At 35.8% G+C, this 288,358-nt stretch overlaps 1 protein-coding gene and 1 long non-coding RNA gene across 5 annotated transcripts in view; one reads left to right on the top strand and one right to left on the bottom strand.

Annotated features, from left to right (window-relative positions):
• Window positions 1-1,158, top strand: part of LOC141559582 (uncharacterized) — a 4,957-nt gene extending 3,799 nt beyond the window's left edge. The window contains exon 3 of the long non-coding RNA XR_012487500.1: window positions 850-1,158. This is a non-coding gene — a long non-coding RNA (uncharacterized LOC141559582). The remainder of the gene's footprint in view (window positions 1-849) is intronic.
• A 133,034-nt stretch (window positions 1,159-134,192) lies between these two features.
• Window positions 134,193-288,148, bottom strand: LYPD6 (LY6/PLAUR domain containing 6). Of its 4 annotated transcripts, none has more exons than XM_074302197.1 (5): window positions 287,914-288,148; window positions 160,602-160,790; window positions 151,690-151,788; window positions 138,586-138,716; window positions 134,193-137,713 (listed from the first exon to the last, which is right to left on the bottom strand). In XM_074302197.1, exons 2-5 carry the CDS (start codon window positions 160,717-160,719, stop codon window positions 137,546-137,548), a joined length of 516 nt encoding a protein of 171 aa, XP_074158298.1. In that variant the 5' UTR covers window positions 160,720-160,790; window positions 287,914-288,148; the 3' UTR covers window positions 134,193-137,545. The 4 variants fall into 4 exon arrangements, with proteins under 4 accessions (XP_074158298.1, XP_074158299.1, XP_074158300.1 ...); XM_074302198.1 differs by lacking the exon at window positions 287,914-288,148 and adding an exon at window positions 213,133-213,251; XM_074302199.1 differs by lacking the exon at window positions 287,914-288,148 and adding an exon at window positions 171,989-172,203.
• Between the last annotated feature and the right edge of the window lie 210 nt (window positions 288,149-288,358).

Here is a 288,358-nt window from a genome sequence, read left to right as displayed (position 1 = left end):
TTAATGGTGACATGTCCTTTAGCTGAGGAATCCCACCTGCTTACACTCACTAAGTCCAGAAACCGGTCAGTAGAGTGCTCTTCACTCCTTATTGAGCTTCAATAGGCTGTCCCTGAGGAATGGGCTGAGACCAATTCTTTTGCTTTTGTGTCTCATCAGCCCCAGTAGTCATGCAGCTCCTGGCTACTGTGCCTGCAGTTTGAGTTAATCAGTACCCCCTAGGGCAACCCACCTTGCTGGGCCTCAAGCTTCACATTGATGGACTCCTTGAGGCTGGGGTCCTCCGGCCGTGCTGGAGTCCCTGGAACTCCCCCTTGATGCCTGTGTGCAAGCCTGGGTCCGGGGATCTACAACCAGTGCAAGACCTTTGGGAGGTCAATTCTCAGGTGGAGACAGTGCTCCCTATGGTTCCGAATCCTTACAAGTTTCTTTCTTTCCTTGACCCTGGCCATGGGTGGTATACTGTTTTGGATCTGAAAGATGCTTGCTTCTCTATGGCCCTGGCGCCCGTAAGTCAGCCCCTCTTTGCCTTTACCTGGACCGACCCCCATACAGGGATCGTGTCACCACTTACATGGGCCTGAAGGGACATAAACCCCACAGCCGGTATATCAAGAAAATATGCGGACGGAATGAAGGACCAGATGGCTCGAGAACTCCTCAAGGCCAAGTAATACTCCCAAGAATGGCAATTTTGCCCTTCATAACAAGTATGCATAGCCTCACACACCTGGGCGGCGCCTGACTCTCTGAACTCCCTTTGAAGTCCCTTTTGGTGCATCCCTGGCCATTGTGCCCAGAATAGTACAGCAAATTCCCCTTGACTTCAGTAATAAATCTTGGCTTAAGTCTTTACAGGACCTGTTAGAAGTCCAGAGTGCTGTAAAGAATTTGTATGGAGCAGCACCCAACCTGAGCCCCCTGATCCTCTGGCAGACTGCACCCTTGGACCAGGAGACTGGGTCCTCACCATGAAACTTCCTTGAGGAGCTTCCCTGGAGCCTACACGGACCAGGCCTTATCCAGAGGCTGTTTGAATGACCCCAATGATGGGGAACTCAGAAAAATAATATATCAACTATCTAGAAAAAAAAGAAAAGAATGTTGCTGCTGAGCAGTATACTGGCAACTAAAAGTTGAAAAGGATGCCAAGACAAATAAGAGGGAAACATTTTAATTCACAAAGGATATTCCCAATAAATTGTAAGCTTCCAGAGGAAAGGGGTTTCTTTAGCTTCTTTTTGTAGCTCCAACACTCCAATCAATATCTGGCACACAATCTGAGCTTTGTAGCATGCACTCCTGGCAGTTACAATTACTAGTCTGTCCTAGGCCCAACAGAGTACCTTTGACCACTGACCTTTGCAGTGTGAACTCTACCCGGCTCGCCTCCTCTGAGGCCTTCTAAGGTCTCTGGCCACAATCTCTTGAATCTATAGTTTAATAACCTGTAGCGCACTCAAGAATAGCCATGTGTAATTTCAAAAGCCTTTATTATACCTACTCACATAATGCCCCGTCTTGATGCCCTGACATGTTGCTTACCTAGTGAACACCTGGTCAGAAGAACCATGTGTTCACTTCCAAAATCCTTACCTCTTTTGGCTATCCATCTCAGCTTAGCCACCCAGGCTAGGGAGCCAGGTTAAAGAGAGCGACTGCTGTCTGCAGTGGGCTTATAAAGGGCCTGTGAGGTCACACACACAACCAGCCAGCTTGAGAGCCGTCACCCATTACGAAGCTATCTCAATGTGGCCACGATCCCACCCACTGGGCAGTCCTAATATCCACAGAGATTACTTCCTGGGGCACTCAATCTCCCATCACGCTGTGTCCGCCCATTTAAAGGGCCCTTACAATTCCCTTCTCTTGTTTTGCGGGAACCACACATCTCATCAAGCTAAACTTTTAGCACCAGCTATAGTTCACTTGATCCATGAGATGACAGTGTTATGCCCAAGGAGGTACAAAGCAGCAGATCAGTAAACAGAAGTATGACAATGAGAACCAGGCTCAACAGTGGCCCAAGTGTTCAACCCATTCATCAAAGTCATACTCAAGATAATAAGCCAAAGAGGTTGGATGCCAATGAGGTAGGATGTCAACACTGAGGTGGGAAGTCAACAAGGTAAAACATCACAATTCTAGTTAACAAATATCAGTGAGGTAGGTTGTCACAATTCTAGTTACATTTATCACAATTCTAGACCAATTCTAGTTTCTCACAATTCTCTATTGCACTTTGCACAATCCTAGAGCAATTCAAGCTTATCACAATTCTCTATTGCACTTTTCACAATTCTAGAGCAATTCTAGTTTATCACAATTCTCTATTGCACTTTTCACAATCCCAGAGCAATTCTAGTTTCACAGGTGTACATAAGCAAAGTCATGTCCAGTAACATTGTCTCAATAACAATGGCAGGTGGGTGTGTTGGTTTTTTACCCACTAATTTAAAAGCATAGTCCTTCAATAGAAAGCACAGGGCAAAGCCTCTCCCCAGGCCACCATATGGCAAGTAGCCACGGGAGGAGCAAGCAGGCCCACTGTCCATCCACAGTCTTTATATTGCATATCACCCAAGACAGTCCATTTCAGCTGCAACACTGGAACCGTGTCTGATGTCTCTGGTGTCACGGTCAGGAGGAACATTGCTGCCATCAGCGTCTGGAGGGTTGCTGACATCTGGCTGGTCCCTCTGGGCTGTTGTCTGGTTCTTTTCTTGGATCCCCAGGTTACCAATATCTCTGGTGTGGATCAACTCTGCTGCTGGATCTGCACCTAGGAAGGAATGTACCCGGGGCCCAACTTGTGCCTTTCCAAATGCCATCCAGGCCTTTCCACATCACAGTGGAAACAAAGTTGTTGTCAAAAAGATTAACAAAAGTCAGACAAAAGTTAGTCAGTCTGTCACTTAGCTGCACTTTCTGTGTATGCCCGAAGTGCATTGCTAAGGTAAAATGCAAAGAATTTTAAAATGTAAAACCAAAATAATTTAAAAGTGTAAAACAGAAATTAAATAAGTAAAACCAAAACAACTTAAAAATATAAAATCAAAATAACTTAGTAATGTAAAATCAAAATACTTTAAAGATGTAAAATGTAAAATCAAAAGTGTTTAAAAATGTAAAATCAAAATTTTAAAATTTCAAGCAATCACATATATGTATTGCCACATCTTGTGCATATCCCAAAATTCCCTTCTCTTTTTTAGAAGAGAAGATCTTGGGGATATAGTCTGTGCAATAATGATTTTACTAATAGGATTATAAGAAATGCCAATGGAATGGGCAAAGTCAAATTCAATGCAAAAACACCTAAAGGCAAAATATTTGTAAGCCAATCCATAAATTGTCTTAAATGCATGTGAAATTTCTACAATGGAAAAATGGCTGATCACATGTCTAGCTGCTTCTCCAGATTGGAATGAAGCCATAATGTCCATTGGACTTAAAATATTAAATGTCAAACCATAAGGGTTTTGTCCTATAGGGAGTATAGGAGAATGAAAGAAAGATAAGCTGTGTAGCCTTCTGCCATGCTCTTAGATTCCTCTTTAGTTATCACAGTTTGCAAATATAAGACTCTAACAGCCTGATTGTAAGTGATTTGAAGGTCCACTCTGAAAATGAATATGTAGGGTATATTTTGGGGCCAAGCGTGGGGCCAGCACCCTACTTCCACTGAAGTCCTCAGGTGACCAGGAGATTAGGTGAGTATTCTAATAGAAATAAGGAACTTACCTTGTTAAGGACTAAACCAGCAATCCCTAGTAGCTGAGATGGGGCAGATGTTAGCTAAAAACATTCCATGGGCCTCAGCTGACCCAGATACAGACCCTGGTCCTGCTCCAGCCTGCCCTAGTAGTAATCCTATAGAGGATATAATTAAGATAATTGATGAGAAAAGTTTACTTGTAACCAGCCCACAAATGGATACTCTATTAGACTCATTGAATCCCATGTCCCCTTGCTTCTTAAAGGAAGAAAAACTAAGCATAGATAACTGGAAGCTAGTGGGACTTGAAATGAAAGAATTTTACACAAAAGGTGGGCCTTATTCAATTACAGCAGAGGTATTTTATCTATCCAATGTGATTCAATTACACTTAAGCTATCGGGCAAGTTATAGGAGAAGGTAAAGTGAACAGAGGAGAAAGCATGAGGAGCAAAAAATAGAAAATAAGCAAACTCACGGCCTTGTCAGAGGTCAAGGGGATTTGAATGAGGAAGTAGGGTGTGTTGACTCTGATTATCCTGAAGAAATTTCAACCCCTCCTACAGAGCAGATTATTGATCAGCCCACATCAACTCCACCTTCAGGGACAGAGGGAGGAGGAGTAGTGGGAGGGGGGGTGATATCATCAGTACCTCCCCCACAGCAATCGCCAACCCCCATAACTAGATTACAGAAAGGGCTTATTGAAGCTATCCAAAATGGAAAAGAAATAGATAATGATTTCAAACTTCCAATTTTTACTGTGATTCAACAGCATAATTCTGCAGGTCAAGAAAGTAGAAAATATGCTCCTTTTAATATGGATGTCCTTAAAGACCTGAAAAAAGCTTGCACTCTCTTTGGGGCTACATCAAATTATGTTAAGATGTTAATACACAATTTAGTTTATGAAACTTTAATCCCTGACTGGAAAACCATCGCAAAGTTGTGCTTACAACCTGGACAAAACTTGTTGTGGTTTTCTGAATATAGTGAGCTCTGTAAGATTCAAGCCCAATAAAATAGTCAAAGTGGAGTTAATACTTTAATCACGTGTGACCTACTAACAGGTGTAGGTTCTTATGCAGATGCTTCAGTACAGATTAATTACTCCACAATAGCATTTGAGCAAATTGCTGCTGCTGCTATAAAAGCATGGGCTTCTCTCCCCAGTAAAAACTACAAGGGCGAGAACTACACAAAAATTGTACAAGGACCAAATGAACCCTTTGCTGATTTTGTGGCATGTTTGCAGACAGCTGTCATACAGGCAAATGGTGAAAATGAAGTAACAGACACTTTGGTAAAGCAACTTGCTAGAGACAATGCCAATGAGGTTTGTAGAAGGATTATACTAGGACTAAATAGGGATGCTCCTTTAGAGGAGATAAGACGCTGTGCCACAGTGGGCACAAATACCTTTTATAGCCAGGCTATGGTGCAGACTTCCCAAGATCCCAACATAGGAAGACAGGGTCCCTTTTGGCAAGGGACTTCCAGAGAGATTCGTCAATGCTTAAAATGCAGTAAAGTAGGCCATCTGAAAGCTCAATGTTGGCATACAGACAGAGGGAGAAAACAGGCTGGGAGAACAAGACCCAAAACCCCATGTCCAAAATGCAACAGAGGACTCCATTACATATCAGAGTGTAGACTGATTCAGGGAAACGGGATGAGGGGCCCAGCTCCAGGGCCCCAGGCAAAAAACACTTGGGACATGATGGCAGCCGATGCCACACCCAGAGAGTGCCTCCAAGTCCAATACCCAGACATGACCAGTGAGCCAGGAAGCCATCTGAGGGGAGAAAGGGATTACACAATCAGTCAGCCAGGAAGCAACATGATGGGAGAAAAGGAATACAATTAGGGAGGATAGAGTTGTATGCAGCTGGGACAACTGAGATACCCCCTGGAGAGGTGAAATCTGTTCCTCTCCAGCCTATGGATCCCTTGCCTCCAGGGACAGTAGACATGACCATTTCACCTCCTGAGAGTACTTACAAGACAGTGTTCATTCATACACTGATGAGGGAAACTGGGGAATGTGTGGATCATATCCCAGTCACTAACACAGGTAGACAATGTGTGACTTATCAACCAGGGGAAGTAGTAGCATTGGGTTTATTGATACAGACCCCTAATAAGCAACTTGGTGACAGTCACCCACGTTCTGACTCCAAGCAGAAAAACCCAGGAATATACTGGACAGCAGCTGTGACAGCTGACCGACCTATGCTCACCATCTATATAAATGGCATACCATTAGAAGGACTGGTGGACACAGGTGCAGATTGAACAGTCATTAGAGGTGCCAACTGGCCCAGTCACTAGCCAAAGACTAAGGCAGACACCTACATGTCTGGGGTAGGAGGATCAATAGCAGCTGAAGTTAGTGCTACCCCTTTAAGATGGATATTTGAAGGTGAAACAGGAGTTTTTCCTCCTTTTTAAGTTGAAAAAAATCCCCATCATTCTATGAGGAAGAGACATTTTACAACAATTAGGCAGGGCTGCTGTTGAAGGCCTGTCAACACTTTCCCCTGTTCGTATCCAATGGAAAACTGATACACCAGTGTGGATAGAACAGTGGCCCTTAGGTAGCGATAAAATTTATGCCTTACTAGACATAGTACAGGAACAACTTGACCAAGGACACTTACAACCTTCTCTAAGTCCTTGGAATTCCCCAGTATTTGTTGTAAAAAAGAAATGGGGAAAATGGAGGATGTTGACTGATTTAAGAAAGGTAAATGAACAGCTGGAAACTATGGGAACTCTTGTACCTGGACTTCCATCTCCTACTCAGTTGCCTAGAGAATGACCTCTGTGGGTTATAGACATTAAAGATTGTTTCTATTCTATCCCTCTAGATTAGGAGGATATGAAAAGATTTGCCTTCTCAGTGCCCAGCGTTGACTTAGCTGAGCCTTATAAAAGATATGAATGGACAGATTTGCCACAGGGAATAAAAAACAGCCCTACTATGTGTCAAATGTAGTTGCTGCTGCTCTTACTCCAGTAAGAAAAGCATTTCCAAAAGTAATGTTATTACATTACATGGATGATATATTGGGATGTGCACCTGAGGAACAAATGTTAGAAGCATGTCTACAAAAAACCATAGAAACACTAAGGAATTATAAATTGCACATGGCTAAAGAAAAGATTCAAAGACATGCTCCTTTTCAATATTTAGGATATGAAGTATATCCTAAGGTGCTTACAGTACAAAAACTCTCAAGAACAGAGAAGCTAAACACCTTAAATGACTTCCAGAAATTGATAGGAGATATCCAATGGACGTGTCCCGTGTTAGGCTTGACTACCTGTCAATTGCAACCATTATATGACATTTTAAGAGGAGATAGTGCTTTAAATTCACCACGCAAGCTTACAAAAGAAGCTCAAGAGGCTTTGAGACAAGTTGAACTGGCTTTATCCAATGTGGTTGAAAGAGTCACTCAAAAACCCTTGGAGATATCAGTTTTTGCTACACAAGAGGCAACCACAGCAGTTCTTCATCAAGGAGACAGTATGACAAAGTGGGTGCACCTCCCAGCACAACCAGAACAAAGCTTTACTCCTTACCAATGCTTGTGGCTAGAATTATATTAAAGGCCATTAAAAGAGCAGTACAATTATCTGGGATAAGACCTGACAAGATATACACCTGTTATACTAATGGACAAGTTAATGTGTGCTGTGAAACCATCCCAGAGTGGCAAATTTTATTAGCCATGGCTCCAAATTTTACACACGGGTCTCCATTAAAGATATCCAGACTGTTACATAATTGGCGATGGATTCTTGAAGAAAAGGTTTCTAAAGTTCCTCTTAAAGGACCAACTATCTTTACAGATGCATCCAAATATAATATTTGCACTGTACATTCTCGTGACTTAACTATAAAGAGAGTAATCAGAACTCCTTTTCAGTCCACTCAGCAGAATGAATTGTATGCAATCATTCCAGCTCTTACCTACTATCCGGTAGACATTAATATAATATCTGATTTGGCCTATTCAGTAGGTGTCTTACAAAGAATTGCCACAGCCCAAATAAAATTTGTAGCCTCCTATATATATGCTCTTTAAGGAACTTCAAGAGCGAGTGAGAAAGCATCCAGGTAAGATTGATATTTTGCATGTCCACTCTTATAGTGGCTGTCCAGGTCCTATTTTTGATGGTAATTCAAAGGCAGATAGCCTTCTAACCATGTTGGCCAGTACTCCTTTATTTCAAGAAGCACAAGAATCTCATTCTAAATATCATCTGGCTGGCTGAGCTTTACATTTGCAATTTGGAATAACAAGAGAAGAAGCTAGGAGCATAGTAAAAGCCTGTACAGCTTGCCTTCCTTTCCGTGCTCCTACACTCCCTCCAGGGAAGAACCCTCGTGGTTTGAGACCTAATGAAATTTGGCAAATGGATGTGACCCATTATAAATCTTTTGGTCATCTATATTTTATCCATGTCATGGTAGACACCTTTTCAGGATTCACATTTGCAATGCCAGCAGCAAAAGAGACAGCCCAAGTGGTCACTGAATTCCTTATATAAGCATTTGCAATTATGGGTGTGCCACAAGCAATACAAACAAACAATGGACCTGCATATACGTCTCAACATTTTACACACTTTTGTGCACAGTATGAGATTTTACATACCACAGGCATACCCTTTAATCCTCAAGGGCAGGCAATAGTAGAGAGAAGAAAAAGAGATATTAAGACACTCCTCCAAAAACAAAAGAAAGGGGGAGCCACGGTTAACCCTAGAGAACTTCTAAATTTATTTCTCTATACCATTAATTTTTTAATTTTTGACAAAGATGCACTGACTCCGGCAAACAGGTTTTATAACCCACCAGAAGGGCAGTGTCCAGTGTGAGCAGCTCTACCGTCTTTAGATAATCGCCAGGTGATGTGAAGAGACCCAGAAAGTGGTGAGTGGAAGGAACCAGATAGGTTAACTGCTTAGGGGAGAGGGTTTGCTTGTATCTCCACAGATGGAGAAGGAATCAGATGGGTGCCAACGAGCTGTATTTGCCTTGTCCATTGGAGAGAAATGGAGCAGACCCTTGAAACAAAGGAGAAGACTCAAGAAACAACAGGTGGTTCCGTTGCTGACTGTGCCCACACTGAAAGAACCTGGCAGTTATGGCGTTTCACCCATGGACATCAAAAACTGTTTGACTTGAAAATCCTCAGGAACCATTGGATTCTCTGAGATGTGATAAGACCATTATAGGACTTGAAAGTCCTCAGGAATCATTGGATTCTCTGAGGCATCATAGGGCTGTTTAGGACTGAAAGTTCTCAGGAATCATTGGATTCTCTGAGGCATCATAAGACTATTGTAGGACTCAAAGTGCTCAGGAATCATTGGATTCTCTGAGGCATCATAAGACTGTTGTGGGACTTCAAAAGTTGTAGGGATCATTGGATTCCCTAACATAAAAAGACTGGAGTGGGACTTCAAAACCTTGCGATGATCATTAGATTCCCTGACACATGAAGCAATAGACAATAGATTGGTTTTGGACTATCTCTTGGTTATTGAAGAAGGCATATGTGTAACTGTTGTTTTTATGCCCTCCTCATTTTACCTGTTAGTGTGCATTCTCTCACTCTACCCTTTAGGGTACAGTCTCTCATTCCACCTATTAGGGTGTACACTCTCATTACACCTATTATGGTACACTCCCCCATTCTTCCTATTAGGATGGACTCTCTCATTCCACCTATTAGTGTACACGGCCTCATTCCTCCTATTAGGGTACACAATCTCATTTTACTTAAAATGGTACACTCTTTCATTCTACCTATTAGGGTGCACTCTCTCATTCTAACAATTAGGGAGAACTCTCTCATTCTAGGTATTAGGATGCACTCTCTCATTCCACTTATTAATGTGAACTTTCTCATTCTACTTCTTAGGGTGCACCCTCTCATTCCACTTATTAGGGTGAACTCACTCATACTACCTATTAGGATGTACTCTATCATTCCTCTTATAAGCGTGCACTCGATCATTCTTCCTATGAGGATGCACTCTCTCATTCTACATATTAGGGTGTACCCTCTCATTCCACCTATTAGTGTACACTCTCTCATTCTACCTATTAGGGTGTACTCTCTCATTCTATGTATTATGGGACCCTCTCTCATTCTACATATTACAGTACCCTCTCTCACTCTACCTGTTACAGTGAACTCTCTCAATCTTCCTATTAGGGTATACTCTCTTTCCATGTAATAGTGTGCACTCTCTCATTCTACCAATTAGGGTGCACTCTCTCATTCCACTTATTATGGTGCATTCTCTTGTAATACCTTTTAGCTTACAATCTCCCATTCTACCTATTAGGGTGGACATTCTTATTCCACCTATTAGTGTACACTGTCTCATTCCTCTTATTAGGGAACACAATCTCATTCTACTTATTATGGTAACCCCTTTCATTGTACCTATTAGAGTGCACTCTCTCACTCTATTTATTAGGGGACCATCTCTCATTCGCCCTGTTAGTGTCCTCTCTCTCATTCTATCTATTAGTGTTCATTCTCTCATTCTATCTATTAGGGTGCACTCTCTCATTCCACCTATTATGGTGCACTCTCTCATTCTACCTATTAGGGTGCACTCTCTCATTCTACTTATTATGGGACCCTTTCTCATTCTACCTGTTAGGATACACTCTCTCATTCTAGCTATTAGGGTGCACACTCATTCCACGTATTAGTGTGCACTCTCTCATTCTACTTATTAGGGTGCACTCTCTGATTTCACCTATTAGAGTGCACTCTCTCATTATACCTATTAGGGTGCACTCTATCGTTCTACTTATTATGGGACCCTCTCTCATTCTACCTGTTTTTGTGCCCTCTCTCATTCTACCTTTTAGGGTGCACTCTCTCATTCCACATATTGGGTGCCCTCTCTCATTCCACCTATTATGGTGCACACTCACATTCTACCTATTACAGTGAACTCTCTCATTCTACTTATTGCAGACCCCACTCTTATTCTACCTATTAGTGTGCACTCTCTCATTCTATTTATTACGGTGCACTCTCTCATTCCACCTATTATGGTGCACTCTCTCATTCTACCTATTAGGGTGCACTCTCTCATTCTACTTATTACGGGACCTTTTCTCATTCTACCTGTTAGGGTACACTCTCTCATTCTATCTATTAGGGTACACACTCATTCCACGTATTAGTGTGCACTCTCTCATTCTACCTATTAGGGTGCACTCTCTGATTTCACCTATTAGAGTGCACTCTCTCATTATACCTATTAGGGTGCACTCTATCATTCTACTAATTATGGGACCCTCTCTCATTCTACCTGTTATTGTGCACTCTCTCATTCTACCTTTTAGGGTGCACTCTCTCATTCCACATATTGGGTGCTCTCTCTCATTCCACCTATTATGGTGCACACTCACATTCTACCTATTACAGTGAACTCTCTCATTCTACTTGTTGCAGGCCCCACTCTCATTCTACCTATTAGGAGCCACTCTCTCATTCCACCTATTAGTCTACACTATCTCATTTGTCCTATTAAGGTACACAATTTCATTCTACTTATTATGGTATACTCTTTCATTCTACCTGTTAGTGTGCACTCTCTCATTCTACCTATTAGGGTGCACTCTCATTCCATTTATTAGGGTGCACTCTCTCATTCCACATATTAGTGTGCACTCTATCATTCCTCCTATTAGTCTGCACTCTCTCATTCTACTTATTAAGGGACCCTTTCTTATTTACCTATTACTGAGCACTCTGTCATTCTACCGATAAGGGTGCACTCTCTAATTCTACTTATTATGGGACACTCTCTCATTCTGCCTGTTAATGTGCACTCTCACAATCTACCTATTAGTGTGCAATCTATCATTCCTCTTATTAGTGTGCACTCTCTCATTCTACCTTTTACTATACATAATCTCATTCTACTTATTATGGTACACTCTTCCATTCTACCTATTAGGATGCACTCTCTCATTCCACAGATTATGGGGCACTCTCTCACTCCACCTATTAGAGTGCACGTTCTCATTCTCCATTTTAGGGTGCACTCTCTAATTTAACCTATTAGTGTACACTGTCTCATTCCTCTTTTTACAGTACACAATCTCATTCTATTTATTATGTTACACACTTTCATTCTACCTATTAGGGTACACTCTCACATTTTATTTGTTCAGGTGCACTCTCTCATTCTACCTATTAATTAACACTCTCTCATTCTACTTATTACGGGACCCTCTCTAATTCTACGTGTTAGTGTGCATTCTGTCATTCTTCTTATTAAGGTGCATTCTCTCATTCTACCTATCAGGATGCACTCTCTAATTACACGTATTATGGTGCACTCTCTGATTCTACCTAATACGTTTCAGACTCTCATTCCACCTATTACGTTGCACAATCTCTACTTATTAGGGTGCACACTCTCATTCTACTTATTACGGGACCCTCTCTCATTCTGCCTGTTAGTGTGCACTCTCTCATTCTACCTCTTAAGGTGCACTCTCTCATTCCACCTATTAGTGTACACTCTTTCATTCCTCCTATTAGTCTGCACTCTCTCATTCTACCTTTTAGGGTGCACTCTCTCACTCCATGGATTATGGGGCACTTTCTCATTCCACCTATTAGAGTACACTGTCTCATTCCTCCTATAAGGTTTCACTTTCTCATTCTACTTGTTACGGGACCCTATTTCATTCAGCCTATTAGGAGGCACTCTCTCATTCCACCTATTACTCTGCACTCTCTCATTCAACTTATTAGGGCTTACTCTCTCATTCTACTTCTTTCTGGACCCTCTCTCATTCTACCTGTTAGAGGGCACTCTCTCAATCTACCTATTACACTGCACACTCTCTTTCCACATATTAGGGTGCACTCTCACATTCTACCTATTAGGGTGCACTCTCTCTTTCTACTTATTACGGGACCCTCTCTCATCCTACCTATTAGGAGGCACTCTATCATTCCACCTATTAGTTTGCACTCTCTCATTCGACCTATTATTGTGCCCTCTCTCATTTTAAGTAGTATGGGACTTTCTCTCATTCTACCTCTTAGTGTGCAATCTCTCATTCCACCTATTAGGGTGGACACTCTCATTCCACCGATTATGGGACATTCTCTCTTTCCACCTATTAGTGTTCATGCTCTTATTCTACATATTCGTGTGCACACTTTCATTCCACCGTTTATTGTACACTGTTTCATTCCACATTTTATGGTACACAATCTCATTCTACTTATTATGGAACACTCTTTCAGTCTACCTATTAGGGTGCACTCTCTCATCCTACTTATTAGGGTGTGCTCTCTCATTCTACCTATTAGGATTCACTCTTGAATTCATCTTTATTATGGGACCCTTTCTCATTCTATTTGTTACTGTACACTCACTCATTCTACCTATTAGGGTGTACTCTCTCAATCCACCGATTATGGGGCATTCTCTCATTCCACCTATTAGTGTACACGGTCTCATTATACATTTTAGGGTGCACACTCTCATTCCACTGATTAGAGACACTGTCTCATTCCTCCTTTTATGGTACACAATCTCATTCTACTTATTATGGAACACTCTTTCAATCAATTAGTGTCCACTCTCTCATTCTACCTTTTAGGCTGCATTCTCACATTCTACTTATTACGGGACCCTCTCTCCTTCTATTTGGTAGTGTGCACTCTCTCATTCCACCTCTTAGGGTGCACTCTCTCATTCCACCTCTGAGTGTGCACTCTCTCATTCCACCTATTAGAGTGCACTCTCACATTCCACGTATTGTGGTTCACTCTCTCATTCTTTCTAATAAGGTGCACACTCTCATTCCACTTATTAGGTTGCATTCTCTATACTTATTAGGGTGCACTCTTTCATTATACTTTTTATGCAACCCTCTCTCATTCTACCTGTTAGTATGCACTCTCTCTTTGTACCTATTAGGGTGCACTCTCTAATTCTAATTATTGCGCCACCCTCCCTCATTTGACGAGTAGGTGTGCACTCTCTCAATATAAATACTAGTGTGCAATCTATCATTCCTTCTATTAGTGTGCACTCTCTCATTCTACCTTTTATGGTACGCAATCTCATCCTACTTATTATGGTACACTTTCATTCTATCTACTAGGGAGCACTCTCTCATATTACCTATTAGGGTGCACTCTCTCATTCTACCTATTAGGGCTCACTCTCTAAATCTATTTATTATGGGACCCTCTCTCATTCTACATGTTAGTGTGCGCTCTGTCATTGTACCTATTAGGGTGCAAGCTTTCTTTCTACCAATAAGGGTGCACTCTCTCCTTCTACGTATTATGGTGCAGTCTCTCATTCCACCTATTAGAGTGCACTCTCTCATTCCACCTATTAGTGTGCAATTTCTCATTCCTCCTTTTACAGTACACAATCTCATTCTACTTATTATGGTACAGTCTTTCAATCTACCTATTAGGGTGCACTCTCTCATTCTAATTATTAGGGTGTGCTCTCGTTTCACCTATTAGTGTGCACTCTCTAAATCGACCTATTTGGGCACCCTCTCGCATTCTACTTATTACGGGACCCTCTCTCATTCTACTTCTTAGTGTGAATTCTCTCATTCTACCTATTAGGCTGCAGTCTTTCATTTTACTTATTACAGGACTTTCTCTCATTCTACCTGTTAGTGTGCAAGCTCTCATTCCACCTATTAGGGTGCACTCTCTCATTCCACCAAATATACTTATTAGGTTGCACTCTCTCATTCTACTATTAGGGCACACTCTCGCAATCTAATTATTATGAGACCCTCTTTCATTCTACGTGTTAGTGTGCATTCTTTCATTCTACCTATTAGGGTGCATGCTCTCATTCCACAGTATTAGGGTGCACTCTCTCCCTCCACGGATTATGGTTCACTCTCTCATTCTACCTAATAAGGTGCACACTCTCATTCCACTTATTAGGTTGCACTCTCTATACTTATTAGGGTGCACTCTCTCATTATATTTTTATGGGACCTTCTCTCATTCTACCTGTTAGTATGTACTCTCTCATTCTACCTATTAGGGTGCACACTCTAATTCTACTTATTGCACAACCCCCCCTCATTCTACCAGTAGTTGTGTACTCTCTCAATATACCTATTAGTGTGCAATCTATCATTCCTTCTATTAGTGTGCACTCTCTCAATATACCTATTAGTGTGCAATCTATCATTCCTTCTATTAGTGTGCACTCTCTCATTCTACCTTTTACGGTACACAATCTCATTCTACTTATTATGGTACACTCCTTCATTCTACCTATTAGGGAGCATTCTCTCATTTTACCTATTAGGATGCACTCTCTCATTGTACCTATTAGGGCGCAATCTCTCATTCTAGTTATTATGGGACCCTCTCTCATTCTATGTGTTAGTGTGAACTCTCTCACTCTACCTATTAGGGTGCATGCTCTCATTCTACTTAATAGGGTGCACACTCTCATTACCCCTATTAGGTTGCACTCTCTCATTATACTTATTAGGGTGCACTCAATCATTATACTTTTTATGTGACTCTCTCTCATTCTATCTTTTAGTGTGCACTCTTTCAGTCTACATTTTATGGTGCACTCTCTCATTCCACCTATTAGTGTGCACTCTCTCATTCTACCTGTTATAGGGCACTCTCTCTATCTACCTATTACGGTGCCCTCTCTCATTCTTCTTATTACGGGACCGTCTCTCATTTTACCTCTTAGTGTTCATTTTCTCATTCTACCTTTTAGGCTGCACTCTCTCATTCTACCTGTTAGTTTGCAATCTCTCACTCTACCTATTATGGTGCACTCTCTGATTCCACCGATTATGGGGCATTCTCTCATTTGACCTATTAGTGTGCATGCTCTCATTCGACATTTTAGGATGCACACTCTCATTCCACAGATTAATGTACACTGTTGCATTCCTCCTTTTATGGTACAAAATCTCATTCTACTTATTATGGAACACTCTTTCAATCTACCTATTAGGGTGCACTCTCTCATTCTACCTATTAGGGTGCACTCTCTCCTTCCACGTATTATGGTGCAGTCTCTCATTCTACTTAATAGGGTGAGTACTCTCATTACCCCTATTAGATTGCACTCTCTCATTATACTTATTAGGGTGCACTCTATCATTATACTTTTTATGGGACCCTCTCTGATTCTACCTGTTAGTATGCACTCTCTCCTTCTACCTATTAGGTTGCACTCTCTAATTCTACTTATTACACAACCCTCCCTCATTCTACCAGTAGGTATGCACTCTCTCAATATACCTACTAGTGTGCAATCTATCATTCCTTCTATTAGTGTGAACTCTCTCATTCTACCTTTTATGGTGCACAATCTCATCCTACTTATTATGGTACACTCCTTCATTCTACCTATTAGGGAGCACTCTCTCATTTTACTTATTAGGCACACTCTCTCATTCCACCTATTAGGGTGCACTCTCTCATTCCTCCTATTAGTGTGCACTCTCTCATTCTACCTGTTAAAGGGCACTCTCTCTCTATCTACCTATTACAGTGCACAATCTCTTTCCATGTATTAGGGTGCACTCGCACATTCCACCTATTAGTGTGCACTCTTTCATTCGACCTATTATGTCGCCCTCTCCCATTTTTCTTATTATGGGACCGTCTCTCATTCTACCTCTAATGTGTGCATTCTCTCATTCTACCTATTAGGCTGCACTCTCTCATTCTACCTGTTAGTTTGCAATCTCTCTTTCCACCTATTAGGGTGCACTCTCTCATTCCTCCTATTAGTTTGCACTCTCTCGTTCTACCTATTAGAGGGCACTCTCTCAATCTATCTATTACAATGCACACTCTCTTTCCACGTATTAGGGTGCAACTGACATTCTACCTATTAGGGTACTCTTTCAGATTCTATATATTAGGGTGCACTCTCTCATTCTATGTATTACGGGACCCTCTCTCATTCTATGTGTTATTGTACACTCTCTCATTCTACCTATTAGGGTGCATGCTCTCATTCTACCAAATAGAGTGCACTTTCTAATTCCAACTATTAGGTGGCACTCTCCCATTCTTTCTCTTAGGGTAGACTGTCTCATTCCATATATTAGTGTATACTGTCTCATTTCTCCTATTAGGTTGCATTCTCTCATTCTACTTGTTACAGGACTCTGTCTCTCTCCTTCCACATATTATGGTTCACTCACTCATTCTACCTAATAGGATGCACACTCTCATTCCACCTATTAGGTTGCCCTCTCTATACTTATTAGGGTGCACTCTCTCATTCTACTTTTTATGGGATCCTCTCTCATTCTACCTGTTAGTATGCACTCTCTCCTTCTACCAATTAGGGTGCATTCTCTAATTCTACTTATTGCACAACCCTCCCTCATTCTACCAGTTGGTGTGCACTCTCTCAATATACCTACTCGTGGACAATCTATCATTCCTTCTATTAGTGTGAACTTTCTCATTCTACATTTTATGGTACACAATATCATCCTACTTATTATGGTACACTCTTTCATTCTACCTATTAGGAGCACTCTCTCATTTTACCTATTAGGGTGCATGCTCTCATTCTACCAAATAGAGTGCACTTTCTAATTCCAACTATTAGGTGGCACTCTCCCATTCTTTCTCTTAGGGTAGACTGTCTCATTCCATATATTAGTGTATACTGTCTCATTTCTCCTATTAGGTTGCATTCTCTCATTCTACTTGTTACAGGACTCTGTCTTATTCAACCTATTAGGAGACACTCATTCTATTTGTTAGTGTGCACTCTCTCATTCTACCTATTAGGGTGCACTCTCTCATTCCATGTATTAGTGTGAACTCTCTCATTCTACCTCTTAGAGTTCAGTCTCTCTTTGCAACTATTAGGGCACCCTCTCTCATTCTTCTTATTATGGGACCCTCTCTCATTCCACCTATTAGGGTGCACTCTCTCCTTCCACGAATTAATGTGCACTCTATCATTCTACCTATTAGGGTGCACTCTCTCATTCCACCGATTATGGGGCACTCTCTCATTCTACATATTAGAGTGCATGCTCTCATTCTACATTTTAGGGTGCACTCTCTCACTCCACTTATTAGTGTACACTGTCTCATTCCTCCTTTTACAATGCACAATCTCATTCTACTTTTTATGTTACACTCTTTCAATCTACCTATTAGTGTGCAATCTTTCATTCTACCTATTAGGGTGCACTTTCTCATACTAACTATTAGGCTGCACTCTGTTATTCTACTTATTACGGGACCCTATCTCATTCTACCTCTTAGGAGGCACTCTCTCATTCCGCCCATTAGTGTCCACTGTCTCATTCCACTTATTAAGGCGCACTCCCTCATTCTACATATTATGGGACCCTCTCTCATTCTAAGTGTTAGTGTGCACTCTCTCATTCTACCTATTAAGGTGCACTCTCTCATTCCACTTTAGGGTGCAATCTCTCATTTTACCTATTAGGGTGCACTCAGTCTTTCTAATTATTATGCGACCCTCTCTCATTCTACCTGTTAGTTTGCACTATCTCATTTGAACTTTTAGGGTTCACTCTCATTATACTTCTTAGGGTATACTCTCTCATTCTACCTATTAGGGTGCACTCAGTCTTTCTAATTATTATGCGACCCTTTCTCATTCTACCTGTTATTATGCACTATCTCAATCTACCTATTAGTGTGCAATCTATCATTCCTCCTATTAGTGTGCACTCTCTCATTTTACCTTTTATGGTACACAATCTCACTCTGCTTATTATGGTATACTCTTACATTCTATCTATTACAGTGCACTCTCTCATTTTACCTATTAGGGTGCACTCTCTCATTCTACATATTAGGGCTCACTCTCTCACCATACTTATTACAGGACCGTCTCTCATTCTACGTGTTAGTGTGCACTGTCTCATTCTACCTATTAGGGCATACTCTCTCATTCTACTTTTTACGGGACACTCTCTCATTCTACCTGTTAGAGGGCACTCTCTCCATCTAACTATTACGGTGCACATTCTCTTTCCACATATTAGGGTGCACTCTCACATTCTACCTATTACAGTGCACTCTCTCATTCTACTTAATTGTGGGACCCTCTCTCATTCTACCTCTTAGTGTGCACTCTCTCATTCTTCCTATTATGCTGCACTCTCTCATTCTACTTATTACAGGACCCTCTCTCATTCTACCTGTTAGTGTGCACTATCTCATTGTACTTATTAGTGTGCACTCTCTCATTCCACGTATTAGTGTGCACTCTCTCATTCTACCTCTTAGAGTTCACTCTCTTATTCCACCTATTAAAGTCCACTCTCTCATTCTACTTATTATGGGACCCTCTCTCATTCTACCTATTAGGAGGCACTCTGTCATTCCACCTATTAGTGTGCACTCTCTCATTCGACCTATTAGGGCGCCCTCTCTCATTCTACTTATTACGGGACTCTCTCTCTCTCTTCTACTTCTTAGTGTGCATTCTCTAATTCTACCTATTAGGCTGCACTCTCTCATTCTACTTATTATGGGACCCTCTCTCATTCTACCTGTTAGTGTGCACTCTCTCATTCCATCCCTCAGTGTCCACTCTCTCATTCCACTTATTAGGCACTCTCTCATTCTACTTATTATTGGACCCTCTCTCATTCTACCTGTTAGTGTGCACTCTCTCATTCTACCTTTTAGGCTGCACTCTCTCATTCCACCTATTAGATTACACTCTCCCATTCTTCCTATTGGGGTCAACTCTCTCGTTCCATCTATTAGTGTACACTGTCTCAGTCCTCCTATTAGGTTGCACTCTCTCATTCTACTTGTTACTGGACCCTCTCTCATTCTACCTATTAGGGCATACTCTCTCATTCTACTTTTTACAGGACCCTCTCTCATTCTACCTGTTAGAGGGCACTCTCTCAATCTACCTATTACGGTGCACTCTCTCATTCTGCTTATTGCGGGACCTTCTCTCATTCTACCTATTAGGAGGCTCTCTGTCATTCCACCTATTAGTGTGCACTCTTTCATTCAACCTATTAGGGCACCGTCTCTCATTCTACTTATTATGTTACCCTCTCCCATTCTACTTCTTAATATGCATTCTCTCATTCTATCTATAATGCTGCACTTTCTCATTTTCCTTATTACAAGACCCTCTCTCATTCTATTTGTTAGTTTGCACTCTCTCATTCTACCTATTAGGGTGCACTATCTCATTCCATGTATTAGTGTGCACTCTCTCATTCCACCTCTTAGAGTTCACTCTCTCATTCTACTTATTACGTTACCCTCTCCCATTCTATCTCTTAGTGTGCATTCTCTAATTCTACCAATTAGCCTGCACTCTCTCATTCTTCTTATTACGGGACCCTCTCTCATTCCACCTATTAGGGTGCACACTCTCCTTCCAAGAATTAATGTGCACTCTCTCATTCTACCTGTTAGTGTGCACTCTCTCATTCTACCTTTTAGGCTGCACTCTCTCATTCCACCTATTAGAGTGCACGCTCTCATTCTACATTTTAGGGTGCACTCTGTCATTCCACTTATTAGTGTACACTGTCTCAATCCTCCTTTTACGGTACACAATCTCATTCTACTTATTATGTTACACTCTTTCAGTCTACCTATTATTGTGCAATCTTTCATTTTACTTATTAGGGTGTACTCTCTCATTCTACCTATTTGGGTGCACTCTCTCATTCTACTTATTACGGGACCCTTTCTCATTTTACCTATGAGGGTGCACTCTCTGACTCTACCTATTAGTGAGCACTCCCTCATTCTACCTATTAAGTTGCACTCTTTCATACCACCTATTAGGGTGCACTCTTTCTTTCCACCTATTAGTATGCACTCTCAAATTCCTCCTATTAGTGTGCACTCTCTCATTCTACCTTTTAGGGTGCACTTTCTCATTCCACCTATTAGGTTACACTCTCCCATTCTTCCTATTAGGGTGGACTCTCTCATTCCAGCTATTATTGTACACTGTCTCATTCCTCCAATTAGGTTGCACTCTCTCATTCTACCTTTTATGGGACCCTCTCTCATTCTACCTATTAGGAGGCAATCTCTCTTTCCACCTATTAGGGTGCACTCTCTCATTCTATCTATTAAGGTGCACTCTCTCATTCTACTTATTTTGGGTCCCTTTCTCATTTGACCTTTTAGGGTGTACTCTTTCACTCTACCTATTAGGGTGCACTCTCTCATTCTACTTATTATGGGACCCTCTCTCATTCTACCTGTTAGTGTGCACTCTCTCATTCTACCTTTTAGGCTGCACTCTCTCATTCCACCTATTAGGTTACATTCTCCCATTCTTCCTATTGGGGTGGACTCTCTCATTCCACCTATTAGTGTACACTGTCTCATTCCTCCTATTAGGTTGCACTCTCTCATTCTACTTGTTATTGGACCCTCTCTCATTCTACCTATTAGGAGGCACTCGCTCATTCCACCTATTACTGTGCACTCTCTCATTCTACCTATTAGGGCGAACTCTCTCATTCTACTTTTTACGGGACCCTCTCTCAATCTACCTGTTAGAGGACACTCTCTCATTCCACTTATTACGAGATCCTCTCTCATTCTACCTATTAGAGAACTCTCTAATTTAACCTATTTGCACTCTCTCATTCGACCTATTAGGGTGCTCTCGAGTTTTAGGGGGTATAGGAAGGGCCTAAAGGAAATCAGTGGCCCTGAGACCTCATGCAAGCTATCAAGTCTTGCTTTCACGCAAATGTAGGCTTTCTCAGAAGGTCAGGAATATAAGAATGAAAATTGTTAGCACTAATATCTGTCTGCCCAGGTTGCATGTACCTTCGGATTCTAATGTTTATTGTGCAACAAGAAAATGATATTCACACACATGTATTGTACCTAGACTATATTGTAACACATGTAAAATGTATGGGATTGCCTGTCATCGGGGGGAGGGAATAGAGGGAGGGGGGGATAATTTGGAAAAATGAATACAAGGGATAATATTATAAAAATATATATATAATAAAAAATTAAAAAAAAAAAAGAAGATAGGATAGAAAAAAGAGAAGCAATTTTGATAATCCAGTTATTTTATGACTGTTGCTGTTCTTTCTCTTTATACCCAGGTTAACATATTTTAGTGACAAGCCAGACTCCATTGTCAAGAAAGCAGGTTGTTTTGGAACATTTCCAAACGTTCTTTTCTGACCATCTTTCCTAATCCCAATATTCTCATCCTGTTTTTTAATATCCTAGGGGACCAAACCATATCTCTCTACAGGAAACAATTTACTTTGATGTTAGGATTACTAAGTGAGAACTCGGGTTGTCTGGATGGTGACAAGGTGAGAATTCAGGTTTTCTGGACAATTACAAGGTGAGAACTCAGGTTGACTTGATAGAGGGGGCAAGCTCATTGGCTGGGGTGGTTCTTCCCAGAAGCCCTTGCATTATCCCACGCCCATTCTCTGGGAGGATAAAAAGAGACAGCACTGGGCGCAGAGAGCAGATTGGCCTGAAGAAGGATAAGAGCTGGAGGAGATTCAGAGCCAGGATTCAAGAGAAAGACTCTCTGCACTACATCAGGCTTGATGCAGCTCTCTGCAGGAAGGGAAGTCACTTCTAAGGACAAGAGTTAACAGCAACTGCCTGGAGACAACGGTTCACTACAGGAAGAAGAATCTGTCTTAAAGATTTGAGTAGACACAGCAGATCTCTTCCCAGAGAGCGATCCGGCAGCTTCTAGAGACGACAGCTCACTACACCTTTTATTTTTGAGTGATCTGAAGAAAAAGATCCTTGCTGTTGATATTGGCCACTGAGAAGCTTACCCTTGAATGCAAGCAAGGCATTGCCTGACAACCTAGAGAGGAACGTAGACATTCAGGGTCCGAAAGGAATGTGCCAGGGCCTCTTCACAGGGCTTTTGGCTGCCTAGGGATTGGAAAAAGGAAAAATAGATAGAATAGTCCACTGTGAGGGGAGGGTTTTTTCAAGAATTGGAGAAGCAAGAGCAGAAAGAGGAGAGTGTGAGTTCATGGCATTAATAAATATTTGTCTCCTGGCCACTAAGCAGGATTGAGAAACCTGGGCCAATAATGTCCCCTGGAGATCTGCATCTATTCTGCTCACAGGTAGGGAAGAGATTCATGAAGCAGTCAGTCAGAAGGGACTGAGGTCACCAAACTCAAGGATTGCCTGATGCTTTTTTTCCTTTCTAGAGCGGCAGAGGGAGGAGGGCTAAACATCAAACACTGCAACTGTGTTCTCAAAATTGCAGAGTCAGGGCATGCATGTTCCCTGGGTTTCATCATACTCAGGTCTGGGAGGTGGCGTAGACACTTCCCCATGCAGTGGTTTTAATTTGTTAGGTCTTCTTTTGCTTCTATGGTTTTGAGTAAAGAAGTGTACATAGTAAAGCTATACTCATGTGATCTACCGTGCTTCTACCATGCTGATATGATTGGAATGAAACACCAGCAAGGGAAAGAAAAAATCTTCCCACTAGGTGGGGGCTAAGCCAAGACCAGAACTGAATAAATATGCACAGACAGCCCACCTAGACTAATGAGGCAAAGACTGTCTGGAACTCACAAGATGGTCAGAGGTAGGGACAGAGGCAGCTGGAAATATAGACACCTTGGCATTTTCCTAGAGTTCCCTCTGATGTTAGAAGGAGTACAAATCTTTGTGGGGAGAGGGAGCATGGGATGGCTTGTGCCTGGTCGTTAATATTGAATAGGGTCTGTCCAAAGACCAGCAGTGTCTCCTGTGTTTCAATGCACTTTTGTGGTAGAAACTTTTGAGGAAGGGGAGAGAAAGAGAAGCAGGTGGAAAAGACAGTACCCGCCCTGTGCTATCATATCCCACATTTCTCTCTGTTTCAGGCAAAGAGAAATAGAGTCCTGCAGATCATCTGAGATGTATGTTACACCACACTTGTAGACTTTGTGGAAGACTACAAATAATAAATGGAAAGTTAGTGTGTCACAGGATCACGGATTTAGTACTGTAAAAGTACTTTGGAGATCATAAGGTCCAGTGACTACTTTTTACAGATTAGAAAAGTAATAAGCATAGAGATAACCCAAGGAGAAGGGAGAATTTCCATTCAAATCCCAACTCTGCCATTTATTAGCTATTGGATCTTAGCTAAATAATTTTATTTCTCCTAGTTTCAGTTTCCTCATCTATACATGAGGAGACTAATACAGCCTTATCCACCATGCAGAATAGCTCAGAGAAGCAAATTAGACAAAACACAGATATTAGAGCAGTTTTGTTATTCAGACACCATGCTCTCTCTTGTTACTTTCCCATTGTCTATACATACCATTTTCATCCCCACCTCTCATCCCTCTCCTCGAAACACCATTCTATTATCCTTCAAAGCCTAGCTTAGTTCCTTAGTTGTAGGACTTAATCAACTCATGTTGATTTCTGCCTTCTATGAACTCTTATTCTCATCATCTATATCACCCAATGTAAAAAGAAATAAAGGCAGGAAGGAAGGAAAGAGGGAAGGAAGAAAAGAGAGAAGGAAGGAAAGAGGGAAGGAAGGAAGGAAGGAAGGAAGGAAGGAAGGAAGGAAGGAAGGAAGGAAGGAAGGAAGGAAGGAAGGAAGGAAGGAAGGAAGGAAGGAAGGAAGAAGAAGGAAAGAGGGAAGGAAGGAAGGAAGGAAGGAAGGAAGGAAGGAAGGAAGGAAGGAAGGAAGGAAGGAAGGAAGGAAGGAAGGAAGGAAGGAAGGAAGGAAGGAAGGAAGGAAGAAGGAAGGAAGGAAGGAAGGAAGGAAGGAAGGAAGGAAGGAGGAAGGAAGGAGGAAGGAAGGAGGAAGGAAGGAAGGAAGGAAGGAAGGAAGGTACACAATCTCATTCTATTTATTATGTTACACCCTTTCAATCTACCTATTAGTGTGCAATCTTTCATTCTAATTATTTGGGTGTGCTCTCTCATACTACCTATTAGGGTGCACTCTCTTGTCCTACTTATTACGGGACCCTCACTCATTCCACATATTAGTGTGCATTATCTCATTCTACCTATTAGGGTGCACTCTCTCATTCTATTTATTACGGGACCTCCTCTCATTCTACCTATTAGTGTGATATCTCCTCCCACCTATGAGGGTGCTCTCTCACATTCCACGTATTAATGTGCACTCTTTCATTCTACCTTTTAGTGTGCACTCTCTCATTCCAACGATTATGGGGCATTTTCTCATTCTGCCTATTAGTTTGCAAAGAAGAAAAAGAAGAAGAAGAAGAAGAGGAAGAAGAAGAAGAAGAAGAGGAAGAAGAAGAGGAAGAAGAAGAAGAGGAAGAAGAAGAAGAAGAGGAAGAGGAAGAAGAAGAGGAAGAAGAAGAGGAAGAGGAAGAAGAAGAGGAAGAAAAAGAAGAAGAAGAGGAAGAAGAAGAAGAGGAAGAAGAAGAAGAGGAAGAAGAAGAAGAGGAAGAGGAAGAAGAAGAGGAAGAGGAAGAAGAAGAGGAAGAGGAAGAAGAAGAGGAAGAGGAAGAAGAAGAGGAAGAAGAAGAGGAAGAGGAAGAGGAAGAAGAAGAGGAAGAAGAAGAGGAAGAAGAAGAGGAAGAAGAAGAGGAAGAAGAAGAGGAAGAAGAGGAAGAAGAAGAAGAAGAAGAAGAAGAAGAAGAAGAAGAAGAAGAAGAAGAAGAAGAAGAGGAAGAAGAAGAGGAAGAAGAAGAGGAAGAAGAAGAAGAAGAAGAAGAAGAAGAAGAAGAAGAAGAAGAAGAAGAAGAAGAAGAAGAAGAAGAAGAAGAAGAAGAAGAAGAAGAAGAAGAAGAAGAACTACTAAGAGATGACCCTATAGATAAATGAAACCATTAGGATGAAGCCCAGTTGGGTCGGTTCAAATTCCATGGAAATGGAGTTTATTACACTGCCTAGTAGAACCAGTTAAGATCATAGGATCATACATATCAGAGTTGCAAGGCATGTAAGAAACAATATAATAAAAAAGTACTTATAATTATAGAGGTAGAGGAGAAAGAAATCTCTAAGTCATTTGTGCCAGCCCTTTCATTTTGCATACAAGAATAGTAAGACCCTCCCTCAAAAGTAAATGATGTATTCATAGATAGTAAGGAGCAGAACTGGGACTTTACCCATTTTTTTCTATCCATTTTAACCACAAGTCCAATTTTCGTCCTAGTCTATTTCTTTGTAACCTAGTCCCTTCCTTCTTTTTATGCCTTACTTCCCTCCACCCCCTCTGCAATCCAGTAACAATGGCTGAAGTGCTGTTCCTAGAGGACTTCCACCTCATGCCTCCAGGATTGACTGTGCTGCTTGTTTTTCCCTCCTAGTCTACACCCCTAACTTAGATGGCTTCCCTTAAGTCTCAGTTAATGTCTTACCTGCTAGGAAAGTCTTTCCCAGGCTTCCTCAATCTTAGTGCCTTGTCTCTGAGGACTAGTCTACAACCTAATTTATTACAAATCTATCTGGTTTGTATGTAATTGTTTTCATATTTCAACCTCATTAGACTGTGAACTTATTGGAACAGGGAATATTTCTTGTTTTATTAATTTATAATTATAAGTTTCTTTTGACAGTACATATGCATGGGTAATTTTTTTACAACATTATGCCTTGTACTCATTTCTGTTATGAATTTTCCCCTCTTTCCCTCCACACTCTTCCCTAGATGACAAGAAGTCCCACACATATTAAATGTGTTATAGTATATCCTAGATACAATATATGTGTGCAGAACCGAATTTCTTATTGCACAGGAAGAATTGAATTCAGAAGGTAAAAATAACCTGGGAAGAAAGACAAAAATGCAAACAGATTACACTCATTTCCCAGTGTTCCTTCTCTGGGTGTAGCTGATTCTGTCCATCATTGATCAATTGGAATTGAATTAGATCTTTTTGTTGAAGATATCCACTTCCATCAGAATACGTCCTTAGTATTGTTGTTGAAGTGTTTAATTATCTCCGGGTTCTGCTCATTTCACTCAGCATCAGTTCATGTAAGTCTCTCCAAGCCTCTCTGTATTCATCCTGCTGGTCATTTCTTACAGAACAGTAACATGTAACATTCATATACCATAATTTACTCAACCATTCTCCACTTGATGGGCATCCATTCATTTTCCAGTTTCTAGCCACTACAAAAAGGGCTGCCACAAGCATTTTGGCACATACAGGTCCCTTTCCCTTCTTTAGTATTTCTTTGGGATATAAATTGGATATAAATCTTTTGGGTATAAATCCTGCTTTTTTTACTATACTTGAAGCATAATAGATTCTGCTCCAGCCTTTTACCTTTACTCTGTATGTATCTCCCTGCATTAAATGTATTTCCTGTAAACAACATATTATAGGGTTCTGAATTTTGATCCAGTCTGCTATCCATCTCTGCTTAATGGGATAGTTCATCCCATTCACATTTACAGTTAAAATTACTAATTTTGTATTTTGTGCCATCATATTATCCCCAAATTGTGCTTTTTTTTCCCTTGCCCCCCTGAACCTTTTTCTCAGTATTAAACTTATGGACCCCAGTTATGTCACGCAGCCTTCCCTTTTTTAGTATTCAGGGAATATTTCTTAAAATTTATTTTACTTTAAACTTATGGAACAAAACAAGTATTAATATAACACTGTACAATAAAAAAAGATGATTGCACATGAAACTGCAAATTTACTATGTACAACTTGTTATTCCCTCCAAATATACAACAAAGTAGTTATCATGTAAATTTCTTTTTTTTCCTTCCTTCCCTCAAATGCCCAAATTTTGTATATTTATGTCCAAATTTTATATATTATATGTATATATGCATATATAAATATACAATTGTGGGGTATATACTATATGCTGTATAGAATATATTATACATATATACATATGTAAACACATATATACACACAAATATATGTGCATACACATATATGTAAAATTATTCTATATATATTTCTTTTTGCAATTCTTCGTATCCCCAGTGTTTTACAGAGTCTAACACAAAGTGTGTGCTTAATAAATGTATTGGCTGAGGAACCACACCATTACCCATACTCTGGGGAAAGGAGAGCATTATGGAAATGTTCTTATCACTGCATTTTTTAAAAATGAGTCTGATCCCCTTGATTGGCCATTCCATTCAAAAATCCAACTCCAAGATCATGATAGAGTAGCTCAGAAAATCCTAAATTCACCAGATTTCCACCACAAACAAGAAAAAATAATGTCTCAGAGTGAACATAGTGTGGTAAAGAAAATCATACAAGATCCAAGAGAAATGCAAGGTAAACATCAAACACTGATTACAAGGAACTCAATAAAGACAAACTGTTTATTTTTTATATATGGAAATATAAACTATATTCCAAGATTGGCATTAGTAATTGAGTAGTTTGAAAGAAAGATTGGGTAGAGCTGAGTATGATATGATTCTAAAAAGCAAAGCCATATAGGAAAAGGTAAAAGGCATAATTGTCTTATACAAATGAGGTTCAAGAGGAAAAAACTGACACAGAACAATTAGATGGGGGAGGATAGCTAGTAGTTCTGGAATCCTCCTCTCATTGGGAATATATTACAGAGAGAATAATACATATACATTTAAAAGTCTTAAATTCAAAAAGAAATAAAAAGATAAGGGGATGGGGGAGAAGATAAGGGAGGGATTGTTAGAGGGAACCCTATTCACATCAGTTCTGGGTTAAAGAGAGAACAACATATACACTTAGAAGGTTAATAAAAGTCTTCTAAATTTATAAAGAAATAAGGTGAGAAATAGGATGAGGGGATAGAAGAGTGTGTAAATTAATGGGAATGGGATAAAGAAGAAACAACATATATATTTGGAAGCCTATAAGTCTTCTAAATTCAGACAGAGGGCAAGGGAAAAGGGTTGTGGGGAGAGGATAAGGAAAAAATCATTAGTGAGGATAGGTTAAATAATAGGAAGGCAAAATAGTGGGTAGGCATAAAGCAAAGGAGTTAGTAGGAATAGGAAATAAGAGATAATTATAGGAAATAAACATAAAATGAAGATCAGAAGTAGAATTTATCACATTAAAAAAAGTTGGGGGGGGCATCTATGTGGCACAGTAGATAGAGCACCTGCCCTGAAGTCAGGAGGACCTGAATTCAAATCTGGCCTCAAACACTTAACATTTTCCTAGATATGTGACCCTGGATAAGTCAGTTAATCTCAATTGCCTTTGCCAAAAAAAAATGGAGTAGTAATCATGCTCTCAGGTAAAGTTAAAGCTAAAATAAATTTAATCAAAATAGAAAAATAGAGAAATCATAATATATTTGTGTGTAAATATGTATGTCTGTGTGTATACATGTGTATTTGAGCTTAAGTGTAACTTTCTTGGAAGTGATGGGGAAAGAAGGGGAAAAAATACAGTAAAAACTGCACAGCAGAGAACAAAAGAAAGCCTACAAGTAAGCAAAGAAAAGCTGTAAGTTCTGAACATAATGTATATTAAAAAAAATACAGGGTTTCTTTTTCTCCCCCATGTTACCCTCCCACCAGTCAGAAAAGAATTCTTTAGAAATGGTCATTCAGAGAAAGTAGCCAATTTGTTGCCCAATTTTATCCACAAACCCATTATAATCCAGAGACATATTTAGCTTTGATGATTATTAGTGAGATGGGTTTTTTTCTGTTATTTAAGATAATTCAAGTCATGCAGAATATAAACATCATAAGAATTTCTAATTTCAGCTAAATCCATTACCTGTACATTTTGAAAGCTAATCATACTTTATAGCATAAACTAATGATATGGATAATGTTGATTGTTTATTCTTGTCTTAATAGATAGTTTTAGAACTAAACTTTCCAGGTATCTTCCTGTAGTACTGCCCTGGGATATGATCAGTCATAATAAGTTAGTGAACCATTTAGTTGGAACACAATCCTATATTATGCAGGAAACATAAGGAAATTGAAAAGGTATAAAGACTGTCTTGAGGTTACTAAAGAAAAGTTACAAACGTCATTATTCCTTATTGTAATCATTCTAAAAATCTGGACAAAAAGTTAGGCTACTAAATCTTCTCACACTAAACCATTTATAGTCAAAGTTTAACAGATGTGCTAGATGGCACAGTGAATAGAGCTTGGAATCAGGAAGATTCATATTCATGAGTTTAAATGTAGACTCAGAAATGAACTGTTTGCCTTGATTTCCTCATCTGAAACATCTGAAGAAGGCAAATCACACACCAGTATGTCCACAAAAATGCACCTCAAATAGGGTCACAAAGAGTGAGATCCAATGACAACATCATTAACATCATCTAACATCACAGGATTACATAAATTGCACTTAGCATACTGTTTGGCACATAGCAGGTGTTTAATAAATGTTTATTTATTGATTGACTGATTGAGATTTAGAGCCAGAAAGAATCTTAAAAGTTCTCTGGTCTAATGCCTTCACTTCACAGATGAGGAGCTGAATAGCTTGTTCAAGACCATACAGGTAATAAGGTGAAAAGTCACACCTATGACCTCTAATTTCATATCAACCAGTCTTTTAATTCACCATATTCTCCAATTTGGAACTATGTCCCAAGGACTATAAAACTTCATATTCTCTGATTTGGAAGTGTCTCTACAGGATCTGTATTCCAAAGAGGTCATAAAAAAGAGAAAAGGACCCATATGTAAAAATATATTTAAAGCAATTCTTTTTATAGTGGCAAAGAATTAGAAATTGAGGGGATATCTATCAATTGGGGAATGGCTGAACAAATTGTGGTATTATGCTATAAAAAATGATGAGAAAACATTGCAGAAAAACCTGGAAAAATGATGCTGAGTGAAGTGAGAAGAATCAGGAGAACATTGTACATAGCAACATTTTGTGGTGATCAACATTGATAGATTTAATTCTCAGCAATACAAAGATCCAAGACAATTCTAAAAGACTCCTGATTGAAAATGCTATCCATACTATGCTCAAAAAGTTATCAAACTGTGCATATGTGTGCTTTGACCCAGCAGTGTTACTACTGGGCTTATATCCCAAAGAGATTTTAAAGAAGGGTAAAGGACCTGTATGTGCAAGAATGTTTGTAATGGCCAGAAACTGGAAACTGAATGGATGCCCATCAATTGGAGAATGGCTGAATAAATTGTGGTATATGAATGTTATGTAATATTATTGTTCTGTAAGAAATGACCAACAGGATGATTTCAGAAAGGCCTGGAGAGACTGAATGAACTGATGCTGAGTGAAATGAGCAGGACCAGGAGATCATTATATACTTCAACAACAATACTATATTTTGATCAATTCTGAAGAACGTGGCCCTCTTCAACAATGAGATGACCCAAATCAGTTCCAATAGAGCAATAATGAACTGAACCAGTTACATACACCCAGGGAAAGAACTCTGGAACATGACCATGAACTATTACATAGAATTCCCAATCCCTCTATTTTTGTCCACCTGGATTTTTTATTTCCTTCACAGCCTAATTGTACACTATTTCAAAGTCTGATTCTTTTTGCACAGCAAAATAACTGTTTGGACATGTATACATATGTTGAATTTAACTTATACTTTAACATATTTAACATGTATTGGTCAACCTGCCATCTGGGAGAAGGGGTAGGGGGAAAGAGGGGAAAAGTTGGAACAAAAGGTTTTCAATTGTCAATGCTGAAAAATTATCTATGCACATATCTTGTAAATAAAAAGCTATAAAAAAAGAAAAAGAAAAAGAAAACACTATCCATTTCCAGAGAAAGAACTATGATCTGAATATAGATTGTTTTTTTTTTCTTTCTCATGTTTTTTCCTTTTTGCTCTGAATATTCTCTTACAACATAATAAATGTGTAAATTCATTTAATAAGATTGCATATGTATAATCTGTATCATATTGCCTGCTGTCTTGGGGAGGAGGGAGAGGAAAATGTAACTCAAAATTTTATAAAAGTAAATGTTGAGGGGGCAGCTAGGTGGGTTAGTGGATAAAGCATTAGCCTTGAAGTCAGGAGGACCTGAGTTCAAATCTGGCCTCAATCACTTAACACTTCCTACCTGTGTGACCCTAGGCAAGTCAATTAAGCCCTACTGTCTCAGAAAAAAAAAAAAGGTAAATGTTGAAGATAATTTTTACATGTAATTGGAAAAAATAAAAAAGTGTTAATTGGAGAAAAAATTCACCATGATCTCTTCTCCTTTTCTCATGTCACTTTGTACTTTCAAATGTCTGATAAGGTATGATATTGTGTTTTGTTTGTTTGTTTGTTTGTTTTTAAGTGACAAAGAGTTAACATTCACTTTTTTTTTTTAAAGATAAATCATTTGTATTGAATTATCCAGTTCAACTTGGGCTCCTCCATTATCAGTTTAGAGCTGTATGAAACCCTAAAGGTCTTTAAATTTTACTTCTTCATTTTACAAATGAATAAACCATAGTGACTTGGTGAAGGTTACACAAGTAACAAGTGTTAGAAGAAGGATATGAGTAAGGGATGGCACACAATACCTGTAATCTCTACCACTGAGGGAGGTTGAGCCTTCTATATGATTTGGATCAGAAGTTCTGAGCTAGGGGGCAGAACCAAGATGGTGGAGAAGATACACTTGAATTTCTAAGCTCTCTCTTACCCTCAATATCAACTATTTAATTTAGCCTCAAAAATAGCGCTGGACTGGTAAAAATCACGAAGATTAGAAACACAACAACTTACCAGCTGAAGAGAATCTGGGACTTCATCAGAAAAGGTCTGTAATGAAGGGGGGGGGGGGGGGAGAAAGACCGGCACAGACAGTGATAGACTAAAGGCTAGCTTACTGTGCTGATCCAGCTGGAGAGGCCTCTGGGGTTAGAAAAGCTACAGAGACAGAGGACTCTGGCATAGGCTGATAGCTCCACTCTGCTTACAAAAGAGCAAACCAGCAGAGAAATCAAAACACTTTTAAAAAAAAAATGCCAGAAACTGCCTATAGCTACCCCAAACTGGAAGTGACTCAGCACAGATCACAGCACGCCTTCTGCTGTCCAGGGCCTTTCCTTGGGGCAATTAAGAACTAGCAAGGCATTGGGACACAGCCCAGGGCAGCCTCTAATCCCACAGTGGGGGGCAAGGCCTGAGGCAGTGGAACTCTCCTCAGCAGTGACTGTGCTTCTGGGGCAGAGATACTTCAGGTCTGTGTGCAGGGGCTATTTACCAGTCAGCTGCTAATATCCAAGGCCCCGAGGGGGTGGCGGGGGGGGGGGGGTGTGCGGCTTTGGCGGGGGGGGGGGGGGGGGGGCGGCTTTGGCCGGGGGTTGTGAGGCTTTCACTGTTCAGCCTCTAGCCTTAGGGCAGTCACTCTACACAGCGGGGGTTCTTCACTGGGCATACCCACAGCCAGGCTCTGAATCACTTTTTTTTTTGGGGGGGGAATACTCTCCCAGAGCACCCTCATATCTTTGCAGCCCATTCACAAGACAGCTGCCTTCCATAATATCTCTGTTCTGTAGAGGAAACTGGAACCCCTTACTCAGAAAGCAGACCCCACAGGTTTTTAAAAATGAGTAAGAAATTGAAGAGAACGTTTGACAGCTTCTATATAGAAAAAGAGCAGATCTCTAACCCTGAGGAGGCTAACAGCAGACAGTTTCCAGATAATACCCTGAAGGGGAATATTACCTGAACCCCATCACATAATTCTCTCCTACAAGAGACTATTAAAGACCTGAAAAGAGAGTTAGAAGATAAATGGGCAAAGAAAAGAGAAGCTATGCTAGAGAGTAACAACGTCCTGAAATTTGAATTAGAAAAGATAAAGAATTCACAGGAAATGCAGGGAAACAAAATTTGTGAATTGGAAAAGGTTAAAAAAAATCACAGGAAAGTAGGATTTCTGAATTGGAAAAGATAAAGAATTCCCAAGAAGTAGGATTTGTGAATTGGAAAAAGAAAATAACTCACTTAAAAAAAAAAATTAGTGAAATGGAAAAAAATTCCACAGAGCAAAATAATTCATTTAAAATTCAATTGGACATATACAAAAAGAACAAAAAAAAATGTGAATGAAGAAAATAATTCATTAAAAATCAGGACTGAACAAATAGAAATGAATGATTCATTAACACCCCAAGAATCAGTCAAGCAAAATCAAAAAAATGAAAAGCTGGAGAATAATGTCAAATATTTACTGGGAAAATCTATAGACTTGGAAAATAGATCTAGGAGAGATAATTTGAGGATCATTGGACTTCCCAAAAATTATGATGAAAAATAGAGCCTAGATTCTATTTTACAGGAAATCATCAAAGAGAACTGTCCAGAGAAAATAGAAACAGAAGGGAAAATAAGCATTGAAAGAATTCATCGAACACCTTCTGGAAATGACCCAAAAAAAAAAAAAAAAAAAAAAAAAAACTCCACGGAATATTGTGGCTAAGCTGCAGAACTATCAGACTAAGGAAAAAATATTACAAGCAGCCAGGAAAAAACAATTCAGATATCGAGGTGCCACAATACGGGTCACTCAAGATCTGGCTGCATCCACATTAAAGGATCGAAGGCCCTGGAATCTGATATTCTGAAGAGCAAAAGAACTTGGAATGCAGCCAGGAATAAATTACCCAGCTAAGTTTAGCATTTTCTTCCATGGAAGAAAATGGACATTTAATGAAGCAGAGGAATTCCATTTGTTTCTAAGAAGAAAAAAAAAAAAAAACAGATGTAAATTTAAAAATTTATCTCTATCCACAAGACTCAAGAGAAGCAGAAAAAGGTAAAAGGAACTTTTGAGAACTGTATTTCTGTTATGGATATACAGAAAGTCCACATGTATAATTTGATTTTACTAATATAATATAAAAAAGGGGAAGTAGAAAGGGAAAGGGGATAGTATCAGAAAAGGGGAAAAGGGGAGATAAAAAGAGGGAAACTACATCCCAGAAAGAGGCAAAGAAAATTTACCATATCTGAGGGAATTTAGAGAGGGGGAGGAACAATGTGTGAATCTTACTCTCATCAGAGTAGGCTCAAAGAGTTAATAATTGACATATTTGTTTTTCAGAGAATTCTCTCTTGTGAAGGTCTGGTCTAGCTCCTCTTGTCAGGATAAGCAAAAGTCCTTGCCCCACATTGGGCGCCAATTGTAGCGAGCTGTAGTCTCCAGAAGCTGCCGGATCACTCTCTGGGAAGAGATCTGCTGTGTCTACTCAAATCTCTCAGACAGATTCTTCTTCCTGTAGAGAACCGTTGTCTCCAGGCAGTTGCTGTTAACTCTTGTCCAGAGAAGTGACTTCCCTTCCTGCAGAGAGCCCCGTCAGGGCTGATGTAATGCAGAGACTTCTCTTCTCTCTGGAGTGCTGTCCTCTTTTATCCTCCCAGAGAATGGGCGTGGGATAATGCAAGGGCTTCTGGGAAGAACCACTTCAACCAATGAGCTTGCTCCTTCTAGGATTCCTAAGGTGTAAACTCCCTTTACAGGTCTGAGCCAGAGAACTGTCAAGTCAACCTGAGTTCTCACCTTGTAATTGTCCAGATAACCTGAGTTCTCACCTAGTAATCCTAACACTCTCTCACCTCATTAAAAGAGGGGAGAGAAAAAGGGAAAAGGAAAAGAGTAATAAGGGAAGGGTACAAGAAAGGGGAAAGAACTTAAAAGGAGTGGGGAGGGATACTAAAAAGGGAGAGCTGCATGACACAAGTGGGGCCCATAAGTTTAACACTGGGGAACGGGTTCAGAAGGCACAAGGGGAAAAAAAGCATAATCTGAGCATAATATGATGGCAGGAAATACAGAATTAGTAATTTTAACTGTAAATGTGAATGGGATGAACTCTCCCATTAAATGGAGGCAGATAGCAGACTGGAGCAAAAGTCAGAACCCTACAATATGTTGCTTACAGAAAACACATTTAAAGCAGGGAGATACTTACAGAGTAATGGTAAAAGGCTGGAGCAGAATCTATTATGCTTCAAGTGAAGTCAAAAAAGCAGGAGTGGCCATCTTTATCTCAGATCAAGCAAAAACAGAAATTGATCTAATTAAAAGAGATAAAGGAAACTATATCCTGCTAAAAAGTAGCATAGACAATGAAGCCATATCAATACTAAACATATGCACCAAGTGGTATAGCATCTAACTTCCTAAAGGAGAAGTTAAGAGAGTTGCAAGAAGAAATAGACAGCAAAACTATAATAGTGGGAGATCTCAACCTTGTACTCTCAGAACTAGATAAATCAAACCCCAAAACAAATAAGAAAGAAATTAAGGAGGTAAATAGAACATTAGAAAAATTAGGTATGACGGATCTTTGGAAAAACTGAATGGTGATAGAAAGGTGTATACTTTCTTCTCATCAGTTCATGGAACCTATACAAAAATTGACCATATATTAGGACATAAAGATCTCAAAATTAAATGCAGGAAGGCAGAAATAGTAAATGTTTTCTTCTCAAATCACAATGCAATAAAAACTACATTCAACAAAAAGTTAGGGGTAAATAGTCCAGAAAGTACTTGGAAACTAAATAATCTCATCTTAAAGAATGACTGGGTGAAACAGCAAATTATAGAAACAATAATTTCACTCAAGATAATGACAATGATGAGACATCATACCAAAATTTGTGGGATGCATCTAAAGAGGTAATAAGGGGAAATTTTATATCTTTAAAGGATTACTTGAATAAAATAGAGAAAGAGAAAATCAATGAATTGGGCCTGCAATTTAAAAAACTAGAAAAAGACCAAATTAAAAAACCCCAAGCAAATACTAAATTTGAAATTCTAAAATTAAAAGGAGAAATCAATAATATTGAAAGTAAATATATATATATATATATATATATATATATATATATATATATATATATATATATATATATATATATATATATATATTGAATTAATAAATAAAATGAAGAGTTGGCTTTATGAAAAAGCCAATAAAATAGATAAAGCTTTGGTAAATCTGATCAGAAAAAGGAAAGAGGAAAATCACATTGTTAGTCTTAAAAATGAAAACGGGGATCTTTCCACCAATGAAGAGGAAATTAGAGCAATATTACTTTGCCCAACTTTATGCCAATAAATTTGATAACTTAAGTGAAATGGATGACTACCTCCAAAAATATAGGCTTCCCAGATTAAGAGAGGAGGAAGTAAATTGCTTAAATAGTCCTATTTCAGAAAAAGAAATAGAACAAGCTATTAATCAACTCCCCAAGAAAAAATCCCCAGGACCAGATGGATTTACATGTGAATTCTACCAAACATTTAAAGGACAATTAGCCCCAATGTTATATAAACTATTTGAAAAAATAGGGGATGAAGGAGTCCTACCAAACTCCTTTTATGACACAGATTTGGTACTGATATCTAAACCAGGTAGGTTGAAAACTGAGAAAGAAAACTATAGACCAATCTCCTTAATGAATATTGATGCTAAAATCTTAAATAAGATATTAGCAAAAGGAATTCAGAAAATCATCCTCAGGGTAATACACTATGATCAAGTAAGATTTACACCAGGAATGCAGGGCTGATTTAATATTAGGAAAACTATTAGTATAATTGACCATATTAATAATCAAATTAACAAAAACCATATGATCATCTCAATAGATGCAGAAAAAGCATTTGATAAAATATAACATCCATTCCTACTAAAAACACTTGAGAGTATAGAAATAAATGGACCATTCCTTAAAAGAGTCAGGAACATATATTTAAAACCATCAGTAAGCATCATATGTAATGGGGATAAACTGGAATCTTTCCCAATAAGATCAGGAATGAAACCAGGTTGCCCACTATCACCATTACTATTCAATGTTGTATTAGAAATGCTAGCCTTGGCATTAAGAGTCGAGAAAGAGATTAAAGGGATAAGGGTAGGTAATGAAGAAATCAAACTATCATTCTTTGCAGATGATATGATAGTACACTTAGAGAACCCCAAAGATTCTAATAAAAAGTTATTAGAAATAATTCACAACTTTAGCAAAGTTGCTGGATACAAAATAAATCCACATAAATCCTCAGTATTTTTATATATCATCAACGAAATGCAACAGCAAGAGATACAAAAATAAATTCCATTTAAAACAACTGTTGAGAGTATAAAATATTTGGGAATCCATCTACCAAAGAAAAGTCAGGAATTATATGAGCAAAATTACAAAACACTTGCCACAAAAATAAAGTCAGATTCAAATAATTGGAAAGATATTAAGTGCTCTTGCATAGTCCGAGCGAATACAATAAAGAGGATAATAGTCCCTAAATTAATCTATTTATTTAGTGCTACACCAATCAGACTCCCAAGAAACTATTTTAATGACCTAGAAAAAATAACAACAAAATTCATATGGAAGAACAAAAGATCAAGAATTTCAAGGGAATTTATGAAAAAAAAAAAAAATCAGATAAAGATGGCCTAGCTGTATCTGATCTAAAACTATATTATAAAGCAGCAGTCACTAAAACCATTTGGTATTGGCTAAGAAATAGACTAGTTGATTAGTGGAACAGGTTAGCTTCACAGGACAAAATAATGTACAACTATAGCAATCTAGTGTTTGACAAACCCAAAGATACCAACTTTTGGGATAAGAAATCATTATTTGAAAAAAACTGTTGGGAAAACTGGAAATTAGTGTAGCAGAAATTTGATATGGACTCACACTTAACACCATATCCCAAGATAAGATCAAGATGGGCCCATGATTTAGGCATAAAGAATGAGATCATAATTAGATTAGAGGAACAAAGGATAGTTTACCTCTCAGACTTGTGGAGGAGGAAGGAATTTATGACCAAAGGAGAACTAGAGATTATTATTGATCACAAAATAGAAGATTTTGATTACATCAAATTAAAAAGCTTTTGTACAAACAAAACTAATGCAAACAAAATTAGAAGGGAAGTAACAAATTGGGGAAACATTTTTACAATTAAAGGTTCTGATAAAGGCCTCATTTTGAAAATATATAGAGAACTGACTCTAATTTATAAGAGATCAAATCATTCTCCAATTGATAAATGGTCAAAGGATTTGAACAGACAATTTTCAGATTATGAAATTGAAACTATTTCCACTCATATGAAAGAATTCCAAATCACTACTGATCAGAGAAATGCAACTCTGAGATACCACTACACACCTGTCAGATTGGCTAAGATGACAGGAACAAATAATGATGAATGTTGGAGGGGATCTGGGAAAACTGGGACACTGATTCATTGTTGGTGGAGTTGTGAAAGAATCCAACCATTCTGGAGAGTGATTTGGAACTATGCCCAAAAAGTTACCAGACTATGCATAGCCTTTGATCCAGCAGTGCTACTACTGGGCTTATATCCCAAAGAAATACTAAAGAAGGTAAAGGAACCTGTATGTGCCAACAAGAAATTTGGTTTGTAACACATTTAACATGTATGGTATTGCCTGTCATCTAGGGGAGGGAGGGAGGTTGGGGAAAATTTGGAAAAGTGAATATAAGGGATAATGTTGTAAAAAAAAAAAAAAATTAGCCATGCATATGTACTGTCAAAAAAATTATAATTATAAAATTAATTTAAAAAAAACAATCAATATAATCCTTCCCAGCTCTCTGGCCAACATACACACACACACACACACACACACACACACACACACACACACACACACATTTCTGAGCTACATACAGCAGGGTTAAAGCTGGTTAGATGTCCTTACCAAAAAAAAAAAATAGTCTGAAAGGAGCCCAGTTGAGATTATGTAACATAAATTTATAATGGACCTAGTCAGAACTTATACATGATTTTCTTTATCCAAATTTCAGTAACACATGTGTTAGAGGAGCGAATGCAGCAAATAGTGGGAGTGATAAAAGGCTTAACTTGAAGGTGGTACATTTGTAGGTAATGGCAAGATCAAGAGTATGAACACTTTTGTCTATGACTGAGATAGAGTGGAAGAGTAGGACATGGAAAGCAAATAGATTGGGGAATGGTTAGGAATTTTGAAAAAAAATTTAATATTTATGTTGACATCTAGATTGAGGGCAAGAGATGTGGAAAAGTATTGTGAGTCACGTATTGAGGAGAGAAAGGAAATGACCTTGAGGTTTGTAGATAACAACTACCAGGATTTTTATTGGGTGGTAGATATGAATAGTATGAACCTCAAATTTAAAGAAGTTATGAGTGATGGAAATAGGGGGAGATTCTGGAAATGACAATAAGGAAGTATTTTAACTCCCCAACTTTAACCAGTAAACCAGGGAGAATGAATGGAAGTCCAGCTAATATTGGAAAGGGTAGTGAGAGAGATTGTTCTACCTGGGAGAAGCCAGGTTTCACTAATAGCTTTAAATAGGGTTGATTGTGAGAAAAATAAAAAAAAGCTAACAATGTGCAGTATACTTTGTCATCTTCACAGTTCCTGAGAATTTTAGGATTTAGCTATCACATGCTGTTGGTCAAAAGCAGCCAGGGAAGCTGTGCCTGTTCCATGGGAAGACCTTTGTTATAAAGAGATGAAAAATAACACTATTCATTCTTGCCTTTAAAATGTTTACAATCTAATGGAGCGTGTAACATTCGCTCCTTCAACAACAACAACAACAATAACAAATTAAATTAGATGAGGACAAAGGAGGGAAGCAAAGTAATATAATATACATACAAGAAGCCAGTAAATCCAGCTGGAGTGGATTAGAATTGTGTATGGTACAACATGAGGAAGAGGAAGCACATACCTGAATATCTGGGTCATGACTCAAGTAATAGAGGCTAAGGAAATCTGCTCCTGGCAGAGCAGAGGGAGTAAGTCTGAAAAAGTGCAATCTGGGTCTGACTCAGATATTGATCTGAGCTCCCAGTTGGAAGATTTCAGCGATCCCATTAAATAATATAAAAAGAAGAAAATAGGCTTTAATGAAATTGGCCTCCTTGAGAGCCCAATGATCATGCTGGCATATATCTATTCATCCTATGTGACCCATGATGAAATGGGAATTTATGAAATGGTCCTGATTCAACATGATGTGATTGGGGGAAAGTTTCATCCAGATTTAGTGACTGAAGGTAGTAGCTAAGACAGGCCAGAAATCAATGTAAAAACTCAAGTCTATGTCAATATTCACCTACTGGAAGTATTTGGCATCAAGAGATATTCAAACTTAGCTCAAAAATTCTGTTGACTTCAAAATGACAAAATGTGCAATATACCAAGTAAATAAAGAAACACTTATCACTTGGTAGAGCAACTTGGCTCACTGTTTGAAAAAACACAACAAAACAAAACTTTGAACAACTTCAAGGTTGGGAATACTGTGGTCTCAGTAAGTCTAGAATACTGTCTACCCCAGCTGAAAAATCTTTTAAAATGAATATTCAAAGTTTTATGATTAAGCTTAAGTAGAGACCATTGCACCCCAAAATATTCATAGTACCTTCCACTGCATACAAACCAAGACAGACTACTGCCAGTGATAGTTATGGCCATAACACATACCTAGGTGCATGGACTGATCATTTTCATCAATAAGCAAAGAATGAAAGCTCAAGTCCAATGATAATATTGTTGCTTACCATCTCCAAATTGCTGAGTACAATGTCAATATTGAAAAAGACTTTCTTTCCTGGGATCCTAGTGAGCCTATTCATAAGTTTGATTATTTTTAGTCTCATAGACTCTCAGTCTCTGTCTCTCTCTCTGTCTCTCTCTCTCTCTTATCTCTCTTTGTCTCTCTGTCTCTCTATCTCTGTCTCTCTCTGTCTCTGTCTCTGTCTCTGTCTCTGTCTCTCTCTCTCTGTCTCTGTCTCTCTCTCTCTGTCTCTGTCTCTCTCTTTCTCTTTGTGTGTCTCTGTCTCTCTATCTCTGTCTCTCTCTCTCTGTCTCTGTCTCTCTCTTTCTCTTTGTGTGTCTCTGTCTCTCTATCTCTGTCTCTCTCTCTCTATCTCTGTCTCTCTCTCTGTCTCTGTCTCTGTCTCTGTCTCTCTCTGTCTCTCTCTCTGTCTCTTTCTCTCTGTCTCTGTCTCTCTCTTTCTCTTTGTGTGTCTCTGTCTCTCTCTCTCTGTCTCTCTCTCTGTCTCTCTCTGACTCTCTCTGTCTCTCTGTCTCTCTCTCTGTGTGTCTCTGTCTCTTTCTCTCTCTCTCTCTCTCTCTCTCTCTCTCTGTATGTGTGTGTGTGTGTGTCTCTGTCTCTCTCTCTCTGTCTGTCTCTCTCTCTCTCTGTCTCTCTCTCTGTGTCTCTCTCTGACTCTCTCTGTCTCTCTGTCTCTCTCTCTCTGTCTCTCTGTATCTTTCTCTTTCTCTCTGTGTGTGTCTCTCTCTGTCTCTCTCTCTGTCTCTCTGTCTCTGTCTCTGTCTCTGTCTCTCTCTCTGTCTCTCTCTCTCTCTCTCTCTCTCTCTCTCTCTCTCTCTCTCTCTCTCTCTCTCTCTCTCTCTCTCTCTCTCTCTCTCTCCTCTCTCTCTCTCTCTCTCTCTCTCTCTCTCTCTCTCTCTCTCTCTCTCTCTCTCTCTCTCTCTCTCTCTCTCTCTCTCTCTCTCTCTTCTCTCTCTCTTATCTCTCCCTGTCTCTCTGTCTCTCTGTCTCTCTCTCTCTCTCTCTCTATCTCTCTCTCTCTCTTTCAAATAAATGCTGCTCATTCAAGTGGGCAGCCTAAAAGTCATTAGGAAAGACATCTTATAAAAGACACTGAAATGGAAGGAGGGATCTTATCTTCAGAGACATCTGGAGGAGCAGAATAAACCCAATCCCAGAGGAATTTTAGTACCTTGGAATTAGACTTGATTCAAGAGAGCAATTCCAGGGGAGAAGGGATGACAAAGAAGAATCCTTACACTAACATAGCCACAAATCAAAATATGCTATGCAGGGGCCATTACAAATCTTTCAAAGTCAGTATAATTCACAAAATCAGATTCATGATATCTCTGGAAACAAGGCAGAGACAGAGAGTCCATCCCAAGCTGAAAGGCAGGCACTTAAGTGTGAAATAAGCAGAAAGCCAGTTCCATTGAATCTGGCTTGTTGTTTGCCTGCCAAAGTCACACAGTGTTTAAACTTACCTCTCCCAAGCCATCATGATTTCAAGTCAGATGCTAATACTATCAATAAGACTGCAAGGTTTGGCTGTGTTCTGAAGCCCTGAGCAAGGACTGCCTAAGCTGAAACAAAGGAAACTGAGGAAGAGCTTTCAAAAGGACAAGACTCATAATGCCGGGAACCAAAAATACTGATGGGCAGCCCATTTAGTCAAGCAGCTGCAGTTTCTAACTAGAATCACTAGATGTCAGCAAAAGATTGCCATATGCTCCCCGCTGGTGGGTAGTTTTCAGTTGTGCCGGATTTTTCATGACTCCACATGGGTTTTTCTTGGCAAAGAGCAGGAGTGGTTTGCCATTTCCATGTCACTAAACTTACCTGATCCTCCGACTTTTATTTGTAAAATATTCACATGGACAACACAATAGTCTGTATTATACATAGTATAATAGTATATGTTTGTATGAATACATACACATGCACACATAGATTGTGTAACTGAGTATATGTAAACATAGGTGTATATATGTATAGATACACAACATAAGTGCACACATTCAGGCACATGTGTATATTCATGCACACATATATTGCTATTCAGTCTTTCAATCATGTCCAACTCTTTGTGAGCCCATAGAAGGTTTTCTTGACAAAGATTTTTTTAAAAAGTGATTTGCCATTTCTTTCTCCAGTGGGTTACTACAAACAGAGATTTGCTGGTTAAATGATTTGCCTAGGATAATGTAGCTAGCAAATATCTAAGGATACATTTGAACTCAGATTTTCCTGACTTCTATCCACTGAGTCATCTAGCTACCTACTCCTTATATACAAATATATATATATCAATATACATACCCATACATTAGGCATATATAATCTTTCTCTTAGGAGAGGATGAAAATTACATACTTTAGATAATATGCTTCACAAATCTTAAAATGCTATATAAATGATAGCTACCATTATTATTATTATTGTCATAAGTGCTGTTGGGGGAAACATTGGCATTCTGGTACTGATGCCAGCCAGATTTCCTTCTTTTCAGGGTTACTAGAGTAAATAATTGTCTTCCACTAAAATACAGGCTTTAATGGATATTCAGTTTTTTCCTTAGGTTTTTTATTATTGCTAATTGAAGTAAATTGTTACCTTCAGAGACATGCAAATTCTACATTAGCAAAATGTCTTCCTTTGTGAACAGAGTCATTTATTTTGTTACACTTTTGCAGAGTAAGGCACTTCATTTTGCTTGAATATGTTCTCTTGATTGTGAAATTACCCAAGGGTCATAAATATGTTGCCAAATTTTTGTAGGCTGTAAATGTCCTTAGAGATATACACATATACACAGACAGAGACAGAAACAGAGAAAAACAGTGACTAAAAACTAAAGCATGATGATATAGACATAAATAGATATGATTTGTGGTAAAGTAGATAACTAAGGGGAAAAAATGATCCTTATCTGCTTTTTTGAGTTTTTCTGTTACAGTTGCCTTTGGAGGAAGAGCCCCATAGAAGGGCCTAGCTAGCTAATGGAGGTGTTCTCTCAGTGCTTGGCACTTTTCATTTGGACATTAATCTGAAATGTCAGAATAAAAAATTATATATTTCAAAGTGTGTCATCCAAGCTTTCCAGAAGTGGAAGAGAAGACTTCCTTATTTACACCACACAAGCACCTTTCTGGGAATTTAGACTTACTTGTCTGCCCTATTCTATCATGCAGACTTCCTCTGGATGGAGCTCTTTGAAACCATTTACAAAATTCATTCTTCCTCAATAATACCTAAGTGAGCAATTCAGAAGTAAATAATTTCAAGAGGGCAGCTCTGGCTCTAGAAACTAACAAAAGTTTGCTCTGTAAAACAATCAAGCTCTTCAACATAAAGATATCTAGGTAATGATTCCCAGAAAACCAAAAAATAATTTTGTAACCAAGGGTATTATTTCCATAGATTATAGTCCAGTCTCCCCCTCTCCCAGCTGTTTCTTTTACCCCAGACAGACACAACCATTATAAAGTTTTGGAATACCCATCCATAATCACACTGAACATTTAATTTATTATATCCCCAGGCCAGAGAAACTCCCAATCATAATCATTCCTAGGAGTCTGTCCAGTGAAACAGATGAGCTCCAGAACTCATACTTCAATAACCCCCCAATGTCATAAATATGTCTTTGTATATCCCTGATGTCTAATATTATCAATCTCGGAGCATTCTTCAAACAGAAATAAATAGGCACGTTTAAAACAGAACACCTGAAGAGAGAAAAGATACCCAATTTTTCCTTCCAGCTTTCACTGAAGCAGTCAGTTGTTTTTTTTTTTTTTTTTACATAAACACTGATCTCTTCAACCATTTGGCCCAATATACCTTTCTTCCTTTCCTCTTCCCTCTCTTCCTTCTTTCTTCCTTCCTTCCCATTTCTCCTTCCTTCCTACCTCCCTTCCTTCCTTCTTGTACCTTCCTCCCTTCCAGACCTAACCCAGACTAAAAGTGGCAGTAGTCATTCACAATTGATTGCACGATAGTTATGACCTGTTCTGCTACCTAGTGGCCCCTCAGTCTAAGGGGTTCATCATATTGGTACCAGACTGAATTTGGGCACCTAATTGTCTTAAACCCCTGAATTTAAGGGATCCACTACCTTCAGCATTAATAGAGATTTATTGGTATATTTTGCTCTGCCTAGCCCAGCATTCTATTTTTAACTATGATGACACCACAGTATGGTTTATTGGCAGGCTTGATTATTCTTCATTCCATCAATTTAAAAGAGATTATTTCAAATATTCTTTACTCCCATTAAAAAAAAAGTCTAAAAAGCCATCATCAACCATAAATTTACTTAAACACTTCTTGAATTAAATTATATTTTGAGTCTTTATTAGCCCTTGGAATAAACTACTTCCAGAAGTTTACTATTCACAATATAAAGTAATTCTTTATTTAGTGAGCAATCTCTGACTTCACTATATTCTAGTGCCAGACAGGCTCTGTCTCCCCTTTTCAGTCTCTTTTTAGTTGCTATCAGCCTGAGCCCCCATTCCAAGACGAACTTCTCACTATTACCACAATTATCCTCCACATATCAGTGGCAAATAGGTGGCAGACTGAAGAGAGGGCTGCATTTGGGATAACAAGATAAGTTTGAATCTTGCCCCAAACTCTACTCACCCTCATTTAACAACTCAGCATCATTTTCCATATCTGTAAAAATAGAGATAATAGTCCCTATTTCCCAAGGTTGTTATGAGGATGAAAGGAGATAATATTTGTAAAATGCATTGCAAAACTTGAAATGAAAGAGAAATGTTAGCTATTACTAGTTATTACTAATGTCTCAGGCTATTTAACCACTTAATATCAATTAATGTTATAAAAATATATTTACTCAAAATATATAGCAAGAATAGAAATACAAACACTCCCCCCCAAGTACTTTAGGGGTATTACTCTCCTCTTTTCTAATCTCAATTTGGGGACAGATTGGTTTGGTGTAATTTCTCCATGGTGATAATCCTAAATTCATCCCAAAAAATAGCATGATTTTGTTGTTAAATGAGTCCTTATTTCAGCTACTACTTCTGGGCTAGGTCTCAAGCTAGGCATTGATGATGATCTGGCAAAACAAAACTTGGCATGATTCCAGGTCTTCCTGAAGTTTCTATACTGGAAGTTTCCCCATATTAATGAAATCAAAGATGCCCGATCTTTGGGTAACTGGCTCCTTACAAAGTTCACAAAGTTATGGTCATCTCAAATCTCCTTCACTTAAAATGACAGAATAATCACCAAGGCAAAGAGCTAAAGTGCTCTTTGGAGCTAAGTCACTCTAGAAGGAAAAGATTCAAAACCTTTCTCCTATAGATTTGTCTCTCACTGGAAGAAGTCACAGGAAGAGAGCAGTTAAGCAACTAAGCAGTTATAGGCAGGCTTGATTATCCTTCATTCCATCAATTTAAAAGAGATTACTTCAAATATTCTTGACTCCCCTTTAAAAAAAACTCTAAAATGCCATCATCATCTATTGATTCTCTCACTCTCCCCCACACAAGTCCAGTTATGCAGCCAATTAGAAAGGTCCTTCTCCTTCACACAGTGAATCACAGCCAGATACAAAACATCTACACATGCTTCAGATCTCTTCAAAGTCTTCCCCATTGCATGTCACCATCACTTTTCTGCCTCCTCTAAATGAGGAATTTCACTCACTCTTAAGAATTAGGTTATAGATAATTTCCCATTAAATTTATTTGATTTTACCTTACAATTAAAAAAAAAATGTTATTACCTTGACATCTACTGAGCTCTTAATAGTCAAACAAAATCAACTGACAAATGTTCATCCAGTCTTCAAAGAAGGAAAGCCCATCATTTCCTATGGTATACCATTTCACGTTTGGACAGTTCCAAAAGTTTTCCTGATATCCAACCTAAATTAGCTGACTCAGCTTCTATTAAATATTTCTCCATTTCTATTTTTAAATGTCAAAGAGAACAAGTCTACTCCATCTTCCACATAACAGTCCTTCAGATTATACTTTGTACTTCAGCTTATTATTCTTCATATAGTGATGTGTACAATATTTGACATACAGTAGAAATCAAAAATTAATAGTTGGATTACTAAAGATAAATCTATAGATAAGTTCAAGTAGAAGCAATACTGTTAAATGGATCTTTTTAGTCAGTTGGGTGTTTTTTGGTTTCTACTGTTTGGCAAATATTGTACACATTATTGTATATATACATATATATATATATATATATATATATGTATATATATATATATATATATATATATGTAATATGAATCCTTGAGTCAATGCCAGCTGAGGACCAGCTGAAGGAAATGAGAATGCTTATCCTAGAGAAGAGACTCAGAGAACATGGTATCATCTTCAAGTATTTGAAGCATTATTATACCTCCTCCCCCTTCAAAATTTTCTTGCTTTCTTTTTTTTTTACAATAGCTTTTTCTTTTTTTCCAAATACATTCAAAAATAGTTTTGAACAGTTTCCTTTGCAAAGCTTTGTGTTCCAATTTTTTCTCCCTTTCTTCTCCTCTCTCTGTTCCCCTAGATAACAAGCAATCTATAATAGACTAAACAAGAGCAATTTTTCTAAACATATTTCCATATTCATCATATTGCACAAGAAAAATCAGATCAAAAAAAAACACAAAAAAGCAAACAAACAAATTTCAAAAAAAAAAATGTGAAAATACTATGCTTTGATCCACATTTAGTCTCCAAAGTTCTCTTTTCTGAATGCAAATAGTTCTTTTCATCTCAAGTTTATTAGAATTGCCTTGAATTGCTTCATTGTTGAAACAAGCCAAGTCCATCACCTTTGATCATCACTTAATATTGCTGGTGCTATGTTTAATGTTCTCTTGGTTCTATTCACTTCACTTAAAATAGGTTCCTGTAAGTCTTTCCAGTCTGTTTGTTGAATCTTATAGAATAATAATAATATTCCATTACATTCATATGCCATAGCCAAAACCATTCCCCAAATGATGGTCATCCACTCAATTTTTGCATCCTTTCCTTTTTTTTTAATCCTGTCTCCCTTTTTTTTTTTTTAAATCTCTTTGGGATATAGACTCAATAGAAATAGTGCTGGATCACAAAGTATGCACAGTTTGATAGTTCTTTAACATAATTCCAAATTGCTCTCCAGAATGGTTGGATCAGTTCACAAGTACACCAACAATGTATTAGTCTCCCAGTTTTCTCACATCCCCTCCAATATTCATCATTTTTTTTCAGTCATCTTGGCTAATCTGAGAGTGTGAAGTGGTACCTCAAAGTTGCCCTTAATTTGAATTTCTCTGATGAATGGTGATTTAAAACATTTTTTTTTCATATGATTAGAAATGTCTTTCATTTCTTCATCTGAAAATTGCTTATTCATATCCTTTGACCATTTATCAATTAGAGAATGGCTTGTATTCTTATAAATTTGAGTCAAATCTCTATATATTTTAGAAATGAGGTCTTTATCAGAAACACTGGATATAAAAATTTTCCCCAGTTTATTGTTTCCCTTCTAATTTTGTCTGCATTGGTTTTGGTTATACAAAACCCTTTTTAATTTAATGTAATCAAAATTATCCATTTTGCATTACATAATGTACTCTAGTTCTCATTTTGGCCACAAATTCCATCCTTTTCTGAGAGGTAGACTATCCTTTGTTTTTCTAATTTGCTAATAGTATCACTCTTTATGTCTCAATCATGAACCCATATGGACCTTATCTTTCTATAGGGCATTAGGTGTTGGTCAGTGCCTAGTTTCTGCCATACTGTTTTCAAGTTTTCTTAGCAACTTTTGTCAAAAAGTGAGTTCTTATCCTGGAAAGTGGAGTCTTTGGGTTTATCAAACAGTCGATTACAATAGTCATTGACTATTGTGTCTTGTGAACCTAACTTATTTCATTGAGCCACTACATCATTTCTTAGCTAGTATCAAATGGTTTTGATGACCACTACTTTATAATATAGTTTTAGGTCTCATACAGCTAGGCCATCTGAATTGCACTTGTTTTTTATTCCCTTGAAATTCTTGACCTTTTCTTCTTCCAGGTGAATTTTGTTATTATTTTTCTAACTCTATAAAGTAATTTTTTGGCATTTTGATTAGTATGATACTGAATAAGTAAATTAATTTAGGTAGAATTGCCATTTTATTATTAATATCAGCACTTGATATTCTGCAATTGATTAGATCTAACTTTATTTGTAGGAAAAGTGCTTTGTAATTGTGTTCATAAAGGTCTTGGCAGGAAGAATTCATATTATCTACACTTGTTTTAAATAAAAGTTCTTTTTTTTTTTTTTCTCTTGCCACTGGACTTTGAGTGATAAGATATAGAAATACTGATGATTTTTTGTGGATTTATTTTTGAATCTTGCAACTTTGCTAAATTTGTTAATTGTTTTTTTTTTTTTTTTTTATTGATTCTCTAGGATTCTCTAAGTACATCATGTCATCTGCAAAGAATGATTAATTTTGTTTCCTCATAACTTACTACAATTCCTTTAATTTCTTTTTCTTCTTTTATTGCTAAAACTAATATTTTAAATACAATATTGAATACTAATGGTGAGAGTGGGCAATCTAGTTTAATCCTTGATTTTATTGGGAATGTTTCTGGTTTATCTCTATTACATATGATGCTTGCTAATTATTTTAAATAGATGCTACTGAGAATTTTAAGGAAAACTGCATTTAATCCTATGCTCTCGAATGTTTTTAATAGGAATGGGTGTTGGATTTCATCATTATTTTTTTTCTGAATCTATTGAGATAATCATATAATGTTTGGTTAGTTTGGTTACTGATTTAGTAAATTATGCTAATAGTTTTCCTAGTATTGAACCAGCCCTGCATTCCTGGCATAAATCCTATTTGATCATGGTGTATTATCCTGGAGATAACTTGCTGTAATCTCTTTGCTAATGTTTTCTTTAAGATTTTTGCTTCAATATTCCTTAGAGAAATTAGTCTACATTTTTCTTTCTCTATTTTGACCCTACTTGATTTAGGTATCAGCACCATATCCATATCATAAAAGGAATTTGGTAGAACTCCTTCTTTTCCTAATTTTTCCAAATAGTTTGCATAGTCTTAGAATTAACTGTTCTTTAAATGTTTGGCAAAATTTACTTGTAAATCAATTTGGTCCTGAAAATTTTTTCTTAGGAAGTTGAGAAACAGTTTGTTTGATTTGTTTTTCTAAGTTGGGACTATTTAAGTAATTTATTTCCTTCTCTGTTAATCTGGGCAATCTATATTTTTTAAGTATTCATTCATTTCACTTAGATTATCAAATCTATTGGCATACAGTTAAACAAAATACCTCCTAATTATTGCTTTAATCTCATCTTTATTGGTGGAAAATTCACCCTTTACATTTTTGATACTAGCAAATTGATTTTCTTCTTTCCTCTTTCTACTCAAATTAACTAAAGGTTTCTCCATTTTGTTGTTTTTTCATAAAACCAACTATTAGTTTTGTTTTTTTAATCCAATGGTTTTCTTACTTCCAATTTTATTAATCTCTCTTTTTATTTTCAGAATTTCAAATCTGATATTTAATTGGGAGGTTTTAATTTGTTCTTTTTCTAGCTTTTTTAGTTGCATGCCCAATTCATTGACCTTCTCTTTTTCCATTTCTATTTAAGTAAGCATCTGGAGATATAAAAATTCCCTTAAAAACTTCTAGTTTTTAATCCCGTATGCTATCAGCTTCCATTTCATGGGAGAGTTCCTCCCATTCACATTCATATTTAAAATTACTAATTCTTTATTTTCCACCATGTTATTTTCCCTAAATTATACTTTTCTCTTTCCTTTCCCCCTTTTGCTCCTACCTAGTGTTTTGCTTCTGACTACTACCTCCCTCAATCTTCCCTTCCCTTTTACAGCCCTTCTCCCTTTGTTATCCATGTTCCCTTCTACTTCTGTTCTCCTTTCTATTAGCTTCCCTCTTTCCTTTCCCTTTTCTCCTCCTATTTCCCCATAATGTGAAACAAATTTCTATACCAAACTAAGTATGCGTGATGTTCCCTCTCTGAGCTAAATCTGATTAAGGTTCAAATAGTGTACATCTTCTTCTCTTCTTTCCCTCAACTGTAATAAATCTTTTGTGCCTCTTTATGTGATATAATTACCTTATTTTATTTCTCCTTTCCTCTTTTTCTCAATATAATCCTTTTTCTACCCTTAATTTCTTTTTATATCATCACATTAAAGTAAACTTATATCTACACCTATACCCTTATAACTACACCCCTTATAATTACCCTGACAAAAGTACAGTTCTCAAGAATTACACTTATTATCTTCCCATATAAAGAAGATGTTTCTCTTGAGTCTTGCATTTGAAGAACAAATTTTCTGTTCATCTTTAGTCTTTTAGTCAAATATGATTGAAAATCCCCTAATTCATTGAATGTCTATTTTTTCCCCTGAAAAATATAGCTTAGTTTTATTGGGTAGTTGATTCTTAGTTGTAGTCCAAGCTCCTTTCCTTTCCAAAATATTATATTCCAGGTCTCTCAGTCCTTTAAAGTGGAAGCTGCTAGGTCTTGGTTAAACCTGTTTGTGGCTCCTCAATATTTGAGTTGCTACTCAACTTTTGGCTTTCTGGCTACCTGCAGTATTTTCTCCTTGATTGAACAATTCTGGAATTTAGCTACAATAGTCCTTCAAGTTTTCATTTTTTAGAAAGTGATTGGTGGATTCTTGGATTCTTTCAATAGCTGTTTTACCCTCTAGTCCTATAATATCAAAGCAGTTTTCCTTGATGATTTTTTGAAAGATGTTATCCAGGTTCTTTTTTCATAATGCCTTTGCAGCAATTCAAAGATTTTTAGATTGTGTCTTCTGGATTTATTTTCCAAATCAAATATTTTTCCAATGAGATATTTTACATTTTCTTCTATTTTTTTTTCATTCCTTTGGTTTTGTTTAACTAATGTTTTATGTCTTTTTTGAGTCATTCATTTCCATTTGTCCGATTCTAATTTTTACTGAATTATTTTCTTCAGTTGGCTTTTTTTTTTAAATCTCCTTTTTCATTTGGTCAGTTTTTATTTTTAAAATGATTATTTTGTTCATTGGACTTTTTCCATTTCACCAATTCTGTTTCTTAAGGAGTTGTTCTCTTTTTCTATTTCTCCAATTCTATTTTTCAAAAAAATTGCTTTCTTTTTCCATTTCATCAAATCTATTTTTAAGAAGTTTTTTTTAGTCAACTTCCTTTCCTTTTCCAAACTTTCCAGCAAAGTTTTTTATTTCCTTTCCCCATTATTCTTCTCTCTTTTAAGCTTCCCTTTGAACTCTTTGAAGAGAGTCTTTTGAGTTTGAGACCAGTTCATATCCCTCTTTGAGGCTTCATTTCCAGTCATTTTGTCCTTGGTGCTCCTTTTGCATTTTTGCTCATTTTTAAAGGTTGAGATCTGTTCCTAGGGCACAGGGGAGATTGTCCTGAGCTTCCTCTACATGACAACAGGGGCTTCCCACTGCCTGTGATGGGGTTTGTGGTGGTACAAATTTCCCTACTGCACTGGATGGACCTGGCAAAGTCCTGCCTATTATGTAGGGTTTATAGTTTCACTATTTGCCTTCAATAGTTGCATTGGAAGTCTCACAGCTTGTCTGTTAATGCACTGTCCTTCTAAACAAGGAAGAGTAGCCAGCACTGCTGTATTTTGGCTAATAGCGTCCCACTAGATTCTCCACAGTGAACCTCTCCACGCTGGACCTCCCCATAAGGCACTGGGGTCTTGAGACAGACCTTTCCTGAAGTCCTCCCAAGATATCTTATGTTGGAAAATTATTACAGTCCAAATATTTGTGGGTTCTGTCATTCCAACGTCCATTCAGAAACTTGATCTAGTGTTGATTCTAAGAGAAACCAGGAAGAGCCCAGGTAAAGTCCTGTCTACTCTCTGCCAGCTTGGCTCCAACCCTCAACTTTCTTGTTTTCATGGTAACTGGGAAAATTACTTTTCATTTTTGTCCAGGTTACCATACTTGTCCACTATACCTCAGAAAACCTCTTCATCCTGGAAGATCACCTCAGCACTGGAATTCACATCTTGAAAGTACCCTCTGCCTCTGGGGCCATTCTCACAGATTGAATGGTTCTTCCCACAACCTTCATTTAATCTCAGACCATAGAGCCTTAAAATAATCCCTGCCTTCAAGGAGTTTACATTTGAATGGGAAAGACAATACATAATAGGAAGTTAAAAGGAGAAAAGGGAGGAAAAGAGAAAGCTACTCAGTAAGGGGCAAAAGATGGATGGCTTCCAAATCTTCAGAATTATCCAAAAGTATTTAAAAAAAAAAAAAACTTCTTTGGGAAGAGATTGATCCTGCCCTCTGCAAATTTTTGAGCACATGTAGCAAATACTGTATAAAGCACAGGAATTATAAATGCAAAAATATAGTCTCTGTCCTCAAGGAGTTTATAGTCTAGTACTGGGCAGCATTTCATAGAGGGAAGTGGTAGTAGTTCTAAGGGAATTTGGGTTAGAAAAGTAACAGGGATATTGAGTAGGTAAAGGAAGGACTGTCATTCATACATCTCTTCTTATTGTCCTTTGCCTTGAAACTGTAATTATTTTAGAAAAATCCTAAGATTGCTCAGAAAGGGACACCTCCCATCTCTAATTGCTGCTATCCCTGAGATTAACCTGCAACTATGATTTCCCATATGTCTACAAATAAGCTTCATGGAAGCTAGAAATTACTTTGATTTTTCTCCATCTTCCTGGGCTATTTGAACCAAAGTTTTGGTCAGAGATGGCTGAAGAGAATTGTATATTTAAATATATGTATATTAAGGAGCTATAAAATAGGTTGTTACTGAGAACCTCTTCCCCACAAAAAGAATACTTAGTTGTAACTCACCAAAAGACAAAATCTCTTATTCACCTGGAAAGCCAATTAAATGTATTAGTTGGCAATATCTAGGGAGGAGTTGAAGGTTGAGAGTGGGAACTAGGGTTTAATCCTCCTAAACCCATCTGACCACTATTCTTTCGTTAATCTTGTAAAAGGACGAAGGCCTCTAGTAGAATGAGATTATAATTGAAACTTACTCTTAAAGATGACTTTTTCACCCTGCCTAATAATTTAGGATTGCATCTTTAGCTTATAGCAAAACAACAGTGATCAAAAGGTGAGAGTCTATCAGAAACTCAAAACTCACACAAGGATTTGTAAGGGTGAATGCTGAAAACTGTCTATGCATATGTATTGAAAGTAAATTTTAAAAAGAAAGAAAGAAAGAGAGAGAGAAAGAGAGAAGGAAAGAAGGAAAGAAAAAGAAAAGAAAAGAAAAGAAAAGAAAAGAAAAGAAAAGAAAAGAAAAGAAAAGAAAAGAAAAGAAAAGAAAAGAAAAGAAAAGAAAAGAAAAGAAAAAAAAAGAAAAGAAAAGAAAAGAAAAAAACCTCAAAACTCAGAATTGTTGGTTTTTATTTTATAAGTAGATGAAGATTGAATAAAAAAAGCTCAGGTAGAAGGGCTGCCAGAAAAAAAATATTAGCTCCAGCCAAGTCTATGTTTGGCCTCTGTAAATTGCTTTCTGATTAGACTAGATTGTCTAATCAGATTTTTTGCCTTCTTTTTATCCCTCTTACTAAGTCCTTTCTATACTGTATGTTCATTTTATGGTTCACTGGCAGACAAAATAATTCAAAGGAACTATCAACAAAGCTGCTTGCTGTAGGATAGGGCTTATTGGGTCTATTTCCTCCTTAAAATCAGTTTTCTTATTCCAAATAAGTCTCAGAAGAGACTTTACACTTCACAAATAATCTTCTGAGGTTTTTCAAATAAATTAAATTAAAGTTGCGCAGTAGATAAAGAATATAACTTAAGAGAAGTAAAATCTGTGAGAGCAAATTAGAGGATATGGAATCTTCACTAACTGAATATGTACTTTTTTTTGCACTGATAAGTTGGATCTCTTAAGGGGCACTTTAAGAGACAATATTAAAATTAGAATAGTACATTGTTATATACAATAGATTGTTATTTCAGATTCTGGGACAATCGAAAATTCATTTCCCAGGCTCAAAAGGTACCCTGTTCCCTTTGGCACAATTGAAGTTCCTCTCAATCAGGAAAAAAAAAAAAATTCCTTCACAAATTGTTTCTATCATCCGTTCAATATCAGTTAATACAGAAAAATCAAAGGTTATGTGATTCTAAAAGGTAGTGAAGTTACTCCTTCTCCCCTTCTACATCTTTGCAGTTAGAAGTGGATTGCCTTCTCCATTTGTGGAGATACAAGCAAACCCTCTCCCCCAAGCAGTTAACCTATCTAGTCCCTTCCATTTACCACATAAAATTTTTTGATCTTCCCTTCATACTAGTGAAGGTCTGATTTTTTTTTTTCTTTTTTCTTTTATGGAGTGTTTACAGTACCTTATGTAAAAACTGGGTTGATTATTTGATTATAAGCTCTATGTAGGTCAATCTGCTAGCTTTCATGTCCTTTTTACAAACTTTAATTTTTTACTTATTTTAATTTTTAAAAAGAAAGTATCTATATTTGTGGTGTTAAAAAATAAAATATGTTGATATTTTACAACACTATGCATATAGTTGATGCATTTCTGAGTTTCCAAACATTTTCTATATTATTTTATTTGCCTTTCTGTGTCACCTGTAGCTTCCACAAAATTCCTCACAAATTCCCTTTTAATGTTTTTATTCCAATCCATTATATATTGAAACCATCATGGGGAAATTTGCAAAGTGGAAGGGATAAATGAATAGCGAACTCTTCCAGTATAGATTGTGATTCTGCACTGTGACTTAGCAGAAGCATAGATACAGATCTAGAAGGAACCATCACAGACATCTAAATTTGTCTCATTTTACAAAACAATAATCTGAGGCGCAATCACAGATACCCAAAGGTACACAGGTAGAATCTGAACCAACCTCCAGGAGTCCAGAGCTTTTTCTATTATCTCAGAAGAATTCTTCTAGACTTATAAAGGAAAACTGACTTGACCACAGTCACACAGCTACTAGGACATGGAGGAGGGATGATTTGAATTTATTTATTCTTGACTCCAGAAGCAGCACTTTAATTATTGCAACACACCATCATGGCCTTTATTATTAAAATGTAAAAAAGTAAAAGGTCCTAAAATGTCATGAAGATATTAAGTATTTCAAGAGTCTTGAAGTCTACAGAACAAGAAGCTCCAAGAACTTCATTTCCAATAACGTGAAAGAAAATTCTATTTCCTTGTAAATTTTTCTTTTTCAAAGGTATTTTTAAAGAATGGAAACATGTCATCATTTTCTTTTTAAAGTCAAGCTATATTCAAAATAAATTGAGGAAAATCATTTTCTGCCTTACAATACAGATATATACCTCAAGAAGGTAGTTTTACTGGCTCCCAAATCAGAGCAGTTGGCTTTCCTATCTTTCCTACCATCTATGTAAACATTTCCCTAACCTCTTTACCTTGTGCCCCGAAATGCCTGAAAGGTTTTATAAGCTTCTGCCAAATGCCAAACATGATTTGAGTTGGCATTAAACTAAATTAACCAAACAAATGATTAAAAAAACAATTATAAGTATAGGTATTGGGGGTGGGGAATGGAGAGGGTGAGAACTATTTGTAAGCATTCTGGTATAATTACACTTTCCACTCCAATTACAGAGCCCAAAAGTACTCCTAACACAGGAACCCTCAATTGTGAGCATATTTTGACATAGCCAAAGCTGATATTCTCCTTAAACTAATTCCTGCACACATCAAAAAAATCTTTTCAATTAATTAACGAATTTTAATTTATATACTATCTCAGTATTACAGTTTTTTACAAAAAACAAAAACTTATTATGTAATATCTATGCTATAAAACATACTTATACCTAGGACATTCACATATAATCTAGATATTATTTTCCCATTGCACAAATGAAGAAACAGAAACTAGATAGATTTATGTCACCATATTTTTCAATCCTTTTTTTTCACCTAACCATCTAATTTGAAGTTTTCACAGGAAGCTCATTATTGGAAAAAAAAAAATCTTATCCTCCTGCAAATCCTATCAGCTAGTACTCCTATGTCATCACTGCTCTCACCCCTTCTGATTGGAATGTGGAGGCACAAGCTCCAAATCTTCCATTTAAGAAGAAATTTCAGCTCAGAATATCTTCTAACTTCTCACTATGTTGCACTACTGTGGGACATCTCTGATGTCTCCACCATAATCCTTACTCCAGTACCTCTCCCCACACCATACACATTCTTTTTTTTTTTTTTTTTTTTTTTTTTTTTTAATTCCCAGTGCCTTAACAAAGTGTGTGTTATCCAATAGGAGTTTAATACGTATTTATTGACTATGGACTATTTGTACACAGTTGAATCATTATACAATTGAAATGATTTAGGAATTAAGATCATTGAAAAAGTCCTATTAATTTTCTAGATCTATTTATTTTTATCATTGGTATACAAAGCATGAGAAAGTGTTCATGTTTATATAATGCTTTAAAATTTAGGGAGAATTTCCCTCACAAGAGTTTGAACTTACAAGATAATCAAAGAATCATGAAGCCCACTTTAGACATAAAGATAAGAAGGGTGAAGTTACTTAACATAACTATTATATGGTGTAGCCAGGATTTGAAGCCTTTTTACTGTTCTTGAATTAACAAGCAAAAGAGACTCTCCATAGTGACTGGAATTTGTGCAAAATAGGAAAATATTTTCCTTTTAACAAGATGATTTCTGTAATGTAGGAAGAATGAGTTTAGTAGCTACCTAACTTATGAGCATTTGCCTAGAATTATAAGGCATATAGGTGGCTCAATCATGTCTGATTTTTCATGACCCCATTTGGGATTTTCTTGGCAAAGACAGTGGAGAGATATGCCATCTCCTTCTCCAGCACATTTTATAGATGATGAAACTGAGGTAAGCAGGGTTCCATTTGGAGTTTTCTTAGCAAAGATAATAAAGTGGTTTGTCATTTTCTTCATCTTATTTTACAGACGAGGAAACTGAGGCAAACAGGATTAAGTAATTTGGCCAGATCACCTAGCTAGTAAGTGTCTGAGGCCAAATTTAAGTTCAGGAAGATGAGTCTTTCTGACTCCAAGCATCTATCCACTATCCACTATCCATCTATCCACTGCACCATCTAATCATCCCCTTTCATTTATGTGTTGGACTAACTGAATGCTGAGATCTCTCCTAACTTTCATATTCTGTGATCTTGTGGAATTCTGATTAATTAAATTCAACAAGAATTTATTAAATTTCTGCTTCACTTATGGCTCTCTGCTAGGCAGCAGGGAAAACAGACAAAAATGTAAATCTTTCTCCTCAAAGTGACTACATTTTACTAGAAGATATAGTCCGTACATAGATTAGTAAAAAATCAAGGAAAGAAAGGATATTAGCCAGTAGGAAGAATCAAGAAACGCTTCTTAGAGGAAGTATTTGTTGAATGCAGCACTAAGTCACAATCTTCCCAAATCTGAACCCAATATTCAATCACTCTAAGATTTCAGGATTTCATAAATGATCCAATATTCATCAGGACATAAAAAGCGAGAGTCATGATTTTCAACTCCTCAACTCTGTAAATCATCAGCCTGCCACTTCAAATTTGTCACATGAACAATATATTCTTTTTTAGAAAATTGACTACAATCCTCATTTCCATTAATCATGCTAAATTGGGAGTTTGAGGGCCTTGGTTAAATATTAGTTTGAATACTTTATTTTTTTGTACTTTAGTATTGGAATGGCACTTATTTTTTCTTGTCTAATGAAAATAGGAAAAAACCAAAATTCCCCTCCAAGGGAACCTATTTTTAACATTAATAAATGATCTATTGATCATATATTAAATAGAGGCAACTTGACCAATGGAACTTCAAGAATGTTGCTGTTGTTTGCTGTTGTTTAAGTGTTTCCAATTTTTGGAAACGATTTGGAGATTTCTTGGCAAGGATACTGGAGTGGTTTGCCATTTCTTCCTCCAGATCATTTTACAGATGAGAAAACTGAGGCAAACAGGTTTAAGTGATTTTCCAGGGTTATACCGCTAGTTAGTGTGAGACTGAATTTAACGCAGGTCTTCCTGATTCCAGGCCTGGTGCTTTACACTGTGTCACCTAGCTGTCCAAAAGTGTACTGATTCTTAATATAGCATTGTGTACCAGAGAAGAATGGATTTGGAGTCAGAGGACGCAAATTCAAATCCCAGTTTTGCTACTTCCTATTTAATGTGACCTTAGCAAGTCATTTTATTTTCCTGGATGCCAGTTTTCTCAATCCTCATATGAGGAGTTGGATTAGTTGATGTCAGAGGCCTATTCCAGTTCTGAAATTTCAATAACCTATTATCTCATCACTATATCTCACCTTATCAGCTTTTGGGGTATTGAATATAGCCTGTATTTTGGTAGAATAGTTAATAATAACCTGAGAAAAGCCCAGGAAAAAAATTGGAAATCTTTACTGGAAAAGATAATCTTAACAAATGGTTCTTGCTCTTGAGCCCTTATATCAGTCAGCAATTAGTGATACGATGGTTGGCCAATCTGAATAATTCAAGCAACTAAACCAGGATCCAGAAGAGATATTTTGGTTTGAAAGATCAGGTTTGACTCTCAAGAGTTGTCAAATTAATCATATCATTGACTCTCCTTTCTCCTAGTTTGTGTTGTATATATATGATCTTCGTGTATGATTGGAATAGAAGTGCCTTCTTTATTTTTTCTCCTAACTTTGACAGTATGTATATCCACTGTTTTAAATGGGATGATGGGGTATTACAAATTTATTTTATTTTTAATTTTTAAATACTATTTTATTTACCACACAATTACATGTCATGACAATATTTTGGCATTCTTTTTTTTTTTTTTAATAAGATTTTGAGTTTCAAAATTTTCTCCTTTCTTTACCTTCCCTCATCTGAAAATGGTAGGCAATTTGACATAGGTTATCCATGTACTATCAGGCAAAACATTCTTTCATATTAATCCCAGAAGTGAAAGAAGAAACCAAAAAAACATGAAAAAAAAAAAAAGTAAGTGGAAAAAATGTGCTTTGATTTGCATTCAGAGTCCATCAGTTTTTTATTTAGATATGGATAGCATTTTCCTTCATGAGTCCTTTGTACTTGTCTTGGATCATTGTATTGCTGAGAAGAGCTTAGTTAATCATAGTTATCACACACTCTTGCTTATATTATGTACAGTGCTTTCATTTCACTTTGCATTGGTTCATGCAAGTCTTTCCAGATTTTTTCTGAAATCTGCCTATACATTATTTCTTATTGCACAATAGTATTCCATTGAATTCATACACCATTCCCCAATTGATGGGGATCCACTCAACTTTTTATATTTTGAAAAGAGTTGCTATAAATATTTTTGAATTTTTATGATCTTTTGAGGATATCGACCTAGCAGTGGTATTGCTGGACCAAAGGAATGTACAATTTGATTGCCCTTTGGGCATAGTTTCAAGTATCTCTCCGGAATGGTTGGGTCAGTGCAAAACTTCACCAACAGTGCATTAATGTCCCAGTTTTCCCACATCTTCTCAAATATTTATTATTTTCCCTTTTTGTCATATTGCTCAATTTGATAGATTGAGGTGATATCTCAGAATTGTTTTGATTGCATTTCTCTGATCAAAAGTAATTTAGAGCACTTCTTCATATGCCTATAAATAGCTTTGATTTCTTCATCACATCCTTTGATGACTTGCCAATTGGGGAATGGCATGCATTCTTATAAGTTTTAATCAGTTCTCTATATATCTGAGAAATGAAGGGTATATCCAAAATACTCGCTATAAAAATCATTTCCCATTTTTTGCTTTCCTTCTGGTATATCTAAATCATGCATACATTTTGATCTTATTTTGCTATACAGTATAAGATGTTGGTCTATACAGAGTTTGTGTCCTATTGCTTTTCAGTTTTCCCAGCAGTTTTTGTGAAATAGTTCTTACCCAACTGATGTAATCTTTGGATTTATCAAATATTAGGTATGGTCATTGTCTACTATATCTTATATATACCAATCTATTTTGCTGATCCACCACTCTATTTCTTAGCCAGTACCAGATACTTTTGGTGATTAATATTTCATAATATAGTTTGAGGTTTGGTATTTCTGGGCCACCTTGCTTTGTGATTTTTTTTTCATTAATTCCCTTGATATTCTTGACCTTTTGTTCTTCTAAATGAATTTTGTTGTTGTTTCTTCTAGCTTCAATTTTTTTTTTAGTTTGATTGGCATGGTACTAAATAAATAAATCAGTTTATGCAGAAGTATCTTTTTATTATTACAAATTTATTTGTAGGTTGGCCTACCCATGAGCACTTGATAGTCTTCTAATGGATTAGATCTGACTTTATTTGTATGAAAACTATTTTGTAATTGTGTTCCAATAGTTCTGGGATAGACTCTCAAATATTTTATGTTGTTTATGGTTATTTTAAATAGAATTTATTTTTCTGTCCCTTGCTTCTAGTTTTTACTGATCACAGAAATGAATGCTAATGATTTATTTGGGTTTATCTTATATCCCAAAATTTTACTATTACAGGTAATTTGTTAGTTAATTTTCTAGGGCTCTCTAAGTATACCATCATACCACTTGCAAAGAGCGACAGTTTTGTTTTCTCTTAGCCTATTCTGATTCCCTTAATTTCCTTTTCTCTCACTGCATTAGCTAACATATACTGAATAATATACTAACATATACTGAATAATAGTGGTGATAATGTGCATCTTTGCTTCAGCCCTGATCATACTGGAAGAACTTCTAGCTTATCCTCATTTAGATGCTGATGGCTTTAGATAGATACCACTTATCATTTTAAGAAAAACTCCATTTATTCCTATGCTCTTTATTGTTTTTAAAATGAGTGGCTGCTCTATTTTGTCAAAAGTTTTTCCAATATTTATTGAGTTAATTATGTGATTTTTGTTGGTTTTATTATTGATATGGTCAATTATGCTGTTAGTTCTCTTAATATTGAACCCATACTGTATTCCTGATATAAATCCCACCTGTTCATAATGTATAGTGTTTATGATATATTGCTATAATTGCTTCCATGGTATTCTGTTCCAAATTTTTGCACTGATATCCATATCTAACTTTTAAGAAAATATTTTCTTGAGTAAGTTTTGTGCTTCTTTTCCCAGTTTATCTTCCCAATTCTTCTTTTTTAAGCTGTTATTTTCCTATAACACCTTATATTATATTGGAATAAATAATTATATCCCAAGTTGTTAATTGTTGTGTCATATTTTTCCCCTTGGCTTTTTTTTTTTTTTTTGCCTCTTTTTCCTCTACTATTATTTGATTTTGAAAAGAAATTTGTAGATCTTTCACAAATTGTTGTTGGGTTTGCATCCAATTCACATTTTTCTTTGAGACTTTGTGGCTGTTCTGATTTCCTTCTAAGTTTGTATCTTGATCTTCCCCATCACCAAAATAGATTATTTTTGGTTAGGGCTTTTTTTATTGTTCTTAATTGCTCATTTTTCAACCTGTTTGTGGTTTTGAACTTTATGTTAATGTTGGGCTCTGTTCCCAGATTGGAGACTGGGAAAGAAGAAAAAGTGAATAAGGTTCTGTCTCAAGTTTCAGGCTTTTTAAAAAATTTCTTTCTTTTTCTTTTTTCTTTTGAAAACATGCATTGATAATTTTATTTTTAAATTGTATTTTATTTTATTTTTATTGAAGCTTTTTATTTTCAAAACATATTGCAAGGATAATTTTTCAACACTGATCCTTGCAAAACCTTGTGTTTCAATCCCCGCCCCCCCATTTCTCCCACCCTCATCCTTAGATGGCAAGCAATTGAATTTATATTAAACATGGTTTAAAAAATGTAAATCTAATATACCATATATATTTATACAATTATCTTGCTGCACAAGAAAAATCAGATCAAAAAAGAAAAAATGAGAAAGAAAATAAAATTGAAGCAAACAACAAAAGAAGTGAAAATGCTATGTTGTAATCCAAAGAAAATAAAATTGAAGCAAATAACAAAAGAAGTGAAAATGCAATGTTTTGATTCACACTCAATTCCCACAATCTTCTCTTTGAGAGTAGATGACTCTCATCATCACAAGATCATTGAAACTGTCTTGAATCATCTCATTGTTGAGAAGAACCACATCCATCAGAATTAATTATCATATACTCTTGCTGTTGCTGTGTACAATGATCTCCTGATTCTGCTCATTTCAATTAGCATTAGTTCACATAAGTTTCTCCAGGCTTCTTTGAAATCATCCTGCTGATCATTTCTCATGGAACAATAATATTCCATAACATTCATATACCATAATTTAATCGGCCATTCTCCAACTGATAGACATCTACTCAGTTTCCAGTTTTTTGCCACTACAAAAAAGGGCTGCCACAAACATTTTTTTATATGTGCATCCCTTGCCCTCCTTTAAGATCTCTTTGGGATATAAGCCCAGTAGAAACACTGCTGGTTCAAAGGGTATGTGCACAGTTTGATAACCCTTTGCTCATAGTTCCAAATTGCTCTCCAGAATGGATGGATCAGTTCACAATTCCACCAAAAATGTGTTAGTGTCCCAGTTTTCCCACATCCCCTCCAACATTTATCATTATCTTTTCTTGTCATTTTAGCCAATCTGAGAGGTGTGTAGTGTTACCTCAGAGTTATCTTAATTTGCATTTTTTTTTAATTTTTATATATGCATATATATGCATGAGTAATTTTTTTTATAATATTATCCCTTGTATTCATTTTTCCAAATTATCCCCTCCCTCCCTCTACTCCCTCCTCCTGATGACAGGCAATCCCATACATTTTACATATGTTACAATATAACCTAGATACAATATATGTGTGTAAATACCATTTTCTTGTTGCACTTAATTTGCATTCTTTAGGATTAGATTATTTAGTTTCCAATTTATTTTTGATCTATTTTTCTGGCCTTTTATTGTATGTAATTTTTATCGCCTCATGATCTAAAAGCAATGTATTTACTATTTTTGCCTTTCTGTATTTGATTTTGAGGTCTTTATACCCTAATACTTCATGAACTGACAATAAAAAAGTGAATTTCTTTCTATCTCCATTCAATTTTCTCCAAAGATCTATCATACTTAATTTTTCTAGTATTTTATTTACCTTAACTTCTTTCTTATTTGTTTTGTGATTCATTTTATCTAGTTCTGAGAAAACAAGATTGAAATCCCCCAATAGTTTTGCTGTCTATTTCTTCTTAAAGCTCTCCTAACTTCTCCTTTAGATTCTATGTCTAAGCTAGATGCTTAGATTCTTTGGATGCTATACCACTTGGTGCATATATACTTAGTACTTGTTAGGATTCTCACAAGGTGCTAAATCACTAGAATGAATAGAGACAATTTATTTGATCCTACAAGGAGATGTTATGGGCCAGAACTTGAAACAAAGTACTAAGTGGAATGGAGGAGACAGTGGTTAAATCTAATTTAGCATTGATTTAATCCTACAACAAATAATGGTTTCCTAGTGATTGGTGTATGCTCAGTGTACAGCATATAAGCAAGGAGCTCCCACAAGTACACAGAAGCCCACAATCCCACATTCTTGGATGCAGAATCTAATTCATTCCCACATCTACCTTCGTGCTGGCTGGAGACTTTGGTTTCAAAGGGAGCTAGAGACTGAAGCTGGCTGGAGACATTCTGACAAGAGCTATTAAAGCTAGCTGGACTCCAGGAAAAGATTAAAGACCTTGAAGGACACAATACAGAACTGAAAGGAAGGCTGTCTCCAGAAGCTCCCCAAGAAACCTGCTCCCAGAAAAAAAGGATTTACAAAAAAGAAACCTGCTCCCAGAAAAAAAAGGATTTACACAAAAGAAACCTGCTCCAAGAGAAAGATTATGATTTTAGAAACAACAGAACACAAGTACTGATATTACCTCATTATCTCTGATACCATTTATCAAGGTATAGTTTCCTTCCTTATCTCTTTTAATTAGATCTATTTCTGCTTTTGCTTGATCTGAGATCAGAATCACTACCCCTGCTTTTTTTACTTCAGCTGAAGAATAATAGATTCTGCTTCAGCCTTTTACTTTTACTCTGTATTAATCACTCTGCTTTAAATATCTTGAAACAACATATTGTAGGATTCTAGCTTTTAATCCAGTCTGCTATCCAGTTTGTTTTATGGGAGACTTCATCTCACTTATATTCACAGTTAAAATGACTAATTCTGTATTTTTTGCCATCTTATTTACCCCAAGTTATGCTTTTCTCTTTCCTTTCCCCCTTTCCCTCCTCCCCAGCATTTTGCTTCTGACAAATTTTGCTTACCTCCCTCAAACAGCCCTCCTCCTTTATAGCCCCTCCCCCTTTCTTATGCCTTTCTCCTTCTGTTTTTGTTTTCCTTTCTATTAGCCTCCCCCTTTCATTTCTCCTTTCCTCTCCACTTTCCTATAAGATGAGACAATGTTCTCTGTGAAACCAAATATGTCTAATATTCTCTCTTTGAGTAAAATCTGATGAGAGTAAGATTCACACAATGTTCATCCCTCTCTCTTCTTTCCCTCAATTATTATAGTTCTTTGACTTTTTATGAGATGTAATTTCCTTCATTTCTCCTCCATTTTCTTCTTTTTTACAATACAATCTCCTTTCTACTTCTAGTTTCTTTTTATATTATCACAGTAAAATCAAATTGTACCTGCATTCTCTAAGTATACCCATAACAAAGATCTAGATCTCAAGAGTTCTTTCCTTTTTACCTTTTTATGCTTCTCTTGAATTCTGTATTTGGAGATCTTTTTTTGTTGTTGTTGTTCAGGTCTAGTCTTTTCATCAGAAATAATTGAAATTCATCTGTATCATTGAATACCCATCTCCTTCCCTGAAAGATCATGCTCAATTTAGCTGGATAGTTGATTCTTGGCTGTAATCCAAGTTCTTTTGCTTTTCAGAATATCAGATTCCAGGCCCTTGGATCCTTTAAGGTGGAAGTTGTTATGTCCTGGACAATCCTGACTGTGACTCCTCTATATCTGAATTGTTTCTTTCTGGCTGTTTGTAATATTTCTCCCTTGGTCTGATAATTCTGAAATTTAGCTATGATATTCCTTGGAGTTTTTATTTTGGGATCTCTTTCAGGAGGTGATTGGTGAATTCTTTCAATGGCTATTTAACCTTCTGTTTCTAGGACATCAGGACAGTTTGTTTGGGGTTTTTTTGTTTGTTTGTTTGTTTTTGATGATTTCCTAAAAGATAATGTCTAGGTTCTCTTTTTCATCATGGTTTTCAGGAAGTCCAATAATCCTTAGATTGTCTCTCCTAGATCTATTTTACAAATCAGTTGTTTTTTCAATGAGATATTTTACATTTTCTTCTACTTTTTTTTTTCTTTTTTTTGGTTTTGTTTGACTGATTCTTGATGTCTCATTGAATCATTCATTTCCATTTGTTCAGTTCTAATTTTTAGTGAATTATTTTCTTCAGTTACCTTTTTAAATTCCTTTCATATTTGGCCAATTGACCTTTTAAATGTTGTTTTGTTCTATGGATTTTTTTCCCAGTTCACAAATTCTGGTTTTTAAGGAGTTGTTTTCTTTTTCCATTTTGTCGTATCTATTTTGTAAGGAGTTATATATTTTTTCCATTTCCCTAAATCTATTTTGCAATGAGTTTTCTTCAGATAATTTCTGTGTTTCCTCTTCCAAATCCTCTTGCAAAGTTCTCATTTCCTTTCCCCATTTTTTTTTTCTAAATTTTTCTTCAGAAAGCCTGTATGTGGCCTACTTCCCTCCATGCTCAGTTGAAACAGAACTTTTTAAAAGATCTTCCAAATTATCTTCTGTTGAAAATTTGTTACATTCCAAATATTTGAGGGTTCTGTTACTCCAAAACAGGTTGAATTTGCTGTTACTTTGAGGTACATGGGAAGAGCTCAGAAAAAAAAAAAAAAATGTGTCTCCTCTCTGCCATCTTGGCTCTGTCCCCTGCATAGATAATTTTCAACATTCACTCTTCCAAAATCTTGTGTTTTAAATTTTTTTCTTTCCCTTCTCCCCACTCTCCCTCCTAGATGACAAGGAATCCTATATATGTTAAATATGTTCAATTCTTCTTTACATATTTCCACAATTATCATGCTACACAAGAAAAAAAAATCAGATTAAAAAGGAAAAAAGAGAAAGAAAACAACAACAAAAGTGAAAACACTATGCTGTGATTCACACTCAGTTCCCATAGTCCTCTCTCTGAAGGCTGATGCCTCTCTTCCTTACAAGGCCATTGGAACTTACTTAAATCATCAGGCTTTATAATTTTGTTCTCAGAGCTATTTTGGGGGGTGTTTGGAAGTTTGGGGTGTTGCAAATAGGGAAAGGAATGGTCACTGCTCTCTAGGTCTATATTCTGGTCCTCATAGAAGTCCTTTAGGTTCTGATCCCTTAGGCTTGATATCATATTGCTCCTCAGGGTACTTTGAGACTGGAAATGATACTGTTCCTCAGTGCTCCCACTCCTTTTTGATGGAAAGTTTGTCTTTCTGAAATTGAACTATAATCCAGAAGTCTGTATGAACAATAGAGTTGGCAAATAGAATCTGGTCCCATACCTAGTGCTAGCACAGGAGTATCCCATAATCTGTTCTGGACAGTTGCTGAGTTCCTTTACTATGTCTGGTTTGAGAACTCCCAAAACTGCTGCTGCTTTAGTCCCACCAATGGTATTTCATCCTTTTCTTACATGTCATAAGTCTCTTTTTCTGACTTCTTATATTATCTTAGGAAAGACTATCTTCCTCTGATCTTTGTTAGTACTGCCACTCCAAAATAGGATTTGAATTGTTATTTTAAAGTTGTTTGGAGAAGAATGTTGGGAGACCTCATCTCTCTCTACTCTGCCATCTTGGCTCCACCCTTAAAAGTTCCCAGTGTTTTTTAGTGGCATTCTGAGTTACTCAGGCATGTAATCTTAAAGTCATCTGTGCTGTCTTCCTTTCTTTCATGCCGCTTCTAATAATAAACTAAGTCTTATCATTGCTATCTGTAATATGCTTCTCCATTCCGTTTCATTCATATTAACTCTCATTAATCTGTCAAATCCCATACTAATGCAGGCATCAGCACTTTAAGAGCCTAAATACAATATAGAAATCAAAGGGAGTTAGCTCCTATAGATTGTGATGCCATCAGCAGAAAATTCCCAATACTTGTTGAAATGTTTCCCAATTCTGATTAGTTTTTTGTTTCAGACACTTTGGCCTTAGCCTTGTCTTAGAATATTCATCTTAGCTTTGTTGATCTTGATTCCCGTTGCCTTTTTTACCTCATGACAATTAGGCAAAACAAGATGGTTTGATTTGACTTTCAGATTTGGCATATCTTGCCTACATTCCCTAAAAATGGTTTATATTGGGATATAATGCTGTTTGTTTCTCCCCAGAATTGGCTATGCTATAGCTACCCTTTGCTGACAGCAAGGATCTCAACCATTTGCAAGACATCGATGATCCAAGTTTGGGCTGAACAGTAACAACACTGTCTTGCCCCCATTGAGTCTTGCAGGCTCACCATGGACAATCAAGTCCATTTCAACCTAAAATATGAACCTTATTATTTGTTGCCTAAATTATTTAGAATAGCTTCCTGATCTCCCTGCCTCTAATCACCTTCTCCCCTTTCCAATCTATCTTACATACACTGATAGCCTAGGCTTTGTAATAAACAGTAATTGCATCAGCTACTTTCAAACAAAGAAACTCTAATGGCTGCTTATTACCTACCAAATAAAGTTCAGACTCATTAGGCTGACATTAAAGCACTCCAAAATCTCCAAAATCTGGATCCACATTAAACTCAATTAAACATTAAATCAATTAAAACAATTAAAATCAATTAAACTAAACTGGACCAAAGACACTTCTGCAGTTATACACCATGTTTTTCCTTCCCCTCTCCAAATTTTTAAAAATTTCCCATTCTTCTGTCTCACCTCTGGCTTTGAAATTTTCCACAAAACTTTCTCTGATTATTTGTATTTGAGAACAACTTCTGTCTTTTCTGAAATACCTCAGCTTTTTGCCTTATTTACTGTCTCTGTTGCATCATTTTCAATTGCATCTGACTCTTCATGACCCCATGGTCATAAGTCTTCCTTGGCAATGATGCTGAAGTGTTTGCCATTGCCTTCTCTATCCCATTTTACAGATGAGGAAACTGAGGCATGAAGAATTAAGTGGCTCTTCCAAGATCTCATAGGTAATAGGTGTCTGAGTCTGGATTTGGACTGAAACTGACTCCAGATCTGATCCTCTACCCATTACATCATCTGACTGTTGTATTTTCCTATATTATAGTTATTTTATAAAATCATGAAATTTTAGGAGTTAGGATGAGAAGGAGACTTAGATATTATTTGGTCCACCTTATCACCACCACCTCCATTTTATAAACAAGGAAGCTGAGACTGAAACAGAGAAAGGGAATTGTTTATGATCACACAGAGAATTAATGGCAGAATCAGAATTAGAAACTAGATTTTATTCATGGTGCCATTTCTAATTCACACTCCACATTGCCTGCATTGTATAACTCTTACCTCCAAATTAGATTGTATGTTTCCTAAAGAAAAAACAAAACAAAACACTGCCTCATTATTCTCATTATCCTCTATAATACTAGCATGGTGTCTTGTACACATCTGATATATACTTGTTGAATGTAAAGCATCTTCAAAAGTCACAGATGTGGATTTATGCTCTGCAAAGAAATCCAGGGGAACAACACAGTCCTCAGAAATGACTTGTGATCATGATGGACATGGCTCAATTTTCTCTCACCTAAAACTCATCTTACTGCTGCACTGGTCAGTTTGATCACAGAAGTGAGGAAAAGACAGAGAGGGAGGAAGCCTGAAAATATTTCCAGCTGCTGCTACCATAAGAAATCCATTCCACTTCTTCTTTTCATTGCATATGTGTCATGAGCAGAGCAAGAGATGTCAATCCAGAAAACAGAGGAACTCAGAAGAGAACTCCTTGCCACATTCCATGTGCATCACACAAGAGAACACACATTTCTTCTCTAATGAGCTGCCCCCACTGACAGGTCACTTGGGTACAGAAAGCCCTTTGCCCAAATATGTACTGCACATGTCATCAAAAGAATCCCTGGGGTTTAAATGTGAAAGCACTCATATTCTTATTTATGGATTGTTTGACAGGTCTAGGTCCACCATGTCCACAGACTGACTGACAAGCAGAAAAAGTAATGATTCCTCAGTAAAGAGGTGCCTGTAATTATATATTTTTCACACTCAGATGTTGTCATTTTAACATGGTAAACAACAATATCTACAATTCATCAGATACCCAATGGGAGAATTTTTGAAAGACACATCCTAATATTTGTCTTTAGGGAAAAGCTTCATTCTAATGGGACTAGTTTCTAAGAATTTAAATAAATAAGGATGAGTCTGAGTTGTCACCTGACTGTGAGTTCAATTTGAAAACATTTATTAAGCACCTACTATGTGCAAGGCATGAGCTGCAAAAAGAGAAATCTTATCTCAGGAAGATCTTGGGTTAAGCCCTATCTCTCACATATACTGTAGAATTTTGCTCAGTCTGTACTAATTGAGGGATTTACTTCACCTGAAGCTCCATATACCAATTAAATAATATATCCAAGTCAAAAAATTTTTTTAAATGGGTATATATATATGTATATATATATATATGTATATATATATATACATATATATGAAACATAGGCATAATATACCAAGTTGCCTTCAAGGATGGCTGAGAGAGACAGCTAATAACCTGGAATAGACATCCTATGACAGCACAAATTGTCATCTGAGGAATCCTTCTGCTACCTTGGGAAACAAAGAATCGGTATGTAACAGATGCAAAGCTTGACAGTGAATCCCCTGGGATTGGGATCCTAAAATCAATTTTATCTAATGTCTGGAAACAACAGGAGTGTTTCTGGAAGAAATGAACTTATTACTAAAGAGGCCTTAATATGTATATGTCTGTGAGGGAGCAGGTTCCAAGTAAGATACTGGCTCCATACAAGGCTTGAATCACATCAGCCTCCCTGACTAATGTCAAGGAGGACATTTCAAATGGAGCTACAGGGGAAAACAAATATTACCAATTGATTCTGATGTTTCACTTCTTTGTATTTTCCCATAAAGCAAAAAAAAAAAAAAAAAAAAAAAAAAAAAGCAGTAGTTACTATCCTAATATAGAAAATTGGTGCAAATCTGGAAACACTAATCTCCCGAACCCTCAGACTGTCCCACTTTTCCTTCTTTCTTTCTCCACTCTTGAAGTAGCATAAAATTTCAGTCACATAATCCTCTTAGTATTACCCTCTGTGATTTGAAAATGAATAATTATGCCTCCTCTAAGACAATGTAATCATTGTACTGGAGAAATGACCAGTATACTAGATAACTCAGATTCCAATCACTGTCCTACCAGGTGTTGATGTGTGTATATGGCAGAGGGAAGGAGCAGGGGGAGGATCTTAGGTCTAGGAAGATAAATTGTATTATTGGTAAGTACTCACAGCTACTAGGCTTGAGGTTGTTTCACTTTATTAAACTGCTAACAAACTTTGTCAATATGGTGCTAAATATGTTTCTGAAATATATATATATATATTTAAATTTTTTATGCTTCAATTTTTATTCAGACACCAATTCTTTCTCTGAGGATAGATAACATGTTTTTTCACCATGTGTCTGTCAGAGTTGTCTTGAATCACTATATTGTTGAGAATAGTTTAGTTCACAGATGATCATCTTACAATATTGCAGTTACCATGAATACTATGTATACATTGATACATTTCACTTTGTGTCAGGAGCTGACACATCTTTTCAGGTCTTTCTGAGGGCATCCTGTTCATTTCCTAAAGCACAATAGTATTTCATAATAATCACATACTACAATTTGTTCAACTAGTCCCCAATTGCTGGACATCCCCTCAGTTTCCAATTTTTTGCTTCCAGAAAAGAGCTGGTATAAATACTTTTGTACATATAGGTCCTTGAGAAGACATTTTTAACCATATTCTGATAGACCTTCTTAAAAGAAGCATATTAAGAGTATTTAATAATTGCATACAATAACAAAACTTGGCACAAAATAAGCATTTTAAAAACACTAGCTTACTGACTAAACCCAAGTAGAGACTTTCTAGATACGATTATTGCACCCAGGTGTTACAGGGAAAATTCTCCACCTAAGGTCAATAAGATCTGAGGTCAAATCCAGCCTCAGACACTAGTTGTGAGATCCAGTCTGATTATTTAACTTCTAAATTTATCAGTTTTCTTATCTATAAAACTGGATAAAAGTATTTTTAAAAATCAATAATAGCATTTGCCTCACATAGTATTTATGAGGATAAATTGAGGTAATATTTATAAAGGGTTTTGCACACCATAAAACATTACATAAAGGCTAGTTATTTTAACTCCCGTGAGCACTACCACTGTCTTCCCCTCCTGCTTCTCTTTCTCTCCCCTTCCTCAAATGTTTCTACCACAAAAGTGCATTGAAACACAGGAGACACTTGCTGGTCTTTTAACAAATATTTTTCAATACTAAGGAGTAGGCACAAGCTGCCCCATGCTCCCTCTCCCCACAAAGTTTTATGCCAAAGTGTCTATATTTCCGGCTGCCTCTGTCCCCTACTTCTGGCCATCTTGTGGGTTCTAGATAGTGTTTGCTTCATTAGTCTAGAGGTGCTGTCTGTGTATATTTATACAGTTATATTCTTGGCTTAGCCCTCACCTACTGGGGCGAATACTTTCTTTCCCTTGCTATTGTGTTTTAATTAAATTATACTACCATGGTAGAATAATACTGATCACATGAGTATGGCTAACTATGTACAATTCTTTACACACAATCATAGAAGTAAAATCAATAAGATCAAATAAATTATGACAGCCTCTGCATGGGTTTCTTTATCTACAAGACCAGAGTAGCATGAAACTAGCAAACATGCATGCCCTACACTCTGCAATTTTGAGAACACAGTTGAACTGTTTATACTTGGGTTTTTAGACCTCCTCCCTCTGCTGCTTTAGAAGGGAAAAAGCATTAAGTGACTTCAGTCCCTTCAGACTCTCAGTGCTTCATGGTTCTCCTCCCTACCTGTGAGCAGAGTAGATGCAGGTCTCCTGGGGACATTAATCCTCCTCAGTGACCAGTAGAAAAACATTCATTCATGCCATGAACTCACCTCTCTTTCTGCCCTTGCTTCTCCAGTTCTTTTTTTTTTCTTTTAGATTAATTAATTTATTTAATATTATCTCAATTACATTCAAAACAATTTTTTTACATTTGTTCTTAAGATTTTTGAGTTTTAACTTTTCTCCCTTTTCCCCATCCACAATTAAGAAACCACATATGAAATTATACAAAATATTTTCATAAAAGTGAAAGAAAACATAGATCTCCTGCCCTAATGAAAATAAAAACTCTCAAGAAAAGTTAAATTAAGTTAAAGAGTAATAGAGAATACTTCTATTTATAGTCAGACTTGATCAGTATCTTCTCTGGGTATGGATAGGATTTTTCATTTTAAGTCTTTCAGAGTAGTTGTGGATGATTGTACTACTGAGAATAACAAAGTAATTTACATGAGTCCTATCAAATTCCTTTTATGACACAGATATGGTGCTGATAGCTAAAACAGGTAAGGTGAAAACAGAAAAAGAAAATTATAGACCAATTTCCCTAATGAATATTGATGCCAAAATCTTAAATAAAATATTAGCAACAAGATTACAGCAAGTCATCCCCAGGATAATACACTATGACCAAGTAGGATTTATATCAGGAATGCAGGGATGGTTCAATATAAGGAAAACTATCAGCATAATCAATGATATCAATAACCAAACTAACAAAAATCATATGATTAACAGATGCAGAAAAAAGCATTTGATAAAATTTGATCCATTCCTATTAAAATAGAGTACAGGAATAAATGGACTTTTCCTTCAAATGATCAGTAGCCTCTATTTAAAACCATCAGCAAGCATCATATGTAATGGAGACAAACTAGAACTATTCCCAATAAGATCAGGAGTGAAACAAGGCTGCCCACTATCACCATTACTATTCAATATTGTATTAGAAATGTTAGCTTTGGCAATAAGGGAAGAAAAAAAGACTAAAGGAATTAGTAAGTCATGAGGAAACCAAATTATCATTCTTTGCAGATGATATGATGCTATACTTAGAGAAACCTAGAGAATCAACTAAAAAACTACTAGAGACAATTCACAACTTTAGCAAAGTTTCAGGATACAAAATACATCCACATAAATTGTCAGCATTTTTATATATTACCAAAGTTCAGCAGCAAGAGATACAAAAAGAAATTTCATTAAAATAACTGTCAAAAGCATAAAATATATGGGAATCTATCTGCCAAGGAAAGGTAAGAAATTATATGAACACAACTACAAAACACATTTCACACAGATAAAGTCAGACCTAATCAGTTGGAAAAATATCAAATTCTCATGGGTAGGCCAAGTGCATATTATAAAAATGTTAATACTACCTAAATTAATCTTATTTGGCACCATACCAAATTCCCAATAAATTATTTTACATATCTAGAAAAAATAGTAACAAAATTCATCTGGAAGAACAAGAATTTCAAAGGAATTAATGAAAAAAAATGCTAATGAAGGTGGCCTAGCTGTGCTAGACCTAAAACTATATTATAAAGCAGCAGTTACCAAAACCATTTGGTACTGGTTAAGAAACAGAGTAGTTGATCAATGGACTAGGTTGGAATCACAGGGCAAAATAAGCAATAACTATAGCAATCTAATGTTTGATTGTAAAGTGCTATCATCTCCAGAAACTGCCGATCGCTCTCTGGTCTAGAAGAGAGACTTCTTCCTCCAGAGAGCCGCCTCAACTCTGGCCTAGAGCAGAGACTCTTCTTTCCTCCAGAGAGCCGCCTCAAGTCTGGTCCAGATAAGACTCTATCTCTCAAGTGCTGCCCTCTTTTATCCTCCCAGAGAATGAGCGTGGGATAATGCAAGGGCTTCTGGGAAAAATTACTTCAACCAATGAACTTGCTCCTCCTAAGCATGCAAGCTCCTCCCCAGGAATTCAAAGGGGTTAAACTACTAGTAAAGACCAGAACTAGAGAATTGTTAAGTACCGACTTAGCACTTAGTAAGAACCTAACATTTGACAAACCCAAAGGCCCCAGCTTTTGGGATAAAAACTCATTATTTGACAAAAACTTCTGGGAAAATTGGAAAGTAGTATAATGTTCTAGTTAATTTAATGGAGGTCTTGGGACCAGCCTTCTTTTAAGTAGAGTCATCACCATGAGAATAGCCAGGTGTTAAAATCTAAATTCTTTATTTTCTCCTTCACAGTTTAGTTTCCTTGTGTGGGGCCCAGCTAGCTTCCTTGTGGCCTTCAGATGGCCTTGGTCTCAGTGGAGAAATACTGGAGGCCAGCCACCACGGTGGTGTGACATAGAATGAAATTAATCTAGCTGAGTTTCTCCCAGCTTATAAGGTCTATTATAATTACATTGTCATAGTTGTCAATCTTGTAGTACTATATTAAGTACTAGGTACATGTACTAAACTAGAGAACTATTAATCACCATGCTAAACTAGATAATCATTGTCTTATCAATTCCACTGACATAATACCTTGTTTCAAATACAAAGTTCTGGCCCATAAGAAAGTAATATGGAAGAAATTCAGGCTCGACCCACGCCTAACACCACATACCAAGATAAGATCTAAATGGGTTCATGATTTAGACATAAAGAGTGATATTATAAGCAAAATAGAGCAACATAGGATAATTTACCTTTCAGATCTGTGAAGATAGGAATTTTTGTCCAAAAAATTGAAACTCATAATTGAACATCAGATAGATAATTTTGATTTTTTAAGTTAGGGGTAGCTAGATGGCACAGTGGATAGAGCACCAGCCCTGGAGTCAATGACCTGAGTTCAAATCTAGTCTCAAATACTTACAACGTCTTAGTTGTGTGACCCTGGGCAAGTCACTTAACCCCAATTGCCTCAGGGAAAAAAAAAGATTATATTAAGTTAAAAAGGTTTTGTACAAACAAAACTAATGTAAACAAGATCAGAAGGGAAGCAATAAATTGGGAAATCATAATAAAGATCTCATTTCTAAAATACATAGAAGATTGATTCAAATTTATAAGAATCCAAGCCATTCTCTAATTGATAAGTGGTCAAAGGATATGAACAGACAATTTTCAGATGAAGAAATTAAAACTATGTCTAATCATATGAGAAGGTGCTCTATATCACTACTGATCAGAGAAATGCAAATTAAAACAACTCTGAGATACCACTACATACCTCTCAGATTGGCTAAGATGACAGGAACAAATAATGATGAATGTTAGAGGGGATGTGGGAAAACTGGGACATTAATACATTATTGGTGGTGTTGTGAACAGATCCAGCCATTCTGGAGAATAATTTGGAACTATGTTCAAAAAGTTATCAAACTGTGCATACCTTTTTATCCAGCAGGGTTTCTACAGGGCTTATATCCCAAAGAGATCTTAAAGAAGGGAAAGGGACTCACATGTGCAAAAATGTCTGTGGCAGCCCTTTTCGTAGTGGCTAGGAACTGGAAACTGAGTAGTTCCCCTAAGTTAGAGAATGGCTGAATACGTTATGGTTTACGAATGTTATATAATATTACTGTTCTATAAGAAATTATCAGGAGGATGATTTTAGAAAGGCCTGGAAAGACTTACATGAACTTATGCTGAGTGAAGTGAGCAGAGATTATTGTACACAACATCAATATTATACAATGATCAATTCTGCTGAGCTTGACTCTTTCCAATAATTAGATGATTGGTGACAGTTCCAATGATCTTGTGATGAAGAGACCAGCTACACCCAGAGAGAGGATTGTGGGAACCGAATGTGGATCACAACATAACATTCTCACTCTTTTTGTTGTTGTTTTTTTGTATTTTATTTTCTTACTCATTTACTTTCTTTTTTTTTATCTGATTTGTCTTGTGCAGCAAGAAAATTGTATAAATATATTTATATATATTAGATTTAACATATATTTTAATATATTTAATATATATATATTGAATTGCTTGCCATCTACAGGAGGGGATGAGGGAAAGGAGGAGAAAATGTGAATCACAAGGCTGTGAAAGGGTCAATGTTGTCAAATTATCTATGTGTGCATGTTTTGAAAATAAAAAAGCTTTAGGTAAATTAAAAAAAAAAAAAAGTCATTAACAGCTGATCATACCAGAACATTGCTATTATTTTGTGGATTTTCCAAATTGTTTTTTTGGGTTTTTTTGGTTTTTTTCTGAGAGTATCCTGCTCATCATTTCCCAGAAAATAACACTATTGAATTATTAATCAGAGAAACTTTATTCAAAAATGGTTTTACAGTTATTAATACTAATTTTATTTCTCCCCATTTATTCTTTCTCTACTTTCAGCCTGTCCCTCCTCAAAAGTGTTTTGCCACTGACCGCTCCCTCCCTTTCTTTCTTGCTTTCTTTCTTTCTTTCTTTCTTTATTTATTTATTTATTTATTTATTATCACCCTTCTCGTCCTTCCCATATCCCATTTCCCTCCTATTTTCCTGCAGATTAAGATAGATTTCTATTCCCCTATCGAGTATGTATGTTATTTCCTATTTGAGTCAATTATGGTAAAAATAAAGTTCACTCACTCACTCACCTTCTCCTTCTTCCCCTCCACCATAAAAGCTTTTACTTGCCTCTTTTTTTATGGCAGATAATTTGCACTATTCTATTTCTCCTTTTCCCTTTCTCCCAATACAGTCCTCTCTCTCCTCTTAATTTCATCATATAGATATAGATATAGATAAAGCTCATTAAGTCCTTTATAATATCACTTTCCTGATTACTTCTTTATGCTTCTCCAGAGTCCTCTATTTGAAATCAAATTTTCCATCCAGCTCTGGTATTTTCACCATGTATGCTTGAAAAGCCTTTGTTTCATTGAATAGCTACCTTTTCCTCTGAAGGATTATACTCAGTTTTGCTGGCTAGGTGATACTTGGTTGCCATCCTAGCTCCATTGCTCTCCAGAATATCATATTACAAGCCCTCCAGTTCTTTAAAAGTTGCTAAATCTTATGTTATCCTGACTGTGGTTCCACTATACTTGAATTATTTCTTTCTGGATGCTTTCAATATTTCCTCCTGGACCTGGAAATTTGAAATTTGGCTATAATATTCCTGGGAGTTTTTACTTTGGGATCTCTTTCAGGAGTGATTGGTGGATCCTTTCAATTTCTATTTTGCCCTCTGGTTCTAGAATATTAAGACAATCTTGCTTGATAATTTCTTGAAAGATGATGTCCAGGCTCTTTTTTTGATCATTACTTTCAGGTAAACCAATAATTTTTAAATGTATCTCTCCTGGATCTATTTTCCAAGTTAGTTTTGTTTTTTGTTTTTTCCAATGAGATATTTCACATTTTTATTTTTGGGTTTTGCTTTGTTCTATCTTGATTTTTCATAAAGTCATTAGCTCCCATTTGCTCAAATATATATTTTTAAGGAATTATTTTTCTCAGCGACATTTTTACTTATTTTCCAATTTACCAATTTTGCTTTTTAAGGTATTCTTCTCCTCAGTAGGTTTTTTGTGTGTGTGTGTTTCCTTTTGCACCTCTCTCAGTTCTTTCCCTAATTTTCTCTCTATTTCTCTTACTTAATTTTCAAAGAACCTTTTGAACCCTTAATAGACTGAGTATACTTCTTTGACTTTGTTATCTTCTGTGTATGTGTTTTGATTTTCTTTGTCACCATAATAACTTTCAATGGTCAGAAACAGTTTTTGTTTTCTGCTCATTTTCCTAACCTATTACTCAGATTTTTTTTTTTCTTTTTTTAGAGACTGGGGTTAAGTGACTTGCGGAGGGTCACACAGCTAAGAAGTGTTAAGTGTCTGAGACCAGATTTGAACTCTGGTCCTCCTGAATTCAGGGCTGGTGCTCTATCCACTGCACCACCTAGCTGTCCCATTACTCAGCTTTTAACTGTTTGTTAAAGTAGGACTCTATTTCTAGGCTGTCCCAAGCTTCAAGAATTTTGTGCAGCTGTTTTCAGGAATCCTTCTAGGAATTCATAAGCATTCTTTTCTGCCCTGCAGTTGTTAGGTGTGTCCCTGCCTCACTGTAGCTGTAAACTCTATTGTGCTGGCAGGAGCTGGGGCTGCACTGTGATTGCACACCAGAATCTCTCTTCTCTATTCACCCCTCCCCCCCTACAGAGTTTGCAACAGACCCTCTCCGATGACCTTTCTCGTCATCCCTGGTGAATGAAATGAGGTGAGATCTTTCAAAACAGTTGTAAAAATTAAGTAAGGCTTCATCTACTTCAGAGTTTGAATAGGCCTGAAGGACTGTGAACATCGAGTCAACGGCATAATTGTGTTCCCCTCTCATGATACCTCCTCCCTATTTCAGCTAAATATGAGCAACTATGTACTTATTGGTCAAGTTCAATTTCATGGGTAGATCTCGCGTTTAGAATGTAAGACTCTCAGCCAATGAGGATGAAGGTCAGTGGTGGGAGGGGGCATTTTGCGTTAGGGATAAAAGGGCTGTCCTGCCCACAGGAGGCGCTTCCTCTCTTCCTTTGTCTACTTGAAGGGTGGGACGCCCTTCTCGCGAGAATGTACAATAAACTTTGCTTTTCTCTAGAGCTCTCTCCAGCTTTTTTATTAAATGGTGATCCCTCACCATTTCCGTACCACACAGTTTGGGGGCTCGTCTGGGATCCTTTACATGGTGAGTAAGTGAACTCCTGGGTGCTAGTGTGGTGGCGCCCTGCCTTGATTTAGGCAGCCCGCCAGCATCCAGGGGCTTCTTCTTGCTCCCTGATGTAGAGTGGACCCGAAGTGTAGAAACTCAGAGAAAAGCAACGGAAACTCCGCAGTGAAAATCCCAACCGGTTGGTGGAGGACAGATCAGTCAAGAAATTTGCTGCACAGCAACCCAGTGGAGGTAAGCCCCTGTGAAGCCCCTTGAGTCTAGTTATAGGTTCTGGAGGGGGCTGTAGACTGTAGACAGGAAGAGAGCTAGGCCTTCCTGGGTGACTGAGTTAACCGGCGACGATTAGCGTGTTTGGGCGTTTTTGGAGTGTAACTCCATTCAAATTCAATGGGTGCGGCCCAGTCCCAGCCAGCCCTAGCGGAGAGAAATGAGAAAAATATCAGAAAATGCTGGTAGATAGTCCCTTGGGAGATAAATTAAGTAATTGGAATAAACTGCCAAAATATGAGGAAAAATAAAAAGCAAGAAAAAGATGATAAGATATTGTTGTTTTGTTGCAGACTGGTGGTGCCAAAAGGATTAAATGGTACCTGAAGGGAAGGACCTGAGAGGATTTAATTCCATTAGCCCTTCTAGGGACCTTCGGGCGGGGAGGAGAAATATGTCTTTTGAAGCAGGGGCCGTTTCAGCTGGCCAGAAATACCTGTTAGTAAATCCCATTTAGGATCAATAACCCTGTACACGGGGAAGTATGTGGGATTGAGCCAGTGAAGATGGTGGCTTCCTTCCTTTTCCTCCCACGTGTCCTGACTGCAGCAGGGCCACGTGGGCCAGGGGAAAGAAATCACTATTTAGTGAAGTTCATTGTTTTCAATGTGATAGCAAAGTAGTTTTATATTATTGGGAATTTAAAGCTGTGTTTGGGATTTTAAGTTAAAATATAGGTTATTAAAACAAAATGCTGGTAGCTTAACTTAGGGGAGGTTGTGGTTGTATCTCCCTACTTAGATGTTATGTTTGCTAGAGATATTGGGTAATTTGTAACTGAGCTATGCCTTAAGTGTTTGTCAGCTCTGTTGAGCATGTATTAAGTTTTATGAAATTTGGGATAGTTACTTGCGACCATTGAACTGTAAAGTTTAAAAATATATACATATATATTTACTTAAAGACGGGACAGGAAAGATTGATTTGTAAAGGTAATTAATAGTTTAAATGGAGCTATGATATATTGAGTCGGGAAGCATGGTGGTGTGGGGGAAGGGTGACCACGTGGAGAGGTCCCTCCCATTAAGTATAGTGGGGTTTTTTGTTTGTTTGTTTGTTTTTAATAACTGCACCTCCTTGCTGATTCAGATGTTAATTATTTCTACTGTTTAAAGGAACAGCCTACATTTATATGGTGTTAATAACTGAACGTTTTATTTATTTTTCAAGTCTATAACTGTTCTAAGGAGTTGGAACTGAAGTTTTCTGAAAGCATTTCATTTCTACTAAGATCTCATCTGACTAAAGCAAATTATTTAATGTTTATTTACATGCGTGATAGTCTCCTTGTTTAAAGATTATTTTAATCTGATCTGATAATTTGATAGGGATATTTGCAAAAAGTTTAATCCTTTTCAGAATGAAGAGAGTATTAATATTAACTCTGAAAGACCTGAAAGTTTCTTTTCTGAGGAAACAGGATGGACAACATGAGATTTAGAATTTTTCTTGTATTGAGTATTTTGAAGGCAAAATAATCTGTAATGTTAAACCTAGAACCATCTATTTTATGAAAGAAACTGTATAATCTGTGAACTTTCTAGGATGAATCTTTACTGTGATTCTTGAGAACTAGATTCACCTGAAGCCTTGATTAATGATAATTGCTGTAGGAGATAAAATCTTTTGGGACTGAAGCTAATATTTACTTGGAGTTTTGAATTCAGGTATAACTGTTTGCATAGGTCGTTAAACTCCACCATCTGGAGATGGGATGGTTAAAAATTGGAACAGCTACCTGAAGTAAAACTGCCTTAAATCATGCCCCTGGTTTTTCCTCTTATGTTTGTAATCAGAGCCAAGTGGTCAGTGAGATATACAGTGCTAGGACCGCTCCCACTTTGCCTTTCTTTTTGAGACGAAGCTGGCAATCTCTGGAACCCCAATCCTAGACTCCTGACTATAGATCTATATTCAGATGCGTTTTTCATGTTTTGCATGATCATGGTGGGGAAAGAACTTATATGGAAAGAACTTTTGACACTCAATCCCCTATTAAATATGCACAGAAAATGAAAGGAAGGGTCAAGTTAGAACAATATTAAATCTAGAGGGCTGGGAGATGGCTCACAGATTCCAGAATGTTGAAACATGAGGCAATAATATTAGAAAAGAATGCTCCATAATCCAAGATCATAATTTTAATCCTGCTTCCTTTTTGTCCCCTGGAGAACAGAACTATTGCTATTTTGGGAAATTTACTTGTCTGTTATGTATAATCTGATAATTTCTGTAAACAGGGGGGGAAGGAAACTGAGATTTCAACTGGTCAGAAAATTGGGAAAAACTGATGTCTTATTTCAGTTCAGGCCGAATTGGAAACTATTTACTCTTTGCTTACCTCATCATTTTGGTTCCCTGATGAAGGACCTTGAAAACTAGACATAATTTGGGTACTGAATGGAACTCTGGAAAAGGTAAAAGATTTTTTTTCTTTTTGCAGTGGACATCCAGGCTGCTTCAGGCCTGGATCGTTGTTAGAGCTCTATGCTCGGGCACAATTCTTTAAGAATTGCTGCGATTGACGAAAGGTCTCCTTTTGTCTCGCTCTCTTGTCTCTACAGATAAGGGAGAGGCTGCAAAAAGTTGAAAAAGCTCTTTGCCTGTCCACTAGCTAGACACACCTGATTTTAGCAGATGCTGGGTTTGGAGAAGGCTTGCAGAGACAAAAGGCCTTTTGCATCTCAAGGCTTTCTAATCAGACCTCAACCTTGCTTTCAAACCTTGCAATAAACATCTTTTTACTCATCTAGGTTTTCGGCCTGTAAATTCATTTACAGGGGACTCTAGCTGAAAATTTGCTAGACTATGATTGGCTGGCTTATGTTTTAACTTTGAATTATTGTCCTGACTCAGTCCTGCCTCAGTTTCCCTGCCTCTTAGTTCTGCAAACCTCCCCCCCCCCCCGCCTCTTTATCAGAATACTTGATAAGACCTTATGTTTCAGAATAGCAGAATGTCTCTCCCATTACAAGTTAATGGGAATCTCTTATCAAAACTTTTTGAATTCTCTTGTGTGGAATTAGACATTCTGTATATGATTGTATTTGCATTGGGTGTTTTTAAAAACAAACTGATTTGTATGAATAATGTTCACTTATGAAAGATCTACTTGGATATGAACTCATTGGGACAAATTCCTTATTGTTATCAACACAAGGTTATGATAAATATTTGTTTAGAATTTATGTATGGTTCTTCTAGGATGATAAATGGGAAAAGAAATGGGTTTGTTAGAACTTTCACTGTTACCAAGGGCAGTCTACCTGCCCATTGGTCTGCTCAAACTTGTGAATTGTATACTTTAAATCAAGGGTTGAAATTATTGTGGGACCAGGATGGGACTATATATATACACACTGATTTGAGATATGCCTGGGGTGTGATGCATGGATTTGGAGGGATTTGGGAGAAAAGAGAGACTGGAAAACATTCTGGAATGTAGCAATAATACATGTAAAGGGACATGAGATGGGAAGTTGTTTTGAGGTAAGGGGAAATAGATTAGCAGATGAGGAGGCCAAGGGAGCTGGAGACCAGGATATTTCTCATATAATGGCCTTGATACCTGTACTTCCCCCTAGTCTACCCTCTCCCAGTTTTACTCAGAAGGAAAAGAGAAGGCCTCAACTCTCGGAGCAGTTGAGAACTCGGAAGGATGATGGCTCTTACCTGACGGCAGAGAGGTACTGACTAAAGCAAGTATGAGGCAAGTCCTTCAGCAACTGCACCAGGGCAGTCATTGGGATGTCCAAAACCTGTGTGATGCTATACTGACAAGGTATGTTTCCCCCGGCCTATATACTATGGCTCGACAACTGGTGGATGGTTGTCTTGTTTGTCGAAGGACTAACAGGGCTGCTCAACGCCAGTTTCCAAAAGGGGGACGACCTCCTGGAATCAGACCATTCCAAAGCATCCAGGTGGACTTTACTGAGCTGCCACCAGTGGGTCGCCTTAACTTCTTGCTGGTCATAGTGGACCATCTGACCTCATGGGTGGAGGCATTCCCGTCAGGCCGAGCAACTGCCTCGACAGTAAGTAAGGTCTTATTAGAACAAATTATTCCTAGAGATGGAATGGTGGAGAGGATAGACTCGGATCAGGGAACACATTTTTCTGCCCAGGTATTGCAGAATCTGATTAGGGCCTTAGAAATCACTTGGGATCTCCATACCTCTTGGCATCCTCCCTCTTCTGGGAAAGTAGAAAGGATGAACCAAGAAATAAAACGGCAGCTGACTAAGTTATCTTTAGAGACCCAACTACCTTGGACGAAATGCCTTCCTCTCGCTCTGGTTAGAATCAGGACCAAGCCACGTAGAGATATTGGGCTTTCACCTTATGAATTATTGTATGGTCATCCTTTCCAGGCTTATCCTAAGGGAGACTGGGACCCTATTTTAGAAACTAAGGATTTGTTTGTTAAGAGATATGTTAAATCATTGCTGGAACATTTGCAAGGACTTCAACAAAAAGGGCTAATAGCTCAGACTCCTCTAGGTTTCCCTGTTCATAGAATTCAGGTTGGTGATTGGGTGCTGATCCGTTCCTGGAAGGACGAAGCTGACTCCGTGCTGGGACGGACCCTACCAAGTGATACTGACTTCAGATACTGCGATTCGCACCCAGGAACGAGGCTGGACACACCACACCAGGACAAAAGGACCTGTGGAGCCACCTTTATCAGAGTGGACAGTTGAAGACAGGGGAGACTTCCAATTACATAAGAGGAGGGGACCTCCACTGAAAGAACACTGATTCTGAATCTAGTGCATTGTAACTGTATGACTTTTCTTACTTTGGGTCTCGTTGCCTGTTTGTGATTTGGGAATTTCACCTTAACTTCACGGTGTTATAATACTTGAACATTATGAGGCTCTCCCTAAGTTTTGGGTGTATCTATTTCCTTATGATAGCCATAGAAACTAGACCTTTACCTTCTAGAGATGAGAACCAATTTCTCCTGCTCATGCAGAATATAGGGAGAACATTTAACTTATCGAATTGTTGGATCTGTGGTGGATCCCAACAGTTGAACCAATGGCCATGGGTACCTGTCCCCCTAAGCCCAGCCTGGATCCTTAGCAACAGATCCCAAATTCATAATGGGACCAGTTTCCAGAATTGAGAAGAGAAACATAAGTGGTCATTGACAGAAGATAGGAAAGGGAAATACTGCTTAAATCAGACAGGACAAGGTTTGAAGCTGGGAATTAGTGTATGTGAGTGGACCTATTCGAGAACAGACCTGAGGCCAAAGACAATTGACTGTACAAAAATGTCTAAATATTGGCGGGATACGGGGAGGAATCCTCAATTGAAGTGTGGGAAGGACTGGAAAGACTGTACCTTGGATGTTCTCCCAGAAATAGGAGAGCAGGCATATTGCTATCAACAAGTCACTACTGCTGAGTGTAATGAAGTAGAATGGGATGTATTGGGATGTATAAAAGAGAATAAGAGGAAAGGGAACATATACATTAGGTACAGTTACCAATGGGGTTGGTATAATGTCACCCCAGGGACACCCGGGCAACATGGGACTCTGTTTTCCACATTTTGGAGCACCTCTAATCTAACAGGCCAGTGGCCAGTTGCCAATTGTAGTTGGAGAAAAGAGCAAGGTTTATGGAAATGCCAGTATGACCCCTTTGTGGGGGGAAGCCCCTTAGGGACGAGAGACCAACAATATTACCCTTTTACAAGGAATAGCTCAGACATTTCCAAGGGAACAACCTGCTCTAAAGGGTCATAATTGGATCTGTGGTTTAACTGCCTATACTCACCTGCCTCTCAATTGGACAGGGAATTGTTATATTGGACTAATAAGGCCAAAATTTTTCTTTCTTCGCGAACAGGCAAACCAATATTTAGGGATTCAGTTGTATGATGATTTGGGAAGGGGGAAACGGAGTTTAGATAACTCCATCACTTGGACTGGAAATGCAAATGGGCCTGGCCTCCAGAAAGAATAGTCAAAGAGTATGGGCCAGCGACCTGGGCTCAAGATGGAAGTTGGGGATATAGAACTCCAATATACATGTTGAACAGGATAATTAGGCTTCAGGCAGTTGTAGAGATTATCACCAATCAGACAGCTGAGGCACTACATCTTTTGGCTGATGAAGCTACTCAAACCAAAGAGGCTGTTTTACAACATAGACTTGTGCTGGATTATTTGTTGGCTGAGGAAGGGGGAGTTTGTGCTAAACTAAATTTATCCACATGTTGTATAAAGATTGATAACAATGGTAATCTAGTGAAAGAAATCACTAAGAACATTAGGAAACTTGCTCATGTTCCTGTACAGACTTGGACCTCACTGTTCAATACTTCTTGATGGTCCTGGTTTGGGAAGCTGGTGGAAGCAGTCCTTTGGTTTGGCCTTATAGCCCTTAAAGGTGTTATATTATTCCCTATCTACATCCCTTGTTTGATCAGATTAATAACCAGAATTGTCCAAAACTCATCATCTGGAATGATCAGGTTGGAAGAGAAAGCTGAAGGGTCTGTTAGATGGATGCTGTTAAAAGGGCAAGGGTGGAGCCGGTGGCCCAAGGCCAACAGGAACCAGAAGAAGTGAGGAATTCATAGGGAATGTGAAATTATGTTACAAAAATTTGAAGAGATCTCAGTGTACAAAATAAGAGGAGGGACTGAATGAGATGAGGTGAGATCTTTCAAGACAGTTGTGAAAATTAAGTAAGGCTTCATCTACTTCAGAGTTTGAGTAGGCCTGAAGGACTGTGAACATCGAGTCAAGGGCATAATTGTGTTCCCCTCTCATGATACCTCCTCCCTATTTCAGCTAAATATGGGCAACTATGTACTTATTGGTCAAGTTCAATTTCATGGGCAGATCTCGAGTTTAGAATGTAAGACTCTCAGCCAATGAGGATGAAGGTCAGTGGTGGGAGGGGTATTTTGCGTTAGGGATTAAAGGGGCTGTCCTGCCCACAGGAGGCGTTTCCTCTCTTCCTTTGTCTACTTGAAGGGTGGGACGCCCTTCTCACGAGAATGTACAATAAACTTTGCTTTTCTCTAGAGCTCTCTCCAGCTTTTTTATTAAATGGTGACCCCTCACCATTTCCGTACCACACACTGGGGTCCCTGGGCTGAGAAGTCCAGAACCATCCAGCATTGCTGCTGTTTCAAAGGTTTTACTGATACCTAGAGTAAGGGCCAAAACTGGGACCAAGCCTGGGCCTGCACTGGGATTGTATAGTGGGGTCCCACTCTGGTTCCACAGATTTTTCTGCTGACCTTCCAAGCCCTCCTTGGTTTCTCTGGGCTGAGAGGTCTGGAAGCCACCAATACTGCCCCTGAGTCAGGGTGATGGGAATCTGACAAGGGAAACTGAGTCTGGAGACCCCCCCAAAAAATAACTTCCTGTTATCGTGACCTAGAAGCCAGCCCAACCCCACCTCTGTTAAGTACCACTAATTTACCTTTCTATAGAGTTCAGCTGACACCACCCAAGTTTTCTATAGAGCTGAACTAATGCTAAGAAACCCTACTTAACTAGAACTGAATTCACATTAAGTACCTCCACTTAAGTTCCATACAATTTGAACTATCACAAATCAAACTTTCTGTAGCCTTACTGAAGCCTATTCAAACCCAATAGCTCTGTATTGTCTCAAATCATATATATGAGAGTGGGAAGAATGGGTGGATGTGCAGAATGGACAGAACTCTAATTCCATCAGAGAGTTCTGCTCCATTTGAGATCTCTTGATGATTTATAATAAACTCAAACTTCTAATTTTACTTATAATTTAGTAAATTATTTTACTTCACCTGCGCCTTGTCTCATCAAAAGTCTGCACATCCCCAACAAGGGGTCCGTCCTGGTCTGGGACTGCACCAGCACTAGACATAGATCTTTTTTGCTGAGCTTCTAAATTGCTTTTGGATGGAAAATGTTCTAATGCATCTTTTTGGATGTTCTGATGCTCTAAAATTTGTTTAGAATATTATTTAAAGGAATTTAGAGCACTTTGAAGGTTGGGCAAGCTCCTGCCTTTACTCTGCCATTTTGCTTCTTCATCTCTTAAAAAAAATCCTCCCCTTTTTGTGGTAGCCCCCTTTAATATTCCTTGTTTAATCTCCAACTTCCATTGGGCTACGGTTTTCAGCCCCCATTCTAATGATCTGAAATTCCTTTCTGGGGAGAGACTGAATAAACTTTCTGACCATTGAAAGTTATTATGGTGACAAAGAAAATCCTGTCTTATTTACAACAACAGAGAATTCTTGTATTATTGACAAATATCTCCGGAACCTCTTGATAGCATCTCTGTGCAAACATTGTTTTGATGACTCTAGTTATGTATATAAAGAAGGCTGAAAAATGAAATCTTGGCATTTGGTGTATAACAGCCAAATGCCCGTCAACTGACGTCCCCCTTTCAGGCAGTTTGGGTCTTCCTGAAGGCCAGATGCCTGTCTATCCCTTTACTATCAATAAAGACTTTGTTTCCATACAGCATTAAGTAGCAAATTCCTTTGCTGCCGACCCCGCCCTTGGTTACTTGGGGGAAGGAAGGAGAGTAAAGGAACTGACCCATCTTGGTTTATACCTCAGTTTACTCCTCATCACCCTCACAGTATAATATCCTATCTTTTTTTTTTTTTTTTCCTTTTTCCAAGTTCTGTGAAGGATGCCCCTACCACATGCTTTTCAAACTCAGAATGTATAGGTTCCTCTCTAGGCTGGTAGGCAAAGCCTTGCTTATCCTTGTCAGTGTTCAACATTATCAACAAGGATCATTTTCTTTAGATCACTCAAAAGTAAAAAGTAAATTGGTTCCTATTGAGAGATAATGATTAGGCTACCAAACTAAGGGATGAACGTATTAGGATTAGAAAAGATAGTCCGAGAACAATGTTTGATAGTGTTCCAAAACAAACTGCCTTCTTGACAATGGAGCCTGGTTTGTTGCCCCAAATATGCTAACTTGAGTATTAAGAGAAAAATCAGAAACATTAATAAAATAACTGGATTATCAATGTTGCCTCTGCTTTTTCTAACCTATTTTTTAATCAGACAATAAAAATTGTATTCCTTATCTTTTCCCCAATGTGGAAAGTTTTTCTTTTATACCCCAATGTTTAGAATCCATAAATGCTATTTCCTTGTGCATCATTTCTTTCCATATTTTTTCTAAGCTTCTACTCTATGGAGAGCATCATAAAGATATTTTCCTCTGCTTTTACCCTTTTGTTTCACTTTGGAAATTGCCAAGATCAGATATGACCTGCTAGCAAGTAATGGGGGATAGGTACCAAAGAGGAGTGGGAGATGATTCATTTTTTAAAAAATAAGGCACCATTCATAGAGCCTAGACCTTAGTCTATTTCTTGGCTTTAAAATAATCTAAAACTAAATTATTCTACCCTAGAATATTAATTTTTCATTGGATACTAATCCAAACAAATCAAAGGACACGGTCTCTCCAGATAGTGTGTGAAGATTCACCATGTACAGATCAATGACTTGCCCATCAGGAATCCTAGTTATGGGTTGATGAAGGAAAGAACCCGAAAAACAATGGAATACAGAATTCTATGCAAAGTCTTAATTTGAATCAAGTTTAAAAACTCTCTGACATTATAGAGGCATGAAACTTGAATGGGGGTCTCCATATGTAGGTCTTCTCAGTCTACTTTGACCCATTTCATCTGCAACTTTAATCCAGAAATCAACAGAAATTTCTTTGAGGTTGTTAATATCTAAAAATCCTCAAATTTCTCATAAGACTTGCATGAGTTCTGGAACACTCATTTATCTCTGCTTAATTCCAACTAATTCCTCCCAAGCAGGTAGCAAATGACATTTGCTAGTAAAACAGACTGTTCTCTATTTATTTTCTGTCCCTATTTTGAATAGAATTTCTCCCACTTAGAAGTTTTTATGTGTTACTTTGAAAAATATACATAATTTAATTAGACTTTAATTCCTTTGCCACTGAATATGAGATTAAATAGGTATCTGCCTATTATAACTCCATGAAGGAAGGGAACAGAGAAAGGAGCTATATAATAATAAAAGAAAAAACAGCATAATTTCTGGGAAACTCATGCCAGAATTATTACTGGAAATGGGAATTGACCAGGAAATGTGATAAAACAATCCGGATAAACACTAGGAGGCTAGGAACTGGGTGTGACAATGGGACTCCCTGGGAGGCTCCCTCCCTTTTTTCATTAGTATTGTGAGGATCATCATTTATACACTCAAACAGGACATTATCACTGTTCAATGATTCTTCTTGTATATCACATGCACAACTATATGAGAACCACCAGAGGTCACACCTCCCTAAGTATTTTTTAGGTTTGCAAATATAGTAAAGGAAGAATAAGCTGGGGTTGGGCAAACCACTTTGCCTTTCTTGACCTCATTTTCCTTAGGAGGTAAAGGAGAGGGTTGGACCCCATGACCTCTGATCACCCTTCCAGCTCTGTTTATGATCCCATGCCCATCACTACCAACAAATCTTATTTCCTTGGTATTATTGGATTTTATAGATGGTATAATAAATGGAGTTCTGGAATCAGGAGAACCTGAGTTTAAATCCATCTTCAGTTACTTCCCAGCTGTGTGACTCTGGGCAAATCATTCCACCCAATTGCCTCACAAATTAAAAAAAAAAAAAAAATAGATGATCCAGGGCATAAATCTCTGAAAGGGATCCTGCTCTCCTTGAATTTGGTAGGTTAAAGATGTTTCAAGTGCACTGATTTCCTTTAGATTCTTCCTACCTCCACTAGCACTTCTGAGTTTCTTGTCTTGCCATCTTCCCTTTGCCCTTAGCAGAGCTAGAACTATCATGGGGTGAATGAGCCTTAGCCCTAAGGTGTCAACTTGTGAAGGAACAAAGACCTCATCTCATGTTCCTCTCTCTGTCTTCCTCATCAGGACTAAGGACAATCCTGTTTTTCCTCCACATGAAAAAACTTCTAGTTACAACTCTGGTTCCATTTTCTGCTCTTTTAGCCTATTGTTTGTCTTCTAACTTTGCCCCCTTTCCTGTACTTCTCTGCAATGAACCTTCCACTTTCACAAATTTCTAAATTGCCTTTATTCCTTACTCTGCACACACCCAAATAGATCTTTATTACACTATTTATTCATTAGATTCTATTAGAATATTTGACATTTTTGGGGGGGAAGGGAGGAATAGGAGGAAGGTTTGGTCTTTGAGGTCTCTTATTTGAATACATTTAAAGGTGCTATTTATGTCTTTTGCAGCAAAATCCCCTAAAAAATGAAGAACCAAATCATAGAATTAGAGCTTGAACACTTAGAAACCTCAAGACTTTAGGAAGCATGGAAATAATAGATATATTCAATATGATGACATTTAGATTTGGGGAACCCAAATGAAATTAGGGTTTCTGGTGGTTTGGTAGTTAAATGAGGTCTAGTGGCAGGTTTGGGGTTCAGGGTAGGTTTGGCTCCCCTATACCCCCTTGAGATTCGGCGCAAGGATAGGGAGTTTGTGCTCCCTTCTGGAAGCACAAGAAGTTTTCTGAAAAGGAATTTATAGACCTAAAAACCTAGATTGATAAAAGAGGTTTATTATGGGGATTGGAAGTAAGGTTAAAGTCTAGTTAGGGAAATAGATGAGGATAAAGAGAGGATAGCACTGGAAACAGGATTTCAGTGGGCAGAAGCCCTTGGTGTGCCAAGCGTAGCATAGTATAGCATGTTTGGAACCTCTACAAAGAGAGGATTTTAGTTTGGCTCTTTTTATAATGAGAGATTTAGCTAAAGGGGGCTAGTGGGTGGAGTCCCAAATTGGATCCTTGGTGGGTTTCAGGGAGGGATAGAATTTGCTTGGTGGGGGTTGGGAAACCTGAGCAGATCATCAGAATGGGGGCTGGGAGAGCTCAAGTTGGCTCAGATCCAATGGGGGCTGAGACAAGCCCGGATCTTTTATTGGAATTCAAAGGGATGCTTTTGACCAGGATTTGTGAATCAAAGGTCTTGGCATCCTGGGCTGATAATGTGCAGGTCAGGAGGGAATCTGAAAGGAATCACAAATACAGTTTCTTAAAGGGACCACAATCTGCTTCATTCCCCCCAGCAGAGGTTGATAGAAAAGTGGGCATGTTGAGGGAGGGAGGGTTAGTTGCAACATATTTTGAGGAGGAACAGGGTGAAAAAATAGAATAGAATAAATGGGTTAGCATTAGTAATTGTAAAAAGAATTTTGAAGCAAATGTCTCAGAGAAAGCCTCTTTTCGGAAACAGAAGAAATTGAGTCAAATTTATAAAAAATAAGAGCCATGTCCCAATTGATAAATGATCAACAGATATGAAGTATGTTCAAAGGACTATAAAATCATGCACATATTTTGACCTAACAAAGAAGTTTCAGGTGCACTGATTTCCTTTAGGTTCTTCCTATCTTGGTGTAAATCCCAAAAAGATTTTTTTTTTTTTTTAAAGGAAAAGGACCTATATATACAAAAATATTTGTAGCAGCTTTCTTCTCAGAATGAAACCTGGAAATTGAAGGAATGACCATCAATTAGGGAATGGCTGAAAAAATGATATATGATTATGATGGAATATTATTGTTCTATGGGAAATGTTGAACAAAATGCTCTCAGAAAAACCTGGAAATTCCTCCATGAACTCAAGCAAAGTAAAATGTACCATGTACAAAGTAATGATGGGGGTGAACCCTGAAACTGTGTCCCTTTTAATCTGTAAAAGAAGGGAGATTGGGGTCTCAGGCTATGCCCTGGGAAAAGCATACAATGTCCAGTTATCTGGCCAGAGATGTGATCACACCCTTACTGAATGGAAGATTAGCCTGGGACCACTCCCAGTAACTCAAACTTCTAAGATAAGTGAGTTTATTCAATTGGAGACCTAGGCCTGAGTGACTGGAAACTTGAAGACAATTAATCTCTTTTCAACTGGAATCTAGGCCTAAGGATAGTGATTACATTGAAAGAATCTCATTCAATTCAACCTCAATTCAAAGCCCAAACCTCAGACTATTATAAAAGACAACTCTGAACCCCAAATCTCTGCAGAAGTCTGAAACAGTAATTTGCTTTGCCAATGAAGCTCTCTTGGCAAGATTACCTACTAGGACTCATTCTCTTCTCAGTGTTAACCTTTGCTATTTTCCTTGACAGAACTTTACCCACTGAGAAGTCTATCTTCCTAGCAAAGCTGGCTTCTCAGTGCCAATAAACTTCCCTTTTTTGCCACTCAGACTTTTCAGGTTTGCGAATTCTTTCCAACTAGAGGGGATTCTCCATCCCAATTATTTACCACTAACACCGTATTAGTAATAGCAATGTTCTGGAATGATCAACTGTGAAAGACTTTTCTATTCTCAGCAAGGCAATGAATACTCTGAAGGACTTAATGATGAAAAATGCTATCCATACCCAAAGAACTGATTGTGTCTGAATACAGATTAAAGCATATTTACTCATATTCTCTCTCTCTCTGTCTCTCTCTCTGTCTCTCTCTCTGTCTCTCTCTCTGTCTCTGTCTCTCTCTCTGTCTCTCTCTCTCTCTCTGTCTCTCTCTCTCTCTGTCTCTCTGTCTCTCTCTCTGTCTCTCTCTCTCTCTCTCTCTCTCTCTCTCTCTCTCACTCTTTCTCTCTTTCTCTTCCTCTCTTTCTCCTTCTCTCTCTCTCTCTCTCTCTCTCTCTCTCTCTCTCTCTCTCTCTCTCTCTCTCTCACTCTTTCTCTCTTTCTCTCTCTCACTCTTTCTCTCTTTCTCTCTCCCCCTCTCTCTTTCTCCTTCTCTCTTTCTCCTCTCTCTCTCTCTCTCTCTCTCTCTCTCTCTCTCTCTCTCTCTCTCTCTCTCTCTCTCTCTCTCTCTCCCCCTCTCTCTTTCTCCTTCTCTCTCTCTCTCTCTCTCTCTCTCTCTCTCTCTCTCTCTCTCTCTCTCTCTCTCTCTCTCTCTCTCACTCTTTCTCTCTCTCTCTTTCTCTCTCTCTCTCTGTTTCTCTCTCTTTTGACTTTATTTTTATTTTCTTTCACAACATGGAAATGTTTTGCAGAACTTCACATATGCTTTCTTAATGGGGGCTGGGAGTATGGTAAGGGAAAGTTTCTAGTATTTCAAAAAGTTTCAAAAACAAATGTAAAAAATTGTTTTAAATGTAACTGGGAGAAAATAAAAATATTGAATTTTAAAAATAGCCAAAAGAAAAAGCAACAAAAAAGATTTTAATGAGACTTTAGACTTTAATGTCTTAGAGGACATTAAAAGCCAATCCCTCCATTTACAGATGGAAAAACTGAGGCTTGGAGGAGTTCAGTGATTTGCCTTAGTCACACAACTAATAAATGTCAGAGATAGTACTTGAACTCAGGTTTTCCTAACTCCAAGTTTTTCTATCTCCTATACCTCTCTTGAAGCAGATAGCTTCCACATTGTTCCCTAGTGTTTCATTCAGAAGAACTTGTTATTAGACCTGAATGCACCAGTTCTGGGGAAAAAAAAAAAAAAAAAACTACTGAGTAGGATCATTTTCCATCTGAGCCAGCACTCCATTTCTTCAAAATCTAAATCTCAGGTCCTCATGGCTAGGAAGGAAGAGGAGGAAATCAAGGTGGTCCTGCCAGATTCACTGAATCTGATGTTGTGCAAAGCTGCGAAGCATTTGTTGGCTCATTATGGAGAGATCTTGATGTCTGTGATCTGAGACAAGATGGAATGGTGATTCCAGGCTTGCTGGGAGATTGTGCTGCCACGTCCTGCATTGGGAGCTTAATTAACTCTTGCAAGGGCTCATGAGAAGGCTCTTACTAAAGATGTACACTTACACATGAACAAAGAGTCCTTTGTTTGGGCTCACCCCTCTAGTATTTTCCTCATACTTGCTTATTTAAACATTTTTGCAATTTACTCTAAATAAAATTAAATAGAGAGGACTGTTTTTTTACTCCTCGAAACAATGGTTAACTGTATTTGGTAAAAACCAGAGGCACTTTAAAATGCCACTCTACTTGATGAATTTTATATAACATTCACTTCCATGAAAATTGACTTTAAAAAAAAAAAATCTTTTTTTACAGGTGAATTAGAAAATAATATGTAATTATCTCTGTGGCCACTAGATGGTAGACCTGAAGTTTAAGTGCTCTTGGCATACACTTTTTAGAGAAAATTGGGAAATTTTCTTTTTTTTTTTTTTTTTTTTTTGTTAGTTTTGATTTGGGGGGTTTTGCTTGTTTATTTGTTGTTTGGGGAAGGGGTTTGTAGAGGATGTCTATATATTTAGAATTATTTAGCTTCTCTCTGCAGTTTTCATTTTTAGTCCTTAAAAGATTACTTTAGATTTTTTTTTTTGTTACATTTTTCAATTGAGCCAGAAATCTCCCAAGTACACAACAGTGTCAACGGCAGTTTCCTTTTATTTAAAAACCTTAGTCTTTCCTCATTTTGGACCACATATATATTTTATATGATCCAGACTGTGATTTCATGGATGCAGAGAAGTTCCTATAAGGAATCTTCCCCTGTCAAAGCAAATCAACAACCAGAGTGGTCAAGGGACCGAGTATGTCAGAGGGAGGACTTGAATCCAAGTGCTTCTGACTCCAAGGCCAGGTCTCCATCCAAGAAGCCATACTTCAAATCTTTAGCTTCTTTCAAGACTCAGCTCAAACAATGTTTTCTGGAAAAATCCTTTTTTCCCTCTCCCCCCCCCCCAAGGGATACTGTCTTTTCTAATGTTACTTTCAATCTATTCTGTATATGCCTAACTGTATGCATATATTGTCTCCATCATTAAGAGACACTTCTGAAAGATAGGGCCTTGTTTTTGCCTTTCTTTGCATCTCCAGCAATTAACAGTGTCTGACATATAATAAACACTTAATAAATGCTTGAGATAAATTGACTCACATATATACCCAGACTCTAAATATTAAACAGACTTTCCATACTTTTGGCTAAGATAAACCCCATTATCTCTACGTTTATATCTACTTTCCTAGATATTCACCATAACAATTAATGTTTAAAAATTGTTTTCATCAATATGTGGGACAGTAGCGACCACAAAAACAATCAAGAGACCCTCAGAGTAAGAAAAAGCAAAAAGGGGTTTATTACAATCTCACATAAAGGTCATCTCCCATCTGACAAGACATTGGTCAGCAAAAGGAGTGCAAAAGCATAAAGTGGAAAATACCATATTAAATAGAACAGAAGCTTTTCCCCTTGACCTTTTCTCCTACTATTTGTAGGGGTACAGGTTTATACCCTACACCTGGAACTTTATCCCAGAAACAAAAGAATATAAGTCAATAATAATAAACTCAATTTAAATTTCCCTAGAGAATGGCTATACAAGCCTTGGATAAGAGAATTTGAAGCCATCATCACTTTTAAAAGAAGTACTTAAATGCTAATTAAGAGATGGTGAGAAATAGGAAGGAACAAACCCCTGCAACATTTTACCTATATACCTATTTGTTATTATAAAGTCTCAAGTCACAATTAAGGTATAGTTTAAGATTATATTTCCATGAGAGTGTCTTCATTCAGTTAATTCCACATAATCCCTCCTCATTTATTTATTAACCTTTGAAAATTTCTCCCATTACTATTTTTTATTTTTTTTTATTATAGCTTTTTATTTACAAAACATATGCATGGGTAATTCTTCTTTTTCTTTTTTTATATAATTTATTAATTTTATAATTATAATTTTTTTGACAGTACATATGCATGGGTAATTTTTTTACAACATTATCCCATGTATTCACTTTTCCAAATTTTCCCCTCCCTCCCTCTACTCCCTCCCCTAGATGACAGGCAATCCCATACATTTTACATGTGTTACAATATATCCTAGATACAATATATGTGTGTAAAACCAAATTTCTTGTTGCACGGTAAGAATTGGATTCCGAAGTTTTAAGTAATCTGGGTAGAAAGACAATAGTGCAAACATTTTACAGTCCTTTCCCAGTGTTCCTTCTCTGGGTGTAGTTGTTTCTGTCCATCATTGAGCAACTGGAACTGAATTGGATCTTCTCTATGTTGAAGATATCCACTTCAATTAGAATATCTTCATACAATATCATTGAAGTGCATAGTGATCTCCTGGTTCTGCTCTTTTCACTCAGCATCAGATCATCCAAGCCTCTCTGTATTCATCCTGCTGGTCATTTCTTACAGAGCAATAATATTCCATAACATTTATATACCATAAATTACCCAACCACTCTCCAATTGATGGACATCCATTCATTTTCCAGTTTCTAGCCACTACAAAAAGAGCTTCCACAAACATTTTGGCACATACAGGTCCCTTGCCCTTCTTTAGTATTTCTTTGGGATATAATATAAGCCCAGTAGTAGCATTGCTGGATCAAAGGGTATACACAATTTGATAACTTTTTGGGCATAGTTCCAAATTGTTCTCCAGAATGGCTGGATTCTTTCACAACTCCACATCCCCTCCAACATTCATCATTACCTTTTCCTGTCATCTTAGCCAATCTGACAGGTGTGTAGTGGTATCTCAGAGTTTGCATTTCTCTGATCAGTAGTGATTTGGAACACCCTTTCATATAAGTGGATATAGTTTCAATTTCATAATCTGAAAATTATCTGTTCATATCCTTTGACCATTTATCAATTGAAGAATGGTTTGATTTTTTATAAATTAGAGTCAGTTCTCTATATATTTTGGAAATGAGGCCTTTATCAGAACCTTTAACTGTAAAAATATTTTCCCAATTTATTACTTCCCTTCTAATCTTATTTGCATTAGTTTTGCTTGTACAAAAGCTTTTTAATTTGATGTAATCAAAATTTTCTATTTTGTGATCAATAATGATCTCTAGTTCTCCTTTGGTCATAAATTCCTTCCTCCTGAGAAGTAGACTATCCTCTGTTCCTCTAATCTATTTATGATCTCATTTTTTATGCCTAAACCATGGACCCATTTTGATATTATCTTGGTATATGGTGTTAAGTGTGTGTCCATATCTAATTTCTGCCATACTAGTTTTCAGTTTTCGCATGGGTAATTTTTCAACATTGACCCTTGCAAAACCTTCTGTTCCAAATTTTCCCCTCTTTCCCTCCATCCCCTCCTCTAGCTAGAAGGTAGTCCAATACATGTTAAATATGTTAAAATATATGTTAAATCCAATTTATGTATACAAGATTATACAGTTATCTTGCTGCACAAGAAAAATCAGATTTAGAAAGGAAAAAAAAAAAACCTGAGAAGGAAAACAAAAATGCAAGCAAACAATAACAAAGAGTGGACATGCTATGTTGTGGTCCATACTCAGTTCCCACAGTCCTCTCTCTAAGAGTAGATGGCTCTCTTCATTACTGAACAATTGGAACTGTTTTGAATCATCTGATTGTGGAAGAGAGTCACATCCATCAGAATTGATCATTGTATAGTCTTGTTGTTGCTGTGTATAATGATCTCCTGGTTCTGCTTGTTTCACTTAGCATCAGTTCATGTAAGTCTCTCCAAGCCTCTCTGAAATCATTCTGCTGGTCATTTCTTACATAACAATAATATTCCATAACATTCATATGCCACAATTTATTCAGCCATTCTCCAATTGATGGGCATCTATTCAGTTTCCAGTTCCTTGCCACTACAAAGAGGGCTGCCACAAACATTTTTTGCACCCCTGGGTCCCTTTTCCTCCTTTAAGATCTTTTTGGGATAGAAGCCCAGTAGTAACACTGCTGGGTCAAAGGGTATGCACAGTTTGATAATCTTTTGAGCATAGTTACAAACTGTTCTCCAGAATGGTTGAATTCATTCACAATTCCACCAACAATGTATCAGTGTCCCAGTTTTCCTACATCCCCTCCAACATTCATCATTATCTTTTCCTGTCATTTTAGCCAATCTGACAGGTATATAGTGGTATCTCAGAGTTGTCTTAATTTGCATTTCTCTGATCCATAGTGACTTGGAACACCTTTTCATATGACTAGAAATAGTTCCAATTTCTTGATTTGAAAATTGTCTGTTCATATCCTTTGACCATTTATCAATTGGAGAATGGTTTAATTTCTTATAAATTTGAGTCAGTTCTGTATATATATTTGGAAATGAGGCCTTTATCAGAACCTTTGAATATAAAAATGTTTTCCTAGTTTATTGCTTCCCTTCTAATCTTGTCTTCATTAGTTTTGTTTGTACAAAAACTTTTTAACCTAATATAATCAAAATTATCTATTTTATGATCAATAATGACCTCTAGTTCTTCTTTGGTCACAAATTCCTTCCTCCTTCACAGGCCTGAGAGGTAAACTATCCTTTGTTCTTCTAATTTATTTATAATATAATTCTTTATGTCTAGATCATGAATCCATTTTGACTTTATCTTGGTATACTGTGTTAAGTGTAAGTCAATGCCTAGTTTCTGACATATTAGTTTCCAATTTTCCCAGCAGTTTTTGTCAAATAGTGAATTCTTATCCCAAAGTCTGGGATTTGAGGGTTATCAAACACTAAATTGTTATAGTTATTGACTGTTTTGTCCTGTGAGCCTAACCTATTCCACTGATCAACTAGCCTATTTCTTAGCCAGTACCAAATGGTTTTGATGACTGCTACTTTATAATATAGTTTTGGAACTGGTACAGCTAGGCTACCTTTATTTGCATCTTTTTTTTTATTAGTTCCCTTGAAATTCTTGACCTTTTTTTCTTCCAGATGAATTTTGTTATTATTTTTTTTTAAGTCAGTAAAATAGTTTCTTGGGAGTTTGATTGGTATAGCACTTATAGATTAATTTAGATAGGATTGTCATCTTTATTATATTTGCTCAACCTATCCAAAAGCACTTGATATTTTTCCAATTGTTTAGATCTGTGTGGAAAGTGTTTTGTTGTTTTGCTGACTTTTCCTTGGCAGATAGATTCCCGAATATTTTATACTATTGACAGTTATTTTAAATGGAATTTCTCTTTGTATATCTTGCTGTTGGATTTTGTTAGTGATGTATAAAAATGCTGAGGATTTATGGATTTATTTTGTATCCTGAAACTTTGCTAAAGTTGTGGATTATTTCTAATAGCTTTTTAGTTGATTCTCTGGGGTTCTTTCAATATACCATCATATCATCTTCAAAGAGTGATAATTTGGTTTCCTCATTACTTACTTTGATTCCTTTAATCTCTTTTTCATCTCTTATTATGAAAGCTAGCATTTCTAATATAATATTGAATAGTAATTGTGATAGTGGGCAACCTTGTTTCACCCTTGATCTTATTGAGAATGGTTCCAGTTTATCCCCATTATATATGATACTTGTTGATGGTTTTAAATAGATGCTACTGACTATTTTAAGGAAAAATACATTTATTCCTATACTCTCTAGTGTTTTTCATAAGGAATGGTTGTTGGATTTTGCTTTTTCTGCATCTATTGAAATAATCATATGGTTTTTCCTAATTTGGTTATTGATATAGTCAATTATGCTAATAGTTTTACTAATATTGAACCAGCCTTGCATTCCTGTATAAATCCTACTTGGTCATGGTATATTATCCGGAGGATGATTTCCTATAATGTCTTTGCCACTATATTATTTAAGATTTTTGCATAAATATTCATTAGAGAGATTGGTCTATAGTTTTCTTTCTTTGTTTTGGTTCTACCTGCTTTAGATATCAGTACCATGTCTGTATCATAAAAGGAATTTGGTAGGAGTTCTTCATTCCCTATTTTTTTCAAATAGTTTATATAGTTTTGGAGTTAATTGTTCTTTAAATATTTGGTAGAATTTGCATATAATTCCATCTGATCCTGAGGATTTTTTTTTTTTTTTTTTTTTTTTTTTTTTAGGGAGCTGATTAGGGAGCTTGTTTTATTTCTTTTTCTAAAATGGGATGATTTAAGCAATTTACTTCATACTCTGTTAATCTGTGCAATCTATATATTTTTTTAGATATTTCTCCATTTCACTTAGGTTATCAAATTTATTGGCATAAAGTTGGGCAAAGTAACTCCTAATTATTATTCTAATTTCCTCTTCATTAGTGGAAAGTTCTCTCTTTTCATTTTTAAGACTAAGAATTTGATTTTTCTCTTTCCTTTTTCTAATCAAATGTATTAAAGTTTTATCTATTTTGTTGGTTTTTTCATAAAACCAACTCATAGTTTTATTTATTAATTCAATAGTTTTTTTGTTTTGTTTTGTTTTTTACTTTCAATTTTATTAATCTCTCCTTTTATTTTTAGAATTTCAAGTTTGGTATTTGATTGGGGGATATCATTTGCCATTTTTCTAGCTTTTTTAGTTGCATGCCCAATTCTTTGATCTTCTCTTTCTCTATTTTATGCAAGTAAGTCTCTAGAGATATAAATTTTTCCCTTATTACCACTTTGGCTGCCTCCCACAAATTTTGGTATGTTTCTTACATAATTCTTGATACATTTCTCCAGCTATTTTGTTCTCAGTCTCCAATCCCTCTGGACTTAACTTGTTTTTTGGTTTGTTTTTTTTTCTCTACCATGGTCCATCCTTTTCTAACTAGATTTCCATCTGCAGATTGCTCAATCTTTCTTCTGTGAAAATCCTAGCCATGTTTCTGAGATTAAGTGTTCCCTATAAAACCTACTTGTAGGCCATTCCATGTCTGCCATTCTCCTCTGGGTCAGCCCACCACAGCATCCTGCCTTGTGATATTTTCCTTCCTCCATACAGCATGGTATCTCTCCTAATTCCACTATGCTTTTTGACTCCATTCCCCTTCCCTATAGCTAATTCATTCTTTTTGGGTGCTAAATTCCTTTCAGGATTTAGCTTTCTAGCTAAGGGCCCCAACCATATTCTCTTTCTACTGAGAAATTGTGAATTTCACCAAGGTACTGATAAAACTCCTTCCTTGCTAACTATATGTTCTTTCAAATCCATAACAAATCCAGTGCCTTTGTTGTCTGGTTAATAATTATTTCAACCAGAGCCTAGATCTAATGAGGGTATTCAGCATACAAATTGAGGTTTTGTAACCCCTAATTCTGATCTGGGGCCATCTATCACCCCAATCATTTGTATTCCCAATAATTAGAATAGGTAACCTTTCACAAATAAAAATGCCTATCAGCAACAACAAAAATGCTAAAAGAAATAGATAGATATATGCATCTAGCAACAGATAGATGACTGGGCCAAATACTCATTTACCTGCTTATATGACCACATATTTGCAGATTGAAAAGTGCAAGATCTTACATACGTGAGTTGTACTTATGAGTTCTATTGATCACTTATAGAAACTTGCTATAAGAGGAAAACTAGGAACAGGATTATAATCAAAACCTAATCCTTCAGGCCTCAGCCTGAGAACATATACATGTCAGGATAAAGCATTCTTAGCTCAGTTTAATAATTCCACTTTATAACTAGACTCAGGAGCAATCAAGCAGGTTCTCACACTACTGGGAAACCAAGTAAGAAGGATCCCACCTTAAATGAAGGCTTAGGTTGTCCTCCCAACTCTTGCCTAGATACTAATCTCTATCTTTAACAATTCCTTTGAATAGCTTATAGCATATTTCTTTTAGATGGTGGATTATTGGCTTGATGTCATCAGACACTCATATCTGAATTCAAAACTCTAAATAATATCAGCTATAGTTCCCAAGAGATTTTATCTCAAATAATAAGTATCATTAATCAAAGCTTCAGGTGAATTTAGCTATCAAGAATTACATAACCTAAATAAGTATTGACTAAACTTACTTATATTGATAACAGTAAGAGATTCATCCTAGAAAATTCATGGCTTATCTTCATATCTAAGTTAAATGGGTTTTAAATTCAACCTTACACAAATCATTTTCCTTTAAGATGCTCAATAATCAATCTATATCAAAACATATTGTTAACCATATTCAAAGGGACAAAGACATAAACCACTGTTCTCACAATCCCCCTAAACAATGGGAACAGTTTTAAAATGACTCAATACAATCAATTAAAATTTACATAATATACTTTCCTAATTTCATGTTAAAGAATCCTATCAGAATTAATAATTTCTTCATCCAAAAACAAATGTTAATTTAACTTCTTCCAATTGAGGAATCCCTTTAAAATATAAATAGCAAATACAACATCAATATTGTTAAAATTCTTCTAAGCAAAAACATTCCCACCTCCCCCCAAAATGTCCTTAATTACAAAGTCAATTTAGTAGTTATAAATTGTCCTTAACAGTCCATTCTTGAGGTTTCTCCAAAGGTTCTTTAAGCCTGGTGTTCTCAGCTTCCAGACTGCAGTCTCATTCATCTGTAACATGTGGTAAAGTATTTCCCACTCTGCTTCTTCCAGGACTCCTGGAATTGCAAACTCCAAAGGTATTGTCTAACCCAGCAATCTTGTTTTCTAAGGGCTGAAAGGGATGTGGCCACTGCCAATATATAATTTCTTTAAAACTTATCCTTTGTCTGAAAGAATCCCCTCCTGGATAAGATATTTCAAAGAGTAATAATCCTATATACCACCTAGGGGCTGTTCTGACTTTGAGAAGTGCTAGTGGCAAACATTTGTTTCACTAACTTTTCTTAAAGCAGTAGAGCTCAGGGAAAAGCTTCCATTCATCCCTACCTCTCGGTTTCTGCACAGGTGTAATTTCACCAAAATCTAACCTAAATATTCTGGAGCCGGCTCTCTCCCTCTGAAGGGACACCTTTTTAATACCTTCCCATCTATTTCTAGATGCATTATATACCCTTCAGATACAATTTGCTCTGCAATTACATCCTTACATGTCAATTTCTTTTTGCTTTTACTTCTTTGTTAAAGGGTGAAATCAAAACAAACCTTAAGATTAACATTCTAAATAGCTTTGGACTAAGTTTCACAAAATGTATACCATATATCCAGCTGGCCTGACAAAATGTAAAAGCACAACTCATACAATTTTTACAAATTGCCCAATATACAATTTAGCAAGCAACATATTACCTTAAATATATTTCATCTAATTAGGAGATACAAACATATTGACCTCTTCAAACACAGATTTAAAGTTCTAGTAACAACACTTCAATATCAATGCACACACATTCCTTATACCAGAAAAAAAAACAAGTTCACAATTTTAACATGCACTAGTGAATAGTAATTATCTCATACAATTTCAAAATCAGAATTCTAATTAAGCACACACAACCCCAAAATTTAAGGTGGCAGAAAACTGCCTTTCCAAGTCTATCCCCAAGGCTTTAAGCAATTGGCAGAGGTAAGGACCCTGGGGAAAGAGGGCTGAAGAAATTTGGATCCAGATGTCTGGCTGCAGGTGTGTGGCCCAGTAACTACCCCACTCTCTATATCAGAAATTCCAGGTGCCATGTTAAAGATGTTGGGGCACCAGGGCAAACCTCAGAAGGATTTATCCAGGGACACCACTCTAGCCAAGATAGATTCCACAAACCTGAGAAGCTTGGAAAATCCCAGAGAGGGTGAGGTTTTGTTTTGTTTTTTTCCCTCTGAATTTTTTTTTTTTTTAATAAGCCTAAGTTCTGGCCCTCGGAAGGCTTTTAATCATGTAAATTAGGCCTACTTAAAAATACAATAGACCAACTCAACTTAACTGATAGTGCCAAGCAACTTAAAATTTAGTCTCAAAAATCCTAGTATCTGCTAAAATGTTTTAACAATTCTGTAATTTTTAACTATTTCTGCATACCCAAATTGGCCAGTTATAGATACATGGAAATGACATTTTCTTTTTCTTTTTGGTGTGGCAGTTAAAATTTTTCCCTATTGCAGAACTAGTCCTTCCTATCTCTAGATAAAAGCTATTTGCATAAGTCCAATTATGCACAAAACAAGTACTTTTTAAATCCAAAATGGATTTTTTTCTTTGTAATTCAGGTGACTCAAACACAGACTCACACTCACACACAAACACAAATGGCTTTTCTAAATCAATGAAGCTCTCATTCCCAGGAGTGGAAGGGAGAAGGGGAGTTCTGGACCTAAAGCCTTAGGAGCCTGCTGGCTGGCTCCTTTGAATTTATACCCAACCCTCAGGGGATGGATTGTTTAATTCCTTGGTACATCTTGGTACTTCATCCCAATTCTTCCTAAAGAGCTATCTTCCCATGATACCAGAAAGGTTTAGAGACAGCTACTTTCAAAAGATTCATAGTACTTTATCCTCTTTTGATGGAGGATTCACCCCATTTTGCCAAAGGAAAATAGGAGAATCCTTATAGATTCGAACCACCTAGGATTTTCCTGTTGTCCAGATAGTTCACTAATTGCTTAGCAGACCTTTCTCTGGTCCTCTGGTCCTCTTATGGATAGTTTCTCTCCCTCCCCACCAGCTCTTGCCATTAAAAGGGAAATGGGAGCCTTTTACAGACTCTAACTGCCTAAATCCTCCCAATACCAATTCCAGTGACCCAGATAGTTCACCAGTTACTTGGCACAGTCTCTCCTCCCCTCACCAGTTCTTGCCTTTTGGACTGGGCTGCACAATTTACCTACTGATTTCAAATTTTTCTCAGCTGACATCTCCTGGGTCAAATTAATCTTCTACCTTTGCTACCCTACTAGCTCTCTGGAGGATCTTGGTACCAGCTCTAGTCTTTGGTCTTAGAAGAGGAGTAATGAGACAAGACTCACGTGGATGGTCAAACATGGAGTCCATTTATTCCAAATTCTCTCAGCTTTAAATAGTACAATTGTACCTTACTATCACCACAGAACACTGAGCATGTGCTAACTATAGTACAATTACATCACTATAGCACACTAGGCATGTTATTAAGCACCTTGCTATTATTATGTAAATGCATCTTTACTGCAAGTATCCCTGCTACAAGTAGAACATACCCCCTGACTTCTCAGGAAGGCTGAGACACCCCCAGGGGGAGACGAGCTGAACCAGACATTGTCAGCAGGTTCCCTCTGGGCTGAAGGATCTTATACCTCACCTGGAGTTCCCCCACTGTTTGTGATCCTCGACACTGAGCCAAATCTAAGAAACACCAGAAAAGTTTCTAGAGGGCACTTCTCTAAGGATTTGTTACAGCAGAGACCTTTCGTGAACAGGAAATATCCTGGAATGAGCCCCTGCCCTGTGTGGGATAGTATCAATCACAAAAACAATCAAAGACTCTCAGAGTAAGAAAAAGCAAGAAAGGGTTTATTACAATCTCCGGAAACAAGGGACATATCACATCAGACAAGGTATTTGTCAGCAAAGAAGATTTTGTAAAACACCAGATAAAAAGAACCCTCCCCCCATTTCTCCCATTACTTGAAGGAGATTGGGAAAATCTATCCCAAAAACAAAAGAATACAAGCCAATAATAATGAACTTTTCATTTAAATTTCCCTAGAGAACTACTATACAAGCAATATCCTTGCATAAGAGAATTCAAAGCCATTATCACCTTTAAAAGAAGTATTTAAATGCTAATTAAGAGATGGTAGGAAATAAGAGAGGACAAACCCTGCAACATTTTAGCTAAAGCTCTATTTGTTATTATAAAGTCTCAAGTCACAATTAAGGTATAGTTTAAGACTACCTTGAGAGTATCTTCACTCAATTAATTCCACACAGCTGTAACTAGGAGAAAAATAATATATTATTTAAAAAAAAATTAAAGAAAGAAGTAATCACCATGTTTGTTTAGAGTTCTGGTTTAATGGCTCAAGAAGGCAACCTTCAGTTCTTGTTTCATGAAAGGTGCCAGAGAATAGAAATACTAGGCAAAGATAGCTATGGGATGGATAGCAGAAGTGTAAGATTAGTAACATCCCATAGAGCAAGTCAATACACTTCAAGAAAAACAGATAGTTTTTTTTTTGTTTTTTTTTTTGTTTGTTTTTTATGTAAAATATGGGGAAGGGAAACAGCAACAATCACTGTCTTCCAATGGCCAGCTGGGTACCATGCTTGTCCCACCCCACAGGGACCTTACAAAAGACATTGTACAACAGGGGTTTCTGAAAACCCTACTGATATTCTAGAGTCACTCCCATGTTAGGTAGAACCTGCCAAAAAAGCCTGGAACAAAGGAGACAGAAAGGCTGAAGAAGTTTAATTTCTATCCTTATAGATTTTGAACTAAAAGAGATTTTTAAAATCAACTATTCCAACCTTATAATTTTATTTTATTTTATTAAAACTTTTTATTTACAAAACATATGCATGGGTAATTTTTCAAGGATTGACCCTTGCAAAATCTTCTGTGACAAATTTTCCCCTCCTCCCCAACCCCTCCCTAAATGGTAGGTAGTTCAATACATGTTAAATATGTTAAAATACATGTTAAATACAATATATTTATACATAGTTATACAGTTATCTTGCTGCACAAGAAAAATCGGATCAAAAAGGAAAAAAAATTGAAAAAACAAAATACAAGCAAACAACAGAAAGAATGAAAATGCTATGTTGTGATCCACACTCTGTTCCTGTCATTCTTTTTCTGGGTAGAGAAGGCTCTCTTCATCACTGAACAAGAGGAACTGATTTGAATCATCTCATTGTTGCAGACAACCATATCCATCAGAAAGGATCATCATATAATCTTGTTGTTGTGTAAATGATCTGGTTCTGCTCATTTCACTCAGCATCAGTTCTTGTAAGTCTCTCCAGATCTTTCTGAAATCATCCTGCTGGTCGTTTGTTACAGAACAATAGTAGTCCATAATATTCATATACCAAAATTTATTCAGCCAATCTCCAACTGATAGGCATCCACTCAGTTTCCAGTTTCTTGCCACTACAAAGAGGGCTGCCACAAACATTCTTGCACATACAGGTCCCTTTCTCTCCTTTAAGATCTCTGTGGTATATGAGCCCAGTAGAAACACTGCTGGGTCAAAGGGTATGCAAATGTTGATAACTTTTTGAGCATAATTCCAAATCGCTTTCCAGAATAGTTGGATCTGTTCACAATTCCACCAACAATGCATCAGTGTCCCAGTTTTCCCACATCCCCTCCAACATTCGCCATTAACTTTTCCTGTCATCTTAGCCAATTTGAGACAACCTTATAATTTTAAATACAAGAAAATTAAATCCCATTTAATCAATACAAAGTTTTTATTAAGTATCTAGTATATTTCAGGCACTGTGCTAAGTTCCAGAGGTACAAAAATAAAGGCAAAAGAGAGTCTGTCCTGAAGGAGTTTATAATGTAATGGAGGAGATAAAGTGCCCTGCCAGTTCTTAGCATAATTCCTGCCTTATAACAGTCACTAATAAATGCTTATTGACTTGATTTGACTTGCTCAAGGTCACAAAAGTAATAAGTTATAGAGCTCAAACTTTAACTCAGGTTCTCTGATGAATAATTTAGCAGTTTTGTTATTCTAGATTTTTAAGAAGCAAGTGCAGAAAATGTTGTATTTTCAAAACTTTTTGCATAAATAGCCATCAGGAATGAGGTAGAATATAGGATCACTTACAAGGAAGGTCCAAGGAAAACATCTGGAAATCTGAAGAGAGTATATGGGATAAGATACCCAGTACAGAAGTAAAGCCATGCCCATGTTGGGAAAGTCACTTAATCCCAATTACCCCCAGAAAACAAACAAACAAAAAAATTAAGTCCCAACTTTACGGAAGTCACACAGCCAGGAATTGACATAACTTGAATCTTTCCATTGCATTCTATAATGCCTTCATTTAAGTGTCTCCCCTTTCCCTGTCAGTTGTAAATACTTTGTGTCTCAGGTTACATATTTTTCCTGTCTCATAAGTTGATGTGAAGATGAAAGGAAAAAATCACTGACATTCATACAATGCTTCAGGCTGATGTACATTTATGATATTTGTAATAGACATGAAGGTGCTCCAAAAGGAATAGAATACTAAACAAGTGTGAACATCATCATCATAATTACTGTTACATAGGTGAGGAAAATAAGGGCCACCTGTTTCCTTCACAGCCAGACTTGGGAGGGGAAACTGCTGAGCAGATGGTCAAAAGGGGAAGAAAATATTTTTAAGGAGCTGGAAACACCAATGAGGTCTCTGTTGGTCCCAGGAAATCCCGTCCCAGGAAAGCCTATCTTGGAATCTTCCCCCTCATAAATCACCCTCTGCAGGCAAAGACAATGGTCTGGCATCTGGTTTAGTCAGAGGCTCAGCTCCTGGAGCTTCCTGAGAGAAGGTGTGCAATGTCCTTCCCCAGGTGCCTTTCCAAGTTTGGCTGTAATGAGTTGGAGGGCCCTGCCCCTGAGAGGTCAGGAAATGGATGCAGCAAGTCTATAACAATCTCTTCTATGTCCTTCCAGGCCCCTCCCCTTAGCCTCCTGCTTGTGTTGCTAATGGCAACATCAATACCTGTGATTCTTCCTTCCTCCCACATCTAATCAGTGGGCAAGCTCAGTCTCTCTATTCCCTCACCCTCATTCCCCTAAGTCCTATCTCCTCTCTGGTTCTGCCATAGCTGCTCCCTGCCCTTCCCACCCAGACTCCTTGTTCTTCCAATATTCATCTGCCCAAACAATCTGCCCTTTCTTCTGACTACTCATCTTCCTTATGTACCATTTTGTTCATGTGGCACCTCTCTTTAAAGATCCCCAATCATTCCCATTGCTTATGGAATGAAGGAAAAAAAATGCTTATTTTCACAAAGACCTTTACTTTGGAGGGCTAAACTTTGAATTGTAGTATTTAAATTCAAAAGCTAATTCTGATTCCCACAAGTTGTGCCTGAGAAGATGCTTTCCTTACCTGTATGCAATGTACTAGATTCAAGTTCTGTGTCTCTTTGAGAAAGTCTTTTAAACCTTCTAGGCCTCCATTTCCATATCTATATAATGAGAGGTTTGGATTATATGAATGTATATTTAGACTGATAATTCCAATGTTCTCCCTTTTCTCTCCAGGAAGTTTTAACCCTTATCTGAAATGGATTCCCCCATAATCTCTCCCTTTCTGTAAGCTCCAATGTGAGTGCTACCTCTTAGATGGAGCTTCCCTTGGCTCTTCAGCTATAAAGTAATTTCTTTCTACTCTAATTTCTCACATATATATGTATATATGTATGGGTATACATATTATATATAAATACATAAATATGACTCACACTTACTCCAGAGAACTGACTGTTAAATTTCCAGTGGGAGGATTGTGCCATTCTCTGGACAAGTTAGATTTCTGAGTGTCACCATGTTGGTTTTTTGTTTGTTTGTTTGTATTATATTATTATAAAAGGACATAGTAAGAAGCTAGTTGTCCCAATGGATAGAATTCTGGGCCTAAAGTTAGGAAGACTCTATTTCCCCGAATTCAGATCGGCAATTTATCAATTGTGTGGTCATGGCCATTTAACCCCTGTTTGCCTCAGATCTTCATCTATAAAATAAGACGGATAAGGAAATGTCAAGCCACACCAGTATTGTTGCTAAGAAAATCCCTAATAGACTCACCAAGAATTAGACATGATTGAAACAACTGACATGTGGGTGTAGTGTGTGAGATTTTTTTTTGTATTGTTGCTCATGTAGATTATATATTCCAATTGGTTCTATACAGTTGTGGTTCAAAAGAAGGCAAGAATAGGTGTTTCTAGCAAGATCAGATGTTTCTAGCATCTCTTCCTCCCATCCTTCTCCAGGGTCTAAGACTTTGATTTTAGCCCAAAGAAAAAGTAGAAGGCCAGTGATAAGAGGTTGACCACTCTGCTCTCATTAGAAAGAGGGAACATTTGGTTAGAATTATAACTGGTTTCTTAACTATTGTTAATATAAAGGAAGCAAGGTACATATTTCCAAGCTACATTTCTGATCACTTTTCCTCAAAGGGAAAGGAAGACCCCAAACTGTATATTGAAAACTTAATTCTCTTCCCACTAAATACCAGTTTCACAACAAACATATATTGCAAATAAACCCATTTATTCAAGTTAACAGTGAAGCAGACATCAGAGAAAGTGTGTAGATGAAAAAAAAAAAAAAAAAATATATATATATATATATATATATATATATATATATATATATATATATATATATATATGTCAATACAAAGTGAATTAATCCTTCCATTGGGAGAAAGAAAACATGGCTCAATCAAGGAAAAGATAGAGAGAAAGAGAGACAGAGACAGACAGAGACAAAGAGTCACAGATCTTATCCAAGGACAAATACCCTGGGATCTCTAGTATAGCAAGCTGCAGATAGGGACATGATAGAGATTACCAGCTTCTCCACATATCAGTGGTTCCCATAGTATTTCTCTCCACTCAACAACCTGAAGAGAAGTTAGAAGTTAGAAGCTAGAAGAACCCAATATCACTCTTCTCTCCAACTCTTCATGGCCTATTCTAAATAAGGCATCAAGTAATCAATCTCCACCATAAAGAGAAAGTTCCATACAAATGGCCCTCTGATCTTAAAGGAGGGAAAGGGACCTGTATATGCAAAAATGTTTGTGGCAGCCTTCTTTGTAGTGGCCAGAAACTGGAAAATGAATGGATGCCCATCAATTGGAGAATAGCTGAATAAATTGTGGTATATGAATGTTATGGAATATTCTTGTTCTATAAGAAACAACAGAAAGGCCTGGAGAGACTTACATGAACTGATGCTGAGTGAAATGAGCAGAACCAGGAGATCATTGTACACAGCAACAGGAAGACTATATGACGATCTGATGGACGAGGCTCTCTTCAACAATGAGTTGATTCAAACCAGTTCCAATTGTTCAGTGATGAAGAGAGCCATCTACACCCAGAGAGAGCATTATGGGAACAGAGTGTGGAGCACAACATAGCATTCTCACTCTTTTCTGTTGTTACTTGCTTGCATTTTCTTTTTCTTTTCCTTCCTTCTTAATCTGATTTTTTTGGGCAGCAAGATAACTGTGTAAATATGTAAACATATATTGGATTTGAATGAGATGAGGTGAGATCTCTCAAGACAGTTGCGAAAATTGAGTAAGGCTTCATCTACTTCAGAGTTCGAGTAGGCCTGAAGGACTCTGAAGTTTGAGCAAAGGGCATAATTGCCTTCCCCTCCTATGATATCATCTCCCCTATTTCATCCAAATATGGGCAACTATGTACTTATTGGTCAAGTTCAATTTCATGGGTAGATCTCGCGTTTAGAATGTAAGACTCTCAGCCAATGAGGATGAGAGTCAGTGGTGGGAGGGGGCGTTTTGCGTTAGGGATTAAAGATGCTGTCCTGCCCACAGGAGGTGCTTCCTCTCTTCGATAGTCTGCTCGAAGAGTGGGACGCCCAATTCTCGAGAGGACGTACAATAAACTTTGCTTTTCTTTAGAGCTCTCTCCAGCTTTTTTTATTATATGGTGATCCCTCACCATTTCTGTACCACACAGATTTAACATGTATTTCAATATATGTAACATGTATTGGACTACCTGCCATTGGGAGGGGGTGGAGGGAAGGTGGAGAAAATTTGGAACAGAGGGTTTTGCAAGGGTCAGTGTTGGAAAAATTACCCATGCATATGTTTTTTAAATAAATACATAAATGATTTTAAAAAACAAAAACAAAAAAACAAATGACCCTCTGAACCAAGAACTATCTTGAATGAACTTTATCTTTGGGCACCAGTTAACTCAGCTAGACCAAGACCCAAAGTGAACTTTCCCAAAGTCTTTGGGGTAAAAATCTGGGGATAGGGACATAATATAGATTATCAGCTCCTCTATATGGTAGTTTCTTCCCAGAGTCTTTATCTTCCTTTAGTGAGCTGAAAAGAGATGGAATGATGCATCTTCTCTTTTGAAGGTGGAAACCAGATCTTTCTTGTCTCTAGTTCTTACCAAATTTATCTGCCCCAGGGCATTAAGTAATGAATCTTTATCAATGAAGATAAATACCATGCAAATGGGCCTTTGAGCCAAGGGTTATTTGGATATTTTCTATCAACTTGAATATTTGATTAACTAAAGTAACTCCCTATTCTCAACCAGGATCTATTACAGAGAAATCACAAGTACTCTCCTGCTTATTTATATTTAATTTCTGCTCCATTATGAACCTATCAAAAGCAAAGTATAAACTTCCTTAGAAGGAAGGATTGAGCATACCTGTTTCAAGCTAGTCTTTTCTCCTCAATGAGGGAATACTGCTCCCATAGTATATAACTTGTAGGAAGGAAGGAAACCTTATTAAGTACCTACTATGTTCCAGGCACTGTGTTGCATGCCTTTTACAAACATTATCTCATTGATTCCCTTAACTACTCTGGGATTTAAGGTACACAATTTTATTTTTGAGAAAACTAAGGCAAACAGATGCTGAATGACTTGCCCAGGCTCACACAAGTAATGTCAGAGACCAGATTTCAACTCAGGTCGTCCTAACCAAGCCCAGTGTCCAGTGTCCAGCTACTGCACCACCCAGCTGCCTCTAAATACCTACTAAGCAATAGAATGACTCCACTGAGTTCAGCCCTCCAAGTTCAGTGTTCTTTCCCAGGCAGGAGGATTATAAGTAATCTAGTTTGACTGGAATGTGGAATATGTGAAGAGGAGCCATATTGCCAAGGGCCTTCAATATCTGGATAGAGTATTTTTACTTTGTTTCACAGAGACTTCAGGAAGTAGATATCTTTTTTTTTTTCTATTCCTCAGAAACCTGGATGGCACAGAGAATAGAGTGCTGGGTCTGGAGACAGGAAGATTTGCCTCAGTTTCCTCAAATGCAAAATAAAGATTTTATATATATAATTATAATATATATGTATTCTATACATATATAAATAAAATATAAATATATATAAAATAATAAATAAAAATAGATAATAATAATGATGATAATCAAATAAATAATAATTGAAAAATGTTTAGCACAGTAAATGGCACATAAAGACATTATATAAATATTAGCAATTATTACTGTAATGGAAAAAAATTGTTGAATGATAGCATCATGAATTTAGAGTCAAGAGGAGCTTTGGAAGTTTTCAACTCTTTCATTTTTTAGATGTGATTAAGTGATTGTCCAAGGTCAAAAGGGTAGGAAATATAACAGTCTTTAGACCCGAATCTAGTTCCCAGGATTTAAATTCCACTATTCTTTGTATTATAACAAGGTATCTCTGTATAAGATGGAATGTCAGAAGGTCTGAACTCAGCCTTTAACTGTATGATTCTTGTCTTCCCCCAAATACATTATAATGCAGCCAGACTAGCTAATTCCTCACTCAAGACTCTTATTTCCCTACTTTATTATGACTTTTTCAGCAATTGTACCTACTGGCTTTCCTTCAAAATTCAGCTCATATTCCATCTTGAGCATGAGTTGGTTCCATGTCCTATTGCCTAAGGTTTTTTTCTCTCAGCTCACCCCCCATTGAAATTGTATATATCTTGTCTGTACATAGTTATTTGTATATTATCTCTTCCATTAGAATGTAATTCCTTGAAGGCAGGTTACATGTATGTGACTTAGCACAGTGCCCAGAATGTAGTAAATGCTTAATTCTTGCTGATTATATTGATTAATATTCTGAGGTCTAAAGAAGCAGTTTACAGACCTTTTGCACCCAGCTCTGATGTTAGTTGGGAACTGAATGGGCCTCTGAGGGCAGTGAGCAAAATTTGACTTTGAGAAAACATATTGACAGGATTAAGCCAGTTCTCTGTGATATATTAAAAAAAAGTGACTGATGTTTGCCTTCTTCATTTTTGCCTGGGGAATCAACACCTGGGAAATTCCCTCAATTATGAGAACTTTAAATTTAAATGAAGGAAGATCGTCAATACTGTTCAAAATGCCATTGCAGAACTTGTTAGTTGGGAGCTGAAGTTTCCTTGTCAAGTTGAGCTTTTTGGCACATGGGGCTCCTGCCAGTCAGTGAAGCTGCCTGGGGTCCTGCTGTGTAGGAGGAAGCCATTTTGAGGGCTCCCCAGACACACACCCCTTCCATGAGAAGCCCCCACAGGGCAGAATGTTGGGGAGCCAGCACGTTCCTATTTGATGATTACAGCTAAATGGGCAAGAGTTCTCTACTGCAGAGCGATAAGGGAACACAACATCCAGAAGCTTTTGTCTCAGCATGTCTGTCTGCTGCTCTGAAATGTCTGGTAGATATTTTCCAGGACATGAGACCTTGGGGAAGGATTTCCTTTTCTTCTCCTTTTTTTCTCCCCACCATCTACTTCTAGTGAGCTAAATTTGTGGGAATGATGCTCCCAGACCAGGTTGGAGATAGGCAGCGGGGGAGAGGGAAGGGGAAAGGATTAGTAGGGAGACATTGTGGAATCACTGATCCTGAATAATGTTTCCTGGTAGACAATGAATAGCTAGAGATTCTGGGAGAGTAGATAATGTTTACTCTGGGAAAATGTTCTTTCTGTTCTTTTGGAATCTATAGCACTATTGGAACTTACTTAAATGGGTCTGAAGCAAAAGCAAGTATTAATGTGGATATTGCCAATGAAAAACAGAATGGATTAAGACAACAGCTGGGTTCTCAAATTCATTAATGCTTTAAAGGCTTCTGTGGGCTTGCCTACAAACTGCTGGCTGATTCCCAGCTAGCCAGGGATCTCTCTGTCAAGTTCTCACATCCAGAATTGAGGAAAAAGCTTTCTGTTCCCATAAATCAGAACAGAGCAATCCATAAATTTAGCCACTCATTAAATTCAACTCCATTCAATTCAATGCAGTTCAGTTTCACTCAATTAAATTCAATAAGCATTTATGAAGCTTCTACTATATACTATCCTAAATTCTAAGAAAGTAAAAACAAAATAAAAAATAATTTCTGCCCCAAAGAACTTATATTTTATTGGACATTTATTAACATACTGAAGTGCAAAATAATTTGTGGATGGAGAGAGCACTAACAATTAGAATGATCATGAAAAGTACCTGTGGCACCACTTATATTGAGCCTTTAAAGGAGATTTAGAATTGTGAAGGAAAATTGATTGCCTTCCAAGCATACAAGAGGTGGGATATAGAAGGATTTAAGAATAGCCATGTTCCAAATAACTGGAATATTGAATGTGTCTAAGGGGAATCATAAAAACTAAACCAAAGAAGATAGGCTGATACTAGACTGTGAAGAGCTTAAAGGATCAGGCTTAATACTTTGGAACTATCATTAAAGGGCTATAAAAATGTAAATACCCTCTGATCCAGCAATACCATAGCTAGTCCTAGATTCCAAAGATGGAGGGAGGGAGGAAAGGAGAGAGGGAGGAAGGGAGGGAGAAGGAAGGAAGGAAGGAAAGGAGAGAGGAAGGAAGAAAGGAAGGAAGGGAGAGAGGGAGGGAAGGAGGAAGGGAGCAAGGAAGGAAGAGAGGGAGAGAGGGAGGGAAGGAGGAAGGGAGGAAGGAAGGGAGGGAGAGAGGGAGGGAAGGAGGAAGGGAGGAAGGAAGGAAGGAGGAAAAGGGAAGGGAAGGGGAAGATGAATGGCTGAACAAGTTGTGGTATATGTTTGTAATGGGAATATTATTATGCCATAAGAAATGATAATTAGAATGATTTCATAAAAATCTGGAAAGATTTACATGAACTGAAGGAAGTGAAGGAAGCAGAACCAGGAAAACCTTGTACACAGTAACAGCAACATTGTACAATGAACAACTGTGAATGATTTAACTATTCTCAAGAATACAGTGATCCAAGACAATCCCAAGGGCACATGAAGAAAAAAAAAGAGCTAATGTTGTCTTAATGTAAACTGAAGTTGTCTTAATTTTCTTGACTTCTTATACAAAAATTAGTACCATAAGAATATTTTACATGATTACAAATGAATACTCTATATCACAATGCTTAGCATCTCACAGAGGGAGGAATTGAGAGAGGAATAGAATTTGGAAATCAAACCAAAAAAAAGAGTGTCAAAAATTGTTTTTATGTGTAATTAGGGAAATATTATTTAATTAAAAAGGTCAGGCTCATAAATCTATTTTATCTAAAGGCAATCAGAGAGCAATTTAAATTATTTTCTTCTCTTTTAGCTGCCTGTAGAAATGGCATTAAGAACTCTCTAATGTCAAGATCCTTAGTTTAGTTATTTTAACTCTCTTAAGCAAGCTAATAAATAGTACAGCAATTCAATTTGTGTAAGGCATAGAACTTTACATGTTGTAGATTCTTTTCTGTATATGATATAAAATGGCCAATTATTCTAATGGCCACAAACCCTAAACTTATTGTCTTGAAATCCCTCTTCTATAATATACACTGTGTAGAGTTGAAAAGAGAGTGTGATAGCATGGAAAAAGTAGTGGTCTTGGACTCATAAAATATGAGTTTGAGTCATAACTGATGCTTCTGTGGCCTCAGAAAGGTCACAATCTCTCCATTCTCAATTTTCTCATCTTTAAAATGGGAATAATTATATTACATCACTTATAGTAAATGGCTGATATGAGGAAAGCACTTTATGTGCCATAATAGAGTAAGTTGCTATGGTCATTGTTATAAAGTTAGCCTTCTAATCCTCCTAACTTTTCCCTGACAGCTTTATGCCTGTTCTGCCTTTGAAGAAGGACTTCTAGAGAACTAGGAACTGTTCCCCAAAGGCTACTATTGACTGAGGGGATAGAGGGAGGACTTCAGAATCAAGAAGATCTTGGTTCTGTAGTAACTTGCTTGAAGTACTTCACCTTTTTGTTTCAAACAACTTTCAAAGATTATACTTTTTACTGATTTGTATTGGTCTAAGTCTTTATATAAAGAAACTCCCAGGCCCCATCTAAGTAAAATGGACTTCAAAATCATCATGAATTTAGAAGGCCCTGCAAGTTCATCTGGCCATTTCCTAGCCACTTTGGACATTAACTCCACTTACCTTCTGTCCCTTCCACCACCAGAACTGTGGACTTTGCAATTGGGATGCTGGGCTCTGATAATTTAATTTCATTTAGCCCCTTCAACTTACTGAACATCCCCACACTATGATACTTATGGAAATACATGGATAAAGCTGGTACAAGATGAGGAGAGATTGTACCACTAACAGGAGTTCCCTTCACCAATAAAGGGAGTACTTAGGATAATAAGAACACTCCATCAAACTGAAAATCAGCAGCAGCAATACCTTAACTTGTATAGAATTACTTGATTTTCAACAACTGCATATACATGCACACACATATGTTATAATATAGAATATGTATAAATATATTTATCACATATAATACATACACAATTTATATAACATATTTATGCTAAAATATAAAAATTAAATATAAATATAAGGAGCATATGGACAGCTAGATGATATAGTAGATAGAGCTATCTGGGCTTGAAATCAAGGAAACTCACCTCCCTGAGTTCAAATATGGCTTCAGACACTAGCTGTGTGAGTGATTGAGACAAGTCACTTCACGCTGTTTTCTTTTTTCCTTGTATGTAAAAGCAACAGGAGAAGCAAATGGCAAACCACGCCATATCTTTTTTTAATATTTAAAAAAGAAAAACAATTAGTTAATTATTTAGTTTAACGTGTATTGTTTTATGAATCATGTTGGGAGAGAAAAATTAGAACAAAAAGGAAAAACCATGGGAGAGAAAAAAAAGAGAAAGAAAAAATAAGTAAACATAGCATGTGTTTGTGGCTTTACATTCAGTCTCCATAGTTCTTAATGTGGATGGCATTTTCTGTTCAAAATCTATTGGGATTATCTTGGATCACTGAACCACTGAAAAGAACTCTTTCATAATTGATCACCACATTTTTGTTGTTATTGCATACAATATGTTCTTGGTTGTGTTTGTTTTTCTCAGAATCAGTTCATGTCAGTCTTTCCAGGCCTTTATAAAATAATATTGTTCATTAGTTTTTAAAGAAAAATAACACTCCATTACCTTCATATACCACAGCTTGTTCAGCCATTCCCCAATTGATGGGCATCTATTCATTTTCCAATTCTTTGTTACCACAAACATTTTTGCACATGTAGACCCTTTTCCCTCCATTAGGATTTCCTTGGGATACAGTCCAGTAATAGTACTGCTGGGTCAAGGGTATGCACAGTGTGAATGCCCTTTGGGCATAACTCCAGATTGCTCTCTAGAATGGTTTTTTACAATGGCTTCATTTCACGACTCCATCAATAATGATTAGTGTCCCAATTTCCCCACATCCTCTCCAACATTTATCATTATCTTTTCCTATCAACTTAGCTAGTCTGAGAGATGTGAGACTACTTCAGTATCTTAGCCAAGAAAATCCCAAAATTGAGTCACAAAGAGCCCGCACAATTGAAACAGCCCAACAACAATAATTAGTATCTGCGGTGAAATTTATATGTATTTTATATCAAATATATTTTGTATATTATACATACATATATGTGTGTGTATATGTATAAACATACATATAATATGCAAATTTTACATTCCATTCAAGAGACAAATATATGTGAAGTGCTGAATTTGAGATCAGAGACTGAGTTAAAATTATTCTCTTTGCTTTCTATTTATATGAACTTGCATCCCCTAATCTTTCTGGGACTCAATTCCTTCATTTCTATGGATAGTTTGTAGACAAAAATGATATATTGGATGCATGGAGTAGTTAGTATTCTAGTCTGAAATAAGATGAGCAGTATGAAATAGGATTAGGAAGATAGGGAGGGATCCAGTATCAACCAATCACCTCCTGAAAGAGATCCCAAAATGAAAACTCCCAGGAATATTATGGCCAAATTCCAGAACTCCCAGATTGGGGAGAACATATTGCAAGGATCCAGAAAGAAACTACTTTAATATAGTGGAACCACAGTCAGGGTAACACAAAATTTAGCAGGTTCTATATTAAAGGGCCAGAGGGCATGGAATCTGATATCCTAGAGAGAAACAGAGCTGGGATTACAACCAAGAATCATCTAGCTCGAATAACTATAATCCTTCAGAGGAAATGGTGAATATTTAATGAAATAGAGGATGATTTTTCAAGCATTCATGATGAAAAGACCAGAACTGAATGGAAAATTTGATTTTCAAATATAGGATTCTAAAGAAGCATAAGGAGGTAATCTCAGGAAATCATAAGAGACTTAATTAAGTTTATCTGTTATTTACATTTCTTTTTTGTTGTTGTGTTGTTGTTTTGTGGGGGGTTTTTGACTGAGGCAATGGGGATGAAGTGACTTGCCCAGAGTTACACAGGTGGGAAATGTTAAATATCTGAGACCAGTTTCAAACTCAAGTCTTCCTGACTTCAGGGCTGCACCACACCCCTCTGTTTACAGATGATATGGGAGGATGATACTAGTAACTTATTAGAACTTTCTCATTATTTTGGCAGTTTGAAGGAATGTATATATAAACAGAGTTGAAAATGAAGGGATAACAGGAGAGAGGAGTGTACTGTGAGAAAAGGAAAGGGAGAAGTGGAATGGTTTTAATTATCTGCCATAAAAAGGAAGGTCAAGGGGTTATCTCTTAGATGTTTTCTACCAAAAGAGCAAGAGCCTTAAGGATTAACAGAGCCTTGGTTCTTAGTCTTGAATTACCCAAGGTTATTATTCTGAGAAGTCCTCAGTCTCCCATTTTGCCCATATGGGAAGTGATAAGTAGAATGTTTTTGGGGAAAAAAAAAAAAAAAAAACCTTTGTAAAGCCCTCCATGAACTCAAGCAAAGTGAAATGTACTATATACAAAGTAGTAGCAATGTTCTGGGATGACCAGCTGTAAATGACTTTGCTTTTCTCAATAGTACAATAATCCATGACTGCTCTGAAGTACTTGTGATGAAAAATCCTATCCATATTCAGAAAAAAAAAAAAAGATTTTCTGAATATAGATCGAATCATATTCTTTCTTTTTTTTAACTTTATTTTTCTTGGGTTTGTTTTTTTTTTTTTTTAATTGGGATATATTTTTCCTTCCTAACATGATTTTTATAGAAATGTTTTTGCATACCTTCATATGTGGCTTCTTAATGAGGGTTGGGGATGGTGATAAGGGAGAGAATCTAAAACTCAAAACTAAAAAAAAAAAAAAGTAAAATTATTGGTTTAAATGTAACTGGGGAAAATATTAAATAAATTATTTTAAAAAGAGAAATATGGAATTCTGAAGTGAAGAGGAGAAGAAGGTCTAGAGAGAAAGAATAATGAGTTCCATGTGTTTAATTTGAAATAGCTATATCACACTCAGAAAGAAATATGCAACTCCTAATTATTGATGCATGCCAGTTGTTTAGCAGTCAAGAACCCAATCAAGTGGACTACCTTCACCTAATACTTCAATTCAATACATGTGCATGAACGTCTAATTTAAAATAAAGATTTTAATGGATAGATCAATGTCCCACTCACAAGACTGCCTACATTTATATCTTTTTTTTTTTTTTTTTTTTTTTTTTTTTTTTTCTTTTAAGTTTTATTGATTTTTGATTTTACATCAGCCATTTTGAGATGTCTTCTCCCCATCCTCCAGTGAGTTTCCCCATGTAACAAAGAAAAGCAGTTAAGTAAAACCAACACATGTTCCAACATTTTATGCAACATTTATAGTCACAGAACCCTCATCCAAGGAAAAGTCGAGAAAGGCATTTATGGCTTACTCAATTTCACTTTATAAGACCAAGTAATTTAAGTTGCTTATTTCTTATTTGATATATTTTTGTAGGGTAATCACATTTTGGTATTGTAACATCTCAATTTGAATGAAACCCTACATATTCTTATCTGCAATCATTTAGCCACTGCTCTGCTTAGCTGCCAATAAAACTTTAATTTTTTTTTTTGTTTTTGAGACTGACTTGCCCAGGGTCACACAGCTAGGAAGTGTTAAGTGTCTGAGACCAGATTTGAACTCCTGTCCTCCTGAATTTAAGGCTGGTGCTCTATCCACTGCGCCACCTAGCTGCCCCTACACTTATATCTTATTCTGATAGAATGTAATTTACGCTCCTTGAGGGGAAGAGCTTTTTTTTTCACTTTTGCCCATATATTCTCAGCAAGTAGCTCAGTGTCAGCCATAGTAGGTACTTAATAAAACCTTTCTGATTGAAAAATTTATTTACAAAGATGTCATATTGTTTGCAGATTTAAGTAGTTTTCCCATATACACAGATTCATACAATACTTACAATCTCCAGAAGCCTGTATCAAACAATATTAACAAATACTTCCATCTGTATATGGAAGAATGGGATGATTATTCAAGACTACTTTCCCATCAGACTGGTGTAAAAGAACCAAAATGAGGACAAGGTTGGGGTGTTTGGTCCATTAGGTCCCAGCATAGGTGAATATTAGAGGGAAGAAAAATTGGGCAGCTTATTCTGATGCTGAGTCTAAAGCATAAGCAGGCTACTTTGAAGAGGATCAATGTACATAGTGCACAATTAACTTATGGCTTTGAGCCATTCTTTAGCCCACAGAAAAATTTCTTAGACAAGTCTAAATGGACAAAAATTGTTATCACTCGATTACTTTGTAATGACATCTTAGCATAGACTGTACAAAGACACATTGGTCTTTCTCCCATGATAGAACTTTAGGCCCACAGGAGTGGGGAAAAGTCTGCCCTGCAATACACACCACAAACCCTACCAAAATTATTGCAATATTTCAATGAGTAAAAGGAGCAGGAGAAAAAGGAAGGAAAGAATTTTTAAAATGTATGTTCTGCCTTTTAAATCTAAGTTTCTGAAAACTGCCATTTGCATGGGAGATTTCCAACCACAAGAATATGTAGGAAGCAGTCTCCCAAAATTATCTTCCTGCAGCTGTTAAAAAACAAAAAAACAAAAACAAAAACAAAAACAAAAAAACAAAACGCTTAATAGACATCAAATCTAGATCTCTCTCCAATGTTCTGTTCTCAAGTGTTATTGACAAACACTTCATGTGTTTTCATCTTTATGGTGTATGGATCAATCCTATCAAAAAAAAAAAATATATATATATATATATATAAGGTCTACAATAGTCAAAGAGAAGTTTTCATGTCTTAATTACTTTCAACTTGGGAGTGGTAGGGGTGAGGATAAGAATTTTACTCTTTAAAATATAAGACAATTAAATAGGAGATTCTGTTTTCCCTTGAGTGATATAGTGGATAAAGTGTTGGACTTGTAATAAAGAAATGGGTTTAAATCTTAATTCAGACACATACTTTCTATGTGATCCTGAGCAACTCATGTGATTTCTCTGAGGTTCAATGTTTATGTAAAATAAAGATAATAATAGCAATCATTTCACAGAATTGTGAGAATCATATGAAATAATATGTAAAATGCTTTGTAAACCTTTAAGCATAATATAAATATTTATTAATTATTATTGTTTCTCTGAGTAAGAAAATACTAAACAATACTATTTGGATTCTTGTCCTGACTCTGTTATTAATTAGCTTCATGACAAGTCTCATTCATCTCTTAGAAATTCACTAGAAAACAAGTAGGAATCGAGGTAGTGCAGTAATTAGAACACCCAGCCTGGAATTAGGAAGATCTGATATAAATCCAAGTGTTTATTAGCCGTGTGATCCCGAGCAAATCGAGAAAGGACAAATCATTCCATTATCTTAGCTAAGAAATGAGGTGAGGAAGAGTCAAACATGACAGAAACAACTTAAAATAATAAGAAGAAAACAATTTTTTTGTTTGAGTCACTCAGCTAGCATTTATTAAATGCCTACTATGTGCCAGGCATGGTAATGGGTTTGGCACATACAAAGAAAGACAAAAGACAGTCCTTAATCTAAAGTCAGTCATGGTCTAATGGGGGAGATTGTTATAAACAAAGCAAATAAAGTATAAAATTAGAAATAATCCATAAAGGGAAGGCCCTGGAATTAAGTAAGATTGGATAAAGCTTCCTAAAGATGGTGGGATTTTATCTAAAGAAAATGGGATTTTATTTAGGACTTAATAGAAGTCGAAAAAAGTGAGAAGGGAAAGATAAGGAGGGAAAACATTCCAGTCATGGCAAAAAGAGCATAGGTTTATAATTTTTAAATTATATTTTCCTTCTTTTAAAAAATTTTTAATAACTAACATATCTCTTTTTCTTCTTTTATTTAATATTTTTATTTTCCCAGTTACATGTAAAACTTTTTTAACATTTACTTTTAAAACTGAGTTCTATATTTTCTACTTTACTCTCCACCCCGACATCTCATTAAGAAGGCACATGTGAAGTTACACAAAACATTTCCATAAAAGTCATATTTTGAAAGAAAACATAGGTCTCCACACATTCCCTACACCCTCAAAGAAAATTAAAGTTTAAAAAAAAGAATATGCTTCAATCTGTATTCAGACACTATCAATTCTTTCTCTGGGTATAGATAGCATTTTTCTTGATAAGTCTTTTAGAGTAGTCATGGATCACTGTATTGCTGAGAATAGCAAAGTTATTCACAACTGATCAGGCCACAATATTGCTATTAATTTGTACACATTACATTTTACTTTGCTTGAGTCCATGGATGATTTTCTAGGTTTTTCTGAGAGCATCCTGATCATTATTTCCCACAGAACAATAATAATACATCAGAATCACATATCACAACTTATTCAGCCATTCTCCAATTGATGGACATCCCCTCAGTTTCCAATTTTTTGCCCTAAGAAAAGGAGAGCTATAAATTTTTTATACATTTAAATTCTTTCACTTTTTTCAAAAAAAAAAAACTCTTTTGGGACTCATACCTAGTAGTGGTATTGTTAGATCAAAGAATATTCATAATTTTATAGCTCTTTGTACATAGCTCATATCTTTTGATCATTTATCAGTTGGAGAATGGCTCTTTTAAAAAATAAATTTGAATCAGTTCTTTATACATTTGAGAAATAAGGCCTTCATCAGAGAAACTTGCTTCAAAATTATTTTCCCAATTACTATTAATAACTGTATTTCCCCTATTTATTCTCTTCTTTCTCTTCTTTTACTCTGATCCTCTTCAAAAGTGTTTTGCTATTGACCACCCTTCTACCCCAAGATGTCTCCTTTTCTCACATCCCCATTCCCTTCCTACTTTCCAACAAGGTAAGATAGATTTCTATACCCATATTGAGTGTGTATGTTATTTCCTCTTTGAGACATTTCTGATGAAAATAAGGTTCAATAATTGTCCTTTCCTCTTTCTCCCTTTCTACTATAAAATCTTTGTTTTGCCTCTTTTATGGCAGATAATTTAATTCATTCCACTTCTCACTTTCCCATTCTCCCAGTACATTCCTCTCTCACCCCTTAATTTTTTTTTAGATATTATCCCTTCATATTAAATTCACACCTGTGCCCTCTGTCTCTCTGTCTCTGTTGTATGTATACACACACACACACACACACACACACACACACACACACATATATATATATTTCTAACTGCCATAATAATGAGAACATTCTCATGAGATACAATAATTATCTTCCCATGTAGGAACATAATCAGATAAAATTAATAAGACCTTTTTGATAAATCTTTCCTGATTACTTCCTCATGCTTCTCCTGAGTCCTGTATTTGAATGTCAAATTTTCTATTCAGCTTTGACCTTTTCATCCCTGAATATTTATAAGTTTTCTATTTTATTGAATGACCACCTGAAGGATTATACTCAATTTTGCTGGGTAGGTGACTCTTGGTTGTAATACTACCTCCATTTCTCTCCAGTATACCATATTCCAAGTCTTCCACTCCTTTAAAGTAGAAGCTGCTAAATTTTATGTTATCCTGACTGTGGCTCCACTATACTTGAACTATTTCCTTCTGGATGTTTGCAATATTTTCTTCTTGACCTGGGAGTTTAGGAATTTGGCTATAATATTCCTTAGAGTTTTCATCTTAGGATCTCTTTCAGGAGGTAATTAATAGATTCTTTTAATTTCTATTTTACCTCTGGTTCTAAAATATCAAGTCAATTTTCCTTGATATTCTTGAAGGATTATGTTTAGGCTCTTTTTTGGGTCATGGTTTTCAGGTAAACCAATAATTTTAAAATTATTTCTCCTGGATCTATTTTCCAGTTCAGTTGTTGGTCCAATGAGAATATTTCACATTATTTTCTATTTTTTTCAGTCCTTTTGTACAACTCTCATTTTTCCCCAATTTTTCCTCTAAATCTCTTACTTGATTTTCAAAATTCATTTTTAGCCCAATTCTTATTTTTCTTGGAGGTTTTGGATATAGGGACTTTGATTTTCTCATTTTTTTAGTGTGTTTTGATTTTCTTTGCCACCATAGTAACTTTTTATGATCTGAAACTTTTTCTGTTGTCTGCTTATTCTCCCAGACTATTACTCGGCTTTTAATTATTTATTAAAATAGGGTTATGTTTTCAGGAATGGAGGACATAATGTCCCAGGATTCAAGGGTTTTATGCAGCTATTTTCAGAGATCCTTCTAGGACCTGACCACAAGCATTTTTTTTTTTTTCTGCCTAGCAATTGTAAGGAGAGTACTTGTTTCATGATGTGGATATAAATTCTAGTATGCTAGATCAACAGACTCCTTCTTTAGTGTTACTAAAGAGACCTCTGGTGAGCTGAGGCTTCTGGAAGCTACCGCTTCCAGCACCATTCACTTTTAGTTTGCTGCTTTCCCAAGGCCCTCTCACTGTAGTTGAGACAAACCTTTCTTCTGGTTGTCTCTGTGCTGAGAGGTCTGGAAACCAGCAGTGCTACAGCTGATTCAGAGCCTCCAAAGTCCACTGATGCTTTGCTGGTACCTGGGCCGGGGTCAGGGCTACACAGGTTGGGGCTGTACAGGTACCAGACTGCATGCTGAACTGCTACCCTGGTGCCACAAACAACTTCTGCTGACTTTCTAAGGTATCTTCAGCTGGAAATTTTTTCCATTACATCTTTTTACATGTTCTAATGCTCTGAAATTTGTTTTGTCATTATTTAAAGGAATTTGGAGCAGTTTGGGGGAAAGCTCAGGTGAATCCCTGCCTTTAACCCACTATCTTGGCTCTGCCTCAAAATTTATTTATTTAAAACTTAAATACAAAATAGAAAAAGGAGGAAAAAAACATTGACATGCACACAGAAGAATGTAAGAGAGGATTCAAAATATAAAGCAAAAATTCAGTTTCAAGAAAGCCTATATAATAAATGCTACACATTATGTTCAGAAGTGAACTTTTTTTTGCTCCTTACAGGTTTTCTTTTTTTCACTGCTGTGAACTTTTAACTTGGTTCTTTCTCCCCCTTACTCCCACACCCAAGAAGGCTACAACTAAGCATATATTTACATATAAATATACATATAGGGACAGCTAGGTGGCGCAGTGGATAGAGTACTAGCCTTGAATTCAGGAGGACCCGAGTTCAAATTTGATCTCAGACACATAACACTTCCTAGCTGTGTGACCTTGGGCAAGTCACTTAACCCCAGCCTCAGGGGGATGGGGGGAATATATATATATATATATATATATATACATATAGATATACAAACATACATATATATATATAAATATATACATAGATATCTATAATTATACACACATATATGCATATACATTCATATATACCATATAATGCTTGTTTGTCCACTATTTCGCTGAAGGATAACATCTTCCTTCTGATAATTCTATTTTAATTTTAATTCTGCTATTACTACTCTATTTACTATTTGAGTTACTTATATAATATGGGAATGTGGGTAACATGACCATCGGCAAGTAACTCCCAAGCTCTATGAGCTGCATTTTTTTCACTGGTAAAATGGAGGCAATAATGTCAAGATCATGTATTTAAAACTTAAAACATTACATTTCAGCAATAGCCATCTTTACAACTCCTCCCCCATCCCCCCAAATAGCCATTTAATAATTGTTTGATAGCCACACTTCAGTTTTCTCAGGTGAAAAATGAAGAGGTTGGATTAGCTGAGCCCCAAGGTCCCTTCCAGCTATGAATTCTATGATACTAGTTAGGAAACAACACCCTGAATGCTGTACCTGTCAGAGGATGACTGATAATAGCAGAACAGAGAAATTAGAAACTCTTATCTTGGAGCATCCTCCAGCCCTGAAACTCCTTCTCCTATTGGTAACTTCTTCAGAGGATCTCCATTTGAGGGAGGGTCCAATATGGCTGTCATTCATTTTTCTAACATCAGTATTTCTGACTGTAGACTTTACCACCATGCCCCTAATAAGATATCTTACCTCAACCATCTCAGTTTTATTTTGTGTGGTCTTCTCTCATCATAATTAATATAAGCTCTTTGAGGACAAGGATAGACTTTCTTTTTGTCTGCATTTTAATGCCCAGATTTTAAAGTGAAAATTCAGTAAGCATTTAAAATAGATTTGTCAAATTATTATGAATAACTTATTAATTAATTCATAGCTCCACAATTCCCATTACCATTCATTCTTCTTTGTCTAAAATACTCCTTCATGACTACCACTGCCTTACATCTGTCTTTTTCCTTTATTAGAATGTAAGCTCCTTGAGGTCAGGGAGCACCTTGCCATTTTGTACTTGTATCCACAGAGTTTAACAATGTCAGATTTGATAAATGCTTTTTCATCCATTCATTTGTATAGCATTTTAAAAGGTCAGTTTAGGATAATGGATAGAGTCTTGGGGTAGTGCAGAATGTAGAGCTTGGAGTGAGGAAGACCTAAGTGAAAATCTAGCCTCAGACATTTACTAGCTGTGAGATCCTGGGCAAATTATTTAATACTGTTTGCCTCTGTTTTCTCATCTGTAAAATAGGCTGGGGAAGAAAATGGCAAATTATTTCAGAATCTTTGCCAAGAAAATCCCAAATGGAGTCACAAAGAGTCTGACATGACTGAAATGACTGAATGACATCATAGAAGCTTGGACCAAAGATCAGAAAAATCTGGTTCAAATACTGTTTTTAACACTTAAAGATGAGTGACCCTAGACAACTGTTAATCAGAAAAAATAAAGATTGAATCCTGACTGAAATGTTTACTAGCTGTGCGAACCTAGCTTCATAGGTCTCAGTCTCAGTTTCCTCTTCTATACAATGAGGATAATAATAGCATTTGACTCACAGGGTTGTTGTTAGGATCAAATGAGATAATATATATATAGTGATTTTGCAAATTCACAAGTGCTAATTAAATGTTAGCAATTATTACTTAATTTCTGTGTGTCCCAGGCAAGTATCTGGAAATTGTCAAGTTCTATTCTGCTTTAGTGAAAGAGATTCCCACACTAGGACTTTCTTCATGGTAAGGCAATTTTAGATCCTTCTTGTCCATAAGATTTAAGGTTTGCAAAATACCTTACGTTCATTTTCTATTTGAGTCGTATAACTTTCTTTCAAAGCTAATGGTATTACATGTATTATTTCCATTTTATAAATGAAGAAAATGAGGTTCAGAGAAGTTTAGTGACTTGGACATAGTTAGGAAATATGAGAGTCAAGAGCCAAACCCGATTTGTTCAGGCTCCATGTCCATAATTTTTTTCACTCTGCCTCCCAACATGAAGCTTTGGGGTTTGGGGTCTCAGCTGAGCCCCAGATATACAGCCACATGTGACTTTTTTACTGTGCCAACTGTTCTGTTAAAATTTGCCAGCAGTAAGGCAAAACAATAGAAATCTGCTAGAGAGAAATGACTTAGTTTTAAAACCAGAAGAGGGGTCCATTTCAGTAGTTACAAAATACAACATCCTAGCTGGGAAATATTTTTAAGACCTATATTGGTTTTATACCATAACATCTCAAGTTATTGCTTTTAAGTCAGGGAAAAAAAAGTACTTTGGTTATCAAGTATATTTTGGTGAATAGTGGGAGTCTAGAGACTTTGAATTCTAGTTTCAGCTCCACCCCTAAGCTGCTCTATAATCTTAGACATACCATGTAACTAATCTGGTCCTTGATTTACCCATTTTACTTATTCTCTTCATCTAGGCTTCTAATGTCATTAGTGTAGGACCTTTACTAATGGAATTTCCTTCCAACATAGAAAATGGCAACTGTAAATACTTCAAACTGAGAGCTTGAATGATTTTTCCATTGTCACAAAGACTGCATGTCTAAGGGGTTAAATTTGAATTGAGATCTTCATGACTACCCATTCTTCCCATTTTAGAAAGAGGTAAATACTACTTCCCTACCTCACAGGGATAGTGTGCAGCATTTTTCTAGTGATGAAAGACAATTGCAGTCCTACTTTGGGTTATATGGTGAAAATGAATCCTAAAAACTTGCTGGTTCATTCATTCACTTAAAAAGCACTACAGACACTTCTTTTTGCTTGAGTAATTTTTATGAAATCCCATCTTGAATCTGAGCTGAGGTGTTTCTACCTATGTTTGTGCATGCTTATATGCAAAGTGTGTATGGTGTATGTTCAGAACCAAGGCTGCAGTAAAGTAATGTGATGCAACATGGGCAACTGCTACCCAAAACACCTTGGATTCATTATGCATTTGATTTTGAATTAATTTTTGGTTGTTGCATTCAGAAACTGCTGCCAAATTTTTCACAACTCCCATATTCAGTTATGTGCTCATGACCCACAATTTAAAAAGCTCTGCCATAAAGGGCACCCACAATACACCTTAGAAAAGCAAAGAAACCTTTTGTAATGTGAACCATTGGCCTGTAATTTATCTATTTTTATTTAATTTTTTATGTGTCCTTAAAGCACATTTATAATATAAAGTGCTATATTAATGCTTACCAAATAGTTCAACAATCCTGAGACAATTATTTCATAGACTATTATCACAATTTTTCAGATGAGAATACTGCAGGTAAAGGGATTTCATAGGTCATGGATATAGAACTGGAAGCCATCTAGTCCAGCCCCCTCATTTGACAGATGAGGAAACTTCATTTTAGGGCACTTAGGTGACTTTTCCAGGGAGCACATAGGTGATGTAGAGAAGAACTGTGTCCACCATCAAAAAGCAAGAAATGTCACAGTTAGGATTCAGATGCACATCTCCTGAATAATGACCAATATTTTTATTTACTATAGAATGCAGTCTCTATTTGTCTTCGTAGTCTTCGTAGATCCCATTTGGAGTTTTCTAGACAAAGACACTAAGATGGTTTGCCATTTTCTTCTCCACCCATTTTACAGATGAGGAAACTGAGGCAAACAGTAACTTGGCCAGAACCATACAGCAAGTAAGTTATCTGAGATCAGATTTGAACTCAGGAAGAGCAGTCTTCCTAACTTCAAGCCCAGCAGTCTGTCCATTGCACCACCTAACTGCCCCTTATTTCTCTCCATTATTAGAATTTTACATAGAATTCTATAGAATTATTATAGAATTCTACAATAAAATTGCTTTTCAAAATGTAATATACAATTCTAAAGAAACATTAGGCCCCAAAGTGAATGCTGCCAGCTGTACTTTTTACATAAATGGCATTTCCTTGTTTTACATTTATGACACCCTGTAGAATGTAATAAACTCCTAGGGAGGAGGGGGAACAGAAACCATTTCTCTTTTGTCTTTTTATTTCCTGAGTACAGTGCTTGGCACATAGTAGGCTTTTAAGAAATATTTGCTGAATGGAATTTAATGGAAAAGAAGACATATCTAGGTCTTATTAGAAAATAAATGGTATTAAGACATGTTTCAATTTGACAGTGTAAGTGAACTACACTTTACACACCTACCTTTACCTCCATCCTTTTCCCCAGAAAAAATCACATTCAGAAGGAAGTCTTTCTAGGATATTAGAGGAAAAACTGAATGTTAATCTAATGAATGGTATACTCTTTCAGGCACTCCCTGGTCACCCGTGATATTTGCTATTTAAAAGACTTTAATAGTAGGCAACAGCTACTTTCTCAAAGGAACTAGTAGTAGACTTTGTTCCAAAATAAAAGGAATAAGAGAGTGAAAACTTGTAAGAATTGAATTAATATGATCCTTCCTCATCAGAAGGCCATCTGAGCATTCCTTGGAGAAGAAAATGGCAAACTATTCCAGTATTTTGGCCTAGAAAGCCCCAAATTTGGTCTTGGCTCCCACCCACTAACAAGGTTGTACACCTTATTGAGTGACTTTTCCCAAGAACATGCTGTAGGATGCCTTTAAAGATAATAAAACTAGAAGCATTATTCCCATTGACACATTGGCTCACCAAGCCATCCCATGGACCCAGCATCATGTTTCCTAGGATAATTATCACCAAGTTCCCTCAATTTTCTAACTATTGTTTTATAGCATGTACTTAGCTTAAAAAAATGTAGAAATCAAGATAGCTTTGAAAAATACTGATCCTTACCATTTGGGGCCCAAGGTTTAGTGGCTCAATGATGGTTATAATAGAGATTAGGATCATAATCCACAAAAGTTTTTATCCTTCAAAAGGAATAGATCCAGAGACAGAATGAAATATATGATGTAGGTTTTTTGTTATGTGGAAATAAATACTTCCCCTTTTATTAATTTTTGCACATGATTAAATTATTAAATTATGATTGTCCTTGGCAAAGGTAATTTACTGAGACATACAACTAATTCTATAATGATTGGTAAAGTCTAGTAGGTGGGGATGATATTTCTCTATGTCCCATCCCTGAGGACTATCAGAAAACCTAACTCCCTCATTTTGCTCACAATCTATCTTGATTCTTTTAGGCCTAGAATAGTCATTCTTGGCCCTGATTTGGATTTTGTTCATGGTGATATTCACATCTTATAAAATAACCATAAAGAATACAAAAAAGGATGAAAGATTTTTATTTTTTTTGTTAGTTGGGAGGAAATGAAGTAGTTATTAAACCGTCTGCTCCTAGTTACATAGGGAAGTTCCAAGGAATGACTATACTTTCTCTTATATGACCATGGACACAATTGATCGTAAAAGCTAAAGAGAAGCAATTATTTTTTAATAACAGATGAGTGCTAATCTTAGAATCAGGAAGGCTTGGATTCAAATCCCCCCTCAGGTTTTTATTTGTTGTGGTGGTTCAGCCATTTTTCATATGTATTTTAACTCTTAGGGATCTTATTTGGGTTTGCTTGGCAAAGATACTGGAGTGGTTTACCATTTCCTTCTCCAGGTCATTTTACAGTTGAGGAAATTAAAGCAAACAGTTAAATAACTCGCCCAGAGTCATATAACTATTAAGTGTCTGAGGTTTGAAGCTTGAGATTTGAACTCACAAGAATGAGTCTTCCTGACACCAGGTCCCATACTCTATCCACTATGCCCCAGTTTCTTAAACTGTGGTTCAAAACCCCATATGGAGTCTCATAACTGAATGTGGGGGTCATGAAATTATGATTATCAATAGTTTCTTTGTATACCTATTTTATAAACCTATATACCCAGTCACATAAAAATTTCTTGGATGAAAAGGGGGCACAAGGAAAAAAAGTTTAAGAAGCCCTGCACTATACCACCTATCTGACTCCAAATTCTAATTAGTTTTGGGAACCTGGGTAAGTCATCACCCAGTTTCTTCTTCTAAAAGAGAAAAGCAATAGCATCTACCTCATAAAGTGGTTGTGAGGATAAAAGAGGATAATATCCACACCTTGAAATCTTTAAAGATTAATAAAAATGAGCTATTATTTTTCTTGATCATGACAAACATGTTCTAGGGAAAACCAATTGTAAATCTAATTTTAAAACCATCTGTTTCAAATATCCCATAAACTCTTTGTTCTTTGAATTTCTGAAATCCATTGTCTGTGTGGCTTATTCAAAACATACACTGGCATTGTTAGCTGCCTTTTTATGTATCTATTGTTTTATCTCCCTAACTAAAAGCTAGGATTCTGAAGACAAGGACTTTCTGGAGCCTTCATTGTATTCTCTTTAATGCCCAGAGAAGAATATTGCACAAAGCAGGGACTCAGCACATATTTGACACTTGCTTGCTTAATGTATTTGTAGATGAGAGTTGAAATGCACTTAAAATCTTTATTTCAGCCATTTACAAAGTATACAGTATTTACAGTATTCAGATATCCATTACACCCATTTTAAAATGGGAATGTTGTGGAGAATCTAAAAATAAATATATAGCATATAGGGATTAAATACACATGATTGCTTTTTGTACTTCATGAAGCTGCTGATGGTGACATTTTCTAGGAGAATTAATGTGGTGGAAAGGCCAGACTAGCAATGTGCCTTTTATGTAAATAACCCATCCCTCCATTGGGTACTCTAGGGGTATGGGGAAGTCCTGGAATGTATAGCTTACTGTATTCTTTTATACAAGAAAAAAAAAAAAACCTATCCACAATCCATCCCAATGGATGCATACAGAACCAGGTTTTCAGATCTGTCAGTGAATCCTGGCCTAGAGATATTGTTCAAGTCCATTGATTTGACCACTCACATTAATGGATTCTGCACGATATATAGCCAGACAGACTATGTGAGATCACTTTGTTCATTGGGGCCAACTTTTGTGTTTTCTCTCTTATTCAAATGGCCATGCATTACTTTGAAAGCAATCAATGGAGAGAAATCCATGCATGCAAATCTATCTGTAGACATGAAGGACATCAACACCTCCGTTATATTTTATAGCATCTTTAGTAGCAACATCAAAATGTCACCTCTTTCAGCAAGAGGAATGAGGCAAATGTACAGAAAGAAGCAAAAGGTCAGGTCAGAGTCCTGGATTGATGGCTATCTGCCTGAGCAGGGTTACATGACTTCCACATAGCAGGTTGGCAGAAGTCCACGATATCCGGCCACTGGGCAGAATTCCGAGGGCTGAACAGTTCGTCCCTCTTTCTTTCCACATTCTTATACACCAACAGGACTTGTGATTTCATCAGTAACCCCTCTATCAGTGTATATCACATCCCTTCCATGACTCAATAGACAGTCTTATCCCAACATACATTCTTAAAACTGCAAAGAGTACAAGTTGCCCCATAGCCCAATGGGTAAATATCTAATTATACTCTGAGGTAGTTTGATGTTGTGAATAAACTTCCCTGACCTTTAGAAACGAGTTCCAAGAATTGTCCCCTTTGTACTGATGAGGGCTCCTGGATTAAATCAAGCCACATTTAATGTGAAAAGGAGAGACTTTGCTTTAGATCCCTGTAGCAAATCCACTAATGCTGAAGATTAAATGCTCTATTTCTCCAATATCTATCATGATCCCTAGGGTACCCCTTACTGTAAACATTCTAGGGCTTTTTTTTGCCATGTAAACAACTGAATAATTTCCTCACTTGCCTTGTGTGGTAAGATACACAAGTACTATCTCTCTTAAATTAGAATGTCAAGAGACAGTAACCTAAAGTCTGGCATTTTGAATAGTCAGACCCATGTTAGATCACACCATAGGATCACAGAATTAGAGCTAGGAGGAATGTCAGAGGCCATCTAGTCCAAGTTCCTAATTTTACAGGTGAGGAAATTGAAATTATATGACTTGCCTGAGTTTCACACAGTGAATAATCACCAAAAGCAGGGTTCAATCCCAGATTCTCTGATTCCAGAGTTAATATTCTTTTCACCTCCCTTCCTCATGCTGGATTAAAATTCCATATTTTAGTGTTAGAAATTTATAGCCAAAAAATTCCCAATATGAATACCTGGATGCAGCACTTTTAAGTAATTTTCAGAGATAACTCCCTGCTGCAATTGCATTGTGTACTCTCAATGTGAATCTATGCAGAAACTCAGAACAATAATGATTATCATGTGCAAATGCTCCTAGAGCAACCCTGCCGAGGAAACAATACTTAATATCTTTTGAGATAAAACATGTTTAGCTCAAGCAACACAAGGCAATTTTTTTTCAGCACTGGTGCAAAGAATAATTGATGACTTTCAACAAAAATATATTACAAGTTTTACTGCTCTTTAAAAAATAACTTCTCTCTGAACATGGTCTGAACAATGGATTTTTTATAATACATTATCATTTTAGTTATGTCATAGAAAAATAAATATTGTATAAATGATTTACAAGAAAAAAAAAAAAGAAAAATAGCAACATAGAATGTCAAAAAATATAAAGATGGTGAAAACTTCACCCTCTACCTCAGGAGCAAACATCCCCCAAAATGAGAGTTTGCAATTGCTAAGGCCCCTTTATACCTACTCCCTATAGCACCTTTCCCCGCTACTCATACCCAATAGTCTTCCCTGCCTCCCAGTCCACAAATATCAACCAATGATTCTGTCCCAGTGCTACAATCTTCTACTTAGAAATTCTCTGTGAAGATAATAGGAACTCAGTGGTAGGTAAACGACAGGTGGAAGGGCGACTCTACTGATATTTCATGGGCTCTACTCTTCCCTGTAAATGGAGGAGAGGGATGACTGAGCACTTTACTGAGCTCAGAGGGAATGGTGCTATCCATCAAGCTCTTCTTTCCTTCAGCCTCTGATCTACTGGGATCAGAAGCAGGAAAAAACTAGCAGCTTTTCATTCTTGCTATGAGAACCCTACACAGAGACTTCAATTAAAATGTAGTTTATAAGCTCATTACAGGTAGGGAGATTGTTTTATTATTTCTATCCCCAGTGCCTGTCCAGTGCCTGTCATAGAATAGGCATTTAATAAACACTTGATTGATCCTTGATGTGACAAAAATGGACAGAAGCTAGAATTCCCATCACCTTTAAAGTCTTATACACAGGGCCAAGTATAGTCATAATATAAATATTTGACCGAGATATACTGGGGCAAAGTTTTTCTCTCAAATGCTCTCCATATACACCAATATCTTTATAATTCTTACTACCTCTCACAGAACTGAGTAAGATTAAAAACGTACAGAGATGGATTTGATCTTCAGATAAATCCTTTCTGTGGGGTATTGTGTTTGTTTGGGGTTTTTTTATAATTCTTATTTGTAAAAAGTTACTTAACCCTTCCAGATATCTAAGCAAAAGGCTTCTAGGAAAACCATACCGTTTCCATTAAAACTAAAAAAAGAAAATCTAAACATAAATTGATGGTTGCAGCTAAATAAATGTAGAACCAGACCAGAGAGGAGAAAAGGTTTTGTCATACAAAACTCAGATACTCATGCTGGGAACAGACTGGTTTGGAAGAGGGCTTTGGAAGAGTAATGATCACAATGGAATAATTTTTCTTTCCTAACTTGAAGCAGTAATATTTGGCTGGCATAATCCCAAACACCTAAAAATCTTAGTAACTGGAACATCCTTAAATATTATAATTTTAAACATATGCTATAGTTAGGCCGATTGCATGTGTAGGATGTTTCTTCCTTCCAGATTTTCTTGGTTCACTAGATAAATGGCACCTCAGAGTCATTAGGAGGTTAATCCCAATAATATACACAAACATGACATCATTACTGACATATGATGGAAGTGGCCAGTTGTCTGATTGATGGGAGATGTTGTGGCAAATATTGCATCTGTTTCATTCCGGGGCAGTGGCAAATTACATATATTTCCTTCACAGCAAGAAGTACAGACCTAAAAAAAAGAAAGAAAGAAAAACAGTGGTGAGAAAACATCAGGATGAAGCCAGAGAGAGATTTTTAGAGAGAACAATAGTCCAACTCACAGAAAAGATCATTTAAACCCCAAAATAAGGAAGAGTTCTGGAAAGGAAATGGCCTGCTCTCCTTTGGTTGAATATGATAATTAGCGATAGAGTTTAAGGAATCCAAGTTCTGGCATTGAATATGATGTAGCTTTTATGTTATAACCTCATTTCTCTCTATCAATACAATAAAGATGTGTATGCTTTCATTTTTATACAAGCTATTTACTCTCAAATTTCCTTAAGAAGTTATAGTGTGAAATGCTTTTGACCAAGGAGCAATTTTGTCCAGATTTTTCAGATCAGAATTAATGAGCTAATTGTCTCCATATCCCATTCTCTGAGTTCAAATTGTAAGGAAAGATGGCACCTGTTAGTGTTTAATTGTTGTTTGTCTCATTTTCTCTTTATCTAAGCATGAGTCAATCTCTGTCGATACCTAATGGAGGATTTGTTAGGGATGTATCTAAGATTTCTAATATTTTTTTTCCTTCCTTCCTTCATTCCCTTCATCCCTTTCTTTCTCCCTCCTTCCTTCATTCCTTCCTTCTCTTTCTCTCTCCCTCTCACCCTGAGGTCACAAAGAGTCACACACAACTGAAAAGATAAAATAAAATAAAATAAACAAATAACTGATACATGGGGATAACCAGGAGAGTATATTTCCTCGAAGAAAAAAAAAGACTGCTAAAGGAAGCAGCAACTCAGTAGGCTCTGCGGAATGAATTGTGGCCAAAGCCTGGTATATAATTTATTAGAATACCATATGATTTGTACCAATCATGTTCATTTGGTCCCTGACCTTTTGTCCTTCTTGTTCTAAATCTACACAACCAGTAGACAAGCATTCTTCCAGAGGCACACAGCGTTTGGTGACTGATAGGCTGTTTCCAGTGGTTTCCATGATGTGTTGAGTGTAGCAGTATCTGGTCTCTGTCAAACAAAGAAAAAACTTTTTTTTATTTGAGAGGGGGAAAAGCCAGCTCAACATACCTAAGAGTCAAAACTCTTATACATACAGAATAGTGGGGAGATACACTTTCACCTCAAAGAAGAGACATTAATCATAATTTGCATAATCAATCATAATTGCTTGCTATACCAACGCAAGGATTATTTTATCTTTTAATTTTCAGCATCTCAGAATTTTTATACAATCCCACTCACTTTCTATTTTTGTCAGCTTCGATAGATATTGGCCTTCTAAATAACATGGATCTGGGTCTTTTTCATAGCTCTAATAAAAGATGGGTATAATTCTCTCTTTGTGAAAATAGGGACATCTGCTATTTTTGTTGTTGTTGAGTGGAGAAATAAGGTGTTGTGATAAGGACTTTAAAGAGGGTTGAAAAATCAATTCAAACAATCATTTATTAAGAAGCAATTACATTCAAACTACTATCAAGAGCTATGATCAATCAATTGGTATAATAGATAAAGAAACTTATGAATTCATAGGGACATGTATTCAAGTCCCACTTTTAATCCTATTACATAGCTTCTTATCTGACCTAGACAACAGTCCAAGATTTGGCCTCTAAATTTAGTTTCATGGTTCATAGTTAGCAGTCCATGGGTCTCTTCTCAAAGCAATGTTTTTAATGAATAAAATAAAATACTCATGATTACAATGGAAACCAATTATATTGAATTATAGTTACCAGTATACCAAAAAATATTCACAGCCCTCTTGAGGGTTTGTGGAGACCCCTGATCTAAGAGTATAAGTTGTAGAGTATTAATTAGTAAATTAGTAAAGAGAAGTTTCTTCTTTTGAGGAATTTTCTGTACCAATGAAATCACAGGACCAGTCCCCTTTCCCAAACATATAAGGTTCTTTGAGAGCTGGCTTTGAGAGCCAGCGATGTAATTTCATCAGAATAGAAATGAGCAATCTACAAATTCCTACCACTGATGAGTCTTTAACTATCATCTTATGAGAATTGCCTGGACCACTGAGAGGTTAATAGCAAAGCATTAGAGGCAGGTCTTCCCAAGTGAATCGTGGATAGTGGATAACTATCAAGCTGGGGACACAAAGGCAGAGATGAAATACAGTTCCTAGTCTCAAGAAGCTAATGTCCTATTGGGAGAAACAAAAGAAAGTCAACAGATATGCAAATGCAAAGGAGACAGTGCTCACAACTAGTATTTTGACTCATATTTGAGAAATGCAGGTCTAATGGAATAGGAATAACTTAGCTTGGGGAACTAGGTAACTATGGTCTTCTAGTATATGAAATCCATAAAAGTTGAAGACTGAATAAATTAACACTGCATTATAAAGAATTTTTCATAGGTACAAGACAAAATTTCTTAATAATCAAGTTGCCTAGATGTATATATAGTTTAAAAATAAAAACTGAAAAAAATTCAATTTAGATATTTATTAAATCTCAGTATAAAATGGGTTCAGTTCCATGCTTCATAGCTCTCACTTGAACCTTTGTAAGTTAAACAGTGTTTTGTACCATTTCCTCTGATCCGCCTTTAAGAAAGAGATATACTTTTCTCCATTTTCCAGATGAACAAAAAAACTCAGAGAAACCTAACTCGGTTTGCCCAAATCCACAGAGCTAATACATGCTGGGGACAGGACTAGACCTCAAGTCTTCCGGATCCAGCATGCCTTCCTTTTAAACCATGAGACTTCTCTGCATGAAGACAGCATGATAAATTAGATAATCTTTTAATGTCCCTCCAGGCCTGCAAGTCTGTAAAAACTCCAGGTATTGTGAAACATCATGGACATGTTTCGCTGTAATTTTAAATGAAAGAAAGATGACTATTTCCTGGTATCACTGTAGAAGACCTCTGGACAATGGCCAATATTCCGGGCCTCAAATTAGTAAGTAATTTTTAAGAAGTGTCATTGTTCCTTTTCTTTACTCTACTTTAAATACATCTATGCATATTTTGTACATTTTGGGCATTCAGTGGCTAATACAGAATTATGATCTACTATGATATTATTTATTGGGCAATAAAAAATCCCACCAAACTCTGTCATCATTCTGGCATCTTGCAACTCAAGAAATAATTATATCTAGGGCAAGAGAACTTGAAGATTTCAGATGCTGATTATGAGTTAACACAGAGCCAGCTTTATGCATTTTTTTGAAACTATTGAAAATATAGGGATCTTAATAAGCTTTCTAGACATTATCAATGAAGAAGTTCATGAAGGTTCTCTAATAGAGTAAAACTGCTTAATTCAAGTAAAATTAGACAAAATATGCCACAGTGCATTTTTTTTTCAGGAATAATTTAATGAGAACCAGTTCCAAGTGAGCTTATTTTTCTAGGCTTATTGCATCATAGACTCAAAGCTAGAAGGGATCATCTAGTAATACTACTACTACTACTAATAATAATAATAAACTATAGCTATAGTAGCATAATACAAATATGAATAGTATGTTATATATCATTTTTGTAATATATTATATTATTAAAAATATAAAGTTATATATAAATAGTTAGTTGTTCTTCATTCCTGAAGACCAAAATGACATCACTAGGGTAGAGTTGAGTTATGGTGTATCTGACTGTGGTTGATCAAATGAATACGAACTAGGAATGCTCTGCCATAGCTCAGCCACATATAGTCCCTGTGAACACTTGGGCTAGATTCCCTAATTTTGTGCATCTTGCGTTTCCTTTGGGCTAATTAAATTCTGCTTTCTGATGAGAACATGTCACCCTGGGCGGTCCTGTGCCAGTGTCTCCCATGACATACAATCAATTTTAATTGAGAGTGTCCCTTTATTGCTTTTTCTGACCACCGTGTGAGCACTTACCCTATGTGAGTACTCCATAAAATCATTTTTTGGGCTAGCATACATTTGCCATTGGAACAATGTGGCCAGATCTCTGCAATAGAGTTTGAATGCCTCACAGTTTAAATCAGGAAAGGACCTCAGTTTCTGAATGTTACAATTTGTAATAATAATACCAGTAGTAGCAATAGTTAACAATTATATTGATTTCCTTTAAGTTTTAAGAGCTTTGCATATATAGAATAAGACCTGGAATCTAGAGAGCTAAAGTTACTTGCCCAAGGTTTCAAATGGCAGAGCCAGGATTCAAATTGAAGCATTTTTCACTACAAATGAAACTCTTTTGAAAGAAGATGAGTGAACAGAGTTGCTACCAAAAGAAATTGGAAATTTAGTGACTGAATAGCATTGACCCAAAGCCTTTACAGTATTTTATAAACATGGCCATGACCTGATCCCTTTCTGAAGAGGAAGGAGATATCAGTTCTCTTTCAGATAGGAGGAAGACATTCTTTCTCTTATAATATTTAATGCAAAGCTTCTTAAATTGTGCACTGTGATCCCATATGAGGCTGTATATTTATGGAGGCTGTAAAATTATGATTTATTAACAGTAAGTGTTTGATTTGTATGCCTATTTTATATACCAATATCCCTAAGGTCATGTAAAAATTTTTCTGGAGAAAAGGGATTGAGTGAAAAAAAAGTTTAAGAAGGCTTAATTTGGTACATTGGGAATGATTTTATTGAATAGATTCCACTGATCAGTAAATATTAATATGCCTGCTAGAGGAGTCTGTAGACTATTCACTAGGACAGGTACTCAAGGTACTCCTCACAGAAGCTCTCAGCAAATGACATAATCTTCCCATTCCTTTACTTTCAAATACTCAATCAAGCCAATAAAAAAAGGAATGCTCTTATCTCCTACACTTACCTCATGGGGCCAAGGAAGGGGCCAGATGACTAAAAGCAGCTGCCTAGGGTTATAGCTTAAAAAATAAATATAAACTACTGAGATAAGATCTCATCCAGCTTGCAGGTAAATCACTTTATGACTTCAAATTTATAAATCAGATAAGAGTTCCATACAATGAATTATCATAGTTTTAAAGTAATTTTATGGTGACAATAATTTGTTCAATCTAGACATAATTTTCCCTTTATATCTTCCCCTCAGCAACAAGCTATTTAATTACCTTGTTGGTAAAATTATTCCATTTAATAACATGCAACAAGGAATAAAAATGTCTCCTGAGTATATCCTTTCAAAGAGCAAAGTCCCTGTTCAAAAAAAGAAAAAAAACAGGGATACCTTTGTTGTTCAAATCCCCAGCTGGAGTGATTCACTTATGAGTTTTGCAAGGAGATATAAACAGATAGATAGATGAATATGTATGTGTATATGTGCGTGTATATGTATATATATCTGCATTATATATACATATATGTATGTGTATAATCAGCACAAATATGATGAAAAACAAAAAACCTAAAATGTTACTATCATTAAAGCATCAGAGAGTGCTCATTTCTATAGCATTAGAACCCCAAGTATTCATTCACTTCTTTCACCCAAACACTTACATTTGGAAATACATTTCTTCATGCTATATTCCGAATGTGAAAGGAATCACCCAAGCCTAATTCTCTGACAGATTTCCTCGCAAAACTCATTCAGATACTTGGTCTCAAAATTTTGGGTGGACTTTAATATTGGTGAATACTGAACTACAGCTGCAGAATACTATTCACCATGCATTTTGATAGCCTTTGACTTAGCCTTGAGGTTGTATAAGAAGTAGGCTCCCTGGTAACTCCAGGTAAAAAGATTTCAAAGACTTTGTTCTAAAGAGGTGAATTTGAATTTCTTCTTGCTTATTTTGGGGCCATTAAAATCTTATATTCTTGCAAATACCTTATATATCCACAGGTTGTGAAACAAAAATCATTTGCTATGAACTTCATAGAAATTATACCAAAAGCATGCAGACAAAATTTTGTTCAATGAATTATTTATTAAGAAAAAGAAAACATGATTTTCATTGAGCCTCTACACACATGTACAGAAACATGACAATTCCCATTAATGTTCATAGCTAAGTTCTGAAATGGAAAACCATGTAAGATCATCATGTAGGGTCATTATTTGCCAAGTAGTAATACAGACTTCTTTTGTCAGCTCCTCATAATGGATATCTATGTTTTTATGGTACTTTGCTTACACAGTATGGACAGCATGATTCTAAAAATTGAACAAATCATATTCAAAAAAATTCCTTGCAAATTAAGTACGCAGATTGCTTTTCTTTGCAGAACTATTATATTTGTATTCCTTAGGAATATGTTGATGAGCCAAAAAGAGATATGGGGGAGGGGGAAATGCCATTTGAGAGAGAATAGATTTAAAGGAGATAGAGATATTTTGAAAGTGTTATAATGACTGACAAAAAAACCTGATGAATAATGAAACAATTTTTCTTTGGTACAACTTTAATCAATTTATGTAGCTCAAAGTGGAAGATAAATAAAACATTCTATGTTACTATTTCTTCTTCTTTTTCCTTCTTCTTCTACATGGGATTTCTGTTATTTATGAATCATAGCTATGTTAAGTGACTTGCCTAGGGTCACATAGCATATATCACAGGTAGGTGTACCCAGTCTTCCTGATGTGAGAAATAATTCATTTGGACCCCTATTCTATTCCAATCAGTATTAATCAAATGATATGATTTTATAGGGTTAGTGATTTTTAAGGCCCCAGATTCAGGCCCCAGAGACGTGAGCTACAGAGTCTAAGTTTACTTGCTTAATCATAAGAAATTAATGTGAGGCCTTGTACCCTAGTTTTTCCTTTTCATGGTGACCAACCCAGTGTAATGGAGGTGACTCAATTGCAAGAAAAGTCCTTCAGTTTATTTTTGTACTTCCAAACCATTCTCTCTTGTCCAAAAAAAAAGGGCCACTCACTGTCTTCCAGGCTTTTACTGCTTTCTCATACTCTCTCCCTGTTTTGGTACCTTAAATAGTCTCATTATCATATTTTAAAATCAAAGAGAAATTCAAGGTAATAGAAGAGTGATTTAGGAAAAGGAGGAACCTACATCAGCTGTCAGAGAAGCTACTTCATTTGAAAACTACTGAGTACAGTGTCTAGCATATATGTATATGCTGGGAATTATCACATATTCTCTCATCACATATTCTCTCTGTTCATTCTCTCAAGATTTTGTTCATTTCCATTTTTGGAAATGAGTGTTTTCACTTACCAAGGGTATATACTCAGCAGATGTTTTTATTAGTTATTGCATCTTATCTCATTCAATAGAATAATTTTACCAAGAAATTAATAAAACAAGTAATTCTCCAATTAATAAATGATAAAAGGATATGAGAAAACAATTTTCAGATGAAGAAATTAAAGCTATTTATAATCATATGAAAAAATTTTCTAAATCACTATTGATTAGGGATATTCAAATTAACACAACTCTGAGGTACTACTTCACACCTCTCCGTAAAGGGTTGGAGAAATATACTTAAGGCTCAGTATGATTGATTTAATCCTACAACAAGATATTAACTCAGTGGAATAGATTAGATGCATGTGACACAATAATCAAAGCCTATAGCAGTCTAGCATTTGATAACTACCCAAACTCTAGCTTCTGGAATAAGAACTCTATTTCACAAAAATTGCTGGGAAAACTAGAAAATAATATATCAGAAACTTGGCATAGACCTGCATCTCATACCCCATAACAACATCAGGCTAAAATGTGTGTAATGTCTTGGTCAGCTTTCTGGAGGTCTCGGGATCAGCCTTTGGTATAATTTCTATGAAGTTCATAGCAAATGATTTTTGTTTCACAACCTGTGGATATATAAGGTATTTGCAAGAATATAAGATTTTAATGGCCCCAAAATAAGCAAGAAGAAATTCAAATTCACCTCTTTAGAACAAAGTCTTTGAAATCTTTTTACCTGGAGTTACCAGGGAGCCTACTTCTTATACAACCTCAAGGCTAAGTCAAAGGCTATCAAAATGCATGGTGAATAGTATTCTGCAGCTGTAGTTCAAGAAAGTCAGGAATAAAGTCCAAAGTTTTTATTGTCTCCTTCAGTCTCCCAGTCTGTTACCAGTATCCCCCAAAGTTCAGGAGGCAGGAGAGCCCTAGGACAGTCTCTATCATGAAGTATGTCTGAGTCTGAGAGCTTGAGTTCCAGCTTCCAGTCCTCTGTCTTCTCCAAGTCTGTCTCTGGCTCAGTTTGTCCCAGTTTATATACTCTATTACAACTACATCATTACAGTGTACCGAGTATAATGATAAGCTTAACTCTTCTCAGCAATATGGTGATCCAAAACAATTCCAATAGACTTGGGATTGAAAATGCCATCTACATCCAGAGAAAGAACTATGGAAAGCTGAAGGTGGAGTCAGCATAGCAATTTCATCTTTTTGTTTTGTTTTATTTGTTTGCTTTTTAATTCTCATGTTTTTTTTTTTTTTCCACCTTATTTTTTCTTGTTTAACATAACAAAAACGGGAATATGTTTAGAAGGTTTATACATCTTTAACCTATATTGGATGGCTTGCTGCCTTGGAGAGGGAGGAGGGAAGGATTAAAAATTTGGAACACAAAATCTTACAAAAGGGAATGTTGAAAACTATCTTGGCATGTATTTGGAAAAATAAAATACTATTAAGAAAAAAAGAAAAAATTCAGTTAAGTAGCTAAATTAAGTAATTCAGGAACTTGAATTCTTGGTTATTTCATTTACTACTGGGGAACACTCTAGCAAGACATTTTTTTCATATTTTAAATGTTTTTCTTAAATAGTCTAAAATAGCTTTCTTTTCCAATATTTGCTAAAATCCTTTCAGAAAGGATAATAGAAGATGAATTTAAAGTTGTTTTTACCCCACCACTGATGCATGGATTCCCAAAGAAATTGTAAAAAATTTGACTTTCAAATCAATAAGACTAATTTGCTGAGGCAGCCATAGATTGCTCACTCATGTAAGTAAGAAATTCCCCATAGTAGATATTAAAAAATAAAAATTAACTATTAGGGTACCTGACAAAATAACAACTGCTTTATCCTTTATTGCTAAATAAAGAGAGCTGCAAAAGAGACATTTTATTTTTTCACTGACTTGTAAAACAAACAAGCAAACAAACCCACAAACTTCAATGAAGAAAAAAGTCAATAAGCATTTACTGAGCACTTACTATGTGCTGGGTCCTATGATAAGACCTGGAAATATAAAGAAAGGCAAAAACAGTCCCAGCCCTTAAGAAGCAATTATTTTAAAGGGCAGACACCATGCAAAAAAAAAAAAAAAAAATATATATATATATATATATATATATATATATATTCAATATTTACAATGCAAAGAGAAAGTAATCTCAGGAAAAGTATTCTAATGGAAAAATGAGGAGATAGATGGGGAAAGGTCTCCTCACTTAAGGAATTTATTTTGAAAAATAAAGATTAAAAATCATAATGTAAAAGTAGTCTTGATACTAGGAGTGCTTCCTCCTCCTCCTCCTCCTCCTCCTCCTCCTCCTCCTCCTCCTCCTCCTCCTCCTCCTCTTCTCCTTCTCCTCTTCTCCTTCTCCTTCTTCTCCTTCTCCTTCTCCTTCTCCTTCTTCTTCCTCTTCTTCTTCTTCTTCTTCTTCTTCTTCTTCTTCTTCTTCTTCTTCTTCTTCTTCTTCTTCTTCTTCTTCTTCTTCTTCTTCTTCTTCTTCTTCTTCTTCTTCTTCTTCTTCTCCTTCTTCTTCTCCTTCTTCTTCTCCTTCTTCTTCTTCTTCTTCTCCTTCTCCTTCTTCTCCTTCTTCTCCCTCCTCCCTCTCATGTGTGTGTTCATGACCAGGGGTAAATTGGCAAAAAGAAGCAATGTAAAACAGTAAGAGGAAAGTACATAGGCCTGATAGTCATGAAACTGGATTTTTATTAGCTTAACTTTGATCAAGTCACTTAATCTCTTTAGTTGTCTCCAGTTTCCTCATCTATAAAATGTATGGGGAAAGGAAAAAAAAAAATGAACTTGATGTACTTTCCCTTTAAATCTGTATAATTCTAGGGAATGTGGAGGTTGGAAATAAGAGTGTGATTCCTATTGAAAAGAGTAGACAACTGTACAATTAGAAAAACCAGTTCAAGCAAGTGACATCAAGCAGACATAGTCATGCTAATGGAAAGTGTAAAATATTTCAGGAGAAACAATGTGAAATGAGATGGGTTCTAAACTCTGACAATTTGAAGGTCTCCCAAAAAGAATAATAGCTTAATCGGTAAAAACTTAAAACTGTGGCCAAAAATAAATTGCTGGAAAAGTTCTTAGTGAAAAGGATTTCTGAATGTGAAATAATTTAGTCCCTGTTTTTTTTACCACAATAGATTAAGATGGGGTCCAAAAAATTGGTCAGTTTACATTGAGGCAATCTGTCATCAAGTTCCTGAAGTACCAGGTGTGTAGTCACATCCAATTCTGCCATGGTTGCATGAACACACCTACTGTGAAAGCTTTTGTAGATAATCATTCTGCACTTAAGGTTTGGGGATTTTTTTCCCCCTGGAGGTAATTAGCCATTAGACTTACAAAAAAGACATTTTTCATGTCAAGGGGTCAATGGCTTCTAGAAAGGGAGGAAGGTGGGGCAATAAGGGAATGAGAAAAGGAGACTAATTTGGCTCTACAAAGAATGGGGAAAATAGCATATCCTGGATTATCAGTTACTGAAATCAAGTCAAACATCAGATCCTTTCTGAATGACAGAATAATTGAATATACACCATTCAAGTCTGGGAGCCAAAACTATAGTTCTACATTACTATTTATTCTTTCATGATTCTTACACACAAAATAAGGAAAGAGCAAAAAGGTTCAATGAAAAAGGGAATTTGTTCACAATCAAAAGAAAATTAGATCCCTTTAGAATATATTCTTTTAAAAAAAGTTTTGTCACTCTCAATTAAACTAATATAAGTTCAAATTATAGATTTGCTTTCTAATGTTATATCTGAATTTCATTATACATAGGGAAACAATATCTCTGATTATTTATATAGAATAAGGGAAATTGCATGGTATTGTTGATAGGGTATTAGATCTGGAATCTGGAAGAATGGGTTTAAATCCTTCTTGGGTACTTAATAGTTGTGTGACTTTCAACAAGTGCTAGAATTTCTCTGTGCCTCAGTTTCTTCATTGGTAACGTGAGCAGGTTGGATCCAATAGCCTTAAGATGCCTTCCCACACTATATCTTTGAATGCATTATTGTGCGTATATTTTCATTTTTCATTCTTGTAAATGTTTTGTCAAGGCATGTTTCTTGTAAAATTTTTTTGGACAACTAGGACAACAAGAAATTTTTAAGCCTCATTGATTTAGGAACATTGAACAGATTCTGCATTCACAACCTGGTTAGTCAAGTTAAAAAATAGGAGTAGAACGTCCAGCAAAACGGCCAACTACAAATGTAAATGAAAATGAATTATGAGTGGATTGGTTACAGCCAGGCTGGGGCCAAACTGAGGCAGGCATCTGATTTCCAAAGAGAAATTCACTAGTGTTCTTGCTGTTACTACAGAGAGCTTCAGGGTATAAGCTAATTATTTTTATATGCTTACCTCTCTGGAACCTATTACAATCATTCTTAGGCCATCCAAATGTACAAATGTACAAAGATTATTTTATGGAAAACTCACATAGGGTAAGCACTCATAAGGTGTCAGAAAATGCAATACAGGAACACTCTCAAGGTCTCAAGAATTTGAGAACTGATTGTATGACATAGGAGACACTGGCACAGGACCAGCCAGCATGGTGTGCCATCACAGAGAAGCTCTATGAATGAAGCAGAATTGAATTAACATGAAATGTGCAAAGTTAGAGAGTCTATCCCAAATGCTCTTAGGGACTATTTGTATTTAATCTGTGGCAGAGCATTCCAAGCTTGTATTGGTCTAATCAGCCACAACTGGACATACTGTGTGGGCTATAGTAGTCTAGTAACATCATTTTGGTCCTCTTCAAAAACAAAGGACAACAACCAACCAACTCAAGTCCTTCAACAAAGATAGGAGAGGAAAAGAGGCAGTTTCACAGTGACATACATCAAAGGAAAATATTCTCTCAAACTTTCAGCACCTATTTAAAAATAAAAGATTACTCCCAAATTAAATCTGATAAAATAATTACAGATTAAATCTTAATCACATCCTCCCTATATAATGAGAATTTATTCATTAATATGGAACCAAAGTTTATCAGCATGTGAGGGAGTAGATAGAGTGTGTTTAAGTGGAAAACAAATGAAGATCTGACTACAAAGGATGATTATTTTCTTCTGTCTTTGAGTCTTTAAAAAATGTGAGTGCATCTTATAACATATAAGTAGTTTAATCTAAAGCCCATGGGAATACTATGTAAACCCAAATTATTCAAGTACTAATATACAGCATGTATGTTTCTCTTGAATTCTTACTTCCCTTTCTGTGCTCTGTTCATCTAAATTTCTAACTGAAAATGAATGGGAAGGGGTATTGAAAGATGACCTTCATTTCATGAATAATGAAATATTTATACCTGGTTTTCAGCACTGATAAAATATTTTCAGAGAAAAGATAATACAAGTATCCACTAAAATAAGGTCTTGTGCCTTTTCCTTTTATGCAGTTGCCACATTCTCCCTAGCTCCCATCCCCACATGTAATCAAGAATTAATTAACATTGTGAGGACTTTGGTAAAGTCTATATTATGGAAAATATCACAATGAAAAATTGGTAGAACTTAGCTCAGTATAGTAATGCATTGCAAGAAGGCTACAGCAGGTGGATCTCTTGAGCCTTGAGGGTCCTGAACTGCAACACCTATCAGCTATTCAATTGATAATAATAAAGTAAGATTGTATTGCTCAAGATCCAGAAACCATCAAGTTGCCAAAGGATAGGGAAGAACTAGCTCAGGTCAAAACCCAGAAAAGATCAAAATTTCTATTATGATTAGTATTAAGGCTAAGTTCATGAGTGGCTCCTGTATTTCTAAAATAGATGAGATAAGAAGACCTAATATTTTAAAAAGTGGATCTGTTGTATTTAGTCATTTCAATAACCAAATCCGATCCATAGGACAGTTAATATAACTAGAATGGGAACAGACAACTTATTTCATTAGTAGATATAGCTTCTAAGTTCCTTTTCCCAATGTAAATAAAACTTAATAGTTTTTATGTTACCTAAAGCAATGACAAATAAAATATCTTGCTCAGGATCACAGCTAATCTCTTAGAGGAAATACTTTATTCCCAACTTCCTAAATCTAAGGATAACTTCTTATCCATCCTGCCTAAAAAAAAATCAATCCTTAAAATGTCCCTTCCATTATTATTCTTCCACCCCCCCCCCCTTTCTACTCTTCCCAATAATAATCAACCAATTATTGGGCAAATGATTACTCAATGGCCTGCAGCTTTTTGGGTTTGAAGAAAGGAAATGTAAATGAGGTCATCTTCTTTCTAGTTGGGGTATTTAGGTCAACCTTTATGCACCAATTTGGCATCTATTCCTCCCTCTTTAGCAAAAGCAGTTTTAAATTTAGAGCTTAAATGTATCAAATGTATTAAAAAACTTCAGCATCCTCATGAAATCACAGGACAGAAATGCCTAGCTACATAACTGATGAATGGAACCTTTATATGAACATCAATGCACAATTTGCATGGAGGCATTTCTACACAGTGATTAATGCTTTCAATATTAGAGTGACAGATAGCATCCAGTAGCTAGCCATTCTATTTTTGGCTCTGCTTTCCCTTGATCTAAGACTTTTAGAGCAATACTTAACCCCTTCTGTGCCTCACTGACCATCTATACAATGCAACCAATCCTATTTCCAATGTTTGTGGTCTAACTTATCCCTCTGCAAGGCACAGATGGAATGAAAAATGGGATTAAAGATGCTTCTAATAGCTACGGAAAGAAGAGCAGTTGAGAAGTATAATCACATCTCTTTCAGCATTTTTTTCTATACATAACGCTGAAATCAAATTAGAGGCTCTGCCTGCAAATAACCAATCCTTATGAACCCATTCCTCTACTGGGAACTTTACCTCGAGGACAGTAGATATCTGGAGCCCATCGATTGCATTCATAATTGTCTGCTGCCTTTTCACAGGTGAAACACTTAAATCCACCAGGATATGGGGTGGCTACAAAAAAGACCAAGAAAAAGATGAATATTTTAGGATAGTTGTGAAATCAACTTTTATCTAAAGGGTAATGATTTTGTTTTCAAAAAGCATACTCAGATTTTCAGTATTTATCATTTTTTTATTATAGCTTTTTATTTACAAGATATATACATGGGTAATTTTTTAGCATTGACAATTGCAAAATCTTTTGTTCCAATTTTTCTCCTCCTTCCCCCCAACCCCCTCCCCCAGATGGCAGGTTGCATTTATCATTTTTATATCAGTTTTTATGAATTTTTATCTCAAAAAATGTGAAGGACATTCATTTTGGGCCAATTCTTGCCCTCACTAGTGAATATTATTTGTGTAGCCTTTGTAGATAGAAAGTATACTGGGTATTCATAGTTGACTCATCCCAGCCTTTTGGGAGACTCACACTTTTCTGAAGAGTGAGAAGATATTTAAAGAAGTACTGAGACTTGCTAGACCTATCTAATACTCAGCTCTATCCCTCCCAAAAGACCACAGAGAACATCATTAATTCTAGGATATCTTCAGTCTGTGCTACACATTTATCCCATATATTTCTACCTGAGAGGACCTTTTCATTGTATCACATAGCTTTTAAACATAAGCAGCAAGAGAGTAGGAGTTCTGTTGTAAGCTTTAGCATGCCCCAGGACTTTGGGGCATCTTTCATCAGTCAAAGTTAATAATGGGACAGCTTACCACAGGATTCCCTTTCCTTTTCATAAAAAAAATATATATTTATTGTTAAATTAGTCACTAATTCATTACTGAAGAGCTTTGAATTCCATAAAACTGAACTCCACTATTTTTCCCCTCTTGCAATTTGTGAAGGTAATCTTAACCTTGTATTTATGTCATAGATTCCTTATATCTATACCTATACTCCTGTATACTTATATATTTGTCTATTTCTACATGCATGTAGGGATAAAGGTACAGTTTCACACATGTATCTATGTACATGTGTATGTGCATACATGTGTACACATATGGATATATAAAGATCTATATCTCTTTATTTGTCAGATAGACCTGAGTTCAAGTCTATAGTTTTTGAATCTTGGGCAAGATACTTAACTCTCAGGTTCAGTTTCCTCATTCGTTAAATGAAGATGGAATTAATTCTATTACCAAATTCATAGGACTATTTTGGGGATCAAAGAAGATAACATGTGAAACTTTTTGGTAATATTAAGCACTATATAAATGTATTTTTCCCCACAAAATCCCCAGAGTAATTGAAAGTTGCAAACTCTAGAAATACTGCAGCTACAGCAATCTATTGTTCTCCTTTGCAGATGGCTGAGTCATACTCCTGAAATAATCATCCTCCTGTAAATTACTTTGACCACATGGAACCAATTAAGAACGTTATTGACCATAAATGAAGGAGGAGGCGGCCGCTAAAAGCCAATGTTATGAGCCAGATATAACAGATTTTCACCTTGCCCAGAGTAACTGTCCGTTCAAGCACAGAACTGACTGTGAAGACATCTGATATGATTACAAACATAAAAAGGAATAACACAAGACAAAAAAAAAAAATTTCATGCAAATCTCTTGGTTGGTCCATTGCTCAGTGTATCACTAACTATTTGGTAAGTCTTTTATTATTATTTTTTGATCCAGTATCCTTCACTGAACTTTTTCCAAGCAAAAGCTGAATATTGCTTGTTGGATTTGTTGTATTCACGTTCATGTGAGACTAGATGGCCCCTGAGGTCTCTCCAAATTCCAAAATTCTGTGAATTTTGAAAGAGCCATGGTTTTATTATACTCCTGCTTCCTCCACAAAGAGAGATTATAATTTCTCCTTGTGTCAGTTGGCCTCCTGATTGGAGATGAAAAATTCATCACCTGGAGGCTAAGCTTCTGGAGTTCTGCATCTCTGAACTCTGGGGTGGGTTCTCAGACAACAGACATAGATTCCATGACCAGGCCTGAACTTGAAGCCTTGCCAGCTCCGGAAGACAGGTCAGAGCTTGTTCTGTATTTGCATACTCTTCAAGAACTCTGTGTTACCTGAAGCCACAATGAAGCATTAGAAGGGGGGTATTTGGACTGGGAAACTACAATTTTAAGGTGATGATAATAGAAAAAGATAGCAGTCATTCTATAAGGGCAGGCAATTTCAACTAATTTGATAAAGAAAAGATTGTCTTGTGTATTTGTGTGTAAACAATTTATATCTTTCCACCAGTTTCTTATTTAAGAGACAGATAATGCTTTAAAATAGAAGAGATCATTCCACATGGACATGCCCACACTGGAAAAATTTACAACATACAGGTTCTCAAATTTATATAAGGCATAAGCTTTTGAAATTCACAGAGGACCTTCAATTTTATGTACTATCTTAAAAGTGCAAAGCACAGCATCTCTTACAGAATAATCATTCTATAAATATGCGTTGGGTTTAATTGAATCAAAAGAAAAATGAAACAAAGAATCTTGGGAACATACCTTAATTCTAGAAACTTAAAAAAATTAGTTTTGCTGTCCAAGTTTAAATAACATCCACAAAATATAAATGATCCCAAAGGACATAGGATCTTTAACATTCTGCTTATGTAATCTAAAGAGGAACGAAGAAGAAATTTTGAAAAAATGTGCAAATGGCATGTCAAAGGACATCGTTCCTCTTGAAGTGATCATCACATCCACCAAACTTTATGACTGCAACCTAGCCATACCACTTCAATCCGCATGATAAATTCATTGGGGCATCCAATTTTATCTGTCTGTCACTGCAGCCAGTGAAAGGCTGCCTAGAATGTTGGATTAGGTACTCTTGGACCCTTTCCCACTCAAGAGATAAATTGGGAACTTTAAATGAAGATTGAAGATCCAAGTGCACTGAGAATAAACGTATTGAATACTTGGCCATTAATAAATCACAGTTCGTATGCATGTGGGTTATTTAATGGAATCTTAACCTCTAGATTCTCTCAGCAAAACTCTGGTAACACATTAGATTAAATTAAATGGATTTTCCAGATGCTGTCATCCTTTGCCTCAGCAGGCATAAGCTCTGAAAGTAATACAACCTCAGCAGAAATTCAAAGAGCAAAGTGAGCTCAGAAACTCTATAAAGGAAGGGGCCTATGCTCACAGCTCTTATCTTTGATTGTATTAAGTTAAGCAATAGATGTGTATTTCATGAATATGACACGTCAATTGATCAAATAAGCTCCTCCTTTTCAGATTTTTTATATTATAACTTTACATTATAATATAAATTTTCACAAGTCATATTGGATTTTCCAAAGTTACAATTCAAAACCTAATTGTTGGTAAACTTGTTACTTGCTCTTAGTAGTACCAATTATCAAAACAAAGAAATAATTAAACCTTGACCTCTCTCCTATATCTCATGATAAATTTGTAGGCATCATAAGTCATTTAATACAGAGAAACGGCTAAATCCTTAATTAAAATGAATGTTACCTCTGGCCCTGTATGTGAACAACTGTCTCCTTTAATGTGCTAACTGATACTACATCTGATAAAGTGGGGAGTGGGGAAGAAAGGGAAAGAGGCTCCTTAGAGATGTACCCTCTTTTCTCTTTTGTTACTTCAAAGCAATAGGAGAGCAAGAAGAGTTTCAAATCATTGCCATGCCTGTGAATGAATCTAATTTGGCTCTTGATCATAGAGTTCATAAGCTTAGCTCAGTATTTCAGGGCAGAAGTCCTTGGTCCCTCAAGAGAAGGTGATTGTAAAGCAATAAAAGAAACTCCAGAGTGCCCAGTTACTTCCTGTAACATTACCTTCCCATTAACTCCTGTGGTCAGCAATGGTTCAAAGTGCCATAATTCATTTGTAAGGCTTTGGAAAAGATTCAGGCTTTGTTTGAATCTTTTGGAATTTCTAACTGGGCAATGGACAAAGGTCTTTAGTTACTGAAAACTGCTGAAAAAAAAGGAAATCTTATTTTTAAACGTGCTGATGTGGAAAGCATATACACTTCAAAAAAAGTTCTTACAAAAATTCATTTCCATATTTCTAAGAACCAGGATGCAAACAGCAAAATGGAAGAAATCTAATCTCTGCCTTTTCCCCTTTTCATATACTTGCCAAAAAGAAAAGAAATATTCAACCCAATTTTAATATCTTCATGTTTCTGATAGTATGAAGGTAATTGACAACTGTAATGAAAAACCTTCATTCTAGAAGCCTTATGCAGGTTTGTAAATACATTCTATTGGTCCTCTGCCTGGTGATGATTATGACATAAAAGTAAATGCCATCCTAGAGCCAATTCTGTTTTCTGCATGTTCAAAAGAAAGGTTTTCAATATTCATCCAGAAAAAAATTAGGCATTCTGAGAAAACATTTCTCTTCCAGAGAAAGAAGCACCAAAGAAAATAGCTTATGGTTACTTAAAAGATTAAAATCTTTATTCAGTTATTCAATTAATCAATAAATATATATTAAATGCCTACTATGTACAAGGTATTATGCTAAGTGCCATTTAATTTGACAACCAAAAAAGTAGTTTCTTGGACAGCTAAGTAGTGTAGTAGTTAAAAAGCACTCTGCCTGGTGTCCGGAAGATTCATCTTTGGGAGTTCAAATCTAACCTCAGACCCTTACTAGCTATGTGACCCTAAGTAAGTCACTTAACCCTATCTGATTCAGTTTCCTCAGCTATAAAATGAGTTGGAGAAGGATGTGCCAAACCACTCCAGAATCTCTGCCATGAAAATCTGAAATGGAGTTACAAAGAGTCAAATATAACTAAATGATTAAAATATGTAGTTTCTTTGGTCTTAATAAAACCCTTTTTTGAAATATTTTATTAGACCAAGCTTTGTCATTTTGAATAAGAAAATAAAAAACCCAACAAATTATAAATTAGAATATTATTTTATAATAGTACCAACACTCTGAAAGCCATGATATTTGATTACTTATAAAGTTTAAAAAGATCTGAAGAAAAATGAGACAAAGAGATACTTAACACAAGTTAAGTCATTTACCAAAGGCCACAAAGTTAGTGAAATATCTGAGCTGACATTTGAATCCAGATCTTGATTTCAAATCCCATGATGTATCAATTATACCATACTGCATTTCTTTTTGATTTTTAATTATTTTTAAATTTTCCCTAATTCTCCATTTTGTAGCTATAGATTCAGTCATTAAAAGAAATTAACCCATTTTCTATGGAGACAGCTTCTCAGCCAGAATTCCATAACAGGAAATAATAACCATATATTTGATCAAGAGGAACAGTAGTGATATCAGTCTCCATAGTGTGACAGTTGCATGTTTTTGCTGAGAAGATCAGTGTTAATTCAGGGAAAATCTATTTTTCATGAGCACTGAATACTTGCAAGATATTAATAACAGAAAGTTAATAACTTCAATATTGGAAGGGAGCTTCAGTGCTTTGATGGATCCATGTTCCTATTGATATGAAATTGTCTCCATTGATTCTATGAAAATAATATATCTGTTAAAAGTTAATATATAGAAATCTGTTAGAATTAATAGATAGAAAGTTATCTATTTACAGATAAAAATTCAGATCTAAAGATGTTTCATTCAGAAACCAAAGTTTAAAGATATCTTCAAAAGAAGATTTCCAATAATGCCATCTTTATTGTTCTAATTAAATTTAAGAGAATAAAGAAATCTTTGACCAGGTGGAAACAGATTCTTTTGTCTTTCTCTAAATTTCAAAACCATATCAGAGAAATTTTCAAGGTCACCATATCTTACAATACTTTACAAGTTCACAATTTTATTTATTTATTCTCTTTATTATTGATATTGTTGTTCAGTTTTTCAGTTATCTGATACTTTATGACCCTATTTGGAGTTTTCTTAACAAAAATACTGGAGCGCCATTTCCTTCTCCAACTCATTTCACAAATGGGGAAACTGATTAAATGACTTGATCAGGGTCACAAAGAGGTTAAATTTGAATTTAGGTAAATGAGACTTCTTGACTCCAGGGTCAGCACTCTACCCACTATGCCACCTCGCTGCCCATTTTAGATTAGAGATAGCTTTATATTTACATTCACAAAATCTATAAATCTCTCTCTATACTTAAGAATTGTGGGATCATTGGTTTTGAAGTCATAGATCATGGATTTAGAGAAAAGAAAATCTTAGGTTTCAAATCCAAACACTCCCATTTTACAGACAAGGAATCTGAAGCATAGAGTAGCAGGGTCTTGTTCAAAGTCAAGATTTGAATTCATGTTTTCTTGGCTTCAAGTCCAGCATTTTCTCTATTAAATCTGGGCTCACATCCTGACTTTACAGACTTTACTAGTAGCCTCAGTTTTCATAACTATAAAATGAGGAAAATAATAGAACCTAGATTACAGGTCTACTGTGAGGATCAAATGGAAAATGGGGTGTAAACTGCAACTTGAAAAGCATAATACACTACATCAATAGGAACTTAGTACCATCATCATTATCAATGTATTCAAAAACTGATATGCTGATCAGCTAATATCCAGGCCATCTCAGGGAATCTGCACCTTGTAAATGATTGAGGCAAAAGTGATTTAGGGCTTAAATTATTGAGACAATCGCTTCCTTCTCCTCTTCACTTTATACAGGGAGACCCAATCTTGGAGAAGGTTTAGCCTGAGGCCGATATATTAGAGCAGGTATCACTAAGCATGTCATGTTGCTGCTCCTTCTTACTACTGAATCTGTATGTGCAGATGTCAAAGTGTCTTTTACAAACACATACTCTGGGTAAAAAAATAAATTAAATGCTAAAGAAAATCCTGGCCTACACTACTCCTTATTACAAGGCCTTATTGTACGGAGAACTGACCCTGAGTGCTCCAAGGCTAGGCTAGGTAAATACAAGCTCTGGCAGGTCCTATTGAGCTGAAGAGTTTTCATGTACAGGCCAAGCCCTGGACTATTTGTCTGTTGTCTGAGGACCAGTTTGACTGAATTTAAAGAGGTTTACACCAGAAGGGAACGAATTTCTTTCAGTCACAATTCATGAAAATCATTGTTTAAGGTATAAAATAGTTGTGCTTTGCACAGATGGATTTCCTACTACATTGAAATAAACAACCTAGGAAAAGCAGGTTTTTCACCATCTTCCTCTCCTCCAAGTATGCTACCAAAAAGAATCAGCAACCCTATAAAACTAAGCAGGGTGGCTGGTGTCCTGTGTAATTAACTAATAGGCTCCAGGCTGAATGAAATCAGATGCAAGAGAATAATACACTTGAGTATTTTTTGGATATCAATAATGTACTTGGTATTGTGCAAAATAGGTGAAAAAATTCCAATTTCCTAAGCTATCATTTAACCTAAACCATCAAATTCAATTATAAATTATATTTAAAAAGGGATCATGGAAGTCTTTAAACATTTGGGATTTCAGAAAGCATTGATAAGTAGAGAATGCATTTAGAGGCAAGAAGCATAGCAATAAAAATACACACACATAACCCTTTTATCACAGGGGCAACAGAATAATAATCACTAAAAACAGAAATAAACTAAAGGGAATAGTCAAGGACTAAAAAAATAGGTTGACTAAATGAGGAAGGAAGGAAGGAAGGAAGGAAGGAAGGAAGGAAGGAAGGAAGGAAGGAAGGAAGGAAGGAAGGAAGGAAGGAAGGAAGGAAGGAAGGAAGGAAGGAAGGAAGGAAGGAAGGAAGGAAGGAAGGAAGGAAGGAAGGAAGGAAGGAAGGAAGGAAGGAAATATTAAGTCTTTACTATTAGGAATAGGAATAGGCTCTAGGAACACAAAGACAAAAATGAGACATCTCTGCCTTCAAGGAGCTTATATTCTAATTGAAAGACACAGCATTTATAGGGTAATAGTGGCCAAGGAAGGAAGTTTTGATCTGGGGAATCTTCACAAGAAAAGTCACAGGGCAGTTACTTTTTCAGTCCCTTTCTAGTGATGGTAGTACTAATTGGATTTTTGCCATCAGAACAAGAGGAAGCATTGGAACAGCAGCAGAGGTACAGTACACAGATGAGATAGGAAGGAAGACAAGATGCTTGTTGTGTCCTGGATTTCTGATGGATAATAGAATGGAATATGCAGCATGGTCTGGACCCAGCAAAATACAGTGCTCTAGATGAGTTCTCCCACACCAATAAGAACAGCTGATTTTTCTGTATATTCAGAAAATATATTCTAAATTGAATATGCAGTAAATGAAAAGATAGAGAGAAGATGGTGACAAGTGTGAAGAAATCACTTACCTTGAATATAATGAGAAATTAATAAAGACATGGAAGTCTCCTAGCTGTAAAGGAATCAACTTCTTTAAACAATATGAGATATAGCAGTCCACTTGACTAAATAACTAAAGTCTAGGGAAGGGGTAGGGAACGTCCAGCCCACTGGCCATATAAGGCCTGCTAAATCATTTGCTAAGGCAACTGCAGGAGTTGTTGACCTGAAAGTTAGACATAACAACTTCCCATTGCTTGAGTTCTATAAGTTGTATGACCCATGATGTTATAAATATCCAAATAGCCCTTCCCAGAAAAAAAAAAAAAAAAATTCCCCATCCCGATCTAGATAAAAAAAGAAGGGTATCTGAAAGCACACTGATTTTAGAGGATTCAGAGAAAATTAACTTAATAGTTTGCTTTAAAAGCAGCAACACACCATCTCAAAATAAGTTTGCCTTACGGAAAAGTAAACCTAAAAATAAAGCTACTATTGTATCACTGATTTAAACCAAGAGCCTCACATTGAAGGCTGTCTTGTCCTGGCCACTTTTCAACATATTTGCTACTTGAAAACAAGTGACATCCTCTCTCAAATGTAGGAAATGTGATCTTACTTGAAGGGTGGAGGTAGATAATGTCTTTCACCGTAAAGTCTCTGGACTGGGCAGCTTTCAGACAGTCGGCCAGAAGGCTGAGGAGGAGTGCCCAGGCCAGTGCAGGCCAAGGTTCCATTGCAGACTGGGGCCTCACTCATGCAGAGATCCTGGGATCAGGGGCTCTTTTTTACAGGATAGAAAATGCAACTGAAATATGAAGAAAGACATCCCATGAGTATACAGCTGCCAACACATCTCAATATCCAGAATGTAAAAACCACTAAAGACTTGGCTAAGTTCCTAGCACTGGGTATAGAAAAAGAGGTTAGGAAAAGGAAAAAAGATAGAGGGCACATGGGATTGGAGAGAGGGAAAGGCCTTATAAGATGTAATTTTAGAGCACTTATAAAATTCCAATCCAAAATGTCTACTTAATCAGGATTACTAAGGTTCCCTTAGTAGCAGTCTTCTCTAAAATCCCATTGAGATTGTATCAGGAGAGATTAAATTTTCATGAAACCCAGCTATTTCTACCATGGAGGCCAGGAAACAGTTGCCAGAGCAAGACAACAATTAAGCTAGTAACTAAAGTTCAGAATAGTTTCTTGGTTAATGGTATGGCCCTAGCACTGCAACTGAGCTTTTGATGATTAATCTCAGCAATGGAAACTTAGATTTGGAAGGCTTTTAGACTTGGGAGAAAAGGTGTATATTTGGTCCTTAAGCCATAAATATGCCGTTAATCACAAGATTTTTCAATAATTAGAACAAGTTTTCATTTTTAGCAAGTAGAGCTAATAAAATTAGATCAAAGTAGAACAGAAAATACAGGCAATTATCTGGATGACAGTCTACAAAAATTTTCATACAAAAAGAGGACTTAAAATAAGTATTTTTTATGGGCTTGACTTAAAGTTTTTTTGTTGTTGTTGTTGTTGTTTTGTTTTGTTTTAATCTAACAGTCCTATTATCCCTTCAATCATTTCTTCATCCACCAACTTAGTCCAGTTGTTTGCCAGTTGTCTAACCTATTAAATTGAGAGCCACTAGAAGGTAGAGATTATTTTTTGCCTTTTTTTTTTTTGTATCCCTATCATATAGCATAGTGTCTGGCACATATTAGGTGCTTAATAAATGTTTATTTACTCAGTGACTTTCTAATAGTTCCTTTTACCTTTAATTTTCTCCTATTTTTTAGAGACATTTTTGCTACTATCCCTATCTATATCTAACAGTAGCTTTACCTCAAAAATGATGTCCTAGCTTTCTGCTTCTATCTTACTTAATGGTCTCCTAAGCATCAGTCTTTCTGAATATCACTTGCCAACATGATATATTCCCTTTTCAAAAACTTTCCATAGCTCCCCAGTGCTCATGGGACAATATCCAAACTCAAAGCCCTAAACAACAATATCTTTAGGCCTCTGTTCTAGCCACGCTAGTATCCTTACTATCTTACAAATAAGCCAGTAGATAACGACTTTTGAAGATAAAAAATAACCCAAAATATTGTTGATCATTAGCATTCCTTAAGAATGACCAATCGGGGCAAATTCCTAGATTTCATGGCTTTGAGGAGGGTTAGAAGCTGGATTAAAATTTAGCAAAATAACAGTGCAATGAAGATGTTTTAAACAACAGGAGGTTGGATAAAAATTCTCACCAATACAAAGGAAAAAAAAAAAAAAAAAAAGAATGGCCCCACTCCATTTCTACACCTTTTTAAGTGACCTTTTAATGATTTCTTTTCTACTTCAAGCCTATCAGATACATGACAGGTGGAAGTGGCTAAATTTTGATTTGCTTTGGGGTTTCCAAGTTCAAGCAGAAAGATGTGTCCTGCTCCTATCTCCTTTTCCCTTCAACAACAACAACAAACAAGAAAACCAAAGCAAAATAAAATGGTACACTAATGCATTTGCAAGCACAGACTTTAAATTGTATTTATCTCAGAGGCAAAGTATAGATCCAGTTTCTTTAGAATGATATTTTTCTGACATTAATTTTCAAATGTCTTGGGTTCAACAGGAATCCAGGCCATTCATGTGGCCATGAATTCTTTCTTTTAATTTTAAATACACACGACTTGTTGAAAGAAATTGAATCTCTAAATGCTTATAAATGCTAAATGCTTATAAAATTATTGCTTTTAAGAGAATGATTTTTATGCCTATGTTCTTCCTCACCTTTTTATGTGGAATAGGGAGTCATGTTTTTCCCCAATGAAATGGTGAAATAAACTCCCCAAATATTAACAGTTTTTTGAAACTGAACAGATTCCGTGCTTAGCAAAGGTATATTTTCATACTCTTTTAAATGTTTTCATTTCATTTACTTCTCAATAAATGCCAGTTTGAATAGATTTTACATGGCAAAACCCTATCACAAAATTGTTCTAGAGAGAATAAATAGATAAGAGATCTCTCCCACATTATTATCTGGGCTGAATTTTCCATCTTCCCCTTTCTATGGGGAAACAGGATGGGTGAGCCTATTTTTTCATGAGACCCAAATAGTATTATATAAACTTTCACAATATTTACAAAATACCATTTACAACACAATTTATCAGGTTATTGCTAGTGAAGGCAAAACAAATGATGAGCAGCAATAAAAGGTTTTGAAATTGGTCTAAATATAGTCATTAAGAATGATCTAAAAAGATCTATTTTGTCTGTGGATTTTTAATGTCAATATAACACTATGCTAGATGGAGTATGAACTTCCAAATATCACAACTGGGATTCTAGGAAAGCTCAAATTATATAAAGGATAAAATTTTTGAGGGATATTTTGATATTTTCCCTGAAGGGACACTTTATCTTTTGGGCATTCTAGACATTTTGAAACTTCTATTCAATTTCTGCTCTTGAATGCATATTTTATTCGAGCTCATACCACAAATCTTCCGTACCTCCTCAGAAGCAGAAGTAGAAATGGGGATTCTGATTTTCACAGTTCTCTGATTTTTCATTTGTTATTTATGAGCTTTTGCAAATCGAATGCTGCTCTGATAGATTTAATTTGTGCTCCAAATTACCTTTGCATGGCTTACCCAACTGCTGACTTCATTCCTGTTGCTACTTGCTATATTCTGAAGCAACACCTCCCTTTTCTACCCATCCCACCAACGTCAAAAAAAAAAATTTCAAGATCCATTTGGACTTCATTTTCATAGATAACTTTAAAACCAGAACACAGAACACCTTAATTCCAGATGTTATTTCACATAATAGATGGTAAGAAGTCTTAGGAGGAAGCTAGGTGGTACAGTAGGATAGAGTTGGAGTACAAAAGTCGGTAGTTCAAATCTATAATCAGGTATTTACTAGTTAAGCAACTCTGAGCCCATCACCTAACCATTACATGGCTCAGTTTACTCATATATAAATCAAGATAATAGTAGTACCCATCTCTCAGAGTGGAGGACAAAATGAAAAATGCTTGAAAAACTTTAAAATATATAAATGCTAATAATTACTAGTTGTTGGTACTATTATGATGATGATGATGCACTTATATTAGAGGAAATCCAATAAATATAACACAACAAACATCAGTTAAATACTAAACTAGTCACTTGGAATTCAAAGACAATAATGAAATACTCTATGTCATCAAGGAACTTACATCCTTTTGGAAAATTTTATTTAAATATATTTATACATATATATATATATAAAACAAGTATAAACATAAATAAATGCAAAATATAAGAACATGGAGGATCCTGTAAAAATGTAATTGAGGTACAAGCCAGAGGGCTAACTACAGAAAAGAGCCGTCAAACAAATCTAAGAGGTACAGATAAAACGGGGGCTGTTTCAGGCACGGAGGGTAGCCTGAAGAAAGGTACAGAGAATAGAGATAGTATTCAGTTCAAGGAGTAGCATGTAGAATCCTGTCGGTGGGAATAGAGTGGTGGAGTGGGAGGTAAGGGGTGGAGAGCAAACTAAAAATTTCTGATGAAATATTATTGTGCTTTAATAAATGACTAATTTCTTACCCAGCTTTAATTACTGAATGATCATTGGCTCAGTCAAACTGGGACGAGTTAATGACCTTAGCTTTAAAAGGCTAAGGTCTCTGTTACATTGTTGGTGGAATGGTGAATACATCCAATCATTTTGGAGAGCAATTTGGAACTATGCTCAAGAAGTTGTCACGCTGCACACCCTTTGATCCAGCAGTGTTACTGCTGGACATATCCCAAAGAGATCTTAAAGAAGGGAAAGGGACCTGTATGTGCAAGATTGTTTGTGGCAGCCCTCTTTGTGGTGGCCAGAAACTGGAAACTGAGTGGATGCTCACCAATTGGAGAATGGCTAAATACATTGTGGTATATGAATATTATGGAATATTATTCTGTAAGAAATGACCAACAGGATGATTTCAGAAAGGCCTGGAGAGAGTTACATGAATTGATGCTGAATGAAATGAGCAAAACCAGGAGATCGTTGCATACTTCAACAACAAGATTATATGATGATCAGTTCTGATGGACATGGCCCTCTCCAACAATGAGATGAACCAAATTCCAATAGTACAGTAATGAACTGAACCAGCTACACCCAGCGAAAGAACTCTGGGAGATAACTATGAACCACTACATAGAATTCCAAATCCCTCTATTTTTGTCCTCCTGCATTTTTTATTTCCTCCACAGATTAATTGTACATTATTTCAAAGTCCAATTCTTCTTGTGTAGCAAAATAGCTGTGTGGACATACAAATATTGTATTTAATATATATTTTAACATATTTAACATGTATTGGTCTACCTGCTATCTGGGACAGGGGGTGGGGGGGAAGGAGGGGATAAGTTGGAACAAAAAGTTTTGCAATTGTCAATGCTGAAAAATAAATGCATATATCTTGTAAATAAAAAGCTATAATTAGAAAAAAAAAGAATATAATGAATAAAAAAAAGAAAAAGGTCTCCCACTGCATCTTGAACCATCTCCAGTTGTCTTGATCTATAGCCATAGAATCTAGAGGGCTTTGAAGGGGCTCTCTCTCTCTCTCTTTTAAATCTAATTCACTTGTATGTCATGACATTACCTCCCTGTTGTGATGGTCCTTTTTGAGAATTTTGAGAATTAAGAACAAATAGCAATGTCACAAAACAACTCCTAGAGAGACAGAACCCACAAAAGAACAGGGAGAGATAATTTTCTAGTCAAAGACAATTTAAAATGTTAGCAAGAAAGGTCTGTTGAACCTGGTTGAAAATGGAATGCTGCCAAAGCATAGCCTCAGTCCCAGCAAATCAAGAGCAGGTCTTGAGAACCACTAAATCAGCAGCAGCAATAATTATTTCCAGAGTACTCAGTCCAAAAATGGCAAGGGGGTGTTGAACAATTGAGCAGAAGGAGATTATAGGGGTCTCTGTGCTGGCACTGAGGGCAGAACTCTCTTGCTTTGCTCATAGTTAGATCCAAATAATAGTTCTAGGTGGCAGTCCCAAAGTGAGAAGGAACACTAACTTCCCTAAGTTTGTAGCCACAGTGAAAGAGGGTACCTCACCATATTTCCAGAGCAGAAAAGACTACTTGTGATCACTCACAGATCAGAGAACAGACCAGGAAAGTAGTAAACACATCTCTCTTTAGATCATACCATTTTGGAAGAACTGAAAACTTATAGGTTCTCTGAAAAGAGTTGGACAAAAACCCTGAAGCTTGGGACAGTGCAAAACTCCACTTTAGCAAAGAATTAAAAGTCAAGAAACAGATTAGTAAAATAAGCAACCAATGGAAAAAAAATCTGACCATAAAAAGTTACTATGGTGGAAATAAATATTAAAACACACACTCAGAAGATAGCAAAGTAAAAGCTTTAACATCCAAGAAAAAAATGACTTGATCTCTGACCATGGAAGGGTAAAAAAGATTTTGAAAATCAAGTACATGAAGCATAAAAAAAAATTGGGAAGAGAAATGAGAGTGATGCAAGAAAATCATGAAAAATGAACCAACAGCTTGGTAAAGGATACACACACAAAAAAAGAGGAAAATAATACTTTAAAAAAACAGAATAGACCAAATGGTAAAAGAGGTACAAAAAACTAATGAGAAGAAGAATGTGTCAAAAAGCAAAATTGGCCAAATGGAAAAAGAGACACAAATATTCACTGAAGGAAAAAAAAACTCCTTTAAAAAAGTAGAAATGGACAAATAGAAAAGGAAATAAAAAAAGCTCACTGAACAAAATAATTCCTTAAAAACAAAAATTGAGCGAACGGAAGCTAATGACTTAATGAAAAATCAAGAAACAATGAAACAAAAACAAAAGAATGAAAAAAGGAGATAATGTATTATATCTCAATGGAAAGATAACTGACCTGAAAAATAGATCCATGAGAGAGATTTTTCAAAATTAATGAAATTACCTGAAAGTCACAATCAAAAAAAGAACTGTCATCATCTTTCAAGAAATTATAAAGGAAAACTGTCCTCATATTCTAGATTCAAAAGGTAAAAAATAAGTCAAATGGATCCACTGATCACCTTTTTAAAAAAATCCTAAAATGAAAACTCTCAGGAATATTAAAGCCAAATTCCAGAATTCCTTGGTCAAGAAGAAAATAATGCAGACTGCCAGAAAGAAAACAGTCAAGTATATGGACCTTTAATCAGTATAACATAAGATTCAGCTGCTAACTTTATAGGATCAAAGGGTTTAGAATATGATATTCTCAAGAACAAAGGAACTAGAATTTCAGCAACTATGCAACAAAACTGAGCATAATCCTTCAGGGGAGAAAATTGGCATTCAAAAGAAATAGAGAACTTTCTTTTTTTTTTAATTTTATTTATATTTTTTTGACAGTATATATGCATGAGTAATTTTTTTTATAACATTATCCCTTGTATTCATTTTTCCAAATTATCCCCTCCCTCCCTCTACTCCCTCTTCTTGATGACAGGCAATCCCATATATTTTACATGTGTTACAATATAACCTAGATACAACATATGTGTGTAAATACCATTTTCTTGTTGCACATTAAGTATTAGATTCCGAAGGTATAAGTAACCTGGGTAGATAAACAGTGGTGCTAACAATTTACATTCACTTCCCAGTGTTCCTTCTCTGAGTGTAGTTGTTTCTGTCCATCATTGATCAACTGGAAGTGGGTTGGATCTTCTTTATGTTGAAGATATCCACTTCCATCAGAATACATCTTCATATAACATTGAAGTGTACAGCGATCTTCTGGTGCTATTCATTTCACTCAGCATCAGTTGATGTAAGTCTCTCCAAGCCTCTCTGTATTCGTCCTGCTGGTCATTTCTTACAGAGGAATAATATTCCATAACCTTCATGTACCATAATTTACCCAACCATTCTCCAATTGATGGACATCTATTCATCTTCCAGTTTCTAGCCACTACTAAAAGAACTGCCAGAAACATTTTGGCACATACAGGTCCCTTTCCACTCTTTAGTATTTCTTTGGGATATAAGCCCAATAGCAGCAATGCTGGATCAAAGCGTATGCACAGTTTGATAACGTTTTGGGCATGGTTCCAGATTGCTCTCCAGAATGGCTGGATTCTTTCACAACTCCACCAACAATGCATCAGTGTCCCAGTTTTCCCACATCCCCTCCAACATTCATCATTATTTGTTCCTGTCATCTTAGCCAATCTGATAGGTGTGTAGTGGTATCTCAGAGTTGTCTAAATTTGCATCTCTCTGATCAGTAGTGATTTGGAACACTCTTTCATATGAGTGGATATAAAGAAATAGAGAACTTTCAAGCAGAAAGAGCTGAATAGAAAATTTGACTCTGAAAAACAAGACTCAAGAGAAGCACAAAAGGATAAAAAGGAAAGAGAAATCATAAGGAAGCTAATAAGGTTAAATTGTTTGTATCCTTACATGGGAAGATGATATTTGTAACTCATAAGAATTTAATCCTTATTAGGGTACTATAGACAGAGGGCATAGCTTTGAATTCCATATAAAGGAATAATATCTTAAAATAATAAAATTGATAGATGAAAGAGAGATGCTCTAGGAGAAAGGGAAAGATAGAATGGGGCAAATTATTTTACATAAAAGAGGCAAGAAAAAGCTTTTTCAATGAAGGGAAAGACTGGGGATGTAAGAGGGGTTAAGTTAACCTTACTCTCATTGGGTCAAAGAGAGAAGAACAAACATTCAATTGGGTTTAGGAATCTACCTTGGCCTACAGAAAAGTAGGAGAGGAAGGGCATAAAAGAAGAGAGGTAGTGATAGAAAGTAGGTCAATCCCAAAAAGAACACCATTTTCAACATAAATATTGCATGAGATAAATTGTCATTTATATAATGCTTAGTGTTGATCATTTCTAAAATATGGAGGGTGTTCCCCCCATTTACTATCTAGTTGACTTTCATCATGGTTAAATCTCCATAAGAAAAGTTCGTTATGAGAATATGATCTTCTTAAGTTAAGGGCTCTTCATTTATCTTCACATCCCCAATATTTAGTACAATGTTTGACACATAGTAAGCATGTAATAAATATAAAAAATGTAATAAATAAATAAATGTTAATTAATTGACTGACTGTTAGCCCATCTTCCTTGACCACTATGGACTTCCAATTGACTCTGTAGAGCATTCTGTTTACCATCATGATCCAGGAAGGGCTCTCTTTAGTTCCTATTAATCACCTCTAATCTGGTTATTTTATTTTTATGAATTGTAATGTCCTTCTCTAAATAGTAACGTTCTCTAGGAGCAGGTTTCTTGGGGGGCTTCTGGAGGCAGCCTTAGTTTCAGTTTAATTCAATTAGTTCAATTAGTTCAATGCAGCCAAGGATTAAAGTCCAGATTCTTTATCTTCTTCTTCAAAGTCTTGAATCTTTTCCTGGGACCCGGTTAGCTTTCTTAGAGGCCTATCTCTCTCCTTGGCTCCCAGAGCTCTTGCCACTAGCCCTTTATCTCTGCTAGCTTCAGCCTCTTATCCTCCCAATGTCTCCAGCCAGCACAAAGGTGGAAGTTGGAATGAATCTGTCTCCATCTCTGAGAGTGGGCTTGTGGGTCTGGCCTTGAGAGCTTCTTGCTTATATGCCCCACACTGAGCATACACCAATCATTATATCACAAGGAAACCATTATTTGTTGTAGGATTAAATCAATGCTAAATTGGATTTAACCATTGTCTCCTCAATTCCACTCAGTACCTTGTTTCAAGTTCTGGACTATAACATCTCCTTATAGAATCAGATCAATCATACTGAACCATGCTAAATTAGATAATTATTGTCTCTATCAGTTCCACTGTCTTAGTGCCTTGTAAGAATCATAATAATGAACAGTCCCTATTGTGGGGGTGGGAGGTCCATTTATGTTTTCTTGTCCCATGGTACAAAACAAAACACACACATATAAACACAAGTAGAGACACACATCACACACACTCCTTATCTGATATGGGTTCTTAACCTGCCATCTGTGAACTTGTTTTTAAAAAATTTTGGATAACTCTGTTTCAATATAATTGTTTGCTTTTAGAGTCCTAGGCAATACTTTGATTTTATACATTTATAACATTATTCTAGGAAGGAGCTCACAGGCTTTACCAGAAAGCCAAAAGGGTTCATGACTCAATAAAAGGCTGAGAATCCCAGCACCAGGAGAGCACATAATACTGAGCTATTTGTCTGCAAATCTTCCTATAAGGAATGCTTGAGATAAGGTCACCAGTGAGGATGTTGCAAGATAGGGAATAATCCTTCAGAGAACTGGCAATGCTCCAGGGACTTTTGGGGAGCTTTGAGGGAAGCACTGACATATATGTAGTGAGATGTTTTATAAGTACAAATAGAATTAGCTGGCCCATCTCCTCACTTCACAGCAAATCTGTGAAATTTTTTCACTGAGTGTAGTAAAAATGCTTCTTTCTATGATCCCTTGAGGTTTTTAACCTGGATGGTTTTTTAACATTCAAATAGTTCCCAAACTGCTTGATTATTTATCACTCTCAACAGATGCTCAGAGATCTCCCTCCCATGCTTCAAGGATCACTTAAACTCTTCATGGAACTTCTCTGGGTTATGTTATCCTTCTTGCTAGGTTTTACTGCTTCTGTACTATAATTGCCTCTAAAACAATTGTATTGATGGCTGCCAGTGCTGAAGTGTCAATATGTCACCAATAAAGCTTCCTGAGGCAACTCTTTGGGGTTGTCCCTTCTTGCTAACTCCAAATGAACCAGCTGAATGGACAGTAGGTCAAGCTAGAGCCACAGATCCCTTCTTTTAGCCCAGGAGCCACTAAGTAGAGCTGCGACTAAGCTTCCTGACCACTGTACCTCTACAGATGAAGAACTGGAAGTTTCACTGCTACTTTCCATTCATCTTGGAGTGGGCAAGAGTCTGATCCCTGAACTATGAGTTCCATTGGAAGGAAGCTCTTCATCTCTTTTCCTTAGCTCCTGAGTAGGGATCAGTTAGTCAACCACCCCAAAATAGCACTGTGATTCACAGTTAGAAATGTCAGGAGGATTTTGAGGTCCAATGGGAAGCCTCCTCCATCCCACTCTATCCATAAATTGCTGGCCAAAGCTTGAACTAGGCCTTCAGCAGCCACAACAATAAAATGAGCAGGATTTAAAAGCAAGGGCTTAAAGGTCTCAATTTCCCACAACAACAATGGGCAACTTCTTTTTTTCTTAGATCTACGAGAGCCGATCAAGGCTGTAAAAAGGGCCTCCAGCTGATGTTATTAAGTCCAGAGTCTGAACCATACACCACATCCCTCCCTTTTATGATCAAAGCAAGGCAGTGCCTTACAAGGCACTTACAAGGTCCTACATCAGTAGCACCACTACTCTCTAAACACAGAATAAATAGAGGATATCCCAAAGTTTCTAGTTTAATGGCTACTTCTTAAGTACTTTTATCTTCAGAAGATCCCCACAGTCTGGGTCAATGTCACTCCCCATTTCTTTGTCCCTCAATGGAATTCCCAAACAAGCTCTTTTCCCTCCATGTCCCACTTCTGACCCAGGTGTAAGTCATATTTTTACAATCTGGTTCCCTGGAGGAGAATGATCTTTTTTTTTTTTTTTTTTCTGCCCTTCTCAGAATGTTTTAGTCTACCACCTGTGGGTTGTATACCCCATTGCTTCATTCCTATATTTTTACTTTTTAAAATGATTTTGAGAATTCTCTAGGTCTAAATCTGAAACAATGAGCCCCAGAAGCTATCTTTCACTCTATAAACCAGTAGTCCTCAGACTTTTTAAATAGGGGGCCAGTTCACTGTCCCTCAGACTGTTGGAGAGCTGGACTCTAGTAAAAATAAAAACCATGAACAAATTCCTATGCACGCTACATATATCTTATTTTGAAGTGAAGAAACAAAACAATATTTAAAATGAAGTAAAGTTAAATCAACAAACTTACCAGTATTTCAATGGGAACTATGGGCCTGCTTTTGGCTAATGAGATGGTCAATGTCTGGTTCCATATTTGTCACTGCTAGTTGTAACAAGTGATGCAAGTGTGCATCCATTAGTCTTGATCTGGTTGGAGATTTCAAATGTTTCATTCTAGAAAAAGTCTGTTCACAGACATAAGTGCTGCCAAAGATGGTTGCCATTTTGAGTGCATGGTTCCTGAGATAAGGATATGTCTGAGAGGGGAGAGATGCATAGAAATTATGAAGGCTGCTTGACTTGAATGTGTCTTTCAGAGAGTCACAATTCTGCAGTTCAGCCAGTTCCATTTGGTAAATTGTATCCACATTTTCAATGTCAATAGAAAATGGGTTATGGAAAAGCTATATGTCCTGTTTATGGAAATGAAGCTCTTTAAATCTAAATTGCAATTCCTTTTGCAACTGTTCCAATGAATCCACACATGTTTTGTTTGGGAATGCAATCAGTGGTTTTTCTGCTAATAAATTTTGAGTTGTGGGGAGATGGCAGAAATTTTCCTCCTTTACTTGATGAGGAGGCCTAATTTTACTTCAAATGCTTTGACATGTGACTGCATATCACTGATGAGCTTCCCCTTTCCTTGAAGTTGCATATTGAAATTGTTGAGTAGCTCTGTTACATCTGTTAGAAAGGCAAGGTGCCATTTCCATTCTGCATTATTGAGCTCTGGTACTTCTTTGTTTTTTTGAAAGCAGAAAAGTTGTAATCTGTGGAAGTAAGTCATAGAAACATTTTAAAACTCTCCTTCGACTCAGCCAATGGATTTCTGTGTGATATAGAACACCTTCATATTCAATATTTAGCTCAGACAGAAATTCCTGAAATTGTCTGTGATTTATTGCATTAGCTCTAATGAAGTTAACATAAGATATCACAATTTTCATAACAGAGTCTGACTTCAGTGATTTACTACATAGCGCTTGTTGGTGGATGAGGCAGTGTATGGCTGTTGGATGAGAAAGGTTATATTTGTCCATCTCTTGGTTAATGCAAGTAATTACTCCTTTCTTAGACCCCACCATGCTAGGGGTACCATCAGTTGTCATGCTGGCTAGTTTAGCCCAGTCCAGCTCCAAACGATTCATAGTTTGGCAAACCTTTTCATAAATATCCTCTCCTGTAGTTGTTCCTTTGATGCTTTGCAGTGCAGCAAGCTTTTCTATGACTTCAGAATAATCATTCGTCCCACATATAAAATTAGAAGTTGTGCAGAATCACGAACATCATTGCTTTCGTCGAGTGCCAAGGAAAAATAGGAAATTTTTTTTTTTTTGTGGAGTTTTGCAAATGCTGATGCAGATGGTCTCCCATTTCTTCAATCCTCCATGTAATTGTACAGACTCACTATACTAAATAAATCGGCTTTCTCTGGACACATCTCTTTGGAAACAGAAAGAAGGCATTTTTTAACAAATTCTCCCTCCACGAATGATCTGCCAGTGCGTGCTATTAGCTTGGCAACTTGAAAACTTGCTCGCAGTGATGCAATATTTAGCTGCTTCTGCTTCACAAAAATATTTTGCTGAGTTGTCAATGTATTTTTCAGTTTTAATATTTTATCTTTTCTCACTTCTCCAACCAAACAATCATATTTATCTTTATGTTGAGTTTCATAGTGTCGACGCAAATAATATTCTTTGAACACAAACACTATATTCTGGCATATCAGCCCTTTCCTTGTTCTGCATGAAAAAATAATCATAAGTCCACTGTTCTTTGAATATCCTACACTCCAAGTCAATTTTTCTTTTTCTTGACATCATTATTTCTAAGGGATTCCAAATTGCTATTAGTAAAATAACTATCTATCTATCTATCTATATATATATATATATACATAGTGCTACAAAAACAATATACCAGCAATAACTTTGCCCACACAGAGACATACAGACTGCAATGCCCAACTTCCTCCAAGCTGCCTCTGGGCTGTGATGCCTCCGTTTCCCGCACTCTCTCTCCCACTTCAGACCTTCACTGAACACTAGTCACCGCTCAGGCAGGCCCTCCCAAATGCCCTGGCTTCCTCTGAATCCTGGGATCAATTCTCATGATCCAGCGCTACATGATTGTACATGCTGCACTCGTAATTTATCATAATCGCATGCAAGACTGTGCATATATATATATATATATATAACTGTGTGATATATTATATGTGTAGAATGAGCTTCAGTGACAAGTCGTACATTGGGGCTTCTGGGGGAGGTCATCATGTGACTTGAAGCTGCACAAGTGTATGAGGACCTTAAGAATCTAGAGGGGGATGAATCAGGATACCAGTTCTGCACCCCCTCATACTCAGGATAAGTGGGGGGGCACTAAGGTCAGATCCCCAGTGATCATAAGGTGATGACATATGTTAGCAATATTCCATCTCTTTATGAAACTACAAACATACACACAATGATAAAACTGATGACCAAAACAGCCAGACAGGAAGTCACTATGGATACAGGGCCACGGCCTGGTACTAGGAGCCTCACTCTGGGCGGCAATAGCAGTCAGTACCGCAACATGCGCTAGAAAGGAAGCCATTACTTTGTCATTACAGCATAATGACAATGATAGAGTCAAGCTGGGACTTGTAGGGCAGGCTGTATATGGCCCACGGGCCATAGTTTGAGGACCCCCTGCTATAAACTGTCCTTTCTGCTGATGGGTTTGAAGATATTGACTCCTTCAGACCTAGTATATCTATCATTGACACTGCCCTTGCCTGTGAGGTTAGCTTCTTATCTGCCATCCCTCACAGCAAGGGATTGAAGGCACCGAAGACTAAAACTTAAGGAGAGTAACCTTTTGGTCCAATCATAGACCTATATCAAGTGACTAACACCCTCCTCCTCCCAATCAAATAAGATTCTTTTTTCTCCTTTCCTCCAAGTTGGGCCCAGTGACACTAATAATAGATAGTCCCATCAAAAGTATTCTGAAACAACACTTTGGGCATGAATGAATGGATTCCACCAGGATGTATTCAGGCTCAAAATAGCATCTTGAGAGTACCGAGCACAGGCTTTCCTCTTTTGAGTTGAAGAAGATTAATTCTGAATCTGGGTAAGGGCTACTACCTCTGGTTTACTGATGATTCATCCCTCTTTTTTTGCCTCGGCTACTTTAAAATGGTTACAAGAAGCTTTTCACAGTATGTCTAAAATTTGATAGATATGTTAGAAAAAAAGTGCTTCACAAGCAAATCACTTCTTGTCATTTATCAATGAAGATGTTCTACAACAAATAGTTTACTTTTCAGACACTGGGAGCTAGAGAAAGAAAAGAGAATAAGCATTTAGGTAGTATCTACTATATGTGAGACATTGTATTTAACACTTTTACAAATATTATCTCATTTGATTCTCAACACAAATCTGCAAGGTGGAGCTGGTTAGTATCCCAGTGAGGAAACGAAAGCAAACAGAAGTTAAGTGACATGTCTCAAAAGCCATATAAACTAGTAGGTTCTGAAGCCAGATTTGAACTCAGATCTCCCTGACACGATCCACTGAGCCAGGTAGGTGTATAATGGGAGATATCTAAATAGGGGAGCAGTGCAGGGAATAGGAGCGAAGTAATCAAACATTCATCAAAAGAACACAAGAACTGAAGGTCAAAAAGACTAGTGGTCAAAAGTCTGAACAAAAAGTCAGGAACTAGAAACTAAATGGATATTAAAGGATAGGACAAAGTGGAGGTAAGTGGAGTCCAGGCAGCAAATGTACTCGTCAGCATCAGGGAAAAATTAATAAGTGACTGAGGTGTGACCTAACCAGAAAGTTTCATGAATATTTCCTGCTAAAGTAGGAAGCAAAGCTAATTTATAGGAGGCCTGAAATTCACAAATACAAGCTATGTAAATAGTTTGATTTAGATTGAGTAGGGATTGAGAGGGATTTGGGAATAGTAAAAAGATGAGAATGTAACACAGCCAAGATGACCATATCAATAAGCCCACACTGCCTGTTCTTTATATAGACATAATGTGGTATGGTAGATTGAACAAGACTAGAAAGAATCAGGAAGCAAATAATTATTGGTCCATAAGATCTCACCTAAAAGAGAATTTTTAGACTGGAGGAATACATTTTTTTTTTTTCAGGCCCAGAGGCCTGCATTGTTTACAGAGGTAGATCCTGACTAATCCAATGCTCATCTGGTTCTTTTCTTTCCTACTTCTATATACTAACCCAGAAGAAATAACATGTAATTGGATGAATGACACAAGTTCTACAGTGTAAATTTAAATACCCTTTTTTAAAGAACTGAAAAATTAGAGATTGGCTCCATGTAGAATATGAGGAATTTAGGACAGAGGATCACTGTTTCCCAAGGACAGCTATAAAATACTTGTGATATTCTCAGGAGACTGTAATCTCCTTATCCAGAGGTATTTAACAGCAGAACATTTTCTTATCTGGCTAAATCAGTATGATGTTTACCATCCCCTGGGTTTGTAAGGCTGACTCACCAGAATGAGTATTTCTTTCTAGTTACTATGCCTATAATTCAGGTAAGTTGCTACTAATACAAGGTGGCAATTGAGTTAATGAAGAGGTAAAATCATTCCATAGACCTAGTTCACTGAGACAAAAATAATATAGTGTGCTTTTCTAATCAATTATGTCATTTAAATAGCAAACTGTGTTAAAACAGAAAAATATTAGTAATTGATATATTTTAAATGTCTAATTTATTTTTTTTAATTTTTAAAATTAATTTTATAATTATAACATTTTTGACAGTACATATGCATAGGTAATTTTTTTCAACATTATCCCTTGTACTCCCTTCTGTTCCAAATTTTCCCCTCCTTCCCTCTACCCCCTCTCCTAGATGACAGGCAATCCCATACATGTTAAATGTGTTACAGTATATCCTAGATAAAATATATGTGTGTAAAACCGAATTTCTTGTTGCATGGTAAGAATTGGATTCAGAAGGTAAAAGTAACCTGGGAAGAAAAACAAAAGTGCAAACAGTTTACACTCATTTCCCAGTGTTCCTTTTCTGGGTGTAGCTGATTCTGTCCATCATTGATCAATTGGAACTGAATTAGCTCTTCTCTATGGTGAAGATCTCCACTTCCATCAGAATACATCCTCATACAGTATCATTGTTGAAGTGTATAATGATCTCCTAGTTCTGCTCGTTTCACTCAGCATCAGTTGATGTAAGTCTCTCCAAGCCTCTCTGTATTCCTCCTGTTGGTCATTTCTTATAGAACAATAATATGCCATAACATTCATATACCACAATTTACCCAACCATTCTCCAATTGATGGGCATCCATTCATTTTCCAGTTTCTAGCCACTACAAAAAGGGCTGCCACAAACATTTTGGCACATACAGGTCCCTTTCCCTTCTTTAGTATTTCCTTGGGATATAAGCCCAGTAGTAACACTGCTGGGTCAAAGGGTATGCACAGTTTGATAACTTTTGGGGCATAATTCCAGATTGTTCTCCAGAATTAAATGTCTAATTTAGAACAGGAATTCTTAACCTTTTATATATCATGAACATCTTTTTGTTTTCAGAATAAGGGTTTTAAATAATTAAATAAAATACATAGGATTGCAAAAGAAACCAAATATATTGAAATGCTGTTTTTATTTTATTTTTTTTAACTCAAGAGACTCCAGGTTAACAATCTCTGATTTAAGATTAAAGAAATATAAACACCTGTATCCAGTTAAGTGTCTCTCTTACTTATCTTCAGTTTTTATCAATACATTATAGAAAAGGTTCCACGCTCCTTGGCTGCCACCCAGCTTCAATAGTAGCTTGATCTACTTATATCAAGTCCTATTAATAAGAGTACCAAATGCACTGTTAATTTTCACAATCTGGTCGCTGACATAGACTTCCTTCTGTGAAAAGGATTGAAGTTATTTAAATCCCAGCATTTACTAGAACGTACCTTCTAAAACACAGCTAAACAGTGCATTACTAGATTTAAAAATATAAATATAAAGTCATTTCTTCACAGATGCTTGGTCCTTCTTAGTAGTAAGAGTCTATGTTTAGAGAAAGAGGTTCTGGGTTCAAATCACAGTACCCATATGTATGAGTTTGGACAAGTCAATTCATATGTTTAAGGTTTAGCGTCCTTACATGCAAAATGTTGGGACTGGATAAAGGTCCCCTTTATTTCTCCATCTATAATCATCTGCCCTCTTAAAATCCAAGCTAACCTTAATCATCTCAATTCTTGAGCTATTTGTATAACAGGCCTGATGCATCTTATATCACTGAAACAAAAACTCTAAAGTTTTGTTCAAGTTATTTATAAGCATCTATAAATAACAGTTATTAAAGAGAGAAATGATTATCCTATCACATTATTCAGACAAAAACAGCTGCAATATCTAAGAAAGATGTCCTTGATAATAAAGTACATTCTTTTTTTTTTTTTTTAAATCTATATTAACTCCCTTCCTAGAAAAATACATTATTAGCAATTGGGGGGGGGGTAATTAAACGCATGGTTTTTCTAGGTAATTATTGATAGTGGAAATGGGAATCTGATACTTCTATCCCTCTCTTCTTCTAATGCTCTATTTTGTTGTAAGTGTTCCCTTTCCATTTTCTCAATTCTCTATCCTCTGTTTTATACTTTACAATACTAAATATAACAAGTTTATAATTCATTATACAACTTCTTAAATTAAGGCATTGTGTAGGTGTATCCAATATGTTCAAGATCAATTTACCAAAGGACCTAACACAGTGTCCAGAATGATGCCTTAAGCACAATGTGTGCTTAATAAATGTTGACTAAATGAATGGATGGTCTCAGAAGAAGATCTGGCCATCTACATAAAGGGGTACATAAAAAAAGATTTTATGTACAATCTACATAAAATTACTTATTAATGATACTAAGTATAACTTTGCATTATTCTTTCAAGAATGTTTACCCTCCTATTTTGGGGTCACATTTACCAGATAGCTGGCTGGAAAAAGCCATAGAACCAATCAATATAATCTTAGGTGATTCCTGTGGAGAATAAATTCATGACCATGGCCTGCTACATTGGCTACTCAACCATAGTTTTAATAAGTAGATATTAAATGGTAGTATCATTAAAATCCAAAGAAGCCCACATTTCTTCCTGGAAAATATAAACTCTAAATTAGGATCTATAAGGGGACTTAAATCCCCTTTAGCCTGATTATTTATACAGATTAATTATACAGATGGAGAGACTTTGGCCCAGAGAAATGATGGGCTTTGCCCCAGGGAGTAAGTGACTGAGCTTGGTTTAGAACCCAACCCAGAGCATGTGGTTTATAATCTGGTACTTTTTCAACTGTACTATTCACAACACCGTGTTGACAGCAAATGTGTGTGTATACATCTATACATATAGATGTACACACACATACACACACACACACACACACACACACACACACACACACACACACACACATACCCTATAGCCAAACCCAAACCAAACAACATGTGGCTATAAGGGAGATAAGGTTATTTATTTACTTCTGAAACTGATTTTAAAGAATCTATAAATCATATGGAATCTGTAAATCATATACCCATGACTCATAATACCAAGTATGAGACAGAATTTCCTAGGCTAGAAATCTCCAAAATGGATGCTAGGGCTTTTGGGGGGAATAACTCCAAATGGATGGACCCCAAAGGATATGTGCCCAACCAATAAAAGGATGGAAAAATGAGTGACATACTTCAACCATTACAGTCAAATGTGGGCTGTCTCCAATAACTACATTGCTTCCAACAATAATCCTATTCTCTTTTCTTACCTCTGGCTATTAAGCATCACTGCCCTGGATGTGGGGCTCTCAAGGAGGCAATAAATTGAACCAACCATAACTACAACCACTATCAAGCAGAATTCCCAATACAATCCACTCTCTACATAGCTGCTAAAGTAATTTCCCCAAAGTGCAGGCCTGGCTATATCACTCTCCTACTTAATACACTCCAGCGGCTCCCTAATAAGTAGGATCAACATATTTTTCATCTTTACCTTATCCTTTTAAATTTCTACTTTTTGAGTGAAATGAATAGAACCAGAAGATCGCTGTACACTTCAATGCTGTATGAAGATATATTCTGATGGAAGTGGATATTTTCAACATAAAGAAGATCCAACTCACTTCCAGTTGATCAATGATGGACAGAAACAACTACACTCAGAGAAGGAACACTGGGAAGTGAATGTAAATTGTTAGCACTACTGTCTATCTACCCAGGTTACTTATACCTTCGGAATCTAATACTTAATGTGCAACAATAAAATGGTATTTACACACATATATTGTATCTAGGTTATATTGTAACACATGTAAAATGTATGGGATTACCTGTCATCAAGGGGAAGGAGTAGAGGGAGGGAGGGGATAATTTGGAAAAATGAATACAAGGGATAATGTTCTAAAAAAAATTACTCATGCATATATACTGTGAAAAAAATTCTAAATTAAAAAAAAGATTTTAAGTTCCCCGAAAAAACAAATAAATAAATAAATAAATTTCTACTTTTTTAGAATTTATGATATAATTACATGCAGATTTTATATAAATGATAAATAGGCAGATGTACAATAGGAGTGCATGTTCTAAAATTTTGGAAGCCTTCATTGATTCAAAGGATTTTTGGACAGATGAGTCCTTCTGAGAATAGTGATCCAACCTGAAAAGTTCTTAGATTAAGCTAGGATCAGTCTTGGATTTACCCTTAATAGATTAGGTTCTTTGTGACAAACCTAAAGCCATAGCCATCCTTGGCTTTCTAGTAGCCCTTGGTCTCCAAAATCACTTCCAAAGGAGGAACCTGTGATATTAAATTCTCACACATAAGATGTTTTAATTGGTGTTGGCGCTAGGTAGAGTATGGTACCCAGTGGCCTAACTCCTTTTAGTTATGGAGAACATTACAATAAATAGTTTTATTTCTTTCTTCTTTTTATAGGAATCTTCCCTCCTTAAGGAAAAAGAAAAGATAAGGCCAGTTGCCCCAAGGAACTATGGTCATAGTGGGCAGGAAGATATTAGCAAAGAATGAGCTACAAAAATGAGCTAATACTTTTATTCTACTTAAAATCAGAATCCTATTGGGCTCAAGTCATTCATATATTTTCCACAATTTGGGATTAGAATGACAGATTTTTGTTTGAATAAAAATCTCTGTACCACAACTAAGTAATCCAGCAAAATTGCAAGTGAGAGGGAACCTATTTCCTCTATCCTTCCTAAAATGTGGCCTCCAGAGCAGAATATAATATTCTAGGTGTGATTTGACCAGGGCATTGGAAAACAGCTGAAATACTTCCTTATTTTACTAAAGAGGAAAATAGGCTTTCAGAGAGGTCAGTGGATCCACTTTAGTTCATATAGGCAAAAAGAATAGCCAGAATTCAACCCTAGATCCTTTGATTCTCAATCCAGGACTCTTTTATTCTGTCATTCTGTCCTTATATGAAAGTACAATACCATATTCAATATATGATTAAATGGAACTCATACTCAAATACTTCCTTTCTACCTCAAGTCAACACCCGACAACACCCCAGAACATTCAGTGCCTATAATGAATTATGGCCTATTCCGGTGAAATAAGAACAGAACAGGCCACCTTCATTAATCAAGCATTGTGTGAGTAAGTGCCAGTCTGGCAGTGATGGAACAGATATGGTGCCTTCCTTCATGGAGCTGATAGTCCAGAAGGGAAGATAAAAACATGGATAGGATAATTACTTGAAAATATGAATTAATTTATCTCTTCCCTCTTATATAATGGTCTCAGTAAGAATATTAAGAATCATAAGTAAGCAGTAATAAATTGCCTTCTTCCTAATAACCAGTTGAGCTTAGTCTCATTGAGATTATATTTTTATGAAAAATAATAATTTTAAAACACTAGGGAAATGGGCTTGGATGAGGTTTCATGGGGTGGGGAATGCAGCAGGGTAGCAGGAATTTTGGGTAGGATGAAAGTACTGAATCCCTGGGATATGGGAAAGAGGATGTAAAAGGGAGGGAAGATGATAGCCAAAGGAAAACTTGCCTTGTTTCAAATTTTGCAGAAGTCCAGGAAATGGCCTCCAAGACCTTTTCTAATTCTGAAATTGTATGAGATTTTGCTTAGGTCTATCCCTCTTCATGATCATACTTTGGCCTTTTCATCACCAGTTCTGAGATATGCCGAGAAATGTAAAATCATTCATTATAAGGTTTCTTAAATTTTCATCCTCTTTTCATCCAAAAATTTTTACATGACTCTGGGTATATTAGGATATAAAATAGGTATACAAATCAAACATTTACTGATGATAAATTATTATTTCACAACCCCCATGTTAAATTATGGGTTTAAGAAGCTGGGATTTATTAGACCTAAGCCTTCTCCCTCCCTTGAGAAAATACTTTGTATATATTTTGTATTTAATATTCTTTGTCCATATAGCATCCTCCTCCCCACCCCCCTATTGTAAGCTTCTTGAGGTCAAAGGTGATTTTCTTTTGCTTTTTCTTATATACCCTGTGTTTTGTTGAATACTTGGTATATAGTTCGTACTTTTAAAAATATTGTTGAATGAATGTCATTAAACACAGCTTACATTATACTGTTTTACTGTTATAAAACTTGAGCTCAATTAAACAAAGATTTAATAAGTCCCTCCTATGCTCTACAAAATGGTATGGAAGTATTATTATTTCCATTTTCTAGATGAAGAAATTGAGATTAAGAAAAGAATAAATGATATTTCCAAGGAAGTGGTTAGGCTTTAAATCTGTGACTCTCAAATCCAAATTTCTTTTTATTATTTTAATAATCTGTTTCCTTTAAAGTCATAGTATTACTGACTTTGTTGCTCATTTAGACCATAGCACATTAAACCTTTCTGTTTTTCATTATCTCCCCCGTCTGTCCAAGTTTTTGTTCATTGCTTCCATGATACATTCTATCCATCTCATCCTCTGCTATCTCCTTTTCTTTTGCCTTAAATCTTTCCCAGTATCAGGTTTTCCAATGGGTTTGTATGTTCAGTCAAATCCCATCTCTGCTACTTGTTATCTGAGTTTGGAACTAAAGACTTAACTTTTCTGGATCTCAGTTTCTTAACATGTTAAAAAGGAGAGGGTTTGATTAGATAATGCTTAAGATAACTCCCAAACATGAATTATGTGATCCTATCATCCTAATTATGAAGCAAATGAAATCCCAGGCTCTGAGAAAAGGATTAGTGATAAAAACAGAATCATGGCTTTCAGCCAAACCTAGCCCCTAACTCTAGCTGCCAGGCAAACTAAGTCTATAAACAATCAATCTGAGAATTTTGGTATTCACCTGAATCTCCTGAAGACCTGATTATCTGCAGAAATTTTATTATGTTGCTTTATGGGGCTACTATTGTGTGTACACTCTCCTGACATATAGGAAAAGTGCCTGAAACAACAATAATGGGAAAATCAGTAGCTACAGTTAATTAGCCTAAAATCAGTGAGACAGAATGTAGTAATAAACCTCACCAAGAAATCTGCAGGGTAGCTACAAGGAGGAGTAAATAGAACACTGGACTGAGAATCAGAAAGACTCATCTTCATCAATTCAAATCTGACCTCAGACATTTACTGGCTGTGTGACACCCCGTCTACCTTGGTTCCTCATCTGTAAAGTGAGCTCTAAGTAGGAAAATGGCAAACCACCCTCATATCTTTGCCAAGAATACCCCAAAATGGGATCAGGAAGAGTTGGGCAAATTGAAATGATCCAACAAAGGAGAAATCCATATACATTGCCAGATACCTCCAAATTAAAGCCTACACTTTATTTTGAAACACAAGATAATTTCATTACTTAAGAAGAAAAAAAATTATGAAGTATTTCTTTGAAATGATGCACCATTAGTCTCTGTCAATTTCTCTGGAGATTATGGCAATGTGACATCCCTCTTCCTGCTTTTCATTTGTCCTGGGTCCACCTTTCCATTTTTCCCCACTATCACACAACTATTGACATTCCCTGTTAGAAACACACTTGATGCTCAAAATCAGAAATCGAGGAAAATGTATTAAAGAAGAATCTAAAGGAATTATCTTAATGTTTCTGGACAGAAGCAGACTTTTCCTCTTCGGGATGCAAGAGCGCTGAGCACAGAAGTGAGAGAAGTTTTATACTTGTTAGCTCTGTGCAGTTCCCTCCCTTCAGAGAATGGTCTGGTCTTTGTCCTTCCAGGTTACAATCATTCTGATACTCCCACTGTATGTTTCCCCCAAAATATGTAGAAGCATGTCCCCCCTTTTGCATGATACATCCCATGTTCAAAAATGCTGGAAAACTCCTCCTACAGGGGTGCATTACTTAACATTCAATTACCCTATTAAGCAGCAATTTAGTCTAGTCCAGTCATTGACCCCAACCAGTTTGAGTTGGATTGGCTATTATCTTAAAGTTGTAGTTTTCTCAAAAACAAAAGACTCTTTCTGATTGATTGAGTTCATCTGTGCCTTCTTAGCTCCCCAATTCCTTGTTTGTTCAAGGTTTTTGAGAATCTGAAACTTAAATTTTTCTGTGGAAACTTAGCCTTTCTTAATTTCTCACATTCTGCATACACTGATCAGTGGTTCTTATTATCTTACATTACCTTGAAACTTGCAACGTTCTAGTAGAACTTTTCAGTATTTCACACAATCTCATAGTAACAGTGCTAGCACTGGAGTTCTTGAAGATCTGTATTCAAATCTCACCTTTATACCTAGCACTTTTATCATTAAACCACACAGCCTCACAAAATGGGTGTCACTTGAGCTGGACGGAATAAGAAGTTTTTTGAGTAAATGGACAACTGCTGCCCTTTGAGATGATCTCAAGTTGATTTCATTTTCTGTGGTCATTAAGGAATTAATTATTTAATTCTTCTTTAAGGGTCTTCGTAGAACCTTATGCCTCAATTTTTTTTTTATTATAACTTTTTTATTGACAGAACATATGCCTGGGTAATTTTTTACAACATTATCCCTTGCACTCAGTTCTGTTCCAATTTTTCCCTTCTCTGCCTCCACCCTCTCCCCTAGATGGAAGGCAGTCTAATATATGTTAAATATGTTATGATATATCCTAGATACAATATATGTGTGCAGAATAGAACAGTTCTCTTATTAAATAGGAATAATTGAATTCAGAAGATAAAATTAACCTGGAAGGAAAAACAAAAGTGCAAACAGTTTACACTCATTTCCCAGTGTTCCTTCTCTGGGTGTAGCTGATTCTGTCCATCATTGATCAATTGGAACTGAATTAGATCTTCTTTATGTTGAAGATATCCACTTCCATCAGCATACATCCTCATACAGTATTATTGTTGAAGTATATAATGATCTCTTAGTTCTGCTCGTTTCACTCAGCATCAGTTGATGTAAGTCGCTCCAATCCTTTCTGAAATCATCCTGTTGGTCATTTCTTACAGAGAAATAATATTCCATAACATTCATACATCATAGTTTATTGAGCCATTCTCCAATTGAGGGACATCCATTCATTTTCCAGTTTCTAGCCACTATGAAAAGGGCTGCCACAAACATTTTGGCACATACAGGTCCCTTTCCCTTCTTTAGTATTTCTTTGGGATATAAGCCCAGTAGTAGCACTCTTATGCTTCAATTAATAAGCATCTGCCAAGTATCCACCATTGTTCTATAAGCACTTTGCCTTAACAAATAGTAAGAAGAGGTACAATCTCTACTTAATTGGTAGAGAGTTAGTCTAGAAGCTCTGGGCAAACCTTTTATTTAGTCCTCTAGGCAACTTTCTAAAACTTGATGAAATTTCTTCCCAAAATAATAGTTTGTTTATTCTATGTGTTTAGCATAGAATAAGATACATAGGATTACAATGGAAAACAAGTATAGTAAAAATAAAAGATTTTGTTTTTCCCACTCAAGTTCATATACCCTCTCCAGAAGTTTCTCTTCCTGTAAGTCCCTTATACCAATGAAATAACCTATGGGACAGGCATTGTACTAAGTACAGAGAACACAAAAGATGAGATAGTTCCGCCCTTTAAAGTTACCTTCTATCAAATAAATAAGAGATCATAGATAAAAAAGTACTTTGAACGTTGTATGATTATAGCAAAATTATTTCTCAGAGAAGCTTTAGGGCACATGGACAACAAATGAAAATATGTATAATTATCACAGTCTTAGAAAAACAGGAGAAAAGTGAAATACGCTAAAGAAGGCAGGAAATGTAGAAGATTCAAAGATAAATAACTTCTCCTCTGATTAGGCTTTACCACTGGCTTCTTGAAAATTAAGAGGTAACCATCTAATCAATCTCCATATTAAAAAAAAAAAAGAAAAGAAAAGAAAAGAAAAATAGCAGAAAAAAAAGTGTATGGAAAGCAAACTAAATTCTTTGAGTTTATCTGTGTCTATGGAAATCTTTTCTGTTCCCCACCCTATACCCATTAACCAGCTACCACCATCCACCTGACAATTGCTTACTAGAATTGCAGGAATTTAGAGGAAATAAATTGCTAACATGAGCTAAAATTAAGTTCAATTGGATTCAACATTTATTAAACTCTTACTATATACAAGTAGATGGCTCAGTGCATAGAGCACTGGGTTAAGAATAAGGGAGATCTTAACTCATATCTGGTCTTGTGATCCTGAACAAGTCACTTAATCCCATTTGCCTTAATCCACTGAAGAAAGAAATTACCAACTACTCCAGGATCTTTGTCAAGAAAATCCTATGAACACTGTGGTCCATGGGTCACAAAGAGTCAGAGATGACTGAATGACTAAACAGCAACAAAATACAGAGAGCATGTTACTCACTAAATATCTGAGTACATTCAATGTTTAAATAAACTTTTACCTTTATGAAGTTTAGGATATGAGGGGACAGGGTACCATAATTAGGCAGTAAATATATGTTGCCAGGATCTCTTGAGTTTGGGAGTTCAGAGGTGAATTGGGTTTGAACTTAAGTAGATGCCCATGCTAAATTCTGTGCTAAAAAGGGTAAACTCTTAGGGCCTGGTGGGGGGAGGAGGGGAGAGAGCAGTAGGCTGTCCAAGAAAGGGCAAATTAGAAAAAAATAGAATGACTTAAGGCTGCTGTTGGCCCATAAGCGGCTGCTGTCCACCCAGCCTGAACAAAAAAGGGACAATCAGTCTCAAAACAAGCAGACATCATAAGTATATTTAAAATGTACAATTCAATTAAGCATTTATTTTTTCATTGATCTGAAAGTTATCTGCTTGGGAAGACTTCTTAGAGAAAGTACATTTTGAATTGGGCTTTACAAGATTGATAGGAATTCAACATATGGGAAGGAGGGATCCTGGAAAAAGAAAAAGAGAATAGGTCAATCAAAGGAACAGAAGGAGCAAAAACACAGAGGATGGAGAGTGGAGGGTTTGTTCAGAAGACTGCAAGTAATTTAATTTGGATGGAACTTATAAAGTGTGTAGAATAGGATAAGGGTGGATCAGATTGTGGTGAGCCTTGAATGCTAAAAAAAAAAAAAAAAAAAAAGGAATTTGAATCCTCCTCAGTAGACAATAGGAAGACATTGAAGAGTTTTAATTAAGTGGAATGGCATGATCATAAGATAGACAGTATCTCAGATGTCAGCAGACAAGGTCTCTGCTTAAGGAAGAAGTATGGCGATAAGGTGAAGGGTCTGGGAAACCAATTAGAAGTCTACTAGAATATTCTATGAAGATGGTAATAATGTCTATGCTAGGATAGCAGCAGTTGGAAAAAAGAAGACTAAAATGGGCAAAAGATATTCTGTTGAAATGGAATAAAGAGGTTTGAAGACTGGTTTGATGAGTCAAAGTAAGAAGGAGAAATAAGTGCAATGGAGGCTGGGTTCCCTGAAGAAAAAACCATGCTTAATTTGCATTTCATACTACTAGCTTCCCCATGGTGTTGGGGGGAAAGAAAGGATGATAATATCATGATTATCTTACCAAATAACCCCAAATTAGTATTAGATTCCTTCATCTGTTTACTAATTTGAGCTTGATAGGGCAAGACAGGTAGAAGAGAGAAAGAGAAAGCAGGACCTAAGGGGAGTAACAAAAAATATGATAATGCATATATCTACATAAAAGAAGCCTGGAAAAGTCTAGAACATGAGGAATTACTGAGAGAAAACCTGTCTGGGAAACTATGAAAAAACATAAGGACCCTGAATACTAAGAATAAAATAGAAAGAGATGAATCACCAAAAAACAACCTTTACTTACTTAATAATGTTGCCTAAGGTGATTCTTGTGACAGGAGGGATACTGGGGAGGGAAGAAAATAAGAAAAATAAAGCAAAAATCAAGGACTTTAATCCCTCAGGAAAAGTTTAAAATGCTTCTTCTACAGTACATGTCAGTTTTATGAGCAACACCGTAACACATCTTGTCAACTGGCCTCATAGCAGACAACGTTGAGATATTCTCCATACTGCCTTAATTAAGTGAGGACAATTAAGCAGTCAAACTTAATCAGTGTACAAATTACTCAGTTAGGTTTTGACCATCTAATCTTTCATTTGCTAATTATAAAAGCCTGAGTTTTTTGGAGCTTATTGTGGGGGGTGGGAGTAGAGAAGCTGGGCAGGAAGTACGCTTTTTAAAAAATGACTGCATGCATGCCTTTTCGATGCTCTGGTTCAAAATATTCTCAGTGACTTCCCCACGCCTACTAGTTGCTTAGCTGTGGCATCCCTGAAGCAGTTTTTATTCTTTAGAATATAGGATATTTCTCATTTCCTGTGTGCATGTGTGTATAAATGTGTTTATGTATATGAAGAGTTTTTATATATGTGTATATGTGTATATATATGTATATATATGTGTGTGTATATATATATGTATATGAAGAGTGTTTATGTATATGAAGACAAGATACAGAGAGAAGAGGAAAAAAAAGGGGGAATTGGAAAAAAAAAGAGATGAGAAGAAAGGGGATGAGAGAAGAGGAAAGGAAGAGAAGAGGGGAGGAATAAGAGGATGTTTATAGGTTAAGTAATTCAGTAATATGCTACATAATGCAAATTCAATTCAACTAATATTTATTAAGCACCTTTAATATTCTAGTTACTGGGGCTACTAAGATCCAGTCTCATCCCTTAAAGAAAGAGACTCTAATAGGAGTCATAGGATATATATATATATATATGTGTGTGTGTGTGTGTGTGTATGTGTATATATATATATATATAAATGCCTATAATATAAGAATTAGGAGGTCCTAGTTTAAGCCACCAAATATCACCCCTATAATTAACTGGAAAAGAGAAACTTTCTCAAAGTTGTTTCCAGTGGATTAAGATAATTGTGCTCATGATTGTCAATTCAATTATTTCTTTGGTGAGTTTTTGAGAATTTAAACTCTATTGTCATTATAGGTAGGTAATATCTGAGAACAGAATTTGTATTTTAGGACCAAATTTTAAAAATCCAAAAGACAGGATACTGGCCAAGGACAGATTATATAGGTGTCTTTTAGTATGTGAAAGTCGGACATGTGGAAGAAAATTAGACTTTTCCTTTGTGGCCCTGGGGGGTACCATTAAGAGTAATAATATGAAGTCAAAAAAAGGTGGTGGTGGAGATTTAGTCTTGACATAAAGGAAAAACTTCCTAGAAAAGTAAAAAGGGCTGCCAGAATGAGGAATCTTCAAAGGCTAAACTGACCACTAGTCAGATATTGTAGGAGGAATTCTTATTCAGAAGATGGTTTGGGGAAGCTAGTCACTAGGTATCTTAATTCTGGAAGAGAGTTTCTAATTTACTGAAGTATGCAGTAACCAATGGTTTCTTTCTCATGCATTTTGAACCCATTATGTGCTTCATCTTGTTGCATTTCAAGAATAAACTAAATAACAAAAATGAAAGTGTTAGAGATTCTGTGGGCAAGATGTTAGCAATATTGAGGGCTGGAATATAGGACTTCATCATTTGCAATGTAATTTACTTCTATAATCTCATTTTAGCTTCTCAACACTGCCATGATGTGAGTAGTGGTAAATATTATTATTCTCATTAGCTAAAGAAAATGATAGGGCATGACAATAATGATGATGGTAGTGATGATAACAATAATAACTAGCATTTGTGTAGTGCCCACTATGTATCTGGCACTGTGCTAATAAGCACTTTTATAGATATTATCTCATTTGATCCTTACAACAACTCTAGAAGGTAGGGGCTATCATTATCCCCATTTTAAAGATGATGAAACTGAGGCAAACAGAGGTCACACATTAAGTAAGTCTCTGAGATCAAATTTGAATTCAGGTCTTCCTAACACTAAGCCTAGCACTCTATCCAATGTACCATCTAGCTGCCATGCTACGTATGCAAGGCCACACAATATAGTATATAGTTGAGTCAGGATTCAAAACCAGGTTTTCTTACTTCAAGTCCAGTACTCCGCTCTCCATACTACTCTACTAAAGCAATTAGCCACAGACCAAAGTTATGACTTTGGAATATTTCCTATTGTCAGAATCAAAGCTTTAAAAAAAAAAAAAAAAAAAAAAAAAAAAAGGCCTGGAGTTGCTCCTTGGCTGAAAATCAGCACACTGCCTCCAAATCAAATCAAAAAATCTTTTTTGAATGATGACTGCATGCCAAGATGCCATAGATCCTGCATTGAACATTACTTTCCATTTACAGATGCTAAGTTCTTTAACAGGGACAAAGTGATAAGATGGAGATAGAAGGGGAAGAAGTGTATAAAGGATCCCTGCTTTTTACTAGAATATATCAACAAAGGAAACGAGGTCTTCTGTTCTTGGATAGCTTCAAAAAGAAAAGCAAGAAGCCATTACCTAGGAGACAAATGTTCAAAAGATATGAATTGTGAACCACTAAAAACAATATAAAAGAATGCTCCAAATAACCAATAACAGGAGAAATGCAAATCATAACATGCCTAAGGTTTTACTTCACACCCAAGAGAGTGGCAAAAATGGCAAAAGGTGAGAATAGTAATTGTTGAAGGGATTGAGAGAAACACAGTAATACATTGTTGGTGGAACTGTGAATCTATACAAATATTTTGCAAAGCATTTTGAAATCCTACAAATAAAAAGGCTAAAATGTCTATGTAATTGGCCCAAACATTCCACTACTAGATATATATACTCCCAGGAGATGATTGATAAGAAATATCCGTAGACACCAAAATATTTATAACAATATTTTTTGTGTTAACAGATATGGAAACAAAATAGATGTTCATTGACTTCAAAATGACTAAACAAAATGTGACACATGAATATAATGGAATAATGACTAAAAAGAATAAATGGAAAAACATTAAATTCTGCAGAGTAAACAGAATCAAGTAAACTATACATATAATGGCTGCAACCATATAATATGGAAAGAATAACCACAAAACAATTAAAAGTGAATGTTACAAAATTGAAAAGAACAAGTCTAACTCTAAAGAAGAGATATAAGGAAATAGTTCCACCCCTCTGTTTTGCAGGAGTGGGAGATCCATAGATAGCAAATATTTTAAATATTTTCAGATTAGTTCAATATGTTGATTGTTTTCACTTCTTAATTTTTCTTTTAAATATGTTAGTCTGGTTAAATACTTCTGCTTTTAAAAATATAGTGTTATATTAGATAGTTCTCTAGGAGAGTAAGAAGTAAAGAGACAGAAATTTTTGTAATGAAAAAACTAATATATAAAAAAAATTCCTTTTAAAGAAAAAAAGATGGATAATTATTGTCCAAGATGCTGTAGATTTTCACCTACTCAAGAAAAAGCCTTCAGAATGTGGAGCTTATATCCGTGTGTGTGTGTGTGTGTGTGTGTGTGTGTGTGTGTAAGGTAGCTTAATGGTCCAGCAGACATAGCATTGGGCCTGGAGTCAGGAAGGCCTGAATTCAAATGTGGCCCCATACACTTATGAACTCATTTTATCTTGGACAAGTCACTTAGGCTGTTTGCCTCAGTTTTCTCGGTTGTAAAAGGGGAATAATAATATCACCTACCTCTTAAGTTTTGTTGTGAGGATCAAATGAGAAAATATTTATAAAGCACTTAGCACAGTGCCTAGCACACAGTAGACACTACATAAAGATTCCTTCCTGCTTATTCCTTTTCTTTCCCCCTTGAATATTCCATTATATTTCATTCTCTACATCTTAATTTCATTCTGCAAGTTTGCCATCTTCTATTGATAATCAGAGTGCTATGTAGGTAGTGGCCAAGGCAGTCAACTACAGATACACAGAGAGCTAAAGAAGGATTTTCAGAAGTTATCTAGTCTAGTATTTCTTTAAAAAAAAAAATTAAAGATGAGGCAATTGAGACCTAAGAATGATCTATGCCTCAAACATATCACATAGAGAGTGAGGTTTGAACCTATGTCCTTGGATGCTAGATTTAAAATATTTCTAACTGCACTGGCAAATACCACAATCCAAGCTACTGGTTTATTTCAGTTAGAGATGAGAGAATATTATAATATTTTGATTAAGTGCTCCAATTGAAATATTTCACAAGAACAAAAACAGTTCTTCCCTTGGTAGATAGATTCCCTTGAAATTCAAATTGTTCCAGTTGTAGTATATGGATTTGGGGAAAGGGGATAAAGGTGAAAGGGAACTGGTTCAGCTTATAATTCAGCAAAACAATTACTATCTGTGTTCACTTTAAGGTAGAGCAAATTAGTGCCATTTATCGCATTAGGGGTTCATGCATCAATTTGACTTAAGTCCCTGTGGGTTTTGGTATGGTCCTTTTGGGTATCTTTTTCAAGAAATACATGTTAATTCCACAATGAGAACAATGAAATATCTCCATTCAACAGTACCTCTGGGGCCTCCAAAGAGCTGTACTTAAGAAGCACACGGAGCGACATTACTCTGTGGCAGTGAGAGCTGGGGGAGTTTCTTAACAGCTGAATTAAGGGCTTCATCGATCAGAAAATCTCCAGAGGTAGCACTAGTGCCAGCAAAGTGAAGAACTCTTAAGTGTGGAGAGAGAGCATGAAGCTAGAGCCTTCAGAGAATTGAGATGGAAAAAGAAAACCAAGAAGACTGAAGGTGAATGAGTAGAGGAAATAATGATTCACTTTTGAAATTCCCTCTTAAGGATAAATAATATTCATTTTTATTATAAAAAATTACACCCACACATACACATCCCTCCCCCACCCCGCCCCATCCATCTCAGTTGATCATCATATCACATAGTGTTTTTAATAAGAGTTTGTAAAGTGCTCTATCCATTATCTCATTTGATCCTCACAACAAGTCTTGGAAAGATGTATTATTTATGGATGTAGAAACTGAGGGAGATAGAAGTGAAATGATTTGTCCAAAGTCATGAAGTTATTACTTCTGCTCTCTATCCACTGTGCCATGTAGGTGACAGAGAGAGGGAGATAGAGACAGACAAAGAGAAACACACACACACACACACACACACATACAGAAAGGAGTGAGAGAGAAAGGGAAGGAGGGAGGGACAAAAAGGGAAGGAGGGAGAGAACATTTATTTATTAAGTATTGACAATATGCCAAGCCATAGGGATTCAAATAGAAGCATGCAAGAAAGTCCCTACCACCCAGGAATTTACATTTTGGTGAGGGACCTGGGATGGAACCAAGATGGCAAAGTCAGGAACCTGCTCAAGCTCTCCCAGTTTCCCTTGAAAACCACACGAAACCAAACTTCTGAACAGAGTCAGACTGGATGAAATCCCTCTCTAGCTCAAGATAGACAATAACTTCAAGAAAGGTCAGTCTCAATGAGGTGAAAAGAGTGTTCAGTCCAGCTTAGATAGACTCTAGGAAAGCCAGTGAGAAGTTCTTAATCGCAGCATATCAGCAAACAAAACCCTCAGTCCTGGATCAGTAGAAGAGCAGATCAGTGAAGAAGCCTCTAGTACCAGCTCCTGGGGTAAATGGAATGGTGTCCCAAGCTTTATGTGCAACTCTAAGCCTTGGCTTTGAGCACAGGGGCCTCTTGAATCTGCAGGGAGGTAGCTTTGCCTGCTCTTTCCAAGAAACAGCCTGGTTTCCCAGAGTTTGTCTTCAGAGTTTGGATAGCATTCTACAAGAGGTCACTAAGCAAAACTGCCCCAATATTCTACAAACGGAGAGGAAATACTCATTGAAAGAATTCAGTGATCACCTCTAGAAAGAGATCCCATAAGGAAAACCCCAAGGAATATTGTTGTGAAACTCAAAAACTAGTGTCTCAAAGGAAAAAATATTGCATGCTTCTAGACAAAAACAATAGAAACATCAAGAAGCAAGAGTCAGGATTACCCAAGATCTGGTAGCTTCTACAATAAAGGATCAGAGGGCCTGGAATATCATATTCCAGAAGGCAAAGAACCTAGGGTTACAACCAAAAATTAATTATCCAGCAAGATTCAGCATCATCTTTCAGGAAAGAGAAAAAGCTTCAATGAAGTAAGAGACTTTCAATCATTTCTATTGAAAAAAAAATAGAACTAAAACAGGAAATTAAATTTACAAACATAGCACTCAAGAGAACCATAGAAAGGTAAACGGGGGGGGGGGGGGAATATATATATATATATATATATATATATATATATATAAAAGGTTAAATTGTTTATATCTCTAGATGAAAACAATATATGTAAATCTTGATAACTATATGTGACACTGGGACAGACAGAAGGGGTATCACATGGACTGAGAGTGTGATTGTGAATGAATTCTGAAAAAAGACATTAAAGAGTAAAAGACATTAAGAGTTGGAAAAAGACCTGTACTGGAAAAAGAGGAAAGGACAATTAGCTCACACCAAGAGGCTCAAAGGACCAATTAAGATCTAGAGAAGAAAGGAAGGGGGATGAGCTTTGTCTGAAGCTTGATCTCATTAGTTTTGGCTCTAAGAGAGAATAAATCATTCAGTTGGGAGTAGACATTTATTTACTCCTATAAAGAAGTAGGAAGAGGGGCAGCTAGGTGGCGCAGTGGATAGAGCACCAGCCTTGAATTCAGGAGGACCCGAGTTCAAATCTGGTCTCAGACAATTAACACTTCCTAGCTGTGTGACCTTGGGCAAGTCACTTAATCCCAGCCTCAAAAAAAAAAAAAAAAAAAAAAAAAAAGTAGGAAGAGAAAGATGAAAAGAAAAGGAAGGAACAGGATTGAAGGGAGGACAGAAATGCTAGGAAAAAAGATAAGGGGGGGGAGGATTGATAGAAAATAAGGTAGTGGGTGGAGTGGGTTAAAAAAAAACATAACTAAGAGAAGGAGGAGAGGTGATAAAATATAAGGTAATAGTAGATAAGATAAGGTGGACAAATAGGGTAGAAAGAGACAACAAAAGTATATACAGAGGAGAAAATAGGATAATAGGATAGAGGGAAATACAAAGATGGTAATCATAACTTAATGTTAATGGGATGAACTCTCTCATAAAATAGAAGCAAATAACAGAGTGGATTAAAAAAACAATCCTACAATATGTTGTTTATAAGAATACTTTTGACACAGAGAGACACATATAGAGTAAAGGTAAAAGGCTGGAAAATAATTTATTATTCTTCACCTGAAGTAAAGAAAAAAAGCAGGGGTAACAATTGTGATCTCAGATAAAGCAAAAGTAAAATATATATCTTATTCAAAAAATAAGGAGGGAAAGTACATCTTGATAAAGAGTACAGTAAATAATGAATTAGTAAGAATACTAAATGTGTATGCACCAAGTGGTAAAGCAGGCAAATTTCTAGAGAAAATGTTAAGCCAGTTACAGGAAGAAATAGATAGCAAAACTATTTTAATGGGAGACGTCAGCCACCCTTCTCAGAATCAGACAAATCTAACCACAAAATAAACAAAAATGAAATTAGGGAGGTTAATAGGATCCTAGAAAATCTAGATTTGATAGATCTTTGAAGGAAACTGAAAAGAGACAGAAAGGAATACACCACTTTCTCACAGTACATGACACAGTACATTACAAAAAATTGACCATTGGGGCATATAAACCTTACAATCAAATGCAAAAAGGCAGAAATAGTAAATGCTTCCTTATAAGACCACAATGAAATAAAAATTATATTCAATAAAGGGCCATGGAAAGATAGAGTAAAAAACAATTGGAAATTAAATAACCTAATTCTTAAGAATGAGTGGGTCAAACAACAAATCACAGAAACAATTCATAATTTCATCCAAGACAATGACAATAATGAGACAACATACCAAAACCTATGGAATACAGCCAAATCAGTTCTTGGGGAAATTTTATATCTCTAAATAGCTACATGAATAAAAACAAACAAACAAACAAAAAAGAGATTAATGAATTAGATAAAGAAGGAAAACTACCAAATTCCTTCTGTGACAAATATGGCATTGATATCTAAACCAGGAAGGGCCAAAACAGAGAAAGAAAATTACAGACCATTCTCCCTAATGAATATTGATGGAAAAAAGTTTAAATAAAATATTAGCAAAGAGATTACAGCAACTTATCAGCAGGGTAATATGCCATATATGACCAAGTAGGATTTATGCCAGGAATGAAAGTCTGGTTTAATATCAGGAAAAACTATTATCATAATTTACCATATCAATAACAAAACCAACAGAAATCATATGATAAACTCAATAGACATGGAAAAAGCTTTTGACAAAATACAGCACCCATTCCTATTAAAAACACTAGAGAACATAGGGATAAAGGGAGCTTTCCTTAAAACAAGAAGCAGTATCTATTTAAAACCTACAACAAGCATCATTTGCAATGGAGAGAAACTGGACACATTCCCAGTAAGATCAGGGATGAAACAAGGATGCCTATTATCACACTATTATTCAATATTGTACTAGAAATATTGACTTTAGCCTATGGAAAGAAAAAGAAATTAAAGGAATTAGAATAGGCAATAAGAAAATAAAACAATAACTCTTTGCAGATGATATGATGATATACTTGGAGAATTCAGAAAAGTATTAAAAAATCTGCTGGAAACAAAGCACAATTTTATTATTTTATAGAACTAGAAAAAAATAATAAAATTCAGGTGAAAGAACAAAATGTCAAGAATATCAAGGGAATTAATGGAAAAATATATATATATATACAAACCTTAGCAGTACCAAACCTAAACCTATATTATAAAGCAGCAGTAATCAAAACCATTTGGTACTGGCTAAGAAAAAGAGTGGTGGATCAGTGGAATAGATTAGATATATATGACACAATAATCAAGGCCTATAGCAATCTAGTACTTGATAAATCCCCAAATTTCTGCTTCTGGAATAAGACCTCACTACTTCACAAAAATTGCTGGGAAAAATGGAAAATAATATATCAAAAATTTAGCATAGACTTACATTTCATACCCTATATCAAGATAAGGTCAAAAACTATACATGATTTGGGCATAAAGGATGATTCCATAAACAAATTAGGAGAACAAGGGATAATTTGTCTATCCAATCTTTGGAGAAGGGAGAAATTTATGATCAAAGAAGAACTAGAGAACATTATAAAAGGCAAAATAGACAACTTTGATTACATTAAATTAAAAAGTTTTTTCACTAATAAAACCAACAGAAACAAGACTAAAAGATAAGTACAAAGCTAGGAAAAAAATTTTTATAGTCAGTATTTCTGATAAGAATTGAATTTCTAAAATATAAAGAACGGTGTCAAATTTGTAAGAATGCACAAGTCTTTCCTCAATTGATAAATGGTCAAAGGATATAAACAGACAATTTTTATGAATTATTATTTATTATTAATAATAAAATATTAAATTATTAAATATAAAATTAAATAAAAATTTAAAATATAATTATATAAAAATACTTTAGATCATTATTGATTAGAGAAATGCAAATTTCTCTGACCTACTACCTCAACACCTCTCAGATTAGCTAAAATGACAGAAAACAATAAGGATAAATAGTGGAGGGGATGTGAAAAAATTGGGACACTAATGCATTGTTGATGGAGTGGTAAAATGATCCAATCATTCTGGAGAGCAATCTGGAATTATGCCCAAAGGGCTATAAAACTGCATACATTTGACACAGCAGTGCCATGATTCAGTTGGTATCCCAAGGAAATCATGAAGGAGGGAAAAGGACCCACAGGTGTCTGTAGTAACTTTGTGGTAGCAAAGAATTGGAAAAGGAGTGGATGCCCATCAATTGGGGATTGGCTGAACAAGTTGTGTTACATGAGAGTAATTAAAAATAATAAACAAGCTAATTATAGAAAGGCCTGGAAAGACTTAGATGAGCTGATGTTGAGAGAAACAAGTAGAACAGGAATACATTGGATACAATAACAGCAAGAATGTGTAATGATCAACTATGAAAGGTTTGGTTCTTCTCAGTAGTTCAGTAATCTGAAGCAATCCCAATAGACTTTGGCTAGAAAATGCCATCTGCATCCAGGAAAAGATCTAAGGGAACTGTAAATCAACACATGCTAGGTTCACTTCTTTTTTTCTGTTTTTTAATCTCTCTTATGGTTTTTTCCTTTTTGCTTTTTCTCTCCCAACATGATTCATAAAGCAATGTATATTTATAATAAATAAACTTACTACAATAAAAAAACATTTCAATGAGAGAAGACAACAATCATGGAAAGCTAAAAAGGGTGGGCAGCATTATGTTATAAAGATGTCCAGGAAGTGGTACAAAGCCCAAATTCTGGACAAAATAAAATGAAAACTCATCTATTAGATTTCAGGGTACCCAAAAAGAGAAATTCTGTTGGGAAGAAGATGGTTTATTGTTGTTCAGTCACATCTGACTCTTCATGACTTCATGGAGCATAGTATACATAGGGTTTCCTTCACAAAGATAGGGATAGTTTGTCATTTCCTTCGCAAGCTCATTTTATAGATGAGGAAACTGAGGCAAAAATGGTTAAGTGAGCCCAGGCTCACACAATTAGTCTGAGAAAGGATTTGAACTCAAGAAAATGAATCTTCCTAACTTCAGGCTCAGCACTCTCTCCACTGTATCGTCTATCTACCTGCCATGAAATATAATAGGCACTTAATTAGGACTTATTTCCTTTCCCCTTTAACCCAGTTTACTGAAAGGAAGTTGAAATGGTTCCCTAGTGATATAATGACTGGCTAATGCTCAGTATTATGAATTGATGTAATTATAATAGAGTATTTAAAAGGTCAGAATCAGACCAAAGTCAGAGACTGAGATGTGCAGACTGCTGACTGGCTAACTGGCTGACTGCTGACTGGCAGACTGACTGAGACTGCTGGCACATTCTGGGAGACTAAAGAAGACAATAAAGACTTTGGACTTAAAAAAAAAAAAAATCATTGGATTTCCTGAGACATAATAAGACTACTGCAGGACTTCAAAATCTACATGAATCATTGGATTCCCTGATACATGAAGTAATGGACAATAGATTGGTTTTGGACTATCTCTTGGCTGCTGAAGGATGTGTATGTGTGATTGTTATCTATATGCCCTCTTTCTAGGACTTATGGACATGTATAATTCATCATGTTGATTCATATTGTTTGTTATATCACTACTTGCATGTATAATTCATGTTTGTTACACCACACTGAGCCTATGCCAGCTGTGGAGAGAGCTACAGTTCTCAGGTGAGAGGGGCTTTGCAGTGAGATATCCCACACACCAAGTCTCCTCAAGCAGTCTGTCAGGCTGCTAGTCTGACTTCGGTTTGACTTCCTATCCCCAGTTATTACATACTCTATTACAACTGCATCATTACAGCATAAAGAATATGTGTGAACTAGAGAACCATTACATCACCACGCTAAGTACTAAGTATATGTAAACTAGATAACTATTGTCTCATCAATTCCTCTGAGTTAACACCTGTTTTAAGTACACTTCTCCAGAGTTCTGGCTCTCTACAATTTAGAGTAGAACAAATTTCCAGCAGAATATATTTTGGAAGAATTTCAGAAAAGGTTGGCTACTCTGTCCTGGTTGCAAGCTAGTAGATGAGCAGATTAGTTGTAAGACATCCAACACAAATACAAACGGCTAACAGTGAGCTCTCAACCCCAGAATAACATGGGACCTGGTCATGCCCATTCAGTACTTGAACTTAGTCAGTACTGACCCAGCACAGCCACTGTTGGCTGTAGAAGAAGCTTGAACAATCTCCCCTTTGTCCTAAAAGCAGACCTCAACCTTTTTTAAAAAATGAGCAAAAAAGCAAAAAGAACTCTGACCATAGATAGTTTTTATGGATAAAGAGAAGAACAGACCTCAAACCCTGAGAACACTAAAGGCAGATCATCCAATGGTGATATGAATTGGTCCCCAACTCACAAAACTCTCTTGGAAGAATTCAAAAAGGATCTTATAAGAGAGTTAGAAGAAAAATGGAGAAAGGAAATGAGAACTTTGCAAGAGGGTTTGGAAAAGGAAACACAGATATTATCTGAACAAAACTCCTTAAAATAGATTTAGTGAAATGAAAAAAACAAATGACTCCCTACAAAATAGATTTGACAAAAGAAAAAAGAAAATAACTCCTTGAAAAACAGAATTTGTGAAATAGGAAACAAATCCATTGAACAAAACAATTCATTTAAAAAATCACTTGGCCATATACAAAAGGAAATAAAAAAGAAATAATTCACTAAAAATCAGAACTAAAAAAATGGAAATGAATGTCTCAATGAGACACCAAGAATCAGTCAAATTAAACCCAAAAAAATGAAAAAATAGAAGAAAATGTAAAATACCTCATTGGAAAAACAATTGACCTGGAAAATATATCCAGGAGGGACAATCTAAGAATTCCTAAAGACCATCATGAAAAAAGAGCCTAGATATCATCTTTCAGGAAATCATTAAGGAAAATTGTCCTGCATCCCCCTGATTTCTCAAACTAGTCATTGTCTTTAAAAAGTTAATGTGGCATACCTTTTCCTAGGTAAATTGAAGCTGTTTCTCTTTGTTCACTAATTTCTTTTCTAGATGTTTTCTAACCATTCTTTTAATTATATAATCTAGAATTTTGTTAAGAATTTAATTTGAACTCATCAGTCTCTTAATTTAGAATCTATTCTTTCCCTTCTTTGAAAATTGGGGCAAGAGTTGCTCTTTTCTGTAGTCTTTTCACCACAAAATTTCAAAGATAAATGATAATTAGCAATTAAATCTGCCCTTTTTTCCAGTTCTTAGGAATGTAGTTTGTCTAGATGTATGCCTTAAATTTATTAAGGATATCAAGGTATTTTTTTTATTATTGCCTTATTTCATGTTTCAATTTCCTACTTGTTAGGATTACTAAGTGAGAACTGAGGTTGTCTGGACAGTGACAAGGTGAGAATTCAGGTTTTCTGGACAATTACAAGGTGAGAACTCAGGTTGACTTGATAGAGGGGGCAAGCTCATTGGCTGGGGTGGTTCTTCCCAGAAGCCCTTGCATTATCCCACACCCATTCTCTGGGAGGATAAAAGAGACAGCACTGGGCGCAGAGAGCAGATCGGCCTGGAGAAGGATAAGAGCTGGAGGAGATTCAGAGCCAGGATTCAAGAGAAGACTCTGAATTGCATCAGGCTTGACGGGGCTCTCTGCAGGAAGGGAAGTCACTTCTTTGGACAAGAGTTAACAGCAACTGCCTGGAGACAACGGTTCATTACAGGAAGAAGAATCTGTTGGAGAGATTTGAGTAGAAGACACAGCAGATCTCTTCCCAGAGAGCGATCCAGCAGCTTCTAGAGACGACAGCTCACTATAATTTGGCGCCCAACGTGGGGCAAGGACTTTTGCTTATCCTGACAAGAGGAGCTAGACCAGACCTTCACAATTTGGCGCCCGAACAGGGACAGACACAGTCCTGATTCCAGTGGAAAAGCTTCCAATCTAGATCTCAGTCTCTCTGACCCAGAACCGTGAGTAACGAGGAAACTTTGTTAAAGATTAAGTGAGCGTGCTAATAGATAAATAAGGAACTTAACTTGTTAAGGGCTAAACCAGGAATCTCTTATAGCTGAAATGGGGCAGATGTTAGCTATATTCAATCCCTGGACCTCAGCCGACTCATCCCCAGCCCCAGAAGCAACCTCAGCTCCACCCCCATTCAGGAGTGGTACTATAGAGAGTATAATCAACATAATTGAGGAGCAGAGTTTACTTGTAACCTGGGTACAGATTGCTAAACTCTTGGCTGCATTAAGACACACATCCCCTTGGTTCTTAGAGGAAGAAAAGATAGATGTAGATAAATGGAAGCTAGTGGGATATGAGATGAAAGAATTTCAAGCAAAAAATGGGCCTCGTTCAATTTCTGCAGAAGTATTTTATATCTACAACATAGTTCAATTAGCCTTAAACTATCAAGCAAGTTGTAGGAAAAGGAAAAGTTCTAAAAATGAACAGAGGAGGAAGTGTGAGGAAAAAAGGAAAGATCAAGATCTTTTCCTAGAGCAAGAGGATTTAAATGAGGAATTATGGTATGATTCTCTTGAAGAAGCTTCAACCCTGCCTAGAGAACAGATTATTGACAGGCCCACATCAACCCCACCTTCAGAGATGGAGGAAGAAAGAGGGGAAGAGGCAGAAACACAAACAGAATTGCCTGTGAAGAAGCCTAAGCCTATGACAAGATTAGAAAAAGCATTGGTTAAAGCTAAGAGAGAAGGACAGGATATAAGTGATTTTATACATGCATATCCTGTGATTGAAAATACTGACTCTGTAGGTAAAAAAAGGAGAAGATATGCACCTTTAGATTTGAATAAAATTAAGGATTTGAAAAAAGGTTGTACCCTTTATGGGGCTACATCAGCTTATGTCAAAATGTTACTAGATGGTTTGTCTTATGAAGTCCTAACCCCGAATGATTGGAAATCCATAGCAAGGACATGTCTGGAACCTGGAGAAAATTTATTATGGCTTGCGGAATTTCATGAATTATGTAAAATTCAAGTCAGATGCAATTTGGAAATAGGAGTTAACACACAATTCACTTTTGAGCACTTAGCTGGTGAAGGTCAATATGGAGAGAATTCGGAACAGATTAATTATACCATGACAATATATGAGCAAATTGCTAAGGCTGCAATAAAAGCTTGGGGTGTCCTTCCTGGACAGAAAGATCGTGGAGAGGCTTTCACTAAAATACAGCAAGGTCCCAATGAACCTTTTGCAGATTTTGTGGGACGTTTGCAAACTGCTGTCAAAAGAACTATTGGAGAAAATTCAGCTACAGAAATAATGACCAGACATCTGGCTAAGGAAAATGCCAATGAGATTTGCAAAAGAATTATATGGGGATTAGACAAAGATGCTCCTTTAGAGGAGATCATAAGACGCTGTGCTACAGTGGGAACAAATGCTTTTTACACCCGGACAATGATGAACATGGAAAGACAGGGTCCCTCCTGGCAAGGGCCTTCTAGAGAAACTCGGCGATGTTTTCAATGTGGAAAAATTGGACATCTAAGAGCTCAGTGTAGGTATGGAGATACAGTGAGAAGACAGGGTGAAAGAAGACCTAAAACCCCATGTCCAAAATGCAACAGAGGATTCCATTGGGCATCAGAGTGTAGAATAATTCAGGGAAATGGGATGAGGAGCCCAGGTCCAGGGCCCCAGGCAAAAAAGACTTGGGGCATGATGGCAGCTGATGTTACACCTAAAGAGCCTTTAGAAGGTCAGGACTCTGATTTGATCAACCAGCAGAAAAGTAATCACATGGTAGAAAGGGATTACCCAATCAGTCAACCAAAAGGCAATCAGATTGCAAAAATGGATTACACTTGGGGAGAATACAGGCCTTTTAAACCAACAGGGCTGTGTCCAGTGCAAACAATTCCAATGTAATTGCCAAATGATGAGAAGATATTTAGAAAGTGGTAAATAGAAGGTAATTAGATAGGTTAACTGCCTGGGAGAGAGGGTTTGCTTGTATTTCTTCAGCAGGAAAAGGAATCAGATGGGTGCCAACGAGTCATATTCACCTTGTCCATCAGAGAGAGACAGAAAAAGAGAAAGACCTCAAAATAAAGGAGAAGATCTAAGAAACATCTGACACTGAAAGAGCATGGATAATAAGAAGACTGTTAAAGAACTTTAAAAACCAGCAGGAATCATTGGACTTCCTCACACAAGATGAGACTAATGGACAATGGACTTATGGACATTTATAAATTTTCAATTTATGATTATTTGATTGTTACTTGTCATATACTTCTAGCATGTATTATGTTACTATGTTACTATGTGCTTATGTAATTTATGTAATTATCTGTAATACTTCCCATATTGATGGATTTATGTTTCAAGGTCATTTATGTAATTATCTGTAATACTTCCCATATTGATGGATTTATGTTTCAAGGTCATGACTGTCCTATGTTCTAAATCAAAAGAAAGGGGGAGATGTTAGGATTACTAAGTGAGAACTGAGGTTGTCTGGACAGTGACAAGGTGAGAATTCAGGTTTTCTGGACAATTACAAGGTGAGAACTCAGGTTGACTTGATAGAGGGGGCAAGCTCATTGGCTGGGGTGGTTCTTCCCAGAAGCCCTTGCATTATCCCACACCCATTCTCTGGGAGGATAAAAGAGACAGCACTGGGCGCAGAGAGCAGATCGGCCTGGAGAAGGATAAGAGCTGGAGGAGATTCAGAGCCAGGATTCAAGAGAAGACTCTGAATTGCATCAGGCTTGACGGGGCTCTCTGCAGGAAGGGAAGTCACTTCTTTGGACAAGAGTTAACAGCAACTGCCTGGAGACAATGGTTCATTACAGGAAGAAGAATCTGTTGGAGAGATTTGAGTAGAAGACACAGCAGATCTCTTCCCAGAGAGCGATCCAGCAGCTTCTAGAGACGACAGCTCACTATACCTACTGACCAGTTAGGTCCTGTCTTTCCAGCACAAAAGCAATTTTCTATGCAGAGAAAAGAAAAGCAATAGATACATAAGTGGTTTTCTTTTCTCTATTTTTGTTCATCATTATCCCGTGTTCCTTGACCACTATTGTTATCTTTTCTTTCATCTTCTTTTCTACAACATGAATTTTTTTAAATAAACATTTGTTAGTCTTAATTTTCTTTACTAGCTTAAGATTATTATGAATTTTAGTCTTTCACATAGTATTATTAAAGGAACACAGCAAACTTTTACTTTGTTCCTATTTTCTTTGCATCTTTTAAAAATTAATTAATCGGTGAGTTCTTTGCACAGCCACAAATGTCTCCAGTCAATTCATCTTTTGCCAGCTTATTGGAATTGTTTCTCTTATGTTCTCAAAATTTTATTTTTAAGATTCTCCCATTTTGTCTAACTTCTTTGACAGAATTTTATGTCAGAGGTGACATACTTATCCTTTCTCTAAAGTCTCTGAATTCCATTCTTCCTGGCAAGTGAATTCTTACCAATACTTGTTAGGTGTATCCCATCTCTGGCAAAGAATAATCCACTGCTATTTTAAAGCTATGTTTCAAAAATCCAAATCCTACTCTCATTCTTTTTTCAAAATCTAATGAGTGACAACAAGAGCATAGGAGAACATGGTAGACCAGTGAGACAAAATACTTATCAGGATTATATCAGGGACTCTCCTTATCAAAGACCACCTAGAGAAAAAGGTAACAAGGAAGGCAAAGAGAACCAAAGAGATAAGACCCAGAGTCAACTGCCACTCAAATGTCCATATTTCTGTAACTTCAATTACCAATGGAGACACCTACATAATCCTAAACCACAAGATGGCAAAGAAACAAAAGTAATAGGACTATCACCTAAGAATATTCCTGTTCCTGAGAATGAGTAGAATAGGTGTAAATAAATGCCAGTTTACCTTCTCTACCATCATCCAGTTTAGTCATCATATAAGCAGAAAGAATATTAAATTCTGCCAATAATTTTAAATTGAACAAAACATTTGTAACAGAAATCCTAAGTGCTTGCTTTTGCTTGTGACCATTTAATAAGAATTCTCTACATTATCTATGCAGCTGGAGTTTTTATTATTTTCACCTGAAGAAGTCTGTTTTTGTGAATGACAAACATATTTTTGAAAAATTCCAGTTTCTCAATATACCTTAAAGGTTTTTAAATTGTTTCATATATAATCATGTTGAAATTTTTAAGAATCTCATTTTTAGTTTGTATAAAAATATACCAGATTTTTTAAAATCCATAAGCTGCAAATTGTTATTAAAGATCTTTAATCTTGTTAATAAAGATCTTTAAATAAATAAGTTTTTTAAAAGTTTATTTATGGATTGATTGCCTTAGGGGATACATTCCTCAGGAAGAATCTCCTTATGTTATTGATGTCAGGTTGACAAACAGTCCTCTCACTACCCCATCAATGTGGAGTCACCAACCACCTACTAAATGAATCTTTTGCTTCTGGGCATTACTGAAGGATCTCTTTCCTGACAGCTTCTGATATTTATATCATGTTACTTGAAGCACAAACTATAGTTTCCTCCTCAATAGGTCAATCTATGCCCTTTATGGGAGAACCTCTTATCTATTTCTTAGGTCCAAGTAATCATTTTTTTTTTCTTCTTTGTGTCACATTTTTCTGCTAACAGAGACAAGATTCCCATTCATTTGTTTAGATCATTTTTCTTTAGTTTTATCTTAAAGCCCTTTCTTTAATATATTTCAAGTGACCTGGAATTTTATTATTATGAGAAAATGCAGATACTAATGGAGATCAGCAATGGTTTGTGATATACAGTCTTAAAGAAGAACTAGGAATACTGAGAGATACACATACAGTTCTCTTTCTGTATCACTGCTACCTTTCAACTTCTTCCAGTTTTAAACAAAACAAAATTTCATTCTTTCTATTAACTTGAAAAATAGATTTAGTAATCCCATTTATAGTTTCTTCTAAGATGAAAACCAGTCTCCATTTTGACCATATATAGCTACTTTTTAGCTGTTGCTAAAAAGCAAATATCATTCACTCTAGAAGAGTTTCTCCAAATTCTTTTTGCACTATATTTTTTCTAGAAGCATTATCTTCAGACTATAGGCACTAATTTTGGTAGATCTTGTGGCCATCTTCCATGATAAAATGATATGGTGAACTTTTGCCTATACATATTGCACATTCATTGTTGCAACTTAATGGTATTATATTTATAATTTATTTCTTCTTCCTTTTCTGGGGAGATGAACCAAGATTGTTCAACCTTATTCTGTTGGCAATTAGTAGCTTCCTGCAAAAGGCCAAACTATTTTCTCACATTCACGATAATATATCATTTAATCAAATTGTTGGTCTGATAACTAATATAGGACCAAATTATTGCATGTCTTTGTATCATGTTCAATATGAAAAAATCTATGTATGGCCCAGACTGACAATAATGAAAACTGACAACATCTATAATAGCTACATTTACAATCAGAATCTTAACTCTGGTTAATGAGCTCAAGAACATAAAATAATAAGAATTCAATTATATGTAGATTGCTTTCTCCAGCATATTTTTATGTTGAAATTACCTTTATCCAATTTTATAACAGTTTCACTAAAAAGGAATATGAAATATAAAACAACATGGAGTTGTTTTTTTTTGGGGGGGGAGGGTGTTTCCTTTAATGAGTTCAAGATATTTTCACTAAAGTAGATTTATTATTGTTCATTTTTTTTCCTTTTTTTGTCTCTAGAATTGACCTATGATGTGTTTTATTGTAAATGAGTCAAAATGCTAAATTTTCCTGCATGAAAATTCTTTTCTTAAATATTTCATAAGCAAATGAGAGCCAGAAGGACCTGAGACACTAAGTTCTTAGGAGCATTGATCTAGAACCAGAAGTGACTTCAGAGATCTAGTACAATCCCTCTAATGTACATATCTGGAAACCAAGAACCAAAGAGTCCCCAACAAATTTTTAAACTCAATTTGGCTTCTCTCTACCAGTGTATACACCATTAGGCTATAACATTCTACTGTTAGCGTTCCTGGAGTGAACAAGAGAAAAAGAGCATTAACGTGAATTTCCTGACAATATTTCAGCATCGAATTTCAATTGTTGATTTTTTTTTTAAAGCATGGATGATTGTGAGTTGAATATACCTTTTACTCAAGTCAATTCCAATTGAATCTATAAATATGCATAAGTGTACATTGTGTTGGGCACTGAGAAAGCAAAGACAACAACAACAACAAAAAAAAAATAGCCCCTTTCCTCTAGAAGCTAACATTCTTCTGGGACATGTTATGCCTTTCTTCATAAGAGTTCAGAGTTATGGGGAAGGATTCCAAGAAGATGATGGAGCTGATTAAAAAATTCAAGCTCTCCAGATTTCCTCCATAAACAAAACAAAATTGAAAACTAAATAAGGCAGGGGCAGAACAGAAATCCTGGAACAATGTGGAAACAAAGATTCTCAGGACCTTTCAGCCCCAGGAAGGAAACTTAAGATACATGAAGTGCAAAGGAGAAAGAACCCAACCATAGAAACTTATTATGGGAATAGGGAAGACAAGGGTTAGTCTTCAGAGGAAATCAATGAGGTTTAAAAAAAAAAAAAAAAAAAAAAAAAAAAGCTCTTCTGCCCCAAAGAGTATTGTTAAATGGCTACTTGCCCAGAAAGAATTTATAGAAGAACTCAAAAAAGATTTCAAAAATCAATGAGAGAAATTGAAGAAAAACTAAAAAAAATACAAACTATTCAAGGAAAACAAGATTATGGGGGAAAAAAAAGTCAACCAACTAGAAAAGGAGATCCAAGAGTTTTAAATTAAAAAAAAAAAAAAAAAAACATTTTGAAAATTAGAATTGGGCAAGGGGAAAGCCAGTGAAGTTATAAGAGACCAAGAAATAGCAAAAATATAATCTAAAAATTGAAAAGAATATAAGAGAAAGTAAAACATCTTAAAAGAAAAACAACAGGCCTAGAGAATAGATCAAAAAGAGAAAATGTAAGAATAATTGTACTACCCTAAAACTGTGATCAAAAAAAAGAAACATAACACAATTATACAAGAAATAAAGAAAATTATACTGTTGATCCATTGGCTTGACACATAATCAGCTATGTGAGACGTATCAATCAATAGGAAAAAACCTGAGCATCTTCTTAGTTTCATTTTTACTTATTTCTAATGAAAACTCTTAAGAGTTGGAAAAAAAAACAACCCTGTAAATCATGCACACTCAGAAGCAGAATAAGCTGAGAGAGAAATGCAAAGACCAGGAAACACAGCTGCTATTGTATTTACATAAATTTATATCCTAGCCAGTGAAATGCTTGAAGGAGTTTGAGGCAACTGTCCAGAGAGAATAGAACAATAGAATCTTAGAACCAGAAGGGACCTTTGAAGTCACCTAGCACAACCTCTTCCCCAAAGCATGAATTATTTCTGTGACATCCTTGACAAGTAGTCATCCAGCATCTGTTTGAAGACCTCCAGTGGTATAGACCTCACACCTCACCAAAACAGCCCATTCAATGAATGTTCTGACAGTTCTAATAGGAGGCCTGCATTATGTTAAACCAAAATCTGTTTTCTGGTAAAATTTATCCACCAGGCTTAATTCTTTTCTTTGGAACATAGGGGAAAACACAAAACAAAAATAACCAACTAATAGAATTTCCCTTCTGTGTAAAAAATCCTTCAGATATTTAAAGAGGTGATCACATTCCTACTCTCTTTGACAGAGATTATCATTACCATTTCCTTCAACTAATTCTCAAATAGCATATTACTATTTCTGTACTAATTGTCTGGTTCCATCATCTTTCCTTGAAAGTTACCTAAAAATTTCACAGATTATCATAATAATCTCTTCCTCAGTACTACTTTGCCTTTTAAACAAATTAGGGCCTTCACATGGCCTAAAATAAGATCTATTGTTGATATTCAATCTCTCCTATTAATATGGAAATGGCTATATATATATATATATGTAAATATTTGTTGTAGAGAATTTCAATGAAATTGATACACATGAATATAAGACCAAGATACTACAAAGCCTCTGGGACTGCAGTAGCGTAGGGACTCCCTTAAATAATACAGATTACAATCTATTTGTATATTGATAAAGATCAATAGTGCCATGAAACTTGTGTTCTAAAAAATTCAACAGCTGAGGACCAGCATTTTGCTGATAAGCCTCTCAAAACATAGCTAATCTCTTCCTTTGATGGCAATCTATTAGTGGTCTGGTAATCAAAGAAAGTCATTTTCATCTAGTAAAACCTGCCAGCATCTGTGATACTCTTGCATAGCAAAAGACCATCAGAACAAGAGATATCACGATCCTTCAAAATCTCCATAGCAACAATACTAAACCTAATCTTAAAGAAGAAAGGAGGGAAAGTATAATGGTAAACCCCTAGATGACAGTCAGGAGATCTAGATTCTAATTGTAATTCTGCAATTAACTAATTATGTGATCATGGGCAATTCACATAGTCTTTCCAGTCCTTCATTTCATGAAAGTCTGGTAAAATGAGAGGATTAAACAATTTAAAAGGTCATTTCTAGATTTTATTTTTTTTAATGAAATCTAAAAAAAAAGGAAATTATGTAAGATTTTATCTGTATACATGTGATTGTTAAATGAATAGCTGTTTTCAAATATATTATATGTGTTGTGACCATAGTAAAGAAAAAAAGTCCTTAGAATACCATTTCCTATAATACTGGGGATTCAAAAAACATCAATATTTTGGAGGAATTCCCTGATATTATGTTCAGGAGACTATATGTCTGAATGATGACATTGCCAGGCAAGGATTCTGATTGGTGAGGAGTCTCCTTTCTGATAGGAACTTTAAAAAAAGAGCATAAGGGTTGTTGAAAGTAGGGAGATAGAGATGGAGGTTGCATTCAGCAGAAAAGAAGGAAAAAGATTGTGTGGTTAAATCTGTGATGGCATCCATGAAACATAGAAATAATAATAGAAATAACAACAATACTAATAGGTGATGATGATGGTAGGATTTAAACAATGATTTACATATATAATCAGAAGAAAAAAAATAGAAGCCTGACAGATGTGGAACAAGTTAGACAAAAGCACTCAGTAGGTTATAGCAGATCTCTATGTTATCTACCCAAAGATGAGAAGAATTGGAAAGACTGACTCTTTCTCCCTCTCAATTCCCCATATAAAATAATTTCCCCACCATTGTGTGAGTTTTCTTTGGGAGAAAGTATTTGTTTCTATATGGGCAATGAAATGGGGACTTGAGTTATATATGTTTACTTGAAATGACCCCAAAGCATTCCACACTAAACCTGAAGCAAACAAGAAATTCCAGAGGTAAGGAGGATCCAAGAACCATTTGTAATATTCAAACAATTTCCAACAGTTATAACGATCAACTGCAATAGCTCACAAACTTTGTCTGGTTCTTCTAAACCTGGAGGGCTTGTTTTGATTACAGACCCAGTAAAAATTGTTATATGGGAAATGACTTAAGTTTAGAGAGGCTCATCATCAAAAGATTATTCATCAAGTAGTAAATTTTGGAAGACACAAAAGCTCATGAAATTATCTATTAAGGTCTAGATGAGTTGCAAGCTCTTTAAGTAGAGAATTCCCCATATTCATGATATCCCCGGTCTTCTGAAATATTTGGAGTAAACATGATTGGATATCTGATATTCATCAATTTCATCATAATCCTCTGCAACAACAATTATGTAGGGTCATTTCAAATGCTAATATGAGACTCCCAGCAATTCGTGGGGAAAAAAAGGCTACTTTTTAAAAATAAGTAATAGCTTTTTATTGTCAGTTTCTTGGACTGAGGAATAAAATGACATCATAGAAAATTAGGGCCAAAGGAAAAAAATGTCTGTTTTTGACTTTTCAAACAGAAGGTCTTAAGTACCTTGTTATTCCAGTCAAAAAACGTGACAATATACAGTAATTGCAGCATTTTTTTTCCAGATTGTTAAGCAGCCCAATTTTCAAAGATAGACTTTTTTATAATAACGCTTATACCCCCATTGTCAAGTCTAAAGTAAACATTTTGTGGTTCACTTCAGCACATGGTTTTATCACTAATAATCAAATACCCCCACAAAGGAAAGCTAATATTCCCACCACATTTACTTTTGCCATACTTTTAACAGTCTCTGCTTCAAAGTCTCAGAAGCTAATAGATTGTAATAGATTCCAGTGATACTTAGAAAGACTGCTGGTTAGAAAACTTTTACAATTTCATACAGTGTCTAGCAGTGGGAACTAATCTCATCTTCTTTCACAGTGGAGATCAACCTGAGGTAGGATCAACAACAAGATAGGTTTCCAGATCCCTTAATCTTTAGCAGATTTATGTGTAATCCCTCTGATGTTCAATTCAAGTAAAGCTGTATCTAAGAAGGCAGCTACTTAAAGCATTCTCCTGTCTAAAGTCAGCCAGCTGTCCAGATAATGGAACAGTGAACTTCACTTTGCTTTTAACAATTTTGCTGAAAAATTCCATCCTCCTCACCCTCAATTTTCTATTTCTACTAAACTTACTGCTCTAATGATTTAGTAGTTCTTGTGTCCAAAAAAAAAAAAAAAAAAGTAACTATGGGCCATTTATTTTCAATATTATGGCTCTGCAGCTGTGGGGGGAAAATAATAGAAAGCTAACTTCACTATCATGAGGAGTTTGGAATTAAAATCCTCTCATGCTGTCCATAGCAAGGCTTGACCAAACTATTTTTTCTGTCCAATATTCCAGAAAAAAAATAAATTAAAAATGTTTCAAATAGAAATTCTTCAAACTAAGTACTTCTTTGATATATTTTATTTATCTTTTGTTTTGTCAGTCAGAATGATGGAGTAGATGGTGGCCTCAAATTCAAATAGCTAGGTTCAAATTCTGCCTCTGACACATAAGAAATAGCTATGTGAACCAGAACCAGTCATTTACCCTTTTAGGCAACTATTAACTTTGAAAAATATCTAAATTTTTAAAAAAATTATCTGCACTAGAAAAAAAATAGTTTCGTACTTAGGAATTTACTATACCAATGAAATTACAATTATTCCTTCCATATAGCAAGAGAGGAAGTATCCCCATGATCTGAAAATTTCTTCCAAAAATTTTGGTCCTTGCTTTGTATCAGAGAAGAAATCTGATTTTTTTTTTTTTTTTTTTTTTTTAATGGAATGTACCTTATTGCAAAATTTGGGTTAAGCATTTCATCATAGGCTCAATGTCATCTGCTGGCCTTTGTATGTCATCTGCTCTTCCAAAATTTCTGTTTAATTTCTTATGCTGACCTGCAATATATTGAAAACATGATGAGTAAAATTGTCCTTTGAAAGGGATTACTGTACAGGTTCAATCCCTATCCCTATATGAAAATATTTTAGGAAAACTGAGTTATTTCATATCAAAAGTAGGGAATCTCTGGCCTGTGGGCCTCATACAGCCCATGAAATCATTCACTTAAAGCAATCTCAGGCAATGATGATGAGTTAAAAGCTAAGTAAAATAACCTTACAATTCTTGAGTTCTACAAGTTGATAATTTTGTATTGCCCATAATGTTATAAATATCCAAATGTCCCTTCACAAAAAAAAAAAAAAAAAAAAGGTTCTCCACACCTGATATATGGGTTCAAAACATATACTTTTAAATTATAACTCTTAGAGCTGTAATGGAGTTTAGAGAAAAACTAGTTCAGCCTCCTAGTTTTATTCTTGTATTTATTTATTTTAGTAGATTTTATTGATGCCTTTTATTTTTATATCAGTTATTTCCAGATTACCTGCAAGCCCAAATAAACAAAGTACTAGATCTTCCTTATTACAAAAAAGCCAGTTAAGTAAAACCAACCAATAAAAGGACTGTTTGAAAATGTTTCCACACCATTCTGTTTCTGTATTCTACTATATCTTTATGAAAAAGAGAAAAGTACATTATAACCACTTGTTTCAGTGTGATCATGTTACTCTCCTATTTAATAACCTCCAGTAGTTTCCAATTACTTCCAGAATCAAATAGAAAATCCTTTGTTTGGCTTTTAAAATCCTTATAATCTGTACTCCTCCAATTTTTACAATCTTCTCATACTTTATGATCCTCCAGGTACCATGTAATCCAATTATACTGGCCTCCTTGCTATGGTTCATACTAGATGTTCTATCTTCCCAATTCCATATATTTTCAGTTGTCATCCCCTATATCCAGAATTATCTCACTCCTCATCTCCAAATCTTGGCTTCCCTGATTTCTTTAGGTCTTAACTAAAATCCCACTTTCTTCAAGAAACCTAGCACCCTTTAATGATAGTTCCTTCCCTCTGAGATAATCTCCAGTTTATTTATCCTGTATTTATTGTGCTTGTACATACTTGCTGGCAATTTACCTCCACAATTAGATTATAAAATCCTTGAGTGCAGGAGGGATTGTTTTTGATTTTCTACTGTATCCCAAAACTTTCCATCATGTTTGGAATATTTTATTAAATAGGCACTTAATAAATGCTCTCTACAATCAAGATATTTATTACAATTCTTTAGATTTTAGCTTCCTCTGAGGGATCCTTTCATTTACATTATCATAGTCATTCCATATATTATTCTCCTAGTTCTGCTTTTTTTTTCATTCTGAACACAAGATCATAGATTTAGAAACTTAGAGGCTTATGTTTCTCTGAATTCTTCATATTATTTTGCTCAAAGCAAATATTCCATTATACTCATATACTATAATTTTTTTTGCCATCTCTCAATTGATCTGCACTCATTTTGTTTCCAGTTTTTTATTAATAATTTAGGACCTTCCTTCCTGATATTGCTCTTGTGTACTCAAGAAAATACATACTTTTAACTATAACACTTTAATGTTGCATATAACAAAAACTAGGGACTGTTTTTTTCTTCCAATGTAAGCAATTGTTACCCCAACTGGGATAGTAAGTTGCTAATGGGACAAATGGGGTCTTAAAACAATCCAAACAACTAATATTCAAGTGTCCTGTATAACCTTGAGGAAGTGCTTAATATTGTTGAATCACAATTCTTTCATCAAAAAATAGATAGTGATTTGGGCCCTGAGTTAAATAGGAAGAGAAGATTGAACTGGATCCCATTAGTATATTTCACAGAACTTCAAATGATCTCAGCTGCTTCTTGCCACAAAAGTCCATTTTCTTAACATCAGGATTCTTCCTGTAAGAATCATAGGAAGTTACAGTCTCAAAAGAACAAAATTTCAGATGAACCAGAGGGCACTGAAAACACATATGCTGTGGATAAGATCTCTACAGCCTATTACCAACACTGATACATGTGAAAAGTGCCAGAAAAGTTATCATGCACATGGAAAAGAAGAAAAGGAAGAATGTTAATAATGACAATGATATTTATGTAGTGTCTAAAAACTTGGGAAATGCTCTACAGATGATTCTTACATCCACCCTGTCCAGCTCTTCATGACCCCTCATGAACTCTAATTGACAACTTTTCTGGACAAAGATACTAGAGTAGGTGCCATTTCCTTTTCCAATGGCAAACAAATTAAGTGATCTGCTGAAGGTCACATAGAAGGCTACCTTATTGATTTGTACTCTAAAATCAAGATATTTATTACAATTCTTTAGATTTCAACTTCCCCTTAAGGTTTCCTTTCACTGATATTATCAGAGTCATCCCATAGTTCTTTCTTATTTTTGCTTTTTTCATGGTGAATCCACAAGATTATAGATTTAGAAATAGAAAAAAAATTAGAGGTCATATAACACAAGTTCTCATATTTCTCTGAATTCTTCATATTATTACTTTGTACAAAGAAAAATTCCATTATACTTATATTCTACATATTCCTAACTGATAAAAAGATGGCTACTCATTTGCCAGCAATTTATCTCCGCTCTTAGATTATAAGATCCTTGAAGCCTCATTTGAACTCAGGTCTTCCTCATCCCAAGCCAGCACTCTATCTTCTGAGCCATCTAACCACCTCAAAGGTATATAATACATACACAATTATCCTCAGTCTTTCAAATGAGAATACTGAAATTCAGGGAGATTATGTTTTGCCACATGATCTGGCTAATGTCAGATAGTGGATTAGAACCTTGATAGACCCAATTGCAAGCCTAGTATTCTATGTGGAATGCCATGCTGCATTAATAAACATAGAGAGAGCTGAGGGCTGCCCTGGGAACTATAGAATTCTGAAAAGTACCAGAGAAAAATCCCAGCCCATTAATAGATATCCTAGGGCAGAGATATAGAAAAATATGGACAACAATCATGCAAAATGTGAAGGCATGACTGCCTTGTGATCTAAACCAGTGAAGTAAGTGCCCTTACCAGTGAGGCTATGGATCTGATAAAATATTAATGTGAATAATAATAATTAGCATAAATATAGTGCTTTTAAAGGTTACAAAACACTTTAGAAATGTTATCTCATTTGATCCTTACAACAAACTTGGGAGGTAGATCCTATTATGACATTTTGCAGATGAGAAAATTGAGGGGAACAGACATAAAGGACTCACTCAGAATCACACAATTACTAATTATCTGAAACTTCAGGCCTTCTTGATTCCAAATCCAGTACCCTATCCACGGTGCAATCTAGTTATAGGAAGTATGTAAGGATAAACTGGAATGAAAAGAGGTATGTTTTTAATAATACATATTTTAATAAACCTATATGTGTTAATAAGACTATACACTTTTAACTGCACATTTATATTTATATATCATTCTTTTCAATAAGGTCAATGTCAAGTTACTATTGACTCAAAAAAGGAGAAAATTGCCAATGGCACAACTGTAAATGTTCCAAAAACAAAAGGGCAGGCATCCAAAGCCACCTTGTAATTTTTCAAAATCGTCATCTTAATATCTTTTGATCACTTAGCAATTATTGAGTGTCTACTATGTGTCAGGCTCTATGCCAGGACTGGTAATATACAAAGATAAAAACAAAATAGTCTTTGCCTTTCCAGGAGCTTACATGCTACCAATGGAGAAAATGTGGATATACAAAAGTAAGTACAAAATATATCCACAGATACACAAAGTAATTCTATGTGAAGGTAGAGAGAGAGAAAGATGAAAAGACTAACATCCTGGGAATCTGTAAAGGTGTCAGCAGGAGGCTCCAGAGTTGTAAAAGAAGTTATATCTTCTAAAGCTCAAAGGGAAAGGAAAGATGAACAGAATAAACATTTATTAATCACCTATTATGTGTCAGACATGTCATTTACAAATATTATGTCATCTGATCTTCCTAACAACCCTGGGAAGTAGGCACTATTATTATCCCCATTTTACAATAGAGGAAACTGAAGCTGAAGTTTTCTTGTCTAGGTTTACAAAGCTGGTAAATATCTAAAGCTAGATTTGAACTCAGATCATCCTAACTCTAAATCCTCAGAGGTGAGAACAAAGTGTGCAGGAGCATCTGGGACCGCCTATGCAAAGAATGGAGACAGAAGATGGAGTGTCATATATGAAGAATAGTAAGTAGAATAATTTGACTAGATTGAGAAGTTAGGTTTCCACTGGTATTGTCAAAACAGGATGAAGGGAGAGGTTAATTAAATATATCATTGCCACATCTCCAACCCATTACCATCTGAGTCAAGTTGCTGACTGAACAACAAAGTTCCTGACAAAGGGACCCAGGCTTCAACCAACCCAAATTGGCTAGGGTCACAGGGCACAAACCTTTTGACATATGGAATGGGCAAATAAAAAGGATTATAAATCCAATTAACTCAGATTGTAAATCCGACCAATTATAACTCTAACTATAAATCCAGCCAATTGTAATTAATTCTGACTGAAATTCAGCCAATCTGCACCTTGAAGCAAAGAGTAAGGAACCAAATCAACAGTATAAGTTTGTTCCCATTTCAGTAATCAGTATGTGTCTCTCCAGTGAGCACCCTGATTCTCATGAGAATCACTGAGTAAAGGATTCTTCTCTGATTCTAAAAGAGTAACACTACTCCTGGACTTAACTTGCCACTGGGAAGCAGTAGGCAGTGGCAGCTCATCCCAAGCTTATTCCCTAACCCTACCGAATTTCAGAGTCTTTGTCAACAGTGTATAATAATACTGTGAAAAGTAGGATGAAGCCATATTGTAAAAGGATTTAAATGTCAAATAGTATCCTAGTTTCCACATCCCATAAAAATGGGGGAAAATAATTGCTCAGCATCTTTCTTCTTCAGCAAGACCAATCACTTCAGCTGCACAGAGATGGTTATTACCTTGACCTTGACATTATCCACAAGTTGTTTCACCTTCACAATCCATAAAATTATAATGCCACAGTTTCTTAAATAAGGCATTGCCACAACCTCCAGTTCTATCACTAACTTCTAATCCACTCTCCATTTACACAGCTGCAAAACTGATATGTCAAAAGTACAATTAACTATATTAGGCTAAAGTACCATGGTCAGGAAATGGCATTGATTAAGAACAGATCTTATGTTAAAAAGCAAGACTTAGCAAAGGACCTTTTTGGTGTTTTTGATTCCTATTGAATAAAGATAGTTAAGAAAGCTGAATAACTGGAAACACAAAACTGGCCAACCTCCAACTCTCTTGAATGAGAAGCCAATCAGCTCTATCTTCAATAAAAATGGGTGTGGGTGTGTGTGGGTGTGTGTGTGTGTGTGTGTGTGTGTGTGTGTGTGTGTTTGTATGTATCAGAGACAAAGAGACAAAGAAGTTGAAAGTACTTTGTGATGACAGGTGAAAATCCTTCAGCCTCAGTTTGAGTTTTTCAACCAAGGCTCAGACAATACACAAATACAGGCAGTTCACTAACATTTGGGGACCATTCTGACCTTTCTGTTTCAAGTCTGTAAATTTTAAAACTCAGTTCTTATCTAGCAAACTTTATACTCTCATATGTTTCAGTTAAAGCCACTCACATGACCAGCAGTGACTAGAGGATTGCAGCATTTTACATTTCCCCCTTTTTTCTCAGGTATTCTTGGTTCCAATAGACTGAGGGAAGCATTATCCAACAAAAGTAGAAAAAACATTGGCCTATTCTGTGAGATAAACAAAGCAGTGTTCTTGCCATAACTATTGCTCTCCTTCCACTCTTCTTCAACCATCAATATATGCACACCATGTTTTAAAAGATTAAGGAGATTATTATCCAGATAGAAAATAAGGGAAATCCTTGATCAAATGTCTCAAGTCTAATAAAGTATCTTATATTTTTAAAAGCTAGTACTTAGGATATAATCTTATTTTCCTTCTCCCCTACCAAATTGAGAGAAAAGGGAAGGGAGAGAGAAAGAAAGGTTTTAATTGACCTTTAAAGTCTCTATTATACAACCCCATGTGGTTGAATGTCCATTGCAAGTCTTAAAAAAGCTTAAATGTCTAATACATTTTGGAGGATATGAAATTGTTCCCAAGCATAGAAAGGAAAGAGAAGCTTAATTTATATATTCCCAGCCAAGTTGGAGGAAGAGTTAAAGAAGTAGTCACTCATCAAGTCATTGAAGTTTTTTATTTTTATTTTTTTAATCTGTTTATTAATTCAGGTAATGAATTTCTATAACCTCAAAGTTATAGAAAATAACTTTACACTCCTGGCTTGTAGAAACATCAACCACTGCATAGGAAATGAAGGATAAAGGAGAATCATCTTATTTTTAGTGAAGTTAAAAATAAGGAAAACGGATTTTTCACTCTATCTAAACATCTTATAAAAAGAAGTCATGCCCTCAGGATAGAATTATAAGAAGATTTTTTTTTTCTCTTAAATAGATAATTGTAAAAGTTAAAACATTAGCTCTAAAGCAATTTCTCTGAGGTGTTTTCCCAATAGAGCAACAATAATGTCATTTTCTCATACTGACCATGCAATGAATCCCACAGAAGTTTTTCCCACTGTTTTGTAGATTTACTTAAATTTTATCCAAATTAACCATCTACAAGACACCCAGATTCACTTGAAATAATATAGCCTGAGCTCTGAGTAATAAAGTGAAAGAAAATACTATTGATCAGATTCTAATTGTAACTGAAATCATTTTCAGGAATAATTGGAAGAAGGGAATAAAGAGAATCAATCAACTAAATTTTGATCTAAACACTACAGTAAAGGGTAAGAGAGAATTGAACTTAAATTCTTTTACTTTTCATATTAGACTGTAAGTTTCTTAACATCAGGAACTGTTTTGACTTCTCTTTGTATCTCTAGTAGTAATATATAAAAGGTGCTTAATAAATGTTTGTTGCTAATTTTCCCCCCAAAAGTAATCAAGTGGTAGATGATGTACTGATTATCATGTATTTCTTGAGGTGGATATACTGAAGAGAAGAAAATAGCTTCAATTTATAAATGGAACATAAAACATTTTCTTTCTACTCACTGTCTTACTAGACCATTGTTGACACCAGTAATCCTTAATATCATAAAACCATTCAGTGTTGGACCTCACAAAGATTTGGGTTCATCTAGTCTAATTCTTTCACTTTAGAAAGAGAATTAAGATTGTGGGATTTTAAACAGCTTATCTAAAGCCACGCTAATTAGTAGTAGGCTTGGGACTATGGCCCAAGACTTTTGGCAGCCAGTTGAGGGAACTATCTATCCCACAATACTCTGGTTCTACCCCTACATTCTGCCCACTTCATGGAATTAAAAAAATAAGTGGTATTCCTCTCTCATACTGCTTAGAACATAGGAAATATAATCAAGAATGAGGGATCTTATTTCCTAGTTAATCTCAAAAAATATTTCTTCTTGAGGAAGAAATAATGATTTTCCCAGAAGCTCACATGAAAACTTAAGAGGTTAAAATAGAAATTCAGCAAAGGATTTGAAGCTAATGGAAGAGCTCCCTTTCTGGAAGAGAACACCTTAATGTTGCTGGAGGGAGCTCTGTCAGGCTGTGGTGTGTGGAGATTTTTCCATTTGGCTTAGTCAATTACCACTGCAAAGTGACTAAAAACACTCTACCCTCTGGGAAAATAAAAGAAAAAACATACAAAACACTGCAGTTATGGTGGTGGCTACTAAGACTTAGGAATTTTTTGGAGGGCAGAAGGTGTCCCTGTAGGAGGTAGGTAGTGATGATCATTTTACATCTTGAAAGCACAAAACTACAAAACTGAACAAAGAGTGGCGAGATATTTCAGGTTTGACAAAATATATCTTCCCAGTCTTTCAATTTCTCCAGCATTAAGGGCTCTCAAGGATTACTTGCAGTCCATCTCTTGTTCATTGTTGCCATATAGAAAGAGGACACTTACTTTGGTCCACCATGATTTTTCAATTCAACTTTGACTACATTATACCTTACATCTGTTCTCTTCCTTTGCAGAGATCCCATTAACCTTCAGATTAGCTCTAAAATGCCCATTTTCTGAGTCACCACTTTCTGCTAAATGAAAAGGCATGGTATAGGTTACCAATATCACTCTAAGCCATTTGTCTCCCTTTTTTTTTTTTTTTTTTTTTTAAGTAGTTGAAGAGAAGTCTGTTAAAGAAGAATGGTTTTGCTGCCACCTGTACATAAATGGTATTCAAGAATCTACTCTGGATCTTTTTTCTTTTTTTAATAATGATCAATTTTGTACCTTTTCTGCTTTAGTTAAAAAACAACAAGTTTTCTGATCAGAATCCTTTCAGGAAAAGTTGTTTTCACTATCCAGGTAAAGAAATGGGGCCAGATTGAAAGGACATGTCAAGGACTTTGAAAATTAACAAGAATTAATAGGATCAGAGTCTTAGGCTATATCCAAACTCTAATAGCCTTAAAAAAGGTGAAAAACATTTAAGTAGTAATTATGAAACTAAACAGGAGTTGAAACCCAAGAGTAATGTTAAATTACATATGGAATCTATCCATTAACTAAGTAAAACTTTCTCTTTTGTACCCAATGATATTTATATTTTCCAAAGCCAGAAGGATCAAATTGGCCTTCTTTCTTCAAGATAATGTAGTTTTCCCAAATGTTTTATATGGCTTTATAAGTAGATCCTAATTTTAGGAAAGATTGATTAGGAAAATGGCTAATTAACAGTTCTGGGGAAATTCCTGACCCATTGCCAAAATGAGCTTATTTATTTTTGGTCCCAGGCTTATGCATTGGCTTTTGGGGCTAATAACCATGTGTTATAACAGTAGGGTACTGTTTTTATTGTCAAAATGCTGGAAAGAAATTTTTTCTCAACCTCTCTACATCAGTTCTTTTTAAAGATAAATGTGTACTATTCCAGTGAAGGAAAAAAGCAAGCATTTTAGCCTTTTGACATCTTATTTTTGCTCTACAAAGAATATGAATAGCAAGGTTAAATTACATTGTTAGCTAATTATGGAGAAGAAAGTTTTGAGTACTGTATTTTCCAGGTTATAGTATTTTAGTATTTTGATTATTAACTATTAGTTATTAATTAGCAGTATTAACTATTAGTGTAATAATTATTAATACTAATAATATATTATATAATATATAATTATTATACTAAAATATATTATTACACATTAATTATATATTAACAATATATAATTAAATATTAATATAATTATATAATATTATATTAATAATATATTATTAGTATTAACTATTAGTATTTTGATTCATTTCACTGAATTGTCTAGTTAATTCAATCTAAAAAAAAGTCTAACTACCTGACTGAAATGATTAATTTCTTAAGGGAATGGATGTTAAAAAATGTGCCAGGAACCCCACAGAAAAACAACTGTAATTAGGACATGACTTTTGGTTTCCATGATGCCAGTTTTAATTCAGACATCATTACTCCTTGCTGGATTATCAGTTGAGCCAACTATTTTAGTCATTCTGCAACAGTGTCCACTAAACGGAAACCTCTAGAAGTAAGAGATACTAAAAGATCAATCAAATAAAGTTTGCACATGTTAACCAAAAAAAAAAAAAAAAAAAAAAAAAAAAGGCACTTTCGATTGCCTCATACCCAAATGCTTACTCTTCTTTCTATCCCATACTTCAAGATCATACAATTAGTATACAATGATGGCAGACCCTGGTTTATATGTTTTCCAGGTTGAGAGAAGAAAAAAGATGCACATACATACATATATAGACACAAGTGACATAAAAATATGAATGTATATGTGTAGGTACATGCATGTTCACATATACGTGCATCTTTGATAGCTGCCCCATTGTGAAAAATTAACAATCTTAGAGCCAGAAAATTAACTATTGATACACTACTCTGGAACTTCCACCAATGTGGTAATCTTTTTTGTTCCCTTTTTTCCTCTCACAGTAAATGTTGGGTTTATATGTTATTCTTCCAAACAGCAAAGGTGCATTGGGGCAAGTCCAATCACATGGGATGTATTTTGCACCAGGGCTGGGGTAAAGGTTAGAGTCTTTTTAAAGAAATGTGAAGAGGACGGGGCAGCTAGGTGATGCAGTGGATAGGGCACCAGCCCTGCATTAAGGATGACCCGAGTTCAAATTTGATCTCAGACACTTAATACTTCCTAGCTGTGTGACCCTGGGCAAGTCACTTAACCCCAGCCTCAGGGAAAAAAAAAAAAAAAAAAAAGAAATTCGAAGAGGAGATAAGGAACTTCATTCTTTATGAATGGAGTCCCTGAAGGCTGCATGGTCCTTTTTTCTGCCCTTTTTAGTATATTCAATTTATAATAGCTGATAAACTAAGAAGATTCCTAAAAGGGAAGCCATCTGGGGTTTGGCTTGAGGGATACTGATTAGAAAAGCATTTTCAATATTCTGCTTTAAGATTACTCAACAAACAGAAACATTTGGATAAGGAATACTTTGAATCCTTCCCATTGATTTTATGCCTATATTACCTAAAACAAATCATCTATAAAATAAGAACATCAAACTCAAAGGCCTTTGAAGCTCATTGCAGATCCAGATAAATGATTCTATAAGCTTATAACATGCAAGTAAATGCTAGTCCTCAATAAATACTTTTAAAATTAATTGATTATGTCATAAGCTGTTATTGATAACTTTCATAATGAAGATGTCAAAATAATGCTAATGGGATAGAAAGAGATTAAAAAAAAAAAAAAGCACCAAATAACATTAAAAACAAAAACCATGATACCATGCTAGGTGTTATATAAGGTAAGGCATGTGTCCCAGTCCTTTACTAACCTATGATCAAAAGAGTCATAATCAATAAGGGAAAACTATTAAAAAGGAAATAAAGATGTATTTCTACTTACATCAAATAGGGTTTTTTGATTTTAGTATATATATATTTTAAAAGCTCTTAAAGCTTGAATGACTTAAATGATTAATAACACTTTTTTTTTGGCCTAAATCTGTGATTTCATCCAAGTGAGGACTTTTATTATAGAAACTCCCTCTACCTAAACTAACAAACTAACAACCACTTGTGTAATCTTAGGCACATTTTTAAATCTCCATGGCCCTCAGGTTATTCAACTATAAAAATGACTGGATAAAGGGACAGGCTTGCATGGCCCCTGGAGTGCCTTTCAGTTATAAATTCATGATTTTACATAGCACCATAATTAAAATTATCTGGGGGCACCAAGAGGTTAATGATTACACACAGCTTTAAAATGCTGTATGATTTACCACAAGCAGTTTATTCACAATGCCCTCTGCATTTAGGTAGGGGTGAGTAATATCAACACTTCAAAAATGAGGAAACTGAGACATGTAGAGGACACTTGCCAGTATTAGTGCTAGGATTTAAACCCAGATTACTCTTACTTAAAGAATAAAATTCTATACCATTTCCTAGCATCAGTTTAGAACAAATGATAGATGTATAGCTTTTTCCCCACTAGGAATGATAAATTTTGCTACTTATGTCAGGAAATTAAATGACATTTTTTTTTTCTTAGCATACTTTTAATTACCAAAATAGTATCTTATTTATCACCCAAGAAATAAGTTAAAAAATAAACAACTTCTTCAATTTCTCAGTTTTAAACATGATGACAGTATTCTTAGTCAATTTTAATCTTCTAAACTGACTTTTCTTAATGACATTTATAGAGCTCATGCCATATTTTTGAAATACTTTGCTCATGGAATAGTTCGATCCCTTGTCTAAGTAAGATAAATGTCCTTCTTCTGATTTTTGTGCAATGCTTCCTTTATTCATCTATCATCTGGGGTCTCCTTAAATCGAACTGGCTTTAATCTTTGGATTATACCTAAGGCAGCACACATGACCCAGCAATTCTTTTGATGTTTCTAAGCTGAATGATGTCAAGCAATTGGCAATTATTTCCATAAATTTTAACTAGCCAGGAACAGAAATGTGGATGAGACTCAAAATTTAAAAATTAGCATCGTTGGAAAATGAATTCTCATACTACTAATGTGACAAAATTGCCTGCCACAAATTAGTTTCTGAACCCATATTAACTCATGATCTTATTTAACATTAATTGTCAAACCAATTTATCTCTTTGCTCTTCATTCAAAGAACTCAGAAAACAGTAGCTGGTATAGTCTCTTTATTTTCCTTCAAAAAACAGACCTATACTTCTACAGTGTTCTATTTTTCCTAATTTTTCCCATTTTTTCAGAGGATATATTGGAAGATAATCATAAAATCATAAAGAGACTTAAATCGTCAATAACTATCACCTTGTTTGTCCCTAAGCAGTATTACAGCTAATCCATCAAAGAGAAAGTCTCTTCTGTTCTCTTATTACATGAATAGGCTAGTAAAACTTTATCCCAATCATTCAACCTTACTCTTAAAGAATTCAGATATTTCCAAAGAGAAATACCACTGGCTAATAGGCCATCTTAAATTTGATTCAAATACTATTCATAACTAGATATACTAAAAAATCAAAAGATCAACCTATGAAAGTCTTGGAAAGGGAAATCAGAACACTTGGTTTTGAATTCTGCCTCCATAATTAATAGTTGTATGCCTCTGAAAGGGTCACAGTACCCCTCAGCCTCAAATTCCTCATCTGTAAAATGGGGAAGGAATATTTTTTTTACAACCTACCTCACAGAGGTGTTAAAAAGAAAAGCATTGCTTGAAAATGCAAAACTGTGAGCCATTCATAAAATAATTTATTTTATTGTTGCCTTCTTTGCTACTTCAAATCCCAGCTAAAATCCTTCCTTCTACAAGCAGTCTTTCCTGAACTCCCTTTGTGCTAAGTGCTTGTCTTCTGCTGATTATCTCCAATTTCTCCTATGAGTATCTTAATTGTAAATGATTGTTTGCATGTTGTCTGTCCCATTAGACTCTAAGGTCCTGGAGAACAAAGACTGTATTTTACCTTTTTTTGGTTCCCACTTCTTTGTCCCTCACCCACCTTGGCACAGTCTCTCAAATATAGTTGGTGACTACATTCTACCTCTGGAAAAAACTTTTATTCTCTTAAAGACAGTATAGGAAAATATGCTTAACCAGTAATCTCTACAAGCATTATTTATTTTATATGCTCAATGGCAGCACACAGTGAAGAAGCAAGAGTTGTGTTGACATTAATTGAATAAATCTCACAGAACATTTTAATCAGGATGTTGAAAGATTTAGAAAAGCCAGTGATTTATTACAAAGTCAGCACTAACATTCTGATTGATGCCAATGATTGCTTCATAAATACAATAAGAGTTGTAGGATCATGTCTAAAATAAAATGGGAAGTATGGAGAAAGTATTCTATTTCCAAATGTTTGCTTAAACACTGGCATTTTGAATGGGCGAAGGATTGAATTTTTTATTTTTTATTTTTACTATTTCTAATACAATCGAGCAGTATTTCTCAAACTTTAGTTTTGAGACCAATTTATACTATTGAAAATTACAAGGACATCAAATAATTTTTTTATGTCAATTACATTCATCAATATTTGTTGTGTGAGAAATAAATAAAATTTATCTATTAAGTCTTTTAAAATGAAAATAATAAAACCATTAATGCTGACATAAATAAGATATTTTATGAAAAATACTTTTCCAAAACAAAAAATCAGTGAGAATAATGGCACTGTTTTATATATTTTTGCAAATATCTTTAACATCTAACTTAATAGAAGACAGTTTATACTAAGATTCTCATATTTATTTCTGCCTTCAATTTGTTGATTTACTTTTAGTGAACAAAATCAGCCTCACACAGATATGTAGTTAGAAAAAGGAGGGGTATTTTAGTAAGCAAATAATGTCTTAGTCTTATTATTATAAAAATATTTTTTTATAAAAATATTATTATAAAAACAGTTTTGATTTCAGTAACACCTTTGAAAAAGTCTCAGAGAACCCCAGAGACCCCCAGGCCACTTGTCCAAACTGCTCCAATATAGAGTAAAATTGTTTAGAAAGATTCATTAATTCTAAATGAAGAGAAGAGCATTTAGAAACTTGGTCTACATAAGGTCGTACATACTCATAGTTGATCTATAAAAAGTCATACCTACAACTCACAGAGTTCTATAGTTTTAATATACCATCATACTACACATGTCAGGTAGGAAGACCAGACACAAAAGAGTGCACACCCACAGTCCCATGAGAGTGCACTGTACTCTCTCTCTCTCTCTCTCTCTCTCTCTCTCTCTCTCTCTCTCTCTCTCTCTCTCTCTCTCTCTCACACACACACACACACACACACACACACACGTGCATGAGCCCCTAATTTTCCTTAATTTAAAGTCACACATTTACACTTAACTAAAATTATACCTTCCTGTGTTGATGAGAGTGTTTCTAAAAATGCATTTGGGATCTGGAAAGCAACCAATACCTTCATTAAGAAGTCTACATTATCCCAGTAAACAGGGAGATTTAATTTTTTTCAGCTTTGCAAAAATTTTCTCACAATTTGTAATTATTCAATCTCCATGAATATGACTGATGAGATGAGGGCTCTTCATTTAAAAATAAAAATAACACTAAGTGTGACCCTTCTTTTCTCTAACATTGTCCTACAAAAAGGATAAACAAAGGAGAATGCGCACAAGGACATTTTCATGACTAGAATTCATCACAAAGTAGCTTAGTTTTAAAAAAATGTTAAAATGAAGACATTCAACCATACTTATCCCAAACTAATTAAATTCAACAAACATGTATTAATAAGTGTTTACTAGATATATGGCATTGAAATAAGCACTGAGAAAGATACAAAATTTAAGATGTGGCAAGCTTTTCACTGGTGTACATGCAATTAATCACTACTCTTAGAACTGATTATATGGTTCAGCCTCTAGGCAGATAAGAGATTATTATCCCCCTTATACAGATGAAACAATGAGGTCACATTAAAAAAAAAAAAAAACAAAAAACAAAAAAAAAAAAAAACTTGTGAGAGTTAAAGAATTAGTGATTTTTTTTGTTATTTATTTGCATTTTGTTTTTTTCTCATTTTTTTTTTTCTTTTTGATCTTTCTTGTGCAGCATGATAGTTGCGGAAATATGTATAAACAAATTGCACATGTTTAACATATATTGGATTACTTGCTGTCTAGAGAATGCAGTAGGGATAAGGGAGGGAAAAAATTTGGAGCATAAGGTTTTTCAAAGATAAATGTTAAAAATTCTATGTATATATTTTGAAAATAAAAGGCTTTAATAAAAAAAAAAAAAAGAGTTAGATATAGAGAGTATTCTTAAAACCCTTAGTTTTCTGGTATTACTATATTCTCAAGATTCTTTCCTTATTGCTTCTCCTCGTCCCAACCCCTTCCTAATAGCTACCCTTTACCTCTTTCTCCAACTGCCTTGTATTTATTTCCTCTAGATAGAATGGATGACAGCTAGCTGGCTCAGTAGATAGAGACTAAATCCAGAGTAAGAAAGACATCTGCCCAAGTTCAAATCTGGTTTCAGGAATTTACTAACTATATAAACACTGAGCAAGTCACTTAACCCTGTGTGCCTCTCCTGTCTCATTTTAGAAATGACCAAAGTTCTCATGTCAATCAGTGGTAGAACTGGGCCTGTGAGTGGTCATTGCATTTCTAACCTGAGCAAGATAAAGTACAGTGAAAGAGAAGGGAAAGGGGAAAGGAAAAGAGAGAGAGGAGAACAAACAAAAAAAAAGAGTATATAGGGGAAGGGAGAAGAGGGAAAGGAGAAATAAAAAGAAGGGGAAGGGGGAAAAAGGGGAAAGGAAAGAAAAAGAAAAGAAAAGATGCCCTTGTGTTTGAATCTCAGGCAACCATTTTGCTATTACAGAAATTACAGTTATCTAACATAAATAACGTTTTAAAATATACTGGACATTTAGAAAAAAAATTTCAATTCAAAGAAAAAGCAGGTTGCAAAGGAGTTATCAAATGAACTTACCCATGCAATACTAAATTGTTTTAACTTCTTATAGCTATCTAGAACTCTAACCTCAGCTAAAGTGTATGGGAGGCAGTGCTGCCAGCAGTAGTTGATATCAGCTATCTGTACTCTGGAATCACTCCTTCACAAGTCTACAATAGAGGGGGGAGAAACATAGAGAAAAAATTATCTGAATTTGTAGAAATATATTTTATTACATGTTCTATTGGTTTGACATTTTTTTTTCTTTCAATAGTTGATGCCTATGAGTTTAGGATTATGTCCACTAAAATAGATTATTTTAAAAATCTATAGTTTTGGAGGACAGGTGAATAGCATCTCTGCAACAGAAAAAAATCCCCTTTTGCAAATGTCCTGAATAAAGTATGCAAATTGAGTAGTGATCATATAATAGATTTAGCATAAGATTTCATGAATAAATGTAATATTCTTCTCTAAATTGTAATATTCTCTGTGGGGTTTCCTTAGGGTCTCTGGCGGCAGCCTTCATTTCAGTTCATCAATCACCCCAAATGCAGTCAGGCATTAAAGTCCAAATCCTTTATGGTCTCCTTCAAAGTCTTGTCTTCTTCACTTGGAGCTCAGCTAGTTTTCTGGAGACTTTCCGGATCTTGGTTTCAGTGTTCTCCACAGAACAGCCTGCCACCACTTCTCTCTCTTCCATAGTCTCCCAGACTGCCTTCTCTGGCTTCTAATCTCCCAGACTTCCAAGGATTTGTGCTTCAGCCTCCAGCCACAGCAAAGGTGGAGGATGGAACAAATCTGTCTCAGCCTCTGAGAGCTTCTAGTGTGTTTGTCCTTTCTGGCCCTGAGAGCTCCTCCTTATATGTTCCACACTGAGTATACACCAATCATTACATCACTAGGAAACCATTATTTGTTGTAGGATTAAATCAATGCTAAACTAGATTTAACCATTGTCTCCTCAATTCCACTTAGTACCTTGTTTCAAGTTCTGGCCCATAACATCTCCTTGTAGGATCAGATCAATCATACTGAACCATGCTAAATTAGACAACTATTGTCTATTAATTCCACTGATTTAGCATCTTGTTTCAAGTTCTGTTCCATAACAAATAAATCTGTGTTTCAATTAGTGATTAAAGAAAAGTGTATTTGCTGAACAAGCTAACAGGTAAATTGGATACTGTGGACAAGCAATGTACTATCCTGAATTTTTAGTGATTGGGTTTTCTTCTCAGACTTCAAATATGCAAGTATTCAAAGGATAATAGAAAGTGGGGACTCTTCCCCATTGGGAAGAAAGGATTTTCATTCCTAAAACTCCATGCCACATTTTGACTTCAGAGTGAAAGGAAGGAGACCCTCATTCTTATGATCTTTGTTGTTATAATCATAGTACTGTAGATTCAGAATTAGAAGAGACCCGAGATATCATTTAACCCAAACTTCTCATTTTGCAGGAAGGAATCTAAGACCAGATAAGTTAAGAGTAAAAATTAAGATTAGTAGAGGGAGTATTAGAACTGAAGTCCTCTGACTTCAAAATCAACTATACAATCATCCCTTTTCATTTATTGGTTTTGGTTATTCACAGATTGGTCATCAAAAATTAAATAGGAATTTTGCAGATTACCTGCCTATTTTGGAAAATTGCAGGTGACATACATATATGAAGAAAAACAAAATTAGTAAGTAAAAAATGCATAAATATAATTATTAATCTATTTTATCATTTTCTACCAGAAGTATAAATACACAAATTCATTAAAAGCAATTAATATTTTCTAAGAAGCATCTAGTGTGCTAAAAAAAAAAAATACACGATACTTCTTTGGGAATAACTCCTTTTTGTCATCAGACTCGGTCACAAGATTTTCTCTCAGAGTGATCACTGTATCTTGCACATTTTGTAGAAGGAAATTCAAGAAGCAATTGCTGTAGCTAAACTGATACTGAGAAGACTACATAGCATTCAAGACTAAATCTCTCTCAAAAGAAACTTCAACTTTTTTACAGGTGCAGTGTGTTCTTTTACTTTTTTTGTGTTAAATAAAATGATTGGAATTGTTTAAAAATAGAGATTCGAGGCAGGACCTATAGTTACTCATGGTTTTTCACATTCATGGGGGTCCTACACCCCTAACCTCCACAAAGTTGAGAGACAACTCTGTTTATCCTATTATACCTTACGGCCCAAAGTCTTCATTTTACTATTTCTGGTTGCCTTTGCCCTACAATCCTTGGCAACATATTGGATATAGAGGATAAGAGAGAACAAGGAGCATGGAATTGTCACCTAAAAGAGTTCAGTTTTGGATATGTGAAATTTAAGATGTCTATAAGGACAATTAACTCAAGTTGTGCCATAGGAAGCTAGATATTTGAGATTGAAGGTCAGGATAAAAGTTAGAGTTGGATAAGATTTGAGAATCATCAGCAAAGAGATAACTGAATCCCTGCAAGCTCAGATCACCAAGTGAAAGAGAATAATTGGAGAAAAAAGTCCATGACAGAGTCTGGAGTAGGTTGGGAGAACAACTCCATATAGAAGTATGATTTGGATGAAAAGCCATCAAAGGAAACTGAGGAGGAATTCACATTTTCTACTCAGATAGGAAAAGAAGAGAAAAGAGAATCATAAAAACCTGAAGAAAAGATAAAATCGATGTGAAGAAGGTGCTTGATAGCATCAAAGTTTGCAGAGAAGTCAAGGAAGATGAAGACTGAGAAAAGGCAGTTCAGAGATTATTAGTAACTTTGGAGTGAGCAGTTTCAGTAGAAAGATGAAGTGAAAAGCAAAACTGTCAAAAGGTAAAAAAGAAAGATGAAAGGGAATGGCATCAGTGATTATAGGTGATCTTTTCAAGGAGTTTAGTGACAAAAAGGAAGAAGAGAAATGGAACAAGAGCTAGTGGGAATGGATAGCTCAAGAGAGAGTTTTTTGAGGATAAAGTAGACATAATCATATTTGTAAGATTTATGGAAACAGCCAGAAAGACAGCTGTCATACAGATTAATGGTGAAAATAAAGTAACAGACACTTTGGTAAGGCAACTTGCTAGAGACAATGCCAATGAGGTTTGTAGAAGGATTATACTAGGACTAAATAGGGATGCTCCTTTAGAGGAGATCATAAGACTCTGTGCCACAGTGGGCACAAATGCCTTTTATAGCCAGGCTATGATGCAGACTTCCCAAGATCCCAATATAGGAAGACAGGGTCTCTTTTGGCAAGGGGTTTCCAGAGAGACTCGCCAATGCTTTCAATGCGGTAAAGTAGAGCATCTGAAAGCTCAATGTTGGCATAGAAACAAAGTGAGAAAGCAGGCTGGGAGAACAAGACCCAAAACCCCATGTCCAAAATGCAACAGAGGACTCCATTGGGCCTCAGAGTGTACACTGATTCAGGGAAACGGGATGAGGGGCCCAGCTCCAGGGCTCCAGGCAAAAAACACTTGGGGCATGATGGCAGCTGATGCCACACCCAGAGAGTGCCTCCAAGTCCAATACCCAGACATGACCAATCAGCCAGGAAGCCATCTGATGGGAGAAAGGGGGAGTCACAGGTAACCCTAGAGAACTTCTAAATTTAGTTCTCTATACCAATAATTTTTAAATTTTTGACAAAGATGCACTGGCTCTGGCAAACAGGTTTTATAACTCACTGGAAGGGCAGTGTCCAGTGTGAGCAGCTCCATTGAAGATGATGTGTGAGTGAGGATGATAGAGGGGCAAACTTCTGGAGAAGAAAGGATAGAATGGTATCACTTGTGCATATAAAGAGGTTTGTCTAGATAAGAAGGGCCACCCATCATGTGAAATAGGGATGAAGGTGAAAGAAAGTGGCAGAAGGCCTGTGTGAAATATGAGTTAAGGAGGAGAAAAGAGAAGGAATCTCTCAGCAATCACTCACTTCTTTCAGTGAAATAAAAGGCAAGGTTCTAAGATGAGTTCCATTATATTTACATAAAACAACAATTCATTTGAGGACTAAATCTAGTATATTGTTGATATCTACATGTGAATAAAATTATGAACATTCATTAAGCTTTTGTTTTATTTTTTGCTTTTGCCTGGACCATTTTTTCTAAATTCCCTCTTTTTTTGTAATTTAGTCATTTCAGTCATGTCTGTTTCTTCATGATCCCATTTGGGGTTTTCTTAACAATGATGGTAAAATAGTTTGCCAGTTTCTTCTCTAGCTCATTTTACAATTAAAGAAACTGAAGTAAACAGGGTTAGTAGATCAAGGGCAGATTTGAACTCAGGAAAATGTACCACTTAGATGCTCATATATTTGACTAGACCTGCCTGATTGTTAGCATCCCCTGCGCCTCAGTTTCCTCAACTCTTAAGTGAGAAAATTATATAAAATAAGCTCTAATATAGTGGACGTAGTATGGTACAATGAAAAGGCACTTGCTACCTCTGTGACCTTAGCTAAGCCATTTAATATCTCTGAGCTTCAGTTTGCTAAGCTGTTTGTTGCCCTACATGAATTCTCTTAGGTTTCTTCCAACTCCTGATTTGTGACCTTTCCTGTTCTAAAGTTATGTGACCCAACAAATTTGAGAAAAGGGAAGGGATATAGGAAAAACCATAGCATGGAAATAGAAAGAACAATATACGTGTAGCCAATAATTCATATAAAGTAGGGTTTAGAAATCTAAATTACCTTTGATGCTTCTATTTCTCTCTCTCAAGATTATACTGCTAGTTTCTTCATAGGAGCCATTGAAACTTCCTTACCCTGGAAGCATACTCCACCCTTGGATTACTTTTCATCTTGGAAGTATTTTCCACCCCTGAGGGCTCATCTTCTGATTGATTGGTTCCTCTCAGAACTTCCAATATGAGGAGGAAGTTCAGGCCAAAAGTGTCTTCATGCCTCATGTAGGATACACCATTGACTCATCTCCACAGGAGTTACTACACCCCACCTCACCCTGGTATCTTGTTTTCTCTCCTCCTCCCCATCAACTTCCTTTTATGTAATACCTTCCCTAATTAGAATATAATCTTCTTGAGAGTAAGAATTGCTTATATTTTTATTTTCAGGCCACTACAATGTGGGACACAAAGTAAGCATATACTCCATAAATATTTATTGACTACTAATCTGTCCTATTATGACTATTTAGGGGAAAAAAATGGTGATAATCTTGCAGGCAAAAAAGTAAAATTTCTTTTGTATGTGGGTAAAGATTTTTGATAACCTATTGAGAGGGTTGTCTGAATTTTGTCTTTGAAATAGGTTTTATGCAAATTGCTCATTTCAGTTTTAGTTTAGGTTGTATTGTTTCAGTTCAAAAGCCATTTCCAGTACCTTTAGTTGTAAAAGCATTTCTAGAGATAATGTTTGTTCAGTTTGCTCCCAGGTCATGTCTGTTCAAAAATGTTTGGTTGCCTCTCCTGATACTAACATAACACTTGGCATACATGCAGTGAAAATTCTGTTATTACAGCTTTTGGGATGGACAAGTTTTGTGGAACATGAAGTACAATACAATATGTTTTTGGTATTCTTTTGGCTGATATTTCCCTACATAAGCAACTCAGTATTGGTGCTGCCATATAACCCAGGGCCGTATTATTATTACATTTCTTCTCTCTCCCCTCTCCCACCATTATATCCTATTATACATCACAAGGGAGGAGTACCCTTCCTTTAAATAGGTGGTCACAAGAGAGGGAACAGATCGCTAGAGGCTACCCCAAACCTGGCCAGAAAGGTAGTTTGGAGAACAATGACTCATTAAACACTTTTAGATCTCAAGAGCCTTAGGGGAAAAAACTACACATCTTCTTCCAACTACAAATTTCCATCATTCTGAGAATAATGCCACACATCCAGAAAGCACTCAATAAAAAGTATTATTATCATCATCATCATTGACAACATAGCCCCAAGAAACACTTGTTCATTAGGAGTTTCTATCTCAACCATTATTCTTCTCAACTATGGGTTACTTGACATGACTCAACCTATACCAAAGCCAAAATCAATTTATTTTTACACATGCTTGACTTCAAGAGCTCTGCCATACTCATGCACCCTCAATTAAAACTTTTACATGATGAAAAATTCTCAAGAAAGCACGGCAAGAATTTGGCTATGTCCAAAGGGATGTCAAACTCTGTGTTTGATACAGCAATGCCACTACTACAATGCCACTGATGTGGAGTAACTTTCTTCCCATGTCAGCTGTTCTCAGGCAGAACCAATTCCTGCACTATTTTATTTGCATAGAGAGAATGTGAATATGGAACTCTTTATCAACCTCCATAGTCGATCCCTCAACCTCTGTTCTTTAAACAACATTTGAGATATTGATTAGCATATTATTAGACAGGTCTGGGACCTGATCTGCCAGGTGCATTCCATTTGGCTCCTCCTGGATCCCTCCCTCTGAGTTCCTGCCTTTTCTTTCTTGGTTTTCCAGAAAAACATCCACAGCTGTATATTCCCTCAAGATTTACTCATGATGAAGATCTTAGCTAAGTTCTTGCAGAACTAAGCTCTATGAGGTACTCTCTCTCCCTCCTCATACTGTCTTTCCTTTAATGGAGTCTTTCTCCTTACTATAGTTAATTTGGTTAAATTGGCTAACTTCCTCTATGGTTCTAACCTGTCTGTCAATGGCACATCCTGGTCTCATGGCATATTCCTTTAATGGATTCTCCCAAATTCCTTTCCTTGTAATTTTATTACTTTCCCAACTCTAGTTCATATTTGCCACTCCTAGTGCCTATTTTATTTCTTATTTTGTCAAAATAAGACCTCTTCTCCTAAAGAAACCTCCCTTTTGGCAAAGAGAATGGCTACTATGAATTTGTCACATGTATATTGTGAATTAGGAATTGCTACCTCTTATCACCTCTAGTAGGTCAGTATCCAAAGGGGGGGAGGGGAAGGGAAAGTACCTATATGTACAAAAATAATTATAGCAGCTCTCTTTGTGTTTGCAAAGAATTGGAAACTGAGGGGATGTCTGTGTGAAAATAACTCCATTGGACTTGGAAGGGATAAAGTTACAAGGCTTTTATTACATAACTGCAAAAGTGAGTATCCTATAGAATAGTAGAATAATGTAATGTTCTGTTTTTCTAAATTACAATCGTTCTCTTGGGGAGCTTCTGGAGGCAGCCTTAGTTTCACTTCAGTTCAATAATCCCAAATGCAGCCAGGAGTTAAAATCCTTTACTGTCTCTTTCCAAATCTTATCTCCAGATCCTTTATTTTCTCCTTCACTTGGGGTTCAGCTAGCTTTCTTAGAGGCCTCTCTCTCTCTTTAGTTCCTAAGAGTTCTTGTCCCAGTGTCTCCAGCCAGCATGATCATCGAAATTGGGATGAAATCTTGACTCCTCCTCCCAGATTATGGGCTTTTATATGTTCTCTAAAGTTGTGAGATCTTTGTGTGGACCAATGATCTAACTACTTTAAAGGTGTAAACTCCTTTAAAGGTTTGAACTCCTTTAAAGGTGTGAACTAAGTGCATAAGTACCTTGTAAGAATCCTAACAGAATAGGAATCAATACTTGTTTTTATTTATACCTGAAATGCAAGTTCCTCCTCCCTTGATGTCCCATTAGCTGAGTAGCAGAGGTCTCAATCTAAGAGGAATGTCCCCCCACCAGGAGTGTGAATCTCCACCTGATTATATCATTATTCCTTATCTTATTTGAATATAATTCAGTTCTTCCCCTAAATCCCTATTGGCTAAGGACTATTCTAGCAAATCTTCCCACTGATTAATTTTAAGTTTCCTGTGATTACATCATTGCAACTGCTCACACAAACACACATGTAAGCAGTTTTCCACCTTTAATTACATTTTACAACAGTGTTTTTTATTCTAAATCTCCACCGCAGATTATATTTTTCTTTTCCTATTTCCTTGTTCCACATCCTAGCATACTAGCTTCCATTTCTTAGGTTTCAATCTTTCAATTTAAGTTTCATTTCTCTGCATTTTCTAATTTAATTATTCTAACTCCATATAAACTAACCCCCCACCCAATTCTCAGTTTATCAATTGCAAATGACTGAAAAAGTTGTTGTAAATATGAATGTGACAGAATATTATTGAGCTATAAGAAATTATGAGCAGGCAGATTTCAGAAAAGTCTGGAAAGACTTACATAAATCGATGCAAAGTGAAAAGAACAAAACCAGAAGAAATGCACACATTTGACAAGGCCCTGGGTAACTAGGTGGGGTTGGCCGAGAAAGCCAGAAGTACTGATAAGATTATAATATTCCCTGAGGCAAGCAGAAAGGGGCAATGATTGGGATCAGCTCCCACACCTAGGAAACCCCAACCTACAGTGTGCAATTAGACAGCCAAGTTAAGGTGTCAAACTCCTAAGGTTAAATCTGCCCGTGTTCTACACCATCTTTATTCAATCTCTTTTAACCCACCATGGCAACCTGCTTAATGATGTCTGTCTATTTTACTTCACAGTAACAGCAATACTAAATGATGATCAACTTAGCTATTCCAAGACAATTCCAAAGGACTACATCCAGAGAAAGAACCGGCAGTTACAATTACTAGTCTGTCCTAGGTCCAACAGAGTACCTTTGACCACTGACCTTTGTAGTGTCAACTCTACCTGGCTCGCCTTCTCTGAGGCTTTCAAAGGTCTCTGGCCATGATCTCTTGAATCTATAACTTAATAACCAGTAGCACGCTCAAGAACAGCCACATGTAATCTTAAAAGCCTTTATTATACCTACTCTGAATGCACATAGAAGGATAAATGTTATTTTTCACTTTGTTTTTTGTTTTTTTTCTTTTGGTGTGTATCTCCTTTAACATCATGACTAATATGAAAATATTTTGCATTATATATACATATATGTCCTCTATCAAATTGCTTACTATCTTAAGGAAAGGGAAACTGAGGAAGAAAATTTAGAACTCAAAATGTTTATTAAAAATAAATATTAATAAAGAAGATCCAACTCACTTCCAGCTGATCAATGATGGACAGAAACAACTACACCCAGAGAAGGAACACTGGGAATTGAATGTAAAATATTAGCACTACTGTCTATATACCCAGGTTACTTATACCTTCGGAATCCAATACTTAACATGCAACAAGAAAATTGGATTTACACACATATATTATATCTAGGTTATACTGTAACACTTGTAAAATGTATGGGATTGCCTGTCATCTAGGGGAGGGAATAGAGAGAGGGAGGGGAAAATTTGGAAAAATGAATACAAGGGATGTTATAAAAAAAATTACTAATGCATATATACTGTCAAAAATTTATAATTATAAAATTAATAAAAAAAAGAAATTATCAAAGATCTGAAAAAAATGTTAAAATTATTTATATATGTAATTGGGGGGAAATCTATTAAAGAAAAGAAATCATATTAGGTCCTGGCTTTTTAATCTCTAAAACTATTTGGTACCATTCCTTTATTTGCCTAGGTAAGTACTTAATAAATTATTTCTTTAAAAATTCACTCATCTCAAAATGAAATCACCAAAAGACCATTCCAATAATCCCATGTGTTATCATAAGACAAGTATTCATTTTCATAACTTATAGGTTCTAAGCTCATACATTAATGCAAAAGATTTCACAAATTGATTATTAAATTAAATATTTCTTAGAAGGCCAACATTGACAACAAAGCATTTTATTGTAGACCAGGTCTTTCATCCCAAACCTGGGATGTGAGACTGGACTGAAACTAATCATAGAATAATTAGTTCTGGAAACTACCTAAGAGTTCCTGAAGTCTAACCCAACTCATTCCATGGACAAATAATAATAATAATAATTGCTGGCATTTATATAACATTAAAATTAATATGGTGATTTTTTTCATAATGGCCTTGTGAGATAGGTAACACAATCTAGTTGTTATTACTGTTCAGTCATTTTTTCAGTTGTGTCCAAACACTTTATGACTCCATTTTAATTTTTCTTAGTAAAGAAACTGGAATGGTTGTCATTTTCTTCTCCAGCTCATTTTACAGAGGAAAACTGAGGCAAACAGGATTAAGTGGCTTGCCCAGGGTAACATAGATAGTAAGTGTCTGAGGCCAAGTTTGAACTGAAGAAGATGATTTTTCCTTTCTGTAGACCAGGCATTTGACACCTAGCTCCCCAGTATAATTTATTATAAAATCCTTATCATATAGATGAAAAATATGGCCTGGCTTTCATTGAATAGCCAATAACCACCTCATCCCAGGCCCCTGTGATTCACTGTTTAGGTTTTGATGGCTTAAAATGATCATAAATAGAAATAGTTTTCTGTTCTAGCCAGAATTCTGAGGGTATTTCCCTGCCAGACTGATATTTTTATGATAGCAAATTGAAACATCTTTAATGTCAGCTCTAAGCAAGAAGGCAGAGAAAAGGACTTCCAGAGCAGTTACTATGAGTTAAACTTGGTCACATACTTCATATCTGCAGTAAGCCTCACTGCAAATATGGAAATCTAAGTTACTCTTCCTATGAAAACTCCTGGGAAGGAGTAAATTAGGTTCTTAAGAAAGAATAAGACTGATAAAGTGTCAGATCAGTTCTACCAATTCTTCTTAAAGCTTTGTGCCAAGCAAAATCCAAATTAGTCTCTGAGAACTAGAGAAAAGAGCAAATACTGACCACACTACGAGGGCACTTACAACAACTTGAAAATCAGAAGAATAAAAAAAGTTTTGATTTTCTTACACAGTTGAACTCCACATACTTATATATAATCATGTTTTGAGTTTGGTTTGAGAAATTATTATGTATCTAGTTCTACTTCCAAAAATAATGTTACATGCATGTGTAAAAATGTATTTATATATAATATACATGTTTATATATACATGTATATATAGAAGCATTTATATTATATATACATATATAATATAATTTATATATAACATCACTTTTATTTTGCTGGAATCTCTAGGCTATTTTTAATATATAATACTGCTCCTCTAGCCTAAAAGGGTAGTTTAATTTAAAAATCAGATTGGGAACTCTCATAATTTTTGGAATTATAGATTCCATCTCCTGTTAAGTTAGTTGAATCTTTTGTCTTTCAAAACTATACTAATCAAACATAGTATAATTTATTACTAAATGAGAAAAGGAAATCATTTTAAAACCGTACTATACCCTGGACAGGGACAGAAGAATGGTTAACTAGTTGAAAAGCAACACAATGGGAATGCAGTGAGCAATTGACCTGGTATCAAGATCTGGGTTTAAGTCTTAGCTGTTCTACTTAATAACTATGTAACTTTGAACATGTCATTTTATCCCTCTAAGTCACAATTTCCTCCTCAATAAACTAGGGATAATAACAAATACTTGAATTACCTACATCATTAAAGTTGTTTTGAAGAAAGGTCTTTGTATATTGCAAGGCAATGTGCAGAAATAATAATTATTATTGGCCTGCAGACATAGTAATTATTATTATGTTCCTACTAAGTGTGACACATTATGGATACAAAGATCAAGAAGCTCTCAGGTCAACCACAAATTTATTACATTAATAAAACCATCCTAGGTTCATTAAGCAGTGAGATGGTACAGTAAATGAAGGAAAACCTGTGTCTTCACCTGTTCAAATCCAGTTTTAAGACATTTATTTTGCTATAAGACTTGGAACAAGTCATTTAGTCTTTATCTATCTGCCTTGGATTTCATTACCTGGAAAATCAGGCTAATAATAAAACTCATCTGCCAAGGTTATTGTAAGAACAAAATGTGATATTTATAAAATACTAGGTAAATACTAGAGCTAGTATTATATTATTAATTAATATGTTAATTATTACATATTAATTTTTAATTAGTATATTGATTATTGCCTTACCTATTCCTGAAGGCAAGCCTTGACATTCATTGTACTGACAAAAGAATCAGGTATGCAGAAAATGTGAGGAAACATTCTGACTTGGATACCCCATGGAACTAGAAGACATAGATATTGTAGAAAGATCTCCCTTTCCTTCAGCAAATGAAATTGAAAGATTGTCCTTATTTAATATAATAGCTGCTCTCTGTCCTCATTCTTCTTTATCTATTCCTATACTTATATATGTAGGCAGCTGAATGGTGCACTTAAAGTCAGGAAGATCTATCTTCAGATCTAGCTCAGACACTTTAATAGTTGTATAATGCTGGGAAAGTCATTTAACCTCTGTCTGCCTCAGTTTCTCTAACTGTAAAAGGAGGGTAATTACAATATTTACCTCACAAGGCTTTTGTGAGAATCAAATGAAATAATATTTGTAAAGCATTTTATAAACTTTAAGGTTCTATGTAAGTGCTAGTTATCATCGTCATTATTATCTCTGCATTTTTTGATACTACTAATACTGTCTTTAGTGATATACTCTTCCCTCTTCCCTTGGCACTCAAAAGTATTCTCCTACTTCTTCTCTAACTACTCCTTTTCCATTCCTCTTCCTAACTATTTTTGACACAGGACTTCTCTCATTATATTTTCCACTTGTAATTTCACAGTTTCTATTGAAGAAACTAGGAGTAGTTAGCTTAGAAAAGAAAAGATTTAGGGAAAACAAATATTTGAAGTGTTGTTATATTGAAGAGGGATTAGATTTATTCTGATTGGACACAAAGAAAAGAATTAGGTAGACGTTGTGAAGAGGTAGATTTGGACTTGATATATGGATTAGAACAGGCTACCTAGGAAGCTAGTAGGTTTTGTCTTACAGGATGTCTCAAGTACAGGCTGGAAGACCACTTATAAAGGACTTTAAGAAAAGATTCCTATCTGGACAAAGGCTAAACTAAACTGAGATCCTTTCCAACTCTGGAATTAATGCGATTCTGTGAAATAGTTTAAAAGTATGGAGAAAACAAAATCTCTATCCGCAAAGAAATCAAGCACTAGAAGAGATCAAATCACAGAATCTCAAGGTTTCAATAATCCAAAATCACTCAGTCTACCCCCTTTTCAGAAACATGAGTACCTTCAAACAGCTATTCTTAACTGATTTGGTGTCATAGACCCTTCAGTCAATCTAGTAGTTAGAGAAGCCTTTAAATCCCTTCTCAGAATAATGTTTTAAATAAGCAAAGTAAAACACTGAAGAACAAAGGAAACTAATGATTTTTTTAAAAAATCAAGTTCATGAACCTCATATTAAATACCATAGTACAATAGTTCCTGACAAATGACCATTTATTTTCTGTTTTAGTGCCTTTAGTTTGTGGACACAAAATAGCTCAATTTATTTTGGACAAGCTTTAATTTCTTCTCTTTGGCAACTTGAAATCTTTCTCCCCATAACTTCCATCCACTAGTCCTAATAGGTTGAACTATTTCTACATGCTAGTCCTTTAACAACCTGAAGATAGTTACATTGATTTCATTAAAATGTTTTGTTGCTGTTTAATCACTCATTTGTGTCACTTTATGACTATATGGACTATAGCATGGCAGGCCCTTCCATCTTTGTTTGTCCAAGTTCACATTCTTTGTTTCTAAGATACTATCTCATTCTCTGCCATTCCCTTTTCCTTTTCCTTTCAATCTTTTCCCAAATAAGAGTCTTTTCAATGAGCTCTTCCAATAAGGGATAACTTCAAAATCACCAGTCTCTCTTTTCCCTGCAGAATTATCTGGATCCAGTGGAGAGATATATATCAGATGGCTAGAAATGGCTCAAGATGTAGTGAGAAAACCTAGTCTTTTTAAGCTAAGGTCTTTAATGGGTCTCAATTTGACTGAGTCAATGCTCAATCAAGGATTAAGGCTAGGCAAGAAATGAAGCAGAGAATGGCCTCTTTTATCTAAGTTACACACACACACAATTACACACACACACACACATATATATATATATATATATATATATATATATATATATACATACATCCATACATCTGGGAGGGGAAGGCCCTCAGGGTTTCTAGTGAAAATATAAATAATTGCTATTTGCACTCACTCTGAGACATATAAGGCTCATTGTTTAGTTAGCACTTGACAGAATTTATAGAACTACTACTGCCACTTGGTCAATCTTTTCTGGAAGTACTTCTGTAATCAGGATATCTTATAACACATATGATTGACAAAGAAGCATGATGTTCCAGCTGTGATATGACAGGATAGGACAGAGAAGAATGGAAACACATGTGCTTGTGTTACTAGATACTATGCTGATATTCATATAGTCTATATAAGCTATTTTTGCTAGCCATATCTATTGACATATTGACCTAGCTATTGACTCATACTGAGATTTTAATCAATCACTCCAATACTTTTAAACATCATTCATTTCATCAATGTTGGTTTTGCGGTCACAGAATGCCCTCTCTAAGTATTTGAGAGTTATTATTAATTAATAATTAATTGATTAATAATCATAATAATAAAATAAAAATAGGGAAAAAACACCATCATTGCAATCAATCATGATGGCTGACCCTAGGATGAAATATGTCACTCAGAGGCTCATACCAGAAACCTTTCCCATCTGGTAGGACCTGCCATAATTTCTATAGTGCTAACATAGCCTTCAACAATCTAGAGACAACTGCGCACCACAATGAGGCATCAGAGTAAATGGAGGTTAAGTCAATTAAAATCTTTTAATCTTTTCCGTGTGAACATCTATTAAACTACATTTCCTCAATTCAATTCTGGCATAGTTAGTTGAGGTTTTTTAGCCTATGTTAAGGACTTTACTTTTATACAGATTACATTCTACTGTGCTAGATTGGCTCCATCCTTTTGAGACATTTCTGAATTATAATTCCATCATCCAACACATTAACTATCATTTCTGAAAGTCTGATCAGTCTGATAAGCATTCCACCTATATCTTTATGTAAAACACTGGTTAAAAAATTAGAGGACAAAACTATATACTTGCCAGTAGATATCCCCTTCCATATAGAAATCTGTTCATCATTTGTTGCTTTTGAATTGTGGTTATTCAACTTGTTCTGAATCCTTTTAAATACCTCTCTACCAATAAATATCTTTTGATCTCAAAGAGATAATGAAAAACTTGCTAAATGCTTTCCTGAAATCCAGACACATTTTACAATAAAACATAGTCCACATGAAGCTTAATAGGGAGAAATGATAAAGATATAACTAAAATGTAAAATAAGTTATGATAAGACATATTATGAAAGTTACAAAAGAAAACTGAAGTTCTGAAGTTTTGTTGAAATGGTATTATGATATTTACTTTTCCCTATGAAAATGTTATGATGCTAAAAGTGAACCTATTCAGAATTAACTGAAGAAGCAAAATTTCCATGAAGAATAATAATGGTGAGAAATCCCATAAGACATTGTATTAACTAGGAAAATAGAGTAAAGAAGGGGAAATGATTAGAACAAAACAAAAGTAATCCTGACTGAATAACTTTTAAATCCTATTAATTTTTCTCAATGTATGTCAGCTTTCTTGATTCATTTTGATGTTTATAAATAAGAATTCCAAGAATTCTATTAAATTGAATTAAAACCTGGAATAACTTCAAAAAGGTGATTAGTTAGCATAACAATATTTTCAAAAACTCTTTTTATACAATATCAAACTATAGAAAAAAAGTTTTAACCTATGGAAATATATAGTAGTTTCTCTAAGATAACAATCATCTATACTACACTCTACCTCCAGATTCTGCCTTCTCCATGCCCTTGCTAGCCAACCAGCTATTTGCCTTCATTTCTCTGTTTGTGAAAATGAAACAAAAGAAACTTGGCCCAGTCCCAAATCTCTTGGATCTGATCCTATTCTAAAAACAAGCAGGGTTTTTTTTTTTTTTTTTTTTAATTCTGGTTCATTTAAACTCTTTCAATGCCAGGGGTCAGCAGGATGTCAAAGACAGTGTCTACAGCTAAGCCAGTCTGTGGGTGCTCTTATCTAACTATGCAGAGTTTTCCTGCTGCCAGAGAAGCCTTTATTATTTTTAAAAATTCTAAATGGAAACACATGTGCTTGTGAAAAGCCCATAAAAGAGTGGGAGTAGGTTTTAAAGAAAGAGAATATATATGATTCCTATATTATAGCAAGCAAACAAATAAAATAAATTGAAAATGCATGTGGCTAAACCCTTTTAATATGCACATCTAAATAGTGAGACATTGTTTCTTTGAAAGTAATTAGTTGGGTTTATAGATTTTTTTTTTTAAGCCTTAAGCAAACTAGTTATATAAGATTAGTATGTGATGCATATTCTAAACTACACCTTTCTGCCAGCTGAGTCTGTAAGTCACAGAGCTCAACACTTCTTGCTGCCAAATAGGGAGTGGGCTGTCATAAATTATGTCATCAGCAGCTTTTGATCATTCATTGTATGCAAAGAAATATAGAGGAAATAGAGACTTGATTCCCAGATTCAACGAGATTATAATCCAAGTTATTCCTATAGGGTGAGGAGAGAAGAAAGAAAGAAGAGTAAGAAGAAAGGTAGTGAGGAAAACTTAAATGAATAACATTAACATTCATAACGTACTTTTGGACTGCAGTTATACTTTCAATATCTTATTTGATACTTTGGAAATCCTATGAAATAGGGCAACTTTTAATACTTCCATTTTTATGAATGGGAAATTGATGCTCAGAAAAATTATACAACACACCTTACCCAAGATCATAAATTGAGCTGGGACTTGAAACCCACATCTTTTTACTGAAAAAGACAAATGTTCTTTCATGGTACCATGGAAACTTAAAATGCTTATCATATAGAGATAGGGACTGGACCTGTGATTCCAGTGGGAGAAGAAAAAAGAGAGGGAACAACATTTATATAGGGTCTACCATGTAGCAGATACTGTACATAAGTGCTTTACAAATATTTTCTCACTTTCCTCCATTTTCTAATTGAGGAAACCAAGACAGGGTTAAGTTATCCAGTGATCTGCCCCCCCTGTCTCACTGGTATAAGAAATTCCCTCTATGAAACACAAATCTGTATTTCTTTGCAATTTATGGGATTGAGATAGTTGCCTAGAGTAATGAGAGGTTAAATGAGAGGTTAAATTCCATACTAAGTATTGTGAGAGACATGAAGTATGCTCTTTCCAAGGAGTTTGCACTCCATTTCAAAAGGAAGAGAAGTTCAAGAGGAGGGAAAAGAAAATATTTACTTGAGAAAAATATAACTAGTGATATATTGTTAAATATTTCATGCATTTATGAGTGAAAAAAATAACAAAATTATTCAGATGACAGTGATATATTGAAAATAATTCTAATGCTGTATTTGGAATCACAGAATTTGAGTTTGAATTTTTGTTTTGCTTCCTACAGTACTGGTAGGCAAAGCACTATGCAAGGCATTATTCCTCACTGAGTCTCAATATTTTCATCTGTCAAATGAGAGAGTTAAATTAAAAGACCTCTAAAGTCTCTTCCAGCTCTAAAGCTATTATTCTAGAAGAGGGGTTGAATAAATGAATGAATCCACATCTTACTGTGGATTAGTTTTCTAAAGTCAGTCTGTAAGATGAACATAGCATGTACAGCAATCAAAATTACTATGTTTCCACAACAGTTAATTGCAATTAAGGGATAGCAGTACCAAGATTTCTAACTTTAGAATTAAGATTTCTAACTTTAGAATAAGATAACAGCTGAGTCTCTTGGGCTGGGGTGAAGCAGGGTTTAAAACTAACTATGCTTCCAATTAAACACCAAATTAGAAATTTAAAAAAATCAAAAGAGAGATTATTAAAATTTAGAGTAAAATATTTGAACCAAAAAATAAAACTAGAAGCTGGTTTAATGAAAAAATAACCAATAAAATAGATGAAAAATGGGCTAATTTGAATTTCTTTAAAAAAAAAGAGCAAATATTAAAAATAAAAAGGGTTAATGAACAATGAAGATGAAATTATTAAAGCCATTAATAAATGCTAATTTTCCCAGCTATATGCCAATAAAACTGGCAGTCTTAATGAAATGGCTAAACAAGTTTTATGCATATAGAATACCATTATGCTATAAGAAATTGTAATGAATATGGTTTCAGAAAATCCTGGGAAGACATATGAACTGAAGAAAAGTGAAGTGAATAGATGCTAGAAGAATAATTTACACAGAGCAATATTGTAAAGATAATCAATAGTGACTTAGTAACTCTAATCAATACAACAATCTACTACATTTCCAAAGGATTCATGATGAAAAAATGCTCCCCACCAAGAGATAAAAAAATTGAGGGACCCAAGAATACAGATTGAAGCATTCTCCACCTCCACCCCTGTCTCTTTTTTTTCCCCTTGGAATATGGCTAATGCGGAAATATTCTTACATGACAGTATGTATAATGGGCATCATATTTCTTATCATCTCAAAGGATTGAAGAATAGTTACAGGAAGGAGAGAATTTGAAATTGAAAAAATATTTTTAAAAGTTGCAAGATATGCCAACTCTTCTTCCAATTTTACATCTCAGGAATTGAAAGAAAAGAAAAAAAAATTAGCCTTATAAGGATACCAAGAGATGAGGTATCTTCAGAAAGAAAAGTTGTATTCAATTAGCACCAAAAAATGAAAAGAATATGAGAGTTAAAGATCTTGAAACAATGGAACATTAATTTAGAACTGGAAGGGAACTCAAAAGTTATTTAGAACCTAACCCCCTAATTTTACAGAATAGGAAACTGAGGCCCGGAATAGTTTGAGTGACTTTGCCAAAAGGTCACACGGGTAACAAACAGAAAAGCCAGTATTCAAACATTGATTCTATGATCCTATCTTTATTGATCTTTTCTCTCCACAACAGAAGAGAGCTCTTAAAGGATAGAGTGCAAAGGAAAAGCAGAAGAACACAGTGATGATGAAAAACTAAATCTGATTTTCCTAGGGGTAGAGCATGGGAAAAAAGCATCAGCCAGTGCATCTAGTTGCCAGCCACAAGTAGCCTTCACCACTGATTCACTACTCTACCCAAACCCCTATCCCAAACTGATTCTAAGCTCACCTGGGGTGTGGATAACTACCTAGGTATCTTACCTAGAAACAAGAATGAGAAGCACAGCCTACTAGGAAGGGGAAGAGGGCTAAGGAAGCTGACTCTTCAAAAGGAGAGATCATTCTCCTTGGGTTACCTGGGGTAACAATGTCATTCCTCTTTGTTACAATTTTAACTCTGGTATAAGCATTTCTTATGTTGCTTATTCAATATAATAAAAATATCAGTTTTCTAATACTCTGCTCTATCTCCTAAGAATGGATTGATAATATCATGGATGGTTCATGAGAACAATAAAAAAAGGTGAAAAATGTTTCATCTTTTTGCATCAGACAAATAAGAATGAGCTCAAAAACTGATTCAGCCCAATTGAGAGGTCTCCATCTTCCCTCCCTGACCCACTATCACTCTGGTCAAAGGTCTAGGTGTAGCTATACTTCCCCCATTCATTAACCACAATCCTGATGAAACAGAAATTTACTTTAGAAAATTTTTGCATTTTCATGAGTCAAATAGAGCATTCTACCATAACCAGAGGCTCTCAATACAGATTTTTTGGATAATCACAACATTACCTCTCATCTTTCAAGCTCCACTAACTTTCTAACCTTTTCTCCAGACCTCTGTAAGCAAAAACCTCTTGACTCTGAGTCTCCAGATATTGATACTCTAATAAGAACCTCATATCTTTCTACTTTGATCTAAGACTTATATCATGCATTTTCCAAACCCACACTAAACTATATCAGGTATCTCATTCCTACTTCCTGCAGCTTAACCACTAATTATTATTGTATTGCAGAGTTTTGAGACAAGCTACTTTTTTGGTTATTGTTATTTTCATTGTTGTTGCTTAGTTTCTTTTTTTTTTAATTAACAAAAATCCATTTTTTACTCCCTCCCAACTATGTCTTTCTCCACTGGGAAAAAAAAAAGTTCACAAAATGAAAATGTATAGCAAGTATTTATATAGCACCTTAAGTTTTATAAAGTGCTTTGTAAATATAATCTCATTTTATGCTTATAAGGACCCTAGTTGGGAGGCAATATTATTATCCCTATTTTTACAGATGAAAATAGTATGAAAATAGTATGACTTGTCCCAGATCACATAACTAGAAAATGTTTGAAGTTGTATTACATTTCAAGTTTTCTTAATGCCAGGTTCAGGACTCCATCCATTGCATCACCCAGCTGTCTCTCAACACTAGTCAAGCAGGAGTCAAGTTTTTGTTGTTGTTGCTTTGTTGTTGTTGTTGCTGTTTTGTCAAGCAAAATTAATTCCCACATTAGTCATATCACACATTTCCCCATGTAGATGTAGATTTAGATCTATACCTATGTTGCTATACAGACCTAAAAACATTTTACATCAACTTAGTTCTGATAAATTCCATTTTAAACATATTTGCTTTAAGGTTGAATAAGAGAGAGAGATCTCTCAGTTTAAAGGTTTCCAACCAGTTTCCTTCATGGAAGTTTAGGTAAAAAAATTGTGTGTCTAGTTGAAGTAGTGATCTTTTGTATGATTTTTAGAAAGCCTGATAAATCATATTTGTAAGTTAATTTGATATATGTATATGTGTGTGTACGTACGCAAACCCATATGTACATACACATAAAAATCAATTTACATCCTGAAGTAAGTATGACATTTCATCATAGTTCCTCCAGAATCATTATTGGACATTGCTGTTGATCAGAGTTCCTAAGTCTTTCAAAGTTTCAATGTGAATGTTTCAACATTTAAAATGTTGTTGTTGTTATATAAATTGTTCTAACTATGCTCATTTCATTCTTCATCTGTTCATACAAATAAGGTTAGCTACTACAGTGAGGGTAGAGACAAAGCCTTGTGGAAATGGTTCTAGTTTTCCAACTCACTGAGCTATGATTAAAGTGAGACAATGGGAAGAGTATTACAAAGTTAAAAGAGACTTGAATTCTAACCTTGTTTCTGACATTTACAAGTAATATAACCACAGAACCTCAGTTTCTTCATCCATAAAATTATCATTTTTAGTATTACATAATAAAAATATTACTTGGAAGACTTCCTCCAGGATAACATTTCCTGGAGCATTTCCCCCAGAACAATAATCCCTTGATGACTTCCCTCACAGAGATGCTGTAAGTAGCAAATGAAAGCCCTATTATCAATATCAACAATTATTACTAGTTGTAGGGATGAGATACAGACTACCACTCAATAGATGTGATGGGATAGGGTAATAGATAGCAGGACAGTAAAAGATAATAATCATGGATTATTATGACTTCTTCAAGGCAGACAAAGCAAATTCCTATGGAGTTTCTTTTTCCATTAGTTAGAATTTTCAGGAATTACTATATCTTACTGTTCCTCTTTCCTCACTCCTGGAATTGTTCTGCTGAAATTTTGCCCCAGATGTTTAAAAAAATGGATGTCATAGCTCCTCCTCAAAGCATTACAGAGAAAACTGTCCCTGCATTTTGTAATTCTCCACCAACTCACACCCAATGAAAATGTATTTGGTAGATTGAATTGGCAGATGGGGTCCAGGAAATGGAGTAGTACTGTAGGCCAACATTTGGGGGAGAGACTTCCTGTTCTCTCAGAACAAACGAACCCACTGAAGAAAAATCTCAGTGCCATCTGCTACCACCTCTCCAATTCAATTTAATTTGCTCCAGGTCCTACAATATCTAATTATACAGTTAGCCCTCTGCTGCAAAGTGTTCACTTTTCTCACAGACTACCATGCAAAGGACCATTACCTCTGTACAAGTCCAGACACTGGGAAAAAGTAGATGTTAAGCAGAGAGTTCCCTAAGTTATTCTGTGTGTTATAACACATTTAGGGTAGAATCAAGTTAACTAATTAATAGTTTCATCATCACAATAACTTGTATCTTATGATAATAAAAATAAAATCACCAAGAGTGGTTCATTTTGATCTATTATCTTTTAAAAAATTAAGCTTTACATTGAGTTTTATTCAGCTACCATGCCAAAAGAAAAATGAGCCAGCACTGTTGAAAATAAAAAAAAAAACTTTCCAAATTTTTCAGTATTTGTTAGTTTCACTTGATTTTTAAAATCTTGGGTAATCAGCTAAGGATGTTTTTAGAATATGAATGTCTGATAAGTAAGTAGCAGAAGCAATAAATGAAGAGAAGGTACAGCAAGAAGTCGTGTCCTTTCAGCCTGGACTAGCCACCCTGAAACTCATTAATTATTCAGAAAGTTGAGAAATTGCCAATCAGCACAGGTCTGATCAGGCCATGATCTTCCACAGTCCAAATGAGCTCAACTAATCTCAAAATCAAATTTCAAACAATTACCAATTAAAGCATTTTATGAGGAATCAGTAGAGTTCCAGGGGAACAAGAAAGGGAAGGCAGAAATAAAATTTTTTTCTATGCATATTTATCTTTTAAATTCCCTATCTTCTAGGGTCAGAACTTCAGAGGATTAGCAAACTCACTGTTAGTCTTGGATTCTGAACCACAAACAACTTCTCTGGCTGAGAAATTAATCCCTCTCTTATCACTCAAAGTTCTGCTGAAATTTATTCAAAATCGCTGCTAGATGTCTCTGCAATTCTGTTGACCCTGTTTCCAACTGATGTACTACATATGTTGAAATAGTATTTCAGAAATGCAGTCTGTAGTGTATATTTTAAAAAGAAAAAAACATAATGCTATTCTACACTAGAAATTGTAGATCAAGGGCTCTTTGGGTTTCTATATTGTAGTGTCTACATTATTAACAAGCAAGAGAGAAGGAAAAGGGGAACTTTTTTTTCCTAACAGTTATTATCCACTGTAAGTTATCCACAAACATGGAATGAAGAAGACTTGAGTCAACTTGTTAAAAGCTGTTTTGTAACTTTTTCTCTTTCAAACCAAGTTCTCATTATTATCATCATCAAATGTCTGTGTAATGCAGTGCTATGCAGAACAAGTCAGACATATATACCTTTGATTTAGGGTCTGATGTAAGAATTTTCTTCTCATATGTCCTAAGAAATAGTTATCAGATCAATAAAAATGTAAGAAAGTAGCAGAGTTTGGGAATTACAAGGGGCGGGATGAAAATTTCCAATGGATATCTGCATATCCCTAAACATCATGATCCCTCCTAAAAATCTTTCCCTGATATAATACATATTAAGAAACATAGAAGACAAACATAGAGACAATTGAAGAAATAGATACCTTCATAATTTATACTTTCCCAAAGACTTAAAACAACTTCTGATTTGATTCTCATAACAACTTGATGAATTCTGTAAGTATTATTATCCCTATTTAGTCCAATAAATATTTATTAAATATCTATGAAGTACAAGATACTAGTAACATAAATATTAAAATTGGCTTAGTCCCTGTTCCCAGAGAGTTTCCAATCTGCTACCCCTATTAGCACAAAAGTTTGCTCCATTTCACACAGCTAATTAATTTCTGACACATCTCACAATTCCTAGTCCAGTTCTTTTTAGTAGTATATGTTTCATAAGTAAAGTGCAAATATTTGTACTCTATCAGAGCCCAAGCCAAACCAAACTACAACGAACAGATTCAGCTGGTTATGGGGATGGCACAGTGGTGACTTGGAAATCCTAGCACAGTTAGTTGCTCCAGATCAATCTGTCACTCTATCATCTGGAATCTCAATCCCAACTCCCCTGGGGATTAGGAAGAAAGGAAGGTTATTTTCCTCACCTCTTAAAAGAGTTCTGGCCATTCACTCCCTCATATAAGAATCACCAATGCTAAATTACTGGCATACTGTATACTATATATTATACTGTAATGAGAAAAGGCAGATGTATTCTTTGTCCCCTCTAAAACAAGAGTGTATAGCTCTGCTTAAAACTAACTTATAGAATTTTTTACATCAAGTAAGAAGGGTGGTCAATTACTCCTGAAAAAGGTAGTGGGGGGGCTTATTGCACGATAATGGGCTCTTTGATTCAAAAAGCAAGGAATTAACCAGGCAGCCAATAGCTAGTCACAGTTGTGTGATTAACCATCTGTTTTTTAAGTCTTAGTTCTGCCTTTATGGAAAAGAATAGAAGTTGAGTTACACCCTCCACCTCAAATTTCATCCTGCAGTGAATGGGGTTATAATTTGTAATACTAAAACAGTGGGACATTTATTTTTGTTCCAACTGTGCTGAAACAGCTACAGTTTTAGCCTTCGGGGATATATTTATGGCCATATCAGTCAACAAGCCCAGAAAAATAGCTCTCGAGGAATATGATCAGTACAGATGGTAGAAATAAAATAAGCATGTTAACATGGACCAGGTGAGATTATATTGACGTGTTCATCTCTACAGCCACCCAGAAAACACATTCCAAAAGGGACCTTGGAAAAAATGTCAGGTAACTCTATGAGAAAATCCTTCATCAATCCTCTTAAACAATATAGTTTCTTTCTGTATAAAACGTTTTCACATTGTTGATGATAATGTATGCAAACACAAACTTGATATAAGCACTTGAAGCCTAAGCTCATAAGCTCTTTTTATTTAGGGGAAAAATCTAGTTCAACATTTTCACTGACTGTCAGGGTCACATATTAAGGCTGCCACTGAAAATATTGGATCAGGAAAACTATTGTAATATGGTCTATTTATAATTCCATTTCAAGCTGCTTATTTTAATAAAGTATAGTGGGCCAGCAGAAACACCTTGGGATTCAAAGAACAGCATATTTTCAATGAGCAGAGAACAAATTTCTGAAAGATTTTAAAGAAAAAAAAGTATTGAATAAATTTAGACTTTCTTACTCCTTGTTTGATCAAGCACGTTTACTAGTCAAATGATTAAAACATTTTTACATCTTCATATGTAAAAAAATTCCAAATATATTATAAAAACTTAGAAACCTTAGAGATCATCTATTCCAACTTCATCCCCAATACAAAAATTTCCTCTACCATTGCTGCCTAATGAGCATCTAAATTTAGTTTGAATACTAGTGAATGAGATGAGGTGAGATCTTTCAAGACAGTTGTGAAAATCGAGTAAGGCTTCATCTACTTCAGAGTTCGAGTAGACCTGAAGGACTCTGAAGTTCGAGCAAAGGGCATTGCCTTCCCCTCCTATGATATCATCTCCCTATTTCATCCAAATATGGTCAACTATGTACTTATTGGTCAAGTTCAATTTCATGGGTAGATCTCGCGTTTAGAATGTAAGACTCTCAGCCAATAAGGATGAGGGTCAGTGGTGGGAGGGGGCATTTTGCGTTAGGGATTAAAGGTGCTGTCCTGCCCACAGGAGGTGCTTCCTCTCTTAGATTGTCTACTCAAAGGGTGGGACGCCCTTCTCTCGAGAATGTACAATAAACTTTGCTTTTCTCTAGAGCTCTCTCCAGCTTTTTTATTAAATGGTGACCCCTCACCATTTCTGTACCACACACTGGAATACAGGAAACTCACTACCTTATAAAACAGTCCATTCTTTTCGGAGAGGGGAGACTGTAATTGTTTTGTTTTGTTTTGTTGTATTTATTATTCATTTTAATGCACATTGCTTTATGAATCATGTTGAGAGAGAAAACCAAAACAAAAGGGAAAAACCATGGGAGAGAAAAAATAGAAAAAAGAAGTGAACAGAGGATATGTTGTTTTACATTCAATCTCTGTAGTTCTTTTTTTTCTGGATACAGATGACATTTTCTATCTACAATCTATTAGGAATGCCTTGGATCACTGAACTGCTGAGAAGAACCAAGTCTTTCATAGTTGACCATCACACATTCTTGTTATTGTGTCCAAAGTATTCCTGGTTCTGCTTGCTTTACTCAGCATCAGTTCATGTAAATCTTTCCAGGCCTTTCTAAAATCATCTTGTTCATCATTTTTATACAACAATAGTATTCCATTACCTTCATATACAACTTGTTCATTCATTCCCCAATTGATGGGCATCTATTTATTTTCAAATTCTTTGCTCCTACAAAAAGAGTTGCTAAAAACATTTTTGCACATGTGGGTCCTTTTCCCTCCTTTATGATTTCCTTGGGATAGTAGCCCTGCTGGGTCAAAGGGAATGCACAGTTGATAGTCCTTTGGGCATAGTTCCAAATTGCTTTCCAAAATGTGTAAAGGGCTAGAACTGAGCAGATGTACTTGACCTAGATGCAAGGTAATCTAGCACTTAAGGCTAATTACCAATTGGACAATTCTCTATTAACATGTTTGGAGGATGACCCTACTCAACTCAATGCTGGCTCTATCTGTGGGTGTGGTGAGAAAAGGGAGGAGAGATCCATGGGTGGAGTAAGAGAAGGAGGATTCATTCTTTGGCAGTGGAGATCTGAGAGGAAAGAGATGTAGAGATTCCTATATCTAATCCCCTGAGAGTGACCCCAAAAGAACAAGAATAAAGACTTTTGCTTATCCTGACTCTGGATGATTCTAAGATATCCAGGGTCTCAACAAGAATGGTTGGATCATTTCACAAATTCCACCAATATTGCATTAATGTCCCAGTTTTCCCACATCCCCTCCAACTTTATTATTATCTTTTCCTATAATCTTAACCAATCTAAAAAGCTTGAGGTGATATCTCAAAGCTGTTTTAATTTGCATTTCTCCAATCAATAATGATTGAAAGCACTTTTTTCATATGACAATAGATGGCTTTAATTTTGTCATCTGAAAATTGTCTGTTCATATTCTTTGATCATTTATCAATTGGGGAGAAACTCCAATTGACAGAAAATTCTTCTGAATATTGAACAGAAACCTGCCTCCTCCAATGAAATTTCTTTTTATTATTCTCATTTTGCTTCTATTTCAATTTCAACAAGTTAAGTGGTGCAGCGAAGAGGCTTTGGAACCTGAGCTCAAATTTGATCTCAAAACCTTAGTAACTGTGTGAGCCTGGGAAAGTTATTTAATGTTATTTTTCTTAGTTTCCTCATCTGTAAAATGAGTGAGAGAAGGAAATGGCAAATCATTTTAGTATCCTTGCCAATAAAACCCCAAATGGCTCACAAAGAGTTGGACATGACTCAAATGACCCAACAATATTACAAATTGTGGTGTATGAATACATTGCAATCTTATTAATCTGTGAGAAATGAAAAAGATAAAGAATTCAGAGAGGTATGGAAAGACTTTTTGTGATCTGATGCAAAGTGAAATAAGCAAAACCAGGATAACAATATATGTAATAACTACACGGATTGTTTTTTAAATGAGCAAAACAAAAGAAATGCTGCATAATTTTAATGATCTATTGACTCTACTGAAGAACTGAGAAAATGCATTACTTTCCTTTTCCTGCAAAAATGAAGAATGATGGATATGAAATATTGCATACATTGACAGATATGGTTAATGTATTAGATTAGTTTTCCTGGACTGCTTTTTAAGTATTTGTTATAAGAAATGATAGCTTTGTAAATAGGAGAATGGAGACAGATATAGTTAGAAATTGGGTCATATATAAAGACAAAAGTTATCAATAAAAACAGGATAAATTTTTTAAAATAAATTATAGGATATGGAAAATAGATCTGGATAAGAGTTCTTATAAATAAGATCTGAGGGTATTATGTTATACTACAAACTCAAGATGAGCTAACAGCATGATAAAGAAGCCCATAATGGTTTACTTGATCTTAGTCTACATGGTATGCTAAAAATGATATCATTTACTATAAATAGCTTTCTATATTCTTCTCTACATCAGACCACCTTTGGGATATCTTGTTCAATTTATGGCACCAAAATTTAGGTAGAACATAGACAAAATGAAAATTATCTAAAGGAAAGTAACAAGCATGGCAAGGGAATATGAAAGCATCACATATGGGGAACAGTCAGAAGAGCTGGGAACATTTAGGCAAAAAAAAAGAGGAATTGGGAAATATTTGATAGCTCTCTGCAAAGATCACAAGCTTTATTAGAATAAAAGAAGGAAGCTAATCTGAAGGAAAATGACTAGATTTGGTCTGTTGAGCCCCAGGACAAAAGCCACAAAAAGGAGGATTTAGGCCAGATAATAGGAGACACTTTCTAACAATTATAAATAATTCTACATCAGGGAAACTCAATGGTGCAATGGTTAGCACTGGGCCTGGAGTCAGAAAGATCTATCTATGAGTTCAAATCCACCCTCAGACACTTACTAGTTATATGATACTGGACAAGAGTCACTTACCCCTCTTTGTCTCATTTTCTTCATCTGTAAAATGAACTGGATAAGGAAATGGCAGAACACTCTAGTTACCCACAAAAACCCCAAAGAAATGTCACAATGAAATGAATGAACAGCAAAATAATGCTCTGCCTTGGAAAACAGAGATTTCCCCATTATCAAATGTCTTCTAGGCAGGACTTAGATGACCCTATTTGAGGGATGCTCTTTTGTATTGGGGAATTCTGTTCAGGTATATGTTGGATTAAATTACTTCTAAGGTGTTTTATAACTTTGAAATTCTATGCCAAGACACTATTTCAATTCTGTAAAAGGGAAGAAGCTTATCCTAGCCTGGTTTCTATTTTCCATTTGATGGTGTAGTTGATAATATTTGGAACTGTTAATCAATAAGACTTGGATTTCAATCTTATCTCAGACACTGTGTGACTAAATAAATCCTTTTAAGTGCTCTCAGCCTCAGTTTCCTCATCTGTAAAATGGGAGCATGTATCTCATAGGGTTGCTATAAAAATTAAATAGATGCCACATGCACATGTTTTGCAAACTTTAAAGCATTCTATATATCCTAGATACTATTTCTATTGGATTTCCAGGAAAAGGTTACAGATTGTTTAAGATTAAGAGAGTGAAGGTCAGTTATTTTCCTGTCTTTCCTGAATTGTTGGTCTTAAAATTACTTCATTTTCTGCTGCCTTCAATATAGCTTTTCTACCTTTTTCTTTATCTGTTCATGATAACATGGGAACAGAGAAAAGATTGAAATATCAAAGAAAAATAATGCAAAGGCAACCAAGAAAATTATGTTGGCAAGCAGAAAAAGTGTGTGTGTATGTGTGTGTATGTGTGTGTGTGTGTGTGTGTGTGTGTGTGTGTGTGTGTGTGTGTGTGTGTGAAGTTTTACTAAAAGCAAAAGAAAAGCATTTCTTTCCAAGGCTAATGCCAGAATAATTTTTTTTTTTTAACAATAAAAAATCACTTCTTTTGAAAGTCTGATTATCTCTTGCATATTGTCTGATACTGCACATAATTGTATGTGTAGTGAATTTAACTATCTCCCTGTGCACGGGAAAATTCCATATGAAGTATCTGTAGTTGTGCTTTATAGGGCAGGAGAGAATTACTTTGTAAGTGTATGTCTTTAGTTTTTTTGTTTGAGTCTTTCTACTCCAGGGAAAGGGAAAGGAATGTCTGGCTAGCTGTTAGAGTATCTATGTAAATCTATGTAAAAGAATGTCCAAAAATTGAATGGGCTCAGGAAGGAGCTCTCTTCCTCCTCAAGTCATCTTCCCACCATGTCCTCACCATACCATCAACACCATTGGAAACATTCTTACAGAGAATGAAAGACTTCTCAGGTATTTCCTCTGGAATTCTAGCAGCAGAGAGGACTGGATTCTAAAATCTAAGGTATTGTCATTAAAAAATTCTAAGATGGAGGAAGGCCAGTTCTACCCATTTGCCTTGGTAGTGGCAGGATTGTTTTGGAACGAATTTTATATAACATATAGAAGCCTAAGGTCTTTTTTTTCTTTAACTGTCATTGACATGTGAGTAAAGGTGGGGCTTGGGATTTTTAGATGGTGCCGAAGCCAAAATTTTTAGTCCTTGGATAAATTTTGTAGCCCTAAAGCTTTTCTAAAACTATTTGCAACACTTTGATAACTCATATGCCATTGCTAGTGTTTACATGTTCAGATTAGCTAGAATGTGGGATCTCACCCAGACAAACAGGACTGGTACTTGTGGAAAAACTTTACTGTGTGCTTTTTTTTTTTTTTTTTTTTAAAGCATATTCTCTTCCATATTGTGCCAAAAAAGGGTGAAGTAATTTAAAATGTTGATAAAAGAAAGAAAACTGAGATCCACAGGTTTATTCTTTGATGTATCCAAACAGAACATTTGCAACATAGAGAAGAAGTACTTGATGTTACTTAAGCAATATACAAAACAGATTTGGGACCAATAAGGGAGAACTAATTAACTTAGTTTGGGTAACTTTTAATTAAGTTCCCATTCTCTACATAATAACACCATACTTCAGAATCTCTACTTTAAAGACCTATCTACCCCAAGGAGCTGTTCAAAATGATGGAAAAACTTCAGCCTCCCATGTTTCAGAGATTAAGAGCTTCATGATCCAGATCAATTCAGCCACAACTTGTTCTTCATTTTCACTGTGTGTGAGGAATGAAGTGCGTTTACCATTGAGCTTGCACAGAGGTGCCTGGCTTCATCTCTGGATTTCTCAGGATTCAGTTATCCTTTGGTTCCTATTCTGAGATAATGACCCTTGATAAAATGTGTTTTTTAACACAAGTCAAGCCCATTCTACAGTCTTCATTACTTTTATCACAGTACAGATAAAAGATGTTCAAAATCAAAAGGAGGAAACTCACCCGTGATTTACCTGCAGCCTCTGAACAAACATGGCAATACAGAGCTAAAAAGCCAGTAGGAACTCTCAGTTTTCATATAAGCTTTATACTGCCATAATGGTAGTGTGGCCATGTTGGCAATAATAACAATGATAATGATGTTAAATTAGCAATCATTATCCTCATTACTGACAACAACAACCAGCAGTTACACAACACTTCAAGGTTAGTAAAGTTCATTATAATTGCTCTCTCCATTGATCCTTATAATAACCTTGTGAGATAGATGCTATTATTATAGATGCTATTATTACCCCCATTTTACAGATGAGAAAACTGAGAAAGAAAGAAATTAAGTGACTTGACTAGGATCATACAGCTGATAGGTGTCTAAAGCTGAATTTGAATTGAGATTTTTCTGACTCCAGGTATAGCACTCTATCCATTATACTACCTGTTTTCCTCTGACAATTACCAATGGACCAAATTTTCATGATAACTTTAAGAATTAGGAATTTTTAGACTTGAGGAAGAACTAGAATTAATGGACAGAGGTCACACATTTTTGCTCCATATGCCTCAGCAACACCCTAACATTAACACGGATGAAATAGTCATAAAGAGGTTATTTTGCAAACATTCATAAAGGGCACCTGGCTGCAGAAGAGCAAATCTTCCTCTTTTCTGTTCCTTTTCTATAATTAAAACAATCTGGAAGAGATAATGTCTCAGGAGACCCAAGAAAAAGGATGTTTTTCCTCTTCCTGACAAAGATATGGTTTGGTTTCCATCTTTCTGGGGAATGAATCACATTTCAGGCTTCTAGAGATATGGCTTTTGATATCAAGCCATTAAAATAGAGTCTATCAGAAGAATAACCAAGTAGCAGTATCCATCATAAACAATTATTTGCATATAGCAAGTTTAAGTTGCTTCACGTAATAAATACTTATTAGCCAACTGGATCTACTATCAAAGAGAATGTCTTTGCTCTACAATATCTTTCACCATTAGGATCTTGTTACAGAAAATTGAATGACATACTGAAAAAATGGAGACAACAGCCTTATTACATTCAGAGTCTAATCCAAAATGAACATTTTTTTTGTGATCTGAACCCTTTTTGCAGTGTGGTGAAGCCCCAGAGAACCCTATCTCAGAGTAATGTTTTTGAATCACCAAAGGAATGCTAAATTTAGTTAGAGATTAGTATTAATAAAGAGGGATTTTTCCTTATTCAATTTCACAAATGTCATGAAATCTAACTATGGACTCTCGATTAAGAATTGCTGACCTCAGTGGAAAAACACTTTATAACAATAAAGATATTTAGGTTATCATGGATAAGATGTAAATCTCCAAGCTTTTTCAATAATTTTAGTAGAGAAGGAGTAACCTGATATTAAGATTTGTTTATACATACCATTTCAAATTAATTCTAGTCTCTTTGAAATCACTAAATCATTACTCTTTGAAATTTCCATGAAAATTCTAGTACAGTTGCCCAGAAATTCAAACCATCTGTAAGTAAACCAAAGGCTCTCTATGGTATATATCACAAGTTTAAAGCACTTTGGCATGGGCAGGTTGAACACATTATTAAAAGAATTCAACTGCAAGAAGAGCTACCATAATTACAAGGCAGCTGGTCTAATGTTGACAAAACAACTTTTAAAAGCTTTCAAAAGCCTTAAAGGCTCGTCAATTAAAAAGGCATGAATAGTAATGTGCATTTTGCCCTTAACAATATAAACTATATCTCATGTGAATACAGTGATCTTTTAATTTTGGAACAATCATTTATCGCCTCCCACTACAAAACTAAACACAGGAATAAAGTCTAAATTATGACTAGGTGAGTCCATTATGCTGAAAATAAAATAACTCTATAAAAATTCAATTACAAACATTGCCTTTAATGAGCATTTCTACACTAGCAAAGTATTGTTAAAATGCCAATAATAATGCCAGCATGTGAGCTTTCTCCATTACTAGAAGCAAGAGAGAAACTGAATAGGGTTTTATCTCCCCTAATGACTGCTTCTACACTGGCAAATGATATTATTTGCTATGCTTAAATATACACATGCAAGTACACACAGAGGCACAAAACTCCTAATGATTTAAACTCTTTCCATCTGCATCTTTTCCCTCATGGCTTTGCTCAGAACGAAGAATGGACTATTGCTAATATCTGCAATACCTCTACTCCCTATCCATCTTTCAAGAGACAATTGATATTCCTTCCTCCTCCAAGAAGTACTCCTTGATCAAGCTAGACTACAGTGATCTAGCTCTCTCCTCTGAAATCATATAACAAGTCAAACCAAATCAAGAATTTATTAAATACCTACTATGTATAAGACATTGTACTAAAAACTGGGGATACAATGAAAGACAAAATAGATTCAACTCTCAAAAACTGTCTATTCTACTCCCTTGCCTTATAATCAACATAATGTCTTATGACAATATGGTACAATATGATGCTTTATCTTGTTCATTTTCTTTTTGGGGGTGCTTATGTAGGATTCTTACTGGCCCATATCTTTTCATTTTCCCAGATCTGAAAACTTGGGTATGGAGAGTACCTGCTTCAATATTCCCCAAAGATAAGACATGAGATTGAATACTTCACAAATACTCAACTTTCTAAGAAGAAACCGGTGAGAAGAGTAGAATGCAATTAGAATCAGGAGACCTGGGTTTGAATTTCATCTTCACTACTTGGTGCATGACATTGGGGAAGTTTTAACTTCTTAGAGCCTCAGTTTGACCAATTAATTCAGTGTTATTGTGGGGGAGGAGGGTTATGGATAGAGGAGAAGAAAGTACTTTGCATGCCTTAAAATGTTAAATTAAGATAAATTATTATTGTTATTATTATTATTATACAAGAACTTAATTCTTTTATTCAATAGTGGGTTTTTCCAAATCCTACAAAAATTAAACATTCAAAATGCCAATTTTAAATGCCTATACAAAATATGAAAGTTTAAATTCTAATAAAATTCCCTCACATTTTCAATCTTTATTTCACATTGTATTCATCTCTCATTATTTCAGTTAATTCCCCGAGCAATCCCAAAGGGAAAGGGGTATAAATCATTAGAAAAATTATTTTAATTTCATTTTAAAAATTTACTAAAGTGATCACTATACAAAAGTATTATGTTAGGAGAAAAGTTGATAGATATAAAGATAAATAAGATATAGTCCTTGTCTTTAAGGAAATTATATTCTAATAGAGATGATTTAATTACAAAAATGAATGCAGGGTAATCCAAAAGTCTTAGAACAAGTTAAAACTTAAAGCTTGAACAATGGATAATAAAGCTTAAAACTACATTAAGATTTTTGGAACTCTATAATTCAGAGTAGAAGATACTAAATTCTATTCTTTTGGGAAAGGGTGTGAACATTCTAGACATTTAAAAAATATTCCTACCCCACAAGCTTCTACAAATATATCCTCTCTCTTGGTATAATTTGACATAGTTCTAGACATGATAGTTATAAAAATAAGACTAGAAAATAAAATTGAAGGTGCAAAGAGCAAAAGAAACTATCCCTATAAGGCATATGACATAAAACACAGAATCACAGGATCATAGATGAAAGCTGGAAGAAGTCTTATAGGTTATTGAGTCTTACGACTTCACTTCATACAGTTTTATACTTAGAAAATTCCAGGAAATCAGCAAAGAAAACTAATTGCAACAAGGCTGTAATTTACAAAAATAAATCCATAAAAGTTATCAGCATTTACACAGTAGAAAGCCAGAAAGAAACAATAATGAGAAATGTCACAGAAGAGCCCATGCATTCCAAAAGCCATAGAAAAATCACCCATTGAATTAAACAGGGACATAACTAACCCTTTCTCTTTCTTATTATCCCCATAACTGGTCACTAACACCTGGCTTTTAGGAAGCAGAATTTTCTTCTCACAGACCTGGCTTGAACTGTGAACAAACAAGACCTTGACCTCCCCCTCTATTCTCAATGGACATGCAGTTGAAAATGGGGTTGAGTAGATAACACCTTTGATTATAAAGGAAAAAACTAAATCTACAAAATATTTAAAGCAATAGAGGAGCATAATTTGTTCCCTCACTCTGGGGACACAAAGTCATAGGAGAGATCTGCCAGAATAAAAACATGAGCTTGATTGTTAAAGCTTTTCTAGTAATTAGAGGAGATGGGTAAATGTCCCTGACTATGTGTTTTGAAGTCTGCATCTAAAGGATCTTATGGAGTTCATTCTTGCATTTAATTATAACTTTGTATCTAAAGGAATGCACTTGTCTTTCAGAAAATATGGCCTCAAAGTTCTAAAGATTACTTACTTACTTATCTTAGAATTATCACCACGCAAATAATATTATTCAATAATATGCCTCTAGGGAGCACATCATATAATTTCTTAGGTTTACTGAAATTGCCATCTTACTATCAAAAAAAAAAATCTGTGAATAGAAAGTTGTTAAAAAATTGAAATTTCTAACATAGCTACTTCAGAGCAAAAAAATTAGGAGAGGAGCATGTATGGTACTAAATGAAGAAGATTCCAAGCTGCTTTCTAGAGGATTAGGTGACCTCCTATGGGCTATGAAGTCTGTGAAACATCTGTTTTGATAACATATGTATTTAAAATTCCCTACATGTCAGTTTCCAATTACCACAAAATATAACCCAACACTCCAGCTGCAGGTACAAGGAGGAAAAGCTATTCATCGAGTTTCTAAAAATTTTAACAGGACACAAGTATTTTAACTATTCTCATATTACAATTACAATTACAAATTAGCGCTCAAATGTCTTCACATTAGCATATGGGAGAAAAATTGTACAATTGCCTTTCTAAGATAAGACTTATGTTCACCTACTGAAATCTCCCTCTTCTGCATCCTTGTCACATGAAAGTGACCCTCAATTATCAAAAATTATCACATATTCCCCCTCCTCACCACTCACACACCTTGGTGACATCATCAACCAGTTGCCATCCAATCAAAGTGGTCTTCCTCTACTCTAGGTATCTCTTGCTTGGATTATTTCAATAAATAGCCTAATGGGTTCTCCTATGTCCCCCTAAATTTTCAAACTCAAAGTAGAACCCATTATTTTTCCACCAAAAAACCATACTTCTTATTAACTTTTTTATTACTGCAAAGCATTGGTTCTTTACCTTTTTTATGTCACAGTGTGGTGTGGAGTAGTGGACAGAGAGGATCTTCAGTTAGGAAGACCCAAGTTCAAATCTGGCTTCAGATACTTAGAAATTGTGTGACTCTAGGCAAGTCACTTAATCATAATTGCCTCTTTTTTCTGATCCATAAAATGAGCTGGAGAAGGAAGTGGCAAATCACTGTAGTATCTTTGTCTAGAAAACCTGAAATGGGGCTCATAAAGAGTAGACAGGACTGAAATGACTGAACAACAACATAGATGCTCACGAAACAGTGGTTTTAAAGTATATAAAATAAAACTTTTAAAATTATAAGGAAATCAAAGCTTAGTAAAAATACAGATGTTACTTTTTTCCATCTAGGTAAAAGGACTCCATGAAATCTATTCTAGCAGATATGAGTGTGCTATGGACTCAAGCTCAAGAATCTTTGTTGCGGAAGGCACAACCATCCCTAAGGTCAATCAAGTTCACAGATTTGAAGACATCTATTCCTCTTGTTAACCTCACAGATTCAACCAGTCACCAAAGCTTGTTATTTCCTGTTCTCTACAATATCTATCCAATAGTCCTATCTTCTACTAACATGGCAAATGTCTGAACTATTGAAATTACTTCCTCATTGATGTCTCCGCCTCATCTTTTCTCTCTCCAATCATCTACCATATGGGAACCAAAGTGATTTTCCTAAAGCAGTAGTTTGATCATGCCATCTCTCAATTTACCTCTAACTCTTTAAATCCCTGGTTCTCTTTAAAACTCACCTAAAATGGTCCATTTTACGTGCAGGCTTTTTTGACCTTTCCAATGCCTAATAACTTCCCTTCTAAAACTATCTTTCATTCACTTTTTAATATATTATATATAAAAGGTGTTCCAAAAACTTATACAGTTTTAAGCTGCTGAACATGCATATTTATATTAAAGCTGCATTTCTAGGCATATGTTATCTGCAAATTAGAATATAAGCTTCCTGAGGGCAAGAATTATTTCACATTTATCTTCATATTCCCAGTGCTTAGCATAATGCCTGGCATATAATAAGAACTTCAATACTTGTTGATTGATTGGCCTCAGCTAAGCACAGAGGTATAAGCCTAAAGCTTAGGTCTGACCATGTCATTCTTTATAAAATGGCTTCAAAAAGCTACTCCCTCCCTTCAGAATAAAACACAAACTCCTTTGTTTTTCATTTACAAACCTTCACTACCTGGCTTCAGTTCAATGCTTATTACATATTATACACCATCAGTGATACACTCTACAATTCAACCAGTTTATCCTTGTGCTATTGGGTTATTCTCCCACCTCCATGAATTTGTAGATTGTCTTCCATGTATGAAATGAATAACCTCTTGCCCCTTCCTATCTCCTGGCATTCTTACATTTTACTCCTTCCCTAAATGTTATTGGTATTATTGTTCAGTTATTTCAGTCATGTTTGATATTTTGTGACCCCATTTGGAGTTTTTTTTGCAAAGATACTAGAATGGTTTTCCATTTCATTCTCCTGTTCATTATACAGATGAGGAAATGGGGATAAACAGTTAAATGATTTGTCATAATCATTTAATTAGTAAGCATCTGAGATTATTTTTGAATTAAAGTCTACCTAACTCCAGACCTGACACTCTATCCACTGCATCTCTTATCTGTCCCCCACCCCACCCTACCTCCATACTCATATTTTATATGAATCAGTAAAATGATCTTTCTTATTGTTTCTTGTAACAATTTTTTGTAATGCTCACTTTCCTCACTTTTACCTCCTGGTTTCCCTTCAAGATTTAGCTCAAATTCCAATTTCTAAAAGGAGGACTTTTCTGCCCCAACCTCATTTTTCATTGTTGTGTATGTTATCTCCTCCATTAGAATGTGAGGTCCTTAAGAGCAAAGACCACCATGTTTCTGCCTTTCTTTGAATCACCAATACCTAGCTTAGTGCCTGACAATAATAAACATTTAATATTGCTTCCTCACTGACTCCTCATCTCCACCTTTCATAATCTCTTGTTTTTTTCAGACTTTGATCACCAACACAGAGATGAGCTGTGTCCTGATCCCTCCAGGTATCTTTCCTACAAACCCCAAATTACCTTGTTTTTATTCTGTATATTTCTTGTGACTGTTCTTATGTGTTCATGCTCATTCCCAAAATGGTATGGAAAAAAGGCATAGAATCAAAGGCCCTGGGTACAAATTCTACCTCTAAGACATACTACATGTATTGCTTTGGACAAATAACAACTTTCTTGGGTCTCAGTTTCCTCTTCTGTAAAATAAATTGATTGGATTAAGATGGCCTCAAAGGTCCATTCAGGCTCTAGATCTATATAATACCACTATCCCATAAACATAAACTTATGTAACTACATATCTACAGCAGGTACTCTTTTGGTTTTGGCTTTGTATCCTTAGCACTTATAGCTTAAGCAGAGGACATATAGTAGAGGTTTAATAAAGGTTTGTCCACTGATTGATACTAATTCACAGAGAGACTGGGCTCTATTTTGCTAGTGAGAATATCTACATCTACAAAATAACAGACTTCTGAAGGAATAAAGTCATCCACCAAAGTGTTCAACACAGATCATTTTTTAAACTTTACCTAACTTTAATAAAAATATCTTCCTTTCTCCTCTCTGTTAATCTATATCCTTGATCCATCTCAGATTCTTCCTCATTTATAAAACTTTCTCCAACCCAGTTAGATATCTTTTTGAGCCTTAGGACATAATGCTTTCTTTCATGTACATTCATCTTTCTGCCACATTATAAGCTCCTTAAGGTTCATAACCAAGTCTAATACTTCTTCTGAATTTTCCCATGACAACCAGCTTAAATATCTATGTATATACAGACTGGTTATTGACAAATATTTGTTTTCTCAAATTAGAAGAATCAAATTATTTCAAATTTTTAGGTTGGCTAAATTTGGAAGTTGTTAATATTCACTGAAAAGACATAGCTACTTGTCAAAGATTCCGGAGATCTGTAAACTTAAGCTCATAATCTCTGTTCTGTAAAGAACGATTGTCAAAAATCAACCAACAGAGACACTTCTTAAATCCTGCCAAAAAGTTGCCACAAATATGTGTTTGTGGTCTAAAAGAGAACAAGAGACATGAAATCTTATTACTCTCTTCCATTTGTTAAAATTACAGTGAATAAAATCGATTCCAAATTCAACCAATAATCATTTTACTGAATAATTCTATAATTTCAATAACATTTTAATAAGTAATTTCTATGTGCCAAACACTGTCTAAGCAATACTGTGAAGTAAATATGAAGATTTAAGATATAGACTGAGTATTTATAACTGAGGAGTTTTTCTTTCCAGTTTATAAAATTCCACGTTAGGCAATATAATTCATAACACAGCTACATGATTCTGGACAAGTCCCTTAACCTCACTCAATGTCAATTTTCCTCATTTGTAAAATGGGGATGATAATAACAACACCTATCTAACAGGGTTGTTATCAGTACCAAATGAGATGATATGTGTAAACATATATATATATTTATATATTTAATATATATTTAAATTTTTTATATCTTTTAATATTATTTTCATTTTTCTGTTTATCTTTTCACCCATTTCTACCAGGAGATGGATTCCTTATAAGAAAGAATTTTTAAAAGAGAGGGAAAAATACAATTCAGTAAAACTAAACAATATTTCAAATCCAACAATATATGGAGTACTACACAGCCATAGTTTTCTACCAATACAAACAAGGTGCATTCTCAAATCTCTTTTTTGGGTTCTAAGTTTTGTCATTATGGCCATATTCCATATATGGAATTCACCTAATTTTTTTTGCTCTACCTTTTCTTTGTAATTGTACATATTCTTTTCCTGGTTCTGTTACTTTACTTTTTCTCATAATTTTCTGTCTTCCTCAGTTGTAATTTTTATAATAACAGTTTATTACAGTCTTGTGCTACAATTTCTTTAGCCATTCCCCAATTGATGAAAACCCCACATTTTTAAGACTAATATCATCCCAGTGATACTATATGGATATGAATTATTGAAAACATCCATAATAGAAGAATTTAAATTGCAAATAATCCAAAACTCTATCAATGAATGATGTGTGGTAAAATAAGAACACTTTGGTATGTTGCCAATGACAATTAGTATATAAGGAAGAGTTTGAAGAGCATGATTGACTCAAAAAGGAAGAAGATATATCATGGAATAAAAATAATGATGGACAATTCAAATAGAAGAATGGTACCTCTGAGATACCCTAAGAAGTAGTAGAAATCTATCACTATCATGCTAGGTAGATCCTTTGTGGGATAATTATAGGAAGACATAGACAAAGATGGCAAAGAATGAAAAGATACCAATGGGATGCTATCTGCATCTGTGAAGATTATATCCATGCTCATCAAATACTGCATGCACCAAAGTGTCAAGAATTTAATATGTTTTTGTAGAATATCAAGAAAGTAAAGACATAGGAAGAAAGACTCTGAAGTCAGAGTCAGAGTCATTTGAAGTATAGTTCTCCTGCATAAATTATCTATGTGACTTTGTCTATATAACTTAGCTCTTCCAAGTTTCAGTTTCCAAATTTAAAAAATAAATCACTAGATTTAATTTAACTATATGATCACTAAATTTTCTTCCAGCATTCAAATTTAACATATGCATAATTCTAAAGCTAAATCCCTTTCCTTGCCCAATGAAAAGGAGATAATTCCATCGTCACCAAAACCATCAAATCCAGATACGGTCAGAGAATTACACTAATGCTAAATAGATCTCAGAGATCTGCTATTCCAATCCCTTCATTTAACAGATGAAGAAACTGAGGCCCAGAAAACTTATTTAGTATTAAAGGAAGAACTAGAACTCAGATTCTGTCTACTAATCGAGAGTTTCACTATTCCATAATTTGGAAACAAAAACTAGAGAAATTATTATTATTATCATTATTATATTGCACCTAATATGTACTAGACATTGTGATAAAATTGTAAATATTATGTTATCTCATTTGATCCTCACAACAACCCTGGTAGGTATGCACAATTATTATCCCCATTTTACAGATGAAGAAACTCAAGCAAATAGAGGTTAAGTGACTTGCTCAGGCAAGATCATACAGCTAGTGTCTGCAGCTGGTCATCCTGATTCCAAATCTGATACCTTATTCCCTTACTGACACTATTTATACATTTATGTGCATTTCCAATATTCTATCAATACATAAGTATAGACCAAAAACAAGACTTACTTTTTGTTTTTAACACAGATTGCCTCACATGTTATAGAAGTCTTATGGAAATCCCTCACCCCTAAAATGTGTATGCATTCCAAAAAGGGAATGCTCTAACATGTTATAACAACAGTTGTTATCTAGTTTCAAGCATCATGTGCAAATGTGATAGTATTCTGGAATCTCCCAAGTTTTATTTAGATATTGTTATTTGGCAACAATATTTCATCTACATTTTTATATTTTTATATAAAATGTATATATATCTAGATTAATATTTATAACTTTGTACACATATAGTTAAGGATAAAGAGAAATGAAAACAAATATGATTAGTGTCATGTATATATTCTGAGTAGAAAAAATATGAATTATGGTATATTTAAGATAATCACACTACATAACTGACATTGTATCATCTCATAATTTTAAAAATGCTTACTTTTCCACAACTATGAAATTATAATAATTATTCATTTGTACATTTTTAAAATAAATCTTTATTGAACATCTTCAATATACATGTAAGTTAGTATTATATACAAAGATGAGCAAGGCTCTTTTTTTGTTCTCAAGAAAATAATTTAGTTCAAAAGCACTTAATATGCACAACATTCAGTGCCAGCTGCTGAAGATAGAAAGACAAAATAATATTGCAAGAATCATGAACTGGAAAAGACCAGAGACTTTGATTTGGTGACTTAATGGATTACCCCTTCTTTCCATTGGACAAGGAAAGGGACCTAGCTTTAGGATAATAGGATAATGAAAAGATTCTTGAAGAAGCAACATGGCTTCATTGAGAACAATCTGCATCCTTTAAAAAAAAGAAGGAAGGAAGGGAGGGAAGGAAGGAAAAAGGAAGAATGGAGGGAGGGAAAGAGAGGAGGAGAGAGGAAGGAAGGAAGGAAAGAAGGAAGGAAGAAAGGAAGGAAGGAAAGAAGGAAATCTATCCAAGTTCATATCTGTTGTTTCCATGACACTATCTCATCCCCTACTATCTCCTTTTCCTTTTTCCTTCAATCTTTTTCAGTGTCAGTCTTTTCCAAAAGTCTCATTATGTGGCCAAAATAAATCTTGTAGGTCATCTAATCTAACCCCTTTACTTTACAGATAAGGAAGGTGAAGATCCAAGAAGTCGTTTGACTTGTGTTTGTTCACACACCTACTAAATAAATATCAGAGGCCAGATTTGAAGTTCAGGCTTCCTAACTCCAAAGTGAATATTCTCATCGGTTTTATATTTCCCAAACCATTCAGCTTCCAGCTTTATCATGAATTGAAATCTCTCTAAGACTATGACATCTCTTGCTAAATGCAGAGACCTTTACTAAATCTATCCTCGTTTTCCTTAAACTTGTGCTGTATTTGACGCTACTTGTCATTCCCTTTTCTCTCCCCTTGGGTTTTCATACACTATGGTTTCTTCCCAAGCTATTTGCCTTTTCCTCAGTTTCCTTTGCTGCATCATTATATTATCCTTTATACATGAGTGTGTATGTGTGTTTCCACAGGGATTTGTCCCTTTACATTCTCTCAGTGATCTCATCACTTGCCATGTTTTCCTAGATCTATAAAATTAACCAAGTCTTTCTTATTAGCCCCTAGGCCTACATCACCAAACTATTTATTAGATACTTCCAAATGAATATCCTATACATATGTCAAATGCAGTGTATCCAAAACAAAACCATTCATTACCTCTCACTTCCCCTTCTTCCTAAGCTCCTATTTCAAAGTTACTATCACCTAGGTCCACTGCCTCCACATCATGTTCTATTCCTTAATTTCCCTGATGTCTCCATATAGAAGCAACTGCCAAGTTTTGTTGATTCTCTTTTTATAACACATCTTTAAAAACTCTCCTTCTCTTTACTCACAGAGCAAATCACCCTACTATGGGCTCTGATCCCATTTTGCCTATAACATTTTAAAAGCTTTCTCATTGGTTTTCTTACCTCAAATTTCTCTCCTCTCTATTCCACCTTCCATAAAGCTATGAAATTGGTATGACTGAAAACACAAATTTGATCAATTTTTCCTAGATCAAGAAGTTTAAATGTGTCCTATTTTCTCTCAGAGAAAACATAAGGTCTGTTTGTCATTTAAAATCCTCCACAATATGACTCCAGCCTCCCTTTCCAGCTTTATTGTCCAGGACTCCCCTTAACATACTTTGGCCAAACTTACTTTGCAGTTTTCCATATGGCATCTCTTCTCCTATCTCTATGCCAGTTGTGCTCCCCAGTCTTGGAATTTACACTCTCTTAGAAATGCTAGCTTCCTAGCATCATGAAATAATAGACTGAAGGCTCAGGAATCTCAGAAGCAAACTATAGCCTAGCACCCTCTTTTTATCAATAGGGCCCATGAGCTCAACTCCCATATGTACTAAGTAACTCAAATATCACCTCCTACATGAGATCTATTCTAATCTCTTCAGTTTCTGATGCTCCCTTTCTTCTTAAAATTATATTTACTTTGACTAAATTTTTCATTTACTTATTTCTGCTTATAAGCTTTCCCTAATAAAAAGTCTCTTTCTACAGCTTTGGTTTTTGCTTTTGTATCCCCATTTTCTGATGAGGGACTTAACAAATGCTTTTTGAACAAATGAATGAAGTCTATGCATAAAATTTAACCAGAGGAGAAGTTCCCTGTACATGGTCAGAGTCTCCAGATGTTCCTTTCTTTTGTCTGAATGACTTGGTGGTTGCATCAAGTTCCAGTTTTGTATCTTTTATAAAAATGGAGCCATATAAACCCTGATAAACTGATAAAAATTCCATTTATGCTGCTTATTATCTGTAAAGTTGGGAAAGTCCTTAAACTATGTCCTTATCTGTAAAATAAAAGAGTAAAAAAAATTAAATGACCTTTAATGTCCCTTCCAATCCCAAATTGATGGCAATAATAACTAGATAGTCTTTATGATCAATTCCAGCTTCAAATCCACTCTCTTTTAGTCCTATAATCCTTAGCTAAACAGCACAAACAAAAGCACTCTCTAATATGCTCCTTCCAAGTTGACATTGAACAATTAAATGCTATTCTTTGGATTTAGTCATTCAACCAGTTTTGAGTCTAAATTAATATAGTACATCATTACCTACATTTTGCCATCTTTTCCACAAGAAGAACAAAGGATATTTTATCAACTGTATCATTGGTATTAATTTCTAAAGAAATGTCTTAGGCAGTGAGGAGTACAATGTAAAGCCTTGGAATTAGAAAGATCTGAATTTAAATTTTCTCTTAGATATTTACTAGCTATGTGATCTTGAGTAAGTAATTTAACCTCCCTTTTTTTCATCTATAAAATACGAGTTGCAATAGAACCTGCCTCACAGGGTTGTTGTGAGGATAAAAAAGATAGTACATGAAATATTTGAAAAACTTGAAGTGCTATGTAAATGCTAGTTGTTACATTATTTTCCTGATCCACTAGTCATTTATCAATGGCTTTCCTAAAATGTGTACAACACTATTATAATAGTCAACTAATGGCTAATTTCTAGTCTCTTTCTTTTCCAATTTTGTTTCTTATAGCTACAAGAAATGAAATTAGTTTGTCATGACCTGTTCCCATCAGTTGCTGGTAAATGTTTAACAATTGGCTCTCTAAAAAATATACATTTGACACACATTTAAAATTGCTAACATTTTCTCCATCATCTTCTTAAGTCTAAGCAATCAAAACAATAAATCAAGCCCTGATTTATAGTATTCATTAATTTCCAAGCTGTAAATTTAATTAGCTCTCACAAGCCAATTTAAGCTACCTTCAGAGCATCCTTGCCTGCTCTTGTTGAAGCCATATGAGCTATTGGTTATCACTACTTCTTTTTCTAAGTATTCATTAACCATTTCTTTAATAATATGATCAAGAATTTTGCCAGGAGCAACTGAAAGGTTAATCTAGAAGGGTCATTAGGCACAAACCTGATGAAATAACATATCAGTTGACCATGTTTTATTTTGTTTTAAAAATATAACTTTATAAGTAGAATTATAACTTTGAATAAATCATACCTCAATACTTCATTATGTCATTAATGGCACTACTTTCTCAGAAGAGATTGTACTCTATCATGCCTTCTTATCCTGTGTTTTCCATAGCTTTCTAACCTGTTTTATGTACTGGAATCCTAATGTAAGTATTAAAAAAAGAGATTCTTTCAATATCTAAAAAGGAAGATAGTGAGTTATAGACAACAACCTGATCTGTTTATATTATATATTACAGATTTCTACTATATCATAGGCATTTGTGTTTGTAATCTTATCAGGAGGTGTTTAAAATCTCCCATCTTAATTAAGAACAGATATGTGTGTATGTATATGTGTGTGTGTGTGTGTGTGTGTGTGTGTGTGTGTGTGTGTATCCTTTAAGGTACAAAATAATCAACAACAAGACATTTCTTAAGTACTTACTATGCAAAAAGCACCAAGTTGGTTGTTGGAGATATAAATATATGCATTCTGTTGGGGATTTAAGTATTTCAAAACATGATCCTAACTTATCTTTTTAGCCTGGTTATAAATTACCCCCATTCCATGAATACTGTGGTCTAGTCATCAGTTAAACTAGATTTCTTGCTTTTTTTCTTCATCTCCTGCCTTTGAACTATCTATCTCTGAATGGAATGTATATCCTCCTCCTCATCATCCATCTCCTGATCATCTCAGATGCCAATATTAATCCCACCAATTTTTTTAATATTGTTGTTCAATTGTTTTACTTATGTCTGACTCTTTATGACCCTCATTTTGGGTTTTCTTGGAAATGATAATGGAGTAATTTGCCATTTCCTTCTTCACTCATTTTACAAATGAGGAAACTGAGGCAACCAGGGATAAGTGATTCACCCAGGGTCATACAGCTAGTAAGTATCTAAGTCCACATTTTAACTTAGGTCTTTCTCAGTCACTTTTTTCACTAAACCACCTAGCTACCTTTATCTATTTGGTATAACTCACATAAATATGCATTGTCTTCTGCACTAGATTATAAGCCCCTCAAAATCAGAGACTATTTTTACTTTTGTATCTCTAATATGGGATATAATTTATTGATATTTAGTTGTTTTTCAGTCACAATCAATTCTATGTGATCCTATTTGGAATTTTCTTGGTAAAGACAATAAGAGTTTGTCATTTCCTTCTCTAGTTCATTTTACAGAAGAGTATTGAGCCAAACTCAGGAAGTGACCTGCCCAGGGCAGATTTGAACACACAAAAATAAGTCTTCCTGACTGGCAAGCTCAGCACTCCATCCACTTTACCACTTAGCTGACCTTGGGGCATAGTAAGAACTTTAAAAATGTATATTGATTGATTAGTTGATAGATTAGTACAAAGATGAAAAACAACTTAGAAACTATTCTGAATTTCTACACTCTGAGCTAGCTACCTTTTCACCTACAATGTAATTAAACATGTTACATTTAACTTCTAGTCAAGTTCCACTTATTAAGTGAAGTTCAGTTTCATTGAGAATTCACCCTTCTCTGATGATCTTACACTTGGGATGGAATGTTCCTGCTGATAGTGTCCTAGGAGAGCAGACAGAGCTTTTCTATGGTGACTTCAGGCAGGTGCTCAACAAATATTGAATAATAACTTGTGGAATTCACTTCCCCTTCCTTTCCTTACAAAACAAAGCCCCAGTTAGGTTTAATGTGTACATTGCAAAATTTCTTCTTATATAATAGGAGAAAAAGTACACATTTATGATTGTTTGGTTTTTCATTCTCTTTGTATAAATTTTATGACCATTTAAATCTTATTATGTAGTTGTGAAAGTGAGTTAAAACATATTGCTAAGTATAATTCTTAAAGTTCTTGGAAAGAAAACAACTCTATAAACAAAAAATAATTAATTATGAGTGTATATGCCCTCATGTAAGGTGAAATATCTAACAAAATTATTAATTTTATTTTTGTTATTATTGTGCAGGTATAAGACTAATAGCATCTTAAATCCCTTCCTATTCATGGATCTGACATCCTAGGAGATAGCAAGAAAGAAAGAGGTCTGGATTTAGAGTTAAGAGCTGAGTTAGGATCTTGACTCAAACTTCATTTAATTACTTCATGTCTCAGTTTTCCCAGCTGTAGAATGAATGAATTAGACTTAATGGCCCCTAAGGTCTTTTCCAGCTATAAATTTATGCTATGATTCTATAATCTTCATTTGAGGAAAAACAAAAAATAATTTCTATTGAAGATAAAATACATGGTAAAATTATTAGAATACTTGAAACTTGGTGTTTCAGAGATATGCATTATGAAAAAACTAAATGCCTTTCTTTTTTGTGGATAATTATAAGAAAGAAGTATTAGTTCCTTTTATGCTATAAAAAGAATAAACGCAAATTAATATATAGGAGAAATATGAGACCTATTTAAAGCATTTAAAATCTCATGGCCTTAAAAGTCAAGTACTTTGTTTTAAGTTAGTTTAATTCAGGTTCTAAACAATGTCGGATACCTCTTGATTGCTGAAGAAACCCCACATTATAGTAATAAAGAAGGAAGAGGAGGACAAGGAAGAAAAAAATGAAGAAGAGAAGCAGAAGGACAAAAAGAAAGGGGGAAGGAGGAAAAAGGAAGAAGGGGAGGAAAGATCAAGATATAAAAAAGGAAGGAGACAATAAAAAGAGAGAGAGAAGGAAGAAATGAAGAAATCATTTACTTAGGGAAGTTTAAAAAACAAAAATACTAACCATAAAATTTAAACTTCTCTTCAAATACAAAAATCAGTCCCCCTCTACAACATACACGCATGTACACGTACACACAAAATTATCCTTATGACATATATTATATTGTAATTTATGATTTCTGAGATAAATTATTTTTCTTAGGCTTCAACAAAAAACAAAAGGTATTGCTGCCTCTCTGCTCTATCAAACACAACTATTTTTCAGGGGGGAATACTATAATCAATAGAGAAACAGAATTATCTGTAGATCATTAAATTTCCTTTCAGTACTAATATAGTAGAATAGAATAAGTAGATATAGACTTATGGAAATAATGTCATATAAACAAGAAGAAATAAAGTAAGAGAACATATGCAATCTTAGTTTGAACAAGTAAAAATATATATATACACATATATATGTATATATACACATATACATATATATATACATATATATGTATACATATATATATACATATATATGTATATGTAATTTGAAAAGTCACACTTGCTTACAAAATGGTATGATACATTAATCCATACAGTTCTAACTACAATATTTTTCACTTTCCATTTTTTCACTTTCACATTTCCAAAGGAAAACTATATTTTCCCCACCAATATTTTCCTTACTAACTTTCCTATTACTGTTAAAAGTACCAACATCCCCCTCAGTCACTGATGTCCACAATCTAGGTATTCTCCTTGACTCCTCACCCTCAGGACCCATATCCAATCAATTGCCAATCACTGCTTTTTCAGTCTTCCTAACATCTTATCACGCATGCCTCCTTTTCTCCTCTGACACTACCACAATCCTGGTAAAGCCTTCATCACCTCATACCAAGATAATTGCAACAACCTGATGGTAGGTCTCTTTGGTTCAAGTCTCTCCCCATTCCAATCTATTCTCTACCCAGATGTCAAGATCTTCTTAAAATTCATATCTGACAAAATCACCTCCTACTGGCTCCCTACTGCCTTCCAATTCAAAAAGAAAATCCTTTTTAGATTTCAATGTCCTTCATAACCTGACCCCTTCATATTTTTTTTCTATTTTTGTTAAATCGTCTTACCTTTCTCCAATTCTGCAATCCAGTGACAAACTCTACATCTCTAGATTCTTGTTATTTTAATTGGCTGCCCCCTCCTTGTCTCTTCCTTCTCATCTTGGTCTTGGCTTCCTGTAAATGTCAACTAAAGTATCACCTTCTACAGAAAAACTTTTCCAAAATTCCCTTAATTTTAGTGCTTTCCCATTGAAATTATCTCCAATATATCTGTATGTATTTTGTTTGTATGTTTAGTTGCTTAAATATCATTTCTCTAATTAGACTGTGAACTCCATAAGAGAAGGGATTGTCTTTAGCTGTTTTTTATTTCTCAACATTTAGCCCAATGCTAAAGCACATATTGGTGCTTAAGAACTTGACTTGATTTTGGATGCACCTGTTTACACATGCACCCTACTGCATGGAACTAATTCCTCAGAACTGAATGATGACCCTGTCACCACTTACTCCTTATATAGTCATTCATTCTATACTAAAATCCTACTTTCGTGCAGAGGTGAATCTGCCTTCCTCAAATTTAAGGAGGATGGCCAACTCTAGAAATTCCTGACAACTAGGAAAAACTTTGAATTTAATTGAAACTAAATATATGATTGTCCTCTGAAATCCAGTCTGGTCAAGTCTGGTAGAAACTTCCCAATATGTTAGTATGTCTTTTCATGAGCTCCTGTGACCAAAACATTCATGACTTAAGTGGAAGAAATACCTCAACCAATATTTCAAGTCCCTGAATACTGAATAATTATTCTTGGTGATGATGGTAAGTTATTTCAATCAAGTTAAACTTTCCTTGGCCCCATTGGAAGTGTGTTTTGGTTTGGTTTGGTTTGGGGTTTTTTGCCAAAGACCCTGGAGTGGTGTGCCTTTTTCTTCTCTAGTTCATTTTACAAATAAGGAAACTGAGACTATTAATAAGAATCTGAAACCAAAAGGAATCTGAAAAATCATCTAGTCCTACTCACTTTATGGATGAGGAAAATGCCTGCAGCAAGTTAGAGAACCAAGATTCATAAATGGAGGTTAACTCAAAATGTAGTATCCCACTGCCTCCGTTCTTTCAATAACTTAAAGATTAGTACCAAAAACTTCAAATTCAGATCAAATAACTAAACCCTTATTACATGCCAGCCATTGTGTGAGTGGCTATGGATATAATGGCAAAAATGAAACAATACATGCTCTAAAGGAGTTCAAGTTTCTTGGAAAAGTGCAGAGATCAGAGAAGATGAGGATGTATACATACAGAACATATAAAATATATACAAAGTAAATGTGCAGCAGTGCAACTATGTGGCAAAATGAAGAGAATACCGGGCCTGGAGTTAGACCCACTCATCTTCCTAAATTCAAATCTGGCTTTAGATAACTTTCTAGCTGTGTGATACTGGGTAAGTCATTTAACCCTATTTACCTCAGTTTCTTCTTCTAAAAATGAGCTGGAGAAGGAAATGGGAAACTATTCTAGCATCTTCATCAAGAAAACTCCAAATGACATCACAAAGAATCGAACAGGACTAAAAATCAACTCAACAACAATTATGCAGCAATTTCATCAAGATAGGATACCAGAGACTGGAATAGGAAAGACCTTGTATAGGAAATGACAGCTGAGCTAAGCTTTAAAGCAGGATAGGGATTCTAAAAGGAGAAGATGAAAAGAGAGCTCATGCCAGGCCTAGGAGATATAGGAGGTAGAAATTCAAATAAGAAGAAGACTAGGCCAGACTGATTACATTGGAAAGAATATGAAGAAGGGGCATAATAAGTCTTGCTAGGCTGAAACCAGACTGTGAGGGGCTTTAAATGCCAAAAGGAGGAATTTATATTTGATCCTAGAGGTAATCAGAAGCCTTTGAAGTTTCCTGAGCAAGGGAATGACATGGTTAGGCCTGTGCTTAGACTATTACTTTGGCAGCTGAGTGGGGTGAAGGGGAAAGGAGGAGCCTAGGGGCACGGTCACATTTAGGATACTACAATAATAGTTTCAAGGAAGAAATGATATGAATATGAACTAGGATGAGACTTTCATTTCTTAAATACAAAGACAACAAAAATAGAAGAAATGTGGTACTTTTGAATCCAAGTATATTTTTATGCTCACTATTTAAAATATATCTAACATTATTTCAGCTATTTCCCTAATGATTTATCCTATTTATAAATGACATTTGACCCTTTAGAACATTACAATGCTCAATATATGAGTTCTATAGTTATTCCACAGAATGATTTCTACACAGAAAAACAAACAAAAAGAACAAACAAGTGGATGAAGAATGCCTGTTTTCCAGATTATGATATGCAGGATGGGTGGAGTAGAACCCAGCATCTTAAACTGTAGTTCATAATCCCACTTGGGTCTCTTAACTAGATGTGGGAGTCATGAAATTATGATTTATTAGCATTACATATTTGATTTGTATATTTATCTTATACACCTTATATATTCAGGTCACATAAAATTTCTCAGGTGAAAAGGGGTTGCAAGTGGCAAAAGTTTGAGAATACCTGCTCTAGATCCTCTATTTATCTATCTACCTACCTTTCTCTATATATTTATCTTTCTATCCATCCATCTCTGTTTACCTATCTCTGTGTATAAGTACACACACACACACACACACACACACACACACACACACACACACACACATATATAAACATTCAGTTGTATCTGATTCATTATGATCCAATTTGAGGTTTTCTTGGCAAAGCTACTGGAGTGGTTTGTGTTTTTATTCTCCAGCTCCTTTTACAGATGAGGAAACTGAGGTAAACAGGGTTAACTAAATTGGCTGTTATTACATAGCTAAGTGTCTGAGGCCAGATTTGATCCCACAAAGATGAGTCTTTCTGACATCAGACCTAGTACTCTATCCACCTCAACACCTAGATACTCCACATATTCATATATAAAAGTCTTCCCTCATTTCAGACAGTACAAATGGACAATAATCTAGGCCTGGAATTGAACTGGAGACAGGAGGTATTCAGGCTGGACTGCTGATGGGAAAACAATTAATATTTTTAATGACTGGAAGCTTCTCCCTGAAACAAAAGCCTATCTTTTTAACAAGGTTCTTCCCATGATGCTGATAGCTATGAGTCATGGAATACCAGTCTCCAAAGAATTAAAACTAAGGTTCACCCAAAGGGCAATGGAGAAGATCGTGTTGGGTGTAAGTAGGCTACAATGCAAGCCCAACAAAGAAATGTGCAGAAGTAGCATAAAGAATTTTATCAAAGAAAAGAATTACACAAAAGAAGATGGACTAGCTATGTGACACAACCCATCCCCCCACCCCCCCAAAAAAACAAGAGCCAGACAACCCAAGTGCTCCATTGTTATGTAGGCCATCCAAAATCACCTGGCATGTTTCATGAACCTTTTAGGGAAGATTCTTGGGACAATAAGAATAAGAATAGAACTGGATAAGAAGGCAGAGATGGGATGTGATCTGTATCACTGGAGGGAAGACACATATTAAAGAAATCAAAAGATCACTGATTAATCAAAGTTAAGTATTATTCAATGATTTACAGGAATATATTTCTTTCATAAAAATGTGCAAACATTCAGTAAAATAATTCACAAGGGATTTAAATCAATTTTATTACCCTTAGAATATAGTCACATTTAGACTATCATAGTTAATAATGTACTATAAAAAATAAGAACATTGAAATTGGTTCTAGAAGACTTGGATTCAAAATCTGTCTTAGTAGCTGTGGGACATACAGACATCATTTAAATCTTTTGATTTACATCTGATCTACATCTCTAGATTCTTGTTATTTAATTGTCTGTCCCCTCCTCATCTCTTCCTTCTCATCTTGGTCGTGGCTTCCTGCAAATATCAACTAAAGTATCACCTTCTACAGAAAGCCTTTTTCCAAAGTTCCCTTAATTTTAGTGCTTTCTCATAAAATGGGGATAGTAAACATTTGTTGCATTTATATAATCTATTTTCCTCATTAACTAGGTTCTTGATCAGAAAGGATTCAGTTTTCAGGGTGCTGACCATCAGCCAGAGATTATATTTCCCTGAGAGATTTCACGTTGCTCTCCCCTTCCCCTCATAGATCTTGTTTATTTGAGTATTTGATGAACCTACCCACTATTTAGTCCTGTAGTGAAACTGGTCCCTTCCAATTTTTATTTTATTGATGGGAATCATGTTTGCAGTCTGCCAATTCTCCTGAACAGGGTTTTTAATGATGACTTACATAAATATTAATCAAAAAATTTCACAATTTTGGTCAAGAATTCCTTCAAAACACTTCATACCAAAAGCAGTTATCTGGTTCCAGTCATTTAACTGCACCTAATTTATAAATCAAGTTTAGTTTCTATGCATCTAACTTTCCCCCTTCAAAATTAAATAGCTTCCACAGTGGGAATGTCTATAACAGTTTCCTCCATAAAGACTGCCTTTGCTTTCTTCTTTTCATCTCTAAGTGTACCTTTTTGCATTGTGATAATCAAGTTCTCTTTGATGTATTTAAGAAATCCTTTATTATTGGCTTTGGAGTACCTTACAAGGTAGTTCTCCAATTCTATCTTAGCCTCCTTAATTTATAGTTTGCATCTGATCTACCCTTTATGGGTTCACTATTTTTCTTCACTTGGACAGTTTCTAAGTTGTTGTTTTTTTGAAATATGCTTCTTTCTTTTCTTTTTCAGTTCATGACAATTAGATGTTTTTTATTGGGAAGGACTTTAGACCTCATATATTTGAATGGGAAATGCATATAGATAGGTGGGGAAAATAAGGCACAAAGCTGTCGAAGCCACCAATTATAACAAAGGTATATTTAAGGAGTGTCAAAATCTTGATGATGTTAGAATTAGAAACATCTTGATGGAAACTGCCCTCATGGTGTGATGAGAAGGAATGAGAGAGGGAGGAAGGGAGGAAAAGAAAGAAAGAAGTAGAGAGGGAGAGAAAGCGGGAGGGACTGAAAGAGTATCCAAGATCTTAGAGCCCTGATGGTTGTGGAGAAAAGTCAGAGCATGGCCAAAAGCACTGTGTGTGAAGGGAAGTAAGACATATACAATGCTTCTATGAGCAGCAGCACTAGTGAGTGCATGAGAATTCAATATGACAATGAATCCATTTAGAGGAAGACTGGTTTGTGTTCTTTAGCCTAAGGTTTCCCCAATACCTTAGTAACTGTATTAGAAGACACAATAAGTATATAACTATAATTCAGTAGAAAATTTCTGGTGATTTCTACAAGAGAAGAAAACATTCCTGAGATGTTAGGTCACAAAGGGAACATAGAGTACCAGGCAATGAGTAACAATAGCATGCCTACAAATGAGATAGCTAATACTCTAGTATAACTTCATGACAAATGCATGAATCTTCTGTCCAATATCTCTCACAAATGCTTGCATATCACCAATGCCTGGAATCCACTATCTTCCAAGATAAGCTTTCCATTTTCAAGGGCAATTATTTGTTAGGATGATTTTCTTTATATTGAATAGAAACGTCTTTTACTTCTAACTTCTACCTACTGATCCTAGGTTGTCTACTAGGAGTACTCAGAAGTCTAATTCTTCCTTTTATATAACAAGCCAGAAAATATTGAAGATAGCCATCTTCCTCACTCCTTCACCTTATTTCCTTATAGAAATTAAATGTCCAGTTCTGCTATGGATCATTATTTAGTCTGGTTTTGAATTTCAGCACCATCCTGGAAGAAGATGCCTCGGCTTAAAAATAACCCATATGATTGTAACTCTGAGAACTGAACTCCACCCTTTGGAAGTGACCCTATCAGTGCAGAGGAAAATAAGACCATAACCTCCTTTGCCCTGAATTCTGCACTTATACTTCTATTATAAATATTGTTTTGTCTTTAATCACTACAACCTCACATCGAACTTATATTTTTTCATGTGCACTACTATCTAGCCATGTTTCCCCAGTTAAACATAGAATTGATATTGTCATTTAATAATTTGGGTGTGGGGTTTCTTTGTTTTCTGCTGCCTAGTCTTTTTGTTAAAGCTAGGTTTCTGAGAAGGTGATATCATATAGATACCATATATAGGTATTTCAGAAGTTGTTTTTTTTTTTAAAGTCATTTCAATCTTTTTCTTAACATTTTTTCATGTAATAACCTCTGCCAAAACTGAACACTTCATGGAATCCTTTAGTTTTTCCTCACAAATTAGAATGTCCTACTTAGTTGTCCTGTGATTCTTCTTACATTCATTGACAGTGGCTTCCTGTACCATTAAGTCACAACTATTCAACACCAAGTTGAATATATTCCTTTTCTTTGACATTCGCAAAAGCTAATAGAAGAAATAATCATCTTGATGAAATATTGTACCAATCTAGAGATCTTGGCAAAAACACTAGATTTTGAAGTCAGAGAACTGCATTCACATGTTTTGAGCTGTTACTACATATATTACATGTGCAAATTATTTGATGTTTGTGTGCCTTAGGTTTTTTTTTTTTTTCCCCCTTGGTACAATACTGAGTCTTGTAGTTTTGTTCAATTATTTCTTGACCCCATTTGGGGTTTTCTTGGCAGAGATATTGGTCTTGTTTGCCATTTCCTTTTCATTTTACAGATGAGATTATTGAGGCAAACAGGTTTAAGTGACTTGTCCAAAATCACCCAGCTCATAAATGCTTGAGGTGAAATTTAAATTCAAAATTAGTATTCCCAATTCCAAGTCTAATGCTATATTTACTTACTACTCTACCTAACTGTTACAAGATTGAGCTACAGGGCATCTAAGGTCCCTTCTAGTTCTAACCTTGGGAACTCCCTATGGATTGCTGAAGTTTCCTGTTATTATCATTATTACTATTATGAGTCTTCATTTAAAAATCTCTTTAAGCCTGACAAAGGTCTCCTCTATATTATCTAATTTGAAGCTCACAACAATACTTGGCAGTTAGGTGGTACAGTGAATAAAGGGCTGGACTGCTTGGAGTCAGGAAGATCTTGTATTCAAATGTGACCTTAGACATTTACTAGCTGAATGACCTAGAGCAAGTCACTTAACTCATGTTTGCCTCAATGTACTCATCTGTAAAATGGAGATAATAATAGCACCTATATCCCAGATCAAATGAATTAATATATAATTGTTTATTATTATTACTATCATTAATTATTTCAGTTTTACAATAAGGAAATTAAGGCTCAGAGAGACTAAATAATTTGCCTAGGGATGTGCTGCTGGTAAGGATCTAAGGTATATTAACATTTTATATGACATGCTCAGTCTCAAAGCCAATTCTGTTCATTTTTCTGTGCATAAACACACACACATATATACACATACCTATATATACATACATGTTTATATAGAGAGAGATGGGTATGTTTTGTATCTATATTTATATATCCAGTAAAAGGTAATTCTCCAAAAGTAAATTTGCAAATGATGTGTTTCTTCATACATTTACATGCTGTCCAGACAATATGAGCTGTGTAATACAAATATAATTTTCCCTTAACTCATCCGATCACTTTGTTATCTTGACTTCATCTATGAACTACTGAAGATTTTATGACTTTTGATAAGTGGGTATTCATCTCCCAGAACATTTCAGTATTTACTTATTAATTCATTGTCCTTATTAAACAAGTGGAGCCAATGTTTATGTAGGCTAAGAATTAGCCCATAAAAATGAATTGAAGAATGAGGAAAATATCATTAGTTGGATTCTTACCATAATTCAAGTCTCTCTGTTTCAGATTATCTCCCCCAAATTTTGTTAAAATTCCAACAATTATCTATCAATCTTTTGGGTCTTAAGTCTTCAAGAATGCCTTATTATAATGGCTCATAACCCCAGGTTACTCTTTAAAACATTCCAGACTGCTGCCTCAGTGGAGATTAGTTGACAACTGAAAGTAAGTTTCATCTTACTCTGGACTGGGGAGAAAGAACAAGAAGGAGACTCTTCAGAAGAGGAGAGGAGAAGGAGGGTGCCAAAAATATACTCACCTACTGGGTAATTTTGTCCATAGTTGGCCTTGATGGTGTATTATTTTAAACTTTCATTATTTAGAGGAAAAATAGATTCACAAATTACCTTCAAAGAAAAGTGTCTATCTTCCTGCCTTGGAAGATTCTGATATTTCAAAATAAAGAAAACAACTAATACTTGCATAACAATCATTAGAGTGCACACATAACAATAGATTTCTACATTAGTATGACTGACCTGAAGTTGTGGGAAACCTCTGTTTTAACAGTGAAAGCTCTTAAGTCCTGTTGTAACCCAGTGCCTTTTGACAGTATGGAAATGAAAATTGAAAACGAATAAGCATTTTACATTTAAATGGGTTTAACATAAATGTGTATTAAGTCATTTCATGGACGATTGCACAAATATCTTTAGCAAACTTAGCACACGTGTGCACAGATACAGTAACCATTAATGTCTGCAGTATTTGAGAAATGAGGTAGAGATTCAATTGGAAAAAAAAACACACTAGGTCTCTGCTGAAGAAAATGTAATAAGGCTCTAAGGGACTCACTCTAATAATATAACAGCATCTGCAATGGCCAGACCACAACAGAAGAGAATATATGTCACTGAGAGCCAATTTAACAAGAAAAAAAGCATTTCCCCAGAGTATCTAAGCTCCCCCAACCTCCCACAAAGAAAATTGAATTTTGGAGGTCACACCTTGGGCAGGTTACCAGAGCGAGAAAGCTTAACATTCTTTATGTCATGAGCCCTGGCAGGTTAATGCTATTCTAACCATAGTCTCTACAGAAGGTTTGCCACTGAAACCATAACACTTTTAAACTATCTAGGAAACCCTTCAATTCTGAAAAGATAGATGTACCGGGATGCAGCTATATACTATATTAGTTGCTCTGGGAAGCCTGATCCACTTAGAACACTTTAAAGCGAAGGAGCCATTGTTCTGGATTTTGACAGAGTGCAAAGAACTCAGATGATGTGCAAAGGACTCTCTGTCCAGGGAACAATCAGCAATCACGTTTTGCAAGTTTCTAACCCATAGCAGAAGAGTAAAGGGTAAGGTAGAGAAGCCAGAGCCAGGCAGGCAGGCAGGCAGGTAGAGAGAGTTAACCAAGGTTTGTTTAAATGAGACCCAGAAATGAACTGTTAAAAGAGAGAAAGAAAAGAAGTGTCCATGTCAAACCAAGACGAACTATTTGTGTTTTAAATTAAATGGAATCTTGGCTCAGAGCTACAAGAGCTCCTGTTGGGGCGTGCTCAGCGTACCTTCCTAGGACTGAAGGACATCCAGTATTTATTTGGGGGCTTTTTCCTCCTCGAGAGAAAACAAGAGGCTTTGGTGTGTGTGCCTTTTGGCACTGCCACTCTAGGACACCTCTGCAGCAACATGTGGACTGGCTTATAGACTATCTCGAGGAAAACTCTCCAGCTAGAGTTACTAAGGGGCACACTTACTATGGGAAAGCTCTAAATTGCCCTGGGGGAAATCTGCTTGAGCTTTGAACTTGGCAGCTCCTAAGAATTTACATACAACCCCCTCACCACAATTTCTACAATTTCTAATTCATTCATATTCTCTCTCTCTCTCTCTCTCTCTCTCTCTCTCTCTCTCTCTCTCTCTCTCTCTCTCTCTCTCTCTCTCTCTCTCTCTATCACACACACACACACACACACACACACACACACACACACACACACACACACACACACACACACCCTTACCTTTCTACTTCTCCTGACAGCGCGCTCTCTACCGGGCGTTCTGTCCCAGCAGAGAAGCAAGGGGTCAGCGCAATGTAGTAAGGGGTAAGACACCCCCATCCTCCTGATACTCTTACTCTCACACCGCACCCGCACCCCTCAGCCCCGCTTCTCTGTCAGAAGTATCTCAATAAATAGGAAAGCTCGGAATGACCGAAAGGATCCGAGCAGTCCAGGTGCCTAGTCGAAGTCCCAAATTAGCCCGGACAATATGAACTGACCCTTACTGTTTTGGCGCTCCCTAGGGAAAGACGCTTTTACTTACCAAAGCCACGCATCGGTTCCAGCTTCCAGCAACCCGCTGCCCCATCCCACGAATGCACACTGCGGTTCCCCCAGAGTGTGCAATGCGGAGCCCAGCCAGCGCGCGGCCGGAGGCCGGGAGGGGAGAGAAGGGGAGGGGGAGTGGAGAGGAGGGGAGAGGAGTCGGGAGGGAGGGCGCGGGAGGAGAGGGTGGGGGGCTGCAAGGGGCACGCGCTGTCACTCCCACTTCGCCCCCTACTTCTAGCGATGGAACCTTCAGCTGGCCAGCTCTTCAGCTTCTCGGTGCTCCGAGCCAATCACCAAGCGGCTGGAGAAGCCGAGCCCACCACCGGCTTTCTTATTGGCCCGAGCCAACAAAATCCAACTCCTGAATAGTCAGCTGGGGAAATCAAAGTAAACTCGAGCTTCTGGGCTGAGAACTCTTTAAGCCTTTGAGTCCCGGGGCA

The sequence above is a fragment of the Sminthopsis crassicaudata genome, chromosome 3 (assembly GCF_048593235.1).
Source record: "Sminthopsis crassicaudata isolate SCR6 chromosome 3, ASM4859323v1, whole genome shotgun sequence".
Taxonomy (NCBI): Eukaryota; Metazoa; Chordata; class Mammalia; order Dasyuromorphia; family Dasyuridae; genus Sminthopsis; species Sminthopsis crassicaudata.
This window is presented reverse-complemented; position numbering and strand designations above follow the sequence as displayed.

Bases quoted from the DNA above. Each gene is read 5' to 3' on its own strand.
- LYPD6 (XM_074302197.1), bottom strand. From the start codon at position 160,719: ATGGAACCTTGGCCTGCACTGGCCTGGGCACTCCTCCTCAGCCTTCTG. The intron at 151,789-160,601 runs GTAAGATCACAT...TCTTTTTTGTAG, and splicing joins TATCTACCTCCACCCTTCAA to CCACCCCATATCCTGGTGGA. The intron at 138,717-151,689 runs GTAAAGTTCCCA...TTTGTTTGACAG, and splicing joins AGATATCTACTGTCCTCGAG to AGACCAGATACTGCTACACT.